The 237,376-nt window shown below is 42.2% G+C and overlaps 2 protein-coding genes across 17 annotated transcripts; one reads left to right on the forward strand and one right to left on the reverse strand.

The window, feature by feature from the left end:
• The first annotated feature begins 54,938 nt into the window (after positions 1-54,938).
• On the forward strand, positions 54,939-129,165 carry ERICH6B (glutamate rich 6B). Of its 2 annotated transcripts, XM_063792138.1 has the most exons (16): positions 54,969-54,995; positions 55,361-55,450; positions 63,060-63,111; positions 73,609-74,213; positions 79,894-79,942; positions 83,360-83,529; positions 89,932-89,994; positions 90,623-90,664; positions 95,653-95,741; positions 102,029-102,165; positions 106,700-106,761; positions 108,959-109,116; positions 120,181-120,266; positions 120,452-120,604; positions 125,536-125,761; positions 128,838-129,165. In XM_063792138.1, exons 4-16 carry the CDS (start codon positions 73,667-73,669, stop codon positions 129,054-129,056), a joined length of 2,001 nt encoding a protein of 666 aa, XP_063648208.1. In that variant the 5' UTR covers positions 54,969-54,995; positions 55,361-55,450; positions 63,060-63,111; positions 73,609-73,666; the 3' UTR covers positions 129,057-129,165. The 2 variants fall into 2 exon arrangements, with proteins under 2 accessions (XP_016781166.1, XP_063648208.1); XM_016925677.3 differs by lacking the exon at positions 55,361-55,450 and having other exon boundaries at positions 54,939-54,995; positions 128,838-129,149.
• A 4,725-nt stretch (positions 129,166-133,890) lies between these two features.
• Positions 133,891-203,553, reverse strand: COG3 (component of oligomeric golgi complex 3). 15 transcript variants are annotated; one of them, XR_001708979.4, is made up of 24 exons: positions 203,115-203,553; positions 191,977-192,123; positions 189,261-189,322; positions 188,039-188,204; positions 187,024-187,098; positions 185,857-185,949; positions 184,975-185,100; positions 183,567-183,647; positions 179,185-179,228; positions 178,601-178,727; positions 177,889-177,980; positions 176,654-176,793; positions 173,818-173,978; positions 166,803-166,908; positions 160,366-160,490; positions 158,329-158,418; positions 154,251-154,371; positions 151,666-151,754; positions 151,422-151,556; positions 145,434-145,509; positions 140,598-140,725; positions 139,737-139,835; positions 137,201-137,276; positions 133,891-135,813 (listed from the first exon to the last, which is right to left on the reverse strand). XR_001708979.4 is itself a non-coding variant. In XM_009440624.5 (24 exons), exons 1-24 carry the CDS (start codon positions 203,262-203,264, stop codon positions 135,788-135,790), a joined length of 2,529 nt encoding a protein of 842 aa, XP_009438899.2. In that variant the 5' UTR covers positions 203,265-203,553; the 3' UTR covers positions 133,891-135,787. The 15 variants fall into 15 exon arrangements, 7 of the variants coding, with proteins under 7 accessions (XP_009438899.2, XP_001158886.3, XP_009438900.2 ...); XR_008538800.2 differs by having other exon boundaries at positions 137,201-139,366; XM_009440624.5 differs by lacking the exon at positions 137,201-137,276 and adding an exon at positions 136,266-136,335.
• Between the last annotated feature and the right edge of the window lie 33,823 nt (positions 203,554-237,376).

Raw genomic sequence — 237,376 nt, forward strand, 5'->3', positions numbered from 1 at the left:
GACATGGCCCTCCTTTCCTGTGAGTCCTTCAGCATCACATACTTCCTGAGAATCTGTGTAACTGCTTCCCTGACAAAAACTTGGCCTGTGCCTCCTTAAAAATCAAGCTACGCATCTATTGACTGCCTACAATATGCCAAGATCTTTCACATACAAACACAAAATCTAATTTTTAAGAAAGGAAGAATTATCTCCACTTAACAGAGGAGAAAACTAGGGTCAAAAAGATGCAAGCGACTTGTCCAGCGTCGTTCACATAGAATTCATTAGCACTGAGGTTTGAAACCAGGGTTTCTGGCTCCAATACAGTGATGTTCACACCATTTCACAGCTTCCTCTTCTGGACAGTGTGCTCAAAGGAACCCCTAGCTCTCAATTGCTGTCACACTCAACCTTAGGCATTCTATACAAAATCTGAGGATGACAAATTGTAACCCACCTGTCTCTAAGGGGCAGCTTACTAAGATTCTGAGGAAAAAGAAAAGTTTTTTTCTAAATTGTTTGATCTACATGAATGCATAGGCTACAGGGTCCGACCATCTGTACTCCATTATCCTTGTGTAACTGACCACTGCCAGGTGTCATGCCAGCCAGCATGGATTAATTAGTTAGTATAAACCAAATCCAATGTAATTAATCATTCGAACTTGAACCCTTAATGTCCAATACTGCTAAAAACATGCCTTAAACTCAGGACACTATAAAGAATGACCAAAATAGAGATAGAAATAAGGCTTTGGATGTATGTGATTCATGTTTGAATCAAGCTTGATACACATTTGCCCTCCAGGGACTGTCTCTCAACTTGCTATTGCTATCAATGAAAAATTTATGTGGCCCGAACACATATGGATTTCAGATCATGTGACCCACCATAGAAGAACCTCAGACAACCCTCCTGTGAACCCTTCCCTTTGGTTGTTCCAACCAATTAGGCCAATACATTCCAGACCTACCCGCGAGAGATACAAGGAGTTCAATGCCGAGGTTACCATGGCAGCCCCCCAATGACCCCCTTGAGAAGGGCTTCCATTTGCCAACCCCATCCCCTCCATTACGGGACTACAACACATTTATCACCTTAGCTTCCCAAGTGGGCTTCCAGATTGTCTTTGCTATTGAGTGTTTTAGCAATTTAGGTAAGGAATTAGAGTGATGGGTTGGCAACTTCCTGTGTGCTTCTTTCTTCACTTCTTAAAGTTTGGTGCTAATTTAATCCGTGTAAGAACGCTGTGTTGCTTGGGTGCCCTGATGGTGATTCAAGAGCTGGCTATTTATCTGCAAGACTTATCAAAACTCACTGACTATGCCTATGTCCCTGGCTGATGTAAGATGCAAATCAGGTGCCAGGCCGGGTGCGGTGGCTCACGCCTGTAATCCCAGCACTTTGGGAGGCCGAGGCGGGCAGATCACGAGGTCAGGAGATCGAAACCATCCTGGCTAACACGGTGAAACCCCATCTCTACTAAAAATAAAAAAACAAAATTAGCTGGGCGCGGTGGTGGACGCCTGTAGTCCCAGCTACTCGGGAGGCTGAGGCAGGAGAATGGCGTGAACCTGGGAGGCGGAGCTTGCAGCTAGCCGAGATCACGCCACTGCACTCCAGCCTGGGTGACAGAGCGAGACTCCATCTCAAAAAAAAAAAAAAAAAAAAAAAAAAAAAAAAGATCAGGCACCAAAACCTTGTTCAGTCAAAAGCAAAGACTGTGAACAAATAAAGGAGCCAGCAAGACAGAAAATGCCAAAGCCAGGGAAGAAAAGCTTTGCATTGTTCTCCGAAGGATCACAGAGCTGGATTTGAGAGTCAGTGGGAAGGAGGGAATTGCACTTCTGTCAAGGGAAACCACATACCACAAGCATTTACCTCCTGCAATTCAACTCCCATGGCAGCATGCCAGTTTATCCCGAGGCATTATCACTCAAATATGTTCAACCAAGGAAAGCCAAAAACAGGGATAAATGATCCTCACAGGAAACCGAATGCCAGCAAGCAGCTCCCTTCCCCCACTCCTCCTCTCTCCCTTCTTTCTCTTCCTCTTCCTCCTCTTCCTTCTCTTCCTTCTTCTTCCTCCTAATGCTTTTTGGGTGATTCTGAAAACTTTCATTCCCTGGGCTGGAGTGATTTACCGCACTATGAATTCTAATTTTAACCCCACCTGCAACTTATGGGTGACTGAAAAAAGCCACTGGGCCCCAATTAATTTCTTCAACCTCCTTACCCCCAAAAGAGAGATTGCCAAGGAGTTTTGCTGAAGACTTGACCATCTGAGAAATGGCCACTTACTTAGACTTGAGCCAAAGCCTCTCAATCTAAGGAAGTGTTTCCTAACCTGATTTTCATTATTGCACCACCCCCCAGTGGCCTTTTTAGATTTTTTTTTCCTAATTGCCCCCATCTATAAAATTTTAATACCACAGATAGATAGATACTGTGTTTCAATTTGTGCATTCTATGTATATTTGTAATTTATACATAAAAATAGTAAGACTTTTTTGGCCCCCAAGGACTCATTTTTGCCCTTTGGGAGAAAATATATAGGCTTAAATTCACACACAAAGTGTGACTGATATAGCAAGGCATGTCCTGTTGAGTGGAGACAATTGAGAGCCTAGTAAATGGTAAAAGGAAACAACTAGGAGAAAAAGAGTATAGCAGAAGCAGGGGGACCCAAGACCCGTTTATATATTTTATGATATTGTCAAGAACTGGACTTGAAGCTAGGCCTTACAGACCCAGTAGAGTCTAGTTATTGATGAAAAGCATAAATATCACCTCCAATTGCTGAAACTACTGCCTTCCCCACAATTTAACAGGATCAGTCTTTAAAGGAAATATTATGCCAGGATTTATTTTAACTAATGAAAAAGGGCTTTATCAGAACAAAGCCCTTTCCTCTGCCCCTTCATCCCCACCATGGGACACCCAGTTGTGCTGTGTCCCTTCAGCTGTCCAGCAGTTCGACACCAGCCTCAACCGCCTCTGCAGTGCTCTGTGCTAGTCAGTCTATTACAGTGTTCTGTAATTAGCCAAGAGTAATTTAGACCCATATTTGTATTCCTCATCTCCCTGATTTTCTAAATTATGTGAAGGTGTTAAAACACAAACACACAGAGAGACAGAGAGATAGAGAGAGAAAGAGAGAGACTTAGCAGCAATTAACTGCAATGCTTTTAAAGCTTAGTTTTCATTTCATAGTTCTTTACGAGTCAGAAAAAAAAATACCAATAGCTACTAAAATCAAGTTTTATTTTACCGCTGGTTAAAAAAGCAGCAAGTGGCTTGAGAGGCACTATTATCTAAAGCAACATTTATGAATATTTTCCTTTTCTGCCTCATTTCTAGCTGTCAGCATTTCTTAGGCACACAAATACCATGGATGAAAATATATTTGGGAAAGATTGAGCCGAGGTGAGCATTGCTTATTGCTGTTTGAATGTATCCCCAAAGTTCATGTGTTGGATGTTGAAAACTTAGTCTTCGATACAACAAGGTAGAGCGGTGGCACCTTTAAGGTGGTTAGCTCGTGAATAGATTAATGCTGTTGTCTCAGGAGTACCCAGGGTTAGTTATCTGAGGAGTAAATTAGTTATCACAAAGTGGGTTCCTGATAAAAAGATGAGTTTGACCCCCTTCCTTCTCTCATGTTCTCTTGTCCTTCTGTCCACCACCGTGGGATGATGCAGCAAGAAGGCACTCACCAGAGGCCACCACCTTGATGTTGGACTTCATAGCCTCCAGAATTGTGAGAAATAAATTTGTTTCTTTATAAATTTCCCAGTCTGTCATATTCTGTTATAGGAACACAAAAAGGACTAAGACACTCACAAAGATAGTGTAGGAAAGAATACTCAAGGTCTCTGACCACTTTTGGAATACCAGCATTTTATTTTCGACAATGCTTAAGTTTAGGACAGTTAGTGACATCCTCATTTATTTTCTAGAACTGAAGACGCTGAGCCTCTAAAAATGCAACCCTCAAAAGGGTTATTCTCAGATAGCTGAGAGTAAACAGTACAAGGAAGGAAGATGGAATCACTCAGCTGTCAAACACTTGTTGAAAGGGCCCTTAATTTACAGGAAGCTTGTAGACCTGGTTATTTTCGGCAACAGTGAGCATAGGACCCTCTCCGGAATTTAGTATTTACTTGGGGATCTGAGCTTGCCCCTGGGGTACATGTTGAGATTACTACTCTCAAAGCTCAGTTGAGGATTCCAGACATCCAAGCAATACTGCAAGTCAGGGAGAAGACTGAGATGGCTGATGTAAGAAGAATCTACTTCATCATCTAATATTACAGAAAGATGGAGGCTGACATCTGGGAAGAATGTTCCCTCCACCACTTGCAGACACTAAGTGGCCACTTAAAGCTTTCTGTTCCCATTGTTCCTTTTAAGGAAGCCCTTGATGCCAATTTTAACCACATTTCACCTTCCACTTTTTTTTTTTTCATGGAAACTGCTCATTTGTTAGCATTGGCACTATTTGACATAACAAGTTTCTGGTAAATATGCTGAGTTGCTTGGCAGTGACAGAGCAAGGCAAGGTTCAGATGCACAAACAGCAGACTTCTGCTACTTCCACTGGTTCTTGTTGTAGTACCGGTTGGCAGAGAAGTCCTAGACGGGACTGACTTCATGTCTAGCATCCTCTTGGTCTGCATGCCCACACTCTTCATCAAAGCCGTGTGGGATGAGACCATACACAGTGTTTCTCCCAGATCAGAACAAGAGCTGTGAAGCCAAAGAACACGGCAGTGCCCACAACCATCTTCCACTTTTTCATGCCCCTGTTTATCCCAGCAAAGCTCCTGTTGAACTGAATGCAACACAACTCAACTTTTTCATCCATGGAGAGGTTGCTCCAGGAGGCTTTCTCCTTCTTCAAGTCCTCCTGGCTGGCAGACAAAGGGCTTAAATAGGCCACATCAGGCAAGGGAGTGAGCAGCCACTCTTTGTGATTGGCCTTAGATTGCTTCAAAAGATACAAAATTAGGCCAGGCATAGTGGCTTATGCCTGTAATCCCAGCACTTTGGGAGGCCGAGGCAGGCGGGTCACTTGAGACCAGTAGTTCAAGACCAGCCTGGCCAACATGGTGAAACCCCGTCTCTACTAAAAATACAAAAACTTAGCTGGGTGTGGTGGCAGGCACCTATAGTCCCAGCTACTTGGGAGGCTGAGACAGGAGAATCGCTTGAACCTAGGAGGCGGAGGGTGCAGTGAGCCAAGATCATACCTACTGCACTCCAGCCTGGGCGACAGAGTGAGATTCCATCTGAAAACAAAACAAAAAACAAAAAGATACAAAATTAATCTTTATTCTTGGGCTAGCTTCTCCACTTGAGCTCACACACCTAAAATCCCCTTGTCTCATAGCGTATTTCATTTTATCAGATAGAGACATTCACAAGTCATCATGTTTGCCTTTTATCCTTGGCTGCCAGGAATCTCAAAGCCCAGTGTTACGCTTAAGTGCAATAACTGTCTTTAGTGCACAGTTTTTACCACCATCCACCAACTCCCCGTCCTATATCCATTACCCAGTATTTGGCCTTTGTTCTTTTATCGTCCTTGGATATACTTTTACAATAAGCCACGCTACCGCTTTTTTGGTGAAAATACAAATAAAAGAAAAAGAGCTAAATTATCTTTAAATGACTTTGCATTTTGGAGCAGCAAAAGTCTTTGGGATACCCCTGTGTTGAGATCCTTATTGAGAAAGGCTGCTCTGGAGGCGATGCGCTTTAACAGGGTAACTAATACAGCACATCAGAAGTCATAAAACCTCTACATGTAATGTGCCCCACATGAACTGAAAGTCATCTCTGCCTCTGTTGGTGAAGTTCCCCATCTATAAAATGATGACGATGCTTGCTCCTTCTCTCTGTTACACTCGTGTTATGAGGATCAATGGGACAGCAACTATAAAGTGCTTTGAGCTCCTCAGGGGACAGTGCTCTATAACTATAATTACTATTATTGACAGCAGCAAGGAACTGCTGTAGGCTTTTCAAGAAATAGTTTCTTGTTCTCTGTGCCTACCACAGCTCTGCAGAGGTGATTGGAGCAGCCAGTGGGCTTGCACGCGGCAGCCTTCCTTTAGCTAGGGAACATACTTGCCACTAGTTCAATAAACGTCCAAAGCTCCAACACAAAAAGAGTGCTCAAAATGCAGAAAAGTTCAAAAAATGCTGAAAACAACACACTGTCACTATTGCCATTAAAGGAATATTTGACGCACCCACCAGTACATCAGTGTAAACTGGCATATTGTAGGGACAGCTGGCAGCAGGTGGCATAGGGCCCGGATCAGTACAGCTAGTCTACACAAAGATAATCCTTTTCCTAGTTAGAATATTCTTGTATAGGATTCCATTCTTTGCATTGTAAAAAAAAAAAAAAAAAAAAAATGATGCCCACATTCATCAAGCTGTCTTTTTATAACCCTTTTGGACCACCTCTGGAAGCCTGAATTATCTCAAGGAAATGCCCAGGCTCATGTCCATAACTTTGCCACTCTGCCTCCTGACTGTGACTCCTCTCCTTTCTCTTATCTGAGCTGCTGCAACATCATTTTCAGCTGGCAAATTCCTCCTTTGGACAGCTCTGATTTGTCCCCAGTCTGAAATATTTCTCTTTGCAACTGACAGAATTTTGTATTTCAAAAGCGTCATATCTTTTAATTCCTTTATTTTCTTCCAAGTCTTTTCTAAACCTATAGAATGCCAGGGAACTGCCAGCCAAGATGGCCGAATAGGAACAGCTCCGGTCTACAGCTCCCAGCGTGAGCGACGCAGAAGACGGGTGATTTCTGCATTTCCATGTGAGGTACCGGGTTCATCTCACTAGGGAGTGCCAGACAGAGGGCGCAGGTCAGTGGGTGCAGCGCACCGTGCGTGAGCCGAAGCAGGGCGAGGCATTGCCTCACTCGGGAAGCACAAGGGGTCAGGGAGTTCCTTTTCCTAGTCAAAGAAAGGGGTGACAGACGGCACCTGGAAAATCGGGTCACTCCCACCCTAATACTGCGCTTTTCCGACAGGCTTAAAAAACGGCGCACCAGGAGATTACATCACGCACCTGCCTCGGAGGGTCCTACGCCCACGAAGTCTCACTGATTGCTAGCACAGCAGTCTGAGATCAAACTGCAAGGTGGCAGTGAGGCTGGGGGAGGGGCGCCTGCCATTGCCCAGGCTTGCTTAGGTAAACAAAGCAGCCGGGAAGCTGGAACTGGGTGGAGCCCACCACAGCTCAAGGAGGCCTGCCTGCCTCTGTAGGCTCCACCTCTGGGGGCAGGGCACAGACAAACAAAAAGACAGCAGTAACCTCTGCAGACTTAAATGTCCCTGTCTAATAGCTTTGAAGAGAGCAGTGGTTCTCCCAGCACGCAGCTGGAGATCTGAGAATGGGCAGACTGCCTCCTCAAGTGGGTCCCTGACCCCTGACCCCCGAGCAGCCTAACTGGGAGGCACCCCCCAGTAGGGGCAGACTGACACTACACAGGGCCAGGTACTCCTCTGAGACAAAACTTCCAGAGGAACGATCAGACAGCAGCATTCGCGGTTCACGAAAATCCGCTGTTCTGCAGCCACTGCTGCTGGTACCCAGGCAAACAGGGTCTGGAGTGGACCTCTAGCAAACTCCAACAGACCTGCAGCTGAGGGTACTGTCTCTTAGAAGGAAAACTAACAAACAGAAAGGACATCCACACCAAAAACCCATCTGTACATCACCATCATCAAAGACCAAAAGTAGATAAAACCACAAAGATGGGGAAAAAACAGAGCAGAAAAACTGGAAACTCTAGAAAGCAGAGCACCTCTCCTCCTCCAAAGGAACGCAGTTCCTCACCAGCAACAGAACAAAGCTGGACGGAGAATGATTTTGATGAGTTGAGAGAAGAAGGCTTCAGACGATCAAACTACTCCGAGCTACAGGAGGAAATTCAAACCAAAGGCAAAGAAGTTAAAAACTTTGAAAAAAATTTAGACGAATGTATAACTAGAATAACCAATACAGAGACGTGCTTAAAGGAGCTGATGGAGCTGAAAACCAAGGCTCGAGAACTATGTGAAGAATGCAGAAGCCTCAGGAGCCGATGCAATCAACTGGAAGAAAGGGTATCAGTGATGGAAGATGAAATGAATGAAATGAAGCGACAAGGGAAGTTTAGAGAAAAAAGAATAAAAAGAAACGAACAAAGCCTCCAAGAAATATGGGACTATGTGAAAAGACCAAATCTACGTCTGATTGGTGTACCTGAAAGTGACGGGGAGAATGAACCCAAGTTGGAAAACACTCTGCAGGATATTATCCAGGAGAACTTCCCCAATCTAGCAAGGCAGGCCAACATTCAGATTCAGGAAATACAGAGAACACCACAAAGATACTCATCGAGAAGAGCAACTCCAAGACACATAATTGTCAGATTCACCAAAGTTGAAATGAAGGAAAAAATGTTAAGGGCAGCGAGAGAGAAAGGTCGGGTTACCCATAAAGGGAAGCCCATCAGACTATCAGCGGATCTCTCAGCAGAAATTCTACAAGCCAGAAGAGAGTGGGGGCCAATATTCAACATTCTTAAAGAAAATAATTTTCAACCTAGAATTTCGTATCCAGCCAAAATAAGCTTCATAAGTGAAGGAGAAATAAAATACTTTACAGTCAAGCAAATGCTGAGAGATTTTGTCACACCACCAGGCCTGCCCTAAAAGAGTTCCTGAAAGAAGCACTAAACATGGAAAGGAACAACCGGTACCAGCCACTGCAAAATCATGCCAAATTGTAAAGACCATCGAGGCTAGGAAGAAACTGCATCAACTAACGAGCAAAATACCCAGCTAACATCATAATGACAGGCTCAAATTCACACATAACAATATTAACTTTAAATGTAAATGGACTAAATGCTCCAATTAAAAGACACAGACTGGCAAATTGGATAAAGAGTCAAGACCCATCAGTGTGTTGTATTCAGGAAACCCATCTCATGTGCAGAGACACACATAGGCTCAAAATAAAAGGATAGAGGAAGATCTACCAAGCAAATGGAAAACAAAACAAGGCAGGGGTTGCAATCCTAGTCTCTGATAAAACAGACTTTAAACCAACAAAGATCAAAAGAGACAAAGAAGGCCATTACATAATGGTAAAGGGATCAATTCAACAAGAAGAGCTAACTATCCTAAATATATATGCACCCAATACAGGAGCACCCAGATTCATAAAGCAAGTCCTGAGTGACCTACAAAGAAACTTAGACTCCCACACAATAATAATGGGAGACTTTAACACCCCACTGTCAACATTAGACAGATCAACGAGACAGAAAGTCAACAAGGATACCCAGGAATTGAACTCAGCTCTGCACCAAGCGGACCTAATAGACATCTACAGAACTCTCCACCCCAAATCAACAGAATATACATTTTTTTCAGCACCACACCACACCTATTCCAAAATTGACCACATACTTGGAAGTAAAGCTCTCCTTAGCAAATGTAAAAGAACAGAAATTATAACAAACTGTCTCTCAGACCACATTGCAATCAAACTAGAACTTAGGATTAAGAAACTCACTCAAAACTGCTCAACTACATGGAAACTGAACAAACTGCTCCTGAACGACTACTGGGTACATAACGAAATGAAGGCAGAAATAAAGATGTTCTTTGAAACCAATGAGAACAAAGACACAACATACCAGAATCTCTGGGACACATTCAAAGCAGTGTGTAGAGGGAAATTTATAGCACTAAATGCCCACAAGAGAAAGCAGGAAAGAGCCAAAATTGACACCCTAACATCACAATTAAAAGAACTAGAAAAGCAAGAACAAACACATTCAAAAGCTAGCAGAAGGCAAGAAATAACTAAAATCAGAGCAGAACTGAAGGAAATAGAGACACAAAAAACCCTTCAAAAAATTATCGAATCCAGGAGCTGGTTTTTTGAAAGGATCAACAAAATTGATAGACCGCTAGCAAGACTAATAAAGAAGAAAAGAGAGAAGAATCAAATAGACACAATAAAAAATGATAAAGGGGATATCACCACTAATCCCACAGAAATACGAACTACCATCAGAGATAACTACAAACACCTCTACACAAATAAACTGGAAAATCTAGAAGAAATGGATAAATTCCTTGACACATATGCCCTCCCAAGACTAAACCAGGAAGAAGGTGAATCTCTGAATAGACCAATAACAGGCTCTGAAATTGTGGCAATAATCAATAGCTTACCAATCAAAAAGCGTCCAGGACCAGATGGATTCACAGCCAAATTCTACCAGAGGTACAAGGAGGAACTGGTACCATTCCTTCTGAAACTATTCCAATCAATAGAAAAAGAGGGAATCCTCCCTAACTCATTTTATGAGGCCAGCATCATCCTGATACCAAAGCCGGGCAGAGATACAACCAAAAAAGAGAATTTTAGACAATATCCTTGATGAACATTGATGCAAAAATCCTCAATAAAATACTGGCAAACCAAATCCAGCAGCACATCAAAAAGCTTATCCACCATGATCAAGTGGGCTTCATCCCTGGGATGCAAGGCTGGTTCAATATACGCAAATCAATAAGTGTAATCCAGCATATAAACAGAACCAAAGACAAAAACCACATCATTATCTCAATAGATGCAGAAAAGGCCTTTGACAAAATTCAACAACCCTTCATGCTAAAAACTCTCAATAAATTAGTTATTGATGGGACGTATCTCAAAATAATAAGAGCTATCTATGACAAATCCACAGCCAATATCATACTGAATGGGCAAAAACGGGAAGCATTCCCTTTGAAAACTGGCACAAGACAGGGTTGCCCTCTCTCACCACTCCTATTCAACATAGTGTTGGAAGTTCTGGCCAGGGCAATTAGGCAAGAGAAGGAAATAAAGGGTATTCAATTAGGAAAAGAGGAAGTCAAATTGTCCCTGTTTGCAGATGACATGACTGTATATCTAGAAAAGCCCATTGTCTCAGCCCAAAATCTCCTTAAGCTGATAAGCAACTTCAGCAAAGTCTCAGGATACAAAATCAATGTACAAAAATCACAAGCATTCTTATACACCAATAACAGACAAACAGAGAGCCAAATCATGAGTGAACTCCCATTCACAATTGCTTCAAAGAGAATAAAATACCTAGGAATCCAACTTACAAGGGTTTTGAAGGACCTCTTCAAGGAGAACTACAAACCACCGCTCAATGAAATAAAAGAGGATACAAAGAAATGGAAGAACACTCCATGCTCATGGGTAGGAAGAATCAATATCATGAAAATGGCCATACTGCCCAAGGTAATTTATAGATTCAATGCCATCCCCATCAAGCTACCAATGACTTTCTTCACAGAATTGGAAAAAACTACTTTAAAGTTCATATGGAACCAAAAAAGAAGCCGCATCACCAAGTCAATCCTAAGCCAAAAGAACAAAGCTGGAGGCATCATGCTACCTGACTTCAAACTATACTACAAGGCTACAGTAACCAAAACAGCATGGTACTGGTACCAAAACAGAGATATAGATCAATGGAACAGAACAGAGCCCTCAGAAATAACGCTGTATATCTACAACTATCTGATCTTGGACAAATCTGAGAAAAACAAGCAATGGGGAAAGGATTCCCTATTTAATAAGTGGTGCTGGGAAAACTGGCTAGCCATATGTAGAAAGCTGAAACTGGATCCCTTCCTTACACCTTATACAAAAATTAATTCAAAATGTATTAAAGACTTAAACGTTAGACCTAAAACCATAAAAACCCTAGAAGAAAACCTAGGCATTACCATTCAGGACATAGGCATGGGCAAGGACTTCATGTCTAAAACACCAAAAGCAATGGCAACAAAAGCCAAAATTGACAAATGGGATCTAATTAAACTAAAGAGCTTCTGCACAGCAAAAGAAACTACCATCAGAGTGAACAGGCAACCTACAAAATGGGAGAAAATTTTCGCAACCTACTTATCTGACAAAGGGCTAATATCCAGAATCTACAATGAACTCAAACAAATTTACAAGGAAAAAACAAACAACCCCATCAAAAAGTGGCCAAAGGACATGAACAGACACTTCTCAAAAGAAGACATTTATGCAGCCAAAAAACACATGAAAAAATGCTCACCATCACTGGCCATCAGAGAAATGCAAATCAAAACCACAGTGAGATACCATCTCACACCAGTTAGAATGGCAATCATTAAAAAGTCAGGAAATAACAGGTGCTGGAGAGGATGTGGAGAAATAGGAACACTTTTACACTGTTGGTGGGACTGTAAACTAGTTCAACCATTGTGGAAGTCAGTGTGGCGATTCCTCAAGGATCTAGAACTAGAAATACCATTTGACCCAGCCACCCATTACTGGGTATATACCCAAAGGACTATAAATCATGCTGCTATAAAGACACATGCACATGTATGTTTACTGCAGCACTGTTCACAATAGCAAAGACTTGGAACCAACCCAGATGCCCATCGGTGACAGACTGGGTAAAGAAAATGTGGCACATATACACCATGGAATACTATGCAGCCATAAAAAAGGATGAGTTCATGTCCTTTGCAGAGACATGGATGAAGCTGGAAACCATCATTCTCAACAAACTAATACAAGAACAGAAAACCAAACACTGCATGTTCTCACTCATAAGTGGGAAGTGAACAATGAGAACACATAGACACAGGGAGGGGAACATCACACACCAGGGCCTGTCAGGGGATGGGGGGCTAGGGGAGAGGTAGCATTATGAGAAATACCTAATGTAGATGATGGGTTGATGGGTGCAGCAAATCACCATGGTACATGTATACCTATGTAATAAGCCTGCACATTCTGCACATGTACCCCAGAACTTAAAGTATAAATTAAAAAAATCTGGGCACTCATGGAGTAATGTTGGTATTGTAAACAATGGCTCACCAAAAATTTCAAGAACTAAATGAAATGAGATAGCTTCTAGGTCAGAAGATTATAAAGTCACAGCAAAAAGAATAATAGAAAAAGTATACGTATACGTATATGTTGTTCTAAGATTCATTTGGGTGCAAAAGAAAAATATACTGTCCTTAGCAACTTAGCATCCTGCTTCCAGTGTAGCATCAATGAATGCCAGGAAATGAGATTTCAGAATATCTGAAATTCAACTGCAAACTTGCATTAACACTTAGGAAAGAGGAGGAGAACATAAAATGACAAATTTACTTGGAGTCTTGCAGACTCTTTTTTAGCCAAATTGCTGGTTTGAGACAGCTCATCATCTTTGTAAGAACATGAACTGCAGACTTGTCACTTTCCCTGAGCTGCATTAATACAAGCTGAGTGATTATGTGTCTGCCCTCCCCAGTCAGCAGCTGGTTCCTGTTCTCTGCTATGCAGTTAGAGTCAAAGAAAAGTCCTCTCAAGTGGATAATGAAGGACTGTCATCAGGCTCTATGATTGGATAATAATGGAATAAGTGTTATTGATGAGCAGCACCTTTGTGCAGGGAATACAAGTCTCACTGACAGAACTTGGTTGAAGGCCCCTCAAGCACAGCATTTAGCTAATAAAATGCTGCTTTTAGTTGTTTCTGTTCCCTAGCCTGTCCTCATGGACTGCCACCTCCTTCTTCCACATAATCAGGCTTATTTCAATTCAGCCAATCACTTAAATTTGGAGCACACCTCCAATGAATGCCCTCCCACATATTCCAAGAAAAATACCGAGATCAGGGTCTATGAACGCTTTGGCATAGGAGTTAGTGTTGATCTGACTCTATCTGCCCACAAGGATATCAATAAATGCTTTGTGAGAAACAATAAATGTATGGAATGATTTATTAAGTACTTAAATTATGTTTTTTTTGTGCCCAGTACTTGGATTATTACATGCCTATAATAGTGTATTTTCATATGGAAACATAATTTAATCAGCACAAGTAACCTATAAGGATATCATTATGTTCATCTGAATAGGTGAAGAAACTGAAACATGGTATGTTATTTGCCCAAAGTCATGCAGCTGGTAAGAGTCTGATTCCAGACTCCATGTGCTTAACTTCTACACTGTGTTGCTCCTGCATGTGAGCAAAGGCCTCCCCTCACAGAACTGCCTCCCTGAAGCCAACATCAAGGCAGCCAGCCACATCTAGGTTGGAGAGACAGGCAATCAGAAGCTTCGTGCGCCCATTAAAATCTCCTTTCTGTTCTCTGTCAGGCCCTTCCCCATCAAATGCTGGCAAAGGGGCATGAAAGACAAAGGACAAGCCAATGCCCTCAAAAACCCATCTTCTTGTCCCAGATAGAATCTCATCTGGAATTGTAATCCCTACATGTCGAGGGGGCGACCTAGTGAGAGGTGACTGGATCACGGGGGTGGTTTCCCCCATGCTGTTCTCATGATATTGAGCAAGTTCTCATGAGATCTGATGGTTTAAAAGTGGCAGTTTCTCCTGAGCTCTCTCTCTGTCCTGCCTCCATGTAAGAGGTGCCTTGCTTCCCCTTCGCCTTCCGCCATGATTGTAAGTTTCCTGAGGTCTCTCCAGCCATGCAGAACTATGAGTCAACTAAACCTCTTTTGTTTATAAATTACCCAGTCTCAGGTAACATTTTTATAGCAGTGTGAAAACGAACTAATGCACTGTGTTTCTCCCAACTTTAGCCACTGTTTTTGTCATTCATCCTAGCAAAGCATTGAGAAAGGGGTTGCACTCCTCTGCAGCTGGGACAAGTTAAATTCTAGAGTCCCTCTGTCTCCAAATTTCCAGAACTAAAGTTCTTGAATTATCAAGAGAGTGCATAAACCAGTATCTCTTTTCTGTATCTTTTTTTAAATTTTAGACTCAGAAGGTAGTATGGTTTGGCTCTATGTCCCCACCAAAATCTCATGTTGAATTGTAACTCCCACTGTTGGGGGAGGGACCTGGTGGAAGGTGATTGGATCATGGGGGTGGATTTCCCCCTTGCTGTCCTCGTGATAGTGAGTGAGTTTTCACAGTATCTGATGGTTAAAAGCATGTAGCACTTCCCCCTTTGCTCTCTCTCTCTCTTTCCTGTCACCATGTGAAGATGTGCTTGCTTCTGCCATGACTGTAAGTTTCCCGAGGCCTCCTCAGCCAAGATTTCTGTACAGCCTGTGGAACTGTGAGTCAATTAAATCTCTTTTCTTTATAAATTACCCAGTCTCAGGTAGTTCTTTATAGCAGTGTGAGAACAGATTAACACAGGGAGTACATATGCAGATTTGTTACATGGATAATTGCATAATTATGAGATTAGGTCTTCTAGTGTACCTATCACCCCAATAGTGAACATTGTATCCAACTGTTAATTTTTTTTAACCTATAAACCAGTCTTAAAGCCTAGATGCAGCTCAGCTGAGATGCAATACTGAAGCCATCCTGCCCAAGGGATTGTGGTGCTTGATTGACACCAGATATCCTGTGTCCTAGTAGTCATGTAAATATACTATCAAGGAAATTGGCCTGGGAGGGTCCTCAAGGCCATTTATTCCAAACCTTTTTCACATGGTGGGAGACCTTTTCCCAAATCAATTCCTGCAATTTCATTTCACTGTGTCAAATCCTATTTGGTTATGGTGGTATTATCTTTTTTTTTCTTTAAAAATAAACACAAAAAATCAATATATTCTCAAAGGGATTCTGTTCCATGTCCTTAAAGTATGGCTGGGTTTGGTAGTTCTAACTCCCTTTGTGTATTTTATTCCTGATTCTTACCTTCGGTTCACAGAGGACAAAAAAAGGGTGGTTTATGCCCTCCTCCCCCACCACTGTGGGCCATGCTAGCATTTGAAAAACTAGCACCTTCATTGCATGTGCCTGCTCTGTTCCTTCTTGCCCTGCCACCGAGAAATCTATAGGAATCAGGTTCACTGTGAAGCTAAAATAACTTCAAAATTTATTGTCACATCAGCATAATATCATCAGTTGATGAAATTCTTTTCTTGTACAGGTAAATTAAGACTAAACCAAACATTGACTTAAATCATTATCAGTAAGTCTATTCTAGCCTGGACAACATAGGGAGACCTCATCTCTACAAAAACATTTAAAATAAATAAATTAGCCAGGCATTATGGTGCCTGCCCGTGGTCTTAGCTATTTGAGAGGCTGAAGTGGGAGGATTGCTTGAGCCCAGGAGGTCAAGACTGCAGTGAGCCATGATTGTGCCAGTGTTCTACAGCCTGGGCAGTAGAGTGAGACCCTGTCTCCAAAAAAGTCTATATGCTTATTTAAATGTGATAATAGATATCAAACTGCTAAAACATTGTGCAGGATAAGGGGTGTGTGTGTGAGAGAGAGATGTATATGATACATACATGCACATATATGTGTGTATATGAGATACATATGCATACATATGCCTAATATGTGTGTTTAAGTGAAGTACTATTAGTTCAAATAGTTTTTCTTAAACAGCCCCCTTCAAAAAATTTCTCCACCCATGTGTATTAGTCATAGTTTCCAAATATGTTTAAATTGTCAGTCATCTGGGCCTGAGAGCAATTCTTCCTGATTGACTCAACTGGCCTTTCTGTGAGGGGATGGCTAAGTGTCAGAGGGCCAAAGGATTCACTGTAAAATTCCACTGTATGAGGGCTCATCTCACATTCTCTGCCCACACTCACTGACTCAATAGGGAATTTCTGCCAGAGGCTATTAAACGCTTTTTTAAAACTTGCTATGCTATTCAATGATTCTTCTTATAAATGATTTCCTTCTCACAACAACTGAAATGATCAATCAAGAGAGGTTTTCTGCAGAGAAAAGAAGAAATTTTACATTCCAGTGAGGACACGTTTTCACAAAATATAACACAGACTCCCACAGCCCACGCTAATGATGGCAAGAGCTTGCCAGAAGGCCCTGCTGTTTTGGTGAGGTATTCTTGTGGCAAGGCAGCAGTTGGCCAAAAGCAGAGACTCAATCCAAAAAGATCTAGTCAGAGAAAGCAAGATGGATGACCTTCATGAATTATGAGGTGGCCAGGCCATTAAGCAATGACCATGACTTTCAGACCTCTGTTCTACCTTTGGAAAATCCAAGCCTAGGAAAACAGACTCAAACAGAAAATTACTGCTCATCCTCAGCAGGTACATCCTTCCTGTTACCACCAGCCACCCACTCCTGCCCCATGGCAAAGTCTTTGCATCCTCTAGTGATGATGGAAGATGGAGCTAGAGAACATTTTTTATGCCTTCCGTGGACAGCATCATTAGCTTTATGCGATCTTCAACCACGCTGAATGAAAATTTCAAGGCACTTACGTATATTTTTCTATATTTATCTTTTTTCAAAGTTCAGAATTAATATGCTTATTGTAAAACATGAAACAACATAAAACTATTCATTTCAGTATACCTCCACCATGCTTACACCCAATTCTCCACTACTTTGCATCCAGAGTCAAAAGGCTGGTATATATTCTTCTGGAACTTTATCCTCACTTATTTATATGTATTCATGCAGACGTGCACATATACAAGAGGTTTTCTGGGTTTTTTAAGGGTTTTTTTGACAATATAAAATCACACTCTATACAGCATTCTACAACCTGACTTTCTCCACTTGACAATATGATGGACATTTCTCTTTATCAGTTAGTGATTGCAGCATAACTGACTAATTTAATATGGGGTTGCCAAACTACAGGCTGTGAACCAGCCATCTGTCTTTGTAAATAAAACCTTTATTGGAGCACAGATACACCATTCATTTTTTTATTGTCTATGGCTGGCATTGCCCTACAACACAGAGGTAAGCAGTTGTGATAAAGCCCATACGGCCCACAAGCCTAAAATATGTACTCTCTGGTCTTTGAAGAAAAAGTTTGCTAACCTCCAGCTTAAAATAGCAGTCATTTATTTCCTTATGATTCTGAAGGTTAGCAATTGGAGCAAGGCTCAGCTGGACAGTTCTTCTGCTGTTCTCCCCTGGGGTAATTCATGTGAAAACAGTCATTTAGTAGCTGAATATTCCAAATGGCTTCACTCACATGTTGGTAGTTGGTGCTATCAGCTTGGCAATATGTGTCCAGCAGATGTCTTCACATGGTGGTAGCATTCCAAGGGGGCAAGCCCAGTGCACAGATAGAAGCTTCTGCTTGCAACACGTTTGTCCCATTGGCCAGAGCAAGTCACATGGCCAGGTCCAGGGCCAGAGGAAGAGGAGACTGCACAAGCATATGGCTTCATTGGAGGCTATTACTACAACAGACTATTCCACCCTCAAGGTCAGCGAACATAGGTATCATCACTGGATATAGATTTAATCCTAGTTTTTATTCTAATTTCTCCAATCATAGTCATATATGTGCACAATAATATAATTTTACATGAATGGGATCATATATATGCTTGAGTTTAGGACAGCATTTTTTGCCTCTCTGCTTGCCTCCTCCTCCTTGCTCTCCTCCCTCATATCAGCCTCAACACACACACACACAGAGAGAGAGAGAGAGAGAGAGATAACGTGTGTCTACTACCTAGTGTAAAGCACTCCATACTTTCCTCCATGTTCATAAAATCTCACACACACCATTTTACCTATATATGATCATATCATACATGCTCAGTGGTGACCTCCTCAATGGGTCAGTTCTGTGATGTTTTAGGAGTCACAGCCCTTCCAATGATTGAGTAACCCTATAATTCCTTGTATTACATCTCTTTCTACAGAAAACACATGGAGTGCTTTCTATTTCCTGCATTAAATCCTGACTGATACACTGATACAATTCAACCATTCCTTTACTGATGTGCATTCATTTTGCTTCTCAATTTTTGCACTACAAACAATGCATCAATAAGCATCCTTGACTTAAACCTTTTATTTCTACAAAGTACATTCCTACGAGACTGCATTTTGAAGAGGGCTGGTTTGAAAGGTAAGTGCATCTTTATCATAATGAATTGCGATAGATAAAAATTGAGAACACTTTTTAAAATGGCAATAACAATTCATATTTTTAGTAGCAATTTAGATTTTCTTGCATACCTGTCAGTAATAGGTGTTACCATTGTTTTTCCTTTTTGTCAGTCTAAAGTCATATTAATGCAGGATCTAAAGTAGTAGTAAATCATTTCCCTATTACTAAATCTGACCACCTTTTTCTATGTTTCTGGCCCCTAGTATCTGCTCTTCCATAGTACTTACTCATATCTTTTTGCCTATTTTGGGGTTTTTTTGTTTCCTTTTCTTTATGTTTTTGTCAAACTTGTAAGAGATCATTATATATATAGATTTTAACACATTGTCTATTGATGTAGTTTGGATGTTTGTCCCCTTCAAATCTCATGTTGAAATGTAATTCCCATTATTGGAGGCGGGACCTGGTGTGAGGTGATAGGATCACGGGGATGGATCCCTCATGAATGGTTTAGAATCATTTATTTGGTGATAAGTGAGTGCTCACTCCATTAGTTCACATGAGATCTGGTTGTTTAAAAGTCTGAGACATCTCACCTCACCCTCTGCCCTCTTGCTTTCACTCTAACCATGTGACATGCCTGCTTCCACTTTGCCTTCCACCATGATTGTAAGCTTCCTGAGGCCCTCAGCAGAAGCCGAGCAGATGTTGCTTTCATGCTTCCTGTGCAGCCTGTAGAATGGTACGCCAGTTAAATCTCTTTTCTTTATAAGTTACACAGTCTCAAGTATTTCCTTATAGCAACACAGAAACAGCCTAATACAGAAAATTGATACCAAGGAGTGGGACATTGTTATAAGGATACTTGAAAATGTGGAAGCAGCTTTGGAACTGGGTAATGGGTAGAGGTTGGATGAGTTTGAAGGCCTCAGAAGAAGAGAGGAAGATGAGGAAAAGTTTGGAACTTCTTAGAGACTGGTTAAATGGTTGTAACCAAAATGCTCACAGAAATATGAACAGTGAAGGTCAGGCTAAGGACGTCTCTGATGGAAATAAGGAAGTTATTGGGAAATGGAGTGAAGGTCATTTGTGTTATGCCTTAGCAAAGAACTTGGCTGCATTGTGTTCATGCCCTAGGGATCTGTGGAAGTTAGAACTTAAGAGTGAAGACAGGGTATCTGGTGGAAGAAACTTCTAAACAGCAAAGCATTCAAGAAGTGGCTGTCTGCTTCAAACAGCCTACAATTAGATATGGCAGCAAATAAATTACTTAAAGTTGGAACTTATATTTAAAAGGGAAGCAGAGCATTAAAAAAAATTGGAAAATTCACAACTTGGCCATTTGGTAGAAAAGGAAAAGGCATTTTCAGGAGAGAAATACAAGCTGGCTGTGGAGCAGTCACTTGCTAGAGAGATTAGTATGACTAAAAGGGAGCCAAGTGCTACTATCAAAGACAAAGGGAAAAAGGCTTCAAATGCATTTCAGAAATCTCTGAGGCAGATCCTCCCATCACAGGTCCAGAGGCCTAGGAGGCCCTAGTTGTGGGCCACAGCGAGGGCCCCACTGCCCTGTGCAGCCTCAGGACACTGCTCCCTACATCCCAGCTGCTGCGGCTTCAGCCTTGGCCCAAAGGGCCCCAGATACGGCTCAGGCCCCCGCTTGGGAGAGCACAAGCCACCATAAGCCTTGGTAGCTTCCACATGGTATTAAGCCTGCAGGTGCATTGAATGTAAGAGTGAAGAAGGCTTGGCATCCTCCACCTAGATTTCAGAGCATGTATGAGAAAGCCTGGGGCCCAGGCAGAAGCCTGTCACAGGAACAGAGCCTTCACAGAGAACCTCTACTAGGGCAGTGCAGAGGGAAAATGTGAGATTGGAGGCCCCACACAGAGTCCCCACCAGAGGACTGCCTAGTGCAGCTGTGGGAAGGAGGCTGCTGCCCTCCAGATCCCAGACTGGTAGATCCACTGACAGCTCACATCCTTAACCTGGAAAAGCTGCAGGCACACAACTACAACCCCTGAGAGAAGTCATGGGGGCTGAATCCTGCAAAGTCACAGGAGCAGGGCTGCCCAAGGCCTTGGGAGCCCACCCCTTGAACCATCGTGCCCTGGATGCAGGACATGAAGTCAAAGGAGATTATTTTGGAGCTTTAAGATTCAACGTCTGCCCTACTGGGTTTCAGACTTGTGCGAGGTCTGTAGCCTCTTTCTTTTGACCAATTTCTCCCTTTTGGAATGGAAATATATACCCAATGCCTGTACCATCATTGTATCTTGGGAGTAAATAATTTGTTTTTGATCTCACAGGCTCATAGGAGGAAGGAACTCATCTCAAGATGAGAATTGGGACTTGGAACTTGGGACTTTAGTCACTAACTAAAGTGATTGAGTCTCAACTCAATAACTTTTGAGTTATTACTGCAACAAGTTAAGACTTTAGAGAACTATTGTGAAGGCATGATTGTATTTTGAGATGTGAGAGGAACATGAGATTTGGGGAACCAGGAGCAGTACGATATGGTTTGAATATTTGTCCCCTTCCAATCTCGTGTTGAACCACAACTCCCAATCTTGGAGGTGGGGCCGGGTGGGAAGTGAATGGATCATGGGGGCAGATCCCTCATAAATGGTTTAGCACCATCCCCCTGGTGATAAGTGAGTTCTCACTCAGCTGGTTCATGTGAGATCTGGTTGTTTAAAAGTCTCGAATCTCTCCAACCTTGCTCACTTGCTCCTGCTCTTGCCATGTGATGTGCCTGCTCCCACTTTGCTTTCCACCATGACTGTAAGCTTCTCAAGGCCCTCACCAGAAACTAACCAAATGTTGATGCCATGATTCTACAACTTGAAGAATGATGAACCAATTAAACCTTTTTGCTTTATAAATTACCCAGCCTTGGGTATTTCTGTATAGCAATGCAAAAACAGCCTAATACATCTGTCAAATGCATTTGTAATCTGTATTTTTTCTATATTATATATAATAAGTTAAGTTAATATAATAAGTTAAGCTTTCTTTTTATAAATTCTGGGATTTCCATCTTAATAAAATTTTCCTCAAATCCTGGGTAGTACTTTCAGCTTTCCAAATTTCTTTTATAATTTTTATTGTTCTCTTTTTGTATTAACTTTTTTCATTCTGGACTATGATATAAATTAGGAACTAATTTGATTTTACTCAAGATGGAGAACCAGTTGAGCCAACATCTTTGATTAAATAAATCGAGCTCTTCCTACTGAGTGGAATCCATTTCTAATTCTCTGCTTTGCTCCATATTCTTTTTTATCCTGCTTATATCAGGTTGGTTTTATTACAGTGACTTTAGAATATGTCCTGAAATATGGTAATGGAAAGACTCTCTCACTATTGTTTTTAATATTTTTTAGCAATCTCAGATACAGTTATCCTTTCAAATAATCTGTAACATCACATTACCCAATTCAAACCAGCAAACAAACAAATGCAACACTGTTGGCATTTTGATGGTTAATATTAGATGTCAATTTGATTGAAGGATGTCTAGATGTCTGGTAAAGTATTGTTTCTGGGTGTGTCTAGGGGGGTGTTGCCATAGGAGATTGATATTTAAGTCAGTGGATTGGGAAAGGAAGACCCACCTTCAAGGTGGGTGGGCATCATCCAGTTGGCTGTCACCTCGGCTAGAACAAAAGCAGGCGGGAGAAGGTGGGATAAGCTGGCTTGCTGAGTCTTCGGGCTGCCTTCTTTCTCCCATGCTGGATGCTTCCTCCAGCTCCTCCTGCCCTTGGACATTAGACTTCAGGTTCTTTGGCCTTTGCACTTTGGGACTTGCACCAGTGGCATGGTAGGGGCTCTTGGGCCTTGGGCCACAGACTGAAGACTGCACTGTTGGCTTCCCTGGTTTGAGGCTTTCAGACTTGGACTGAGCTACTACCAGCTTCTGTCTTCCCAGCTTACAGATGGCCTATTATGGGACTTTGCCTTGTAATCGTTTGAGCCAATTCTTTCCAACAAACTCATATGTATATATTTTTTTCCTACCCTCTGACTAATGCAGAGCTCTAACTGAAATTGCTTTAAATTTATATTAATTGGGGGGAGATATTTTTATGATAGCATGTCTTCCCATCCATGAATATAGTATGATTGTTCATTTGTTCAAGTAATGGTTTATTTTCCTATAGGTGCTGTACATTCTGTTAAGTTTTTTCATAGGTATGTTATAGTTTTTAACAATTACAGTTAATGAAATTTTTAACCTTTACTTGGGTATTGATAAAATAGTGAAAGACATTGTTTTTCTGTATGTAGCTGGTACCTGAACACTTCAGCAAATTCTGCATTAATTCTAGTAGATTTTTACTAAAGATTCTTTGATTTTCTGAGAAAACCATCACATGGTAAGCAAAAAAGGGTTTTATCTTTTTCTCATTGCTTATATTGATTAAAAAAATGCCCTCTATGACAATGTAAATTCCACTCTAAAACAATCAGCAATTGAGTTCAAATGAGAACAAGATAACTTTTTATCTGGGAGCAGGGGTGGGAAACATGTGTAGAGGAGGTAGATGATGAATTCCTGTAGCCCCATTATTTTCTTAGACCAATCTCCCCAACAAACAGGAACCAAAGAAGTGGGAAATTCCCAGATTTACTGCCAATGTCCTGGAGTCCAATCAACTGATATTTAAACTGGAGCACACATGTTCTATCAGTAGTCCCAGAATTGATTTAGACAATACACCCTAACTCCAGAATTCCCAGCTAGCTGCACAACTGATAACATTTTATTAACTCACAAAAATACAACTCCACATTCTTTACAGTTGAATTTTAGAAGATTCATTTATGGCATTATGGTAGAGTTTTACTAGTTTTGTCTTCTTTTGCTTTGGTGTGGCTGGGGTGTGTGTGTGTGTGTGTGTGTGTGCATGTGTGTTTCGAAGTGATCTTATTTTATTCCCTAGAACCTTCAAGAAAATTGTTGAATAAAAATGGCAGAAGAAGGCATCTTGGTGTATCTCTTGCTTGATTTGAATTGAATTAGTGCCTGTATTTTATTACTTAGAATAATCTTCGCTATCGGTTTTTGGTAACTGTTAGGGGTTTTAGTATTTGGTTTTAAGTTGCTTCTTTCTGATTAAGTCAGGAGTGTGTTTGGGTGAATGTAATAGAAAACCTGATTGTAATTTAAACAAGAAATTTAGAGATTGACAACTACTGGTGTTGATGTAGCAGCTCAGGAAAGTCAGAAATACATTTGTGACTAGGTTGGCCTATCCCTCATGTTTGTTGCCTCATGGCTGCAGAATGGCTGTACCAGCTCCAGGCATCACAGTCACATTCAAGGCAAAAAGAAGGGAGAGAGGGATGGCACCAACTACTGATCTCTTTTTATCAGATTAGCAAAAGTTTTGTTGGAAAACCTCAGCAGATTTCGGAGAGCATGAGTCACATGGCAAACTCTCACTTCAAGAAAGCAGTACTGAACATATTTAACCTCAATAATTAAAGCAGTCAAGGGAAAAGGAGGTTGGAAATGGGTTACGGTTAACCAATCATAGTATGTGCCAGACATTCTAAACCAATTATACTTCACTAAAATCTAGAATGGGCTGCTAATTCTATCAAAAGATGTTTCAACATTGATATGATAATTTTTCCTTCATCAATGTGATGAATTATGTTGATAGATTTTCTTTTTTTTCTTTTGTAATTTTTAATTTTTTTTAGATGTGGGGTCTTTCTATATTGCCCAGGCTGGTCTCAAACTCCTGGCCTCAAGTGATCCTCCTGCTTCAACCTCCCAAAGTGCTGGGATTACAAGTATGAGCCACCATGCCCAGGAATGAAATATAATTCCTTATATTTTATTATGCTTGCACACTTTGACTAAACCCTAGTTGCTCATAGTTATTAGTTGTTTTTTAATTACTGGATTACATGTATTAATAATTTTTTAGGAATTTTTGCATACATAATAAATAAAATTAGTCTATAGTTTTCTCTATACTATATCATTATCAATTTTTAATGTTAAAATCATACTGAGTTCACAAAATGAAGTGAGACTACCTCCCTCATTTCCTTTGATCTAGGATCATTTATATAATATTGGAATTATCTGGTCTGTAAGAATTAGACAGAATTCAACAGTAAATTCATCTGGTCCTCATACCTTTTTCAACTTCTTTCATAGTAATTAATTGATCTAGTCAAGTTTTCAACTTCTTTAGTCAATTTTAGTGACTTAAATTATGATTTCTCATGGGCCAGTAGTTGTACACTCACATTTGTATCATAATCTAATATATATTCTCAGTCTCTCTCTCTCTCATTCTCATTCTCTCACCCTCTTTTCTCTCACCACCAACATTAATCAGGCTTGCTTGCAAGGAATTTATTCTCTCTTTTATTGATTTTTTTAAAGAAATCATCTCATTTAACTTCCACATTTGGAGAGAGTTCCATTTTAATAATTTCAACTCTCTGTAAGTTGCTTTGTTACTTTTTTTTCTAATTTCTTAAGATGAAGCTAAAATCCTTGTTTTATCTGTCTTCTTTAATAATAAAGGTAAAATGTGTTTTCATTTTCTGTCTTCTAGATCATTTGAAATTTCAATTTCCTCTTCAATTCAAAAGTTATCTAGAAAAGTCTTGATTTTCTCTTTTTTTTTTTTTTTAAGTGAAAGCAAGTTTATTAGGAAAGTGAAGGAATAAAAGAATGGCTACTTCATAGATAGAGCAACCCCAAGGGTTGCTGGTTTCCCATTTTTATGTTTAGTTCTTGATGATATGCTAAACAAGGGGTGGATTATTCATGCATCCCTTTTTTAGACCATATAGGTTAACTTCTGGACATTGTCATGGCATTTGTAAACTGTCACGGTGCTGGTGGGAGTGTAGCAGTGAGGACGACCAGAGTTCACGCTTGTCGCCATCTTGGTTTTTGTGGGTTTTGGCCATCTTCTTTACTGCAATCTGTTTTATCAGCAAGGTCTTTGTGACCTGTATCTTGTACTGACCTCCTATCTCATCCTGTGACTTAGAATGCCTTAACCATCTGGGAATATAGCCCAGTAGGTGTTAGCCTCGTTTTACCCAGCTCCTATTCAAGATGAAGTTGCTCTGGTTCAAACGTCTCTGACATTTCCCCGCTCCCTTTCATAAGAGAACCCTTAATCCTAAGGGTTGCAGAGGGATAAAGATCCATCTTCTGTAACTTCTTCAGGCTAAATAGGGATAATTATATTCCTGCCTAACCGTGAGTGTCTCTTGTATTTGGGGTAGAGAGGAGCTCAGTCAGAAAGCATCAGTATGGTAAGGGCCATTCATAACTCTTGAGTTCCAACAAAAGGTGATACCTGGAAGATTAATACATGTTGAATTTAAGAAAATATTCAGTAAGCTTGTCCTGCCTTCCTACACAAAGAGCACAACAGCAACTTATTCCACAACAACAGTAAAACACAATAATTAAAATTATTCCAAGTAAACTAATTTACATAGAACTAATTCCAGTTCTATGAACTGGGCAACTGTGGAACCAAGCTGATATGGGGTCACTAGCTGATTCCAATGTACCCAAAATTAGGATATTGATCCAGATTTTTACATTACCCAATCCCTCTTGTTTCTTCTGAGCAGCAGTCAAGAGATCACTGGTTGGTTCACAGGAATAAGTAGGGTTAGCCTAAATTGCAGAAACAAACTTAAAAATAACTTATGAGACTAAAATTTAGTAACAAGTGTACCATAGTTCTTGTAACATATTTCTCTCTCGTTTCCCATTTTTACTAAAGACAAATCATGGTAAGACTGATTTGCATTATTATGCTTGGCCTGATTATTTGTATAAAGTGCAGGAAGAATAATTATTTTTCACATAGATTCTTTTTAAATTGGCTTTGATGGAACTCTGTTCCATAGAAGAAATCTCAGATAAGACTTTTTTTCAAGCCAAGCCTGCCATGGGTTTGTACCCTCAAATACCTATGAGTTGAGTAAATTCCTCTCCTCTTGGGGTCCCAAGATAACCTGGGGCTCCTGGGTCTGTGAGAAAGTGACATTCTTTACTTATCACAGGTCATAAACCCTGTACAGGGACTGCATAGGTAAAGTATGAGGCCAGTTCCCCAAGGGGCTTTTATTGGCTTTAAAAGTCAAGTTTGATTCCTTAAAGCACAGCATAGCATTCCAGTCAAAGTCTTGGTAAAATAACCAGTTTTTCCAATTGTGTCCTGTTACAAAAGAAAACAGATTTTTATTGCACTTATGCAAATAACTATGTTGCCATATGTTAAGAATAGTCACAAATAGTTTTCAAATTTTGTAGAAATCAGGTAGAGAGAAACAAATATGGTCCAAATTTTGTTCACAGGAGTATACGTTACTCCATTGTTAAAAGCTGTAAATAGCTCAAAAGAAAAGTTTTCTTGACTCATATATAAAACTACTTCTTAAGTAGTCTCAATTTCATATTACAGTGTTGACTCTTAGTGACTTTTACTTTTGGTGAAAACCTTAATAAGTTTGGGATTTTAATTATGTACTAGGTGTAGAGCCTAGGACAGCAGACAGAAGTGCAGATATGGTCTGATTCTTTCCAGCATCTAACTTCACGTGTGCCAGGTCTTACCTAGAAAAAGTCAGCCCCGATCAGTTCTGCAGTCTATTTCCTTTGGATTGGAGTCTCCTCAGTATCATCCCTTCCATTTCACCAGAAGAAACATGTTACTGGACCCCACCACTTACCAAAAGCTAGGGGTTTCCACACTATAGTCTCTTCAGTGGTCACCAGAAAGATGTTAAAGGAAAGGGGTCCTGATCCACACCCCAAGAGAGGGTTCTCAGATCTCACACAAGAAAGAATTCAGGGTGAGTCCATAACGTGAAAGCAAATTTATTAGGAAAGTAAAGGAATAAAAGAATGGCTACTCAATAGACAGAGTAGCCAAGTCTTGATTTTCAAATAGTCAAATTTTGAGAGAGGTGAGAGCAGCAGTAAGAAGAATCTTTTTCTTATTATTTTACTGTTATTTGATTGTTACCAGACAAGGTGACCTTTGAAATCTCTATTTTCAATTCCCGGCCAAGATGGCCAAATAGGAACAGCTCCAATGTGCAGCTCCCAGCAAGACCTACACAGATGATGGGTGATTTCTGCATTTTCAACTGAGGTACCCAGTTCATCTCACTGGGAATGGTTAGACAGTGGGTGCAGCCCATGGAGGACAAGCAGAAGCAGGATGAGGCATCACCGCACCCAGGAAGCGCAAGGGGTCAGGGCATTACCCCTCCTAACCAAAGGAAGTCATGAGGGACTGTGGCATTAGGGATGGTGCTATCCAGCCCACATACTACGTTTTTCCACTATCTTCACAACCCACAGACCAGGAGATTCCCTTGGGTGCCTATACAACCAGGACCCTGGATTTTAAGCACAAAACTGGGTGGCCATTTGGGCAGACACTGAGCTAGCTGCAGGAGGTTTTTTTTGTACCACAGTGTGCCTGGAACACCGCGACACAACTGTTCACTCCCCTAGAAAGGGGGCTGAAGCCAGGGAGCCAAATGGTCTTGCTCAACAAATCCCACCCCCATGGAGCCCAACAAGCTAAGACCAACGGGCTTGAAATTCTCACTGCCAGCACAACAGTCTAAAGTTGACCTGGGATGCTCAAGCTTCATTGGGAGGGGGTCGTCTGCCATTACTGAGGCTTGAGTAGGCGGTTTTCCCCTCATAGTGAACACAAAGCCACCAGGAAGTTTGAACTGGGTGCCAAACCCACCGCAGCATGGCAAAGCTTCTGTAGCCAGACTACCTCTGAAGATTCCTCTTCTCTGGGCAGGGCATCTCTGAAAGAAAGGCAGCAGCCCCCATCATGGGCTTATACATAAAACCTCCATCTCCCTGGGATAAAGCACCTGGGGGAAGGGATGGCTGTGGGTACAGCTTCAACAGACTTAAACATTCCCACATGGCGGTTCTAAAGAGTGTAGCAGATCTCCCAGAACCGTGCTTGAGCTCTGCTAAGGGACAGACTGCCTCCTCAAGTGGGTCCCTGACCCCCATGCCTCCTGACAGGGAGACACCTCCAAGCAGGGGTCGACAGACACCTCATACAAGAGAGCTCCAGCTGCCATCTGGCAGGTGCCCTTCTGGGAGAAAGCTTCCAGAGGAAGGAGCAGGCCGCAATATTTGCTGTTCTGCAGCCTCCACTGGTGATACCCAGACAAACAGGGTCTGGAGTGGAACTCCAACAAACTCCAGCAGACCTGCAGAAGAGGGGCTTGACTGTTAGAAGGAAAACTAACAAACAGAAAGCAATAGCATCAATATCAACAAAAAGTACACCCATGCAAAAACTCCATCCTTAGGTCAGCAACAGCAAAGATCAAAGGTAGATAAATCCACGAAGATGAGGAAAAACCAGTGCACAAAGGCTGAAAATTCCAAAAATTAGAATGCCTCTTCTCCAAAGGATCACAACTCCTCACCAGCAAGGGAACAAAACTGGACGGAGAATAAATTTGATGAATTGACAGAAGTAGGCTTCAGAAGGTGGGCAATAACAAACTCCTCCGAGCTAAAGGAGCATGTTCTAACCCAATGCAAGGAAGCTAAGAACCTTGATAAAAGGTTACAGGAACTGCTAACTAGAATATCCACTTTAGAGAAGAATATAAATGACCTGATGGAGCAGAAAAACACAGCATGAAAACTTCATGAGGCATACACAATATCAATAGCTGAATCAAAGAAGAAGAAGAAAGGATATCAGAGATTGAAGATCAACTTAATGAAATAAAGCATGAAGACAAGATTAGAGAAAAAAGAAAGAAAAGGCATGAACAAAGCCTCCAAGAAATATGGGACTATGTGAAAAGACCAAATCTACGTTTGATTGGTGTACCTGAAAGTGATGGGGAGAATGGAATCAAGTGGAAAAACACACTTCAGGATATTATCCAGGAAAACTCCAACCTAGCAAGACAGGCCAACATTCAAATTCAGGAAATACGAGAACACTACAAAGACACTCCTGGAGAAGAGCAACCCCAAGACACATAATCATCAGATTCACCAAAGCTGAAACGAAGGAAAAAATGTTAAGGACAGCCAGAGATAAAGGTCGAGTTACCCACAAAGGCAAGCCCATCAGATTAACAGCAGACCTCTCTGCAGAAACTGTACAGGCCAGAAGAGAGCGAGGGCCGATGTTCAACGTTCTTAAAGAAAAGAATTTTCAACCCATAATTTCATATGCAACCAAACTAAGCTTCATAACTGAAGGAGAAATAAAATCCTTTACAGACAAGCAAATGCTCAGGGATTTTGTCACCACCAGGCCTCCCTTACAAGAGCTCCTGAAGGAAGCACTAAATATGGAAAAGAAAAACCGGTACCAGCTACTGCAAAAACATACCAAAATGTAAAGACTATTGACACTATGAAGAAACTGCATCAACTAATGGGCAAAATAACCAGCTAGGATCATAATGACAGGATCAGATTCACACATAACTATATTAACTTTAAGTGTAAATGGGCTAAATGCCCTAATTAAAGGACACAGGCTGGCAAATTGGATAGAGTCAAGACCCATCAGTGTGCTGTATTCAGGAGACCCATCTCATGTTCAAAGATGCACATAGGCTCAAAATAAAGGGATGGAGGAAGATTTATCAACCAAATGGAAAGCAAAAAAAAAAAAAAAAAAAAAAAAAAAAAAAAAAAGCAGGGGTTGCAATCCTAGTCTCTAATAAAACAGACTTTAAACCAACAAAGATTAAAAAAAAAAACAGAGGATTTAGATATTCAGAGAAGGACTGTGTGGTAGATAGAGCTCCCTCTCCCCTCTCCCCTCTCCCCTCTCTCCTCCCCCCTCCCCCCTCCCCCCTCTCCCCTCTCCCCTCTCCCCTCTTTCCACGGTCTCCCTCTGATGCCGAGCCGAAGCTGGACGGTACTGCTGCCATCTCAGCTCACTGCAACCTCCCTGCCCGATTCTCCTGCCTCAGCCTGCCGAGTGCCTGCGATTGCAGGCGTGCGCCGCCACGCCTGACTGGTTTTCGTATTTTTTTGGTGGAGACGGGGTTTCGATGTGTCGGCTGGGCTGGTCTCCAGCTCCTAACCGCGAGTGATCCGCCAGCCTCGGCCTCCCGAGGTGCCGGGATTGCAGACGGAGTCTCGTTAACTCAGTGCTCAATGGCGCCCAGGCTGGAGTGCAGTGGCGTGATCTCGGCTCGCTACAACCACCTCCCAGCCGCCTGCCTTGGCCTCCCTAAGTGCCGAGATTGCAGCCTCTGCCTGGCAGCCACCCCGTCTGGGAAGTGAGGAGCGTCTCCGCCTGACTGCCCATCGTCTGGGATGTGAGGAGCCCCTCTGCCTGGCTGCCCAGTCTGGAAAGTGAGGAGCGTCTCTGCCCGGCCGCCATCCCATCTAGGAAGTGAGGAGCGCCTCTTCCCGGCCGCCATCACATCTGGGAAGTGAGGAGCGTCTCTGCCCGGCCACCCATCGTCTGAGATGTGGGGAGCACCTCTGCCCTGCCGCTCCGTCCGGGATGTGAGGAGTGTCTCTGCCCGGCCGCCCTGTCTGAGAAGTGAGGAGACCCTCTGCCTGGCAACCGCCCTGTCTGAGAAGTGAGGAGCCCCTCCGCCCGGCAGCCACCCCGTCTGAGAAGTGAGGAGCGTCCTCCCTCCTCGTCTGGGAGGGAGGTGGGGGGGTCAGCCCCCCACCCGGCCAGCCGCCCCGTCCGGGAGGTGAGGGGCACCTCTGCCCGGCCGCCCCTACCGGGAAGTGAGGAGCCCCTCTGCCCGGCCAGCCGCCTCGTCCGGGAGGGAGGTGGGGGGGGTCAGCCCCCCGCCTGGCCAGCCGCCCCATCTGGGAGGCGAGGGGTGCCTCTGCCCGGCCGCCCCTACTGGGAAGTGAGGAGCCCCTCTGCCCGGCCAGCCGCTCTGTCTGGGAGGGAGGTGGGGGGGTCAGCCCCCGGCCCGGCCAGCCGCCCTGTCCGGGAGGGAGGTGGGGGGATCAGCCCCCTGCCCGGCCAGCCGCCCTGTCCAGGAGGTGGGGGGGGCGCCTCTGCCCGGCCGCCCCTACTGGGAAGTGAGGAGCCCCTCTGCCCGGCCAGCCGCTCTGTCCGGGAGGGAGGTGGGGAGGTCAGCCTCCCGCCCGGCCAGCAGCCCCGTCCGGGAGGGAGGTGGGGGGATCAGCCCCCCACCTGGCCAGCCGCCCCGTCCGGGAGGGAGGTGGGGGGATCAGCCCCCTGCCCGGCCAGCCGCCCTGTCCAGGAGGTGGGGGGGGCGCCTCTGCCCGGCCGCCCCTACTGGGAAGTGAGGAGCCCCTCTGCCCGGCCAGCCGCTCTGTCTGGGAGGGAGGTGGGGGGGTCAGCCCCCGGCCCGGCCAGCCGCCCCGTCCGGGAGGGAGGTGGGGGGGTTAGCCCCCCGCCTGGCCAGCTGCCCCATCTGGGAGGTGAGGGGCGCCTTTGCCCGGCCGCCCCTTCTGGGAAGTGAGGAGCCCCTCTGCCCGGCCAGCCGCCCCGTCCGGGAGGGAGGTGGGGGGTCAGCCCCCCGCCCGGCCACCCGCCCCGTCCGGGAGGTGAGGGGCGCTTCTGCCCGGCCGCCCCTACTGGGAAGTGAGGAGCTCCTCTGCCCGGCCACCACCCCATCTGGGAGGTGTACTCAACAGCTCATTGAGAACGGGCCATGAAGACAATGGCGGTTTTGTGGAATAGAAAGGGGGGAAAGGTGGGGAAAAGATTGAGAAATCGGATGGTTGCTGTGTCTGTGTAGAAAGAGGTAGACATGGGAGACTTTTCATTTTGTTCTGTACTAAGAAAAATTCTTCTGCCTTGGGATCCTGTTGATCTGTGACCTTACCCCCAACCCTGTGCTCTCTGAAACATGTGCTGTATCCACTCAGGGTTGAATGGATTAAGGGTGGTGCAAGATGTGCTTTGTTAAACAGATGCTTGAAGGCAGCATGTTCGTTAAGAGTCATCACCACTCCTTAATCTCAAGTACCCAGGGACACAAACACTGTGGAAGGCCGCAGGGTCCTCTGCCTAGGAAAACCAGAGAACTTTGTTCACTTGTTTATCTGCTGACCTTCCCTCCACTATTGTCCTGTGACCCTGCCAAATCCCCCTCTGCGAGAAACACCCAAGAATGATCAATAAAAAAGAAAAAAAAAAAAACAGATAAGGGCATTACATAATGGTAAAGGGATCAATGCAACAAGAAGAGCTAACTATTCTAAATATATATGCACCTAATACAGGAGCACCCAGATTTATAAAGCAAGTTCTTAGAGACTCACAAAGAGACTTAGACTCCCACACAATAATAGTGGGAGACATTAACATACAACTGTCAATGTTAGACAGATCAACGAGACAGAAAATTAACAAGGATATTCAGGACTTAAACTCAGCTCTAGACCAAGCAGACCTAATAGACATCTACAGAACTCTCCACCCTAAATCAACAGAATATACATTCTCCTCAGCACCATATAGCACTTATTCTAAAATCGACCACATAATTGGAAGTAAAACACTCCTCAGCAAATGCAAAAGAACTGAAATCATAACAGTCTCCCAGACACAGTGCAATCAAATTAGAATTCAGATTAAGAAACTCACTCAAAACCGCACAACTAAATGGAAATTCAACAACCTGCCCCTGAATGACTACTGGGTAAATAACAAAATTAAGGCAGAAATAAATAAGTTCTTTGAAACCAATGAGAACAAAGACACAATGTACCAGAATCTCTTGGACACAGCTAAAGCAGTGTTTAGAAGGAAATTTACAGCACTAAATGTCCACAGGAGAAAGCAGGAAAAATCTAACATCGATACCCTCACATCACAATTAAAAGAATTAGAGAAACAAGAGCAAACGAATTCAAAAGCTAGCAGAAGACAAGAAATAGCTAAGATCAGAGCAGAACTGAATGAGATAGAGACACGAAAAACCCTTCAAAAAAATCAATGAATCCAGGAGCTGGTTTTTTATAAAAGTTAAATAAATAAATAGACAGCTAGCCAGACTAATAAAGAAGAAAAGAGAGAAGAATCAAACAGACACAATAAAAACTGATAAAGGGGAGATCACCACTGATCCCACAGAAATACAAACTACCATCAGAGAATACTATAAACACCTCTACACAAATAAACTAGAAAATCTAGAAGAAATGGGTAAATTCCTGGACACAAACACCCTCCCAAGACTAAACCAGGAAGAAGTCGAATCCCTGAATAGACCAATAACAAGTTCTGAAATTGAGGCAATAATTAATAGCCTACCAACCAAAAAAAGCCCAGGACCAGACGGATTCACAGCTAAATTCTACCAGAGGTATACAGAGGAGCTGGTACCATTCCTTCTGAAACTATTCCAAACAATAGAAAAAGAGGAACTCCTCCCTAACTCATTTTATGAGGCCAGCATCATCCTGATACCAAAATCCAGCAGAGACATGACAAAAAAAGGAAATGTCAGGCCAACATCCCTGATGAACATCAATGTGAAAACCCTCAATAAAATACTAGCAAACTGAATCAAGCAGCACATTAAAAAGCTTATCCACCATAATCAAGTTGGCTTCATCCCTGGGATGCAAGGCTGGATCAACATACACAAGTCAATAAACATAATCCATCACATAAACAGAACCAATGACAAAAACCACATGATTATCTCAATAGATGCAGAAAAGGCCTTCAATAAAATTCAACAGCCTTTCATGCTAAAAACACGCAATAAACTAGGTATTGATGGAACATATCTCAAAATAATAAGAGCTATTTATGATAAACCCACAGCCAATATCATATTGAATGGGCAAAAGCTGGAAGCATTCCCTTTGAAAACTGGCACAAGACAACGATGCCCTCTCTTACCACTCCATTCAACATAGTATTGGAAGTTCTGGCCAGGGCAAGCAGGCAAGAGAAAGAAATAAAGCGTATTCAAATAGGAAGAGAGGAAGTCAAATTGTCTGTTTGCAGATGACACGATTGTATATTTAGAAAACCCCATTGCCTCAGCCCAAAAGCTCCTTAAGCTGATAAGCAATTTCAGCAAAGTCTCAGGATACAAAATTAATGTGCAAAAATCAAAGGCATTCCTATACACCAATAATAGACAAAGAGAGAGCCAAATCATAAGAGAACTCTCACTCACAATTGCTACAGAGAGAATAAAATACCTAGGAATCCAACTTACAAGGGATGTGAAGGACCTCTTCAAGGAGAACTACAAACCACTGCTCAAGAAAATAAGAAAGAACACAAACAAATGAAAAAACATTCCATGCTCATGGATAGGAAGAATCGGTATCATGAAAATGGCCATACTGCCCAAAGTAATTTATACATTAAATGCTACTCCCATCAAGCTACCATTGACTTTCTTCACAGAATTAGAAAAAGCTACTTTAAATTTCATATGAAACCAAAAAAGAACCCGTGTAACAAAGACAATCCTAAGCAAAAAGAACAAAGCTTGAGGCATCATGCTACCTGACTTCAAACTATACTACAAGGACACACTAACCAAAACAGCATGGTACTGGTACCAAAACAGATATATTGTCTATTATTGGATCAATGGAACAGAACAGAGGCCTCAGAAATACCACCACACATCTACAACCATCTGATCTTTGACAAACATGACAAAAACGAGCAATGGGGAAGGGATTCTCTATTTAATAAATGGTGCTGGGAAAACTGGCTAGCAATATGCAGAAAACTGAAACTGGACCCCTTCCTTACACCTTATACAAAAATTAACCAAGATGGATTAAAGACTTAAACGTAAGACCTAAAACCATAAAAACCCCAGAAGAAAACCTAGGCAATACCATTCAGGACATAGGCATGGGCAATACCTTCATGATTACAACACCAAAAGCAATGGCAACAGAAGCAAAAATTGACAAATGGGATCTAATTAAACTAAAGAGCTTCTGCACAGCCAAAGAAACTATCATCGGAGTGAAGAGGCAACCCACAGAATGGGAGAAAATTTTTGCAATCTATCCATCTGACAAAGGCCTAATATCCAGAATCTACAAGGAACTTAAATTTACAAGAAAAAAACAATCCCATCAAAAAGTCAGCAAAGGATATGAACAGACACTTTTCAAAAGAAGACATTTATGCGGCCAACAAACATATGAAAAAAAGCTCATCATCACTGGTCATTAGAGAAATGCAAATCAAAACCACAATGAGATACTATCTCACACCAGTTAGAATGGCAATTACTAAAAAGTTGGGAAACAACAGATTCTGGAGAGGATGTGGAGAAATAGGAATGCTTTTACACTGTTGGTGGGAGTGTAAATTAGTTCAACCATTGTGGAAGACACTGTGGCGATTCCTCAAGGATCTAGAACCAGAAATACCATTTGACCCAGCAATCCCATTACTGGGTATATACCAAAGGATTATAAATCATTCTGCTACAAAGACACATGCATACATATGTTTACTGCAGCACTGTTCATAATAGCAAAGACTTGGAACCAACCCAAATGCCCATCAATGATAGACTGGATTAAGAAAATGTGGCACATATATACCATGGAATACTATGCAGCCATAAAAAAGAATGAGTTCATGTCCTTTGCAAGGACATGGATGAAGCTAGAAACCATCATTCTCAGCAAACTAACACGGGAACAGAAAACCAAACACTGCATTTTCTCACTCATAAGTGGGAGTTGAACAATGAGAACATATGGGCACGGTGGGGAGCATCACACAACGGGGCCTGTCAGGGAGTGAGGTAAAAGGGGAGGGATAGCATTAGGAGAAATACCTAATGTAGATGATAGGTTGATGGCTGCAGCAAACCACCATGACACATGTATACCTATGTGACAAACCTGCACATTCTGCACATGTACCCCAGAACTTAAAGTATAATAAGAAATAGAAATAAAAAATAAAATTTCTATTTTCTTCAATTTGTGGGGGATTCCTTATAACCAAATACATTATGAATTATTTTGTTTTTTGAACAAACAAAAAGTACGTTTGCTTCTTAAAGGATATACTATTCTAGACAAATCTATTAAAACAATTAATCTTGATTGTATTATTTAATTCCTCTATGTCCTTCCTCTTGTTTATCTACTATTTATGTCTGGTCAAATTTAAAAGGAATGTAAAAAAATTTCCTGCTCTAATTGCTTTTCCTGAATTTCTAGTAGATTGCACTATGTTGCTACTATATTTATGCATAAGGTTATGTTTAGCATATAGTCTTCGTAAATTGAAACTTCAGTCATTGCAACATGTTTCTGTTTATCTTGTTGAATGTTTTACCCTTAAATTCCACTTTGCCTAGTGTTGCCATTTCTTTCTTTCTTTGCCTTTGCCTTCTGTCTCTTTGCCTATAATTTTGTTTGACTTTTATCAACTAACACATGTTTATTATAAATGTCATAGGACTGAGTGTTCTATGCAGATATTTTGGAATGCCTTTACTATCCCTTCTTTCTCCCCATCTGAATTTCTATGTTTATGTAAGATAGTTTAGCACTTTGTTTTCCAGAATATTATTAAAACTTTCTTTGTCCCTTGTATTTCAAGACTACTCATTTAATACTCATATTACACACTTCCAATCTGACATTTTCCAGTCATTTTATTTATTTATTTATTTATTTATTTATTTATTTATTTATTTATTTTTTAGAGACAAAGTCTCACTCTGCCACCTAGGCTGGAGTGCAGTGGCACAATCATAGCAGCCTCGAACTCCTGGGCTCAAGGGATCCTTCCACCTCTGCACTGAAATTACAGGTGTGAGCCACTGTACCCAGCTCTCCAGTAATGTTTCACCATAGCAATAGCTAAGGTAACACCAACTGCTGTAACAGGTAAATCTTGAAATCAAAGAGGCCTAAGACAACGTCAGATTCTTTCACATTTCTGTAAAGTCAAATCTGAGGGAGGAAACCCTGGTCTGTGCAGTCACTCAGAAATCTAGGTTGAAAGGCTTTGTCTTTCCAACTCCTGGCTTCACCCTAAGTGTCAGCATCTGACTGGCAGGGAGAGAAAGGGACAGCACAGGCCAGCCTGAGGGAAGCTTACAGCCCTTCCACCTGCATTCCACCAGCCAGATCTCAGTCCCGTGGCTACACCAAACTGCAAAGAAGTTGGAGAAGTATAGCTTTGCTATGCCCCCAGGACGAAGTGGAAATATATTTGGCCCATAAATTCTAGTCATTAAATATCCAGTTGATGAAGAACTACTCAACCTCACTCAAGAAATGCAACCCAGTCCAGGCACAATGGCTTATGCCTGTAATTCCAGCACTTTGGGAGGGTGAGGTGGGAGGAACACTTGAGGCCAGGAGCTTGAGACCAGCCTGGGCAACATAGTAAGACCCCATCTCTCCAAAAAAATTAATTTAGCTGGGTGTGATTGTGCACGCCTACAGTCCCAGCTACTCGGGAGGCTGAGGTAAGAGAATCCCTTGAGCCCAGAAGTCAAGGCTGCAGTGAGCTATGACTGCACCACTGCACTCCAGCCTGGGCAACAAAGCAAGACCTCCTCAACTCAAAAAGGAAAAGAAAAGAAATGCAACCCAAAATCACCTCGTCACCGCATCCAGCTCAAAATCCAGAAACTTTCCAGTGATGTAAAGTCTTCTCCATCAGGAGAAGCTATAGCCCTGAGCAGCAGTGACCTAACTTGGAGATTTATTTTATAGTTATTGAAGGAGCTCTTTCAGGCTTAGACAGATATATATTTTTATCATGTTTTACTCTTGTGCATTAATAAAAACGAGAATTTGACCCAATAAATTGGGTAAGGCACTCCTAAAGCGTCTTCCCATAGAATCCTAAACTGGTCATTAACTCAGTTGTGACAATTTCTTTTCCCACAAAATATCATCTTCTCTACCATCGAGAGAGTTCCTGAAAGAATGCTCCATTATTCTTTCCAGGATTTGCATCCAAGCTACTAACATCCATTCTTCAGATTTTGATGCCATCATTTTTTAAAAAAAATCTGTTCAGAATATTTCAACAGATTCATACAACAGTCAGTCCTAGGACTCATATTCATTTCTGGTCATTTAATGGTATGCATCAAGCCACTGCCCCAGCCAGAAGTGGGCTAGGAAGCTCCGCAATCCCCAACTGAGGCCTCACTCACACGTAGAGTCAGATCTGCCTCATCAGAAGGAGTAGAGGAGCTGGAGTTGGAAATGGAAGGAAGGTGGGATGCATTCCAGTCACCACCTTCCCAGAAAGGCCTCAGCTTTTTTCTTGTATGTTGATTATAAAAGATGAAAGATATCTAAGTAGAATATAAAGAAATGGTCAGGGTACACATACCATTCCATTTCTTCCCACCATTGGAACCATTATCTCACACCATGAGAAGCAGCTCAGCAGTTCACATCATAAGAACATGTATCTGCCTATGGGAACTGATGTGGGATAGGAACAGAAGATATGACACAAGAGGATTAGAAGCTGAAACTTCGGAATGGTTTTGGTACAAACACACTGCATTCCCCTCCCCTCCACCGCCGAGTAGAAATTCACATAAGACCAGCAAAAAGAGCATTTCAACTTCTCAGGGAATTCATCCAGAATGAGAACTGGCCAGCATGGCTTACGTGATGGCCTCAGAGCCCTCCATTCGAACGTGGTCACAGCTTAGCCATGGGCAATTTACTTAACCTTTGCTTCCGATTTCTCATCAGTCACACTAAAAAGATATTACCTACTTGAATGTGCTGTGAAGATTAAATGAGATCACAAAAGAGAAACCACTCAGGGCCAGGCGCAGAGGAGGCCCTCAGTAAATCTGCATTCCTTTCCTAATTCTCATAATATTCTCGCCTGCCCTAGGGGCTACTGTGGCATGGTCTGGCTGGGTTCCCCAGGCTGACACACCAGACGATGCCAACACAGTTCTTGGTTGTGCTTGAACCAATTCACTCTCCAATGTGTTGCCCTCAAATGCTTCAAAGTTCCTTGTTGAATCCAAGGCTGGTGGCTGCTTCTGCTCTTCAAATTTGAGTGACAAAACACATGTAAAGTACTAAGAACAGGGCCACACACCTAAAAGTACCTAGTCAATAGGATCTATTATTCTCTTTGCATCCTCCTTCCACCCCTCCGCCACCTTGTCTGTTTCTACTGTGTAAAAGAGGGAAGATAAACTGTTCAAAGAATCATGAAGCTAGTGAATGAGAGCAAAGGGAAAAGAAATGAAACGAGCAAAGTGAGGGGTGTGCTACAAAGAAGAAATAGAGAAATTTACCCCTCTGGTGCAGAGGAGAAAAAAAAAATCCTGCAGCACGGCAAACAATGTGGATAATGACATGGAAGATAGAATTTTGCATACTGAACCTGCAAACCATAATAGCAGACTCCAAAAGCCTACCGTATTGCTGGGTAGTTGTGTCTTGGTGTGCACTCTGGGACACTTAAGTACAAAATTCTCACGCTGTTTCAGGAACAAATGAACATAACCAGTGGGCATTGCCACTCAGAGTTCCAGAAATAAAAGTTCTCTAAGATGAGATTGCCTCGGATCTTAACAGGCTTGGAACAGAAAACAGGTCTTCATAGATAGTCCTCTGTACTGGTTTCAACCAGTCTTTCATTGACTTAAGCTGTCATCTTTTCAATGAGATATGGGGAGCCACCCTCTGTGGCTCAAAATAAAGTCTTGACTTGCCCAAGAACCCAGCCCTCTCACTATTTATGTTTAGCAATAAATACCTCATGCAAAAATAATGACCTTGGCTCCTGGGGCTTCTGCTGCTTCAGAAAGAACTCAAGTCACAGCTTTAGCCACCAGGCTGTCATCTGAAAGGGACACAGGTTAGTAAACCAAGTGGTAAATAATTCCTGGCTGGTACATAGCTTCTAGTTTCCCTTCATTTAATTAGCTCAGCCAGGTAAAGGCCGAGTTGTTTAGAATTCTTATTAAATTCCTACTGGAAAAGTTAAATCAATTATATCCCAAATGTTTAGAAAACAAAAGCATTACCCAGGAGTCTCAATGTTAAATCTCGGATTGAAACAAAATATACTGTATGATTTGTCTTAGGAAAAATCAGCTTCCCAACCATAACCTGAACAAGCTCTGACTTAAATGGAGCCATAAAAGTGCTTCCTGCGGTACTCAGAGACAAGAGCTAATAATTCCTTTGTGAACTATGAAAGAAATCTATCACTGAGGCTTTGTTGGCAGGAACACAGCTTTAGGGGGTCAAAACACGAAGCATTCCCATCCTGACCCCACCACATGAACCCCTAATTAATTATGAGCATCCTAACGTGAAAAATACTTTCATAACTGAAGGGCGACTTATTCCCATTCATAAGCAGACCACGAATCAGTCATAAATCCCCAAACACCAAGAAGGAGCTGCTCAGTTTGTATCTGTGTTGAACTTCCAGTGTTGCATAATTTATATCCAAAATCCACTCTCATATATCTACTAAAATACCCACTCTGACCTTCGCTCCCAATCCCAACTGATCAAAAGGAACTATAATCACTGGAACGCAGGTATCCAATCACAGTTCTGCTCTCTTGGAGCCAGGCAACTTTCTTCCCTTGATGAGTTCATCATCCCCTAGAACAGGTTATAGAAACTGTTCACATTTTGAGATAATAATTCAAAGTCTCTTTATTTTACACTGTGGCTCATCATCCGCCTGGCTGAACCAAGTGAGAGTGTAGACAAATGGAGCGGCCAGATTCCACGGAGCCTTCCGTTTATCCCTGCCTTGAGAACACTGCCCTCAGATCCATGCTCACACCCTGCAATGAACCTGCCCTCAATTTAGCAGCACTCTGCTTATGCCTCACAGACCTTACATCCAAAAGCAGCCTGAGCTAACTGGCAGCTCATATCATCTTTTTATTACAGCAAAACTTTGCCTTGAGATGCAAAATGTTTCTTGATTCCTAAAAGACAATGTTCTCTTTGCTCAGTGTGGCCAGGGGAGAAAAGCTTTGAAAAATTCTTTCAATCCCTGGATACAGTTAAATCTGATCATCCTTAAATGCTGATGATACAAAGTTTACCTCTACCCCAAATCACTATATGAGCAGAGAACAAGAAACCCTGCGGCAAATAAGTGCACCATAAGAGGTTCCTTCCATCAGTTTCCAGGGAGATTCTCCAACGGGATCCAGGAAGAACTGTGAAGAAGTCTTGCTACCAATTGCCACCAGCATTGGGACAGCTCAGGATTTTCCTTGGCAGCTATGGGGTCATCTATGTCTAAGAAGGGGCTTGGTCCATCCAGGGTGGTAGCAGAGGGCTCTTGGGCTGGGACAGCAGCTGAGCTTGCTTCAGACCAGACATCCCACGAGTCTGCTTCCAGAGAAGCAGTGTTCTTGTGGTTGGCATTTATCTGCCTTGTTCAAGGGACTCAGTCAGTGACCCCCACAGTGGGGTGCTTGACTGAAGCTCAGTCCCTCCAATCCACAAGGAACATATTGTGCTTGGCTCCCTACAAAGGCACATACAGCTTGTGAGTGTCACAAATGCAAGCTGATCACCCTGCTAAAAATAAGGTAAAGGAACTTGAAGCACACCTCTTTACCCTTTAGCTTATTAAGAGATTTAAATTTTCTAGGCAGGATATAACACAAGAGGGAAAAAAAACTTCTATATGAGCCACCATGTACAGCAGAATTAGATCTGCTGTACAACCAAAGAGAGAGATCCACATGGTGTTTGATTTCTTTCTCTTTTTTTTTCTTTTTAACTATTCAGGGATTATTTTTTTTCTTATGACACTCTCAAATGTGGTTAAGGGCTCTGTACAGTAAAGCCAAGATAGCAATGTGCTGACCTCTTTGTTCTTCTTATATTTCTGGGCCTGTAGATAATCCCTAGCCTCTGTTACCCTGGGGTACAACTTCTTATGGCTGGATGAGGCAAAGAGCTTGAAGACACATAAGGGAACTATTCATCCTGGAGGGTGTTCTTTCATTCTTCAATTACAGAAGGACCAAAGGAAGCACTGCCCTGGGGGAGGAAACACTGACTATCAATATATAAAAAGGCAGGATTTTCAAAAACTAGTTTGCCCCTGTTGTTCTTTGGAAAAAAGTTATCTGAGTTTCAATTGTCAGAGCCATTCACTCTTAAAATGAGAAGATGGAAATCCAAATGAGACTAAGAATTGAGAAGCCTTACCACTAAGCAGGACATGATGCACAGAACCTAGTACGAGTAAGACCCTGATAAGGGTTAAAGCAAGCCCCCTGTCCCATCCCTGTGCCTGGGCTCTAAAAGAAGATAAAGGTAGTACCCTGCTTTGTAAAGAAAAAAGGTGCCCCTGGCAACTTTAGAGTATTCTGCGAAACTGTAATATCTGGACCGATGTTAAAATGGATTTTCCCCAAGTCTGTTTGCAGTCATTGGAACAATATGAGGTAAAGAGAAGCCATCAGCTTGGTTTTGTGAAAAACAAATTGCTATCAGCCTAACCTCATTTGGCTCCACAGTGTAACAGGCAGATGCTAGAAAGCAATAGATGTTATCTCTGGAAACTTCTGTTAGGCTCTGGGGTCTCTTATTACTACCAGCAACCTAAGGAATTGGCCTTTGAATGAGTCATTTCGAGGCCAGTGGCTGAAGAGGAGAGAAAGCCTGGCTTTGGGAATGAAGGAGCAACAGAAGGCAGGAAGAGAAGTGAGGTGAGCTCACTTCCCTCTTGATTCAGGGGTAGGCAGACACCAGACCTAGCTCAAAGTGCACCCAGGAACTCAGGGTGGGAGTGCTGCCTGTGGAAAAATTTCTCTGAGCTCCAAGGAGTAACTCTATTTGGTATCCTTCTGTTTGTCCCCTTCGATTCTATTGCTTTTCACTGCTTCCTCTTTACCAGGTTTTAAAAATGCTCTGCCAAAGTCAATGCTGAGAAAAGAAACAACAACAAAAGTTAATCTGCTTTTGAAACTCTTTTCTAATGTAGAGGAACATATCTCTATTCAGTGCTGGTGGCACCTCACGGTGGCTTTTGTTTCGTCCTGGCAATGAAAACCGTTTTACTTAGTCTTACTTTTCTGAACTTCAGCCTAACTAATGAATGTTTTAAAAATTCTATTCTGAGTTGTAAATGAGTCTTGAGTAAGGTTTGGTAATGAGAAAGGTTAAATAAACTCTTGACTACGATCGAAAAGTGCGAATACATTTGTACTGTTATTGGTAAACCATAACCTTTGTTAAAGGTTATTAAACTCCTATTGGAAACCTTTGGAACTGCTAAACCGTTATTAAACTCCTATTGGAAACCTTTGCCATTTGTCCTAGTTTGACAGATGTTTGCCTAGTTATCACATTCCCACTGGGAATGGTCCCAGTTCATGCCTATTGTCTGAGCAAAATTATTCATATCTTCACTGCCATAAGGGTCCCAGGCTGGATGACAAATCTTACACTTACCCCAGCCGTAAATCACAAGGAAAACTTCTTTCCCATCGACCTCCCCTCCCCTAATAACCTTCTACTCCTTTCTAGCCCATTGCTTTTTTTTAGCTATACCGTAGATCATTAATAATGTATTTTATATATATATATATATATATATCTCCCACTTATATCCAGAAGAAATTAAAATGGCTTGCAATGCATTCACTTGACAAATATTTATAGGAAGCCTAAAAGGTCCATGAATACTACCTGAGGATATACCTATGCACGAAGCTGTTCAAATGAAAGTTAAAAGGAAAGGGAGGGTAATAAAAACCACAGAGAGCTGGGTGCAGTGGCATGTACCTGTAGTCCCAGCTACTTGGGAGGTTGAGGCTGGAGGATCACTTGAGCCCAGCAGTTCAGGGCTGTGGTGCACTATGATCACACCTGTGAATAGCCACTGCACTCCAGCGTGGATGACACAGTGAAACTCCATCGCCAAAGAAAAACCCACCCACCATATAAAGGAAGAAGATGACTAAGCTAGAGACCATGGACAAAACCATAATTCTAATTCCTCCTATATTTGACTTTGAGCTTCCTAGTAGTAAAACCAAAAATAAATTACAAAATATATCACATCAATTATATTTCCTGAGGACATGAAGCTTTAACATGAAACATCTTTTTTCTCCTGACACTAAATTCCATGAGAATTTAATTATACCTTCGATAAATATGTATTGAGAACCTACTATGTCTCAGGCACTGTTCTAAGTAGGTTTTGGAATACAGAAGTGAACAAAACACAACAGATAAAAATCCCTACCTCCAGGGAGCTCACGTTCCAGTCGGACAAGACAGACAATAAATAGAATACATCATGGGTCAGAGAGTGATAAGTGCTGTAGAAAAAAAGTAAAGCTGGATGGGAGAAAAGAGAGAGCTCAGAGAGGGGCTGCAGTTTTCATACAGCCCCCTATATACAGTTTCAATACATGGGGTTTAGGAAACCCCCCATTGAGAAGGTGACATTTGAGGAGAGTCGCAGAGGGGAAGAGGCAGCAGTTGTGTGGATATCTAGGGAAGAGTCTTCCAGACAGAAGGAAAAGCAAGTGCCCAGGCCCAGAGATGGGGGCACAGGAGACCAGTGTGGCTTGGCAAACATGAATCAGGAACAGATGATGAGGACATCAAGTCAGGGGTGGGGCAGGGAAGGACGGGAAGTGGAGACCTTGGGGATTTTCCTCCCAAGAAGATGGAAAGTCACGGGAAGATTTTGAGTGGCGAAGTGTTAGCACCAGACGCATTATAAAGGATGGTTCTGGCTACTATGTTGAGCATGGATGTAGCGGAACAAAGGGCAGAAGCAGAGAGGTCAGTTAGGAAACTTGTGACAGGTCCCAGTCCAGAGAAGGTAATGAGAAACCATTTGATTCTGGACTGTGCTTGAGGCAACAGGGCTTGATAATAGGTTGCACGTGCGGAGAGAGAGAAAGAGGACTCAAGATGGTTGTGGGTTGCTTGGTCTGAGCAGTGGAGCTGCTGTTTACTGAATGACAAAGACTGAAGGAGAAGCAGATCATTGGGGGAAGATCAGGAGTTCAGTTTGGGCCCCATTAGATGTGATATGCCTACAGGACATCCAAGTAGAAATGTCAAGTCGAGCAGGTGGTTAGATATGAATCTGGGGTTCTTGTGAATCCTTACACTAAAAACATGGAATTCTAAGGTGGATGGCTTTAACAGATCTTTTTGCCGAAAGTATAGAAACATTTGTTTTAAGACCACTTTTATATTAGCCTGCAATAAAAATCAAGGGCATACTCTTCAATCATAGCTAAGTAAAGGCATTTCTGGAAGCAGCCAAGCTAGTATAGTAAATGTCCTGAAAGATGTTGCCTTCAGGAATCTAACTTGGAACAAGCGTAGAGCTTACTGAACCTGAAGGAATGGGCAGTTCACATGGACCTCAGGCCTGTCTCTTGCAATTGTGATTTCAAATTTGCCTTTGGCAAGGATGAACTCTTTGTATGCGTTCTCTGGGGTAGATGGTCAAATAGCAGGACCAACTTTTTTTTTTATGAAAGCAAAAGAGTCTGATAAATTCTCACCCAGATCAAAGTCCATCTCACCCTTACTTGAAGGCAGGTCACTGGGATACCTGAAAGACCTATCAGAATTTTTCTTTAAAAGGAGCCATGAATTTACTCAGATGTCAGGCAAACCCAAAGCTGAGACCCTAGAATGATCAGCTGGTGTTTAGCAACAATTTGGAATTATTCAAATTAAGATTTGGTGTTTCCCTGGCGAAAGGATGGATCTCAGAGGGTAGCTTGCACAGACAGATAAAAGGTAATTCTTTCCCCAGCCAAATAATAAAAGAATCTATAGTTCCTCCAGGCCACATCAGTCTAGAGAAAGAAAAATGTGCAACTGTCGGAAATGTAGCATAATATCAGCAACATAAATGGAGACACTTACATCACTGTTCAGTTTCACCTTGAGAGCATAAAAATCACAACTTTTTAAAATTTTTTGAAAACAGAAATTTAGTCTGTTTTGCTTAGCTTGGATCTATAACACCTCCTAGAACAATGCTACCACAAAGTAGGTGTTCAATAAAATATCGACATAGTAATCAATCTATCAACAAAAAAAAAATTTTAAAACAAAACTTAAGAGCACCATCTTGTGGAAGGCCTTATCATGACAACAACCAAGACTCCAGTCACCAGCGAGTGGACATGGAAATGTCTGTGTGATAGGGATTTAGGTGCAATGGACTGTTGGAAGTGATGGGCTAGGAAAGTTGTCCTGAAGCTGTGTTTGCACAACAAATACACTTTTTAGATTCAGGTGAGGTCGATAAAGATTATAGGGGGCTACAGAAGTTTCCCCAAGCCAGACCTTGGCATTGCCCCGAGTATAATTGAGAGGTGTAACTTTCAAAAATAGTCTTTGACAAGTTTCTCATCCCCATCACCAGCAAAGCTTGTTGTCATAACCCAGCCTCAAATTCTTCCTTTGTGCTCAAGAGATCCTTGGGGTGTGGTCTAAAGAGTTTTTTGGACACTTCATAGGACCTCTGTCTTCCTGTTCCTCCTACATTCTTCCCCATACCCTCTGATACTGGTATGGACTTGGCCTGTCTTCTGTTTTCTCCAACTTTCTCCACATCAGGAGGAGGAGGGGGAAAGTCAGAGATAGTCATCTTGTCACCTTCCACTTGCTTAGCTCCTCTGGGATCACCAAGCAGAGTAGCCTTGGGTTCTCTGTGTCCCACATCTCTTCCACTGAACTTCCCTTTTTTGGAAGCATTCCCACCCCCCTCCCAAGATCCTGGCACAGGTCACCAAGAGACAATGTTTAAAAACCCACTAACATACACCTGGTATGTGCAGGGTACTCATTATTCTTCAGGTTTTGTGAACACCTGGAGCTTATACAATTTGATGGACCCTCTTCAAGAAAAATAATATAAAATCATAAGTATGAATTTAGGTGCAAAAGTGAATATTTATTTAGAATGGGAAAAGAAACTGCAGGGATTCCCAAGCAAGTAGGCCGAATAGGAACAGCTCTGGTCTGCAGCTCCCATCAAGACCAACGCAGAAGGTGGGTGATTTCTGCATTTCCAACTGAGGTACCTGGTTCATCTCATTGGTTATACAGTGGATGCAGCCCACGGAGGGCAAGCCGAAGCAGGGTGTGGCATCACCTCAACTGGGAAGCACAAGGGGTCAGGGAACTCCCTCCCCTAGCCAAGGGAAGCCCTGAGGGACTGTGCCGTGAGGAACAGTGCATTCTGGACCAGACACTATGCTTTTCCCACGGTCTTCACAATCCACAGATCAGAAAATTCCCTCGGGTGCCTACACCACCAGGACCCTGGGTTTCAAGCACAAAACTGGGCTGCCGTTTGGAAAGACACCGAGCTAGCTGCAGGAGGTTTTTTTCATAACCCAGTGGCACCTGGAATGCCAGCAAGACAGAACCATTCACTGCCCTGGAAAGGGGGCTGAAGCCAGGGAGCCAAGTGGTCTAGCTCAGAGGATCCCACCCCCATGGAGCTCAGCAAGCTAAGATCCATTGGCTTGAAATCCTCGCTGCCAGCACAGCAGTCTGAAGTCAACCTGGGATGCTGGAGCTTGGTGGGGGGAGGGGCATCCACCATTACTGAGGCTTGAGTAGGCAGGTTTTCCCCTCAGAATGTAAACAAAGCCACCTTGAAGTTCAGACTGGAAGGAGCCCACCACAGCACCACAAAGCTGCTGTAGCCAAACTTCCTCTCTAGATTCCTCCTCTCTGGGCAGGGCATCTCTGAAAGAAAGGCGGCAGCCCCAGTCAGGGGCTTATAGACAGAACTCTCGTCTTCCTGGGAGAGAGCACCTGGAGGAAGGGGTGGCTGTGGGCGCAGCTGCAGCCAACTTAAACGTTCCTGCCTGCCGGCTCTGAAAAGAGCAGCGGATCTTGCAGCACAGCACTCGAGCTCTGCAAAGGGACAGACTCCCTCCTCAAATGGGTCCCTGACCCCCATGCCTCCTGACAGGGAGACACCTCCCAGCAGAGTTTGACAGACACCTCATACGGGAGAGCTCCAGCTGCCATCTGGCAGGTGCCTCTCTGGGACAAAGCTTCCAGAGATAGGAGCAAGCAGCAACCTTTGCTGTTCTGCAGCCTCCACTGATAATACCCAGACAAATAGAGCCTGGACTGGACCTCCAGCAAACTCCAGCAGACCTGCAGAGGAGGGGCCTGACTGTTAGAAGCAAAACTAACAAACAGAAAGCAATAGCATCAACATCAACAAAAAGGACATCCACACAAAAACTCAATCCGAAAGTCACCAACAGAGAAGACCAAAGGTAGATAAATCCACAAAGATGAGGAAAAACCAGGGCAAAAATGCTGAAAATTCCAGAAATTTGAATGCTTCTTCTCATCCAAGTTGTGATCCAAGAATCACAACTCCTTGCCAGCCAGGGAACAAAACTGGACAGAGAATGAGTTTGACAAATTGACAGAGGTAGGCTTCAGAAGGTGGGTAATAACAAACTCCTCCGAGCTAAAGAAGCATGTTCTAACCCAATGCAAGGAAGCTAAGAACCTTGATAAAAGTTAGAGGAATTGCTAACTAGAATAACCAGTTTAAAGAAGAACATAAATGATCTGATGGAGCTGAAAAACACACCATGAGAACTTCGTGAAGCATACACAGGTATCAACAGGCAAATCAATCAAGCAGAATAAATTATATCAGAGATTGAAGATCAACTTAATGAAATAAAGCATGAAGACAAGTTTAGAGAAAAAAGAATGAAAAGGAACAAACAAAGCCTCCAAGAAATATGGGATTATGTGAAAAGTCCAAACCTACGTTTGATTGGTGTCCCTGAAAACAATGGGGAGATTGGAACCAAGTTGGAAAACACACCTTAGGATATTATCTAGGAGAACTTCCCCAACCTAGAAAGACAAGCCAACATTCAAATTCAGGAAACCACAAAGATACTCCTCGAGAAGAGCAACCCCAAGACACCTAATCATCAGATTCACCAAAGTTGAAATGAAGGAAAAAATGTTAAGGGCAGCCATAGAGAAAGGTCAGGTTACCTACAAAGGGAAGCCCATCAGACTAACAGCTGATCTCTTTGCAGAAACCCTACAAGCCAGAAGAGAGTGGGGGCCAATATTCAACATTCTTAAAGAAAAGAATTTTCAACCCAGAATTTCATATCCAGCCAAACTAAGCTTCATAAGTGAAGGAAAAATAAGATCCTTCACAGACAAGCAAATGCTGAGGGATTTTGTCACCACCAAGCCTCCCTTACAAGAGCTCCTGAAGGAAGCACTAAACATGGAAAAGAAAAACTGGTACCAGCCACTGCACAAACATACCAAAATGTAAAGACTATCAACACTATGAAGAAAATGCATCAAAAAATGGGCAAAATAACCAGCTAGCATCACAATGACAGGATCAGATTCACACATAACAATATTAACCTTAAATGTAAATGGGCTAAATCCTCCAATTTAAAGGCCCAGACTGGCAAATTGGATGAAGAGTCAAGACCCATTGGTGTGCTGTATTCAGGAGACCCATCTCACATTCAAAGAACACACATAGGCTCAAAATAAAGGGATGGAGGAAGATTTACCAAGCAAATGGACAGCAAAAAAAAAAAAAAAAAAAAAAAAAGCAAGGGTTGCAGTCCTAGTCTGTGATAAAACAGATTTTAAACCAACAAAGATCAAAAAAGACAAAGAAGGGCATTCATTACATAATGGTAAAGGGATCAATGCAACAAGAAGAGCTAACTATCTTAAATATATATGCACGAAATACAGGAGCACCCAGATTCACAAAGCAAGTTCTTAGAGACCTACAAAGAGACTTAGACTCCCACACAATAATAGTGGGAGACATTAACACACAACTGTCAATATTAGATCAACCAGACAGAAAATTAACAGAGACGTTTAGGACTTAAACTCAGGTCTGGACCAAGCAGACCTAATAGACATCTACAGAACTCTCCACTCCAAATCAACAGAATATGCATTCCTCTCAGCACCACATAGCCTTTACTCTAAAATCAACCACATAATTGGAAGCAAAACACTCTGCAGCAAATGCAAAAGAACGGAAATCATAACAAACAGTCTCTCAGACCACAGTGCAATCAAACTAGAACTGAGGATGAAGAAACTCACTCAAAACCGCACAACTACATGGAAAGTGAACAACCTGCTCCTGAATAACTACTGGATAAATGACAAAATAAGGGCAAAAATAAATAAGTTCTTTGAAACCAATGAGAACAAAGACACAACATACCAAAATCTCTGGGACATAGCTAAAGCAGTGTTTTGAGATAAATTTATAGCACTAAATGCCCACAGGAGAAAGCAGGAAAGATCTAACATCGACACCCTAACATCAAAATTAAAAGAATTAGACAAGCAAGAGCTAACGAATACAAAAGCTAGCAGAAGACAAGAAATAACAAAGATCAGAGCAGAACTGAAGGAGATAGAGATACGAAAAACCCTTCAAAAAAAATCAGTGAATCCAGGAGCTGATTTTTTGAAAAGATTAACAAAATAGATAGACCACTATCCAGACCAGTAAAGAAGAAAAGAGAGAAGAATCAAACAGACACAATAAATGGGAGATCACCACTGATTCCACAGAAATACAAACTACCATCAGAGAATACTATAAACACCTCTACACAAATAAACTAGAAAATCTAGAAGAAATGGATAAATTCCTGGACACATACACCCTCCCAAGACTAAATCAGGAAGAGGTCGAACGCTGGAATAGACCAACAACAGGTTCTGAAATTGAGGCAGTAATTAATAGCCTACCAACCAGAAAAAGCCCAGGACCACATGGATTCACAGCTGAATTCTACCAAAGGTACAAAGATGAGCTGGTACCATTCCTTCTGAAACTATTCCAAACAATAGAAAAGAAAAGACTCCTCCCTAACTCATTTTATGAGGCCAGCATCATGCTGATACCAAAACCTGCCAGAGATACAACAAAAAAAGACAATTTCAGCCCAATATCCCTGATGAACATCAATGTGAAAATCCTCAATAAAATACTGGCAAACCGAATCCAGCAGCACATTAAAAAGCTTATCCACTACAATCAAGTCAGCTTCATCCCTGGGATGCAAGGCTGGTTCAACCTGTGCAAGTCAATAAATGTAATCCATCACATAAACAGAACCAATGAAAAAAAACAAATGATTATCTCAATAGATGCAGAAAAGGCCTTCGATAAAATTCAACACCCTTCATGCTAAAAACAATAAACTAGGTATTGATGGAACATATCTCAAAATAATAAGAGCTATTTGTGACAAATCCACAGCCAATATCATACTGAATGGGCAAAAGCTGGAAGCATTCCCTTTCAAAACCAGCACAAGACAAGTATGCCCTCTCTCACCACTTCTATTCAACATAGTATTGGAAGTTCTGGCCAGGGAAATCGGGCAAGAGAAAGAAATAAAGGGTATTCAAATAGGAAGACAGGAAGTCAAATTGTCTCTGTTTGCAGATAGCACGATTGTAGATCTAGAAAACCCCATTGCCTCAGCCCAAAAACTCCTTAATCTCATAGGCAACTTCAGCAAAGTCTTAGGATACAAAATCAACGTGCAAAAATCACAAACATTCCTATACACCAATAATAGACAAACAGAGAGCCAAATCATGAGAGAACTCTCACTCACAATTGCTACAGGAGAATAAAATACCTAGGAATACAACTTACAAGGGATGTGAAGGACCTCTTCATGGAAAACTACAAACCACTACTCAAAGAAATAAGAGAGGACACAAACAAATGGAAAAACATTCCATGCTCATGGATAGGCAGAACAAATATCATGAAAATGGCCATACTGCCCAAAGTAATTTATAGATTCAATGCTATTCCCATCAAGCTACCATTGATTTTATTCACAGAATTAGAAAAAAGCTACTTTAAATTTCATATAACCAAAAAAGAGCCCGTATAGCCAAGACAATCCTAAGCAAAAAGAACAAAGCTGGAGGCATCATGCTACCTGACTTCAAATTATACTACAAGGCTACACTAACCAAAAAGCATGGCACTGGTACCAAAGCAGAGATATAGACCAATGCAACAGAACAGAGGCCTCAGAAATAACACCACATATCTACAACCATCTGATCTCTGACAAACCTGACAAAAACAAGCAATGAGGAAAGGATTCCCTATTTAATAAATGGTTTTGGGAAAACTGGCTAGCCATATGCAGAAAACTGAAACTGGACTCCTTCCTTACACCTTATACAAAATTGACTCAAGATGGATTAAAGATTTAAAGTAAGACCTAAAACCATAAAAACCCTAGAAGAAAACCTAGGCAATACCATTCAGGACATAGGCATAGGCAAAGAATCCATGGCTACAACACCAAAAGCAATGGCAACAAAAGCGAAAATTGACAAATGGGATCTAATTAAACAAAGAGCTTCTGCACAGCAAAAGAAACTGTCATCAGAGTGAACAGGCAACATACAGTATGGCAGAAAATTTTTGCAATCTATCCATCCGACAAGGGCTAATATCCAGAATCTACAAGGAACTTAAACAAATTTACAAGAAACAAACAATCCCATCAAAAAGTGGGTGAAGGATATGAACAGATACTTTTCAAAAGAAGACATTTATGCGGCCAAGAAACATGTAAAAAAACTCATCATCACCGCTCTTTAGAGAAATGCAAATCAAACCCACAATGAGATACCATCTCATGCCAGTTAGAATGGCAATCATTAAAAAGTCAGGAATCAATGGATGTTGGAGAGGATGTGGAGCAATAGGAATGCTTTTACACTGTTGGTGAGAGTGTAAATTAGTTCAACCATTGTGGAAGACGGTGTGGCAATTCCTGAAGGATCTAGAACCAGAAATACCATTTGACCCAGCAATCCCATTACTGCGCATATACTCAAAGGATTATAAATCACGCTGCTGTAAAGACGCATGCACACGTATGTATATTGCAGCACTATTCACAATAGCAAAGACTTGGAACCAACCCAAATGCCCATCAATGATAGACTGGATAAAGAAAATGTGGCACATATACACCACGGAATACTATGCAGCCATAAAAAAGAATGAGTTCATGTCCTTTGCAGGGACATGGACGAAGCTGGAAACCATCATTCTCAGCAAACTAACACAGGAACAGAGAACCAAACACCACATGTTCTCACTCATAAGTGGGAGTTGAACAATGAGATCATATGGGACAGGGAGGGGAACATCACACACTGGGGCCTATCGGGGGCGGGGGGGACAAGGGGAGAGATTACATTAGGAGAAATACGTAATGTAGATGACGAGCTGATGGGTACAGCAAAACACCATGGCACGTGTATACCTATGTAACAAACCTGCAAGTTCTGCACATGTATCCCAGAACTTAAAGTATAATGAGAAGAAAAAGAAAAGAAAAGAAAAGGAAGGGCAAATTGCAAGCACTTCAAAGACTGAGGTCCTTCTGAAACCTCTGTGACAACTGACCAGGAATGCCTACATAGAAGTGGTTTGCAACCCAGCCTCCCACCCCACCTGACCATTCTGCCACTCCTGCAAGTCCACTCACAGTGGCCAGGGCATGGGAACTTAGCTTTCTCCAACCCTTGGCCCCAGATCAACCCCTTGTGGGTCTCTCTATCCCTTTCAGGGCAGTTCCTTTCCTGGGGACCAGCTCCAGTGAGCCCATTCAGGGCCCTGAGAGCCACATGTCCCATCTCTTCATCTACGCAGCCACCACAAGCTTAGCACTGGACCCCAGGATTCTAGAAAGTCCCAGCCTGGAGGTCTGACGTGTACGGTCTCCATTCAGGGAAACACAATCCCCACGGCTGCAACTTCCCCCGACACAGGCGACCTTCACGCAGACAGCAGGAAAACTTTCTGGCCGCCGCTGACGCCTGGTCCAAACAGTTCCCCGCCAGGAGAGAGGCTGGGAAAGGGAAGGCGAGGGCAGGTGCAGAGGCTTAGAATTCTCCGCCACGCACACACGCAGATTAGATGGGGCCCAGGGAGGCTGCGGAGTGCGGTTCCCATGGTAACCGAGAGCTGCCACAAACGCTGGGGCCTGAGATCGCGGTGGATGCGCGCGCGGGCGCCTGGCTTGGGTAAGGGCTGCGCACGTTAGCAATGCGCTCCTCCTCCTCTTTCTCCTCCGCCTCCCTCTCCACCCACTCTCCTCCTCCTCTTCCCCCTCCTTCTCTGAGGGAGAAAGCAGGGAGCAGAGTGGAGGATCTGGGCAACAAAGAAGCGCCAAGTACATAGACTTCTTTGTTTCTCTCGCCCTTTCTCGGCCTCTCCATTCCCTTGGCCTTTCTGACATCTGCTTCGACCCAGCTTCTTCCCATTGTGAAGGCCGTTGTTGGGTCATGATATTTCTACAAATAAAGGATAAGGGGTCACTTTCTCTCCAGAGAGCCCCTAGCTCTGGGGGAAAGTGCGAGTGTGGATATTATGACTTCTTCCTTGACAGCCTGAATATAGACCAGTCCCCCAACCAGGAACAAATTCCCCAGATCGAAAACTCCAGCCTTGCCCACGAAGCGACTCCTGTGGCCCAAAGGCAAGTCACTCAGCTTCCCTGTTTCCTTCCCCTACCTCTCTAATGTGGGGGGTAAACAGCAGTCCTAACTGGCCTTCCAGGGAGATGTGAGCAGTGACCAAGGTCAGTGTTTTTACAAGTGTTCTGTGCCAAGTGATGGCTCAAAGTCACCCTCCTTGAAAGTTCAAACCTGAATATATTCGAAATTCTATTTATAAAAAAGGCCCTAGGAAATGATGTTGTAATGAGTGCACTGGGTGTCTATAGTGCTAAACACTGCACTGATTGGTCTAAGGGGGTTGCCAGAACGTTTTGATTTCATGTTTGCCCCCTGGCATGTTTTAATGTGGATCCAGATCAGCCCAGGCCTGGCACCATGGAATTCACGGAAGTAGGTCATCAGTTGTTCCCCTCATGGGGGAGAGCAGCAGACTTCAGCCAAGAATCACACAAGTTAATGAACAAGGTTATAAACAGCTATCGTAGACGATAACAACAACAAGAACACATTACGTTTGCAGAGCACCATGGAATCCTTGGAGTCCTTTACAGAAATGAGGCTTCTCACCTTGATCCATCTAGGGTTTCCAAGCATCAGCTGGGAGAAGCCCAGTGAAAGCCAAGGGTCGCCCACTCCATCTTCTTCACCAGCTCCCAGCTTGCTGTCTTAGCCCACCCATAACTCATCTCTTGAGTTTCCCCCATAGCAGGAGGGAAAGTGAAGTGTTGGGGGCTGAAAAGTCCAAACCAGAAATTTCATTTGTGGTCAGCCTCCTGTGTGCCTCTCCTTCCGTTGGATCATCCATTCGATCCACATCCTTCTGTTGAAATCCTGCTACGTGCCTGACATGGTGCCAGGCTACAGTCTCATAGGTGAGGCAGACACACAAACCAAGGAGAAGTGCAATAGGAGAAAGGCAGTGAGAGAGCAGTCAGGAAAAGAGAGACTCTTTCTGGAAGAGCTTGTGTGTCTTCCCAGACGAGGTGACTTTGGGTTGGGTTTTAATGAGTGAATAAACTTGCTACAAAGTGATAAGGAAATTCAAAAGAAAGGGTGGGACTCCAAATAAAATCCCACTCTGGAGGAGCTGTCAGAAATATGTACTGGATCCTGCAGAGAAAAAAGAGGGCCCGTTAATAATATTGAGGTCTCTGGTTGGAAGGGACACATACAACTGTCTACCGAAGCTCAAGGCTTCTCTTGCACCAGCAGACAGGGTGAAGCCCTGTCCTCCCATTTCTCCTGTTGGAGATGGGGCTGATGTATCCTGCTAAGACAGACCCTGGCAGCAAATTCCTCAGCCCTTCCAGACCTCAGCCAAGAATCTGTATCCATGAGTCCCCCAGCCCAACACCGACTGGTCTCCTCCTAGACCTTAGTGGTTTACCAGCCTCTTCACTTGTGTTGTATAACTAAAAAAATCTTTGTATAGAAACATTTGCCTATGTTCTTCCTATCCCACTAAAAATAGCAAGTGTGAGTTTAATAACAGAGCTTATTCTGTGTTTCATATTTAATCCCTCCAAACTCCAAATGTGGAACCAGGCATCTGTGCCCTCTCAGACTGATGCTTTCTAGAAGAAAGGGGTTGCTTAGGCAGCACACCCCAAGTCCCAAGCCTGCCTCTCAGCTCTATATCCATAGAAGATCCCCAGTCCAGTTTTGACTGGTGGTTGTGATAAACTTCAGCTTTATGTTAGTTCACCGCTTCAAGTAATGCTTTTGGAGCATGACTATATGTGTATGAGCATGACTATATTCTGCACTTAGCCGTGACCATCGGCTGAGTGCCCTGGGAGCTACACCTGATCATGTTCATGGACACAATCAACAAAATAAACACTGTCAATATTCCTCATCCAGGCCTAATTTTCTGAACCCCTGACAAAAGCTGGAGCTTGCAGCCCTAATCAAACCAGTCTGTACAACCAGCTTTTCTACAAGGTCTCCGAGGTTTATGGAGGCACCAAGGAGAGATTCAGGTACAGTTCCCAGGTACTATTAGGAACCTGGTCCACAACCCACCAGTTCCCAGAACTCTGTAGCCTTTTGGCTGTGGATATTTTTTTCATTAGGAGGGGCTCACTGCCACAAGGCTACCCCGCTCTTTGAACAAGGACATAGGTACATAGGTCCAACATAGGATAACATGTCTACCAGGGTCAACCATTCTCTATCCTGCAAAATTCCTAACTCCTGGAAACTTGCAAACTCCTGACACCATCCTGGACTCCGTGGTATGTGCAAATGGGCTCTTTTGCCTGGATGTCTGAAGAGTCCAGTCTTCACATTGAGGATGGCCTCTACGTGACCTGGGAAATTATGCTTGGAAGAAATCCCTGAGCAGTCAAAACCCGAAAGTCCCTTTGCTCCCGGTCTTACCAGCCTTCCCAATGACTAAGTGGGGCAATTTCAGGTCATAAAAGATGCCCTTCCTCTCTGATTCTATGCCTCCCTGATCCCCCATTGAAATCTAGAATGCTTGCTGCTTCTGTAGTCTGTCATGTGAAAACACAGACCCTCTAGCCAAGGCAGCTGCCCTTGATTCTTTAGGGAGGTCAGCAGCGGGAGGAAGAGCCCTGCTGGCCAGGCAGGTTAGGAGGGAGGAGAAAAGGCTGTCACATGGGGCATTAACAGCATAGGCTCCTTCCATAAATAAGCTCCCCTGGAACATCCTCTGGCTAGCTTTTAATTAAGTGGGGACTGCCCAATTCTCTCATGGGCCCCATACCCCAGGGGCCAGAGGTAGTGCTGGCATCTGCTAGCTCCCCATCATCTCCCCTTACAGATGATTTCTCTTCCAACTCCTGTTAAAACTCTCCTCTTTTCTCATTCATTACATAATCATACTATGTTGTATTTTAATTTATTTTCCTGTCTTTCTGCTTAAGCAAGAAGCTTTCTTGAAGACTATCTATAGGTATGCCTTATGCAACCTTGTGGCCCCAGTGCCTGACACAGTGTCTGGGACATTAAAGAAGTCCTCAATAAATGTTTATGGAAGGAAAGAGGGAAAGAAGAAAGAGAAAAAGGAGAGGAGGGAGACTTGGAAGCTTATCATTTTCAGAAGCACATATTGGATAAGGTCTGGTGAATACACTAAATGATAATATCAGGACTCACCAATATTTGGGCAGCCTAGAGGGGTAAGGCAAAACCTGCAAGATGAAATGTAACATCAATCCATGTAAATACCTGTATCTGGTTCAAAAAATAAGTAGAAGTATAGCACAGAAGAAAAAACAGATAAAGAACATAAAAGCTACCTTCAAATATTTGCAGCTCACTGTGAAGCAAGTTGGACTATGTAGCTTCAGGGAACAGACCTCAGAAGGCTTGCTGGAAACCCAAGAGAAGAAGATTTAGCAGCAGAAGTGTGTGCCATTCGATTCATGCTAAGTATAGTGCCTGGCACATGGAAATGGTGGCTGTGATTTTTGTTATCCTTATTATTACAGTGTCATGGTCATTATTTATTATTTATTAGATCTGCCCAATAGTCAGTCTCATGAGGCACTGAGCTCCCAACCTTGGAAAGCCAAGGTCATCACTGGGGAGCCACCTGTGTCTGGGGTCACCCCACCTGTGTGGGGTGTTTGTCAAGCTGATTCCTAACCCCTGGCCTCCCCTTTCCCCTAATCCTATGACTCTAAGAACAATGCCCTGTATGTCCTGGGTAGTGAAAGCTCTAGATGCAATTCCTGACTGAGGAAACTGTCTTTTCTATAAAGGTTTTGCACTCTTTGCATTAGTTGCAGTGTGCTTCCCTCTTGCAATGCCACTGAAGCATCTCTTTGATGTTGAAAAACAAAATTGCTTTGTGTGAAAGCTTCTTTAATCTTATATAGATACAAATGCCTTGTATCTTTGGGGATATGCCAAACCACTCGGTATTTGAGAATTAATCTTATTAAAGAAAGCTCTGTTTAATCCCCAATGCTGTTTGCCAGAGATGTCAAATAATTCGACACCTGTTCCTACTGCTGCTTTACTGTGCACTCTTCCTGGATTTATTGTTAAGGAAAATGCATTGGCTTGATCGGGCTGGACAATGGGATTCTAGCATTCGGTTGGATGCTATAGCTATAGTAAAGTTGCTTTATAGTATTACCTCAGTTTCTTAATTAGTTAAAGAAAAGGAAAGAAAAGTTAGGGGTAGGGGACACTTGCCTGTTGTGAAGAATAACAAATGATATGATGAAATTGCTTCACTAACTATCCAACTCAATATGATTACTTATGGTAAAACATCAGTATTGCTAAGAAAAATGGGGTTCATATAAAGTAACTGTTGTCTCTTCCCAAGCATATAGGAAACCCCTGTCCTTGATTAGACCTAGTCTGTAAAATATCTTTTGCATATAAATGTATATTATATATAAATATATATATATACACACACACACACACAGTCCTGCCACATAACATTTCACTTGACAGACCGTGTATACAACAGTAGTCCCATAAGATTATAATACTATATTTTCACTCTTCCTTTTCTATGTTTAGATATGTTTAGATGCACAAATTCTTACCATTGTTACAATTGCCTACAGCATTCAGTACAGTAACATGCTGTCCAGCTTGTAGCATAGAAGCAATAGGCTACACCATATAGCAATAGACTGCACCATGTAGGTTTGTGTGAGCACACGCTGTGATGTTCACACCGTAACCACCTGACAGGTTCTTCCTGACTGCTGCACAAACAAAATCAATTCACAGAGACCATGGCACTGCAGTAAGAAAGAGTCTAATTGACGTGAGGCTGGCCACACCATGCAGGAGATGGAGTTATTACACAAATCAATCTCCCTGAGCATTTGGATGTTAGGTATTTTCAAAGATAGTTTGGGGAAAAGGGTTGGGGGTGGCTAGGCAAGGGGTTATTGCTGCTGATTGGTTAGGGGTGCAATCATAGGGGTATAAGAAATGGTTCTCCTGCTTGCTGAGTTACTTACTTCTTTTGAGTGGGCCACAGGAGTAGTTGGCGGGTCCAGGTGGAGCCATAGGTGTCAGACATGAAAAACACCTGAAAAAGACATCTCAAAAGGCCAATCTTAGGTTCTACAATAGTGATGTTGTCTGCAGGAGTGATTGAAGTTGCATATCTTGTGACCTCCAGAATAATGGCTGGCAATCATTTATGTCTACGCCTTAGGAGAATTCAGCCTCCTCTCTCCTCCTGGCCTGGTGGTCTCTCATTAGCTTTACAAAGGTGGTTGAGTTTGGGGAAGGGCTATTATCATTTCAACTATAAATTAAATGTCTCCTAAAGTTAGTTGGCCTAAGCCCAGGAATTTTTATGAGCATCTTGAAGGCCAAAGGCAAGACGAGGGTTGGCCAGATCAGATCTCCTTCACTCCCATGATTTTCTCACTGTTATAATTTTTGCAAAGGTGGTTTCAACACAATGGCAAAATTGCCTAATGATGCAGTTTCTCAGAGCGTATCCCTATCATTAAGTGATGTATGATTACATAAAAATGTCAGTCAAAATGAACTCACTGGCTCCCTTTCTCCCAATTCACTTCTGGATCTTCTCAGGAGCTATCAGTGAACAATCCAAACACACAACCATATGAGATAATCACTCAGTTACTAATTTTGTCAATTATTTGTCGAGCTCCTATCAAATGCCAGGCACTATTCTAGCTGGTGGGAATACAATGGTGAACAAGAAAGCAAAGTTCCTACTCTCAAATCTATAGACCAAAGAACATGGTATGTTCAGGAGTAACAAATATTATGAGGAAAATAAAACAACATGATAATACATGTAGTGATTGGAGGTGAGGGTCAGGGGTGGCAGTTTTAGAAAGCCTTGCTGGAGAGATGACATTGGAGGAGAAACTTGAGAATGAGCCAGGTGTTGGAAGATCTTCAAATGGATGAAGAACTTTTCAGACAGTGGGAAGGGCAAGTGGAAGCATCCTGAGGTGAGAACAGGCTGCAGCAAGGGAAGGAGGATTTCCAGAAGGGCAGGAGAGGATGTGGGGCCAACTTGGGTCGGCCCAGGAGGGCTTTCAAAGGGAAGTGGAAGCCACTGGAGGATGGCTGGGAGCAACATAGAAGCAGTGGAGCAATGTGGTCTATTTTATGTTTTTAAAAGCCACCTCTGAAGAATGGATTATTGGAAAGCAAGAGCCAAAGCAGAAAGACTGCCATAGAAAACGCTGGATTTGACGATGGTGATGGCAGTGGTGGTAGAAGGAAGAACGGATTCAGGACATTTTGTGGGAGGTGGTGCAAGAGGACTTACGGATTGATTCGTGGGTTTGGGAGGATGAAAAAGAGGAATCATGGGTGACTCCAAGCTTCTTCATCTGAGCACTCAGGGAATTATACCAGAGGTTCCCAAACTTTCTCCGTTCAGGGCACCCTCAACATCTCAGTGAATTTTTCACGGTGCCCACAGGCCAAAAGAAATCCCTAAAGGTTTCATGTATTGAATCGTTACATCCGAATAACTTAATGAATATCTCATCCTTGTGTCACATATTTATGTCACAATTTAATACACAGAAATTGAAGGAAAAAATAATGCTTTTATTTCCTTCTTAAATAGCCACTGCAGGGGAGAAAGCGTAATTTATTTTCTTTCCCTTTTTAGGTTCTTAGTGGAGACACTCTCCTGAAAACAAAAGTCAGATTAACAAAAAACATGCAAAAATGTATGAATGCTTGCTGTACCTATCATACAGGAGAGGACTCAATTAAAAAGTATTTCTCTCTCAAGGCAGTGGCTTAGGGATCTTGCTTAAATAGTATTTTAACAAAGAGCCATAAATACCATGTAGTGACAAGACAAAGAAAAGAGCAGTTCCAGTCTATTAAAAAGCAGGAAAGTGTGTGGGAAGAGAGTAAAATCTGTTCCCAGATTCCTCTGGTGTCTGCTGCTGCCTTCTCTGGGCCAATAAGCAAATGCCATCTCCAATAAGGCAGGATTTTTGTGCTGCCATCAAGCAAACAGAGGCTGAGGCCGAGTGTTCCCCTGCATTTTCAGTGCCTTTAACTTAACAATTCTCAGTATTTTGGAGGAAAATATTTTTATTTCCTCCCCACAATGACTTACTAATGAATCGTGTGTACCCATTGGGCATTGCACAACTTCCCAAATCTTGGAATCAATGGGACGTGGCCACCCTCATTTCGTGTTCCATACTAATTTTGGGGTGGTGCTTGATTTTTATCTCAACAACTGCCACATGCCCAGCTTTGCAAAATATGCCACAATTGAAAGGAATGTAGCATAATCTAAAGTTAGTCGATGTCCAACAGATGTCAAGTATCACTGTTTCCCTCAAAAATTTAAACTATACTGTGGTGTCCCTGTGAGTTCTCTGCAGTGCCCAGGGAGCCTTGGCGCACAGATTGGTGATGCCATTCAGGGGTGGCGGTGGGGTTGGCAGAAGAGGCACACCGTAAGTAAGGGCTGCTTTGGTTTGATTTGCTGTTGGACATTCAATGAAAGCTACTGACCAAGGAACTTTAAGGAAGAAACATACCACAAAACTAAATTCATCCAATGTTAGTATAGAAAAAAATCTATTTTCCAGCATTACTAAGAAATATGTTTTTCTCTGCCCAACTTCCTGGATAACTAACCAGAAAACATTTTTCTTTCAGCTGTTATTGTTGAAAACTCTCTTGGCTTGGACTCACTTTACCCCCTGACATTGTAAGTACTCAGCCAGGAGCCTGACTGGGCTCCATTGTCCCATGTCTTGAAGATTACACAGTCATGATTTCAAGTAATTCTTATTGTCCTCCCTGTTAGCCACTCTGTGATCCTAGAAACAGCCATGTCAAAATAGACCTCCATGAAGTGGATTTTATTTTCCTACAGAAACAGCATTTCAATGCATTGCATTTCTCATTACGAACAGGGCATTCAATAAATTCTAGATGATACCACCAGTAGGGCTTCCAAAGAAATGTTCTTGTAGGGTTAAAGTCTCTTATCTGCAAGCTCTGAAATACAAAAAGTTCTGAGAACTGAGTCCTCCTGATAAGTTTGTGACACTCATTTTTCCACAAAACCTGACCTTCCAGAACTCCATTGGGAGTAAAATCCAACCTAAATGGAAGTGGGACTAAAAGCTTTTCTTTATCCCACTTATTGTAAAAGTTTACATGTTTGCTGCAGAAATACTAAGACTCACCACAGCGTGCTTCCCCAGAGCCCTCTGGGGTTGTTTTTTTATCTACAATGTAATTGATATATCTAAATTCCACAGCACAACTGGCCGCAAGGATTTTGAACAAGGGATAGTTAGTCTCAGAAACACAGGGTAGAAAGGAACCTACGGATCTTCTAGGTCAATCTATTAATTGCCTGGAGATATGTGGCAGAAGCAGCGAACATGTTCAGAATCATATACTTTTTAGGCGAGGTGCAGTGGCTCACGCCTGTAATACCAGCACTTTTGGAGGCTGAGGCGGACGGATCACCTGAGGTCAGGAGCTCGAGACCAGGCTGGCCAATATGGTGAAACCCCGTCTCTACTAAAAATACAAAAATTAGACACGCATGGTGATGGGCACCTGTAGTCCCAGCTACTTGGGAGGCTGAAGCAGGAGAATCGCTTGAACCTGGGAGTCAGAGGTTGCAGTGAGCCGAGATTACACCACTGCACTCTGGCCTGGGTGACAAAGTGAGACTCTGTCTCCAAAAAAAAAAAAAATATATATATATATATATATATATATATATATATATATATATATATACACACACACATACTTTTGGGATCTCAACCAAGAAGACAGTGCAATTTCTCTTGCCACCAGCTGCCCACCACCCCGCGAGGCAGCCTAAACATGGCTCATAGTTGCTGAAACCCTGGCATCTCAGCACAGTTAGTGGGTAGAAAGGTATTTTTCACACACCCCAAAAATACCATTCTTCTGAGATCTGAAATTAAAAATGGCATCTGTTATAACAATTATCAATAATTCTGCTTTGTTGCTGATAATTGTGACTATTTAAGAGAGGTTAATTGAAAGGTTCTTTATCTGACTTGAAAATTAGTGCAGTCAACTTGTAACTGCGGATGTCTTTTCATCTCAGTGAATTTCATTTTAGCAAGTAGGAACTCTAAATATTATTTCTTCGTTCTTTTAAATAATTTTCATGAAAGCTTTTAAATATTTGAAGGAATCCCTAAGAACTTGAGTTATAAAGATTGGAAAGAAGACATATGTTGCTTATCTCCTCTTTCGCGGTATTTAGACTTTGGAATGAGACAGACATTGAATATCAAATATGGCACTACATAGCTATGGCCTCAGACCAGCTCACTGCCCTGGTTCTTAGTTGGTTAATAGGATAATTATACTTTGCCAGATTGTGTTCAATCTTTAAAGGAAAAAGGAAAAGAAAAGGAAAATACCTTTTTCTGTTCTAGGCACATAGTAAGTGCTCAGCAAATGACAGAAACCCAACTTCTCCCTCCTCCTCTTCTCCCCCTCTTTACTTTCTTTATCAAGGAGAATTATTGTTTAACCAGAGCTTGTGAAAGAGGCTGTGAGAGAGCTAAAGCCAGTGTGCAGGGGGAGACCCCTAAGAAGGTTCCCTGAGAAGGGCTCTCCTCCAAAACACACATGACATTTGGCACTGGGGAAAGAACATTGCCCTCAGCAAGAGCAGACCTAGGTCCAGATCTTAGTCTGGCCACTTAGGACTTGCCTGACCTTGGTGGAGTTATTTGATTTCTCTGAACCTTAGTGCTGTCATCTATAAGATGGAGATGATAGTGTTTACCGCATAAGGCTGCAATGATGAATCCATTAAACAGGGCCCACGAAAGCACTTTGCAGCACAAAGCATTATACAAACAGCTAAAGCATAGAGAAGAAGCGGGACCATACTCCAGTCTGGAAACAGAAGAACCTTTTCCTAATTTAGATAAAAGGAGAAGAAAAAGCAGACGTCGCAAATTACAGCCCAGTCCATGTGATATTGATGCTGGGCAGAATTCTAGAACATTTCACTTGGGACAGGGTACAGGCAGCAGGGCTCCCTGGAGAGTGAGGTGGGGGCACTGCACCTCTCTGACCACCCTTAGAGATGGGAGGACACCTTGAGTGGGTTGGGAGTCAGGGAACCAAAGAGGAGGGGCTTCAGGAAGTTGAGGGGGAGTGGCCTCGGGAGAAAAGTGGGAGTGGCCTCAGGGATTCCAGGGGCCGGGTCTCAGGGAGCACGCTGGGAAGAGCTTTAGAGAGTGGAGACTAAAGGGCCTCAAAAGCTTGGCCCAGCCAGCAGCCTGTAGAAAGAGCTGCTTTCATCCAAACCTTCTTGGGTTTGGTTTGTTTTGTTTTGTTCTTTTGAGACAGGGTCTCGAAACCAGCACAGTGGCTGATCTCAACTCACTGTAGATTTGACCTCCTGGGTTCAAGTGATCCTCCCATCTCAGCCTCCCACGTGAGCTAGGATCACAGGTGCACACCACCATGCCCGGCTAATTTTTTAGTTTTTTTTAGAGATAGGGTCTTACTGTGGTAGCTAGGCTTCTTCTTGGTGTTTTGTTTGTTTTTTTTTTTTCCAGCCAAAAATGTTTGTAGTAAGATTTTCTTCCTCCCACCTTTGGACTATTTTTGATGCTCAGGTAGAAAACAATTTTTTCTTTCAAACAACTTTTTTTTCACACCTGTAAATGAAGACTGTAAACTCTTCTGTTTCCCCTGAAAGTTGATTTTCCTTACCTATGAAGTGAGGGTGATGATGCCCACATCAGGGCTTGCTGTGAGGGTGGAGGGGGCCAGAGTTTTGGCCACACAGAACCTTAGCTCCCCTCCCCACAGCCTCCCCTGACTGATGGATGGAGATGGGCAGCATGAAGGGCTTCTGCCGCAGCATCCCCGGGGCTTTCTGGTTGGACATTTGTATCAGTGGTTTGGATGAGGATACAGATAAGACTAAGCTGGGAGGAACTGGAAATGGCTAGCAGTCAATGAAAAATTATTTGGATGAGCCAAAGAAAATGTAACGTCCTGGTTAGAGGGGCAGGAGCCCCCTTCCCCTTTTGGAGTGGGTGCTCCAAACATCCTCACAGAGTCAGCAGAGTTCCCTCTTCTCAGATACACCGCACTGCACTGTGAGAGATGATCACAAGTGTGCCCCTGTCTCCATGTGTCTGGGCCTGGGCTCGACTTCTGTTCTGGGCCACCTGTGTAGAGAGCTCTTGGCCCACAACAGTGCATCTGGGGAGAAGACCCTAGAAACCTCACCATCCACAGAAGGGTGGAAGGAATGGGAAAGGGAGGGGTCTGTATTCACACATTCACTCAACACACATCGTACCCGCTGTGTGCTGGCCAGGGCCCTAGGCCCTTGGGCTACACCAGTAAATCAAACCAAGATCCCTGATCCCAGGGAACTTACTTTGTAATGAGATGAGCAAGACAGCACACACCACAAATGAATAAGGTACTTGGTACATTAGATGGTGAGAGGTGCTCTGGGGACAAAGGGGAAAGGATGGCAGGTTAAGGGACATGGAAAGTGCTAGGAGCGGGCAGGGGAGGACCCAGGGCAGTGGGGCATGCCTCACTGAGGCACTGGGAAAGGGGGTGACAGAGGGAGCAGGACTGTGGCAGAGATCTGCGGACAGGACCCAGGCACAGGGAGAGTAAGGGCCTTAACCAGAAATAATGCCCTGACCAGCACCTGGCATGTTAGGAAAGACCAGCAGGTCTAGGACCAGCAGGGCAGGAGCCAAGGGAGGCAGGGGGAGAAGAGTCGGGAGGACATTGCAGGCACTGAAAGGGCTTTGACTTCATCTGGGAGAGGGGAGCTATCACAGGGAAGTGAGGGGTCCGCCCCACATCTTCAAAGCCAGCGACTCTGTGAAGAATAGACCTGTTAAGGTGTGTGATTGTTAATTTTATGTGTTAATTTGACTGAACTAAGGGAGGCTCATTATTTCTGGGTGTGGCTGTGAGGGTGTTTCTGGAAGAGATTAGCACTGGAACTGGTGGAGTAGGTAAAGAAGATCATCTTCACCAATGTGGGTGGGCATTGTCCAAGCCACTGAGGGCCCAGCTAGAAGAAAAACATGGAGGAAGGGACAATTTTTTTCTCATTCTTCTTGGTCTGGGACATCCATCTTCTCCTGCCCTAGGACCTTGGAAGTCCTGGTTCACAGGCCTTCAGACTCCAGGACTTACACTAGGGGCCCCCCTCCTCCATGTCTTAAGCCTCCAGCCTTGGACTGAATTACACCACCAGCTTTCCTGATTCTCCAGCTTGCAGATGGCAGATGGTGGGGCTTCTCGGCCTCCAAAATTGTGTGAGCCAATTCCCATAATAAATATCCACTTACATTTCTATATATATCCCACTGGTTCTGTTTCTCTGGAGAACCCTGAATGATATAGAAGGTAATTGCAATAATGCAGGCAAGATGTGTGTGTGGCTCAGAGCAGGGTGGGAAAATGGAGGGATGAGAAGAGATGAGATCCTTTGAAGAAGGAGCCAGACTGCTCTCCTGGTGGATATGAGGTTGGGTGAGAATGAAAGAGAAGAGTCTTAGTCCAAGGGCTGAGAGGTCTGGGGAGGAAGACTAGGATCCCAGTTTAGGCACAGTGAGTTTGAGACGTCTGTTAGACATCCCAGCAGAGATGCCAAGAAGGCCGTTGGAGTTGAGCCTGGAGTCCTGGAGGAAAGTCTAATTGCTACCTTCAAACCCTTAAAAGGCTGTCATGTAGAACTCTTCATCCTGGCTCCCCCAGGACTGAAAAAGGCCAGTGATGAGTGGAAGTCAAACCAAGAAGACTGATTCAATCCAAGGACTTCTGGACTGCAGCTGTCTGGAAATTGAATGATGAGCTTTATAAAGCACAGGCTATCTTACATTTATAGATAACAACTTCCTGAAAGCATGGCTGAGAGTCAGAAAACGTGCTGACACATTGTGAGGGCAGTTCTCTCTGGGCAAACAAAGCATCACCAAGAAAATCCCTCAAGTCAGGCCGCTTTCCCAGGCAGAGGTACCAGCCTCCTGAGGAAAAGGGAGCTCAACTCCAGCACTGCCCCAGAACCATCATTTCTCCTGGGACCCAGCCACTAGGACCCAGAATGAAGGAAAGACGGACCCCAATCTCTAAACTTCTCAGCTGGGCTGCAGACAGTCCCTGGAGCAGGGTAGTTGGAAAGCAAATCTCTTTTTTCTCTCCCCATGGCATGAACTGATTAAGGCCTCAGAAGGACCCACAACACACATTCACACACATAGACGTTTACACACACGCACCTTCAGAGCTGGTTAGGAATAAGTATGCAATAATAACAGTGCCTGACACTCCTTATGCCTGTACACACTGCCTCATTGCATCCTTCCAGGAGATAGGTCCTGTTGTTCTCAAATGGGTCATGGTCTGAATCACAAGTTGGAGCCAGGATGTTTGCCCCAGACACTGGGTATCAAGTTGCCATTACTATTTATTCCACCTGTAGGCTTGTCTTACAAATTTCTAAGAGAATTAAAGGGAGAGTGTCTGGAATGCAGTTTCTTTTTCTGATCTTTGAAATGAGAATGCAGCTGACTGGACCCTTTTTACAAGGCCTGATGAGAAAATAGGAAGAAAAGACCCGTCACCCGGAATGATGGCATGCCATTGATAAATGCTCCTCTGGGCTATCTAGGGGACCGGCTGATTTTGATCTCTTAAGCAGCTACAAAAATCTGAGAGGTAGGGAGCCCTGAAGTGTAAGCCTTTGATGGAGTGGCCAGTGCCTATGTGTGCTCCTCACCTCTCCCAGGGGAGAGCTGGACAGACTGGCTGTCAAAGAAAACCAAAGCTGGACAGCAATCAAAGCAGTAAAATATATACATTTTAAAATTGCTTAAAAATAGGCTGCCACTGTGTTCCCAAGGCTCGTCTTGAACTCCTAAGTTCAAGTGATCCTTTCCGCTTCAGCCTCCCAAGTAGCTGGTACTATCAGTGCGCACCACCATGCCCCACAGTAAAAATATATTTTACTCACGAACTATTGCAACAGGAGAAAAGAGATCCCAGTATAGAACTGGACTCAATTCTGAATACAGCATGGGCAAATGGAAATTTACAGCCAAGGACAGAGTGGGGAATCAACGGATAGGAAATTAACTCAGAGGAAACATCAAGGCATCATCAGGGTAGATGGGAAATTAACAAGAAACATCAGGGGTAAGGGAGATTCAGGCTAAACCAGCCTGACAGAATTCTTGATGAAGGCAGGCCTGGGGCATGGGGAGGATGAGAAATCTGATCAGGTAACAAGGATGGTCATATATGGAGGATGGGGCAGGATTTTTGCTAAATTGACTTAGCAGGCTTCTTGCTAAAACTGGACTTTATAGAACTACCATTTAATCCAGCAATTCCACTCCTGGGTATCAACCCAGAGGAAAAGAAATCATTACATCAAAAAGATACCTGCAACTGTATGTTTATCACAGCAATATTCACAATAGCAAAGCTGTGGAAGCAACCTAAGTGTCCACCAATGGATGATCAAAGAAAATGTGGCATATATACAAAATAGAATACTGCGCAGTCATAAAAGAATGAAATCGTGTCTTCCGCAACAACATGAATGGAACTGGAGACCATTGTCTGAACTGAAATAGGTCAGTCACAGAAAGACAAATACCACATACTCTCACTTCTGAGTAGGCATAGAGTGTGGAGTAATAGACGATGGAGACTCAAAAGAGTAAGGGAGCAGGAGAGGAGTGGATGGTGAGAAATTATTATTACAAGAAATTACTTAATGAGTACAATGTATGCTATTTGGGTGCTGGAGACCCTAAAAACCCTGACTTTACTACACAATCTATGAATGTAACAAAATTACACTGGTACGCCATAAATTTTTACAAAATAAAAAAATAAATAAAATGAAACTGGATTTTACAAGGAAGTGCACAGATGAGTCTGGGAGAAGGTTCAGGAGCCTGACTGGAGTTTGGTCAAGCAAAGAATTCTTGTCACCACTCTTCAATTGCTCTAGCCATCCCAGCTCTGTCTTAGGGTGAGGCAGCAGCAGCCAGTGGGAGTTAGAAGTAGACGGCAATAATAGGTGGTGTGTTGAGGTTTTAGATGAATAAAGCTGAAGGGGCCTCCTTTACAATGGAAGAGGCGTCTGCAGACATAGCTGTGGTTGGGTCCCAAAGCTTTCCGTAGCTCACCCTTTGCCCCAAAGACAGTGTCCTCCACCATCAGCTCATGTATTATTTATACCTCTCCTCCTCCAAAAAGCACTGGAGGCAGCCTACATGAAAAGACATTCATATACCACAGAACCATAAAATGAAGGATAAAAGGGCAAGCCAACTGCAGGCACAGCTTCCATTCTCCGCTGCTTCTTAACTGTCTGGCAAATGGCCACGGGAATCCTCTTGCTCCAGAGTTGCTTTAATCCTAACACTTTCACCGTCACCACTGTGAAGCAAAACTTATGGAAAGCCATCATTTTGGACTTGGCTCCTGCACTAGGTCCCAGTAGACAAGACCAAATCAGAATGGAGTCACTCATGCTAAGTGCCATATAATCAAACTGAAACTGTAAGGAAACAGATCCCAAAACAGCACACTTTTTCCTGAAAACAGGAGATTCCAGTCTACCTGAGCGAGAATAATAAGTAAGTCCTCTCTCTGCTTTAACCCTTACCAAAAAAAGTAACCTGAAGTAACCTAATGTTAGCCAATCCACTTTTTTTTGTTTGCTCTGTTTCCGTGTTCCCACCTCACAGAGCCTGCTGTTTTGCTACTGCCTGATGGGAGCTCTCATTCTGTTTGTAGAATGGTTCTATTCATGAATCATGAATAAAAACCAATTCAATTAATAACTAAATTTGTTGCAGTTTTCTCTTTTGATGCCACCCAACACAAAATGCTTCATGATGGGTTTTAAAACTCTCCACGCACAGGCTCCCCCTTTACTGCTACCATCTTTGTCATCTCTCCGCACGGCCAACTTTCCCTGCCCCAGGCAGATCCGGTTACTCCCTACCCTCAGCCACTGACCTCTTAAGTGATCAGGCTACCAGTGAGGCCTTGTTTTTCTCTCCACCAACTCTTTCAGTCAATTATTTCCCAGATTTACATTTGGTGAAGCTATCACAAGGTAGGTTCTCTGGAAATAGACTCTAAAATGCAAACTGCTGAGATGCAACTGTTGAGATACAAAACGTTTCTTGGGGTCAGCCCCTGGAGGAAAAAGGGAGAGGAAGCAGGCTTGGGCCAGATGGAGATGGCACTTGTGGAGTAGGCTTGGTGAGCCTTGGTCAGCCTGCTAGAGAGCTCTGGGGTGAATGTAGCCTCTCAGAGGTGTGCTGCCTGGAGTTGACTGTGATTTTCTATCTCCACCTTGCCTGGTCCTCAGATACCGGCTGTCCCAAGAATGACATCACTATCAGAAAGGGACTCTGCAGCTGAGACACATCCTGAAGGAGCTGGCAGCTGGGGGCCACCTGTTGACCACACTCCTCACCGCTGGGTGGCAAGTCCTTCTTTGAAAAGGGGATCTGGGCAGTGCACTTCTGTGTTCACTGCCCCAGGCTAACCCTATTGGAATCCAGCAATCCAAGGGCTCCAACAGTGATGTGGGTGGGTAAATGTGCCATTTGCCCATGATGAATGGCCTTGTCCATCACACCTCTCATCTTGGACATCATGCTGCATTTGCTAAAATTCATCCTGGTGGTCTCATCTGGCTGGTTCCCCAGAACAGAGTTTCCCACTCAGACAGCCAGAAAGAGGCCGGCCAAGATATGTATCTCTTAAGTCCCCAGAGCAAGCAGAAGGATTCTGGTCCAGTTGCCTCTTCAGTCTGTCCTGTCCTGCAGAATAAATGTCATTTTTAAACCTTCAGGGTGCACTGCTGTAGAGCCACCTCTTCTTGGCCCTTCATTCAGTCACTGGCCATATGTTTATTGAACATCTATTATGCACCAGGCTCCGAGCTAACCATCAGAGATACGGTGGGGAACAGATTATAGAAGGTCACTATCATTGAGACACTTACACCTAATGGAAGAAAAAAATTGAACAAGAACACACAGAAATGGACACATAAGTGGACACAATGATAAGTGCTGTAGGAGAGAGTAACAGGGTGGGGGCAGGGAAGGAAGGATGGGGATAGATAAGGCCAGAAAGACAGGCAGGCATGGAACGGAGGTGACATCATATTCTAAGCACAACAGAAAGCCACTGGGAGATTTTAAGCAAAGGAAATCCTGATTTGATTTATATTTTTATAAGAACACTCTTTGCAGCAAATGACTAGCAGAGCAGTGGCAGGGGTCTCAGGAAACCCAGTAATTCAGTCTAGAGATGGCATGTTCACCATGGGGAATCACAGTGGGCCACGGTGGAGAGGAGGGGGAGTGGAAGAATTCAAAATCTATTTTCAAAAAAGAATAACACTGACCCCACCCATCTTTAAGGAGCTTATACTGTTGGAAGAACAAACGTGCAAACAATTTAATATAGCAAAATAGTTACTTTAATAAAAAAAATATAGAGGACATGGATGGAGCAGAAGAGGGAGCCTGGAAGCCTTCCTGGAGGAGTCAAGATGCTCAGTGTTTAAACATATGTAGCATTTGCCTGGTGAGCTGAGGGCAGATGGTGCTGCGGGCAGGGCTGACAGTGCATGTGGTAGCCATGAGGACATGACCCACAGACTTCTGACCACAGGGGCCTTAACTGACCAGAAGCCCCAGCCACTGTGTCCGTCCTATGCTGTGGGAACCCCTTCCATTGTGTTGGTCACTTGTGTTTAGTAATCTGTTTTTTTGTGACTCCTTTCTCCCCAGATTTCAAGCTCCTGGAAGACAGTCTCTGTCTTATTTATTGTGGTAATAAATACTTAAGGAAAAATAAAAATCTTCTCTAGCAGTAGCACCACTAAACAATGATTGCTTTCCAGCCCTCCCCATTGACTTCATATTGTGCAATAATTTCAAAGGCCTGGTCTTTAGGTGTGGTCTCCCCACCCAGCTCTCTGAGGGTAAGCTTCCATTCCCTCTTCTTGTGCCTTTTTCACTGGCCTCTATGTACTGATCTGCATACTTAAAGAGCCCTCCAAAGACTACTGAATGAAATAAGTGAACAAAAATGGGATTAAATCAATATGCATTTGCTATTACTGGCTAATAGGATTTTATTCCTTTCTTGGATACAGGATAATAAAGTGACGTTGGCTGCTGCAGAAGGAGTTCACCACCTACGACTTCCCCAGCATGTCTGCTGAAAATAATCAGTTATCAGGAGCATCACCTCCTCACCCTCCCACAACTCCCCAATATTCCACACAGACCTTGCCTTCAGAGAAAGAGGATACTGAAGTAGAACTAGATGAGGAAAGTCTACAGGATGAATCTCCATTTTCTCCAGAGGGAGAGTCTCTGGAGGACGAAGAGTATCTGGAGGAGGAAGAGGATCTGGAAGAGGAAGAGTATCTGGGGAAAGAAGAATACTTGAAGGAGGAAGAGTATCTGGGGAAGGAAGGGTATCTGGAGGAGGAAGAGTACCTGGGGAAGGAAGAGCATCTGGAGGAGGAAGAGTATCTGGGGAAGGAAGGGTATCTGGAGAAGGAAGATTATATTGAGGAGGTAGATTATCTGGGGAAGAAAGCGTATCTGGAGGAGGAGGAGTATCTGGGGAAGAAATCATATCTAGAAGAAGAAAAGGCTCTGGAGAAGGAAGAGAATCTGGAAGAGGAAGAAGCTCTGGAGAAGGAAGAGAATCTGGATGGAAAAGAAAATCTGTATAAAAAGTATCTGAAAGGTGAGTATCTGGAGGAGGGAGAGCATCTATGGGAGGAAAAGTATCTGAAAGGGAAAGAAGGTTGGATGAAGAAGAGTATCTGGAAAGGGATGAGTATCTGGAGGAGGGCATCCCAAAGGATGGTAACTCTAGTTTACCAGGATGCACGGGAAAAAAGCACAAACCTGACATAGAGCCAGAGCGCAAATTGTCAACTCTATCCATGGTGCTGACAGGGAGGAAGACTCATTTACTGACCAAGTTCTGCTCACAACTATAATACAATAGCCTTGCCCCAAAGCACTGCACCCACAAAGCAGACAGGAAGACTTCATAAACATAAAGCACCTGCTTATAATAATAATTGTTATTTGTATCTTTCCTTTTTCATATTACACGAGTAATACATGTTCATTGCAAATGTTTTAGAAACTATATATAAGCAGGCCAGGGGCAGTGGCTCACACCTGCAATCCCAGCAGTTTGGGAGGCCAAGGCAAGAGGATTGTGTGAAGCCAGAAGTTTGAGACCAGCCTGGGCAACGTAGCCACACCTCATCTCTACAAAAAAATTGTAAAATTTAGTCGGGTGTGGTGGCACACACATGTGGTCCCAGCTACTCAAGAGGCTGAGATAGGAGGATCACTTGAGCCCAGGATTTTGAGTAGCCTGGGTAACAGAATGCTCATCTCTAAAAAAAAAAAAAAAAAAAAAAAAAAAAGAGAAGAAGGAAAGAAAGAAAGAAACTATATATAAGCAAAAAGAAGACAGCAAAAATCACCACCACTTGACTATCAGATTTGATAATCACTTTCCACACTTTTGATTATATCTTCCCCAGACTTATTTTATATATATATACACACACATATATTTATATACACATATATACACACATACACACACACCTCTTTTATAAAAGGATCATGCTTTATATTGTGTTTGTAACCTGCTTTTAAAGATACACTTATTTATATATTTATATAAACACTGTATACTTATATGAATATCATTTAATATTATATACATTCAATATGCTATTAAGCTTTCTACAAATCATTTTAATGACTGCATCACATTGTGTTGTGTTGATAAGCTATAATATTTTTAATCAATCTCCTATTACTGACCATTTATTGCTTCCAATTTTTTGTTACTTTTTAAAAATGGCATTTTGGTGAACTGCTTTATCAGAGATCTCTATTTCCTGGAATACATTCCTACACTCTGTTGCTAGGTCAACAGACACTGGTATGCTTCTCAGGATACCGATTCGGCCCCCTTAAAGGAATCATTTTAGTCTGTGGGTAAGTATTTGACTTTGGAGTGATTTTTCTCATCCAAGGGCTAAATTTTTCCAACACTGTTTCAGCAACTGGCAGTATTTCCTCATGTTGGGTTTTATTATTTGGCAGCAGCCTCCTTGTGCTGTTTGCTAGCAGTGACTAATGTGCTTTTGCTCATATGCCCCTGCAGTGTCTTCTCTTGATGTCGTGACTGCATGGCCATATTCAACTAGGTACAGAAATGTAAAGGTTCAGGTCACCTACATCATCTTCATGCTGGCCTATAAGTAGAACTAAACTATTTTTCTGGATCCGGTTCTGCTACCAACTGCAAGCATCCTAGGCAGCCTGAATTTTTGCATTCCTAAAAATCTGATTACACACAACCTACATCCTAAAAGCTGGGCATTCTCAGCAGCCACACAGACATTTTACCTTTATGTCCCTCTCCATCAAATCAGATGTACCATCCTTGATTCCTACTCCCTTCCTGGAAATTTAGTTGTTGCATTGGAGAGGTAATTCCACTACTGCTGGGAAACTCTCTTTTCTGTGTGCCTACCATTAAGCTCTCTCTTGGAATCCTAATATCCCTGCTGTTCAAGTATCAAATGTAATTCTAATACTGAAAAATAGCATTCAGGGCTTTTTCTCTTGCACGGTATGAATCAAGCATTCTTAACATGTCCCCTCTATGTGCTGGATCTTTGAAAATATATTACCCACTAGAGTAGGACAAATACAATGCTGTCAAGCGAATGGAACTGTGTATAAAGCAAACACTTTGAAAATAAATGTCCTGCTAACAAAAATTGGAGAGGCACTGAAAAAACACTAGGGAGATGCTGAAATGCCTTTCAAGGCTCATGAAAGAATGTCTTGGTCTATGAAATCCTAGGGTTTCAAGATAGATTGTACAAAACAGGTTAAGAAAAAATTTATAAGAAATTTCTTAACTTTTCAAAAAAATATATCAATATTTTTAATGTAGAATAGTCTCCTAATACCCTTAAGATATAACTTTGTTTACCCTTGTGTTGAACCTCAGTGACTAACAAGAGTGCCTTCCTCACCTATAGCAGATGCTCAGTACATGTAAATTGAATCAAGTGATCATATTCACTAACTAGAGCCAGTCACACTCACATATACATGGGTGCACACAAATTTTTTTTAACCTTATCCATTAATTGGCATCTATAAAATGAGCCCTAGATATGACAAATGGGCTTATCTCTCATGCTGATGCATTAACTACTTGAGGTTAGTAGTGGAAAACTATGTTGAGAAGAATTTTGAGGGATTGTCTGGGCTCAGCAGCAAAGAGTGCTGTGAGCAACTAGTGATGTCTGCCACAGGAGCAGAGAGTGAAGGGGGTGCCTGAGTGTCATTTATTTATCTACTTAATAGCAGATAGGAGTCTGTCATGAAGAGCACATTTTCCTTTCTCTCAGGAGCTTGACTGCCTAGGTTTGAATGCCAGCTCTCTCCCTTTCACTAGTTGCATGAGCTTGGGCAAGTGACTTAACCTCTCCATGTCTTGGTTGTCTTCATTGTAAATAGGAACAGCATTAGACCTACCTCATAGGATGTGTGGGAGGATTAAAGGGGTTTAATTGGGTAAATCATTAAGAGATATGCCAGACACATAGCATTTTAGGCCTAAGCAAGTGTTAGCCATTATAAGTATTATTATATTACATGATGTATTATTATTCCCTTGCCATTGACTTGTGCCTGGCCACACACCCCTAGCCACATTACCTGCTTTGTGAAATGGACATAACCAAAAGATGAAACACAATGAACCAGGCTGTGGGAGGGATCTGCACCCTCCACTCATCTACCCTATAGCGGTCAACTTCAGAGATTCCCATAGCCCTGGACAAATCAGGTTACATCAGACTAACAACCCCCACCCACCTCTCTTCCTTAAAGGGTTGATTCCCCCCAAAGTTTATGGGGGAAATCCAGTAAAATTGGGTGAGCAACTTGAATATAAATGCAGCATCAATTGCCAGTGAATAATTGGTTGGTTGCATCTGACTGGCCTGCTGGGGGAGTTCAGATTTTGGATGCACAACATGGGTGTGAGTGCTGTGGTGTCCAAGTCAGAAAACCCAGCACACGATGGAGTCTAGACCTTGGGCATGTCACTTACCATCTCTAGGTTTCAGTTTCCCCATGTGCAAAAACACCTTTCTCACAGTGGGTTGTAATAAGTAAATGAAGTAACATACCTGAAACTGCTTTGAAACTCCCCTGTACCACACAATTGTAAGGTATAAAATACTCTTCTAATCTTACAAGAAGAAAGGCAGTAGAGGAGCCTCCAGGCTACATTGCTCTCCTGCTGCCACAGAACATGCTGTAGAGTGAAACCACCCCACAATGAGACCCCCTTTTAGTTTTTTTAGTACCCAAGACATTCCTAATGATAAATTCTGCCCTGTGGCAAATAATGCTATAGAGATGTCACAGTACATTGATTTTGATTCATCATGTTTTTGCCTAATCTTTTGATATACATAGTGCATCGAATTTTATTTTCTTTACCCTGCTAGATCCTCCTCGGCAGCTCCAAATGCCGTCTGGCCTAAATGCTGTAATTCAGTTGCCATTTCCAGTTGAGAGTTGGTGTCCCAACTACCATTTCCAACAGGAACCTAGCAATTCTGGAAATTTCAGAAGAAAGGTGCAAGAGATACTAACAAGGCAGAGATGAGAAAGCCAGCCAACTTTTCATGAAAGGAAGTTCACCTCTGTGACCTTGAGTCAGCCACTGGTGGGTGGGGGAATGCTGAGCCCCAGAGCTGGTTTCTTCTGCCTCCAATGTGCTCCCAAAAGAACAGAATCATTTTCTGCACGTGTCTTGTCCCAGTGAAAGTTAGGGAACATAGTCTGATGGCATAGGGTACATATTGTCTATTTCACAATCTGTATCTCCTTTAATTGTCCCAACCATTATCTCTTCCTGCCCATTTCACAGATGAGCAACTTGGAGCTAGAAAGAGGGCATGTGACTACTCCAAGGTCACAGAAAATCATTAGAAGGGCCAGGACAGGCTCCCAAACTTTCTCTCCTCTTCTAGTCGCTTCTCCTCCTTTCCTCCCTTCCTTCCTCCTTTCATGCTTTGTTTCTGCTTTTTAATAAGTTGTGTACCTATTTTAATTTTAGAAAAGTGACATCAAAAAACGAATATCTTCTTGTTCCTTTTTTTAAAAAATGAAAAATTTGAACAGTAAAAAGTAGAAAGACATCCCCCAACCCACGAACATTCAAATATAAACAAAGCTAATTCACACATGAGTGATTTGTATTCTGTCTCTCTGCCGCCATTGTTTGCATTTTTGGTAGTGATGGTCCTTGTTGTGTCGTTTGGTTTTTACTGTTTTAAACATGCTGTCTATACAAGTTAGTACTTTACTTTTGTAACTTAGTATTATAACTTCACCATTTGCCCATGTTGCTTAATTTTTAGAGACATCATTTTATTTTTATTTATTTTATTTTTTTGAGATGGAGTCTTGCTCTGTCGCCCAGGCTGGAGTGCAGTGGTGCCATCTTGGCTCAGTGCAAGCTTCGCCTCCTGGGTTCACGCCATTCTCCTGACTCAGCCTCCCGAGTAGCTGGGACTACAGGCGCCTGCCACTACATCCAGCTAATTTTTTGTATTTTTAGTAGAGACGGCGTTTCACCACATTAGCCAGGATGGTCTCGATCTCCTGACCTCATCATCCGCCCACCTCAGCCTCCCACAGTGCTGGGATTACAGGCATGAGCCACCTCACCCAGCCGAGACATCATTTTAATAGCCAAGGGATGTTCCTCAATAATATTTTCTTGCATGGGTAAGCTATGGATAAGTGGAAGCGTTCACATTTCCCTTTCCAATTCAAATGTTCTGGTTCTCGTTTCTCTACTGCTTCCCCTGTTGCCATTTTGTATTATCAGAATTGGTGGCATAATTTATCCCAAGTCTACAAGAAATTCTTTATGCCATATCATTCAAGGCAAATAATCAGGTGATTATGTGACACAAGCAGGTCCTTTAAAATTAAAAATAATCCTTAAAATACATATATCCCCTGCACCTCAGTCACCTCTGCTGGACCGATGTCCTTCATCCCGATACAGAAGTAGGCTTCTGGGATAACCATAGAGATAAGCAAAGCAAACTCGAATTTCCAAAATCCATGATTGCCTGAAAAGTATCTTCTTGAGTTCTCACTAATTTTATAAAATTTCAACCTAGTAATTTTTAAAGGAAACCATTAAGAGACAATACTAAAGAAAAGTAAAAATAGAAAATTTCTATAACTAGGGCCCTCTACACGTACTTAACAACGTATTTTTAAATAGAAAGAAAGATGCTTTTTTGCCAATATTGCTTTTTTATTCTTTTTTCCAATAGAACCCAAGGCAAGTTATTCATCACAAACCATGCTTCTTCGTGATGCAAGGTAACAGTTTTCTTTTGGGATAAATTAGGTGGAAACTCCTGCTTGGGGACAATGTTTCAGCAGCCCTTGGAGAACACAAGACAGGGAGTGGCGTGGAGTAGGGGAGGAAGAAGGAGTTTAGTGGGGGTTCCTGGAAGTTACAACCCTGCTTGCCTCTGCCACTCAGTCACTCACAGGGGAGAGGCAGGTCCCAAGATCAGAATCCTGGGTACTCAGAACCACTAGAGATGAAAGGGGCAGAGGTCATCTGAGTCTGGAGAGAAGGTCTCAACCAGGAGAGACCGCAAAGGGCTCGCAAGCAGTGCTCTCAGGGGAGCAGATGAATGAATGCCCCCAAGGGAAGGTGCAGTCTGTCCCGGAAGAGAATAGGCTCAGGCATATTTCCAAGGCCTGAATTCTCATTCAGTGAATACTCATTAAAATCTTGTGACAGGACTTGGCACACACTAGATGGTCAATGAAATATCTGTGGAATAAGAGAGCCTCTGTGGAATATGCTGGGCCTGCTACGTGCCCAGCTGCAGGGGTCACAAGCTTTGTCCTTGACTTTTTGTCTTGTCCCCTACACTTTCTCCCCAAAGGATAATTTATCTCCACTAGATCTAAAAAAAGCACGGGACCATTTTGGTTATGGCAAGAAGCAGGAATGAAATCCCAGTTTTGCCAAGTAGGGGACCCATAAGTTACAACTTGAGGGCACAGGGCTCCCACACGGGGCTGTCCCTTGACCCGGCGAGGCAGCCCCCCTCCAGCCCTGCACTGGCCGCTCTGTTCCCCACTGCACACCTCCAGGGGCACTGCAAGGCCTCTGACAGGTAACTCCACTGCAGGTGATGCACAAATGAGGGAGTGGCATTCCAAAGGCCCCCGTTCACCCCAATCGCTGACACTCAAAGCAAGTGAAGCAATGTGCCCAGACACAGTGAAGGGGCCTGACAGTGACGTGACCACCTTAAAGATATTGAGAACTGGGGCTTTGGAGCCAGACTGCCTAGGTTTGAAACTCAGCTCCTCCACCCAGGCAGCTGTGTGCTACAGGGCAGCCACTTAATCTCTTGGTACCTCAGTTTCCTCATCTGTAAAATGGGGAGAGGAAGAGTTCCAGCCTCACGGGGTTTTGGTGAGGATGAAATGTATATTTACTCAGCGGGAGGCTGAACAGTGGCCAGCATACAGCACACTCTCAGTAAGTGCCGCAGATCTGTGTCATCCTCCGTTCTGCACCCCACGAACCACCAGGTAGAAAACTTAGCAAGAGTCAGGATTCCTGGTCAGCTTTATTCCAAACATACACACCCAGCCAATCCTTTGTTCATATTTCAGCTGAGGGGGTTTCCAATGGGTTCCCAGGGCCCATGGAGAGCTGTGAGGATCAGAGAGGCCCTGGGGGGGCCTTCCTGGTGTCCACACCAGGCTTGGGTCCCCAGGGGCCAGATCTGGGCCTCCAAGTTCTGAGAGGCCCAGGATATTCTTTACATGAGAAAGCTGAGAACCCAAACCTTCCACAGACTCCTTTAGGCAATAAGTGTTACATTCACATGTGCACGTGTGTGACAGGCAAGGGTTGGGGAAGGATAGCAGGTACAGATCAAGCATTTCATGTGTCCCTTATAAACAGAAAGGCTATCAGCCACCCCAGGCCTGGAGCGGCTCCCTCTCTCACTTCCCCACTTACCGAAGGTCCTCCAGGCACATGCCCGGCCCTCCCCTCGCTAAAGCACTACAGAAGCAGGCCTCGAGTGGTCCAACTCCCCAGCATCCAGGATCCAATGGCTCCTCCCTGTGTCCTCTCCATTGCAACATAACACAGGGCTAGTGTTCAGCCCAGGTGGCTAGAACCCGGCTCTGCTTCCCGGCAGGTGAGACCTGGCAGGAACCCCAGAAGGCCCTGAGATGATCCAGCCTGGAACAGGCATGACAGACAGTGTCTGGGGGGAAAAGTACATGATAGTGGAAATGACCAGAGAGGCCAATATTGTGAGACAACTCTCTAAGTTTGTTTGGCAGATTTGACTTTTCTAAGTCCTTTCATGAGGACTGGCATCATCTCTGTGGGTCCCAGTGGGCACCAGGTGAGTGAGGTACGACAGTCATCATCTCGCTAGAAGGATAAAGAAACAGGCCCTAGAGAGTCTCCTCACCTGGCCTTGGGGCCTGGAGCAGGGCAAGAGTTGACATGGGCCTAAGGAACTCACCTGCATCCGCCTGTTCTTAATCCCTGCGGTCACCTGACCTAGGACCCAAACATCTGGCCACTTGTTCAGGGACCCCTTCTTGATGGTGTATCCTAAGAACTTAGCTGCTAAGCCCCAGGCTGCTGGGCTGGCACAGACCCAAGCTCCCCTACTGATCCCTCAGAGGCACCTGCAAGATCTGCCTGAAACTCCTACAGACCCTGAAGGGAGACTTCCCAGGGCACCCACCTGTGAGAAAAAAACAGGCTTCTGCTCTCTCCCTCCACCTCTTTGCCTGAGCCCTTACCCAGACTCCAGCCCTTACCCCACTCGCTGCCCCTACACTGAGTTCCCTGGTGCAGATGGGGACAGGCCTAACTTACTTCCTCTGCAAGAGCAATAGCAAACAAGTAACTTACCCCAAGTGCCTCTACTATGTTGCAAGAGCCAACATTTAAGCTCAGGCGTCAAGAGCTGACACCAAAGTCTATGCCTTTTCTACCAACCATAGTCACCACCTATTTATATGTTAGGCATCTTTCCTTGTCCCATCTCTGCCAATTGGGCCAGTTGACATGAAATAACTTCAGGGCCAAGACACCCCAAGGACCCCTCTCATTCATTTGAATTAGTTTCTTGCCCCTAGTTAAAAGCCAGAGACTCCTGAGAAAGAACATAGTGTGGGTTGATGTGTCAGGGTCATCCCTCTTGATCCTAAGCTACCAGGTAGTGAAGCCTGCACCTCACACCCAGTGCCCCGCCCTCAGGCCCTTTGGAAAGCCTTTTTGATGGTGGTGGTGTTTGTGGTGAGCCGATTGCAGGGACAGACCTCACTGCTTGATTTTAAACTGCTGCAGCATCTAATTCAGTATCTTTTCCACTCTGCCCAAAACAACTGTGAGGTAGGGAAAGGCACTAGAATAAGCAGGGTTTTGAGCCAGGGAGGAAGGAGAATGTTCTGGAACGTCTGTCAGTTATGACCATCTGGCCCAGTGGCCTTTGAAGGCAGCCACATATCCTCTCACGGTTTAGTGAAGCAGCAGCGGCAATTTGTGGCTCTGCTGCCCAGAGTGACACACTGGCCTATTTTTCATGATTCACAGCTAGTCTCTTCAAACCTTGAGATGTCCATCATCTGGGTCTGGACATCAAGAGCACCCCCTCAACCCCTAACATGCCTTAGAAGGGGTTCCTGACCTGGCCCCTGTCTGGAAGTTGACCTTCCTGTTCTCCCCTCTGACAGGAGTCCAGACGCTGGCCCCTCTCAGGTGACCACCTTCTTGACTGTCCCGTTGACTTTCGCTACCCCTTCTCCTGTCTCTGAATCTGCCACAGAGTCTTCTGAGTTGCTTCTGACATTGTACAGGAGGAGCCAGGCCAGTCAGACAGACTGGTGCTACGACAGAGCTGCCGGTGAGGGAAGCTGCGCTCTGTCGATGAGGCGCAGCCGGGCTCTGTGGGCTGGGGGAGGAATGGTTTTGTGCATGTGAAATATTGTGGCTCGAGTATTGCCTTTCATGCTAATGATATCCTACTGTTTCTGTTGCCCTCTGAGGTCTCATTTTGGGTAAGATGTTAACTCCTCTCCTAGCCTTGCTTCCTGTTTCATCCCATCCCAGACCCCCCTCAGAGAAAGAGCATCAGTAAAGTACTGAAACAAATAGCTTCTTCCATCTTTCCGTCTCTTCCCCTGTTTTTCATTCGTCTTCCTATTCTTGTTCTACATGAACACAGGCACAATTTCCCTCAGGGACACAGGCCATTTTCTTCCCAGATTACACACTGGCTCCCTGGGGTGACAGGCCATATCCAGATAATCATGTGGAAAATGGAAAATGGGACATGGGCCCACCTCAGACAGTCTCAGTGGGGGTCAAAGCCAGCCCTGATTCAGAACCCACCAAAACTATCCATGTAGTGAACTTTCGTGGCTACAGCTAAGACACACAGGAGAGAGTCTGGCAAAATTGCATTAAGGGTCTTCATTCTCTACCCAATTAAACCCCCAAATCCTCACTCTGGGACCCTGGGGGTTGAAGACCGAATAGCATTTCTTGCCATTATTAATTATTTAAATCCAGCTTTAGTGGGATCGATCCATCACTGATTCACAGATTTATTTCTCATCTGTAGTCATGGCAGCAGTAAATTAGATTCCCCCGTCACCTCCCCTCCCTGCCCCTATCCGTGGCTGCTAAATTTTGTAGCTCCAATGTGGTTAAATGAAATTAGGAGCCAGAAACCCTACAAGGGAGAATGGAGAGGCAGAGGACAGGCACACACCGCCAGCATGTGCTGAGGAGTGTTTCACAGGCTACATCGGTTCACTGGGGACCTTTTTCAGCGTGTGTGCTCCCACGGAGCCCCAAGAACTGGAGCCTTCTCAAAGTCAGTAAGCATGACCACCGAGAAAATCTGAGCATTTATCTAAATATTCATAAGAAGGATTCTGAAAGTCATTTCCTGAGTAGCATTGGCCAGTCAAGTGCCAATGCTAAGCTTGAGAGGATGTGGGAGAGGAGAAAGGTAATGGGAAAAGGCTGGGGTATGCAACAGAGGGGACTCGAGCCTGTTCACACCACTGTGGACCCAGCCCCGAGAGGGGCCCCATTGAAATCATTGTTTCATTGGCCCTTCATTAGCATTATTAATAGAGCTAATTATGTCTGTATTTCATTGAGGTTGTAATCACCATGTATATTCGGTCTGTATGGGCACATTTTGCAGCTATGTCTTGGAGTTCCTTAAAGCCAACATACACTGAGTGTTTAGTAAAAGTCTGACCACCCACAGGAAATGTCCACTGATCAAATATTGTGACATTGGTGGCTTGAGTCAAAGATATGGACTGTGTTGGAGCCTCTAAGCCAGGCTCAATGACACCCCAGTTTCCTGCAGTTACTTGGGGTGGGGGGATGGTCATTAGAACAAAGATTGAAACACAAGGAAAGGCAAGCAATTCCCTAAAAATTCATGGAGGTTTTTCTCTCCCCTTCTGTCTATAGTTTCCAATCTATCTTTCTGGAGAGCATTGGTGGCAACAGGTATATGATTGTGTCTGGCCAACAGAACGGCGCAAGTGTAACAAAGAGGGACAAAGAATGAATAGATTTAGCAGCTCCTGGGTCCTGGGTCACCATTAAATGCCATGAGTATGTTTATGGGCTAGACAGCCAGTCAGCTATCAAGAAAGCCATGGAAAGGAATATTCCATCTCCAATGGCAGCCTTCTAGGGTCAGGGAAGCCTAGGTCCTGTGAGCCCTGCTGAGAGAGGGAAAAGGCAACCAGCTACCTAGCCACGCTCTCTACCAAGCCATACTGCGAACTGACTTTGAAATGCTCCAGTTTTCACTCCAAACAAGCATACTCTGATGAAAGTCCCAAATGAACCAAGGAGCACTGAGCAGTGTCCATGTTCCCTTGCTTGGTGTAAAACACAGGCTGGCCACATGCCTGAAGATGGCGACAAAGATGAACCAGGAAGCACAAATCTCCAGGAAGGTAGGGAAGTGCAAAACCCAGTCAGGAGGAGGTGGAGGAAAGGGACGCAGGAAAACCATCCGTGCAGGAGGGGAAAGCGGTCTTCCTGCAGGTGGGGTACACATTACTAAGGATTCCCAAGCATGGCAGATGCAGACAAGCAGAGCTTTCAGCCCAGGGAAGAAGCCGCCTGGTCACTTGGAGAAACACAGGTGACCACAGCAAACACAACCCAAAGAACTGGGCATGTGGAGCTGAGGCCAGCAGGAGTCAGCAAAGATGAAGCCAGGCATGGGCACTGCTGCTCCAGGAGGCCCAGAACTGGGTGTCCCTGTCACCAAGCAGTCGTGAAAATGTAGCTTTTCAGCGCTTATCAGAACCCCTGCCTGAAACATCCTGGAATCTGCATTCTTAACCAGATCCCCAGAGGATGCTTGGGGACACGAACAATGAGGAAATGGAGAACCTCTAGTTTAAGATGAATTGGTTTCAAGGCACCCGCTTCCAAAGCATGATTTTATTATGGAATTGTTCAACCACAATGAGTCAAAAATCGTGTTCCACATGGCTCAGCCTTTCTCGACAAATAGGACTTTGGCCAAATATGGAGGAAAAAATACCCAGGTAAATACTTGGGACCTATGACTCCAGAGGGTGGCAGGTCTGACATGGAAAGGCTGCAACAGGCACAGGAAATGCCTCGTGATCCATATGAGGAGACACTCTGGAGCACTGGAAACACTAGTTATGGCCTCATGTGTCTATCCAGGCACAGAGCAGGATCATAAACCAAGTCAGCCAGAAATTCTAACGCAGAGCATTACATCCATGCTCACAGAAATTCTCCATACTTAGTGCCTGGCACATAGTAACCACAAATGAATATTTATTAAATACTTGTGAAATTGTTGTTGAATGCTCATCTGATTCAAGGTCAGATCATGGTGATAAAAGGGTATATCCTACTACAAAAAACCAGTCTTCGTAGGAAAGGAGCTCTGTAGATAGAACTACGTACACATAGAGACACTGTGTGTATAGAAATGTGGGTGAGAATACGCAGAGGTGTAAGGAGAGGTCAGATGGTGTATTAGTCTGTTTTCATGCTGCCGATAAAGACATACCTGAGACTGGGTAATTTATAAAGAAAAAGATGTTTAATGGACTCACAGTTCCACGTGGCTGGGGAGGCCTCACAATCATGGCAGAAGGGAAAGGCACGTCTTACATGGCAGCAGGCAAGAGAGAGAACTGAGAACCAAATGAAAGAAGTTTCCCCTTATAAAACCATCAGGTCCATGAGACTTATTCATCACTACAAGAACAGTATGGGGGAAACCGCCCCCATGATTCAGTTATCTCCCAGCAGGTCCCTCCCACAACATATGGGAATTACAAGAGCTACAATTCAAGATGAGATTTGGGTAGGGACACAGCCAAACCATATCAGATGGGGAAGAGGACTGAAAGCTCTCAAAAGTGCAAACTGGTGTGCTTCCTTCAGTGGACTCAGATTTTGAAATATCACATGCAGAGGTTAAAAAGATGAGGATGCTCTCAACAATAAATGTAGGAAAATGGCTGTGAACTTTAAGAATAGTGTCAGGAAAACTGAATCAATCCCAGGATAAACATTCTTACCAAAACATAATAATAATAATAGTGATCATATAGGCAGCAACAAAAGACAGAGGCCCATTTAAAATAGAATTGAGCCAAAAAAAATCAAGACAGACAGGCTAGTACTGTTTAGTGTAGTGCTGATGAATGATTCAGGGAAAAATCAAGTTGTTTAATTGCTATTTAATTTTGACTTACTGTAAAAGAAAATTATCCTCAAACTGAAAAGAGTGCAACAAAATTAGTTGAGAAATAGCAGGAACTAAAGATTGGTGAAAAGAAATCAAAAGAGAATGGTAACTGCTGTCTCCTCATCTGGATAAAATATACTCCAGAATTTGTACGTACTGAGAGAATAGCTTAATCATGCTTCTGGTTTTTGAGGAATTGTGGGAAGTTGGTGAAATGAGTCTGTGACCAATCTGGGATAAATACTGAGAGCAAAATGACCACAAGAAACCAGCCTAAGATCAATAGAAGCCAATTACATAATACTGGCTTTTAGGTCACTTTTTGACAAGGTTATCAGATTAGGGAACTGTGGAAACCCCATAGGGTGAAATTCCACAAGGCATTTCATTTCCAAAGGTTTCCTGATGTTCCTGGACAAGATAGAGATATATTAGGTGGGTGCTACTGTAAGATGATGTCATCACTAATAACTGACTGAACAGCACCTCAAGATGCTGTTTCATAGATCAGAGTCAACCCAGTTTCCAGCAGAGAGCCGTGGAGCTCTGTCCAGTACAACATTTTTTATAATAGGCTTGGATGCAGATTTAGAAGGAATATTTATATTTGTAGATGCCCTGAAGCTGTTGAATGCTGTGGATAACATAATCAGATTCTAAAAGATTTTGGCAGGCAGAAACATCAGACCAGAATTAGCTAGATGAAAGATATTGGTCATTGATATCAGATCCTGCTATCAGGCCCCCAAAAACAGCAGGCTGGAGAAGTGCAGAGTAAGGAAGCCCTGTTTGTTGTTAGATGCTTTCTTCAACCACAAGCTCAATAATTCAATAGTATAATTGATGTCACTGCCAGAAAAGTTAACACAACCAGATACAACTGAAAGGTTATGTAGAGAGGATTTCATCCTGCTGTGCCCCGCATTGGAGTGCCATCCCTGGAATGGCACGTTCAGTTTGGGGGATATCACACTCTCTAAGAACTAGAAGGAGCTTGGTGGGGGCTCAACAGAAGGGCTGGTGTCCTGGACAGTAACCTGGAGACTATGTCACACAAAGAACTGCTGAAGCAAAGGAGGATGTTAAGTCTGAAAGACACATGACTCTGAGATGTAAAAACTGACTTTAAATATTTGACAATCTGCCACACAAAACCAAGACCTGAGTCTTACACTCCAGACTGAAGGGCTAGAATGGGACACTAATGCAATCCTAGAGAAATATTTTAAGAAAAGAAATTATTCCTAACAGTCAGAACTGTGCCATGGCACAGTGAGTTTTCTTGAAATTGGAGAGCTCCTTGTCTGTAGAAGTGCCGGCCTCTTGCTGAAGAACTAATAGGCACTGATATGGCAAGTGTTCAAAGTCCTCTTAACGCCACAGGCCACAACACAAGTTTTTGTTTTTGTACCCTGTCCATCTTGAATTTAGGACACTCCCATAAGCTAATGGAGCAGTTTACTTGGCTTTTTCATCATGGGCCTATTAGTCCCTGCTATTAAGAATGGAATGGGCCAGGCGCGGTGGCTCATGCCTGTAATCCCAGCACTTTGGGAGGCTGAGGCAGGCAGATCACCTGAGGTCAGGAGTTCGAGACCAGCCTGGCCAACATGGCAAAACTCTGCCTCTACTAAAAATACAAAAAGTAGCCAGGTGTGGTGGCACATGCCTGTAGTCCCAGCTACTCAGGAGGCTGAGGCAGGAGAATGACTTGAACCTGGGAGGCGGAGGTTGCAGTGAGCGGAGATCTCACCACTACACTCCAACCTGGGCAACAGAGTGAGACTCTGTCTCAAAAACAAGAATGGAATGTAGGATGTGTATGTGTGTGTCTGTCTTTGAGTGTGTGTACACACACATGTACACACATGTATTTAGCATTCAGGAATAGGAAGACAAACACTAGGGAAAGAGGCAAAAAGGAACAGGGATCATAAAGTTCCAGAAGACAGAAAACAAGGGTAATCAAGAACTTACAAAAGTCCTAAATATATATATACAGTAGCTTCCCATTGCAAATCTTAGCAGATCTATCCTAGGCAATCCCCATGTTTCCCATCCAGCCCCCATCACACACCCCATGGCCACAGAGCAGACACACTACTTCGTACAGTGACAGGCACACCGCATTGTGTGTCTACATGGCCTTGGAGCCACTTGGTTCTATGGTTCCTACAGCAGGAGGGATACGTCTAAAGTCTTCCTCTTACCCTGCCTCAGCCCTTCCAGCTATTCTGAGGACCAAAACTAGCCTCATGGTAACCAGAGGAGAAGGCCACAACAGGGTTACATTTTCTGACAACTAATTTATTGCAATCCTAGAGTGATTTACCAAAGCCAAAGAGGGTGGGGCACAGTGGGGCATCTATATATGCCAGCTGTGCCGCCAGCCTCAGTTCCCCCCAACTGTTGACCAGCCTTGGGTGCCAAGAAAGAACCTGGGACCCCACATACCCAGTATGAACCCACTGGAAAATGTAAGGTTTAAATCATTAATAGCCACCCTCTTCTGCCTTTTAACAGTAAAATCTTTAAAATCGAAATCAGAAACAGAGCAAGAAACCACCACGAAGCCGGCTCCGGAAGGTAAAGTTTATGATGATTTTAAATGATCTGTAGAAGTTAGTCATCCATCCCAGAGAAGGTAAGAAGCACAGAATTAGCCTGCCCCCAGCCAAGGAGAGGATGCTGTTGGCCATTTTAGAACAGAGCAGGCTTAATGGAGGCCAATGGCCAAGGCATTATTTCTGGAATTTAATGTTGAGGCTCCAGGCTCAAGTAACACATTGAACCAGAAAGTTAAGTGCTCTGGCATTTTGAAAGGAGAGGAAACAATATTTATCACTGCAATTAGGAGGGTAGATAATGTTGTTACCCACACTTAGTTCATGCAATGACATTTACTATATCCCTACTGTATATGAGGCAGGATATAAAGTAGACAAAACCCATCTCATCCTCTCAGAACCTGAACTCTAGTGGGCAAGACACAATAAGAAAAAAGGGAGGGGAATCAATATTCGGTGAGCATGTTCTGCGGGCCTCCAACTGCTGAAGATCAAGGAAGCCTTTTATCCCAAAACACAGGCACTCCACCCTGAGGCTTCCCAGATATCTAGGAGATGATTTTTAAATTGATTCCATAAGGGATTAAAAGGTCTGGACTAGTTCACTATACCGTATCCTGTTAATAATTTTTCTTATTCTTTTTTAGAGCATGTTAACACTAAAGTACAGCAAAAAAAGGAAGAAAATGGTGAGCATCTGACATAATACATCCAAAGATCCCTGCTTTCTTCAGAGTGCCCTGGGTGGGGAAGGTGCCCCTAGCAGGTGGCTCCCTCTCTGATCCAGCATGACCCAGGGCCCAGAGGGGACTGAGGGGCATCCTGGGCACACGGACCCCAAACCTCCTCAAGAAGGAGGCTAAAACGAGAAACAGAGAGAGGGTCTCTGAAGGAACAGGACTGTAAGTCCATCTTCCTACTCAAAAGCTTGGGATAGGGACTCCCACATTTAAGAGCATCCAGGGAGTTGCTGGATTCCCTGAGGCCCTGGAAGCAGGGTTTGACTGGGATACCTGCACCTCCCCAGATAGACTCAGGGTCCTATGCCATCTTGGTAATGGGTAAAGTGGAGCCCCTACAAATGGTGCAGTAAGTGTTTATTAAATGTGTATTAAGAGGGGGCTGGTTGAATCCTACGAGGGGGAAGAACAGGGGAGAATCCTTACAGCAGCAGAATCCCAACTTGTGAGCACCGCTCCACAAAACAAAAGCCTGCAATTAACCAGACCCATCCTCATTAGAAACAATTTAGGGACTAAGATCTGTTTTACTTGAACATAGGGGTAGTGGGAGAAGGATCAGGTCTTACACACACACAGCAGCTGCTTATACCTCCATCCCCACCCCATGGCTTATCAAATAAACTCTTGTAAACTCTAGAGTAGGCATCCCACCCAACCCATCGCACCGCCAGAAAGGTGCTACTGATCAACAGTTCTCTCCATCTTATTCCATTTCCATGGGCATTTTAGAGCTACGATGTTCAAACTTTAATGTGCAGGACAACTACCTGGTAATCTTGTTTAAAAGCAGATTCTCATTCAGCAGATCTGAGATTTGAGATCTGACCTTTCTTTTGTCTTTAGACAGGGTCTCACTCTCTTGCCCAGTGGCGTGAGAACAGCTCACAGCAGCCTCCACCTCCCAGGTTCAAGTGATTCTTCCATCTCAGCCTCCTAAGTAGCTGGGACCACGGGTGCATGCCACCACTCCTGGCTAATTTATGATTATTAAAGAGATCAGGTCTCACTCTGTTGACCAGGATTGTCTCAACTTCTGGGCTCAAGCAATCCTCCCTCCTCAGCTTCCCAAATTGCTGGGATTATAGGCGTGAGCCACCGTGCCTGGCCAGATTTGGTCTTTTTAACAAGCTCCCTTATCCATGGACCACACTTTGAGTAGCTAGATTTTAGAACAATTTATAGATTTGTGTCCATAGCAGCCACCAGCCCAACCCAACCCTTTAGCCATCTGCCTAGGATAGTAGGGAATTCACTGTGAAACATGGAGGAGGTAAAAACAGGATTGAGTTTCATCTGTGTGCTTGTCAATCAGTGGCACTGGGTTGCTCGTTTTGGAGCTAGTCCTGGGCTAGTCGCTTACTAATCACTTACTGTTCTCCCCCTCCATTTCCTCATCTATTGTTAAAGAAAAAATTATCATTAACATTTGTTAAAGCACAGTAAGAGTAAGTAGACTTTATTCAGAACCACTGTGGTAAGTTTAGAGACCACAGCAATCAGATTTTGCAGGAGGAGAAAGAGCTTGGGCTCAAGTCCAAATACATCATAGGCAAGTGAGAATTTATACCCAAGGAGCAGGGTAGAGGTCAGTGGATGGAAAATCACTAAGAGGAAACATCAGGGGCATGGGGAATTCTGAGTAAACCAACCTAATGGGATTCTTGCTAAAGATGGGTCAGGTGATCAGATATTAACCAGGTGGTGGTGGAGGATGAAGAACCTCATTAGATATCGAGGGAGATCAGATATTGAGGGTAGCGGTTCTTGTTAAACCAACTTAGCAGGGTTCTTGCTAAAACTGGATTTTATAAGGAAGTGCACAGATGGACCTAGGAAAAGATTCGGGAGCCTGACTAAAGTTTGGTCAAGCAAAGAATCTTTGTCACGTAATGTGGGAATTATAATATTTGCCCCTCAGGGCAATTACACACAGCTCATTTATCCCAAATTCAAGAATGGTAGTTCTGTCAAGAAAAATGTTAAGAGGCTGGGTGCAGTGGCTCATGCCTATAATCCGAGCACTTTGGGAGGCTGAGAAGGGAGGATCACTTGAGGCCAAGAGTTTGAGACTAGCCTGGGCAACATAGCAAGACCTCATCTCTACAAAAAATTTAAAAATTAATCAGGCATGGTGGTGTGTGCCTGTAATCCCAGCTACTCAGGAGACTGAGGTGGGAGGATTGTAACAGTGAGCCATGATCACAACACTGCAATTCAGCCTGGGCTACAGAGAGAGACCCTGTCCCTAAAAAAATGTTTTAATAAAAAAGAAAAATGATAGAGGAGAGGCACTGGAATAAGGAAGAGTTAAGATTTGTTCTTAATCCCAGCATTTTGGGAGGCTGAGGCTGGCAGATCACGAGGTCAAGAGGTAGAGAGCATCCTGGCCAACATGGTAGAACCCCGTCTCTACTAAAACTACAAAAATTAGCTTGGCATGGTGGCACACGCCTGTAATCCTAGCTACTTGGGAAGCTGAGGCAGGAGAATGGGTTGAACCCGGGAGGCGGAGGTTGCAGTGAGCTGAGATCGCGCCACTGCACTCCAGCCTGCTGACAGAGTGAGACTCCGTCTCAAAAAAAAAAAAAGATTTGTTTTTAATCAGTCCAGGAGAAGACATGCTCCACCTGGGGAACACTGTGTGCTAGCATTGACCTACATTAGCACTGGTCCTCTGAGCCACCCTCAGGATGAGTCTTATTGTCCCATTGCACAGATAAGGAGCTGGGGTGCAAGGGGGACATGCAACAGTGACATGCCGGAAGTGGCCCAGGTTCCAGATGACAGAGCCACCACTCGAACTTGGCCTGATACTCCCCCCAGGCCCTTCCCATCCTCTCATGGATTGACTTCAGGAGGAGATAATGATATCACTAGAAGAGAGGTAGAGGTTGACAGATGTCCCCAAAGGGAAAGTTAATTAGAAATAAGGCTTTTTCTTCTCATTCAGCCCCAGTCACAGCTATGATACTGCTTATTACACTTGACATGTTGACAGTGCCCAGCCACGTTAATAAGCTTAATTATTACATTGACTCGAATGTTTCTGAGCACCACTGTTGAGTATTCAGTGCTGCCCAGTTCACCTTATTCCCGTAATAAACACTTCCTTTTGTACCAGCTCACATTATGCATTATTCAAAAAAAAACTACTAAAATATGGCAATCGCAAATGATGGGAAGTTGCTGAGTTACCAGGGCCACCGCCATACTCATCTCCATCTCTGGCAGGCACATCTGAGGCAGGCTCAGAGCACCTTCCACCACAGCCTGCTCCTTGGTCTCTCAGGCCCCTTTTCTACCAGTTCATTCATTTCTCCTCTCTAATGCCACCCACAAGGAGCTTCCCCAGTGCTTGCTTGAATTCCCAAGGATTCTTGCTGGGTTTTCTTCAATGGCTTTTAAAAAATGTCCCTGGTCATTTCCATGGCAGACAGTTCGGGAACACATAGTGTTTTTAGAATCAAGCTGAGCATGCCCTTGCCTTTACCCTGTTGTGGGTACCCCAGTGGGGGTGGCATCGTGTGCACCTGTGGGAAGTGATGGAAGAATTGCCAGGGAATTCTGGAAGCATGGGGCCCATCTCATACGTGGCAAGTCTGTCAGGCACAAGCCAAGGCTGCAGAAGAAGGTTTGCAAGTAGAGAGGCCCCAGGACAGTGTGGGTAAACGCAGCCCCAGCCCAGTAAAATTCTCCATCCCAGGAGGAGCCCAAAGGAGTCAGAGTTTTTGCTACGGAGCCAAAATTGGGAAGAAGAACAAAAGTAATGTGTAGAGATCACAAAGAACATCCCATCTCTGTCCCCAAAGGCATAAGAAGGACACAAAATCAAACAGGATATCAGTCTAGGGCCAACCTGGCAGGGTTCCAAGGCTCTCCAGAGGGGCTAGCTGGAAAGGGCTGGTGTCATCAGAAGCTGAGACAATCAGCCACCATCATTTTCCTGGGGGCCCAATTATCATGCCAGAGCCACTTCCTCCGAGTTCTTCTCTCAGAATCACCTTCCCAGGAGTATGGAAGAGAGGCTCAAGCTGTACTGATCAATTCCACAATTCAGCTTGCACCCAGGCTCCCCGGAGGCTCTAAGCCACTCTCCTGGCCCAGAGAGTCACCAGCCTGCAGCTGACCGTTTTAGGAACAAGGGCATTCACTGTCTCTGGGAGACATTCTCCATCCAACTCACTGGCTCGGGGATTCATCTCTTATGCTCTGATTAGTAATTATGAATCATACGCAATTCTAGAAATTGGCAAATTTTGACAAGCCTGGTGGAAGACAGATATATTTCCTGAAATTTCCAAGTGAAAATCACACTCGGAATGAGTCTCCCTCGGAACAAAATCTAAAGTCCTTCCCACAGCCTACAAGGTCCTTTGAAAGCTGGCCCCCGCCCACCACCTGCCCACCTACTCCTCCTTCCCTCCCTCACTCGCCCGACTCCTCTCTGACCTCCCCTCGGGATGTGCAACTTCATGTCTGCTCTACTGCGAGCATACCATAGGGTTCCCCCTGCCATGTGTCAAACATGCCCCTCCCACACTCACCTCAGGGCCTTTGCACCTAGTCCTCTGCCGGAAAGTGCGGCGAATGTTCATTCTGCCTGCGTGGCCTTCTGCTTGCGCATTCCTTACTTCACTCAAGACTCATTCAAAGACCACTTTGTCAGACTGACCCTCACCAGCCACCAGGAACATGCACTTGCTTTCTTAAGTCAGCTACTGAGACTGACCCTCTTATTCCTATTTTGTTAGTATCCCCAAGTTGAGTTTTAGGTCATGTGATTAACCTATTTAACATCTCATTGATGATGTATGCATTTTTTGGAAGGGCAAAGGTAAATACCATCAATCTATTTCTATTCTTTTTAAATTTTTTATGTTTTTGGTTTTCTTTCCACATGCCCTTCCTTTCAACGCTCCTTCCAAAATCGAAAGTCCTGGAGTTTGCTTCTAAAGAGAACTTTTGGGATGGTATAACAGATGAGTCCATTGACAAGCTGGAAGTGGAAGATTTAGATGAAAACGTAAGTTGGATAAAAACTTGAGACCCCCCGCCTTCCTCCAAATGTAGGGTGGCCAAAGCCTAGCCCAGGCAAGCTGGCTGAGGTCTTGGGTTCTGAGGACCTGGGTTTTCTTTTTGCCTCATATATCCCAGACTGGGTGTTAGAGAAGACAGCAACCCAGAAACTCCAACAAGCACAGACAGAAAAGCCCCAAGGAAAGCCTACTCCCTCTATGTAGATGGGGCAACCTGGCAAGACAGAAAACTCCAGATGCTAACCTCTCCACTCCAGGCAGCCACCACAGCAAATAGCAGTGGTGTTTCTCTCCCATCTCTGCAGGCCTGTGACCACTACCACCCTGCAGAGAGACACAGAACCAGCCCTGGAAATTCAAAAGGGTGCTCTCCCCAGCTGTTCCCAATCACCAGAGGGGAGATGGGGAGTCATCACGGTTTCAATAAGCCTTACATCCACTGGATGTTTTCTTGTCTTTAAGACAAAATTTGTGTTATGATTTTGTAAATATGCCACATGAATGTTTTGCCTACGGGGGTAGACTAGTGGCTCGAATTTCCTGCATCAACTTCCTCTAGGGCTTACACTCCATGCTGATTCTGAGGGAAGCATTATTATTCCTCGTGTTCTCGACTGCTAAGAAGACTTCTCAGATTGTAGGTACTGACTACAATCCTAAAAATGAAATCTTGTGTCTCTGGAACCCAAAATTAAGCAGATATATGTTCCTAAATTTATAAAAGAAAACGCAAAAAACTAAATATTTCATTTTGTAAATGTTTTTAATTGAGAAATTTTCTGGTCTCAGTTCATATTTAGTCCTAAATTCTATACTTGCCCCTCTACAGCACCGTATTACTAAGATTTACTGAAATACTGCAATGAAGGGAGGAAAAAAATGACATAAATTTAGATTTACTGCTTTGGATTTACAAAGGCAGGAAAGTAAACTCAGGCATTTTGGAAAGATTATTCAACTAGAGTTGAAACCTGAAGGAATTGTTTTAGTTAGACACAAATTATTCAGAAATCTTCAAGGCTCCTGTCCATTGATGTTTTGCTATATCAGGTGGCACTGAATTCTCAGGTGACAGACACATCTTCCATGTGTGTGTTCTGGAAGGACATGGCAGATTTGGGAGCATTCCAGAGTTTTCCTTGGGACAGGTGGGCTGAGCAGGGGAGCTCTCATCACAAGCACCGTGCCATTCCAGAACTTTGCTACTGAAGGATTTTAGGCAAGAATGTGACACCATTAGACTTGTTTTTAATTTCTTTAAGTACTTCGATTCAAACTACCTAAACTGTCTAGCTTTTACACTGTGAAGCTACCAGCTGCACACCATTTTAAAATATTGAAGTAGGAAAGAAGGCTATGAAATAAATGTCTCAAGCCTCTACTTCCTTAATGAAATAACTGCTGTATACTGCTATTTATGTATCCTGGAAATTTTAACGCATATACACATATACATATATTTTAAAACACATGCATATCCACAAATGGAATCATGATGTACATTCTGTTCAATAACTTACTTTTCCCTTAATAACATATTTTGGAAAGCTTTGGTATTCCATTACATCTTGTACCATAATTTAACTAGCACCCTGTCAATGGATGTTTAAGTTGTTTCCAGTCTTGTATTGCGTGTGTGTACATATAAATATATATGTATTCAATGCAATGAATGGTACATATATTATTACATACAAATGCAAGTGTATGTAAAGAATAAATTTCTAGCAGTTGATGCTGGAACCAGAGCTATCTGCATCCTTAACTCAAAAAGCATTGACAAATTTCCCTACCAGTAAGTTGTACCATTTTCCTATTCCCACCGAGAGGGCATGAGAATGCCTCCTCCATCATATCCTCGACCACCAAGGGTCATAATTCTGGCCCATCTGATAGGGTGGAAATAGCATCTTATTGTTGGTTTTTGCATCTCCTCCATTATGAAAGGTGCCGGGCATTTTCACAATTATTGGACATTTGTGTCTCTCTGTGACTGGCCAGTTGGTGTTGTCTTCTCATCTACCATGTTGCTTATTTCTCTTTCTTTCTGATTTGTGAGGGTTTTTAATATATGAAAGACGTTAATTCTTTTTCTGACATACATGTAAATTTGTTTCCAGTTTGTATTTTGTTTTCCAACCTTCTTCTTGGTATTTTCCATGACAGGGTCATTTTTTATGTGCAGTTAGTCTCATGTATCAGTATTTTCTTTTCTGATTACTAAGTATTGTTTCATGTGTAGAGAGGTCTTTTCACTCCTCAAAAGAGTTTTTATAATTCATTTACGTGTTCTTCTAGCTCTCTAAGGGATCTCTTTAAAACTATGTGGACTTTATTTGGGGGAAACAATATGGCGTAGGAGATCTAGCCAAAGCCCTCAACAATACTGAGTCCTTTCTCCAAGGAAAGGATCAAATTTGCATTTTTAAAGGTCACTCTGGTGGCTTTGTGGATGATGAATTAGAGGGGAGAGGCTGAAGGCAGGAAGATTAGTAATATGTAGCGGTACAGATGAACACATGGGAAAGCCTGGCAGCTCAGGGCAGTGCCCAGCACAGCTGCCATGACATGGTACAGATTTCTACTCTAGAGGCTGGAAAGCTGAAGAGGACAAGAAGGGTACATTTGTAGGGTGAGGTAGAAAGTTCTATTTGGTACACACTGAGTGTTAACTTTCTATGAGATATCCAGATAAAGTTCAATTGAAAACCAGAAATATACAATCTAGGTCTCCTGGGAGAAAGTTCTTGGCTAAAGATTTTTATTTGGAATCTGTATTAGTTTGCTAAGCCCTGTTGTTAACAAAGTGCCACCTTTGAGTGGCTTGAACAACAAAATTTACTATATCATAGTTCTGGAGACTCAAAATCTGAAATCAAGGTGTTGGCACAGTTGGTTCCTTGTGAGGGCTGTGAGGGAAGGATATGGCCCAGGTCTCTCTCCATGACTTGCAGAGGACCATCTTCTCCTACATCTGTTCACCCCATTCTCCCTCCATGCATGTCTCTATATCCACATTTCCCCTGGCTGTAAAGACACCAGTCATACTGGATTAGAGCCCACCCTAAGGACCTCATGTCAACTTGAGTACCTCTGTGAAGAACCTATCTCCAAACTATCACAGTCTAAGGGAGACTTCACAGACTTCATTGCAGTCTAAGGTATTGAACTTCAACATATGAATTTGGGTGGCAGGGAAGCGGGGAAACACAATTCAACCATAATAGAATCCTTAGCAAACAGTTGAAGCCTTAGACGGAGAGAGGATCACAAGGCATTTTTTGTCTGACTACTGCAGGTAGACAATACCCCCTGTCCCCCAACTCATAAAAACATTCCAGCATTAGTTGGTGTTTACACATGAGCCTAGGCGCTTTCTTGGTTTGCAGTTAGTGTGAAGAATAGTTTTTGGTAAGCAAGGAGGAATCCAAAAACAAAATGGTTGGAGGGAATGATGCCATATCTTCTTATCTAAATGCCATAGACAGAAATAGGACCCCTATGATTAGGGTGTAAAGACTAGTCACTTACAAAAACTAGTCATGATATACATTGTGAAACTCTAGACACAGCAGTGCTACTCCAGGGTCCAGGTGACAAAGTATGTCACAGGGCTGAGGAGTCCTTTCCTCCTGACATCTATGCCACTCTGTTCCCCAAGCATTGAATGCTCAGGGTGCTGTGGCAGCACATATGGCACAGACACTGCATTCCCAGGATAGGCAGTGATGCAGCTTGGCAAAGCAGCACGTCTCCAAGCAACATGGTAGGCAGCAGATATGGACAAGTAGGGACAGAGCAGGAGGAGAAGAATGGAGTGAATGCCACACGGAACCTGCAGCTGCAGTGGAGCGAATGCCACACGGCACCTGCAGCTGCAATGGAGTGAATGCCATATGGAACCTGCAGCTGCAATGGAGCGAATGCCATATGGAACCTGCAGCTGCAATGGAGTGAATGTCACACGGAACCTGCAGCTGCAATGGGGCAAATACCATATGGAACCTGCAGCTGCAATGGGGCAAAAAGCCACATGGAACCTGCGGCTGCAATGGGGTGAATGCCACACAGAACCTGCGGCTGCAAGACTTGTTTAAGTAAACTTCTGAGGCACATTTTGAGAGACTACCAGAAACCAGAGGGGTGCAAACCAGGGAGAGGAAGCTAAAGCCCTCCTATTTGGAGGGGGTCTATCAACCTATAGTTCAGTTATTTTGACAACTTGGCTCATTGCTATTTTTAATTTACTATCACATGTTTGTTTTGTTTTTTTCTTGTAAAGGCAGGGTCTCACTATATTGCCCAGGCTGGTCTCAAACTCCTGGGCTCAAGTGATCCACCCGCCTCAGCCTCCCAAATTGCTGGGATTACAGGTGTGAGCCACCATGCCCAGACTTCATTTTTTATTTCAGTGATACACTTATGCATCGCAAATGTTGCTGTGAAAATTCTTTTGGTTCCAAGAACCAGATATTAACCCAGGAGAGGTCTCTGGGCATGGGAGACCTCATCAATGAGGTCCCCAATACACCTACCATGATGATAGGGATAGTTCCACTCTGTAGGCTAGGCAAACAAATGGAATAAACCCCATAAGACATCACATACGCTGGCTGCATAGAGTGGGGTGGCACAGTCTAGAGAACCTCAGTTAGACCCACCCAGGTGGTCGGCCATCCAGCAGACCACAACAGACATTCTATTTTCTGGAGAACAGAACATAAAATGCAAGCAGAATGGGAATAGATCACTGGCCTAGGCAAACAGAAAGCCACTTCATCCCAAAGGAGGGATTGTCAACAATGAGGAATTTAGAGGCAGGAATATGGGCAGCAAAGGCCTTCACCTCAACCTGTCCTGAAGCACTGACTCAAGAAATAGAGACAGACAGGGCTCAGAGGCTAGGAATCAGGCAAGTCGGACCTAAAGCACCCCAGCTTTCTCCCAACCTAGAAATACTGGCCAGCCATAAGCCATATCCTTGTATCTGTCCCAGATCATGTGAAACTTTGGATATGTTGGTCTTTCACTTGCTGTAGGAAGATAGTGAGTTAATGGTATATTTTCCACGATCATACATTGAACAACAGCAATCTCAACCTGTTGGTAAGCAAAAAACAGGGAACATGACCGATCCCTGGCTGTCCTAAGAAGCCAGCTTCACTTTCCATCAAGAGGGATCCAAAACACAAACTCTTGTGAGGACCCACCTATGGGTCAATCCTGGTCAGCAGCACAGACATGGAAAAGAATGATCAAACTGGCCAAATAAAAAGGCAGCTTGTGGACAAGTGCTGTGGCACACACCTGTAGTTCCAGCACTTTGGGAGCCTGATGCAGGCAGATCACTTGAGGCCAGGAGTTCAAGACCAGCCTGGCCAACATGGTGAAATCCCATCTCTACTAAAGATACAAAAATTAGCTGGGCATGGTGGCACGTGCCTGTGATCCCAGCTACTCAGGAGGCTGAGGCATGAGAATCACTTGAACCCGGGAGGCGGAGGTTGCAGTGAGCCCTGATTGTGCCACTGCACTCCAGCCTGGGCAACAGAGTGAAACTCCATCTTAAAAAAAAAAAAAAAAAAAAAAAAAAAGGCAGCTTGTAACATCATTACTTTGGAAGAATCTTTAAAAGCAGAACTGCCCAATACAGTGATGCACAAGGTGCTACGCTACTTTTCTGAAGACTCATTCTTCACATTGAATAAATAAATCACCATTGGGAGCTTGGCCATTTGTAGAATGCAGAAAACTTGTTATGCTCTTAAAGCATGGAAGCATTTTTACATTCCATAGCCATCTCCACATTTGAAAAAAGAAGATAATTGTATGTTCTCCAAAGATTTTTTGGCATGTTGATGTTTAAAAAAAATTTTAAGGAAATTGAGGAACAAGAAGAGGATATGATGATAATGGAAATACTCTTTAAAAGAATTCTTGCTAACCATCCTATGGGTCCCGTTTTCTTTTTCCTTTTGTTTTTTTATCTTCAACTTTTAAATTCAGGGTACAGGATGTGCAAGTTTGTTACATAGGTAAACGTGTGCCATGGTGGTTTGCTGCACAGATCAGCCCATCACCTAGGTATTAAGCCCAGCATCCATTAGCTATCCTTTCTGTTGCTCTCCCTCCCCCTGCCCCTGGTTCCCATTTTTGTATTTTTAGAATAATATGTTGAAGTGTCACACAGTACCTTTGAGAGTCAGAAAAGTGATTAACTAACAAATCATTAATTTCCATTTTCTGAATATTTCATTCTTTGATCCTTTTGTAGTTTTTGAACAGCTCCTATCAGACAGTATTTAAAACAATAATCAAAGAAATGGCTGCTCGCAATGAACTGGAAGAGGATTTTGACATTCCTCTAACTAAGCTACTGGAAAGTGAAAACAGATGGAAACTGGTAATTATGTAAGTAACTGGTGAGGCCAAGTGATTGGTCAGTGGATTTGGGTATGCCAGAGGTGGCAGCAGGGAAAGTGTAAATTGAGCCATCAACAAAAAAGAGCAAGTCAGGACCAGACAGGTTCCCTGAGTCAAGGAGCAGGAACAGGCCAAGCACAGGGAAAGGGTAAGATCCAGGGGTCAGATGGGCAGAATGATCCAGCTGCCAGACCAAAATCAAACTCAAGAGCAAGGACATTGCAAGCATGGGAGGTACAGGATAAGATCAAGGCAGATGGTGACAGAGGCTGGAAATTCAGGGTAAGAAAAGGCTTGCAGGGACCATGAACTTGTACAAAAGTCTAGGGAGCAAAGTTCAGACCCCTGGCGCTTAAGGAGAAGACACTGGGGAATCAAGACCTGGGGCATCTGCCCACCAAATTCCCTGGCTTCACGCTAGATGAGCTAATGCTTTTCCATGCATCCTGAAGGAGGGAGAGCCTTGAGCTTCACTGACCTGGGGTCATGGCCGGGGCCCCTGTAAGGTTATTGTAGACCTGTGTCACTGGCATCAGGTCTTTCTAGCTGGCAAGGCCCCAGGTCACAAAATGTTCCAGCCATTTGTACACTGTATTAGTTCATTTTCATGCTGCTGATAAAAACCCAAGACTGGGCAATTTACAAAAGAAAGATATTTAATGGACTTACAGTTCCATGTGACTGAGGAGGCCTCACAATCATGGCAGAAGGTGAAAGGCACATCTTACTTGGTGGTAGACAAGTGAAGACAGCTTTTTCAGGGAAACTCCTCCTTATAATAACCATCAGATCTCATGAGACTTACTCACTATTACGAGAACAGAACTGGAAAGACCTGCCCCCATGATTCAATTACCTCCCACTGGGTCCCTCTCACAATGCGTGGGAATTCAAGATGAGATTTGGGTGGGAACACAGCCAAACCACATCATCCCACCACCAGCCCCTCTTGGTCTCATATCCTCACATTTCAAAACCAATCATGCCTTCCCAACAGTCCCCCAAAGTCTTAACTCATTTCAGCATTAATTCAAAAGTTTACAGTCCAAAGTCTCATCTGAGACAAGGCAAGTCCCTTCTGCCTATGAGCCTGTAAAATCAAAAGCAAGTTAGTTACTTCCTAGATACAATGGGGATACAGGCATTGGATAAATACAGCTGTTCCAACTGAGAGAAATTGGCCAAAACGAAGGAGCTACAGGCCCCATGCAAGTCCAAAATCCAATAGGACAGTCATTAAACCTTAAAGTTCCAAAATAATCTCCTTTAACTCCATGTCTCACATCCAGGTCACGCTAATGCAAGAGGTGGGTTCCCATGGTCTTGGGCAGCTCTGCCCCTGTGGCTTTGCGGGGTATAGCCTCCCTCCCAGATGCTTTCATGAGCTGGCATTGAGTGTCTGAGGCTTTTCCAAATGTACAGTGCAAGCTGTCAGTGGATCCACCATTCTGGGGTCTGGAGGACGGTGGCCCTCTTCTCACAGCTCCATTAGGTGGTGCCCCAGTAGGGACTCTGTGTGGGGGATCTGACCCCACATTTCCCATCCACACTGCACTAGCAGAGATTCTCCATGAGGACCCCGCCCCTACAGCAAACTTCTGCCTAGGCATCCAGACGTTTCCATACATCCTCTGAAATCTAGGCAGAGGTTCCCAAACCCCAATTCTTGACTTCTGTGCACTCACAGGCTCAATACCATGTGGTGGCTGCCAAGGCTTGGGGTTTACACCCTCTGAAGCCACAGCCCAAGCTCTATGTTGGCCCCTTTCAGCCATGGCTGGAGCAGCTGGTGTGCAAGGCACCAAGTCCCCTAGGCCGCACACAACACAGGGACCCTGGGCCTGGCCCATGAAACCATTTTTTCCTCCTAGGCCTTCAGGCCTGTGATGGGAGGGGCTGCTGTGAAGACCTCTGACACCCTGGAGACATTTTCCCCATTGTCTTGGTGATTAACATTCGGCTCCTCGTTACTTATGCAAATTTCTGCAGCTGGCTTGAATTTCTTCTCAGAAAATAGGATTTTCTTTTCTATTGCATTGTCAGGCTGCAAATTTTCTGAAATTTTATGCTCTGCTTCCCTTAGTAAACTGAATGCCTTTAACAGCACCCAAGTCACATCTTGAATGCTTTGCTGCTTAGAAATTTCTTCCACCAGCTACACTAAATCATCTCCCTCAAGTTCAAAGTTTCACAAATCTCTAGGGCAGGGGCAAAAATGCTGCCAGTCTCTTTGCTAGAACATAAAAGGCTCACCTTTGCGCCAGTTCCCAACAAGTTCCTCATTTCCATCTGAGACCACCTCAGCCTGGACTTTTTTGTCAGCATTTTGGGCAAAGCCATTCAACAAGTCTCTAGGACGTTCCAAACTTTCCCGTATTTTCCTGTCTTCTTCTGAGGCCTCCAAACTGTTCCAACTCCTGCCTGTTACCTAGTTCCAAAGTCAGTTCCACATTTTCAGTTATCTTTGAGCAGCACTGCACTCTACTGGTACCAATTTACTGTATTAGTCTGTTTTCACACTGCTGATAAAGACATGCCCAAGACTGGGCAATTTACAAAAGAAAGAGATTTAATGGACTTACAGTTCCACATGGCTGGGGAGGCCTCAGAATCATGGTGGAAGGTAAAAAGCACCTCTCACATGGTGGCAGACAAGAGAAGAGAGCTTGTACAGAGAAATTCAATAACATTCAGATCTCATGAGACTTTTTCACTATCACAAGAACAGCATGGAAAAGATGCCCCCATGGTTCAGTTACCTCCCACCAGGTTCCTCTCACCACACATAGGAATTCAAGATAAGATTTGGGTGGTGAGACAGTCAAACTATATCATACATACACCCAGCCTGTGGTGCAGGCATGCTCTCAGCATGGAAGCCTGCTCTTTCCTTTATCCACTGTCAGAAACCTGGAGAGCCAGGTATGAGTTTGTGCCCCCATGGGTCTGTTACAGACTCTCCAGCAGTGGCACCAGGGACAGGCTGTGTGAAACAAGGTGCCCTACCTAATCACGTGGGCAAGTTCAGGTGTTCACAAAAGTCAGGAAGAGATTGACTGCCAGCAACTTCCACTGTGGACTCAGTAGAGGCATGGGGCAAGAGACCCCCAGGGCTTCTCTGGGAAATGGGAAGGCAAAACACAAAGAACTCCCAAGCTTTTGGATCAGCAAAAACAAACACCAAATAATATCTCTATACGTTATCCAACTGCCTCTGTGCCATTTCCTCCCTCTCTTCCCATTTACACAGTATCAAAGGCTGATTCTAACCTAATTGCATTCAACAGATATTTCATGTGCACCTACTATGTGCTAATTTAGGCTCTAGGGATACAGTAGGGTGTACCCCAGTCTCTGGTATTGAAGAGCCACCTGATGGGGATTCCACTGGCTTGCAAAGGTGGGCAAAAAACAAGAGACGAACAGCCAGTCTTCCCAAAAGGGACTTGGGTGCCTCTGGCTAGATCCCCTCACTGGAGTTTAACTCTTATCTGTGTTTGGTATCCTGCTCTAAGCATAAAGGATAGGCCCCCACTCCACCCATTCCTTGGTCCTTATTTTTTCACAAGTGCCAATAGGCTAGGTAACTGCTTCAATTCCATTAAAAGTCCTTGCATTATAAGTGAATAACATTTGGTACAAATGGGCCATGGACTCATTCTCAAATTTCCCTATTGCTTCTAGGGTACAAATAAGGGAACCATTGCTCTGTGCTAGGTAACAGTGTGGCCCTTTCCAGCAAAGGATGTTTGCTTCCTGGAGTTACTCTGGGCTAAATTAATATGCACTCTTCAAGGAATCTGATCTAAGGATTTAAAATCTGCAATGGCAAAGGCCTCCTTTTCAGATCCAATTAAGCCTGGGAAGCTTACTCTTTCTGGCACATTCCCTTTCAAAGGGGCTCTGATCTGAGAACTAGAAAACACAGCTGCCCTGGAGAGCACCCTTATTTGGAAGGAAAACAGTCCACACCACTGAAACGCCAGGATGACTCACTCTGTGTGTTGACATGAGAGGGAGAAAAGGGCTTGATCATGTTGAAGAGCTGTGACTCGTGTGGCTTTCATGATAAGTCCTTTTGAGTAAGGCTATTTGAAATTGTCCTACTAAATGCAAAGGGGTTTCAGGTGGTTCTGGGTTTCACTGGGATATAAACAAGCTGCAGAAAATCAAATCCATCTGTGTGAGTTAATAATAGGGCCATACTTACATTTGGACCTCCCTGCTCTGTCAGCTGCCCCCAAGATTACCCTCGTTGAATTCGTTTCGAAGGGTTTAGGGTTCAGCCGTATGCCCTGGTTGTGGGTCAGACCACACGAGGGAAGCACTAAGTGGATATCACGCACCATCCCTTTACTCTGGGCATTGACTTGAAGAAAACTGGCCTAGAAAGCAAAGCCATTGGCCCCATTTCCACCTGCGAAAGAGACTCTGCAGGCTCCAGTACTGTCTGCACTGTGTGTGATGGCATGTATGCGTGAACTTAGTCTTGGATTCTAAAGATGATCCACTTTACTTTTAGGTTGAAGAAAAATTATGAAAAGTTCAAGGAAACAATCTTATGGATTAAGAGGAGACGTGAAGGTAGGCACCACTCCACCATTTTCCACCACGTGCTGGCTCTCCTGTCCGCATCCCACCACCTCTCCCCTTCTGCATGTACTGTAAAGAAGGTGGAAGGGCTCATTCACTCACTTCAGTGCCTACAGGGCTAACGTGGTCCTGGCTGCCAGGAATGAAATACCGAGCATGACAGCCACAGTCTAGGGCCCCAGTGAGTTTCTCTCTTGGTGGCAGGGGCAGGTGGGGGATCCAAACACAGAGCGAGTCACCTTGGCATTTCCATGGTGTGGACTGTCTTACTTCCCAATAAGGATGCTCTCCAGGGCAGCTGTGTTTTCTGGTTCTCAGATCAGAGCTCCTTTGAAAGAGAATGCTCCAGAAAGAGTGAGCTTCTCAGGTTTCATTGGTCTATTCTTGGAAGGATAGACAAGAAAGTAGGGAATTACCATATAGAATGGTTAGGCCCTGTGATGGGAAGGGGACACTGTGGGACCACACAGTAAGGGATTAACACAGATTTGGGGGAGTGGGGTACTCCAGGAAAGGAATATTAATGCAAAAATTGGAAAACAAATAGCTCCTTTACCAAGAGACTAAAGGCATTTGGTGTCCAGCTATTAAGATTTGCAAATCATGGAAGTTACCAGCTTCATGGATCTAATCATGGAAGGCTTCAGTGAAGGGACTAAGCTATCTTCATTCAAAAACTCATACTACAACACGAAGTATCTTCCAGGTGACTGGACCCAATTAACATGAAAATGATAGCAATATTCATGGGAGACATAGCGCTAATCAATCATGGTACTTTTTCTCGCTGAGCCTTGTCTCTGCCTGATTCCCTCTCAATAGACTACACTTACCCCCAGTACCAATTCATGCCCCTGACCTAACTCTTAAGGAATAGCTGCTGCAGGCCCTGCCTGCCTCTCCTGAATCCTGTCACCTCTAACTCATCCCCACTCCAGCCTCCAACCACACAGTGCTTATGCTGGGACTCCTACTTTGCATGCTACAGATTTACCTTCCATTGGAGGTGGAAATCTTCTCAGCTTCAAAGCCCGGTTAAGTTCCCTCCCATGAGCTCTCATGGAAGCCTGTATTGACCTCAGTGATGGGACACACAGCGCTCTCCTAACTGACCTCCCCTTAAGTAGTGAGCTGGGGCTCCTCACCCCCACCAAGAGCATGTTGGCTGATACCACAGCTAGAAGCCCCTCACCACGGCTCCAGCCACTCAGCTCCCACTGTTAAGCACTTATCAAAAGCCACTAGACTTGTTTTTCAGTTGTCCTTACTAGTTTAGTTCCAAAATTCAATTGTCATAAAAATGGACAAAATGAATATAAAAAGAAACTTGTTGCTATGAAATGAAAACCAAGTTGAATGCTTTAAAAAACAAAACTCAGCCAGGTGTGGTGCCTCATGCCCATAATCCCAACACTTTGGGCAGCTGAGACAGGATAATCCTTTCAGGCCAGGAGTTTGAGACAAGCCTGGCCAACATGGCAAAACCTCGTCTCTACATTAGCCAAGTGTGGTGGCACACGCCTGTAATCCCAGCTGAGGCACGAGAATTGCTTGAACCCAGGAGGCAGAGGTTGCAGTGAGCCAGGGTCATGCCACTGCACTCCAGCCTGGGCAACAGAGCAAGATTCTCTCTCAGTCAATCAGTCAATCAATCATTGGTGTGATTTGAGCAAAAATGATCACAGAGCCCAATCATCAGACCTGTACATTGTCTTACCTTTTAAATGACATGTTAATATACACTTCCGTTTTACCTTTTTTTGATGACTCCCTGACTTTCGCCTGTTTTTTCAATTAGCAGCCACAGCATTCACTGGGTGAGCATTCCTCTCATTACGTTGTAGTTGGCATTATCATTGTGTCACCCACTCATACCCACACATCTGTACAGGTTGACCATCACTGTCATATCAGGCATCCAGCACTGGGCTGACACGCACTAGGCACTTGATAAGTACGTGTTGAGTGAATGTGTGACCAAACAGAGTGAGCTGGAATGTCAGCCCCAACATTTCTCTCTTCAAAGGCCTTAATCTTCCCACTACCCGACAGCCTTCCTGACTGGGGAAAAATGGCAGATCTCCCAAATCCTCAAACTCCCTTTGGCACCTTGAGAGAGACAGATCTAAGTTTCCTTTCTCTTTCCCACCAAAATCTTATTCAATGCAATCATTGAATTGAATGGCAGCTCAAAAGTTAACAGAGATGACCAGTTTCACATTTCATTTAATGAGCAAACCAACACCTGAGAAGCCTGAGACAGAAGAAATCCAAAAGCCTCAACGTGTTGGTCGTCGTAGGAAGAAATTAGAACGAGATAAGGAATGGATACAGAAGAAGACGGTGGTAAGAGGGACAGTACATGGCTGTTTTTTACTTTGCACAGGATTTTTTTGGCTCTGGTGAGGTGTGCATACACCACCAGAGAGCTGTAAGGAACAACACACAATGTAAACACAAAAATGCATCCAAGATATCAGAGGTACACCTGAGTGTGTGGGTTGTTGGCAGACTGACTAGGATTTTTACTAGGATTTATTGAGTCTTCTGCCTGCAGGTTCTCTATTAGGCAATTGGATGGGTTTGAGAGTGGAATAAAGGAAATGTATATTATATAGGCCCCAGCCAGATACTGCGGCATGCATCTGTAGTCCCAGCTGCTTAGGAGGGTGAGGAGGGAGGATCACTTGAGCCCAGGAGTTCGAGGCTGCAGTGTGCTATGATCACACCTGTAAATAGCCACTGTACTCTAGTAGCCTAGGCAACATAGCAAGACCCCGCCTCTAAAAAGAAAAAGATATATATAGATCCATCCCCCTAACAAATTAGAATCCATATCAAAAATCAATCACACAGTGAATGGATAAATAAGCTATGGTACATTCATACAATTAAATATTATTCTGCATTAAAAAGAAATAAGCAATTAAGCCATGAAAAGTCATGGAGGAAACTTAAACACATATTACCAAGTGAAAGAAACCAATCTGAAAAGGTTACATATTATGATACCTACTATATGACATTCTGGAAAAGACAAAGCTATGGAGACAGTAAAAAGATCAGCAGTTGCTAGGAGATGGGGGCAAGAAATGATGAAAAGGTGAAACACAAGAGTTTTAGGGCAGTTAAACTCTTCCATATGATTCCACAATGTTGGATACATGTCATTGTACATTTGTTCAAATCCACAGAATGTGCAACATCAAGAGAGAACCCTAATGTAAACTCTGGGCTGTGGGTGATAATGGTGTGTCAGTGTAGGTTCACCAATTATAATAAATGTACCACTCTCGGGTGGGGGGATGTTGATGGTTGGGGAGGCTGTGCATATATGGGAAACTGTACTTTCCACTCAATTTTTCCATGACCTGCTCTAAAAAATGAAGCCTATAAAAAATCTATCACATGGTAGTATTCATAAAGACTGATACTATTCTACAAAGATCTGAGTGAAAACTAGTCTCAAAATATTAGAGTCATTCATTCCATGCAAATGAACACCAAAAGCGAGAAGGAGTAGCTATTCTTATGTCAGACAAAACAAACTTTAAAGCAATAGCAGTTTAGAAAGACAAAGAGGAAGATTATATAATGATAAAAGGCCTTGTCCAACAGGAAAATATCACAATCCTAAATATATATGCACCTAACATTGGAGCTCCCAAATTTATCAAACAATTACTACTGGACCTAAGAAATGAGATAGACACCAACACAATACTCCACTGACAGCACTAGACAGGTCATCAAGACAAGAAGTCAACAAAGAAACAATGGATTTAAACTATACCTTGGAACAAATGGACTTAACAGATATTTACAGAACATTCTACCCAACACTGCAGAATATACTTTCTATTCATCAGTGCATGGAACTTTCTCCAAGACAGACCATATGATAAGCCACAAAACAAGTCCCAATAAATTTAAGAAAATTGAAATTATATAAGCACTCTCTCAGACCACAGTGGAATAAAACTGGAAATCAACTCCAAAAGGAATACTCAAAACCATGCAAATACATGGAAATTAAATAACCTGCTCCTGAATGATTATTGGGTCAACAATGAAATCATGATGGAAATTTAAAAATTTTTAGAACTGAATGACAATAGTGACACAACCTATTAAAACCTCTGGGATACAGCAAAGGTGGCTAAGAGGAAAGTTAGTAGCCCTAAATGCCTACATCAAAAAGTCTGAAAGAGCACAAATAGACAATCTAAGGTCACACCTCAAGGAACTAGAGAAGCAAGAACAAATCAAACTCAAACCAAGCAGAAGAAAAGAAATAACCAAGATCAGAGCAGAACTAAATGAAATTGAAACAAAAAAAAAAAAAGAAAAATGAAACAAAAAGTTGGTTCTTTGAAAAGATAAATAAAATTGATAGACCCTCAGCAAGATTAACCAAGAAAAGAAGAGAGAAAATCCAAATAAATTCAATTAGAAACAAAATGGGAGATAGTACAACTGACACCACAGAAATACAGAAGATCATTCAAGGCTACTATGAACACTTTTACATGCATAAACTAGAAGACCTAGAGGAGACAGACAAATTCCTGGCAATATACAATCCTCCTAGCTTAAATCAGGAAGAATTAGTTACCCTAAACAGACCAATAACAAGCAGTGAGATTGAAATGGTAATTTTAAAAATTACTAACAAAAAAAATTCTACCAGACATTCAAAGAAGAATTGGTACCAATCCTATTGACACTATTCCACAGGGAAAGAAAGAGGGAATCCTCCCTTAATCATTCTGTGAAGCCAGTGTCACCCTAATACCAAAACCAGGAAAGGACATACCAAAAAAAGAAAACTACACACCAATATCCCTGGTGAACATAGATGTAAAAATCCTTAACAAAATACTAACTAACCGAATCCAATAACATATCAAAAAGATAATCCACCATGATCAAGTGGGTTTCATACCAGGGATGCAGGAGTTGTTTACCATATCCAAGTCAATAAATGTGATTCACAACATAAACGAATTAAAAACAAAAATCACATGATCATCTCAATAGACACAGAAAAAGCACTCAACAAAATCCAGAATCCCTTTATAATTAAAACTTTCAGCAAAATTGGCATACCAGGGACATACCTCAATGTAATAAAAGCCATCTATGACAAATCCACAGCCAACATAATACTGAATGGGGTAAAGTTGAAAGCATTCCCTCTGAGAACTGGAACAAGACAAGGATGCCCACTCTCACCACTTCTCCTCAACATAGTACTGGAAGGCCTAGCCAAAGCAATCAGACAAGAGAAAGAAAGGGCATCCAAATTGGTGAAGAGGAAGCCAAACTGTCACTGTTTGCTGATGATACGATTGTATGCCTAGAAAACCCTAAAGACTCCTCCAGAAAGCTCCTAGAACTGATAAATTAATCCAGCAAAGTTTCCAGATACAAAATTAATGTACACAAATCAGTAGCTCTCCTCTACACCAACAGTGACCAAGCTGAGAATCAAATCAAGATCTCAACTCTTTTTACAATAGCTGCAAAAAATAAAATAAAATACATAGGAATATATCTAACCAAGGAGGTAAAAGATCTCTACAAGGAAAACTACAAAACACTGCTGAAAGAAATGATAGACAACACAAACAAATGGAAACACATCCCATGCTCATGGATGGGTAGAATCAATATTGTGAAAATGACCATAGTGCCAAAAGCAATCTAGAAATTCAGTGCAATTCCCATCAAAATACCACCATCATTCTTCACAGAACTAGAAAAAAAAATCCTAAAATTCACATGGAATGAAAAAAGAGCCCACATAGCCAAAGCAAGACTAAACAAAAAGAACAAATCTGGAGGCATCACATTACCTGATTTCAAACTATACTATGAGGCCATAGTCACCAAAACAGCATGGTACTGGTATCAAAATAGGCACATAGACCAATGGAACAGAATAGAGAACCCAGCAATAAACCCAAATACCTATAGCCAACTGATCTTTGACAAAGCAAACAAAAACATAAAGTGGAGAAAGGACATCTTATTCAACAAATGGTGCTGGGATAATTGGCAAGCAACATGTAGGAGAATGAAACTGGATCCTCATCTCTCACCTTATACAGAAATAAACTCAAGATAGATCAAGGACTTAAATCTCAGACCTGAAACTATAAAAATTCTAAAAGACAACATTGGAAAAACTTTTCTAGACATTGGCTTAGGCAAGGATTTCATGACCAAAAACCCAAAAGCAAAGGCAATAAAAACAAAGATAAATAGCTGGGACTTAATTAAACTAAAGAGCTTTTGCGCAGCAAAAGGAACAGTCAGCAGAGTAAAAAGACAATCCACAGAGTAGGAGAAAATCTTCACAATCTATACATCTGACAAAGGACTAATATCCAGAATCTACAACAAACTCAAACAAATTAGCAAGAAAAAAAAATCCCATCAAAAAATGGGCCAAGGACATGAATAGACAATTCTTAAAAGAAATGCAAATGACCAACAAACGTGAAACAATGCTCAACATCACTAGTGATCAGGGAAATGCAAATCAAAACCACAATGCCATACCACCTTACTCCTGCAAGAATGGGCCATAATCAAAAAATCAAAAAATAATAGATGTTGGTGTGGATGCGGTGAACAGGGAACACTTCTACACTGCTGGGGGGAATGTAAACTAGTACAACCACTATGGAAAACAGTGTGGAGATTCCTTAAAGAACTAAAAGTAGAACTACCATTTGATCCAGCAATCCCACTACTGAGTATTTACCCAGAGGAAAAGAATTCATTATACAAAATGGATATACTTGCACCCACATGTTCATAGCAGCAGAATTCACAATTGCAAAAATGTAGGACCAACCCAAATGCCCTTCAACAAATGAGCGGATAAAGAAACTGTGGTGTGTGTGTATGTGTGTGTATATATATATATACACACACATATATATATATGATGGAATACTAATAGCCATAAAAAGGAACGAATTAATGGTATTTGCAGCAACCTGGATGGGATTGGAGACTATTATTCTAAGTGAAGTAACTCAGGAATGGAAAACCAAGCATCATACGTTCTCACTCATAAGTGGGAGCTAAACTATGAGGATGCAAAGGAATAAGAATGACACAATAGACTTTGGGGATTCAAGGGGAAAGGGTAGGAAGGGGGTGATGGATAAAAGACTACAAACTGGGTTCAGTGATTACTGCTTCGGTGATGGGTACACCCAAATCTCACAAATAACCACTGAAGAGCTTACCTGTGTAACCAAATACCACCTGTTCCCCAAAAACCTATGGGAAAAAAAATTAGAGTAATTGAGAGTGAGCGAATAATCAGGTCTAAAGCTCAAAAAAGAGGCATTAAGGTGGGAATTTAAAAGATGTGATAGTCTTCATGTCTTCAGTAAATACATGTGGAGAACATACGGCGCCCTAGGCACTCTGCTAAGTTCTGGAGATACAGAGGCAAATGAGACACAGCCCCCTCTCCCATGGAGCTTATATGTTCCAGTTGAGGAGAGAGTCAATACACAGAAGTACTATTTGGTGCTATGTTGGCTATTTTTAGGAGCCACGAGGAAACAGCAGCAGAGGGGGCCCTCCAGCTGGGCTGAGAGAGAAGATGCTCTCATGCCTATAGAGTAATCAGGAAAGGCCATTTGGGACAAGTACCATTTGAGCCTAGGCATGTATGAAATGAGGGCGTGAGCCATGGAGACTCCTGGGGAAAGGGCATTCTAGATAGAGCCAACAAGTGCAAAGGCCCTGAGGCCTTTGCCTCAAGGACAGCCATAGGCAAGTGGGAAAGAAATAGGAAATTAGCTTGGGTGCCCAGGTCAAATAGAGCCACTGCCTCAAGGACACAAAGCTGTATTCATCTGGACAATGCTCATCAGCTTCTGAAGCAAATGCTTCCCAAAGCCAAGTGGCTTAATGAACAGATGTCTGTTTCTTTCTCATGTCATGTCTATTTTGAGCCTTGTATTTCTTTTGAGTGGCTCCCTTTCAAAGTGCATCTCGGGGATCTGGGTCTTTTCATCATAGGTCTCTACCATATTGCAGTTGTCTATGTCCAGTTGTATGGACAAGAAGTGAAGCCAGGGTCCAGGCTTAAATTCCATTGACCAGAATGGACCCCATGACCCCAGCTAGCGGCAAGAGAGCTGGGAAATGGAACAGCTTGCACTAAGAGGAAAAGCAATAGGACAGCTTTACATCATGAGTGTGGCCTCAATTGTGGCAAAAGTGAAAGAGCATAGGAAATCAACACAGTTAACCAAGGTATGGACCTTTCTGACCTCCAGACAAGGAATGAGAAGTTCAGTATTCCTTCAACACTTGGGCCTGCATTGAGAAGGGAAGTCTGTGGGACCAGTCAGAACTCCTATAGACAGGAGAAGGGGGCTCTCCAGGTTGTAGCAGACAATGGTAAGGGCGTTGGAAGCCCTCATATAAAGTCTTCAGCTTTCTCCTATCCCTGGCCTCACTTCTTCTAATAGATAAAAGAAACCTTACTTGGCTTATTGCTCCAATTAGGCTGTATAACTCCATGTTCTTCCACACTCCAGGCCCTATCCTGCCTCAGATCTTTGCCAGCTCTGGCACCATCTACCCACCATGGCGCCCCCTCCCCACTAACATCTAAAATGTCCTCCCTGCAGCCAAGAGGAAGATTCTCACCAAGATCTCTAAGCAGAGGATCCTTTCTCACCTACCATTCATGTTGGGCTGCACCAAGCACCCATGAGGTGTGGCAAGGAGTGGCACATTTGGTTTTGTTTGTTTGTTTTACAAACAGGCAATAAATCCCAAGCTGTTTGCTGAGTGCACACCTTCTGTGTGTGCTGGTGTTCAGGCCAAATCCAACCCCTCCAGGCCAGGACCCAGGGCCTCACAGCAGCCATGGTGAGCTCGCAGAACAGCTCTGGCACAGCTCGGGGTCCCGCCTGCAGGACAGGCCAGAGACATAGTCTCTTTACTCTGCACTTTAAGCTCTTGCCTCCTATTCTGTCCCCAAGCAAATGCTGACGAGCTTCAGGCTCTTAGACATGCTGTTTGTTACATATTTCCCAGTGAGAGAACATGTGCCAACTCCAGCTCTGTGTAAGAGATTTTGCTTTGTCCATGGGGTTCTTGTCATCAGGAAAATTTCATTACATGACAAGTGAATTCGACGAACAGAAAGCATCTCAAGAAATTCTGGCTTTTGGGTGGCTTTTGAAAATAAGACCTAAGTGACAAATACCCGCTACCAATGAAAAACATCTGGACATTTCCAACAGGTCACCAGGCAAACCAACTGTGGGTAAAATACAAAGCACTTTTTAAACCAAGTCTCTATCAACGGATGGATGAAAAAGGAAAACGTGGTCTATATACACAATGGAATACTACTCAGCCTTAAAAAAGAGGGAAATCCTGTCATTTGTGAGAACATGGATGAACCTGGAGAGGATTATGCTAAGTGAAATAAGCCAGGCACAGAAAGTCAAATACTTTATGACACCACTTATGTGTGGAACATAAAAACATCAAACTCATAGAACAGAGAGTGGCCAGGAGCTGAGGAGTAGGGAAACGGGGAGGTGTTGGTCAAAGGATACAAAATTTCAGCTAGACAGGAGGAATAAGTTTAAGAGGTCTATTGTACATCATGGGGACTAAAGCTAATATTATATATTGATATTATATATAATATATATCAATACATTGCATACCTGAAAATTGCTGAGAGAGTAGATTTAAGTTTTCTCACCATAACAAAACATATGTGAGGTAATGCATATGTTAAATGGCTTGACTTAGCCAATCACAATGTATACATATATCAAAGCATCATGTTGTACAACATAAATATATACAATTTTTAATTGTCAATTAAAGAAAGAAAAAATTTTAAAGGGCTTTTTTTAGGTTTAAAGAAAAAAGCAGTGCTTTGTATACTAAATGTCGCAGGTGGCTGGGAGCTTAATGGTCAGAGGCAGCATCAGGGATAAATCTGAAGCTTGGGGGTCAGATTGCTGGAGCCTGGCTCTCTTCTAACTAGATAACTTTGTGTAAGTCATTTAGCCTCTCTTAAACAGGAATTAATGATAGTGCATATTTTGTAAGGTCAGTATGCTGTGGAATTAAAGTATTCAGTGCAGTGCTCGGCATAAGGAAACAGCCACTGTATGTTGGTTATATGATCATTGTCACCTTGAGGAGTGCTTTCTACCTGATGTCTAGGTGGAAGCCAACAGACAGCTTTCTCTCAAACAAAACTGCATCTCTGTCTCTTATCACCTTAAATGTTGCATTCTGCTATAAGCTTTCTTTGGGCAAAGAATTCTTCAGTTTACAATAATAATTTGAGCCCATCCAGTGACCACAGCACCCACCGTGGCCCCAACCCTCCACCCCTAGATTTAACTGGCAATGCGGTCCCCAGCTTCATACCAGTGTCAGAAGGGAGAATCAGCACTTAACTAACAAATCAGGCCTCACTGGAGAATTCAAGCAAAGATTGGACAACTGCTTTTCCAGAACAGAAAGGAAACTCATGTGTCAAAAACGGTGACTAATAAACATACTAAAAGAATATGGCTGCACAAATACCAGAATCTGATCAGATAAAACAGTTTAAGGAATGTCTCGCAACTACAAGAAATTTCCAGAAAACTGCTTTTTTCTACTGAGTTAAAGACTTCACAACAAGAGAACTAAAACCTGAAGAGACCATCCGCTCGGAACATTGCTTACGGAAATATTTTTAAATCATGCAAAGAATAACCATGAGATTTCAGGAATATCATTCAGCAGCCAGACAGGACTCCATGGCCAACCATGATAGAGAAGTCCTGATGGATGAACTTTTAATAAAAAATGTTCAATAGCTATTGCACTAGAAACGAGGACTCATCCAACAGAATCTCCTGAAAGCAGTAGCCGCCATGCTAAACCATCGCTCATGACTGTTTGACAAATGGAAACTACTGGAGACACAAAATCTCTATTTCCCTGGAATATCAAAATAGAAGGCCTTATTGTTCAATGACAATAAGAGGCAATATTTTTTGAGGCCTTAAGATTCAGTAGCTGAGTCACTTGGTTAGAAAAACTATTGTTTCTTCAAAAAAAATCAAAATAAAAATGGCTTGAAAATCACTAATCTGACTTCTTCTAGTTAAGTTAATGTGGGATACTAGATGGTCTGCAAAGCCTTCCTGCTGCAAACACCTGGGAATTGAAATAAAACATAAGAAGCATCCTTTTCCATGCAGAACAGAGAACGTAAGAAAGTAAGGGAAATAGCCAACACCAGAAATAAAGAGAAAACTACAAAACCAGAAGAGTGAACTTCTGAGCCAGGTGTGTGTGCTGAGGAAGCAGGGGAACAACGGGTCTTGACAATCCACCAACATGGGGACAGGGGACAATTAGAGGACACACACCCTTTCCAAGCACATGCAAAACATCTATTATAATTGATCACATGCTAGGTCAGAAAACAAATCTCAGCAAACACCAAAGAAGGGATATTGTATAGGCTATGTTCTCTTGCCCCAGTGCATTTTAATCAAGAATAGTAATAACATAACCAAAAGTCCTTTATACATTGGCAAATTTAAGAACACCCTTGTAAATAACTTGTGTGTCAAATCTGAAAATATTTAGAATGCAGTAAAATGAAAGGCAAATAACTACACTCATGGGAAACAGCTAAACAGTAAATTGAGGGGAATGTTACAGCTTTTTTCTGAGTCTGTTTTGTGCTGCTGTAACAGGGAATCACAGACTGGGTAGTTTACAATGAACAGAAATTTATTGGTTCCAAAGGCTGGAAAGTCCAAGCTGGAGGGGTCACATGTGGCAAGGGGGTTCTTGTTTCATCATCCCATGGTGGAAAAGCAAAATGAGGGCAAGAGAGAGAACGAGAGCAAGAGATCAAACTCGTAGCCTCAAGCCCTTTCATAATTATTATTAATCTACTGATGAGGTTAGAGTCCCCATGACCTAAATACCTCCCATTAGGCTCCATCTCCCAACACTATTGCATTGGGGATTCAATTTCCAACACATGTTTTTGGAGGGACACATTCAAACCGTAACAGCTTTAAACACATATTTTAAAAATCTACAGCCATATCACCCTGAATGCTTTCAATCTTGTCTAATCTCAGAAGTTAAGCAGAGTTGAGCCTGGTTACTACTTGGATGGAAGACTGCCTGGGAATACTGGGTGCCAGGGGGCTTTCTTTTAAATGCTTTCTCTGATAAAGGAGGAGGAGGATGTGAAGGAGGAGTAGGAGGAAGATCTTGAAGAAGAAGAAAGACAAAAATAGAAGAGTTTAGTATTCAATTCCAGGAATTAGAAAAATAAAATAGAATAACATAGAAAACCCACAGAAAGTAGAGGATATAAATGATAATGATATAAGCAGAAATTGATAAACTATAAAACAAAGAAATAATGGAATAAACAAACCCAAACTTGGTCCTTTGAAAAGATTAATAAAATAGGCAAACTTTCTGACGAGGTTGATTCAGAAGGTATAAATAATAAAGAGAATGAAAACAGCGACGTAACTACAGAGACAGCAGAGATTTCTTTAAAACACTATAAACTTAAAATGTTTATGACAATAAATTTGAATGTTTACCTAAAATGAACAATTTTCTAGAAAAACAGTTTGCAAAAACTGATTGAAGAAGAAATAAAAAATTTGAGTATACCAATGTTATGGGTTGAATTGTGTTCCCTCAAGAGACATGTCGGAGTTCTAACCCCCAGTGCTTCAGAATGTGACCTTATCTGGAAATAGTCTTTGCAGATGTAATGAGTTAAGATGAGGTCATCTTGAAGTAGGGTGTGCCCCTAATCCAATATGGGGTCCTCCTAAGAGGATGGCCACGTGAAGATACAGAGAGCACCACGTGAAGATAGAGGTAGAGACTGGGGTGATGCATCACAAGCCAAGGAATGTCAAGGATCTCTGTCTATCATCAAAAGCCAAGAGAAAAGCATGGAAGAGATCCTTCCTCAAAGCCTCTAGAAGGAACCAACCCTGCGGACCCTTTGATTTCAGACTTCCAGCCTCCACAATAGTGAGATTAAATTTCTGTAGTTTTAAGATGCCCAGTTTGTGAGACTTTGTTCAAGCATCCCTGGGAATCTAATGCAATCAATAATCATTGGGGTGATTGAAATGACAGTTTAAAATCTACACACACACACAGATCCAGTTCAGCCTCCTCATCATATAGACAAGTAAACTGAAGCCCCGCAACTCCCCAGCAAGTTGATGAGGTAGCACGTGGCATCGGAGAGCAAGCAGATGGGGTCCACACCATGCTCTGCAGTAGGACAGTGGGTACCCATGCACTTTTCACACTTTTCATAGGCTTGTCTTTTCTTCCCAGGTGCATCAAGGTGATGGAAAATTAATTCTCTACCCCAACAAGAATGTCTATCAAATTCTCTTTCCTGATGGGACAGGCCAGATACAGTATCCACAGAAGCACAGGGATGCTCGTATTGACATATATTGGCACCTAAAATGTCTATGATTTTTTATGGGGTATGGGGTTTGACTGAGGTGTGGGGTTTGACTGAGGCCTGCATCATCTGCAGGGCCCTACCTTTTCCAGGGGATCCCAAGGACTGACTACTTGTGCCTTAACCTTCTCCCAGTTATCCATCAGGAAACCTGGCTATGCTCATCTTATATGCGAAAATGAAAAAGTTCACATACATCATTCTGGAAGACAGTCTAGAAGGGTGGATCCGGGCCCTTATCAACAACTCAGGCAATGCTACCTTCTATGATGAAAACAGTGATATCTGGTAAGCTTGGGTCATGAGTCCCTAACACTCCTGCCCATGGAGAAGCAGCTGGAAAAAGCGTGACTCCCAGACTGTATGAACTTCCTCCCTGTCTCAGAGTTACACATGTTGGAAATGGGAGAATGAGCACCATGATGGACCAGTCCATGAGGTCCCTGACCACAGAGGAGGCACGATGTTCTTCCTGCACCGTTGCTCCTCCATGGGTGAAATAGCAGTCAAGGCTCCACAACCACCACATTCTATTGGTTTCATCTCCTAAACACCTCTTAAGAGTCACCTTTGTGATAATTTGCTTAGGAAGACCCAGTGCCTCCCTGTTCTGGGTGCCTCAGAGAGGAGGGTTTGGTGACGGTTTGGAGACACATGCATACAGAGTCCATGGTCCAAAACGTGACTTCTAAATATTTCACTATAACTGAAGTTAGTTCTCAAGTTCCCATTTCTGGTAACGGTGGAAAACCATCTTACCAATTCAAGACCACTCAGTCACTTCAAAATGTTTCTCCATCTCTTTGAGGTAAAGGACTCTCTTTTCAGGATTTTTTCCTTCCCTCCCTCTTCTAAGTGGTCATGGTGTGGGGACTTATATATACTTTTTTTTTTTTTTTTTTTTTTTTTTTTTTTTTGTGACGGAGTCTGCTCTGCAGCCCAAGCTGGAGTGCAATGGTGTCATCTTGGCTCATTGCACCCTCTGCCTCCCCGGTTCAAGCAATTCTCCTGCCTTAGCCTCTCGAGTAGCTGAGATTACAGGCATGCACCACCAAGCCCAGCTAGTTTATGTATTTTTAGTAGAGATGGTGTTTCACCATGTTGGCCAGGTTGATCTTGAACTCCTGACCTCAGGTGATCCATCCACCTCAGCCACCCAAAGTGCTGGGATTACAGGTGTGAGCCACCGCGCCCAGCCAAAGGGACTTATATTATCTTGGATCAACTTTATACTTTCTTCTTGCTGGTCAAAGCCAAACATAGTTCCAAAAAAGGATTTTCATTCTGCAGACTTTGGTTTTTAACAATATTTTCTCTGCTGTGAGTCTTTTTAGACACCATTTCCTGATTGTCTTCTTTGTTCTGGAGGTATCTGCCCTCCCCTGAATGCCTTGTGTATAGAAAATGCTGTCCAAGAGTGGACCAAGGTCTTGGGTACAGAAAGCACAAAGGAGTGGGGCAAGAAATTCAGTTAATTACCTCAGAGAGGATCTGGTGACAGACCATCAAGCAAGCCAGGGAGGGAAGAGCTCCCCCTCTCAGTCCTATCAGCATGTCCTGGCCCCTCTGCACCTGAGCATCTGGATGAGAAACAGACGGTCCCTGTGTATCCCTTCATGGCACCCCTCACCCCTGTAAAAGTCAAACCACAGGGCCAGCCTCTCTCCCTCTCTCTGTGAATGGGCTGCCCTACCTGCAAACTGATTCCTTCCCCCAGGGGCAGCTGCTCCAGAGGAAAAATGTTACCCACAGAGGAAGGGCTTAGTCCCTGAGGGAATTCATCAGCAAAACTGCAGTCTCATTGACCTAGGAGAAGATTTTATGGAAAAGCCTCCCAGAGTCACTTGTGAATACAAAGCCATTTGGTCAGGGCACGACCCTAACTGCTAGAATTCCCTCCACACCAACAGGACTTCTCCGTGGTGCCTCGTGCACTGGGAGGGACTTAGAGCCAAGCCATTTCAAGAGCTGAATACTTCTTAGGTCATTTTTTGATTTCCATTTCCTCAGGGAAGATGGAAGGCATGGCTGTCCTTTGCCAGGTGTGTGGAAACTAAAATCCAGCACCCATCTTGACTCCCAGCCCAAGGGGTCTCAGGCCAGGCTTCCTATCGGGGTTCAGGGTCCCACACAGTGTTGAGACCTGCCCAAACTCAGGGTCCCTGGTGGGTGGGTTCTACTCATTCAACAGTTCAGGATCTTTTCACCCCCTGAGCAGGAACTTCCCAATTCTGACCATTTCTAGATGTTCCAGATCCCATCTTCCAAAGGGGGACTTAGCCCAGAGCTGGGCACCCTCAGGCAGGAGCAGATCTCTAACACTAGGGAGTGGGGGGTGGCCTAGTGTTGCTACTGGAATCCTAGGTTCTTTGGATCTCCCAGGATAGAAATCAAGAGAGATCACCAAACATAGCAGCAAAGTAAAGTTTATATCAGCTTGTACACAAGGGAACCAGCACTGAGAAAAGAAAAGAATGGGCTACTCCCTGAGTGCAATGTGTGGGTTGGTTTTATAGGGTCTTCCTATAGGAAAGGGTTATGTTTATGACAGGGCATGTACAGGAGCAGTTTTTCTAGTGCTTGCATGGTGGGCAACGTGCTTCTTCATACATCTTATGTAACATTCTCACTTTAAATCTCCACCCCTGGGTGTGGCTTTTAGCATTAGTTTAAGTCTAACTGCACATCCAGGGCTCCAGGGAAGTCCGTAGCCACCTGAAATAGGAGCTTCTTGGGTCTTTTGTTACTGATTGGTTAAGAGCTAGCTAAGCTAGAGCTTGAGTGAGGGGCTTTTATTCTTTTCCTCCAGACCACCTTAAAATTGAGAACCCACCAGCTTGCCCATCTCAGTGTGAGAGCTCTGATGGGAGCCATTTAAAAGGTTAAAAGCTAGCAGGATCTGCTCCCCACAGAGTGAAGTAAGAAGACTCTTCTCTTTGCTCTCCTCCCCATCAATGATAACAAGGAAATTTTAACGTTTTCTCAGTTATTGCTGTGTATAGACATTTAATCCTTACACAGCCCTCTGAACAAAGTACTATTATTGTCTGCTTTTTACAGTTGAGGAAATGGAGGCATAGAGAGGTTAAGTGACTGGCCCAAGGTCACACAGTTTGCAAGTGGCACAGCCAGACTTTGAACTGAGAGTCTGGCTCCAGAGCCCAGGTTTTTGTTTGTTCATTTGTTATTTTTATAATTTCGGTATGTATATAGCCTCTTATTTAGAGAAGGAGGAATGAGGTTGGACAGGCTGGGGTCCCAAGACAAAGGACCTTAGAAGTTTGCTTTTTGTTCAATGGAAAGCGGGAAGCAAGAGGAGGATTTGGGATTGAGTGACTGGAAGTCCTCCGCACTGGAGGTGAGCAAGGCTTCCCATAGCAGGCCTCTGAGCCACCTTCTCACTCCGATGAGGCCCCTGTGTTCCGTGAAAGGTTCATATATACAAAGTGACCCCCAAATGCAGAGGGAGCTGGAAACCAAACAAGGCAGACAAACCCGGTTTGTCTGTACAAGGTGATTACTAGGGGAACTTACAGACAGAAGTGCAGTCTAGGGTAGATGCAAGACAGGTATATCTCTGCACCAAAACCTCCCAGACCTGGGGCCTACGTCTTGGGGAAAAAGTACACGTGCCCTGGAAGGAATGTGTAGGCAGCTATGGGCGTCAAAGCCTGTCATGTATGCAACAATATCAAGGGTTGTTTTCAAAGAAAGGCAAAGTTTACAGTGAATAGATATTTCTAGATAAAGTGTAGTACGTTGCCACACCCTGGACAGCTCAGACAAGACCCGGCAGACAGTAACCCAAGCTCCCCAAGCCCTCCTTCTCCAGACAAACCCAGGCCTCAGCATCGCTTCCTTTCTTCATGTGATTCCCTAGAGATGTTGCTGCCCCAAGGGCACTGATTCTAGGAACTGCCCTTTGGGATTTGAAAAGCAGAAGCCAGGGCCAGAGGAACACGATGGGTTTGAAATGTCAAGAGAGGATGGCTCAGAGGGCAGGCAAGCCCCACAGAATACGGTCAGGAATGGATGAGAGAGAAATCCAACCACCCTTCATTCCCTTGTACCTATCGATATGGGTGCCCTGCACAAGGCTGGGCAACAGGAATTCAGCAGCGCAGCAGACAGACAAGGTCCCTGCCCCCAGAAGTTTGTGCTTTAGTGAGAGAGAACAGATGATGGACAAATACAGTCAATTCTCATGATTCATGGTAGTTATAGTCTATAAAGTCATTGAGAACACTGAATTGGCCAATACTGAACCCCTTGCTCCTAGGGGAAATACATACATATATAATATGTAACTCACGTGGAACCAGGGACATGCCCAGAGCAGTGGGAAATTTGATTTCCCAGTGTGCACATTGCTGGCTGAGATTGAACAAGGCCACGCTCTGCCCTTCTGCTCAGCTCTCCTGCAGAGGCAACCAGAGGACACAGGTGTCCCTACACAGGGCAGTGTTGTGCAAGAAGCTGCAGCTCTGGGGCTGGTGGGACAGGGTTTGAATCCCAGCTCCAGCAAGTGTTACTGGGATAGCCTCAGGCAAGTCACATGACACTTCTGAGCCTCCTATTCTCTTTTGTAAAATAAAAATTAAACAAAAACAAAAACAAAAAATGGTATCTAGCAGGATGGGCTGCTTCTAGGATTTAAGATGATAACCTATGTGAGATGTGTCTGTGTGCATATTTCCCCTAGGAGCTATGGGTTGTTTTGGTATTCACTAAATCACTGGCTTTCTAGAACATAATACAGTGAACAATGAGAATTTACCATATCTATTCGTAAATTATATGAAGGAAACCAACAAGGCATGGCAACAGAGTCCCGTAGGGAACCAGGTAGGCTGCTCAGGCTGAGGAGGTGATGTCTAAGCTGAGACCTAGAGGATAAGTAGACGCCAGCCATGCCACGTGGGGCAGGGGAACTTTGCAGGCAGAGGGCAGAGCATGGCAAAGCTGTGAGCAGGAAGAGCCTGTGTGTGCCAGGAACTAAGGAGAGGGAAGGAGGGCAGGACAGGGCCATATGGTGAGGCCAGCACAGGGGACAGTGCCTGGTGTTGGGTTGGTTGTCCATGTTGGAGCTTCTCCTACCCATCAAGTCCCTGTCAGTCTTTCTGTGGCCAAGTGGGGAAAAAGAAAGGGAAGGAGAAGAGGAGGAGCAGAGGCCCAGGGCTGAGCGCCCTGGCTGCCTGACATGCTTTCTCTTGGTCCAGGTTGAACCTGAGCTCCAACCTGGGCTACTACTTCCCCAAAGACAAACGCCAGAAGGCCTGGAACTGGTGGAATCTGAACATCCATGTCCACGCACCCCCTGTCCAGCCCATTTCCTTGAAAATCAATGAGTACATCCAGGTACAAATAAGGAGGCAGGATAAGATCATCTTCTGCTTCACCTATGAACAGAAGCAGATTTGTTTAAACCTGGGCACCAGGTACAAGGTAAGGTCACGACTCCCCATACCCTCCACCAGGTGGGGTGCCGACCTGTACAAAGGCCACTGCTGGCTTGGACTTGCCCATGCCACAGGCCTCCAGGCTTGTTCTATATATGCCAACCCATATAAAAACAAGGCCACTTTGGTTTACCTGATGTTTAAGTACACACAAATACATTCATGTGACTTCCCAGCACCGTGAGCTTAGGATCTGAGGAAATTCACATTGAAATGCTCAGGCTAACTGGGAAGAATGACTTGCATCTGTAACCCCAGGGCTTTGGGAGGCCAAGACAGGTGGATCCCTTGAGCCTAGGAGCTTGAGACCAGCTTGGGCAACATAGCAAGACCCCTTCTCCACAAAAAAATTTTAAAATTAACTGGGCGTGGGCCAGTTGTGGTGGCTTATGCCTGTAATCCCAGCACTTTGGGGGCCGAAGCAGGTGGATCACTTAGCACCAGGAGTTCGAGACCAGCCTGGCCAACACAGTCAAACCCCATCTCTACTAAAAATACAAAAAAATTAGCTGATCCCAGTGGCTCACGCCTTTAATCCCAGCTACTCGGGAAACTGAGGTAGGAGAATTGTTTGAACCAGGGAGACGGAGGTCGCAGTGAGCTAAGATCACACCACTGCACTCTCAGCCTGGGCGACAGAGCCAGACCCTATCTCAAAAAATAAATAAGTAAATAAATGAATAAAATTAACTGGGCATGGTGGCTCTCGCACTTGTAGCCCCAGCTACTTGGGATGCTGAGGCAGGAGGCTCACTTGAGCTCGGGATATGATCCTGACAATAAAACACAGATGTCACCCTGCATTATCTCACTGGACACTCACAGTGGCCGTGTCAGAAGTCAGGGCCAGAAACAAGGGGGAGTCTGTGTCCCCAGGCCTGCTGTTGTGTCCTCTTCCCTCCTCCCCAAACAAACTCTTCTCTAGACAGATGATCCCCTGGAAGTTCAAGGCACACTCCCCAGGCAGGCAGGAGAGGACCAATGCTGTATTTGTTTCTTAGGGCTGCTGGAACAAATCAGCACAAACTAGGAGGCCTGAAACAACAGAAGTTTACTCTCTCACAGTTCTGGGCCAAGTCTGAGATCAAGGTGTCCATGGGGCCACCATCCTCCAGAGCCTCCAATGGGGGACGCTTCCTTGCTCTCCCAACTTCCGATGGCTTCTGGCATTCTTGGCTTGTGGTGGCATCACTCCAGTGTCTGCCTCCACCTTCACACGGCCTTCTCCTCTGTGTGTCTGTGTCAAACCTCGTCTTTTTTCTTAAAAGGACACCAGTAGTTGGATCTAGGGCCTACCCTAAATCCAGAAGGAGCTCATTCTGAGAGCCTTAACTTAATCATATCCACAGAGACCCCGTTTCCAAATAAGGTCACATTCACCAGCACTGGGGTTAGGACTTGGACATCACTTTTGGGGGACACAGTTCCACCTACTCAAAATGGTGAGGCTGGACCCCCGGAGCTCCAACTGTAGTGGGGGAAGAAGGTGGGCTCCTGAGACCCTTCCTGAGGACCAGAGTTAAGGAGAGGAATGAGGGTGTCCTTGGCTCCCCCCGTGAGGCCTAAGCAAGGTTCTCTTCCTGCTCAGCTCCCCCGGCCCATTCCACAGGGAAGGCTCCACTTACAGACCCCCACCCCACCAGAGAGGTGTCCGGGGCCCCTGGGAGCAGGACTGCCTTGGCAGACAGACGGATGGACATGTCCCCTGGGAATGAGGCAGATGGAGAAGTGGGCTGATAATAGCAGACTCCAGCAGAATAGATGCAGCTGTGTGCAGAGTATCTGAGAAGAGAGGAGGGAGTGTGCTAGGTTTAGGGTGGCCAGACACGTCGGTTTGCTCAGGACTGAGGAGTTTCCTGGGACATGGGACTTTCACTGCTAAAACTGGGAAATTTCCACACAGGCCTGGCCTGCTGACCCCCCTAGGTTCCCTTGTCTGGGAAGGCCTCCTATTTTGCAGGTGAATAATGACATCCCAGCATCCTTGCCTATCCTGGATTTCTCAGAGCAGCCAATCCAGTGAAGAGGAGGCCAGCACTACCAAGCCCGAGTGGCGGGACCAGCTGGGGCTGGACAGCATGAGGGCCTGGGGCACCGGCCTTTGAATGGCGGAGGGAGGAGGGCGGGGACAGGAAGGAGGTGCCCAGCAAGGTTGCAGGAAGGGCTGCTGTGGGCAGAGAGACCAGGGGGCCTGACGCCTTGGAGAGCTAGAGTCCCGGGGAGGGGCAGCTGTGCCTGTGCAGGGCATGTCCCAAATGAAGCAAATCAGCACCAGTGTAACTAATCGGAGCCAAAGAAATGAGACAGAGCCTGGCACCGGGTCAGCCCAGGTGGGCAGTAGTGTGCCCGGGGAAGAATAGGCCCCTCCATGCCCAGCCTCTCCACTTCCTGGGTGACACTAGCCTGTGGTCTGAGCCCATAGTCTTCTATAATATGGACATAGGTTATTACGTGGCTAAAACAATAAAATATTGTGTGAAGACATTTCATACGCATAGGAATGGAGCACACGGGTATCGTCCTATCTTATCCCCTCCAGGAGACTCTGTCCTCAGTCTTCTGCAGGCTGCAGACCCAGGCAGAACTTGGCATAGAGGCGGCCTCCCTGGGCCAGGCCTTCATCTCAACAAAACCCAGATACACTCCCAAGGAGCCCAAGGTGGAGGCAGGTCTCACGGGCAGCCACTGTGAGGCATCCCAGCTCTTGCAGGGCCCCATGGTCGGGACCCCATGGGGAGAAGCCCGGCAGCCGCAGGAAAGCACCGCCTTTGGAGGGCAGGCCACGCCAGGGCACCAGAACTGCTTTCCCTCCAGTTTAGGGCCAGGCATGGGTGTGGCCTCAGCCCACATCACCATGGTCCACCTGACTGCAACACCAGCCAAGTGAGCGTATTTGGAAGCAGCAGGAAGGTGGCAGGTGGCGGGGCTGAGAACACAGATCTGCTTTCTTGAGCGAAGGCTCAGGGAACACTTGGTCCTGGCCACAGGAGATCTGGCCTGGGTCTGGGGCACCGTGCTCAGGCAGCGTGCATTCTCACCCAGTCCTCTGTGAATCCCCGCAGTTTCTGATCCCGGAGGTGCTGAGTGAAATGAAGAAGAAAACCATCCTGGAGGCAGAACCCGGCCCAACAGCCCAGAAGATCCGGGTCCTTCTGGGGAAAATGAATAGGCTCCTGAATTACGCGACCACCCCTGATCTGGAAAACTTCATAGAGGCCATCAGTATATCACTGATGGACAACAAGTACCTGAAGAAGATGCTCTCTAAACTCTGGTTTTAAGGCGGGGCTTATCTGGCATCCACCAAATGCCTTAGGAAGTTGGAGACCTTGGGAGCTCCAGGGAAAAAAAAACCAAAGACCTGTTGACCTTTTATGAGAGTTGGTTTGTAATTTGGGACCTGTCGTGGCTCCTTGGTTTGAAGTAAACATTTTTGGCAGAAGGGCTGACAGAGTCTGTGGCTGAGCACAGAAAAGGCTTGACAGCCCTGACCCCACAGCATGGAAGCAAGTTGTCGTTTCAGTGACATGTCAATGCCTGTCCTGCCTGCTTCTACGGTCACTCACTCAGTTCTTTTGTGGCTTTCAGTACGGGCCTTGACTCAGGACAACGACTGTGCTCACAGCCAAGCTCTATCTTTTGTTGGCTGTGTGATCTTGGGCAAGTAGCTTTATACCTCAGTTTCCTCATCTGTAAAATGGGCCTAAAAATAGCAATGATCACCACAGAGTTGGGAGTATTAAATTAGTTAATGCACGTACAGTCCCTAGAACAGGGTCTGGCCCATAGGAGCCACTCAGCGTCACTCCAGTTACTGTCAGCTTGGCCCTTCCTTCACGTCTGGGCAGCTCCTGGGGAGGGTCCGTGAGACAATTGGGTAGGCTGAGTGTCTGCACTTCCTTGGGCTGCGAAGGCACAGCCCCTTCAGCTTCCTCAGGCCTTTCTCTTCATGATGCTCCCTATTGTTACTGAGACTGCGCACGAACCAGGCGGGCCCCGTTGTGAGCACGGTGCAAGCTGTAGCTCGTGTGGCTCCAGGATGTGGGCAGTATTTTCTCAAGGACACTGGGATGCAGAGAGGTTAAAGGACTCACCCAGGATCACACACCAGTATGTGATGGTAAAGACTGGCATTCCAGCCTACTTGACTACAAAGTGATATCACTGTGGTGATAATATGAGTATGTTTATGACCCTGCCACCACCACCACTCCAGGGTATCTCAAAGACTCAAGGCCACTCCAGGTGCTACTGCCCTTATCCTACCTTGTTACACAGCCCCTACCCACCCCCACCCCACTCCAGGGAGCTCTGGAGGCCAGTCCCGGCCAGTCAGCTGCTGCTGACCTGGCACAAATCATGCATCAGCCTTGTGGGGGTCCAGCCACTCCTCCTGGTGTTGGAGCCTCTGGGCACCACCCCAGAACACAGCGCCTCCTCCTGAGGCTGAGAGAGGGGAGGCTACGTGTGGCCCAGTGCCTGGATCCCCCACGCTTCCTGCATGGCCCCAGAGGCTCTCTCCAACCCTGCCTGGATCCCACACGCTTCCTGCACAGCCCCAGAGGCTCTCTCCAACCCTGACCTCATTACACCTCATCCACCCCTGCCAAGCCAGAGGGAAACCCAGATGGCAAACCCACACCGGCCCAAACCCAGTCCCCGAAACCCGTAGGTGACCGAGAGCCTGAAAGGACCCACATGCCAGCTCCTCCCAGGAACTGGGTGGGACACTTGGGGTCACTGGTAACAGTTACCAACTTGAATAGCTAAAACAAAAGGGGAAAATGTGTCATCTGGAGAGAAGAACACTGACCCGAACTGAAGATGCAATGGGTCTCGGGAATGATTGGAGCGGAGAAGCTGCAGACCCCATCTTTCTGCCTCTCAGTCTTCGACACTCATCTTGTCCAAGAGACGTTTTCTACGCATCTCAGGTCACATGGCTTTGTCTCCCAATCACTCTCAAAAACACCCCAGTGGTCTCTGCAGTTGGCCTTGATTAAATCAGGAGACCACCCTTGGTCCAATCCAGTGCAGTAAGAGCAGGTGGGATTACGTCTTGTAAATGGCTCCCAGCTGATCCCAGAGCATGAGTAGGGGCAGCTGTTTCTAAAAATAGGAGATTTGGGCTGGGCAGCCCCCAGGGGATGATTTTATACAATCTCAGGACACCTGCAAACTTCCCAGAATGACCTGAGCTCCAGCGTCAACCAAGACAGTATAGAAAACCCCAGGCCTGGCTGGGCACAGTGGCTCACTCCTGCAATTCCAGCAATTTGGGGGGCCAAGGTGGGCAGATCACTTGAGGCCAAGGAGTTAGAGACCAGTCTGGGCAATATGACAAAACCCCACCTCTACTAAAAATAAAAAAATTAGCTGGGTGTAGTGGTGCATGCCTGTAAGCCCAGCTACTCGAGAAGCTGAGGCACAAGAATTGCCTGAGCCCAGGAGGCAGGGAGGTTGCAGTGAGCCAAGATCGCACCACTGCACTCCAGCCTGGATGACAGAGTGAGACCCCGTCTCAGAAAGAAAGAAAAAAGAAAACCCCAGGCCAGGTGCAGTGGCTCACACCCAGAATCCCAGCACTTTGGGAGGCTGAGGCAGGTGGATCACTTGAGGTCAGGAGTTTGAGATCAGACTGGCCCACATAGTGAAATCCCATCTCTACAAAAAATACAAAAAATTAGCACGGTGGTGTGCACCTGTAGTCCCGGCTACCTGGTAGGCTGAGGTGGGAGGATCACCTGAGCCCAGGAGGTCAAGGCTACAGTGAGCTGTGTTCATGCCACTGCACTCTGGCCTGGGCTACAGAGTGAGACCCTGTCAGAGAAGAGAGGAGAGGAGAGGAGAGGGAGGAGAGGGAAGGAAAGGGAATGGGAGGGGAGGGAAGGAGAGGGGAGAGGACCCTTCCTCTAGCAATTAGCCATTCTCTACTGTGAACAGTGACACCCAAGTGCTGCCTTCATGGCCCTTCTCCCTGAGGCTCTCCCACTGTCTGCCACCAACCTGCACTTAATGCTTTGTCCTCACCCCCAAACCATCACCTGTGCAGCTGAGCTGGGACTAGGACAATCAGGCTGTCACAGGCAGGGTGCTACATGTCACTTCCTTGGCCTGACAGTCACACCTTGCTGGTGAATGCTGTCATTGGCTAACACACAACAGTTCCTTTGTTGCAAGGTAATGAGCCATAAATGACTACTGTGGTAGCATCCCTTTATATAGCCACAAAGTTTGAGTGCCTGGTTAGTTCCGCACCTATGCTCAGGGTACACAGAAACCCCTGTCCTTACCACACATCAAAGACAGAAGCTCCCAAGTGGATCTCAGCAACACACAAGTCATCCCTAACCAGGGCGATGGTATTGGAAAAACAGAGGGAAAAAATTAAACAGCTGTCTGGGATAGAAAATGCACAGGACTTGGTAGTAATGTGATGATGTGGGGAAGGCTGCATGACTTGGACAACAAAGTCACACAACACTTATAGAGCATCTTCTGCAGACACTGTTCTAGGTGCTGCGTATGAACAAAACAAAGTTCCTTTCCCAAGGAGTTTGTGATCTGGGTTGGTGGGGAAGACAAAAAACCAACAAGCAAAATACATCATGTGTCAGGTACAAAGACAACTAATGCAGGTGAGGGGAACAGCAAGTGATGGGGACTGGGACTCGCTATTCTATATAGCAGGGTTTTGCCACCTCTGCTCCACTGACATTTAGAGCTGGATGATTCTTTGTGGTCGGGACTATCCAGTGCTGTAGGATGTTCAGCAGCATTCCTGGTCTCCACGCAGTAGAAGCCAGTAATACCCCACCCCTAACACACACACACCAGTCACAACCAAAATGTCTTCAGATACTGCCGTACATCCAGGGCTGGGGGCAGGGGCAGGGATTGCCACTGCTGCAGGTCATACTTGGGTTTTTTGGTTTTGTTTTCTTATGGCCCAGCACATCTATCTTGGCAACTGCTCCATGTATATGAGAAGGTATATCCTGCAATGTTAGGGTTTCTGAATTTACTAATGGGAAACAGGACCATCCGGACTGTGATTCATTCTATAAGACAGCTGGCCTTAGACTCTTCCTTAAAAAAAAAAAAGTCAATGTCAAGAAAATAAGCATATGAAAACTCTTAAGAGTAGTTGTCTAAGCTAAAAGGAAGTAAAGAGACATGACAACCAAGTAAAATGTTGAACCCAGGATAAAGAAAAGCTATGAAACATTTTGGGGGAACAATTAGAGAAGCTGAAATATGGGCTTCATATTAGATACTACTGAATTTCTTTTTTAGGCGTGATAATGGCTTTGGGTTATGTAGGAGAATGTCCCTATTCTTTGGAAACGGATGCTGAATTATTTAGGGGTATAATTTAACAGTAAAGTGTCACGATGACTGCAACTTCCTTTCAAATAGTTCAGCAAAAGAACATGTATGGGTGTGTTTATATACACTAATAATGAAAACCCACTTGATTTCCTTTAACATGTGTAAAAGGGCCCAATCTTGTAAGACAAGTTATTTTAGAATATACATAGAAAAAAATCTGGAAGCTATATGCCAAACATTCAACTGTGGTTGGCAGTTATAAGTTGTCTTACTTGTAACAGCAGAAGAAAATTTAAAGATATGGTGTTGTTAAGCCAGGGGAGAAAATACAAATATTTTTGGAAAATAGAGGGAAGAATACAATACTACTAAATTTCAATACAACTATGTATGTCAGTACTATGCTGACAGTACTCATGAAATTGTCAGTTTCACAAAGAAAAAGTTAAAATGTCTTTTAACTAAGGAAGCATTAAGATGCTTCAAAAATGTCTTTCCATAATAATTTTCTTGCCAAAGGAATTTATACAGTACAAGTAAAACTGGCAAAATCTGAGTAAGATTGATAGAGTATATTAATGTCAATATCCTGGCTGTGATACTGTGCTATAGTTTTGCAAGATGCTACCATTGGGGGGAAGCTGGGCAAAGGGTACATGGGATCTATCTGTATTATTTCTTAAAACTGCATGTGAGTCTGACACAAGTTATCTCAATTAAAATTTTAATTAAATAAATTTTCCTCAAGGAATGCACACACGTATCAGACACGTGAGGACAAGGTAGGAAGCAAAAATCTTTATTTTTAAAAAATTCACATTTATTAAAAACAGCAATTTCTAGCCAAATAATATAAAGCATTTTAAATTATTTGAAAGTATATACACTCTTTGTATAAGTGAACACTTGAAACTATACAGATTTAAACAAATAATCATTTAGCAAACAAGTTGGGTCACTATTACCTACTCAGCACTTTGTAAGGTGTTTGAGTGTTTCAGAAATAAAAGATCAAAACACAAGAACCAATGTCATTAAATATTTTTATAAGAACACACTCCGCTCTGTACATCAAATTAAATCAGTCACGTACTTACTGTACAATAATCATGCCCTCATTTCTTTGGAAAGGCTATTAAAAATCAAATGTACATATAATACACAAAACTGGATATTTTACAGTTTATTTCATTAAACATGTATTTAAAAAACAGTTAAGTAAATACAATCTTCCTAATTCATTCATTTCATGGCAAAGAATGAATATGGGCCCTCTTACCTTCTACCTTCTCAAAATAGAGAGTAATAAGCTCAATCAAGCAACGTCCATCACCAATTTAAACTGAGTGAAAAGGAAGTGACCTGTTACAAATGACAACAATCAGGGTATGCACCCTGCAGAAGTGCTGCCTCAGTACGTCTAATGAGTTACAGGCACCCACTGCACCAAAAGGTCCCCTGGTCCCATTCCAGAACCCCTGACAATGTCCACCTCTAGACTAGTGTTTGAAAAACTCAGAATTCTTTTTGAACTAAGAAGCTGGCTGCCTTAACATCAGCGGCAAAACCAATCCAATCAGGAAGTAGGAATTTGTTGGAAAATTCATAGATATGCATAATTTATGATCCCTGATATGGTGTGGTAGTTTTCAGATGTGGATAGTGTTTGTCATCCTTAGGTTTGCTGGTAAAATGTATTCTGCTGTAGCCGGGCTAGAGATCCACACAGCTGGTCCACAGCACAGCACAGCCAGCTGAATGAATAGACAGGACATGAAAGTGTTTGCTTTTCAAAGAACTGCTAAAACCAAAGGCAGTGTACAGAAGGCTGGTGACCTGAACCTTCATTCAGGAGGAACACTACTCCTCAGGTTTCCTTCTCTCCTCTATGCGCCAAATTTAAGACACCTTAATTGGTACTTCGCACTCACAAACACACACTATCATACCATGAAGATACTCATTAAAGATACTGCACGTATCTATGATGAGAATGCTGCAGCTCCTTGCTTTAGAACTGTCTGCACCTAAGCAATTCAAGGGGCACAGATGCTGGAGCTTCACACAAAGTCCTTGTTTCTTTAAACTACCTCACATCAAACAGAGGAAAGGATGACACCCCGACTTCCCAGGAAGGCAGAATGTGTTCTCAGAAGCAACCAATCTACTCCAAACTCAACTTCAAAATGACAGGAGAAACATTACATTAAAGAAGAGCATAGAAATAACATTTCACTATGGAATGCTCAGTGGTTAAAAGTGTTATAGTGTTTCACGTTTTAGCAAACCTTACTCTTACAGGCCTTCTAATTCGCTGGATTTCTGTAAAGTTCTTTGCACTACTTATTGTAATCTATTTTTATTGCACATTTTTAACAAAGAACCATTTCACTGCATGTCTGCCCTAGCTCTCTCTTCACATTTCTTGTGACCATTTAAATGAGGCAGTTATCACCAATCACAGATTAATCTTTGGCATTTTGATGTTTTAGAAAAGAAAACACTGATCCTGTAACACTTTGCTTCTATTTCATTCTGCAGTCAGCACTGAGCAGCACGCTCGTGTGGTTCTCGGGGATGTTCCCACATACGATTCCTCGGTGTCCTGCAGACTGCAAGACTTCTCAGCCTGCTCCTCCCAGACAGACATTTAGGTGCACAGCCGGGCTGGCCTGCTTATTTAGAAACTGACAGCAGAAGGCTCAGCTGAAAAGCAAAATTAAGAGCTATGTTAGTTCTCCTATGGAATACCGTCCTCAAGAAAAGTCAAGGAGGGAGGGGAACCACAAGGGTTGAAAAACCTCAGCATCATGCAATACAGCCAGGTAACAAACCTGCATGTATGTACCCCTTGAATCTAAAATAAAAGTTGAAAAATAAAATAAAGCAATTAGAATGGAAAAAAAAAGTTGTTTAGAGCCCCAAAAACAGAATGAGAGAAAAAGACCAAGATTTTTATGAGACCAGTAAACATGGCTATAAAGTAGAAACTGGCCCACAATGTTGGTCTATTTCTGAGGCAGCCACTGGGCACTGGCATTGGGAGGCCCTGTCAGGGGTCACACTTCATCACCAAACCTAGGCCATCAAATCACTTAAAATCCAATGAGAATAATGGCAAAAACTATATACAAACACTGACAAGGACACAAACATACCTCCATAATCCACTGTGCCTTGTTCTATGCAGTGTGTTGTTGGAAGAGTTGTAAGCCGTCCTTTAAGTGACTTTTTAAAACGCACAAGAACAGACATGACAAGTGAATTTCAACTCACATGCCAATTTTGACCAACTGCAGGAGCAACCTGCCCACTCTGTAACGGAGGACTGGGACACCAGAGCCGGGTCACAGTAGTGATACGAGGGAAATGGCTGCCTGCACTCCAGGTGTCTGACACCCAGGCCCTGGAACCTTGTGGGTAAATGGACCTGGCTGTGAACCGTTCTATCAGTACAGCTGTTTTGCTGATGCAGATCATCACCCTGATGTCATTTATAAATGAGTGCTGTCAGAAGAGGGATACAGAATCACCTCTGTGCTTTCCCTGCCAAAGTACAAAGGCTAAATGTAATCATGATGAAAGAGACAACACCAAATGGAGAGACAGTCTACGGAATAACTGGCCTGTCAAGGTCAAGAAAGGCTGTCTAACTGCTCCAGGTTAAAAGAAGCTAAAGAGACATGACACCTGACAGCAATGCATGACCTGGGACTGGACCTGGACTGGGGAAATGTCAGCAAGAAGATCAGCAGGAACGGTACCGGGACTCTGATGAAATGTGCGTATGAACTGTGAATTAGACACTAGTATCAATGTTAAGTTTCCTGTTTTGGTAACTATACAGGAGTAGTGAGAGAATTTCCTTGTTCTCAGGAATACACTCTGAAGTATTTAGCAGTACAGGAGCACAATGTCTCCCAACTTTCTCTCCAATTATTTAAAAGCGGGGCTTCAGGGACAGGGAAGGGAAAAAATGAGAAAAATGAAGCAAATGGGGCAAAATGAAAATGGGGTAAAGGATATATGGGCACTCCTTACACTATTCTTGCACCTTTTCTGTAAGTTTGAAATTATAACAAACTAAACTTACAAAAATAATGTCTTCTGCCATAAAATGGATCTTATGATCAAGTACTCCACATCTACATTCATGCAAGTGACTGTAACTGGAGAAAAAAAAAAATAGACAACTAAGTTGAATGGTCTCTCTTGGATTCATATCCACTAAACTCATCCGAGCCTCTCTCCTCCCTCTCGGTGATGACCTTGCTTCTTATTTCACTCAGAAACGTGAAGCACTCAGAAGAGCACATCCATGAGCTCCTGCCACATTCACAGCCCCCATCCATGCCCATACACTCGGCCTCCTCCTGTTACCATGACTGAACCCCCGTGTGTCTCACAAAGGCCCCACCCTGCCTGTTCCTGAAATTCCACCCACATTGTCAAGATATTTTCCCCTCCTTGTAGATCTTCCCCCATGAACACAAAAACACGCGTTTTTCTCCTATCTTTAAAAAAAAACAAGTTACCCTACGGAAAAATGTGGCCAGGCACGGTGGCTCACGCCTGTAATCCCAGCACTTTGGGAGGCTGAGGCGGGTGGATCACGAGGTCAGCAGATCGAGACCATCCTGGCTAACACGGTGAAACCCCGTCTTTACTAAAAATAAAAAATTGGCGGGGCCTGTAGTCCCAGCTACTTGGGAGGCTGAGGCAGGAGAATGGCATGAACCCGGGAGGCGGAGCTTGCAGTGAGCCGAGATCATGCCACTGCACTCCAGCCTGGGCGACAGAGCGAGACTCCATCTCAAAAAAAAAAAAAAAAACAAAAACAATGGAAGGATAACCCAATAACTAATAAAAAGAGTTATCTATAGGGGAGGGAAGGGAAAGGCTGGAGGGGATCGGAAAAGGAACAAGACTTCTCCAAATGTACCTTGTTCTGTAATTCTGACTTGGAAACCATGCAAGTATTTTATATCATTAAGAAACAAAATTAAATCAAAATAGAAAAAAAATCTCTAAATATTGAAAAGAAACCCAATTATATATCGAGTTAGTGGTACAATCATATAGAAAGTAATTACTTCAAATAAATTATTTGGAAGTATTTTGACTGTACAAATATCCTAGAATGATACAAATATCTTTTTAAAATGTGACCCATCTATCCACATAAAGGAATATATACAGCCATAAAAAAGGAAGCTCTGATACATACAACACGGATGAGCCTTGAAAACATGCTAGGTGAATGAAACAAGCAGCGATATGAGGCCACGTATTGTATGATTCCATTTAATGAAATATCCAGAATAGGCAAATCCACAGAGACAAAAAGAAGAAGATGGGGAAATGCAGGATCTGCTAATGGCTAAGGGGTTTTTCTGGGGAGTAATGAAAATGTTCTAATTAGATAGTGGTGAGGACTGCACAACTTTCTGAATATACTAAAAACCATTGAACTCTGCACTTTAAAAAGATGAATTCTATAGTATATGAACATCTCAATTTTAAAATGACCCCATTTCTCCCTCCGGCTACCACCCCATCCTTCTCCTCTCCACTACAGTAACACTCCTCAAAAGATTCTGGCTGGGTATGGCGCCTCATGACTGTAATCCCAGCACTTTAGGAAGCTGAGGCAGGCAGATCACTTGAGGCCAGGAGTTCAAGACCAGCCTGGCCAACATGGTGAAACCCTCTGTCTACCAAATACAAAAATTAGCTCGGCATGGTGGCAGGCACCTGTAGTCCTAGCTATTTAGGAGGCCGAGGCACAAGAATTGCATGAACCTGGGAGGCAGAGGTTGCAGTGAGCCGAGATCACACCACTGAACTCCAGCCTGGGCAACAAAGTAAGACTCCATTTCAAAACAAAACAAAACAAAAAAAACCCCACAAGATTTATCTACACTCACCATTGCCTAGTCCTATCCACCCAGTTTCTACCCAGCCCAGTCAGGCTCTTGCCAGCCTGATCAGTCTCCCCAAATTTCCTAGTCCTTACCATATACTAAATTTCTAAACTATCCTAAACTTAAGACCAGATATAAAATATCCTCCACAGCGCCAGGCTACTCCTAATACATACTGGGTACTCAGTAACTTCCATTTTTTCAATCTTGAAGTTATTAAAAAACTACAAATAGGGTGCAGTGTATACTGCTCGGGTGATGGGTGCACCACAATCTTGCAAATCACCACTGAAGAACTTACTCGTGTAGCCAAATACCACCTGTACCCCAGTAACCTACAGAAAAATCAAAAATTTCTTTTAAAAATGTATTTCTCTTATTATGCATATTTCAAACAAAATTATTCAGCAAGCTAAATGCCACTATTTGAGTCTTTTACAAACAGGTCATTCTCTTAAACACAGCAATATTCATATCAGAAAGGATTAAACAGAATTTTAATCCTGAGATTAACTGAAAATTCTAAAACTATCCCCCAAAAGTTTGAGAGAACAATTCAAAGTCTGAATTCTTACTCATCAGAATAAAAGAAGGTAATATTTTTTAAATTAATACTAAAAATATGTTTGCTCAAAGACATTATCTACTCAAGTGAAATAACCAAGAGGGCATAAAAGTAATAAGGATCTTCAGTCTACCCATTACCTGTTCCATAGATGGACAGGCAATGATCTGGATGTCTTCAGGGCTGAACTCTTCCTTTAACAGAGCATGGAACTTCTGGAAGACTTGCTGAATATTATTCTTAGAAAGGAGGAGAGGAGATCTTATCAAATGAGTTGTCTTAAACATGAAGCACCATGAATGTTAAATTGTAATGATATTTGCCAAAGCGAGTGGAAGTAATGTATCTTTCATGATATTACCAAAGACGCATAATTTGCTCTTAATATTTCAATGCTGGCATAACCTGATGAAGACTTATCAGATAATGCTTCCCAGGAAGACTAAACTCTAGCAAGCCTTGTCCCCCCAGAGAATAATTTTAAGGGTCTTCTACAGCAATTTCTTACACAAAAGATAATAAAGTTCCTAGACACATAAAATACACTTTAAAAATCAACCCATGCCTTGGGTAAGAACAAGAGCTCAACACAGAGCTGGAAATTATGAGCCCTAAATTTGCTCTGACATTTAATCCCTTGGTTGCCACTGCAAGCCATTTATTTCTACTACTCACCAGTAAAATGGGGCATAATTCCTGAAGTGCTGCTCTCTTGAGAGCTGGGCCACATGCAATGTAAGGGTCTGATTTTTTTGGTTTATTTACTAATTTCTACTTTCAATAGTAACATTAAAAACTTAAGACAAAGTGACAGTGGGAAAAAAAGATAATCAAGACAGAGGCAGACTTTGTAAGCCTTTCATGAATCATAGTGATCATTCAACTTCACTAGAACAGTATACCAACATTTCTAAATGTCTACAGGAAAAGGAAAATGGTAAATGAGGCAAAGAATACTTGAAGTCACCCGCCAACATTCACATGAGCTATCTGATACTCACCCTCACAGGTTTAAACAAGATGAACTCGGTGTCTTTATTGGATAGGTACAAGGACATACTTCTCAATGTCACCGGCAGCTTTGTTTTTATCGTCTTATACGCAGTTGCCGCAAGGTCATTGACCTTTGCTGGAAATAAATTAACCTCATTAGCGTCACAAAGAAAAAGAAAAGAAATATTTCCATTTTAATTCAAAGGGGAATAAAGGGAGAAAAAAATAGCAGAAGAAAAGACTCTTTATTTCCCCAAAGAATTTCTTTCATTTTTATAGCTTATTTACCAAGTTTAATCATAAGCCCTATAAACATTCATTAAATATCTACTATACAAAATTCTAATCCCAAGGGCTAAGGCAGCAAAATTACTCCCCTAGCATGCTTCAGGACATTCATAAGAGCTGTAATATGTACCTTTGGAATTTGGAGGTAAGAGATTAAAGTTAAAAAAAAAAGTCATTTTCAGAGAGACACTAGTAAGAATTACTTTATAATGAATGAGTTTGTTCATTTGCAGAAATGACTCACAGTAAGAGATGCTTAGATCATTCAGAAAATATCCACATATATTTAAGGGGAATTAAATATCTATTTGTTATATTCTTATACTGTATTATCAGAAAGGGAACAGAATCCCAAAAAGTTATAACAAAAATAACTATGAAACCCAAGTGTCATGTCTTAAGGAGTTACATAGAAAAGGAGAGTAGTAATCTATATGAAGTATTTAAAAGAAGTTATCTAGAAAACTACAAAGAAAAAAGACTATTAACAATTTCAAAGATGCTCAACCTCACTCATAAATAAATGTAAATTAAAGCAGTGAGATATTTACAGATGATTGGCAAAAATTACTAAGATTGTGATATCCATGTTTGACGAGGGTATGGAGAAACAGGCATCTTTGTGTACTGCTGATGGAAGTACAAGATGGTTCATCTCTTTGGAAAAATATTAGGCGCTATCTAGCAAAACTGAAAATGCAGATACTTTTTCCTTTAGCATTTCCACTGCTAGAAATTTACTTGCAGATATACTAAAAAAATACCAAGATATGAGTATACAGACACGTTAAGAGTATAAGGAAAAACAAAAACTGCAAATAATTTAGGTTTCCATTACAAGAATTACAAAAGAAATCATGCTATAGTGATGTATTCGATGCATCCAATAAATAGAATGGATCGAGTTGGATATGCTATACAGAAAGGCCTCTAAGATATATAAGAAGTGAAATAGCAAGGGGTATAGTACAATCTCATTTGGGTAACATTTTTAAAGTCCACATATGCTAGTAAACACATAAACAATTTTGGGAAGGAAACTTTAATAGTAGTTGCCTCTGAAAGAAGGACTAGTTTGGAGGTAGAAAATATAATTACTTTTCATTTTGTAGCTTTTCATAGTTCAAATAATATACCATGTAAAAAAAAATGTTTTAATTGAGGAGGGTTGCAGTAAAGCAGGGTAAGAAAGTACCAATGCTCTTGCTACTGGAAAGGGGTCCTGATCCAGACCCCAAGAGAGGGTTCTTGGATCTCATCCAAGAAAGAATTCAGGCGAGTCCACAGTATAAAGCAAAAGCAAGTTTGTTAAAAAAGTAAAGTGGTGAAAGAGTAGGTACTCCATAGACAGTAGGGTGTTCCCAAAAGTAAGAGGAGTAACGTGCCCACCCTAGGTCAATGCTTGTTTATACATAGGATGACAAAAAACATCATGGGGATATGTACTCTGCTACAAAGGCTTGTGATAAAGGGTTAATTTTTCTTAATTACTATATTTTGCAAGAATCAATATTATTATCTTTAAAGCAAAATTAGGAATGCTTTTGTTCTCAAGATATCAGGATATCAGGACATTCCTGGGCCTGGGTGTGTTTAGTAAACATTACTAATCTGTTTCGTTAAATGTAAACATCTAGAGGCTAGGAATACCTAACCTCCTGGGAATGCAGCCCAGCAAATCCCATCCCCATTTTTCCTAGCTCTCTCTCGAGATGGAGTTGCTGTGGTTCAAATGCCGCTGACATTCTCAGGAAGAAAGAATAAATAATTCAGGAACTGCTTATTTTTCATTAATAGATGAAAGCTCCTTCAAGACCCTTACCTCCATGGGCCCTGGTTCTATCATTACTAACACACCTCAGGGATCACTAAATCGGTCTTCAGAGCCCTTGATAAGCAGAGAGTGGGTGCACAAGCTGGTGACTAAAAGTGTCCTCTAATTCCTAAAAAAGGTTTCTTCATCAGAGTAAATTAACAAATGGGCATCCTAATTTATAACTCACTCTCCTGTGAGTTTGTTTGATCATGAAATGATCCCTGAGAACTTGACCAAGTCTGAATGAACCAGTAACCCTCAGTTTTTAGAGCAGAGGGGCCCAAGACAGTTCCTAGATTGTCCTCAATGCTCCCACCCCAAGGGGCCATAAATCTCTCCTTGGCATTCAAGTGTGGGCTTCAAGTACTACAGATTCACAAAAACCAACTCCATACCTCTGCTATGCCTAAATGGGATAGAAGATACAACTACAAGATAAACTGAGCTGTCATTGCTATATTCACTAAGATCTCCTCACTAAGAAAGAAGGAACTGGGTTAAATGACAAAGCAGCAAGTCCTACTTCAATCTGTCCTTTTGTCTACTCCTGCCAGTTTCCTTTTATCTACTCCTGCTTTACTATGACAATTCTAAATTCTAGTAATGCTTAAGAGCACAATACATCTAACACTTTGAATCCTATTAGGGTTCCACTTGAGAAAATGACAGTCCCTATTTTGAGAGAGAGGATCTTTCCAAAGGGGAAAGAGCAATACGTTAATTATGCATCAAGACACTGGGCTTAGCTGTACTGGTTTCTACCTTTAAATCTTAAGAAAGATTTATCATACCGAAGAGTTTCATTTACATAAATGTTCAAAATAAAAATCAGCTCCTATTTCTAACTAAGCCCTATAAAAGCAATTGGAACCTTGAGTCAAAGGCTCCAATTAATCCCCAAATCATCAGAATTCCTTCAAGAAGTATGCTGAGTTGTGAACTGATAAGTCTGCCTCTTGACTGTGAGGAATCAGAAGAGGTGGTTAATACTATGCCAGACTATAATTAGAATTTCCAGTATTGTCGGTAAAAGAACCTGATTTTCTGTCTTCTGACAGAATGTACTACTGTATTAAGTGTGCTTTTGTAGTAAGATGTCAAAGATTTCTATTTCACACACAACACGAACGTTTAAAATAATAAAGACAATAGAACGTTCCTTGTCTGCATCATGGTAAACGACACACCTAAAGTATGTCACAAAGTTTATTTGCAGTCAAACAAATGAACTCAAACCTATATTGACATCATCAAAGTTCACCTGAGGAACCTTTGAAATAAAATCCTATCTTCCTTTCAAAGACAACTGACATTCTCTACATTTACAAATCTTCCTAAGTGATACATAGCTACTCTTCTAATTTCTCAGTTCAACTTCAAGTTAACCTAAGGCATTCATAATTAAAAATTTTGAGGCCAGGCGTGGTGGCTCATGCCTGTAATCCCAGCACTTTGGGAGGCCGAGGTGGGCGGATCGCCTGAGGTCAGGAGTTTGAGACCAGCCTGGCCAACATGGTAAAACCCCGTCTCTACTAAAAATACAAAAATTAGCTGGGCGTGGTGGCAGGCACCTGTAATCCCAGCTACTTGGGAGGCTGAGGCAGGAGAATTGGTTAAATCCAGGAGGTGGTTGCAGTGAGCCGAGATCACGCCACTGCACTCCAGCCTGGGCAACAGAGCAAGACTCCATCACAAAAAAAAAAAAAAAAGAAAATTTTGGAGGCTTTGAATAGCTTCAAACCTTTTTCCCAAAGAAAATGAATACCTAACAGATATAATGCTCTTTCAATATGGAAAACCAATCATATTAAAAAGTTGATTCCAGATTAGGTGACTGTGCATGCCAATTTTTCATGGATGCAAAGCCAGAATCATTTTTTGGATCTCTCTCACTGAGTGGAAAGCTGCCCTCCAACTTGGACACAGCTTACCCATAATTAAAACACTCATTCTTTCATCATTTTGCCCATTTTAGTTTCAAAGGCTCTCTATCACAATATTGGCTAGAGAATGGCCAGAAATATCAATTTAACAAAATGATTTATTCTGGTTTAATGGCAATTTAAAATGCCGCAAGATGTACCAAAAATAACTCACAAAGTTAGTCATGATTTTAAATGTCTAACGCTAAAGACCAAAAAAAAAAAAAAAAAAAGAAACCCAAAGCCCTCCAGCACAAAAAAATTTACATTTAAGAAAGAGTAAGACTGGGAACATCTCAAATACATCTGCCAATCAGACAATAGTATTGCCTGCCAACTCCCAACTGACGCCTCAATTTTTACAATTTTTTTTCCCAATACTCTAAAATGTCAACAGAGGATAACTTGGACAAAATGTGGAACAAAACAGTGGCCCAACATTTCTTCATACACTTGAAAGTGGGTACACTCACCATAATTTCTTCCTATCAACCACAGTATTTTCATCAAAGCTTGAACACAATGAATAGTGGGTGTACAGAAATCAACAGACTCAAAGGTTTTCCATCTTAGCCATATTTTATTTTTAACTGGGTGATTTAAAAAAAAAAATTCTTCCTTCCTTCGAATGTTTGCTGAAATGCAAGTAGTGCTAACCAATTAAGACCTGTCAGCTCCAAATTGAATCCTGCATTAACTCAGATTGCAGCACCCTAGAGTGAATAGGAAACCAACTCCAAGCTGTCACAGTAAGGACTATATAAATGCAAACTAATAACATCCTAAAAAAGAAATCCAAAATGGTCAAATCAGAATACCTGGTTGTGCCCAAGGCTGCTGTGAGAGAGTATACTTGGGGCCTCCCTGACTGGCCATTGTTTTTAACGCTGAAACCTAATAGAGGAGACAAAAAGAAAAAAAGTTTCATTTCATCAATGACAAATTAAACTGGTACTGCTCTCAAGGGTGGTACTGCTCTCAAGGGATACACAACACCATTTAAACCTATTAAAACACAATGATAATCAAATGTGCAGCCCTAAAAAAAATGCATTATCTCATAATCCTTTACAAGTAATCAACGTTTTTAGTAAAACTTCTTTTGTGATTTCAAGGCATATGGTTATCTTGCTAAAAATCATACCTAAGTCCTGAGGCATTCTATCTGAAATACTTCCCACTGGGAAGACAAAAATGAAGCCCTAGAGAAATGTCAACACAAAACAGGTGTCTCTTAAGGGGACTGTTACGTCAATATTAAATTATTTTTGTATGTAATTAGAAAAATGTCACCCTAGCTGGATAAAATCTCCTTTACATATGGAGGATCATTTTTCTTATATCACAAGCAGAGAGAATGTCATTAAAACAAACAAATAAGATTTTCAAATACCATCAAAATGTCACATATGACTGACCAATCAGTGCTAAAGATAGACCTGAATGACCATCTTCTAGTCATCTCTTTTCATTCCTTAGCAGCAGTATAGAGAAGCGGATCCAAAAAAGGGCACTTAGCTGCTTGAACAAGACTGTTTCTAAGACAGTAAGCTGTGGTGGAGCTATGGGGTAGCTGGGGAGGGTAAGAGAGAGAAACTGCATAAAACGTGTTTTAAAATAGACAGTCATGTGCCAAAGGTGCAGTCCATGGCTTTGGCCTCACGGGAAAGTCTCATTAGAAAAACCCAAGCACCAGCTCTAGATTTCTCAGACAAAAGGCCATACAAACATTTAGGCAGACACAGGGTATAATGGGCAGACGCAGGGTATAATGTTGACTTGGATCTCTTCAGCCTCCCCTTTATTTCTAGTTTCTATTTCTCCTCCTGGACCACTCTAGGCCTTTGCTCATACTGCCTACCTGTATAAAATCACCTCTTTCCTCCTCTCACTCCATCCCTCTTCATATCTTTATTTTTTGAGATGCACTTTAAAAAATGAATCATATATATTACAGATACTAGACACTGCTAAAAGAAAAATACATTCACATTTTAGTGTATGTTATCCAAAATATTTTCCGTTGTAAAAATATAAATATACTAATGTGTATACATTTACAAATCTCGGAACAGTGTTCTGTGAACTTTTTTCCCCACTAAATCTACATTCTGGTCATTTTCCCACATCCAACAGTTTTGTTTTAATAGTAATGGCTGCCTACTGTTGCACTGATTGCTCCAGAATTTAACCAATTTCGTAACATAGATTTAGGTTTCGCACAAGTATTTTTATGTTAAAAACAAATATAAACTAGTATACTAATCTCTATTTACTATCCAGATAGTTTACTTATCTTTAAGTCAAACCTCAAAGAGCATTTGCTTCAAAAGTTTTCCCCAATCAGCCTCATTTTTTTTAGGCTAGTCAAGTGAAGCCCCATCTTTTTAAAAATTCCTACACAATGAACAAAGACCCATCGTCTCACAATAACATTGCTGTATACAGTTTCATGTTTACCTATTTTTCTATCTTAATTTCCCTTTAGGTTATACCTCCTTGAGAGCAGGAATTAAACTTACAGATCAAACTCCATTACATGCACTAGATCAAGAAAAAAAATTTAAGTTTATAGTGTTACTGAAGAAATTAACAACACTTCAGAGGGAATATTAAGAATAAACTCGTAATAATCAAATTGCTTGAAAGAAAATGAATATTTTCTATATATAAGTCTGAGTTTTTAGCATAAATTGGTCCCATCAGAAAAAAAAAACACTTTTAAGCTTAGCTACAAACCTGGAATTATACTTCCTTTAAAATGCCTTAATTTAGACTTTGTGCTAAAGCAAAATCTTCACCTCAAATTTGTCAAACTGTACTACAAAATAACATTTCTGCAGCAAGCACTTTACAGGTACACATATGATCTTGTTTTGTCTCCTGATAACCTTAACTTCAGTCAGAAGGTGGCAGACGCAGTTGCAGGATCTAGGGCTCAGCTGCCTTGACACAAAGTTCTTGCCTTCTACTATAACCACTACCATCCCAAGTCCTACTTAAGAGTTTGTTTCAGGCAACATTTAGTACAATGGAATTCTAGAACGATAAAAAAGTATCAACAGTTTTTGAAGTTTGGTAGAAAATAATCTAAGCCAAATGTTTTCATATGAGCCTCTCCTCCTAAGCCTTAGAATAGTACTACATTCCCTCAGGCCAAATACTTAGAGGTTATTTTTCCAGGGGCAGGAAATGAGGCAACAGAGCATATACACTCTTCTAGTACTTATTTTATTTTTTCTCAGGAAAGATCAATAATTATACCAAAAATCAGGTATTAAACAGAAACCAGACAGGTGAAGATGTTGCAGAAATGTTTATCTCATGAATACTCAACCCATTTCTCAACCTGTCAAATAAAGATGCTTCTCTTACTCCAGGTTCCAGGGATGTAGTAAGAATTAATGCATACAAAGTGTCTCAACGAGGAGCACAGAGGAAGAAGCTACATAAACAACAAGGCCAATTTACAGTAGATGAAAGGGATCCAAATCAGACCCCAACTCTTTAAGCTCAAAAACAAGTCTTCTGACAATCTAAAAATATTCTCTACACAGTAATACACCTATATTGTTAAAAATCAGTCCAAACTTAGAAACAAGCTGAGGACATTTTGTTGATGAGCCTTACACCCAAATGATAAATACCAAGACCTACAAACACACATCCAAATGAGATGAAAGACTGTTTCCCATCTGTACCTATGGGTGTTGATTTTCCTGCAACCGTTTATCAAGGGACAAGCATTATAAAATGCTAACTAAGGCCAGGCACAGTGGCTCCTGCCTGTAATCTCAGCACTTTGGGTGGCCGAGGAGGGCAGATCCCTTGAGGCCAAGAGTTTGAGACCAGCCTGGTCAACATGGTGAAACCCCGTCTCTACAAAAAATACATAAATATTAGCCAGGCATGGTGGCACACACCTGTAATCTCAGCTACTCAGGAGGCAGAGGCAAAAGAATTGCTTGAACCCGGGAGGCAGAGGTTGCAGTGAGCCGAGATCGTGCCACTGCACTCCAGCCTGGGTAACAGAGCAAGACTGTCTCAAAAAAAAAAAAAAAAAAAGCTAACTAAATAAAAGAGGCATGAGATTCTGCACTTGCAGGTAATTAATGCTGAGGTTTACCTTTAAAGAAAATCATTTTAAAGTTTTCTATAAAATCTTCCTGTTTCTCTGCTATTCAGAATGCTAGTAACAGTTACTAGGTAAAAAGTGAAAAATCTTTGGTCCACAAATTTTAAGATGCAGTGTCTGAAATGGTTGCGTATGTGTGTGTGTGTGTGTGTGTGTGTGCGCGCGCGCACATATGTATCTTTGTCTCTGACTCACTCTATGCCACAGGATGAAAGGGAACTGAATCTGGAATATGACACCATAAAAGGGAAGCTCAGTCCTCCAGGCTGCAGTGTCCACTCAGTAGAAACTCAGTGAGCAGCAGTGAGGGCCCAGGGTTGACAGAGGAAAAGGGAGGCAACTACAAGTGGTCTGAGCAAGGGCAGCAGAGACTGATCATGTAGGATGAGACTGGCTTCTAACTGGGATGAGAGGCAAGGCCTTTCCCTTCCCAATCCCATTACGAAGGGAATATAAAAACAGGTCCATGAACATTTGTTCAGGGATCCCTGCTATACGCATGTAGCATATCCATGGAGAACCATTACATAATTCAGACTTGGAATATTTTCTGCATAAACCCCTATTTCCTTTTTCAAAAAAAAAAATGTTTTGACACAGAGTCTTGCTATGTTGCCCAAGCTGGTCTTGAACTACTGGGCTCAGCCATCCTCCCACCTCAGACACCCAGAGTAGCTAAGACTATGGGCACGTGTGAATTTTTATTCTCTTGATTTCTAGAAAAACTGTGCTGTTCTAGAACAACCCTTTAATCCTGGATTTCATTATAATCAACTTGCTTATTTCAGAAGATTCATTCTGCTGTTCTGTTATTGTACAATATTCATCTATAATACTTCCCAGCAGTACTACTGTGGATGTTCTCCCAGAAATATACACTACAATCTACCAGCTTGTTTTTCACAAGGGTAGTTTCAGTAAAAACTGTAAGTTATCTGTAAATTACAAAGTACCAATACTCAAACCTTTTTTAAAAAATCAAAACCTAGGAGAAAGCATTTCTATCCCCCTCCTTTTTTATGGCTTTTGTGGTGGGAAAAAAAATGCATATGCACACATTGCAAATACTTGGAATAAAATCCACTTAACAAGCAATATATGCCAGTGATAAACAAAAGAGTACTTTAACACTTCTATGCATTTTTGGCCTTTTTAATTATTTTTTAAAACTCGTATTTTCTGTCTTTACCACAGGCTTCAGGCATATTAGCGTTGATAGACCCAACAAGAAGTTTCTAATGAACAACTGCATAGCTGTCTCCTTGTTATTTCATACATATATCCTGTCTGTCCAGTTAAGACTAGTCAAATTTGAAAATAAGAGCCATCATATTTTTATTCTTTTTATGATGTCCTCTGATACAAGTCTGGGGTAAACAGTAGCGGCTTAATAAATAAAAGTTTCAAGACTTTTTCTTTCTTTCTTTCTCTTTTTTTATTTTATTTTATTTTTTTATTTTATTTTATTTTATTTTTTTTGAGACAGTCTCACTCTGTCACCCAGGCTGGACTGCAGTAGGATGATCTTGACTCACTGCACCCTCGACTTCCCAGCTCAAGCAATCTTCCCACCTCAGCCTCCCAAGTACCTGGGACTATAGGCACACGCCACTACACATGGCTAATTTTGTTCATTTTTTGTAGCGACTAGGTCTCACTATGTCACCCAGGACTGTTAACCAGTGTCAAACTCTGGGGGCTCGAGCGATCCTCCTGTTTCAGCCTCCCAAAGTGCTGGGATTATAGGTGTGAGCCAACACACCCAGCCTAATTTCAAGACTTCTTAAATATCTTTAAGTCCTTAGTAATGACACTTAGATTTTTTTTAAATGATTAGGTTGAAACAAGAATGTCAAAATAGCCATGATCTGCTTTTCTCTTTGCTGGCATTTGCCAGTTAATGGATTTTAGATTAGAAGACAGAGAGACAGAGAGAATATACTATCCACACATACAGTCAGTCCTCACTTAATATCAGCAATAGGTTCCTGAAAACTGTGACTTTAAGTGAAATGACGCACAGCATGTCCTCAAATAAAGTCGTTCCTTCAACGTTCAACATTGTTTCATTATACTGTTGATGAGGAAAAAAAAATTGGTTTCATTTTATGTTGTTTCACTTAAAGTCACAGTTTCCAGGAAGAGACCACCGATGTGAAGGAGGACTGACTGTACATTAAATCCATATATCTGACAGTTAACAATGCTATGTTATAAAAGTCTTCAGTTCTCAATTATCCATGCAAAATGGAAGAGAAAAATGGCATGTAAAACAAGGAGGAAAACAAATCACCCATTTTAAGAATAGGAAACCCTGATTCCCAGGACTGTGGTTGCTGCCATGCAGGTCCAGGAGAAAGTGAGAGTCCCAGCCCACATGCAGATAACCTACAAGGCGGATAAACAGAACACAGCTAACCAGGGGTCAGCTATAACTAGCTTTGCAATATTTCGACTCTTCCTCTTAAAAACAAAAACTGTGCAAGCATATCTAAAAGTCCATAAACCAGAAAGCTTTCCATAATAGGAAACACAGTGATTTCCTAGACAGATTCATTAAGACTTGGGCTTAATATCTCCTTCTGCCAGAGTTTACACAAGAGAGTAATTCAAAAGGAAATCTAAGGAAGAATGCAAAATGACTTTACCAAATAGGCACCAAGGTCTATACCTTTGTCATGAACTCCTCCAGCTGTTCTACAAACAGCTTGGTCTGCTGCTGAATAAACTGCTCACAGGCCGATTTCAGATGACGGTCTACGTCTTTTTTAGAGTCAAGATAATGTTCTCTTATCTCAGGAGTGCCCTTAAAAAGAAGATAACAATTTCCTCCTGTTTTTATGTGCCTAGAAATCACCAGACATGTAAAGAATGTCGTTTATCTCCCACCACCAATGAAACAGACTCCTTCTCACCTCCAACAAGAACTCTATCAAGGCATTGTTGCTATTCAGCCTAAAAAATCTTGGAACTGTCATAGGGTTCAGGATTTTAAATGCTGCATCTGTGAAACAAAATTACTCATCCAGTGAACATGTAAAGTTTCAACAGCAAAGCCATGAGTAACATACACCAGTTCTCTACCACCACAAGGCAAAAAGCCAATTCACCTTCAGCAACTCACCTCCATGAAAGGCTGAGAGTGAGATGAGCACCAGTGATGGCTACAGTACTCACAGAGTTATTTTCTAGAAGTTCAAATTGCAAAATGACTATTAATCTCAATTATTCACTTACCAAAAAAAAAAGAAAAATGATAAATGGTAATCGGCACCTTAAAATTTCACTGCTTTACTTTTAGGATATTAAATAGGTTTTTAAAAAATACTCATATACTTACCCAGCTTCTTTGTTAAAATCTTGGCTGGCACAGAAATTTATTCATTTGAAGCAGAGTAATAAACTAATGTGTCAGCCAAGAAGAAAACACCAAAAGGACATATTTACCCCTTAACCTCCAGACTAACTAGAATCTATGTGAAGTATTAGCTGAGGTCTCATTGATGTTCAAATGCAATACGATATAATGTTAGTCTTGAGAGGTTAGAGGCGTAAAAGTAAAGATAGCAAGTATTATTGAGTAAGAAAAAAACATCTCTTTGCTTTGCCAGACTAGATAAAGCAAAGCATGAAATGCTTGTAACCCTGGTTTGGCAAGCACACACTACCATAATACTTACTGCCTTGACCCTGGTAGTAAAGAAGAAGACCGTCTCTCTATCAGTTCAGTATTCAGAGTAAAGCTTTAGTAAATAGTTGTGTCTGCTGTCTTTTCTATAAGATCCCTCAAAGATTCTGTCTGCACAGAATCAAATCATCATATGGTAGAGTTACACAGGCTTTGTAATATTTGGAGGAAAACACACTTTCAACCAAATTTTGCCACAATCTCAAGATATTTCACTTTCTCTCACCTCAGTTGATCTACACTAGAACCAAGCAGCAACAAATTACAACTTTAGAAAAAAATGAAAGAAAGTAAATCAACCCTGCTCTATCCCATCACTTAAAGTAAGAACTGTCAGAAGCTGGGAATTCTTCGAGGTGTAAGAGCATGATTCCCACACCTCACACTGAAAGGAATGAATGAAATCAACCAGAATGGGTGGGAGATGGAAGCCTCTGATGAGAATAAGCTTTAAAAAAACTATGTGTTCTGTAAAGGCAAAAGCCAGGATATCTGGCTCCTATTTAAAAACCAAACCAAAACAAAAACACATGGTGTGCCACTTCCAAGATTAGAGAAAAAAACAAAAATAATTTAAAAATGTTAAAATCACAAAGTACATAACACACATGCTTTACAGAACCAAAACATATTCTCCGTGGTGGACAAGAGAGAGCGCTAGGGAACGAAATAGAGCAAACTGTTTTAAGAGGAATCATCATGAGGTTACACTGGCTCTCGGGTGAGTTAAATCAAATCCACTATCAGATAGGCACAGGAATTGGGGAACTAAAAACCTGCTATCCTTGAACATCCTATATTTGGGGTTCCTCTAAACTGTAACACATAGAAAATAATTTGAGTGACCGTTTTTTTAACTGCCCCAAAACATTAGAGAGAAGTTAACTGATCACATAAATGAATGGCTTAAGGCATCAGAGCATAAATCTCTTAGAAATATTTAAGATAAAGTTGACATAAATTTGTAAGTAATTAAGGGACATGAGGGATGTGTATGGTATATCCTTAACTGCTTAAGATCAATTATCTTAAAAATTAACTACTCTGATCTTTTAGAAATCATCTCTTACTAATTCAGAGACAAATCATTAGGATGGATGAATCATCTTTCTCAAGATGATTCAATGTCTATTACCAACTCAAAGACCCTATCTTACATGATTACTGATTTAATACCACTGAAGTTTATTTAAGCACCTGAAATTTATGAAGATGTTAACATATATTTTCATTCCTTTTCGGTCTTAATGATCTTGATAACCTCGTGAAGGTATCATGACAAGTTCATTATGCTCATTTTACATAAAAGGAAGGTGGCATGGAGAAGCTAAAACACCCACCCAAGATCACACAAAGGCCAGGAAATGATGGGACAGGAAGAAAACCCAGTGCTTTCAAATTCTTAGATAAGTACTCTTCTCATTTTACCCAGCTGGCTTCCTGAATTTTCATAAACTGACAAACTCAACTCAGTGCTTAAAATCATCCCAACTAGTTGACATTACTTACTTAGGAAGCAGTTATTATACAGATTTTTCACCTTTTAACTGGTTGTAGGAATATGTGGCAGAGTCTAAATGAGTCTAATATTACAAACTGAAATGTCCAGATACAGTTCCCTTCATAAAGAAAATACAGCAAGTTAGAAGTCATTAGCATGGTGACAGCTCAGCTTAGTACAAACAAATAACATATTTAGCGAGCAAAGCATGCAAAAAATTGCAGATGAACATAAAATAAACCTAAAACCTGTGCTGACACATCTGGACAGATCAAACACACCCAAGTGTGCCAGCCAGGACAGCAAAGTACCTCTAGTTTTCTTGAGGTCCAGGGAAATTTCCTTAATGGTGAATTCAGTGTGAAATGGAGCAATCTGTTCACGAAGTATCAAAAGGTGCTTAATTAAGAAAAGTTGTCCATCAATCTGAGTCTAAATTATAAGACAGAAAAATGGATATGATCACATATTAAATCAAAATAAAAGCATATACAGCATACATTATTAATCAACATTAATCTACCTAGGTTTACAGCCTATGGTGTCAATTCTCTTTAGTTGTGCAATGAACTCTCCCCATGCTAGAATTAAGTTAAAAAATCTTGCTTCAAACTCTTATTTGCACTGTCACTTGCTCTACTTTAAAAATCCAAGAAAGTCAGACACAAGGCTGTAAAGCAACACATTTACAAAGAGAAGTCCAATCTACTTTCACCTGGTGCAGAGGTAGAAGAGATGATGCAGCCTAACAGTGGCCCAGAGCAGAGGAGGTAAAGAAAGGCTCAAAGAACAAGCAGGATCCTGACCTGGCCTGGCATTCTAGCTTCTCCTCAGGAACATGGCTTTCACTATTTGGTCAAAGTGGTTTCAATATCTAGAACATCAGACATACTTATATTTATACAAATGTAAAATGATTTGAGGTTGCCATTTTGGATCCTCCTGCCACCAACAGAGCTCTGACTACCCACATCCCTGAAGGTCCAGCATGTCCTTCTGCCCTCTCAGGACCCATCCACAAGAGTCTTGTGATTCAAGCTCAGTTCTCAAACCTCTGACCCAATCCTCAAATACTGAATAATCATAGCTCTCATTTCAGAAAAGAGTTTGTATATTAATAAGAGCAAGGCTGTATTTGCTCCTTCTTGCTGTTACTCAAGGCAGAATCTTATTTTGAAAATATTGCTAATGAAACTTTTATATTACCTTAGGAAAAGATAAAGTTATCTTTCAGTAAGCAATATAAATTTTAAAGGAGTTATTAAATGAAGATTCCTTCCCAGTCTTGCTTACTCTCTCCACTGATTTTAATAAACATAATCAGTGACTTATGTCATGGAAACTCACTCTGCATATGGGAACACAGAGCACCAGGTAAGTGGGAAATGCTACACATTTTAAATACTTGCTCTATTTTTAAAAGACCTAACAACTCTGATGCCAAAAATAGTATCATATAGATTTTATTACTTCACTAAAGCTATTGTAATCCAGCAAATAGTATCATGTTAATTTGTTGACAGGTGCTCAGTTTAAGTATGTAAGAACAATTTCTTGCCTTAAAAAACTGTTTAAGACATTAATCCATTTTCACTGATCACTTTTTAAGATAAAAGTACACAAGCTTGGCCAGGCACGGTGGCTCACGCCTGTGATCCCAGCACTTTGGGAGGCCGAGACAGTCGGATCACGAGGTAAGGAGATAGAGAAACCATCCTGGCTAACATGGTGAAACCCCGTCTCTACTAAAAATACAAAAATTAGCCGGGCATGGTGGTGGGCGCCTGTAGTCCCAGCTATTAGGGAGGCTGAGGCAGGAGAATGGCGTGAACCTGGGAGGCGGAGCTTGCAGTGAGCCAAGATCACGCCACTGCACTCCAGCCTGGGCGACAGAGGGGGACTCCATCTCAAACAAACAAAAAAAAAGTACACAAGCTCAACCATGAAAATAATAAGCTAGTGTCTATCAAATTGAGAGCTTCCCCATACATATTTAAACCTCTTATAATATGTAGGAAACAGAATTAGATAAAAGAGGATGGCCTACAGATAAGCAGGGCAAAAGACCGAACTATCAAAACGCTTTTCATGCCTCCCTTAAAAGAAAGGACATGGCCAGGTGCAGTGGCTCACGCCTGTAATCCCAACATTTTGGGAGGCCAAGGCGGGTGGATCACTTGAGGTCAGGCATTCAAGACCAGCCTGGCCAACACGGTGAAACGCTGTCTCTACTACAAATGCAAAAATTAGCTGGGCGTGGTGGCACACACCTGTAATCCCAGCTACTTGGGTGGCTAAGGCACAAGAATGGCTTCAACCCAGGAGGTGGAGGTTGCAGTGAGCTGAGATAGCACCACTGCACTCCAGCCTGGGTGACAGAGTGAGACTCTGTCTCAAAAAAAAAAAAAAAAAAAAAGAGAGAGGACAGTGGTACAAGAGGACATAAGCCTATGAACTTTTTTTAAAATTAGGTCATATTTTTCCCTCCTGAGATCTGAGAAACACAGGATCACTGTAGAAAATAAAGAAATGTATAGGGAATGAGAGAAAAAATCATCCATAGTCACCTAAAAGCTTTCACTGTTACATATTTTCTTCAATGCATTTTATTACATAGTCATACCATATTATCTGATTTGCATCTTAAATATCTGTTGTCTTAATATGTTTAAGTTAAATTTTATTGTTTCATTTTTAAAAATTTAATGACTGTGTAATATTGTTATATAAAACATGCCACAATTTATGTAACCATTTCCTTAACATTAGACATGTGTTTTCTAATTTCACCTATTATCAAAAATGTGCGGGCACAGACTTGGAAATACTTGTTAAAACTTAAATCTGCCTGTCTATAACTTTATTTCTAGTCCCCATGTGAAAGTTTCATTTCACCTCTCCATTTCATGAATGAGAAAAATATAGTGGTCACAAAGATAAAGCTTTCCTAGCAACAAGATCCCAAATTATTCTGTGGAGAGATATATATATATAAAATGTATATATCACTTTCATATATATAATTTATATGTATATATTATATATATATATAAAAGCCTTTAACTTAAAAGTCACATTTATAAATCCATATATCAAAAAAAGTTCACAGGATTGGAACACTCCAAGTGGGAAGAAAATTTTGGCTAGAAACAGCTCCCACAGCTCCTTCCCTATAGGTGACAGGTATTTTAAGAGGAGAGTTAAGCAAAGCAACACTTTTGAACATGCTCTACTTCTTGGGGAAAAAAAAAAAATCTCAGGGTCTGTGGGAGAAGCACATGCCAGCAGCCTTCAGCCCCAGATCCCTTCTGGATTAAAAACTGTAAACCGCTAAGTGCGGTGGCTAACACCTGTAATCCCAGCACTTTGGAAGGCTGAGTCAAGAGGATCATTTGAGCCCAAGAATTTGAGACCAGCCTGTGCAACATGGTGAGATCCTGTCTCTACAAAAAATAAAAAATTTAGCCAGGTGCCTGTAGTCCTGTTGCTCAGGAAGCTGAAGCAGGAGGATTGCTTCACCTCAGGAGGTTGAGGCTGCAGTGAACAGAGATCATACCACTGCACTCCAGCTTAGGTGACAGAGTAAGACCCTCTCTCAAAAAAAAAAAAAAAAGGCCGGGCACAGTGTCTCACACCTGTAATTCCAGCACTCTGGGAGGCCGAGGTGGGCAAATCACTTGAGCCCAGGAGTTTGAGACCAGCCTGAGCAACATGACAAAATCCTGTCTTCACAAAAAATACAAAACTTGGCCGGGGCATGAAGGTACATGCCTGTAGTCCCAGATTCTTGGGAGGCTGAGGTAGGAGGATGGATTGAGCTCAGGAGATAGAGGCTGCAGTGAGCTATGATCACACCACTGCACTTCAGCCAGGGAGACAAAGCAAGACCCTGTCTCAAAACAGACAAACAAAATTGTAAGCCATACAGTCATGGTGACTCCTTCTAGTCACACAACCCAGAGCCACAATTACCTGTCCTCAAAATCGACTGACTCATTTCCTCCATGTAAGAACATTCAACTATTTAAAACATTATCGTAGAGAGAGATGATTATAAATTGTGATGTTTCCTTGAAAATGCTTTCTTGGTATTCCAGGGAAATAGTATCATTTCCCCAGTGGCTAGGACTACAACAAGAAACCTTTACCCTATAGAATGTGTAACCTAAGTACCACTTTTGGTACTTTAGCAAAGTTGGGCTCTCTTATATAGTAGTCTTTATTTAGCACTATAATGAAATAACAGTTTCTCTCAAAGAGCCTCAAAATTCAATCATGTTAAACAAATCCTACTGCCAAAACAGCTTTAAACTTCTGTGCCTATAAGTAAATGCTATATTCCACAGTATTTTACCAGGAAACAGGATTTCACCTAACACTTCATCAAACCTTGTTTTTGCTGATAGACTCTGACGCTCCAAGTAAGGACTGAATGCAGGCAGACAATGCTTCCTGTGATAATCCCTGGAACACTGCCCTCTGGTGGAATAAAAGAGAATAATCAGCCTGTGGCACTTGACAGAACAAAAAAAAAGGAATATCCTAGGCTGTAAGTGCAAATAACAATGCCTGCTTGCCCTCATGGTTGGATTAATTTACTACTTGTATTATTCTTCCTGGTTTCCTATTCCCATGCAACCTTTCTAGACCAACACATAGATATGTAATATGCAGTCATCTCTGGAAACATTCATGTGACCATTCAATAAATATTGATTAGCATGCTAGGCACTGTGCTAGATGCTAGAAATATAGGCAGGCATGGTTCTGACCTCATGGAGCCTTCGCTCCAACAAGATCTCATGTGGGGCTGTTTTTTAAATCTCTAAAACCAACTTTAAAACAAACACTCAGTAAATCCACTTCTAAAAATACAACAGAATTGTATTTTAGGAAATCATGTACATGGCTCTTCATTACAGTATTATTTAGAACAGCGATAAACTGGAAATAACATAAATGTTCAAAGACAGGGGACTGACAAATAAAATAGGACTAAATCTAAATTATAGAATACTGTTTATGAAATCAAAGAATGCTGAAGGAGGCGGTGAAATTCATAATGGAGTTTAAAAAAAAAAAACAGGTTACCAAATGGTATAGGCAGTATGATTCTTAATTTAAATCTGCCATTACTATCTTCCCAGAGGTGTGGCATGGTGGTTGGACCAGGACTCCTGTCAGTCCCCTTGCTTCCCTCCCAGCCTCCATTCTACATAAATATGAGCCTATTCATTATTAGGCCACTGTCCTGGGCCCTGGTCTCCAACTTGATGTTATTCTCTTTTTACATTGCTTCTCCCCGTTCTGTGGTTTCCCACAAGGCTATCACTATAGGAAGGAGAGATTAGAGCTGCCACCTGCTGGGTCACTAACCCTGCCTAAGAAAGCTTAAGATGAGCAGCTTAGACCAAGACCCTCGCCTTCCCTTGCTCAGCCTTAATGTATTTTACACTGAATTGTCTTTCCCCACCTTTGATCGGTAAGACTAAAAGTGTTAAGATTTGAATATAAGCTAGATGAAAAAAGAATAAGCCAGCCTAAGGCATAAGACAAAACTGGCATAGTGACCTCCTCAGGCCTACCTACTATTAAGCTAAAATCCCTGTTAAGCACCCTAAAAGGCTTTATTTACTAGAGTCTGTGATGACAATGGGTTCTATGTGGAATATGCCTCCTGCGTATTTTCCTTGGGATCCTGACTCCACTGCAGGAAGTTGCTGAATCTTAGCCTAATATCATTGTTCAATAAACCTAATGGACACCCTGGGGAGGAAGAGATGCCAAATGTCCAAACCTCTCTCTGGAAGAGATCTCATCAGCTGGGCAAAAACGCTGAGACATCTAAGTCTGTAGAGGTGATCTGGGCCTGTCCCTAAGAGTCCCAGAACTGGGCAAAAGGCACTTTTGGTAGCATTTCAAAATCTATAAGCACAAAGCCCAGCAATTATGCATTTTAAATTAAATATAGAGTAGTGTACATTTTACTGACCCAATGAAACAACTGTGCAGTCCTACGATATAAAATATCTCTGTGGTGTAAGGGTAAATGCATACTCCTTTTGAACCATATCCTTAAGAAATAGTGGCATCTAGACAATTCATTACATGACTGCTGTATTTAATCATTGCTCTAAATGCAGTCAGGGTCTTCTCTTCAGGAATGCACACATAAAACAGTCATGCAAAATTTGCCCACAATTTTGAGGTGTCCATAGACTCCCCAAAGCCCATTACTGAATTATAAGTTTCTATAGAAAGTTCAGGTTAGAAATTCCTAAATTAGCTTGACCTCAAGTTACTTCCATATCTAAAAATCATTATTTTAAGAATATCCAACAAAAATACTTTATCAAGATCTTAAAATGTAAATTTAAAAATATTTCAAGTGAAAGAGCGAGCAATTCACAGTAAAGATACACGTACATCTATGCATCTGTATAATTTGGAGAGACAGACAAGAGTTCTTCGAACCGTAGGATACCACATTCCATGAAGATCTGCTGGAGAAATTGTGGTCTGTGGTCTAGGATTGAGGGATTCTGTTGAACCTAAAACCCAAGTGGAAAAGAAGACACATTTCACACATGTGGATATTTGTCTTACAATAATTTACATGGCAACTATAAACTGCTTATTCTCATTAGCTATCAGTAGCTAGAGGGCACCAATTTTTTCCCACCTCAGTTTTCATCAAGAATACCCTAAGAAATCTAAATCAGTGACAGGCGAGATTTAACACAGTAAGTGAGAATACACATGAATATGGACATACATACATTCCAGCTTCATATATATATGCTCAACCCAAGTTGCTTTTCCCAAATTGTGATCAATAATCTTTATGGAACATAGGAAAAGCATAATCACATTATAGAATGCAGCCATTAAAAAGGAGGCAGATCGTCCGGGCACAGTGGCTCACGCCTGTAATCCCAGCACTTTGGGATGCCGAGGCAGGCGGATCATGAGGTCAGGAGTTCGAGACCATCCTGACCAATGTGGTGAAACCTCGTCTCTACTAAAAATACAAAAATTAGTCAGGTGTGGTGGCGCATGCCTGTAGTACCAGCTACTCGAGAGGCTGAGGCAGGAAAATCGCTTGAACCTGGGAGCCGGAGGTTACAGTGAGCCAAGATCTTGCCACCGCACTCCAGCCTGGGCAACAAAGTGAGACTCCGTCTCAAAAAAAAAAAAAAAGGAAGCAGATCTCTATGTAGTCATGAGGAAGGAAGGAGGTGGGAGCCTGTGGAGGTGGGGGAGTAACAAGAAAACAAAGCACTTCTAAACAGGGGGATTAATCAAATTAGGTTCACCTGTCAGACTGTCTTCCACACTCTGAGTCAAATCACATACAGGCCTAGTTAGTACATCCAATTCCCAGGTGACCAGAGCGGGCTTCCCCCCACCACTGGGAAGGTCAGAAAAGGCAGACTCTGGCGACTGTGAGGAAGAGCAGGTGGGGAGTATGGTTGAGCAAAGACACCTCTGTAAGGGAAGTACAATCACTTCTGGGTCGAGGGACCAAATTTCAAATGAACCATGAAAAGTGGAGCTGGTATAATACTTTGAGACAACAGGTGATATTGAAAGATGGACTAGGCATTAGAGGACATTAGCAAACTCATTAAATTTTTAGTGCAATAATGGTTTATTGTTAAGTAAAAGATGTCGTTATTTTTTGGAGATGCTGAAATACTCAAGGGTGAAGTGTCAATGTCAATAATTTAAAATGGTTCGTGTATATATGTGTGTATATGTGTATATATATGTGTATATATGTGTGTATATATGTGTGTGTGTGTATATATATATATATATATAAATATATATAAAAAATAAAATGTTAAGTCTTGAATCCAAGTTGTGGGTATGGGTGTTCATCATTCATCTTTCTTTCAACTTTTCTGTATATTTGGAATGTTTTCAATAATAAGAAAATAGAAGTAGATCTATGATACACTGGTAATAAGTTACAGAGCAAACATTAATTCCTTTTTATAAATGGTTATAGCAGCATATGCTTACAAGAAGGCCTGGAGGTTGTATAGCACAGATTTGAGGGGAAAAGGATGAGGGAGAAAGGTTGAAGCTTAGTGCTTTCTTTCCTTTTTTTTTTTTTTTTTTTTTAGGTTGGACCTAGGCTCTGTCACCTAGGCTGGAGTGCAGCGGCGCGATCTCAGCCCACTGCAACCTCCACCTCCTGGGTTCAAGTGATTCTTCTGCCTCAGCCTCCTGAGTAGCTGGGACCACAGGCTCAGGCCACCACACCCGGCTAATTTTCTGTACTTTTAGTAGAGACAGGGTTTCACCATGTTGGTCAGGATGGTCTTGATTTCCTGACCTAGTGATCCACCCACCTCAGCCTCCCAAAGTGCTGGGATTACAGGCATGAGCCACCACACCCAGGCTTTTTTTTTTTTCTTTTTTTCTGAGACAGAGTCTGGCTCTGTTGCCCAGGCTGGAGTACAGTGGCACAATCTCAGCTCACTGCAACCTCCGCCTATTGGGGTCAAGCAATTCTTGTGCCTCAGCCTCCCGAGTAGCTGGGATTACAGGCATGTGCCACCACACCCAGCTAATTTTTGTATTTTTAGTAGAGATGGGGTTTTGCCATGTTAGTCAGGCTGGTCTCAAACTCCTGACCGTGGGTGATCTGCCCGCCTCGGCCTCCCAAAGTGCTGGAATTACAGGTGTGAGCCACCGTGCCTGGCCAGTACTTTCACTTTACAATTCTGTAAGCTTTTTTCCCAAAAACAAGTACTACTTGTAAAATTTTTTTTTCTCTCTCTCTCTCACCACTCCTATTTAACTTGTATAATTTTTAAATTTCTTCCATAAGAGCTCACTTTAAACTAACATTTAATTTGTATTAAGTTTCTTAAAGAAAAAGAATAAACAAATTACATCAAAGAATATTTAGGAGATGACATATTTATAGTTTTCCTTAGGAATATGGTATGTGCAGGATCCCTTCTTCAAAATAAAGTGCCAAAAGAATTCTCCCAAATAAAAGTTTAGTCAAACAAATGTGTTTAAGTACTTTAAAGCCAGAAGTCAGCTTGTGTTCATTTTTTTCCCTTTCCTATGTAACTAATACTAGTTCACCAGGGCAAACCATCAAAAGCCAAGTGCCCTCTGGCTGCCTCTCCTGAGGAGCAGAGCAGGCCCCGGGACCAGGGCTTCTCCCACAGCCCTCCTGCACGTCTGCCTCCGTCGTCCTCCACGGGCCTCACCTCCCCCCTTACTTGCTCTACATACAGAACAAAGCTGTACTTTTTGAAGGTACTGATAACTGGTCTCTTCACAAGATGGGTCCCTCCACCAATCTGCCCTGACACCTCCTTCTATGCCATGAACTTCACATCATTTAAAGCCCTCCTTTCACAGGCTTCTCATTCTCTCACTTCCAGCTTTAGAGGTGGGAACCAGGGAACCAGGAAACCAGGAAAAGTGATTATGACTATTCTTTTTGGTTTTGCTCCACTTCCTACCTGACTCAGAGCCTTGCTTTCCACCCAAGTTCTATCGCCATTGTGATAACACTGATAACTGCACAGATGACGAGCTGTTCATCCTTACCTTCTCAACTCCAAAGACTTTCTCTTCCATCCTCACACCCCTACCCCAGGGGCAGATTTTCTTAATACATGCAGAATCGCATTCTTATTACTTTCTACAGACTTCCTTCTTCCTCTCAACTATTCCACCCCTAAAGTTTTAAAACTTAGCATGCCACTTTATAACCACAATGTTCTTGAGATTTCGATCTTCTCACCTGTTTACGCAAACTACACTGCCAACCCCTCCTCCTCTGACATCAATCACACTCTCTCACTTGCCCACTTCTGACCACGCTGGCTGTTCTTTCTTGGTGGGCTTAGTTTACTCCTCTATCTCCATTTGCTCCTTAACGTCAGCACTGGCTCAGTTTCTCTCCCAAGACGTCTGCTACAGTCACTCTACAATCTGTCCTAGGATGATCTTACACAAGCCCAAAGCACCAACCACACCTCATCCTTTATTTCTAAATCAGTCTTTCTCTCTACAGCTCTACGGCAGTGCTGTTCAATAGAAATATAATGTAAATCATAAATGTGACACAGTAAAACGTCACATTTTAAAAAGTAGAAAAGTTAGCCAGGCGTGATGGCATGAGCCTACACTCCCAGCTACTTGGGAGGCTGAGGTGGGAGGTTGGCTTTAAGCCCAGGAGGCAGAGGTTGCAGTAAGCCAATATCACGCCACTGCACTCCAGCCTGCCTGACAGAACCAGACCCTGTCTCCAAAAAAAGAGTAAAAAGAGGCCAGGCACAGTGGCTCACATCTGTAATTCTAGCACTTTGGGAGGCCAAGGTGGGAGGACTGCTTGAGCCCAGGAGTTCAAGACCCATCCTGGGCAACATAGTGAGACTCCATGTCTATTAAAAAAGAAAAAAATGGCTGGGCATGGTGGCCCATGCCTGTAATCCCAGCACTTTGGGAGGCCAAAACAGGAGGATTGCTTGAGCACAGAAGTTCGAAACCAGCCTGGGCAACACAGTGAGACCTCATCTCTTTGAAAGAAAAAAAAAAAGTAAAAAGAAAGCAGGATTGGTCAGGCGCAGTGGCTCACGCCTGTAATCCCAGCACTTTAGGAGGCCAAGGCAGGCAGATCACTTGAGGTCAGGAGTTCGAGACCAGCCTGGCCAACATATAGTGAAACCCCATCTCTACTAAAAAATACAAAAATTATCTGGGCGTGCTGGTGCGCACCTGTAGTCCCAGCTACTCGGGAGGCTGAGGCAGGAGAATTGCTTGAACCCGGGAGGCGGAGGTTGCAGTGAGCCGAGACTGTACCACTGCACTCCAGCCTGGGCAACAGAGTGAGACTCTGTCTCTCAAAAAAAAAAAAAAAAAAAAAAAGGAAGCAGGATTAATTTTAGTATATTTTATTCAATCCAATATGTCCAAAATATCATTTTAACATGTAATCAATATAAAAATTACTAATAAGATATTTTCCTTTTTTTTTTTTTATTTTTCTGAGATGGAGTCTCACTCTGTCGCCCAGGCTGGAGTACAGTGGCACAATCTCGGCTCATGGCAACCTCCACCTCCTGGGTTCAAGAGATTCTCCTGCCTCAGCTTCCCGAATAGCTGGGATTACAGGCGCATGCAGCCACGCCTGGCTAACTTCTGTATTTTTAGTAGAGACGGGGTTTCACCATGTTGGCCAGGCTGGTCTCGAACTCCTGACCTCAGGTGATCCGCCCACCTCAGCCTCCCAAAGTGCTAGGATTACAGGCGTGACCCACTGCACCCAGCCTTTTTTCCATTCCTTATATCATACTAAGTCTTGGAAATCTGGTGTGAATCTTACACAATTATGGCACATTCAGACTAGCCACAATTACAGCACATTCAGACTAGCCACATTTCACACGCTCAATGGCAGTGGCTACCATATTGGACAGTACAGCTTCTAGAACCATATAATACAGACCCTCTCAGTTGTTCCACATGGACCTTATTCAACCCTCACATCTGAGGTGCCATCAAATTCTACTGATTCAAACTTCTAACCATATCCCTCATCTCTGTATTTCTCTCCATCCCCCCAACACCATCCTGGTTCAAACCACCTTTACCTTTCAAATGGAAAAATATAACAACTTCCTGATCAGTCTCTACAGTTCTGCCAATAACCCATCACTGCCTCATTGTAATGCCAGTAATGGGTTAAAAAGTAGGCTTTAGTGGGGAAAGAGAAAACGCACAAGTCCAGGGTTGGCAAGACAGAAATGTACTCTCGTCTCTCCCGTGCTCATAAAGAGGTATACTAGGACCAAGAGGTATACTAGGACATGGTATGGGTTCTATTGCAGAGGAGGAAATTTCAGCCCTCTGTGGGTCCTCCCTCCTACAGGGCGAGCATGATAAAATGGCTTTGTCAGATGAGCAATATCCAGCTGCTTGACAGTCTGGATTTAGTGTAGCAACTGTTTATAGAGTAGACTCAGAACACCTGATGATGCCCTTCACCTGGGGATCTTGAGGTAGCTGGGGCTCTTTAAAGCCCATGGAGTTATAGTACCCACCTTCCCAGTTGTCCCATGGGGAGCTACGCTTTAGGGCCACTCTTATAGCTGGGTGGGGAAGGGATGGCTTACTTCCCATCTAGCTTGCTGTCTAGGTCCCTAATGAGTATCCAGGGTGATTCTTGGGACAATTTTGCTCCTTGTATAACATGTACCCTAGTCCAAGCCATCCCATACAACTGTGTCAATAGTATTTTACTCCAGTCCCAGACACTCAGTATGCTTACAAAATGCAAATTTGGTGGTCCAGTCACCATGATACACTATGCCAGCTAGAAGTCCAAAGGCCATGAGACTATCACATGACATCTATCCCTATCTGGCCTATTTTATCTGCTCCTTCCCCACATACAACCTGGGCCCAAACATACCAAACCACTTGAATAATGCAAAATAGCCATGGTTTTCCATTCCTGCATGCCTTTCTACATTCTATTCTATCTATCTTAAACAAACTTACTTCACCTGGCTCTCTCATACTCTTCATAAACACATTATAGCTCTCAGACACCACACCCCACACTGAGCCCACCTTCCCACACTCAGAGCTCATCTCCCTTCGCAATTTCCATGCCCCTCATCCATGGTCCAAGGGCACCCTGTGCAAACCATTAGCATCTCACTCACCACTGAATTCTGTCTGTGGCTTGGCAATCTCCCCCCATAAAGTGTGGGCTCCTCAAAGGCACAAGTTGTTTTTCATGCCTGGGACAGGAGAAGTCCTCAGTAAAGGTTTGTTAACCCAAATGAATAAATGCTGGCAGTTAAGACATCATAACATACCAGATTTTGTCAGACTGTTAGACTCTCCTTCTTCTAAGTGAACATCTGAAAATGAAGCTTCTGAAGGTACCTTCTTCTGTTCATCTTTCAAACTCTGTGCAATTTGCTGTATAAAGAAATCAGAAGGAATGTTACCATTTTCAGTAGTGTTTGGCAACATGAACATGTTCTTTATACAAAGTACATATATATATTTTCAACTTGACATTTGGAAACTATTCAGATTTAAGACTGGATACATTCTGAATATCAGAAATGTTTTTGTTCAAGTAACTGGCCAATCCAAATAACAGGCTTTTTCTTTATGTGATAATAGCTACAGTATGCTATTTTTGAAACAGATATTTTTTAAAAATTAGCATGGACTCACTGCCTGAAGAATATCATGCAGTATACAAAGGAGACACCAACTACTAAATTAGTAATGAAAATCCCACTAATTTACATTAATTATAAAGGTGGAAATACACAGAAATGAAGACCTAACAGTCATTTAGTTACTGTCAAAAAGAATGGCCAGTCATAAAAATGAGACAATGGACTTTGGGAATTCCGGGGCAAAGACTGGGAGGCAGGTAAGGCATAAAAGACTCCATATTGGGTACAGTGTACACTGTTTGGGTGACAGGTGCACTAAAGTCTCAGAAATCACCACTAAACAACTTATCCATGTAACCAAAAATCAACTGTACCCAAAAAACTATTGAAATAAAAAAAAAAAATTAATAGCCAGAGAATTGATTAGGAAACAGACTCCCTACCACATAGGCCAGTCCACTCATTCCGCGTGCAGAAATTGGAAAGTACAGCTAATTCCTAAACAGCATGCAGATGTTACAGCCAGACCTCTCTTATACCCCAGTCCCTCACCAATAGAAAAACACAGTAAGCATATTTACTGTAAGTGGTTACCCTTAAGCCAAAAGGTCTACTACACAAGGGAGCATCCAGGATACAGGCCATGTAATGACTGAATAAACATACCAAATATACCACTAAATTACACTGGGAGGGGAGCATATAGAAAACTTTATCACCTAACATCCTATCAGACACAGCAATTAAAACAGGCATTCTTATCTATAATACAAAAATTGATACTCCTAATGAAGGCCAGGACGGGAGGAAAAGGAGGGAGCACCATTCACTAGATCAGGCTGGGAAACAGATCTAGTCTTCATCATACCTGCTTTGTGGCCCTCAAAGTCAAGGCAGCTCCTGCAAATGGACCACCCATCTGCTCCCTGTTGTTATCCGCAATACCAAGACACATAAAGATAATTCCAGCTATGGACCACAGAAAAGAAACAGCCCCCACTGCCTGCCCTACAAGGGGATCTGATCCCTGCAAGGTTGATTCTGTATATTATTTAAAAAGTAACAACATATAAATAATTAATATAACTAGCCAAAATGCAATAAGTTTAAATAGAAGTCAGAGGAAGAGATGTAAGTTTAGAAGAACATCCTCAAAACAGGTAAGAACATATTTCCAGCCTGTTAACTTTAAAACAAACATACCTATTATTACACATTTATCCACCTAGGCACTGAAATAAATTAGGTTAAGTCAAAATGCTGGTGAGGATTTGGAGCAACGGGAATGATCTAGTACACACACGTATTTCTATGCCAGCACCTGAGAGAGCTTAAAAGCAACAATACCCCTGTAGCAAGGAGCACACCTAATGCCCAGATCTCTTTCTAATACAATCCTTCAATAAAGGAACCAGCACTCCTTGAAGAAATGGTCGATTCTAGGACAGAGGCAGGAAATATACTGATGCACCTGCAGTTCTTATAGTGCCAGGAAATAAGGAAGTTCTCAAAATAAAAAATCTACATAAATGAGTATGTCAAAAGGACATAGGAGCCAACTGAAAGAGCTCCCAGTGGTGAAAGCTGGAGCAGCAAAATAAAGTACCAGTGAACTATAACCCAAAGTATGAATAAATATCCATTAAGTCCACACTGACATCAGTAAGTGATTGAATCAACAAATTGGAAAAAGAGACCAAGTCCACACTGACATCAGTAAGTGATTGAATCAACAAATTGGAAAAAGAGACCAATCTCCCTTACAGAGAAGTTCCAAGTATTTATATAGACACTTTGCCCTCAAAAAAGGTAGAGCACAACCCACTCCTTGAGCATGGGTTACACACGGGACTTCCTTCCAAAGAGTACAGTGTGGAAAGTGGGGAAGAGGAGTAACTGCACGGTGGTGAAACCTGACAACACTACTTCAGCCAGATGGTCAAGTTCAATATCAACAGTGAACATTCATGTTGAAAGGCTGTACCCTTAATATGATGTAATAACAATGGCATTTTACACCACTGTGGTTTTCCTCCCCAAAACCCAAAACACTAGTCTAATCATAAGGATAACATCAGATGAATTCCAACAAAGGGGCATCGTATAAAAAGCTTGAAATACTCATGACAACACTATAAACCAGTCCTCAACACTGCTAAGTCATCGAAAACAAGAAAAGTCTGAAAAACTGTCACAGATAAAAGGAGCCTAAAAAGACAAAAACTAAGTGCAATGTGGTGTTGTAAATGGGATCCTGGAATAGAAAAAGACATGAAAAACACTAAGAAAATCTGAATAAAATATGGACCTTAGTAAATAAATACCAGTGACTCACTACTGGTTCATTAATTGTGGCAAATGTATCATACCAACAGAAGATCTTGGTAATAGGAGCAACTGGGTGCAGGGTATATAAAAACTCTGTACCACCTTCTCAATTTTTCTGTAAATCTCAAACTATCTTACAATATAAAGTCTATTTTAAAAATAAAAATAAAAGAAATTAGGACATTTGACATCCAAGAAAAGCAGTCTAAATAGAAACAGGATAGTATCTGAGTCACATCTGACAACTTTAACAACACAGATTGGCACTTTGTGACAAAAGATATGCTGATGAATACAGGATACACTTAAGAAGAAATTATCTTTAATCTATTTTCCACAGATATTTAGGTCTACAGCACTCCTTATATAAACTAATTAAGCAAGATTAGTGTTTAGACCTGGCAAAAATTAGATTACATTTTAAAAAAATTTAATAGCTTACAGATTTCTCAAGATTATATTTTTTTAAAACACGTTAGAAACATGATGACTTAGCAAAATTATTTCAAGGGACATTTTTTAAATTCACCAGCACCAAAACTGCCTTTGGAATTTTTCAAATAAAATAATCAGGCCTCTTTTATATATATATATATATATATATATATACACACACACACACACACATATATATATACACACACACATATATATATATATATTTTTTTTTTTTTTTTTTTAAGGCAGTGTCTCACTCTGACCCAGGCTGGAGTACAGTGGCACAATGACAGCTCACCCCAGCCTCCATCTCCTGGGCTCAGGTGATCCTCCCACCTCTGCCTCCTGAGTAGCTAGGACTACAGCCGCCACCATGCCTGCCTCATTTTTGTATTTTTTGTAGAGATGGGGTTTCACTGTGTTGCGCAGGCTGGTCTTGAACTACTGGGCTCAAGTGATTTGCCCACCTTGGCCTCCCACAGTGCTAGTATTACAGGCGCAAGCCACCGTGCCTGGCCAAGACTATTTTTAAAAAGTCAAATGTTCTGTTTTTAAATATTTCCAGGGTTAAATAAATTACAACAGCCACTGTCTCTCATATGACTACCAGCATTAAGTGCTTTCTGGGTCATTATCTTTACTCTTACAACAATCCTCCAGGGTCAGTATTATGCCTGTTTTACAAATAATTAAACATACTAATAAAAAATAAGAAAGAGCTACTAACTGGGCTGGGATTTGAACCCAGGTCTATCTCACTCTTACATTTCCCCCTATGCCATGCAAATGGCAAACTTACATGGGCAAAAATCTCTAAAGAGATTTGAAATCTGCAGATCTATATTTAGAATCAAATGTCTGACAGCAATCTCATTGTATATCTTAGTAGGATATATTCTAAGAACAAAAGTAGTATAAAAATCTTGAATTAAGTTTGCTATTAATCATGGCATTAGTGTTATAATTCTGTAACTATTTTGCATATGTTGTAACTTGAAGCAAATGAGTAAATACATTAGAGGTGCTAGGAGCCAGAGTTTCTTCTGTGAGACTGGAAACATGAATACGAGATATGGGAAAAGGAAGAACCCTGTGGAACCAGATCCGAACTGGAGTTTTCAGTATGAACTCATGATATTTTAAAATGTATATTTTCTAGCTCTTTAAAGAGGGCTAGAAGTAATCCACCACTAGAAATGAGCACACCTAACACTCAGATCTTGGTTTCTAAATACCACCCTCTTTCCCCTTAAGGAACCAAGGGTTCCTGGAGAAAGAGCTGACCGTAGGTCTGGAGCAAGGAATGTGAAACATTCCTGGAGCAAGGAAAAGGTGAACGCCTGTATCATCTTGTGCAAGAAAACAAAGGACTCTAGATTGACCAAGAAAAAAAGAAAGAAGATTCAAATTACTAGAATCATATGGCATTGCAAGGAGCCCAAAATAGCCAAAACAATTTGAAAAAAAAAAAAAAAGAACAAAATAGCAAAACTGCTTCCCAAGTACAAAATTTATTACAAAACAACTGTAATCCAGACAGTCTGGTGCTAGCACAGGATAAGACATAAAGATGAATGGAATAAACTTGAGAGTCCAAAAACAAAACAAAACAAAACAAAAAAACCATTAATCTATGGTCAACTGATTTTCAACAAGGGTGCCAAGACCATCCAATAGACAAATGATAGCCTTTTCAATAAATGATGCTGGAACAACTGGATAGCCACATGCAGAAGAATAAAACCGGACCCCTACTTCACATCAAGAAATTGTTTCACATACAATTTCTTGAAATCGCTTGAACCCGGGAGGCAGAAGTTGCAGTGAGCCAAGATGGCGCCACTGCACTCCAGCCTGGGTGAAAAGAGTGAAACTATGTCTCAAAAAAAAAAAAAAAAGACATCTGAAGGACAAATGGGGAAATTTCAATATGGACTATATATAAATAATATTATTGAATTAATGTTAATTTCCTTAAATACAAAAATGATACTGTGGTTATATGAACAATTGTCTTTATTCTTACGAGAATAAGAACCGAAGTACTTAGGAATGAGGAGTCATGATGTCTGCAACTTTCAAATGGCTCAGCCACACACACACACAAAGAGATAAAGTAAATGGGATGAAATATTAACAACTGGTGAATCTGCAAAATAAGTTCTAGATACTTGATGATATTAAGGAACTACACTGTTTTTAGGTGTGATAATTATATTATGGTTGCGTTAAAAATAAAAATGCCCTTAACTTTTTAGAGTTACCTACTGAAAGTTTCTTTTTAATTCTGTTATTGTTGTTTTGCTTATTTAACCTCTTGACTCGATATCTTTACTCATTGGTTTCTGCTACTTAGAAGGAGTAACCCAGAATCTATTAAACTTCAGGAGTGTAAAGTTATATTCCATCCTGCTTAGCCTTGAGTGGTCATACTTTGTTGTTGTTGTTGTTGTTGTTGAGACAGGGTCTGGCTCTGTCGCCCAGGCTGGAGTGCAATGGCGTGATCTCGGCTCCCTGAAACCTCCACCTCCCGGGCTCAAGTAATCTTCCCATCTCAACCTCCTGAGTAGCTGGGATCACAGGAGCACACCATCACACCTGGTGAATTTTTGTATTTTTAGTAGAGATGGGGTTTCTTGCCATGTTGCCCAGGCTGGTCTTGAACTCCTGAGATTAAGTGATCCTCCCGCCTCGGCCTCTCAAAGTGCTGTGATTACAGGCATGAGCCACCATTCCCGGCCTGAAGTATTTACTAATTGAAATCATGTTTGGAATTTGCTTTAAAATAATTAATGGAGGTGAAAGGGAGTACAAAAAGTCTAGCCATGTTGAAGCTGAGGTAATGGTACCTAAGAGTTCATCATATTACAGTTTCTACTTTTGCTTATATTTGAAAATTTCCATTTAAGAAGTTCTAATTCTGTTTCAGTACTAATATCTTAGGCATTATTTAAAGTCTGTCCAGAACTCAAAGAAAATGAAGACATATATGGAACTGAAAGATCAGGAAGATAAACCCAAGTCTTCAAACCATAAACTGGACACTTGTACGGTATAATTTTGAGGAGACGGCCTCCAGGGTTTTTATGAGAGAGCATGACACACGGTTACATCATCACCATCAACCTGGTGGCTTCTACATTATCAACCTTCTTCTATTTCTAAAGAGAAATCACAGGGATCACTAACTCAATTTTAAAATTGAGAACATGTATTTCCTGCCAATGGGAAGAGAATGGAATAGAATGTTTATAAAACATAACTTGAAGGGGCCGGGTGCGGTGGCTCACGCCAGTAATCCCAGCACCTTGGGAGGCCGAGGCGGGCGGATCACGAGGTCAGGGGATTGAGACCATCCTGGCTAACTCGGTGAAACCCCATCTCTACTAAAAATATAAAAAATTAGCCAGGTGTGGTGGCGGGCGCCTGTAGTCCCAGCTTCTCGGGAGGCTGAGGCAGGAGAATGGCGCGAACCCGTGAGGCAGAAGTTTCAGTGAGCCGAGATCACACCACTGTACTCCAGCCTGGGCGACAGAGCAAGACTCCATCTCAAAAAAACAAAAAAAAACAAAAAAACATAACTTGAAGGAAAGACAACCTAACAAACTATTTTTAATTCTTTTAAATTTTATCTCCTTTAATTTTTATAGCAAACTTATCTTGATTTTACATTTTGAGGAAGAATTAAAAAGAAAAATCCCATTTTAACTAGTAAAAAACATCTAGGCTAGGCACAGTGGCTCACGCCTGTAATCCCAGCACTTGGGAGGCCGAGGCAGGTGGATCACTTGAGCTCAGGAGTTCGAGACCAGCCTGGGCAACAAGGGGAAACCCTGTCTCTATTTTAATATATAAAGTTTTAAAAAAATAATAAATAAAACATCTAAAAGCTGTGTGGGGGCAGACAGGAGATCAAGTAAGGAGATCCTACCTCCATCATGACTAACTTATCGGGATATGCCAGATCTCCAGGAGCTGGTTTATAGCCCGTGATGTCCGTCTGAATATAGATGTGGGTTCGGTAGACGAGCCGCTCCTGTACATCTTCTAACATCTGCTTGACTCCAGCTGCAAATGCCCCCAGTTGCTCAGCTGATAAAAAAGTGCAATCATCCATTCTTTTAGATTTAGAAAAACACCTTCTTTTAAACAAGCAAAGATGTTACTAAATTGTTCAGAAACAGTATGAACCACTTTTGCTTCAGAGGCTGTGATTGTATTCTATTTCAGCATGACTCAATGAGCTTGGAAAAGTTTAATAAATGTCTTTCAATTTCCTCAACTTTAAAACTGGGCAGTACTCTGTTTAATTATATTATTAATATGAATAATAAAATCTGAATTTTAAGAGTGCTTTGCTCTTTAAAAGTTATTTCATATAGCTTCAGACCAAGCCTAAGAAATTGCTAAGGTAGCTTATTAACTGGGCTATCATCATCCCCATTTTACAAATAAATTGAGTACCACAGATATTAAATGACTTGTTAACATTTTCACAGAGAAAAGTAAAAAGTAAAATAAAGTATGAGTTTACTTAGTATTTCTTTATTTCTAAGATGCCATCAGCAAGGCGCAGTGGCTCACACCTATAATCTCAGCATTTTGGTAGGCTGAGGCAGGCAGATCACTTGAGCCCAGGAGTTCAAGATCAGCCAACCTGAGCAACATGGCAAAACTCCATCTCCATAAAAATACAAAAAATTAGCCAGGCGTGGTGGTGTGCATCTGTAATCTCACCTACTTGGGAGGCTGAGCTGGGAATCACCTGAGCCCGGGAAGTTGAGGCTGCAGTGAGCTGTGATCATGCCACTGCACTCCAGCCTGGGCAATAGAGTAAGACCCTGTCTCAAAAATAATAAATAAATAAATAAGATGCCATCAATGTTAAGACACACTAGTAATCCTGTAACAGCTTTCCAAAAGACAGGGGGTTAAAGATAACACATAATCACATTAGGCGAGGCATGGTGGCTCATGCCTGTAATCCCAGCACTTTGGGAGGCGCAGATAGGATGATCACTTGAGTCCAGGAGTTCAAGCCCAGCCTAGGCAACACAGTGAGACCCTATCTCTATTTAAAAAAAAAAAAAAAAAAGAGGCCAGTCGTGGTGGCTCATGCCTGTAATCCCAGCACTTTGGGAGGCCGAGGCGGGCAGATCATGAGGTCAAGAGATCGAGACCATCCTGGCCAACACGGTGAAACCCCATCTCTACTAAAAATACAAAAATTAGTTGGGCATGGTGGTGCATACCTGTAGTCCCAGCTACTCGGGAGGCTGAGGCAGGAGAATCACTTGAACCCGGCAGGCAGAGGCTGCAGTGAGCCGAGATCGCACCACTGCACAGAGCGAGACTCCGTCTCAAAAAAAAAAAAAAAAAGAAAAGAAAAAAAAAGAAAAAAAAAAATCACATTAATTTTGGCCAGGTACAGTGGCCCACACCTGTAATCCCAGCACTTTGGGAGGTCAAGGAGGGCAGACTGCTTGAGTCCAGGAGCTCAAGACCGGCCTGGGCAACATGGCAAAACCCCCTCTCTACAAAAGAAATATAAAAATAGCTGGGCATGGTGGCATGCACCTGTAGTCTCAGCTCCTCAAGAGACTGAGGTGGGAGATCACTTGACCCCGGGAGGCAGAGGTTGTAGTGAGCCGAGATGGTGCCACTGCACTCCAGCCTGGATGACAAGAGTGAGACCCCCAACTCAAAAACCAAAACAAAACAAAAAAACCATATGAATTTTAAAATCAGAAGCAACAAAAAATTTAGAAGCAGTAAAATGTGAGAAAATGAATGAGTTAAATGCAATTGAGTAACTTTGGAAGAGTAACAAATTAGTGTCTCAATGAAAGCCAAACTGAGGACAATAAATTCTGTGAGTAGAATAATTACTTGAAAGGTTTTGTTTTTTTTTTTTTTTTTTTTTTTTTAAGACAGAGTCTTGCTGTTGTTGCCTGGGCTGGAGTGTAATGGCGCAATCTCGGCTCACTGCAAACTCCCCCTCCCAGGTTCCAGCAATTCTCCTGCCTAAGCCTCCCGAGTAGTTGAGATTATAGGCGCCTGCCACCAGGCCTGGCTAATTTTTGTATTTTTAGTACAGACGGGGTTTCACCATGTTGGCCAGGCTGTTCTTGAACTCCTGACCTCAGGTGATCCACCCACCTCGGCTTCCCAAAGTGCTGGGATTACAGGCATGAGCCACCATGCCCGGCCTAAAGGGTATTTTTTAAAGGTACCTAGGTACTATTAGGAAAATCATGTTCTCTATGACAATCAAATCAAATACTGAAGAATGTATCAGATGGACAAAGTAGAGCTATTCCAGAGAACCGCTTTTCTTTATTTGTAATTTCAAAACAGATCAACTATTATTATGAATATACACAAAAACAATTCCTGTTTTTTAATCAAAAGTATACAATATATTCAATTATTTATTTATGTATTTTGTATTCTGGTAACAGTGTGCTAGAAATGCCTAACCCAAAAGTAACGATGTGTTCTATCTGGATTCCAGATGCCAGAAAGAAAACTGACTATAATTATTTTATTACTAATTTTACCCAGATTTTAAGATTCTTTCCCTATCTGATTGTGTCTTTAGTGACAGAATAAGGTGCAACTTCATTCAAGAAGAGGTAAGGCATCAAGCCAAGCTTCAAAAATATTAAATTTATGTATTTAGTGGGGTGAGGGAAGAAGCACTTATTTTTTTTTCAAATTCATTGAGCCAGTGATATAACTTAAAATGATCATTTCTACTCATTTACCATTGTTCTGCACATGATCTTCAAGCACCTCATTTTTAAGAATCCCACAAAGTTCCGACAGAGTCTCTAAGTGAATAACATGAATGATCAATGGCCTGAAGACATCATACAATGACACACACAGTTTCTCCAAAAGCTCACTAAAATGAAAGAATAAAAATGTCTATTAGTAGTAGTTTTTTCAGGATTTTCTAATAGTTTAGAAATCCTCATTGATTTCTTCCAGTCGATAAGAACAATAAGTATCTGCTGGAAAACAGTATCTGAGGACATTATAGAATGATAAGGGAAAAGCTGAAAGTAATTCTATAAACAGTTTTTGCTTTAAAAGCTCAGAATCAAGCAATCCACAGCAGTCAATTCAAAGTAGCTGCCCCCAAACAAAAGTCAACCTATTACAACTTTTATCTATTTCAGCAATAACTTTCTATATGTCCTTTCAAAAACAATAAAAAGTATTTCAGAAGACTTAATTACCTTTTATATTCTACTTCACTATCAATCAAATGGTAACTTTTTCCCCCAGGAAAGACAAGTTTAAAATTATTGAATACTTATAGATTTAGATAAACAAAATTCAAAGTACTTTGGTCATACGCCAAGTATTTTGAGAAATTTTAAACATTTAAAAAGAAAAACTTAAGTTGTCTATATGCTTCATACTGTCAATGGTACTCTTCTACACAGAATTTCATCAAAAGTGATCACTTCAACTAAAACCATAAAATACTTTTCTCTTCCTCATTACAAGAGTCATAAGCTTGGAATGTTTGTAAGAGTCAAAAGAGTGAACATTAAGAAACCAAAAGTGACTAACAGTGGATCTGAAAGACATTTTGAGAAAAATAAAGAAAAGGTTATTAAATAGTATCTGTATTTTTAAATCTTTCATTAGTTAGAATCATAGAATTTTTTAACTAGAAGGAATTATTGTACTTAGTGGAGATAAAGGGATCTAGATCCCGAGGCTACAGAATTCTGTATAGATTTCTTCCTATCACACCATAATATCTAAATAATTACATTACAAACAATACAAAAGCATGTAAGTTGCACATTTAAGAAAATAACTTTTAAGAAAATATCTGTCCCACCCAACAATATTCTGTTCACAGACACAAACAAGTTAAAACATTCTCCAGTTAATGATAGAATACTCCTATAATATACTGATTCATTATGGTCATTAGCAAGTTAAATTTTATGAACAAGAGTTAGATTCCATGTCCACCTACTCTAATTTTGATGTTGGTTTTGTGAAAAATTCATTGTAAAGTTGGTGTTCATCTTGGCAGACATGAACCATGAAGGCACAGCCACTACGAACCTGCAGTAAATAAACACACACCACCTACAGTTAAAGACACACAACATTTCTGATGTTTATGAAATAAAGCCTACACTTTATGTGCAGAGATAACACATACATACTCTTAAAACAACTTACTGAAGAACGGAAAATGGTTGGTTTTCGATAGATGACTGCATAATGAGATTATAGGTGACTTTTAGTTTCTTAATGCTTTAGTTTCTAAACTTCTCATAATAAACACAAATTACTTTTCTAGTTCAAAAGCATTTCAAAAAAGAGTGCTTATGCATTTTTTATAGTAAAAAAATTTATAGTATGAATAAAATTACACTAAACAAAAAAGCACTTCTGCAGCAAAAGCTAAATTGTTAACATAAATCTACAAACTTTGAAATCTCATTTTTCAAGAACAATATTTATTTGTGAATCTTCTTATCTCAAAAAATAAGTAAAAAATGAGAATATTTTGCAAAGGTGAATAAGGCTAATTACCAAACTAGATTTGTCATAACGAAAAACATGCTTTTTTAGTTAACTATGGGCACCAAATCTTATTTAACCAAGTATAGTTTCTAGGATATCAACATAACTCAAGAGGAAGATTTAACATTAAACCAAAACAAGTAGAAACTTACCAAGGCACAGTGATCTCTATTATTTTGGCTGGTTAACTCTGCAACAGTGCAAGCAATACTAGGGCCCAAAAGGAGCTCCCGCTGATCAAGGTAACACTGGTGGATATCATTTAGCAGTTGTTGGTATCTGACAGAAAGCAAATGAGATTAAACTTTTCATTTCAGATATGTAAACTAAATTTCATCTTAAATCCCAGTGTAGGTTGCCAAACCTCTTTTAAAGCTATAACGGTCACCTCTCATTTGCCCACATTAACTATTTAATACTAGAAATACAGACACAAAACAAAAGCAAACCATAATGAACTGTGACGCCATAAGCTTTATCTTTTAAAGAAAGCTTTCTTTTCCAAGAATAGTGACCCCACATCTGCCCAAATAAGAAGGAAATCCTAGTATGGGAAAAACTGCTGTCATGTAAACTGGCTAAGTCTGTGACCTTGCTCCCCAAAATAAGTGGTATGTTACAAGAATAAGCTGGAAGGCAATTGCTCATAAAATATCAGAGATAAAACCAGATTTGGAAAAACAGTACTACAAGACAAAGGTTCATGTGGAAATCAGATTAACTTCTAGGTACTCACTCAGGTATTTTTTCAGACCGCAGTTCTATTTGTTCAATAAGAGTCTGCAAAGTAAGAAAAAATGCATTAAAAAACCATCTCTTATATTATCCATTACTTTCTGATTATAATATTAATTGTATCACATATTCAGAAAAACTGTAAATATAAGAAAGTTAAAAATCATAAAAATCACTTACACCAAAAATTCATCACAGCATTTCAGTATATTTTCTTTCAGTTTTTTTATATCCACAGTTCCTATATTTTTCTTTTTAAGTAAAACTGTAATTATACTACATATTCTGCTTTATAATCTGTTTTTTAAAAATTAACATTATTTCATAAACATTTTCCTATGATTAAATACTTTTCAATACTAGATAAAAATGTATAGAAGGCCTTAGCATAGTACCTGGTACCTAGTCAACACTCGATGAATCATTGTAAGCATGATTTAAAGCATTATGCTAAAAGGCTACATAATATCCCATTTCTACTGATATCTAGGTTGTTTCTGAAGAATCAGAGCCCATTTGTGAAGAGCCTTGAGTGAAACTAGAGGGTTCCAGCACCCGCTCCTTAGTAGCTGTTAGAGCCCAGGCAAGCTGGTTCACTTCTGAGATTCCACTCCCTACTGTATAAAACTGGTGTAATAACACCTACCTCCCAGGTGGGGACCCCAAAACACCAGGTCAAAAGAGGTATGTATTTTTATGGGCTTTTGGTCTATTCTTCTAAAATGTTTTTTAGAAAATAATCCAATTACATTCCTATCAGCAGTACTGCCTGTCTCATAAATCCTCAGAAGCACTGACCTTAATCTGCCAATTTATGACAGACAAAAGTCACCCAGCCTTAACTTGCATATAGTTTCCACTAAGTGAATATATTCACTTAGAATATATTATTTTGGTAATGTTATAGAGTAAAAAGCTTACTATTTTTTCAAATATTTAGCAAATCTTCCCAATACCGTGTAGAAAACTCCAGTCCTTCCTATTTGGGATGTTTCGTAATATATTAAGTACCACAACTTTCCATTCCAATCTGTCAGTGAATGCTTGAATCAATGACACTGTATTTTTCAAAATTTTCTTCTTTAGTCTTGCCTATTTACCAGATAAAGTTTAGAATCATGCAAAAAAAAAAAAAAATCCATTGGAATTTTTGCTAGGAGTACATTCTAACCAACAAATTACTCTGGGAGAAAGTGACATTTTAAAAATTAAATCACCCCAACCAGGAAGAAGATGGGCTTACCATTTACTCAGTCTTTTATAATTTTCTGTCTAGTTTTGTCATTTTCTTCATCCTTATATTTGTTAAGGTTACTGCTAGGTAAGTGTTTTATGCTTTTTGTCACTGATATAAATGGGACCCCATCACATATATTAATTTGTTACTAATGGTATGTAGGAAAGCCACTGATAACTATATAATCATTTTATAATTACCCACCACACTGAGCCCTCTTATCTATAACTTTTCTTTTCTAATCAAATTTTTATCATTAGTATTTGGCTAATAAGCAAAAGCAATCAATCAGGCACAATCTAAATCTTCATGCCATAAACTGACATCCAGTTAGACATCTGTTAGACATCTAGGTTGTACACATATTCCACATATATATTCTATAAACAAAACTAAGTTTCTCCCATTTCAAAAAAAAAATTCCTTTAAACTGGTTGGCTTTTTTTTTTTTTTTTTTTTTGAGGCTGGGTCTCACTTTGTCAAAAAAAATTCCTTTCAACTGGCTGGCTTTTTTTTTTTTTTTTTTTTTTTTTTTGAGACAGAGTCTCACTTTGTCACCCAGGCTGGAGTGCAGTGGTGCTATCTTGGCTCACTGCATCCTTGACTTCCTGGGTTCAAGCAGTCCTCCCACCTCAGCCTCCCAAGTAGCCGGACCACAGGTGCACACCACCGTGTCCAGCTAATTTTTGTAATTTTGGTACAGACAGGGTTTCGCCATGTTGCCCAGGCTGGTCTCAAACTCCTAAACTCAAGGGATCCGCCCTCCTTGACCTCCCAATGTACTAGGATTGCAGGTGTGAGCCACTGCACCCAGCCATCAATTGGCTGACTTTCAAGACAGAAACAAGCAAGGAAGTGAAGTCAGTAAGCAAAAGTAGATTATTATTTCTAGAAACTTCACAATGAGTAGAAAGAATATATATGCACCAGCTTCAATTAAATGTATCTCAGATATGTTATAAAATATAACATATATTGATCTTTGCCCCCTCCATGCTATCAGTTAATCAAAATAAATACATCATGGACTCCTGCTACGTAGAATGAATAAGAGACATACCCAACCTCATGAAATATCCTACCAATGCATTAATTCACCCCCTAATCTCACCTGGATTACTGCATAATCTTCCTTAGTAATGAGGCCTCCCTGTCTCAAATCTCTCTTCACCATAATCCATTTTTTATATTGCATCCTTAATCTTTTTTATTAATACATAATTGTACATATTTATGGGGTACATGTGATATTTTGATACATGGATACAATGTGTTATGATCAAATCAGAGTGTTTAGAGTATCCACCACCTCAAACATGTATTATTTCTTTGTGCTGGAAAAATTTCAAATCTTCCCTCTTAGCTATTTTGAAATATACAATAAATTGTTAACTACAGTCATCCTACTACACTACTGAACACTAGAACTTATTTCTACTATTAAACTGTACATTTATACCCATTAACCAACCTCTCCACCTCCCCTCCACCCAACCCATCCCAGCCTCTGGTATCTATCATTCTACTCTCTACCTCCACAAGACCAACTTTTTTAGTTCCCACATATGAGTGAAAACATACAATATTTGTCTTTCTGTACCTGGCTTATTTTACTAACTTAATGACCTCTAGTTCCATTCACGTTGCTGCAAATGACAGGATTTCGTTTTTTGTTACAGCTGAATAGTATCTTATTGTTTATATATACCACATTTTCTTTATCCATTCATCCACTGATTGACACTTAGGTTGATTCCATATCTTTACTATTGCGAATAGTGCTGCAATCAACACAGGTATCCCTTTGATATACTGATTTCCTTGCCTTTGGATAAATACCCAGTAGAGGTATTGCTGGATAGTATGACAGCTCTATTTTTAGTTTTTTGAGAAATCTCCATACTGTTTTCCATAACAGCTGTACTAATTTACATTCCCACCAACAGTGTATAAGAATTTCCTTTTCTCTGCATCCTCACCAGCATTTGTTTTATGTCTTCTTGATAACAGCCATTCTAACTGGGGTGAGATGACATCTCACTGTGGTTTTGATTTACACTTCCCTGCTGATTAGTGATGTTGAACATTTTTTCATATACCTGCTGGCCATCTGTATAGTCTCCTTTTGAGAAATGTCTACTCAGTCTCTTTGCCTACTTTTTAATGGGATTATTTGGGGCCTTCTTCTGTTAAGTTCCTTGTATATTCTGAATATTAGTCCCTTGTCAGATGAATAGTTGTAAATGTTTTCTATCATTCTACAGGTTGTCTCTTCACTCTGGTAATTGTTTTCCTTTTTTGGGCAGAAGCTTTTAAGATTATTATAGTCCCATTTGTCTATTTTTGTTTTTGTTGCCTATGCTTTTGAAGTTTTAGCCATAAAATCTTGGCCTAGACCAATGTTCTAAAACATTTCCCCTATGTTTTCTTCTAGTAGTTTTATAGTTTCAGATCTTCAGTCTGTAAACCATTTTGTTTTGATTTTTGTATACAGTGAGAGACAGAGGTCTAGTTTCATTTTTCTGCATATGAATATCTAGTTTTCCCAGCAATCATCCTTTCCCCACAAAATGTTCTTGGTGCTTTTATCAAAAATCAGTTGGCTGAAAATGCATGCATTTATTTCTGAGCTCTCTATTCTGTTCCATTGGTTTACATGTCTGTTTGGCAAATCTGACCAAATAACTCCTCTGTTTAAGATACCACTTCATTGGTTCTCTACTTTTCCTAAATTAGCATGACATGTAACATCCCTCGTGAGAGAGTCTTTGAAGTATAAAGATCTCTCCCAAAATGTATGTCTTTTATGTCTCCTACAAACTTCCCTATATGTGCTGTTCTCTCTTTATCAAAACACCTTATTGGTCCCTTCAAGACCACCAGCCAAGCTTTTAAAACCCGTCTATCACCTTCATCTAGAAACCATCCCTGAGCATCATAGGAAAAGCTAGATGCTTCCTGCTCTGTGGACTTAAAGAACCTAGACACAACACTAAGATACACTGCTATAATGTGGAAGGACAATGTCAACCTTTCATTCAAGTTCACTTCCTCGGTATAAACAAAGAGCCTAACATACAACAGTACTTCAAAAGGGCAGATGAACAAATTTCATAGCAATGTCCTAGTTATGTCAATAGACTTACTCTGACTTTGGGGGCAGCAGCTCGAAATTTCACATAAAATAATGTGAAGGCATTGTCTGCATTAGGTACAGATGAAGGATCCTAAAGAAACATGGGGGAGGATAAGGAAGGAAGATAATTAGCAAACAAATAATTCAGAAAACCCAACAGCAACCATTTCCTATGGTTACTGCTTGGCCTGCATACCAATCAAAGCTTAGGGAGAAAAATCTCAGGAAGATTAAATATTATTATGGCTACACATGAGAAATAATTAAATGGAACTGTCATCTCTCTCTCCTTTATAGTTAAAATTAACCTTACATTATTTAAATTTTGGTGGTAAACAGATCTGAATTGAGATTCACATTCTGCCACTCACTGAATGTAGGACATTGGCCCAAGTACTTCATCCCTCTAAGACTCAGTGCATCCATTAAACTCCTAAAGGTTTGGTGCAGCTCAATAGCAAAGCACTAGCACATAATAGGTACCAGTCTTTATGAGCTATTAGTTTCCTAAACTTACTGAAAATTTTGCAAAAAATAAACAAAAATGTTAGTTGGTATGTCAGCTAAGAACAATGTGAACAGTAAAAATGCAAGCCAAACATCACAAGCTTTGAATGGAAAGTTCAAGAAGACACTCCACGTTCTTTAGAAAGCAAGCTTAAAAACCAAAACATAACGTTTATGATTTTATTTTCTTAGGAAAGGAATATTTTCAATGACCATCTTAGCTTATTCTACTCTTATTTTCTAACCTTACACTCTGTTAATTTTCCACCTAGAATCAACTACAATCCATAATTAACTAATTGATTTGCTTCTTTCTGTACTGGTTATTTCTTTTGAATATAAGCTCCATGAGGGCAGGGACCTTATTAGCGCCTCTTTGTTTCTATACAATTCCTAATATAATATCAAGCATTAGGCAGTGCTCAATAAAAATGTTTGCTAAATATAGAAAAGTTGAAAAATACAAAAAAAGAGTAAAGAAGAAAATTTAAATTATGCATTATGAGATGCATAATTTTGCATATGAATATGAATATGCTTCAAAAGCACATTAACCCACCACTCAGACACAGCCACTTTTATGATTTTGGTATATTTCCTTCTAATATTTTCATGAAAAAGATAGAAAAGGAATGTTTTAAGAGACAAATAATTTGTATCTGATTATTCATCATATAGTACTGAATACTTCTCACACTATTAAACATTATTTGAAAATAACATTTACAAGGGATATTTATAACATAGTCATTTTTCCCTACTATAAATAAAAAGCTGTAGTACATATTCTTAACAAAAGGTTAAAATTTTTTGGAATTACAAAGTACTAATCTCAGACAAAGATTATGGAAGATGAATGAATCAAAACAACAACAATAACAAAAACCTGTTGTTGAGATCAGTTAACTCACCCTTTTCAGTAACTGACTTGTGAGGGTCTGTAGTGTGTTCACAGTATATGTCTTCATGAGGTGCAAAGCTTTAGAAAGACACTGTTTAAACTTCAGCAAATATATGGGATAATCTTTAAAATTAGGCTGTAAGGAAAAGAGAAAGATTTACAAAGTGGAAATGAACACAGATAAAAAGCAAGCTTTTAGTGAAAACCAAGGTGTCCCTATGTAAAGCAATATACAAAGTTCAAAAACAGGTTTCATAAAGATCATAAACTCCATGAAGATGAATAAATACTGTGACTGTCTTAGTCACAGTCAAACCCCCTGTGCCTGGCACAAAGTAGGAGCTCAATACATATTTGCAGTTGTTAGTAAAAGATATTTTCAGCACCCCACGGACTTCAAGGCTAATATGTAAGACCCAACTAGGAAAAGAATAGGAGTTAGGGGAAATAAACACAGCAATAAATCCTGAAGAAACAGAAATAGAGGGTGATTAAATCAAAGGGCTTGTCCCTTTATTTCCCCCCAAGTAACACTTTCTGTTTCCAAAGAAATACCGAGCACGTCAAGACACCAACAATTTAAAAACGGCTCATCCTGTTAGATGGGATAAAGCTGAGTCAGCCAGGATGTGTTCCATTCCAGGGGCTGTTGCAGGAGCTAAAAGTACTTTTTACACCACTGCTAATAACGACTAAGAATTCACTACAACTTTTCTTTAATATGTTACAAATACATATTTTTCCCTTGGACAGAAATAATCACTTTACAGCACAAGAAGTGATATAATAGGAACATTTGCTAAACACAGAAAAGTTGAAAAACACAAAAAGATAGGAACAGGAATATGAATCTAAGGATTTCTTTAAAACATGCAAAAATACTCTGACTTACATGAGATGAGATATATGTTATACAATCATCTAACTTGGCTAGCATAGGTATAAATCCGTCACTATTCACCGACAATGTAGGGGAATTCAATTTCTTTAAGAGAAAAAGAAAACAATCTTAATTCATAAAAAATGATACAGATAAAAGTTGGAAACTATGGATTAGAGTCAGCATATTTGCCTTTAGGACATAACATGTCTTTATAATAAATTTTAAAAGTCACCAAAATATCCTCGAATGTAGCCCACATGTACAATAAAGAAGGGACAAATAGAAAAAGCATACTGATTTAATTCAGTTTATTCCTAATAAGCTTTAACTGGACTCTTCATGAATTAGGACATGGTATATATTACCCCACTATACAATGTCATATTCAAATAATATATGAAATACCTACATTTCTCACTTTCTGGTATGCAATATACATAATTTTTCTACTTGCAGTGGTGATTTTTCTGAAGATTAAAGGATTAACTAGCAGTCATACTATATTTAGCAGTCATACTATGAAAGTAAAATGCAACCAGTCAATCATTTCTTATCCTGATATACAAATAGCTTGGCAATGAACTACTTTCCATTGCATTCCATTGTTAACTAGCCACAAGTTTTAGTTCTGTCTTTAATAAACTAAATACCTATGATTAAATGATTTTAATAACATGACTTATACATAGTTATGATTAATTTATGAGTCAGAAACACAGAAATATAATTTACACACTTGTCTTTATTGGAACTATTATACTTTATTGGGATGCAACTATACATTTTGAGGACTATACTTTTCTTCAAACTAAACATGAGAATAGGTTTTAAAAATGTTTTGACTACTATCATGGTAGCATAACCACAGCAAAATCTAAAACTGAATATTTCTTCTTACAATCTTCTTCAAAGCTTACAAATAAGAAACTATAAGAGGTAGCCAATAAAGAGATTTTAATACCAAGAATACAATTTAAGAAACACATCTTAACTCAAATATTTAAAAATCTGAACTGGTAATGGTATCTCCACTGTCTACAAATAGGAATATCTATCAGCAAGCAAGCTAAATTAAAATATCACTCAAGCCAATTTATAGATGAAAAGATTACACGAAGAAAGGCAAAAATAAAACAAAAATCACTAACTTTATAAGAAGTAAAGAACAATGCTTACTGTGTTAATAGTTTCCAATTCGTTAAAATAGGAAAGCTTTTGTTGAATGTTTTCAGCCAGATCAACAAGTTCCGACTTGCATTTTTTAAAAGAGAAAAATCATTTATTATAAGAATATAAGAATCAACATGCCAGTCTCAAAGTTACACTAAATAGATTTACATTAGACACAGAGGTTTATATCAGATATGAGAATTCAGCTCAAGTATTTCTACAATCATGAACTAAAAGGGGCGATAATATTACAGTAAATTTTATATGATCTCTTCATAAAATAATAAATGATCGCATTTTTAAAATACACAAAAGTACATACAGAGAAAATTCTGAGACATACTAACTTAAGTGTTCTAGCTCTAAGTCAAAAGTAATCAATCAGTTGATCTTTTCAAAATCTCACCATTGGTACAATCACTATGCTTCTTTGAAAAGTGTCAGTAGCTGGGTGCAGTGGCTCACACCTGTAATCCCAGTACTTTGGGAGGCCAAGGCGGGCAGATGACTTGAGGTAAGGAGTTTGAGACCAGCCTAGCCAACATGGTGAAACTCTGTCTCTACTAAAAATACAAAAATTAGCCAGGTGTGGTGGCACACGCCTGTAATCCCAGCTACTTGGGAGGCTGAGGCAGGAGAATCACTTGAGCCCAGGAGGCCGAGGTTGCAATGAGCTGAGATCACGTCATTGCACTCCAGCCTGGGCAACAGAGCAAAAAAAAATAAAAATAAAAAATAAAAGTGTCAGTAATAAAGAGTGATCAGAGCAAACCAACATAGCCACTACATTTGGAAATTGTACTGAGACCTAACAGCTCAAAACATAAGAAGGCTTGCCTTTGCTATTCACATGCGCTTAAAAAGTAGGCTGTCAGTGTAACAATCTGCATGCTGAGCACAGGGCCTCAAACACAGCAGAGTTGAACATCTTGGATAAATTAAGAAAATTAAAATAAAACTGTATTCATCTATTTTAAAATATTAAATATAATGACTGATCCTCTCTCTTACTCCAAATTACCTGTTCTTTTAGGAGCTGTTCACAGGCTTCATGTAGGGTTCCTGTCTTATTGGACACAAAAAGATACTGTTTCTGCAAAGACTCCAGATGCTGAAGAGCACTGTTTACATCATTCAATATAGCATCACACTGCTCCTGAAACCCAGACAAGTAATCCCTCATCTGTCTAGAAAACAGAACCAAAAGGGGATTGGCAATAATCTTTTCCCCCAATAAGCACAGTAAAAAAACAACAAAGGCTCATTTTTCCCAAAATGTTCGAATTTCAGGAGGAAAACTGCCTATGCACATAAGTTGATTATGTTAAGAAATGTACCAAAAGTTATGTCATAAACCGTTTCAATACTTAAGAAGGCAAATCACTAATCCTATAAATAACAAAAGGAATTAGCCTTGAAGCCATAATCTGGCTTTTCACATATAAGGCAATGAATCACTGGCTCAACTTCTAAAGACTGGGACACCAAAGCCATCCCAAGGCACCAAGTAAGGTCAGTCCTTCAGATCACTTCCCTCTTTGAAAGATGGTGTGATGTCATGGAAAGAATTCTAGATTTCGAATTAGAAGACCCGGGTCCAAGCCCCAGCTCTGCCCAGTCTGCATGAGATTAAGCAAGTAACATTATTTCCAGGCCTCAGGTTGCTCATTTGTAAAATAAGAATAGTAATATCCTTCCTCACACAGCTGTTACGAAGATTAAATGGGATCATACATTAAAGAGTCTACCACACTGCCTAGCAATAATAGCCATCAACAAATCAATACACTGAATGTGGACACTCAACCCACAGCCCCCAAATCAGCTGTCAACATTTCCCCCATGCTGTCAACATCCACTGACAGAAGTATAGTTACAACCAACCTAAGTGGCCATCCTGAAAGTCTTTCAGGGATGTTTCTCCTTCTAAAAAGCAACAAACACCTCCTAGAATTCCTCTACAACTCCTACCTGAACCTAGTTCTTTCTGGAGCTATCTAAAAACTAACATCTATCCCTCCTAACCTATTAATTATAATGTAATTCTTTTTGTTTTTAATCACACAACTTCTAAATAACAGTTTTAAAGACCCAAATCTTCTCACTGGCTATTCTTAAAGAATATATGGCTGTTACAGTTTTCTTAATACCTCAATTTTATTTAAAGACACTGATTATGAAATGCTTCAGATGACTGTGATCTAAAAATTAAGATATTCAACAAATGCAAGAGACACACATACCTATATTTAGTTCCTTCATCTTGATCCATCTGAGTTTGCAGCTTTGCAAACCATGAGAAAAACTGGAAAAACAGAGTATTATATTGTGAACAAAACTAAAACTGACAAAATTAAAAGTGGCTACATGCTAAACAGCAAGTCAAAAGGACAGACGTTATCCAAGTTTTATTGTTTAGGGCTCAGACATAATCAGTTTTAGGCCAGGAGAAAATAATTTAATTATATCCACAATACCCATATGCTAGGAAAAGCAAAGGATATTAAAACATTGGCCATTTCACCGGGTGTGGTGGCTCACACCTGTAATCCCAGCACTTTGGGAGGCCGAGGTGGGCAGATCACCTGAGGTCGGGAGTTCGAGACCAGCCTGGCCAACATGGTAAAACCCCGTCTCTACTAAAAATACAAAAATTAGCCAGGCGTAGTGGCACATGCCTGTAATCCCAGCTAATCGGGGGGCTGAGGCAGGAGAATCACTTGAACCCGGGAGGCAGAGGTTGCAGTGAGCCAAGATCACAGCGAGCCGAGATCGTGCCATTGCACTCCAGCCTGGGCAACAGAGCAAAATTCTGTCTCAAAAAAAAAAAAGGCTGGGCGCGGTGGCTCACGCCTGTAATCTCAGCACTTTCGGAGGCCGAGGCGGGCGGATCACAAGGTCAGGAGATAGAGACCATCCTGGCTAACACGGTGAAACCCCGTCTCTACTAAAAATACAAAAAATAAGCCGGGCGCCTGTAGTCCCAGTTACTCAAGAGGCTGAGGCGGGAGAATGGCATGAACCCGGGAGGCAGAGCTTGCAGTGAGCTGAGATCACGCCACTGCACTCCAGTTTGGGTGACAGAGCGAGACTCCGTCTCAAAAAAAAAAAAGGCCATTTCAGATGTCTTAAGGATTGAAAAAAACAAACAAAAAACTGACCATTTTCACAGTCAAATTAAGGAAGAGTATTAAACATACAATAGGTAAAAAATGAATATTTCTTCCTAACAGGCTAATGCCTACTTGCTATAATCGTTTACAAAATTTGAGTAGGTAACATAGTGCTTTGGGCAAATATCAATATTAACGTTATCTAATAAGAACTGTGAGGCTATAACTCAAAAATAATATTACAGAGTGGTTTAAGAATATGGACTGTGGGGCCGGGAATGGTAGCTCACGCCTGTAATCCTAGCACTTTGGGAGGGCGAGGCAGGCAGATCATGAGGTCAGGAGATTGAGATCATCCTGGCTAACAAGGTGAAACTCCACCTCCACTAAAAATACAAAAAATTAGCCTGGTGTGGTGGTGGCCGCCTGTAGTCCCAGCTACTCAGGAGGCTGAGACAGGAGAATGGCGTGAACCCAGGAGGTGGAGCTTGCAGTGAGCCAAGATTGCCCGCTGCACTGCAGCCTGGGCAACAGAGTGAGACTCCATCTCAAAAAAAAAAAAAGAGAATATGGACTCTGGTATCAGCTAGCCCTGGATCTGAATTCTGGCCTGAAAAATATCTATTATTTAAAAGGGGGATGCGGGGAGTTGACCTTAAACAAGTATGAAGAAACTTTTGGGGTGATGATAGAAATGTTTTATATCTCAATTATAGTTGTTAGTTACATACATAGGTATATACACTTTTCAAAACTCATTGAGCTGACACTTAAAATGAATACATTTTATTGTACATAAATTATAAGTCAGCATATTAGTTTTTTTAATTTTAAAGAGAGAACAGGTACGAGTTTCATCCAGAGGACTTTTTTTAAGCAGGCCAAACAAGTTCACAGATGTGGTGCAAGACTACCTTCAAGTGAACCTGAGAACACTGAATCTCAAGTAAGATTCAATGTCAAAGGTATACAGGCTTGCCATGTACCTTGGCTATCATTTGCTGAGCATTTACTGTGTACTTGCTACACAACGAATTTACATGCATTATCGTAATTAACGCTCACAAAAATCCTGTGAAATAATATATAATTATCCCTGTTTTATATATTAGGAAACTAAACGTCTAAGAAGCTAAGTAATTTGCTTAAGCTCACAAAGATGCTAAATGATGGAGCTGACTTTCAGGTGCAGGTCAGCCTAGCTCAGGAACTGTAATTCTTCATCGGTTTGTAGAACTGCCTCTCTCAACTTACTGTATATGTAATCCAGTTCCAACACATGTACTTTATGTTTTATTTGGTCAATGCCTCAACTTTGACTCTTAATAGGAAAAGAAAGAGGAGACAAGGAAAGTGGCAGAAGAAACTACTGTAAGTTTAGGTTTCTAATTAGGAATGAACAAAAACCAAGAAAAAATTATACATGCTAAATTACTGAAAAATAACTACAAATGTTAATATAAAAAGAATATTTGGGTTTTTTAAAAAAGGACTACCTAGCAACAAGTGAGATGGAGGGGTACCCATGCACACACTGAGGGAACAGGTTAACAGAAGACAGACATTGGGGGAAGTCAAAAGTGCATAAGACATTAAAACCTCAATAATCTATCAACGTCCAAACATGGAATCTCATGTTTTTTTTACCTATATCATAACTATAATTGGGCAATAGATTCATTTAAAACACGTAAACAGCCACAACTAATGCAAAATCAAGAATGTTCTAGAAAGACAATGTTAATTATGGTGACAAATGTTCAGAACTTTTAATTAGGACTTTATTAGCCTTGTCTTCAGACATCTGAAATAATCAAACATCCTTAGAAAAGATACTGCAATTCACCTGCTGTGCGGTTTCAATTCTTTCTTCTTCCATTCCTAAGGAAGTGAAGCCCTTCAAGAGAATGTCTTCTGTAGATTCAGGCACTACTGAAGTCAGTTCAATGGGCAGTGACTGGGATGTTAAACTGCACAAGTCTTCAATTGGAAGCTTGAAAAAAGAGAGTCACAAAGATATTTAAGTGACTTGAAAATTCTCTGAACTTAACTCAAGATTGGGTTTCCATCTCAGTTGTTTTGAAAGAGAAAGAAATATTTTCCATTAAATCACATTAAGTTAATAAATACTATATAGTACTAACATTTTAGGCTCTATATTAAATGCTCATCTCAAAATATAAACATGACACTGATGTCCCACCATTAGTAAGCTTCTTTTTTTTTTTGGTGACAGGGTCTTGCTCTGTCATCCAGGCTGACATGCAAGGTGCCACCTCAGCTCACTGCAACCTCTGCCTCCAGAGTTCAAGCCATCCTCCCACCTCAATCTCCAAGTAGCTGAGACTACAGGCACGCAACACCACGCCCAGCTAATTTTTGTATTTTTGGTAGAGTTGGGGGTCTATACATGTTGCCCAGGCTGGTCTCAAACTCCTGGGTTCAAGTGATCCTCCTACCTTAGCCTTCCAAAGTGCTGAGATTACAGGCATGAGCCACCAAGTCTGGTCTGAGTTAGCTTTCTAATAAGGGTGGTAAATCTGTACTAATCCACACACATTTTCTCACTTGAGCCTCTTGTGAACTACCACCAGGCAAAGAGAAAACCTATGTGCTATTGAAAGTAGTTTGCCCTCCCCAGTATCTAACACAAAAGCCTGACCAACAGGATTAACAAATCACACCCAGTGACCGGGTTCAGTGGCTCACACCTATAATCCCAGCACTTTGAGAGGCAGAGTTGGGTGGATCACTTGAGCCCAGGAATTTGAGACCAGCCTGGGCAACATAGTGACACCCCCGTCTCTACTAAAAATACAAAAAAAAAATTAGCTGGGTGTGGTGGCACACATCTGTGGTCCAGCAACTTGGGAGGCTGAGATGGGAGGACCACCAGAGCCCAGGAGGTGGAGGTTGCAGTGAGTCAAGGTCGTGCCACCCACCCAGGGTGACAGAGTGAGGCCCTGTCTAAAAAAAAAATAAATAAATCACACCCAAGAATTGATTAGAAATAAACATTACCTCCTCCTACCATTTCCACCCACCCACTGGCACATCTCACCACACCTTCCTGCTGACAAATTTTGAAATTAAAACTGAATAGGAAGAATTTTAGAGTTTTCCATCAGTTTCAGAAGCGGCCCACAGACAAGGTCTCACTTTGACAATATTAGACCTACAGTACTTTCTAGTTCTCCACTACCAAAGAAAGACCAGGTGTTAATTTATTTATAGACATACAGACAAACTGTTTTTAGACCAAAACAAAGGGAAAGCAGACGCTGGGGAAAGTAAAAGGGCTTAATTGTTTAGGTTCAAATTCCAGTTTTCAGCTCTCAGTTCTTAGTTTATGACATTTAAGGTCCACTGATATAAGACAAGATCCAAGGTCTTAGGAAGGTGCTACCCTGTCTACCTTCTAAATATAGAAGTTTCATCTGAAGTTAGCATTTTCTCTTCAAAACTAAAATAAGCTAGATGCAAAATGCACCACTAATTTGGAAACACTGTCCTTTAAAAATAGAGTTTTTTGTGTATGGGTTCAAATAGGGCTATATTTATGGTACAGTAAAGTACATTACAATGCAGCCTAGTTAGAATCCTGCTCCTGTTCATTCATAAGCTGTGTGACATGGGGCAAATTACTTGATGTTTCTAATCCTCAATTATCTTCTCTTAGCTGATACGGATACACTGTCTGTATCATAACGCTACTATAAGGAGTAAAAAAGAAGGCCAGGCACGGTGGCTCACGCCTGTAATCCCAGCACTTTGGGAGGCCGAGGTGGGCAGATCACGAGGTCAGGAAATCGAGACCATCCTGGCTAACATGGTGAAACCCCGTCTCAACTAAAAACACACACAAAAAATTAGCCGGGCGTGGTGGCAGGCGCCTGTAGTCCCAGCTAGTTGGGAGGCTGAGGCAGGAGAATGGCATGAACCCGGGAAGCGAAGCTTGCAGTGAGCCTAGATCGAGCCACTGCACTCCAGCCTGGGCGACAGAGCGAGACTCCATCTCAAAAAAAAAAAAAAAAAGAGTAAAAAAGAAAACAAAGATGTGGGAAAATTGGCTTTTTGGAATGCTGGAAAGCTGCAGACAAAGTATTTAGGAAGGTCCTTGATCTGCCTTCTCCCCACAAATGAGCCTGGCTCAAGAGTCAGGAGGGTCCTAGGTGTAGGTAAACAGTTCTTATTAAGGGCATCACTTGTTCATGTAAACTCTTTCTGAATGGTAACACAATCCCTGAGTATAAAAGGACTGTGGCCCAGCAAGAATTAAGTTTCTCAAATCCGGTAAGAATTTATCCTGAGTCTAAAGTGTCATCAGCAACCGTATGCTGCCACTAGGGGTTCTGGAGGACAGAGGAAGCCGTGCTGAGATAAGCCGCATCTACACCTGCTCTGCAGAACCCTTCTAATGAGCAACATGAGCTGTCTCCTTGGGGAGCCACCCAAGACTCAAGGTAACCCACCTGAAGCAATGCTGCATGTAAAGCACTTAGCACAGACCTGACACATTGTAAGCAATAAATTTGAGTACTGATATTATATTATTATTATTCCCATCTAATAGCAGCAACAGAGTAAGTTTATAAATCTAATCAACTTCTTGTAAAGCCGTCTTTATAAAATTATATTTTATTAGCAATAAAATTTAGTTCTATATGAACAGATCATCACAAATTCAATCACATAATTCTATCAGCACTGTTTAGATTATATCTAAGGGGGGCCGGGGTGATATGGCTCAGATTTGGAAAATATACCAGAAAACACATGAAAGCTAGGCTAGGATGAAGAAAGTTGAAAGAAATGTTGCTTGCACCCTCACAATAACAAAAAGCCAAATAATCCACAAGATTATAACTAGTCTTGAATCCACCAGTCTTGCAGAGTAACCAAGTAGATAAAAATCTGGGGAGCGACAGGCACCTCCAGGAAGAGACAGGCTGCAAGCACTGGCTCACCTGTGGCAAATCATGGGAAAAAAGAGATGGCAAACATTACAAGAGGAAACAGGCCGGGTGCAGTGGCTCACGCCTGTAATCCCAGCACTTTGGGAGGCTGAGGTGGGAGGATCACGAGGTCAGGAGATCAAGACCATCCTGACTAACACGGTGAAACCCCATCTCTACTAAAAATACAAAAAATTAGCCGGGCGTGGTGGCGGGCGCCTGTAGTCCCAGCTACTCGGGAGGCTGAGGCAGGAGAATGGCGTGAACCCAGGAGGCGGAGCTTGCAGTGAGCTGAGGTTGCACCACTGCACTCCAGCCTAGGCGACAGAGGGAGACTCCGTCTCAAAAAAAAGAGAGAAAACAACTCAGTCAAGAGACAAAGCAATCAACAGAGCCAGACTCAGATGAGCAAGAGACTAGAACTATCAGACAAGGAATCTAAAATAACTGTGATTAACATGTTAAAGGCTCTGGTGTAACACACAGATAAGAAGTATAAACAGATACACAATTTCAACAGAAAACTGAAAACTGTGTCAAATGGAAATGTGAGAAATAAAAATAATGGTAACAAAGATGAAGAATACCTGCAATGGGCTCATCAGTACACAGAACACGGTTAAGGAAAAAAAATCAGTGAACTTGAAGTTAGGTCAATAAAAATCACCCAAAATGAATCATACAGAGAAAACAGAGTGGGAAAATAAAAACTGAACATAGCATCCAAGAATTGTGTGATGGTATCAAATTATATGATGATATCAAATTACATGAAATGGGATCCCAAAAGAAGCAGAACGAAAGAGAACAGGGTGGAAGAAATATTTGAAGAAATAACTGTTGAGAACATTCCAAAAATAATGAAAGATATAAAACTACAGCTCTAAGAAATTCAGAGAATCCCAAGCAGAATACACACATACACACAGGCAAACCCCTCTGTGCACATCATATTCAAACTTTCAAAAACCAAAGATAAAAGCTTGAAGGCAGCCAGAGGGAAAAAGACATATTCTATACAGAGAAATAAAGGTAAAAATTACAGCAGACTTCTCATCAGAAATTACACAAGCCAGAAGACAATAGAGCGACATCTTTAAAGTGCCAAAAGAAAAACACTCAACTCAGAGTTCTACACCTATAGAGAATTATCTGTTTAAAATGTAGGAGAAATAAGGACTGTTTAAAACAAACAAAAGCGCCAGGTGTGGTGGCTCACACCTGTAATCCCAGCACTTTGGGAGGCCGAGGCAGGTGGATCACCTGAGGTCAGGAGTCCAGGACCAGACTAGCCAACATGGCGAAACCCTGTCTCTACTAAAAATACAAAAATTAGCTAGGCATAGTGGCGGGCGCCTGTAATCCCAGCTACTCGGGAGGCTGAGGCAGGAGAGTCGCTTGAACCTGGGAGGCAGAGGTTGCAGTGAGCCGAGATCGCGCCATTGCACTCCAGCCTGGGCTACAAAAGCAAAACTCCGTCTCAAAAAAAAGACCAAAAAAAAAAAAAAAACAAAAGCTGAGAGAATTCATTACCAGCAGACCTATACTACAAGAAATGTTAAAGGACATTCTTCAGGCAGAATATAACGCTAGATAAAACACATATCTACCCAAAAAACTGAAGTGCTCCAGAAATGATTAAAATGAAGGTAAATATGACAGTTTTTCTTTTTTTAAATCACTCAGCAAGAAATGTCAAAAGCAAAAGTAGTAACAATGTATTGTGGGTTTATAACATATTGTAAAATGCCTGAAACAATATCACAAAACAGGGAAAGGAAGAAATGGAAGAATACTCTTTTGGGTGTTTTTTTGAGACAGGTTCTTGTTCTGCCACCCAGGCTGAAGTGCCGTGGTGCAATCACAGCTCACTGCAGCCTTGATTTCCAGGGCTCAAGCCATCTCCTGCCTAAGCCTCCCAAGTAGCTGGAGCTGCAGGCGTGCACCACCACACCCAGCTAACTTTTTGATTTTTTTTTCTTTTTTTTTTTCTGTAGAGATGAGGTCTCACTATGTTACCCAAGCTATTCTTGAACTCCTGAGCTCAAGCAATCCTCCTGTCTCAGTCTCCCAAAGTGCTGGGATTACAGGGGTGAGCCACCATGCCCAGCCAAAGAATCCTGCTGTAAGGCTGTTATACCATAATGAAGTGGTATAATATTTAGAGGTAGGCTGTGACTAATTAAAGTAGTACAGACGCTCCTCAACTTATGATGGGGTTGTGTCCCAATAAACCCATCGGAAGTTGAAAATATCCTAAGTCAAAAGTATGTGGCTCACTGGGAGCTGTGGCTCACTGCCATGCCCAGCACCACAGGTACACTTTCTACTGAATACATGTAGCTTTCACATAAAGTCAAAAAGTCATAAGCTGAACCATCATAAGTCAGGGACCATCTGTATATTGTAAATCCTAAGGCAACCACTAAAAAAACTGAAAATACACAGAGGACCTGGCAAACTTCAGTCTTCCAATATTATCCATCTGTAATTCAACTTCTTTTGAGAAAAACGATTATAAGTCTATCTGAAAGAATGTAGATCAATGTCAAAATCCCAGTTGTGACACCCGATACTATAGTTGTGCAAAATGTTACCATTGAGGGAAAGTGGGCAAAGTGTACAGATCACAGTAGTATTTCTCATTACTGCAAGTGAATCTACATTATTTCACCTTTTTAATAAGTAATGTAATAATCATATTCTCCCATCAGAGTTCATGAGGCCTTACACTGCATAATTCTAGTACTACCTCACAACATATAACAAATTCCAGATAAAAAGTATAACTCCTTTTGTTCCAGAATCATTTATAATACATAGAGCTGTCCTTTTAAGTGTATTTATTTGAATAGGTAATAAATCTCAAGGCACAAAACTCAAGGGAGTCAGTGAAAAGTCTCCTTCCCCTGGAACTCATTCTCCAGCCATCTAGTTTCCTCCTCAGGGGCAGGCTATCAATGTTACTAGTTTCTTAAGTATCTTTTCTAAGATGGTCTATGCATATACAAAGGAAGTATACCTTAAACCCAAATAACAGTATACACACCTCCCCTTTTTCACTTAATATGCAACATTTTAAAATGTTTCTTCAACAGAGTATAAGGAAAAGACAGAATTTACTCTTACATTGTCATTGTCATTAAACTATAAAGGGGTGCTTATTTTAAAAGTCCCAAGAATACAGAATGATATTTAAGTGAAAAGCAAGTCTCCCTTCTTCCCTCTCCCCTGCTCGTCCAATTCTTCTTCTTTAAGCCAATACCAATGTTTATAATTTGAGAGTTTTTCTAAAGAATTTGAGGGTAAAATGAAGAACTGTAAAAGTAGAAGGAACTAAAGAAATAATTTTGAATTTTTGATCAATCTTTTATGAAAATTATTCAAAATATATGAATATAATTGTTTTTAATCCAAATCATCAGAAGAGTTAAAATGAAAAGTAACATCCTCCCCCACCCTCACTTTTCACCAGTTTAACCATTTTCAGTTTTCTTTTATGGTAACTCTACAACTCTTAAAAAAAAATATTTACTGCTTTGTGTTTGAATTCATCAATTTTAGGTCCTATATATACACTCTTACTTACTTCACCATGTAAGATAAAGAAATTAGTAACTCTATATCTGTTCCCTGTTTACTGTCAAATTCTGTCACCTGTACTATCTCTTTTTTAGATTATCAAATTTTATAATATTTGCACCTGGTTCTGTGATTAAGTCTTTAGAATGATTTTTAAAAGGATACTACATGCTTCCTGCCTTCTATAAATATGCCCAACTTTCAGGTTCATTGATACCATCTTTGGTTTTGGTGTGCCACACATTTATTACTGTCATTTCAAAGGGATCCAGGGATGTCATACACGTGTGCTCAGTCTGTTATCTTGAACCAAAAAAAGTTTATCTTCTAATTAACTTTAGAAAATAAAATAATTTGAAAACTCTACTTGAGAAACTACTATAGATATTCCAGATATGTTCTGTAACCTAGATGTGAGTAAATATATTCTAAATTTATAAGAGTATTCTATTTGATTACTTCAAGTACAAATACTACTTTTCAATCATAAGAACTTTAAAAACTAGAGGCAAAAGGAGGCTCCCTGTTTCCTTGTTCTAATACAAAACCATCTTCTCTCAAACCAAGCAAGAGAGAAGCCATAATGCAATTACTTCAAACAAATCATTTTTTAAAGTAGCAAAACAAGTTGCTTTTTAATAACATATGAGAAAATGCCCCCATTAAGTAGACTAGGCAGCTGCCTTCCTTTCTCAAAACACCTGGTATAGAATGACAAGTCAAAAAGGGGTGTGGTGGTATCACACAACTTCCTGTTCTGACCTCTCATTCACTTCTCAGGAGGAGGTGACTGAATGCCTCCTGCTTACCAGCACTGTCCTGGCTTCCAGATGGAGCAGACAGATACCACTAGAGAGAGAACACAGTTCTAGATTGCTAATGGGCCAGTGCTGCAGAGCTACTGTATAGTTTATGCAAATGGAGACACTAACATTAAATAGTAACTACAATAAATTCTCAAGCTTTGCCTGACCAGCTGAGCAGGTCCCTGAAATAACAAGTAACATACCTTTCTCTCCCAAGCTTTACTTCTTGCAGAGTTCTGGGTTGGAGAAAACCACTTTTATAATCAATCTGATCAATTAATTCCCTAAATGAAACCTGATGTTTTGTTCTCTGCTTGGAGCAAATTACTGAAGAGGTATAGGTGGAGTCTCAGAACCTTCCTCAAGGCACTTAACCTCTCCTTTTCTTACCTTTGGTCTGAATGACACCTATACCAGCTCAGCATCACAGGATTCTAATCTATTCTTTTAAGATGTTAATAATTTGAAAGAAAGCACAAGAATAATAGCAAGTAACTTGCCACGTGCACCTTGCATATGTGATTTCACATAATTCTCACAATTCCCTATGAGATAAGTACTCATCATGAGTTAAGTCTCCATTTTATAAAGAAGAAAATTAAGGCTTAGAAAAGATAAACATCACATCTAAGGTCACACAGCCTACAAGAAAACAACAGCTGTAACAGTAAATTATAGGTAAATGTCGGGGTAAATTATTTTAGCACTTTATCAAGAATTACTAAATTCAACAGAAAGAAATAGGCCCCTCACTACTAAGTTTGCCCTGGCTACAAAAGTCTACCTAATATTCTATTGTAAATTATTTTCTCTAATGCCAAAAAAAGGCATAATTCCTTTTTAAGATAAGACTAGTTCTCTTTCATAAAAGAGAAAGCTATTTTCTAAAGAAGTTAACATCTTTATGATATGTACTTAAAAGTTAGTTGGCCTCTTGCTATTCTACTAGCCTGCTCAGTTCCAGTTGTTCAGGAAGTAATTTATCTGGTGAAAATTGTGAAACACTACAGAAAATCCTTGAGTTATACTGATTGGACAAAATGAAAATTGTGGCACTCTCTTTTGCTGCCAATGTTAAAAGAGTAGTATAGGGCTAAAAAAATTAACTCCAAAGTCTTCCCAACAGACATATAAACACTTCAGAAAAGGAAAATGAGGGCTGTAAAGCTGAAGAGCAATGAGAACTGCCTTCTCAAAGATTCCAGGATGTGTGCATAACCAGCTCGGCTACTGCATTCTTCTTTTTTTGAGACAGAATCTTGCCTGTCACCCACCCAGGCTGGAGCGCAGTGGTGTAATCTCGGCTCAGGGCAATCTCTGCCTCCCAGGTTCAAGTGATTCTCATGCCTCAGCCTCCCAAGTACCTGGGATTACAGGCATGCACCACCACACCCAGCTAATTTTTATATTTTTAGTAGAGATGGTGTTTCGCCATGTTGGCCAGGCTGGTCTTGAACTCCTGACCTCAAGTGATTCGCCTGCCTTAGCCTCCCAAAATGCTGAAATTACAGGCGTGGGCCACCGCACCTGGCCTCAGCTATTGCATTCTCACAGGAATCCAATACCAAGCTGCATGTACCAGAAGACCCTCACTGAATTCTTGAACTCATTAAGCTCATCCCCTACCCATGACCTTATGCTGTTCTTTCTTCCAGCTGCAATGTTATTTCTTTAGTCTTTATAAGGCTAGCTTCAGGTAGTCCATCATCAGTTCTCACCTCAGATTGTCACTTCCTTGGAAAGGTCTTCCCTCTTTCTCTAAAAGGGCACACCTCATCCCTTTCTGTCACACCATCCTATCTGATTTTCCTTATATTATGGACCACCGTCTGAACATACCTTCTTTGTTCTTTTTTTCCATGTTCATGATCCCCACAATTATGTCAGCTCTATGAGGCTAAGGATCTCATCTTTCCTATTTATCTTTCTATCTTCAATACCTAACTCAGAGTAGGGATATAACATATGTTAAAGACTGCATGTGGCTAATGATAAATATGGAAGAATGGGGTGAAAATGAAAGATTCCATTTAGTTCATTCCAAACGTTCTCCTTCATGCTCAATGAGAATAAGAAATAATAGTTTATGACCCATGACAATGAAAACAAATTTTTTTGTAGAATATGTATCTCCCCCATCACACCCTCAGTGTGTGATGCTATTAAGTCCAAGCATCCTGCTGCAGTAGGAGCCAAATCAATTATAAACAGACTGGAAAATTTATAGAGCAAACAACTTTTATTATCCAGGGTATAAAAGAGTTTGATAGCTGAGCCAAAGAAATTTCCACCTGCTCCTTCATTGATTTCAGATCCACTTCCGGTACCACATCCTAGAGGTGGAAAAAGAAACCCAAGAAAGAACGCCTATTTGATGGCTGAGCATACAACAGTGAATGTGAAGAGAACGTTTAAATCAAATCTCTAAAGTTGGAGGACAGAAAAAGTTGAAGACTCTAAACTCAATCTGCATTTGGACACAATTCCAAATCGTATAAAAAGAATGCTTCAGGCCAGGCACGGTGGCTCACGACTGTAATCCCAGCATTTTCGGAGGCCGAGGCGGCCAGATCACTTGAGGTCAGGAGTTCGAGAACAGCCTGGACAACAGGGCGAAATCCTATCTCTACTAAAAATACAAAAAATTAGCCGGGTGTAGTGGCAGGCACCTGTGATCCCAGCTACTCGGGAGGCTGAGACAGGAGAATCGCTTGAACCCGGGAGGTGGAGGTTGCAGTGAGCCGAGGTCACGCCACTGCACTCCAGCCTGGGCGACAGAGCGAGAGAAAAGAATGCTTCCAACATCAAAAGTAACCATCACCACTGCTTATATAAAATAATCCTCCTAAACCTGGCCCTCAAAACTGGAAAACGTTTGTCAAACATCTGACAATTCATGTTACTTCCTGCTATTACAACTAATTGAATTGAATCACACAAGAAGCAGTAGTGCATAATATCCTAATGGTAAATGGATTAAACACACTGACTCTAACACCGAAAACCAGCACTGCTTAATAATGTACTGAGCCAACTTTCAAATAAAATTCATTTTTATTGCTTTGCAATAGGTGAAATAAATCTGATCTCCCATAACTTGCACTTGATTGAGAGCTCATAGTTCAATGTGCGATAAATGAAACTCACTCAGGACCAAGTTTTGGTCTTCCCAAGACCCCCATGGACAAAGCAACCTAGGTGAATCATTAAGGCGGTAAACGAGCACGCGCTGGAGACTGTCCTGCAGCACAGCACCTCGGGTTCACTGCCTCTCCTTCTGGGAGAGAGTGGGCAGCAGGATTACGCCTCGGCTGACAGGACGCCTCGTCTGGGGCAAAAAGTTCGGTGCAAGGCTCCGGGCCAACCGTCCCATGCTGCTGGGGGAGGACTGGGTTCCGGCGAGCACCAGCTGCAGGACACCCCCACAGCCGTCCCCAGGCAGAATTAGAGTCGGGGTCGCAGGCAGAGCGAAGCCTGACAGCCTGGGAGGTGAGAGGCCCCTCCCACCGGATCCGCCACCATGGCCAGGGAGGAGTGGAGAGATATCCTGGGCAGAGGCTGGTGAGGCCGGGGTCCTGCCGGGGCGCCCGAGGAGAATCCCAGCCCCATCGCCCCGGCCCGGTTCCTGCCCATCACCTCACCTCAGCTGGCACCGGCAGGTTCTCTGCCGCCGCCTTCAGCTCCAATACCGAGTCCGTCTGCCTGTCGGTCAGCGGCGCCGTCGTGTCCGGTCTCCGATCCCAGAGAGCCAGCTTTTCCCTAGCGTCCCGCTCCGCCGCCGCCTCCGCCATCGCCGCCGCCCTCGCGGCCTTCAGCAGCAGCGAGATGGAGGGGACCCCGACAGAGAGACCTGGGCCACTTCCGGGAGAACCGGAGCTTCCAACACTGCACCGGCGGCGGGGCGGGACGGAATGCCCTGACCTCGGAAACGGTTCCGCAGTGTGGGGGGCGGGACTGAGGCCAGTACCGACGTGGCTTTAAATGGGTACGACTATTTCCGGTTGAAACGTAAAGGTGGAGAAGACAGGACCCAATGGAAATAGAAATGCCCCTACCGGAAGTCTTTTCCTCAACATCAATAACTTTATTGTTACGTGTTGTACAGATTATTGACAACTGCGCTAAATCACCCTGCCGGCAGGAGACTTGGATCTACACCTCTCTGCTTACAGCTGGGTAGTCTGGGTAGAATGTGTGGAGTGTATGATTTCCATGTTGGCATGTTGACAATTTATGCCTCTTGGATCAAAACCAAAAGCATAAACTTTTCCAACATCCAGTAATTCCCCTACTAGAAAACTAATTTACGGAAACACATAAAAAATTCAAAGATGTGTGTATCTCAGACATCATTAATGGTATCAAATAACTGAAGACAACCTAAATGTCCAACATTGAAGAACTGGATCAAGAATTTGTGGCACAGACCAGGCGCGGGGGCTCAGGCCTGTAATCTCAGCACTTTGGGAGACCGAGGTGGGCGTATCACCTGAGGTCAGGAGTTTGAGACCAGACTGGCCAACATGGTTGAACCCCGTCTCTACTAAAAGCACAAAAATTAGCCAGGCGTGGTGGCACATGCCAGTAATCAGCCTGAGAGGCTGAGGCAGGAGAATCTCCTGAACCTGGAAGGTGGAGGTTGCAGTGAGCAGAGATCTTGCCACTGCATTCCGGCCTGGGCATCAAGTGAGACTGTCTCAAAATGTATAATAATAATAATTTGTGGTACAGATATGTAATTCTACTCTACCATTTAAATCATATTGTAGATTTGAGCAACAAAATAAATAATGATAGTATTGGATCATAATTTACAGAATAAAATAAATACCCATGAGTCCATACTGCTATAAATAAACGATTGAATAAATAAATGGTGGAGAACAGACAATCTTCTACCTTACAGAAGAATTCCAATCAGTAAATGTAGAAAGAGTGAGAGAAATAAAAAATCATCCTTAGGACACCAGGGTAATAATTGTAGCAGGCAAGATCTCAGGATGAATGCTAAAACGATTGGGTGAAACTTAAACGAGAAACAAATTTGCATAATCCCAAAGAATCTCCCTGAGATACCTATTAATAACAAGAGGGAATAGTAACTTCATCCATTAATAACAAGAGGGAATAGTAACTTCACAGAGGAGAAACTTGACAGACACCACCTTAACCAAGTGATCAAAGTCAATATCATGAAAGTCCTGACAATATGGGTTGAAGACAGGATAAAACTTCTGTGGTATTCTTGTCAAAAATGCAAAATGTCATTCTAATCATGAAAAAAGATCAAACAAACTCAAATTGAAGAGCGTCCTACAAAACAACTGACCAGTATTCTTCGAAAGTGTCAATGTGTCATAAAAGACAAAGGAAAGACTAAGGAACCCTTGCATTTTGGAGGCTAAGAAGACAAGATATCGCTATGCAATGTGAGATCCTGAAGTGGATGTTAGGACAGAAAAAGGACATTTGTGGGGAAAATTATAGAATAAAATATAGAAAGTCACATAAGATCTGTAGCTAGGTAATAGTTTTGTACCAATGTTCATTTCCTGGTTTTGATTACTGTACATGGTTAGGTAAGATGATAACATTAGGAGAAGCAGGGTGAAGAACATACCTGAACTACTCTTGCAAGTTTTCTTAAGTCTAAAATTATCTCAAAATAATGTTTAAAATCTCATGTTATAGAAAATATATATTTGTTTGGAGAAAATGGTTTCTGATATAATTAAAGCAAATGAAGCAGTATATGATCCTGTTGGCCAAAAGGAACATTTCCAAAACACTGACAGATGGTTGGAATTACTGATAATTTTCTTCTTTTCTTTCTTCCTTCCTTTTTCTTTTCTTTTTTTTTGTAATGAGTTTTGCATTTTAGAATAAGAGTTTTTTTTTAATATTCAACCCAGCTTCAGAGCACTGTTTCCCCATCATCAATCCACCACTATTTTCTAAAGAAAGTCATCTTGTAGATATGTGTAGACATATGACACTATTTGCCTAAACGCCTAAAACATAGCTTCTCGTCTTCAAACCAGAGTGATCTTTAGTTCCACAATTCTCAAAAATAAGATTAATCCCGTTGAATTTTGTGATGTCAGCTCTTTACCAAACATCATCCTTCAAGGGCCAAATGTAAGCAACTTCTCTCCCAAATGTGTTGCTACTGGAGATTTTCCTAAATCCTTGATCACTCCACTTTCTTCTAAGCATTATTTTCAGTTCCTTTTTGAGATAGGATCTCACTCTGTCACCTGGCTGGAGTGCAGTGGCACAATCATGGTTCACTGCAGCCTTGACCTTCCCAGCTCAAGGGATCCTCCTGCCTCAGCCTCTTGAGTAGCTGGGACTACAGGCACGGGCCACCACACCCAGCTAATTTTTTGTATTTTTCTTAGAAACAGGGCTTTGCCGTATTACCCAGGCTGGTCTCGAACTCCTAGGCTCAAATGATCTGCCTGGCTCAGCCTCCCAAAGTGCTGGGATTGCAGGCATGAGCCACCTTGCCCAGCCAAAATATTTTTACCAACTGGTGATTCATGGTGCTAAAGGGATGCAAGGTAGGTCATGATACCCATGGAAAAGATTTGGGCCAAGGCTGGAGGTTTAATCAGGTCAAATGAAGGGAGAGGAAAGAAGACACAATGGTGCCTGATCTATTTCTTGAATGAGGAATTGAGGGAGCCAAGGAAGACAGCCATGCCTGGAGGATCCAGCAGTCACCAGCTGGCTTATGGAGGACATGAGAGGAGCCAATGGAACAGACTAACAGCAATTTTTATGGGGTATTTTAATTGTGTGGAACGGTAGCATAGAAGTATATACATTTAAACAATGCAGTGTTGCTCAAAATCTAGTGGAAAGTGTGGTATACGAGATGCTGAACCTTCTACTTCATTCTAGTTTTCTTTTCTGTATGAAGAAATATTGTCTAGTCCTCCACCACCACCCAGAAGTACAAATTTCCTATAATGGATTCACTGTTATTCTCTGTACTACAAGTCAAATTTCTTCCTGTTTCTAGGTGATGTTTAGCTTGCTCCCAGAAGGACTGGACAACATGACGAATACAATTGCAGTTCTTAAAATATGTTTATTTAAGTATTGGTAATTGTTCCCATAAAATCACTCAAATTGATAGAATAAACATACATTGAGTATATCTGCACATGAAAGGTTTAAATATATATTCATATTGTGTTTGGGAGAGAGTGAGAAAGAGCAAGAGAATGAGAGACAAGATTGCATAAAATATCTTGGGAAAGGGACAAAGATAGTCAAAGGAGTCTTATCTCCAAATGATTAAGGTCCCCATATCATAGTAGATGATACCTTGTTTGTAAGATCTTATTCAGATTTCAGTTTTGTCAAAATAGCATGTCTATGCATAAAAGAAAAAAAATAAATTTTTAAAAACAGATTTCAGTTTTGATCTCTTGATCACAACCCTGTGCATAAGCAGGGTAGGGGTTATTATTTTCCATTTAAAGATAAGCAAATAAAACACAGGGAGATGAAGTGCGTTGTCAAAGACTTTTCAGAGGGTGAAGGAAAAGGACACTTTTTTGTGGCGGAGGTTAATATGCTCTTTTTAGAGGGAAATTTGCCAACACCTATCAAAACGGAGGCCAGAGAAATGGACAGTGAGACAGAGAGAGAGAAAAAGGGAAAGAATATAGTCCTTGGATCCAGCCGTTCAATCGTTCTATCACTGGGAAATTATTCTAGAGAAATTCTTATGAATGCAAAAAAGTGCATTTACAGGACAGTTTTTAATGGAGAAAAATTGGACACAACCTAAATATACATCAGTAGGGGCATAGTTTTGTTCCTGTTGCCGATTGCTGTATAAAAACCTAATCCAGGCCAGGCGTGGTGGCTCATGCCTGTAATCCCAGCACTTTGGGAGGCTGAGGCAGGCAGATCGCCTGAGGTCAGGAGTTCGAGACCAGCCTGGCCAACATGGTGAAACCCCGTCTCTACTAAAAATACAAAAATTAGCCAGGTGTGGTGGCAGGCGCCTGTAATCCCAGCTACTCAGGAGGCTGAGACAGGAGAATCGCTTGAACCCGGGAGGCGGAGGTTGCAATGAGCTGAGATTATGCCATTGCACTCCAGCCTGGGCAACAAGAGTGAGACTTTGTCTCACACACACACACAAAAAAAAACTAATCCAAAAATTGTGTGCTTAACAATCACCATTTTATTATTATCTGATGATTTTGTGGGTCAGGAATTTCCAAAGGGCATGTTAGGAAAGATCTGTCTCTGCTCACAGTGTCTGGAGCCACAGCTGCAATGACTCACGTGGCCACAGGCTGAACAGCTGGAAACTGACCGTGGATCTCTACATCCTCACATAGGCTCACAGCCTCTGTGTCCGCTGTCTCCAGCCAGTCTCTCAAGCATAAAGACCTCAGGACATTTGGAATTCTTTCAAACCTGGCTCAAGGTTTGAAGAGGCTATTCCCAGAGTCTTCTTTTGACCTTCATAGGTCACTTGTGCTGACAGAGAGAGAGAGAGAACACCAGCACACCACCATGGACTGCCCAGATCCAAGAGAAGGGAAATTGACTCCACTTCTGAATGAGAGCAGCTGCAAAGAACTTGTAACATTTTTAATCTACCACAAACCTGATACTTTACAACCATCAAAAGGAAGTATTTTGTGGATTCTGCTTCTATGTAATCTGTGGATTACCTAAAGTCATGAGAAAATTTTCAAAAGTGATTAAAAAGTTATTTTGGTATAGTGGTGGTCTCACAAGTATACACATATCCCAAAATTGATCAAATTGTACATTTTAAATATGTAGTATACACATGCACATGCAATGTACTTCAGTTGTACCTTAATAGAACTGAAAGGGAGGGGAGAATTGAGTATATCTGTAAGTACTGACATGGAAGAAAGTTCACCATATATAACTGAATTTAGAAAGCAAGTTACATCAATTACAATATGAATGTAATTTTGTTCCCGGAACCAAGCCGGGTTCGGCTGCATTTTCTTGAGGCCCAACAATGAGAAGCAGACAAACTAGGAAAGAAGGGAATTTATTGCTGTAACTGGGTACAGGGAGAAAGCCGCAGATAATTCCACCAGACCAACCCAAAGTGTTACAATTTTCTTAGTGCTTATATAGGTTGGGATTATGTGCCTACATGCAGTATAGCTTTCGCCTAAGTCTACTGGTAACTAATTTTGTTTCAACTCGAAGGTCAGAGGCAAAAAATGCTTGCTAAGTCTGATTAAAAGGGCCCCAGTACCTTCAAGGCCTGTCTACTGTGGTACCGGACTGATTATTTCTATCTTATCTCCTTTACAGCTTGGTCCGGAGAGCTGCCTTAGACTCTCCAATGAATCTATTCAAACAGCTGCCTCTGTTACCTTGACTTGTCTCAGATTCCGTTGGCCCGAGACGGGTCCTGGCACTAGGAATGTGAGACTGTCTCTATTATTTTGACTTGCTCCAGGTTAGGGAGAAGCCTATGCAAGGCTCCTACTGACCATATGTTTCATTTCTAGCTAGGATGTCTGGGCACTGGTTTCCCTAGGTTTAACTACTAGCTCAGTGTTAAGGCAGTGCTGTGGATATCTGTCTGTAACTGGAGTGCTATGCAGACCTGTCTGTGTGATTGTCATGCAGGCCTGTGTGATTGTCAGGGAGAATTGGCCTGCCACAATTCCGTTTCTGGTTGAAATATAATCCCCAGTGTTGGAGGTGGGGCCTGATGGCAGGTGTTGGCTCACGGGGGCGGATCCCTCGTGAATGGCTCAGCACCATCCCCTTGGTGATGATGAGTGAGTTCATGGGAGATCTGCATGTTTTAGCTGGGCGTGGTGGCGCACACCTGTAGTCCCAGCTACTTGGGAGGCTGAGGCAGGAGAAGCGCTTAAAAACCTGGGAGGTGGAGCTTGCAGTGAGCCGAGATCGTGCCACTGTACTCCAGCCTGGTGATAGAGTGAGACTGTCTCAAAAAAATTAAATAAATAAAAAACAAACAAACAAACAAATAAATAAATAAATAAATAAAGGTGTCTGGCACCTCCCACCTCACTCTCTTGATCCCACTCTTGCCTGCTCTCCCTTTGCCTTCCACCATGATTGTAAACTTCCTGAGGCTTTTACCCGAAGCAGATGTGGGAGCCCTGCTTGTACAGCCTGAAGAACTATAAGCCAAACAAGCCTTTTTCTTTTTTTTTTTTTGAGACAAAGTCTTGCTCTGTCGCCCAGGCTGGAGTGCAGTGGCGCGATCTCAGCTCACTGCAAACTCTGCCTCCCTGGTTCAAGGATTCTCCTGCCTCAGCCTCCCAAGTAGCTGGGATTACAGGTGCGCACCACCATGCCTGGCTAATTTTTGTATTTGAGTAGAGACAGGGTTTTGCCACGTTGGCCAGGCTGGTCTCAAACTCCTGACCTCAAGTGATCCACCTACCTCGGCTTCCCATAGTGCTGGGATTACAGGTATGAGCCACCGTACCCGGCCACAAACCTCTTTCTTAATAAATTACCCAGTCTCAGGTATTTTTTTTTATAGCAATGCAAGAATGGCCTAACACAGGGCCTGCTCAAGGGATGCATGGGAGGGGACACATTTTGGGTGCAGGAGGGAGACACGCTAGTACTTGTGGGTGGAGGTGAGGGAGACGATGGGTTAAAGATGACCCTGGAGCTCTGACTTGGACGACATAAGGAGCAGGATCAAAAAGAAGATGATGGGCTGAGGAATGGGGTTTTGTGGTCAGCAGTCAGGAAAGGAAGTGAAGAGTAGGGTACTCAGAGAAGAGAGAAGCCCACACTGGTCTGGGATGACTGAAAGATGCCCTTCTTATTCAGTTTAATACCCAGCCTATTATCAGAATTTTGTTATCCTGAATCACTCAACAGAAGGAATGGGAGTAATTAATGCCATCGCTGGCCCTCAAAGTCCACTATCCTGGGCTCTTGATGCTGTCAAACACAGTCCAGGTTCAGTGCGTATTCAGGTGCTTCTCCCAGGCCTGCTGCCCTTTGACTGGAAAGGTCGGGACAGAGTTGGAGTAGGGGCCCTGATGCTACCATGTCCTGCCTTTTAAACTGGATCGATGAAACTAGTTCCAGAAACTTTCTCAGACCAAACAGTCTTACAAGAATCTGATATATAAAAATTCAGAATACTACTTTCTTTTTTTTTGTTTTTGTTTTTTGTTTTTGAGACGGAGTCTCGCTCTGTAGCCCAGGCTGTAGTGCAGTAGTACAATCTCAGCTCACTGCAACCTCCACTTCCTGGGTTCAAGCAATTCTACTGTCTCAGCCTCCCTAGTAGCTGGGACTACAGTCGCACACCACCATGCCTGGCTAATTTTTGTATTTTTAGTAGAGACGGGGTTTCACTATATTGGTCAGGCTGGTCTTGAACTCCTGACCTTGTGATCCACCCACCTTGACCTCCCAAAGTGCTGGGTTTACAGGCGTGAGCCACTGCACCTGGCCCAGAATACTACTTCATTATATTCAATGAATAATATGGAATAGATGGGAAATTTGTATTTGCTGCTCAAAGCATTCTTTCCCAATAAGCAAAGCTACACAGGTTATTGAATCTTCATTAGGGTGCTTGTTAAATCTACATCCTGAGCCTCAATTTCCATGTCTGGAAAATGGGGATAATAATTCCTATCTTCCATGGTTTGTTACAAGGATAAAACAAAATAAAGTATTGTGAAAGGAAAGTAAACACTTGGGACCCCAACTCACTATGCCAAAAGAAAAAAAATTAAGCTGAAAGCTGAGTAATGCAAGAAGCTGCCTTTCAGACCGGGCATGGTGGCTCATGCTTTAATCTCAGCACTTTGGGAGGCTGAGGTGGGCCGATCACTTGAGCCCAGGAGTTCAAGACCAGCCTGGGCAACATGGGGAAAATCCATCTCTACTAAAAAAATACAAACATTAGCTGGGTGTGGTGGTGCTCACCTGTGAGCCGAGATCATGCCACTGTACTCCAGCCTGGGCAACAGAGTGAGACCCTGTCTCAAAAAAAAAAAAAAAAAAAGGAGTGGGGAGGCAGGTGTGGTGGCTCACACCTGTAATCCCAGCACATTGGGGGCCCAAGGCAGGCGGATCACGAGGTCAAGAGTTTGAGACCAGCCTGGCCAGCATGGTGAAACCCCATCGCTACTAAAAATACAAAAATTAGCTGGGTGCGGTGGTGGGTGCCTGTAATCCCAGCTACTCGGGAGACTGAGGCAGGAGAATTGCTTGAACCCGGGAGGCAGAGGTTGCAGTGAGCTGATGGTGCCACTGCACTCCAGCCTGGGTGACAGAGCAAGACTCTGTCTCGAAAAAACAAAACAAAACAACGACAAAAAAGAAGCTGCCTTTTCTTTTGTTCCTAAGGAGACAGCTACAGATAAAGGTTAAATACCTCCACAGGTAGCTACTCTATGTTCCCTTTATCTTCTGTAAAATGTTGATTTACTGATGCCAGGTAAATATGTAATTGACAATTCCCCTACCTGCTCCTTTTCTCTTGCAACATGTGGATTCAGTAATGTGACTATAACCTCCCTCTTTTCCCTCCAGCCCACTCTCCCTCTGTAAATATTTGAAGCCCTCAAAATAATCTCTGAAGAAAGACACATACCAGAGACTGTTTCTGTGATTCTGTGTTTATTTCTTCCAGGCATGTTCTTAACCTTGGCAAAATAAGCTTCCAAATTGATTGAGACCTGTCTCAGATACTTTTTGGTTTACCGTATGTAACACACATAGCACACAGACATTAATATATGTGCTGTGGGCCCAAGAATTAATTGCTGAGATACCTTTTTTTATTTTTAAAAATTTATACTACGTAAAAGAGACAGAGTCTCAATATGTTGCCCAGGCTGGTCTTGAACTCCTGGGCTCAAGTGATCCACTAGCTTCAGCCTCCCAAAGTGCTGGGATTTCAGGTGTGAGCCACAATGCCAGGCCTTAAATACATGTTAAATGGAGTATGTATAATTTTATAATTAATAACAATATGAGTAGCTGTATCAGTGAACCAACCTTTTTGTTTTCTTTTTTCTTTTTTACCAAATACCCAGACTTCAAGGAGAGAACTGAACTTTTGGCAACCAGACTAACTAGTTCAGAAGTTAGAAAAGTTGGACTCTGGCTGGGCATGGTAGCTCACGCCTCTAATCGCAGCGCTTTGGGAGGTCGAGGCGGGTGGATCACGAGGTCAGGAGATCAAGACCATCCTGGCTAACACGGTGAAACCCCGTCTCCACTAAAAAACACACACACACACAAAAAAAGTAGCCAGGCATGGTGCTGGGCGCCTGTAGTTCCAGCTACTTGGGAGGCTGGGGAAGGAGAATGGCGTGAACCCGGGAGGCAGAGCTTGCAGTGAGCTGAGATCACGCCACTACACTCCAGCCTGGGCGACAGAGCGAGTGTCCGTCTTAAAGAAAAAAAAAAAAGAAAAGAAAAATCGGACCCTTACCAAGATTAATTTTGAGTGATCAACAAAAGCAACACTTAAGAAAAGACACGTATGTCCATCCAAGCTGTCCTATAAAATCCTCCTTGAGGTCACATTTTACTTGGTGTAGTGTAATGCTTGGTGTTAAGCCTTAGAATTGTATGATCTCTCTTTGTTTTCTATTAAGTCCCTGGAAAAGTTAAAAAAAATAGCCTCATAAGCTGAATTCCACTGTGGTGTTTGCATTTTATTGCCTCTATCACCTCCCAATGAATAGTGGCTCATGGTTCAGTTTACTGTACAAAGTAGCTGTTTGGCCTTGGGACTTTTTCAGTTTGGAAGAATTATTCTCAAGGTATTTTCTTCAGTCATCTGGAATGTTTTCCCAGGGAATCTTAATGCCATTTCATTGCCCTCCTGGAGTCCTGCTGTTTTCTCTTGACTGTTCTGGGTGTTTCCGGAGGTGAGAACTTGTACTGGAGGGTAGTGTTAAAGGTCAGAGGATGAACAGATGCAAGGTCAGGATGAATCTGGAGGGAGTTGAGGAAAAGGAAGCTCTCTGGCAAAATTCTAGAGTCTTTGTCAGACAACAAGTATTATTGGACAGCAATTATGTACAAAATATTGTGCTCAGGGTGAGCAGTGTGGCTCATGCATGTAACCTCAGCATTTTGAGGTGGGAAGACCACTTTAGCCCAGGAGTTAAGAGACCAGCCTGGGCAACATAGCAAGACCTCATCTCCAAAAATAATAAGAGAAAAATTAGCCTGGTGTGGTGGTGCCCATCTGTGGTCCCAGCTACTTGAGAGGCTGAGGTGGGAGAATTGCTTGAGCCTGGCGGTTGAGGCTGCAGTGAGCCATGATTGTATCACTGCACTCCAGCCTTGGCAACAGAGCAAGACCCTATCTCAAAAATAAAATAAAATAAAATAAAATAAAAATATTGTGCTTACTGATGTGAAAGAGAAGCATCAAGACATGATATCAACACTAGATTTGAGATATGAGATATAAACTTATTAAAGTTAAATAATACAAGAGATGTACCAAGATAAGTTTGTTGTCGATATTAATTACTGAATAATAGCATCAATAAAACCTTTTATGGAGTTAGATTCATTCATTGATGACATACTTGGTTCTAGGCATCTAAGCCCTAGGTTTCTTGGTGAACAATTTGTTGAGCCTGCAAGCTCCGCCTCCTGGGTTCACGCCATTCTCCTGCCTCAGCCTCCCGAGTAGCTGGGACTCTAGGCACCCGCCACCACGCCCGGCTAATTTTTTGTATTTTTTAGTAGAGATGGGGTTTCACCGTGTTAGCCAGAATGGTCTCGATCTCCTGACCTCGTGATCTACCTGTCTCAGCCTTCCAAAGTGCTGGGATTACAGGTGTGAGCCACTGCGCCTGGCCTGTTGAGCCTTTCTAGAGGGTGGGAAGTTTGACTGTGTGAACTCCAAATATCTGAGTTATTGGTTTCTCAGTCAGTTTAGAAAGTGCCAAGGTAAAGGACGTGTCCATGTCACAGCCTCAGGAGGTCCTGACATGTGCCCAAGGTGGGCAAAGCTTGGTTTTATATATTTTCGGGAGATATGAGACATCAATCAATATATGTAAGATGTACACTGGTTCAGTCCTGAAAGGCGAGACAACTTGAATTGGGAAGGGGGCTTCCAGGTTATAGGTAGATAAGAGACAAACAGTTGCGTTCTTTTGAGTTTCTGATGAGCCTTTCCAAGGAAGCAATCAGATATGCATTTATGTCAGTAAGCAGAGGGATGACTTTGAGTTCTGTCTGTCCTTTATCCACGGGAATTTATCTTAGTAGCTATCTTTTTTCGAAATAGAATGGGAGGCAGGTTTGCCCTAAGCAGTTCCCAGCTTGACTTTTCCCTTTGGCTTAGTGATTTGAGGGTCCGGAGATTTATTTTCCTTTCACAGCTGGGCCTTCAATAACAAGTTAAAGGAAGAAAGTGGGAAATGACAGTGTGAAAACTCCAAGATGAATTTATGGGACTGTGTGTAAATCATTTGAATTATTTCTTCCCAACGGATCTGCTGGACCAGGAGCCTTTTAAGAGATGAAATGAAAGGGAATTGTTAAGAGGTTGTTAATTTTTAACAGAGCAGCTCTGAGCTCTCCAAAATAAGCTCAATTGCTTTCACTGTCTTGTCAGAAAAGGTCTCTGTTATGCTGAAACCTGGCATGACGTGCAGGATAAAGGTCAGGGACAAGCTTGGGGCACGTAATGAAAAGCTGGGAGCAGAGTGGGAATGATGCCGCTTTGAACCCAGTCCCTCTGCAGTGTTGAGATCAACAACCATGGGACATGCACCAGCGACATCACCTCCCAGACACCCTGGGTTCCAACTGAGGGAGTCAGCGTCTCTGCTGAGGTGGGATGGCTTTTCCTGTTACAACCAGGACACCAGGAGCTGCAGGGTCCTGTAGGGATGGGAGACTCAAGTGAATAGATCTCGTCCCACTGAACTGCCTTTGCAAAAATTGTAACTGAGGAAATTATGACAGTGAAAGAGATCTGACCGAACCGACTCCATCTTGCTTCTAACCTCCAAGCTATCCTTGTTCATTACTGGTCAAACTAACTTTGGGAGGAACTTAGTTTATATTTTAACTTTGAAGCAAAGATGATAACAGCCCTTTCCCAAAAGAGACTCCCTTCTTGCCTATGGACCAGTCTACTTTTGTAGGACTAACAAATTAGCTACAGGATTAGAAATTATGGTTTAGGGCCGGGTGTGGTGGCTCACACCTGTCATCCCAGCACTTTGGGAGGCCGAGGCAGGTGGATCACCTGAGTCAAGAGTTCGAGACCAGCCTGGCCAACATGCTGAAACCCCGTCTCTACTAAAAATACAAAAATTAGCCAGGTGTGGTGATGGGCACCAGTAATCTCAGCCTCTAGGGAGGCTGAGGCAGGAGAATCGCTTGACCCCAAGAGGTGAAGGTTTCAGTAAGCCGAGATCGCGCCACTGCACTCCAGCCTGGGCGACAAGCAAGACTCTGTTTCGAAAAACAAACAAACAAAAAAACAATTATGGTTTAGGAGTCATGCATCCTGAGGCTCCAAGATTCTGAACCTCCCCAAATTGCTTCTAGGAATAACATCACTGTTGTAAAACCTAAGATCAGTGCTTGAGATATTTTGCATTCCAATGCATCAGCTGACATCACCCATACCTGTAATCGGGCTCATCTGGTCTTGTGGCCCCCACCCAGGCACTGACTCAGTGCAAGAGGACAGCTTTGACTCCCTCCCTGTGATTTCATCTCCCACCCGACCAATCAGGACTCCCCACTCCCTCGTCCCCTACCTGCCAAGTTATCCTTAAAAACCCAACCCCGGAGTTTTCGGGGAGCATGATGTGAGTAATAATAAAACTCAGGTGTCCCATACAGCCGGCTCTGCATGAATTAAACTCTTTCTTCATTGTAATTCCCCTGTCTCAATAAATCATCTCTATCTAGGCAGCAGGTAAGGAGAACCTACTGGTTCTCCAACCACCACTGCACCTGTTAAGATTCGGTTCCCTGGGGCTCAGTAGGACTTACCTTGGCTTTGAGAAGGCTGGTGGAGAGAGGGCCAGTGAAATCCCCTTTGCAAAAATTATAACAGTGAGAGAATTGTAGCAGTGAGGTAGATCTAATCTAGCCAACCCCCCTCTTGCCTATAGCCTTTAAGCTGCCTTAGTTTTTACTGGGCCAAGCTAACTGTGGGAGATACTTTGTAATAGACCTTCCCCAAAACTCAACTGCCTATGTAAAGCTACTGAGAGACCACCAGGCTAGGCAGAGGAGAGGAGCCTGAATTCTGCTAAGGTGTAGACATAAACCATTGCTACCCATCATTCTGGAAGTCACAAGATATGCAACTTCCCCAATGCCTCCTGCAGATAACATCACTACTGTAGAAACTAAGACTGGCTTTTTGAGATGCTTTTCAGGTTTTTTGCATGTCTAACACCGATGATGTTTCCACCTGGACCCACCAACCATACCTGTGGCCCCACCCAAAGCGAATCAGCACGCAGGAGGACCATTTCCCACACCCCTACGATGGCACCCCCCCAACCAATCAGCAGTAAGCACCCACTTCTTCCCCCAAACTACCTTTGAAAAACTCCTAACCTACAGGCCTTGGACAAGATTGATTTGAGTGATAATCTGTTTCCCACGTGGTGTGGCTGGCCTCAGGTCAATTAAATGATTTCTTTACTGCAGTGCTATGGTCTCCATGAGTTGATTTTGTTTGTACAGCAGGCAGGAAGAACCTATCAGGTATTCAGCATGAGTGGGAAGGGAGTCCCCCATCTTAAAGGAAGAAGGAAACGTAGACGTCACCCAGGCTTACCAGGATCACTGGCTTGTTGGTGACAGAGCTGGCCCTCATCTCTACCATGCTTTCTTGTCTTTTGTGGAAACGTGTTATTGCTCAGCCCCTGACCAACTGTGTGCCAGGAACGATCCTCAGTAATCTCCTCTTCAATGTGTCTCTGATGCTATCATTTGCCTTTTTCTTCCTCTCCAAATCGTCTCTTTATCCCCCTTTCCCCTTCACTTCTTTCTCAGAAGAAAAGGCGGTATCCTTCATTTCAAAGGTTATCCTATTTGTCCTGTCTTAGTTCAGGTTACTGTAGCAAATTACCACAGACTGGGTGGCTTAAACAACAAACATTTGTTTCTCACAGTTTTGGAGGCTGGAAGTCTGAGATCAGAGTGCTAGCATGGCCAGGTTCTTTCTTTCTTTCTTTTATTTTGTTTTAGATTCAGGGGGTACATGTGCATGTTTCTTACATGGACATACTGCATACCAGTGGGGATTGGGCTTCTAATGTACCCATTACTCCAATAGTGAACATGGTTCCTGATAGGTAATTTTTCAACTTCACTCCCCTCCCAACCTCCACCCTTTTATCACCAGTGTCTACTATTTCTGCTTATGCCAAGGCTGGTTCTTGGTGAAGGCCCTTTTCCTGGTTCACAGATAGCTGCTTTCTCCTTGTATTCTCATCTGGCAGAGAGTAGAGAGAAGAAGCAAGCTCTCTCCTGTCTCTCTTTTTTTTGGCAGAGTCTCACTCTGTTGCCCAGGCTGGAGTACAGTGGCGCGATCTTGGCTCACTGTAACCTCCGCCTCCTGGGTTCAATTGATTCTCCTGCCTTAGCCTCCCAAGTAGCTGGGATTACAGATGCTTGCCACCACACCCGGCTGATTTTTGTATTTTTAATAGAGATGGGTTTTTACCATGTTGGCCAGGCTGGTCTCAAACTCCTGACCTCAGGTGATCCACCTGCCTCAGCCTCCCAAAGTGCTGAGATTACAGGTGTGAGCCACTGTGCCTGGCCCTGTCTCTTTTTATGAGGACACTAATCTCATCATAAGGGCCTCATCCCCAGGATCTAATTACCTCCTTTTTCTGTCCCTGCTGCTATAACAGAATACCACAACCTGGGTAATGTACAAATGACAGAAATTTATTTCTTACAGTCCTGGAGACTGGGGAGTCCAAGATCAAGGCACTGGCAGGTTTTGTGTCTGGTGAGGGCTGCTCTCTGCTTCCAAGATGGTGCCTTTTTGCCTCATATCCAGAGGGGACAAACACTGTGTCCTCACATGGTGGAAAAGATGGAGGGGCAAAAAGAATTAGGATACTCCTTTTAACTTCTTTTATAAGAGCATGAATCCCATTCATGAGGGCAGAGTACTCATGACTTAATCACATCCCCAAAGACCCCACCTCATAATAATACTACATTGGATATTGGGTTCCTACTTAAGAATTTCAGAAGAATGCATACATTCAAACCATAACACCTCCCAAAGCCAGCACCTCCCGAAGGTCCCACCTCCTAATACTATTACATTAGGGATCAGGAATTCAACATATGAATTTGGGGAGCCGGGGACACAAACATTCAGTCCGTAGCAGTCCTTTTGGCTTGTGATGTGTTGACCACTCCCTCCTGGGCTTTGGAGGCCCTGCTCTCCCAGCTGTCTGGCTCATGCCCCCATGTTGGCACCTCCTAATATGGCTCCCTACCTAATGCTCATCTCACTGCCCCTGGGAGCCCTCATCCAGAGCCATAGATTTAGCTACTGCTGGTGTAGCTTCAATGACTCTACATTTGTTTCTAGCTCATACATATTTCTTGAGCTCAGACCCAGCACATAGCACATTGACTCCTATACTCTTACACATAAATACTCTTGGACACCTTAGACCAACATGTCTCAAACAGAACCATCACCTTGACTTCTAAACAGCCCCTGTTCCCTCAGTCTCTGCTCTGTGAGACGTACAACCAGACACCTTTTGCCACAAGCCAGGAACCCAGATGTTTGCCTCAATTACCTCTCCTCCACCTTCCTAGCAGATCAGTCAAATTCCATGGATTTTACCTCCTTAAGCTCCCTTGAATCTATTCTCCCCATTCCCACTATTGTAATTTAGCTTTTGCACTGGGAAACCTACATTAATGCTTCAAGACTTGGTCAACTCAAGTGTCATCTTGACCAAGCATGGTGGCTTACACCTGTAATGCCAGCACTTTGGGAAGTCGAGGTGGGAGGATTGCTTGGGGCCAGGAGTTTGAGACCATCCTGGCAAATATAGTGAGGACCCATCTCTATTTTTTTTTTTTTTTTGAGATGGAGTCTCGCTCTGTTGCCAGGCTGGAGTGCAGTGGCACAATCTTGGCTCACTGCAACCTCTGTCTCCTGGGTTCAAGCGATTCTCCTGCCCCAGCCTCCCAAGTAGCTGGACTACAAGTACACGCCACCATGCCCAGCTAATTTTTTTATTTTTAGTAGAGATGGGGTTTTACCACGTTGGCCAGGCTGGTCTCAAACTCCTAACCTCAGGTGATCTACCCGCCTTGGCCTCCCAAAGTGCTGGGATTACAGGTATGAGCCACCACGCCTTGCCCTATTTTTTTTTTTTAAGTGTCATCTCTCCCAGGAAGACTTCTTTTTTCTTGCTCTGTTGCTCAGGCTGGAGTGCAATGGTGTGATATCGGCTCACTGCAACCTCCACCTCCTGGGTTCAAGCGATTCTCCTGCCTCAGCCTCCCGAGTAGCTGGGATTACAGGTGCCCGCCACCACGTCCGGCTAATTTTTTTTGTATTTTTAGTAGAAAAGGAGTTTCACCATCCTGGCCAGGCTGGTCTTGAACTCCTGACCTCGTGATCCACTCGCCTCAGCCTCCCAAAGTGCTGGGATTACAGGCGTGAGCCACTGCACCCGGCCTCTCCCAAGAAGACTTCTAAGAACCCTTCCAGGCCATTATATAATTTTGGATTTTTTTTCCCTCTTCCATCAGACTGTAAATCTCTAAATGCAAAGGCATTTCCCCACCTTTTGTACCCAGTATGGCAATCAATCGGTGATTGTTAAATGCATGCATTTAAGTAAAAAATACATTTATTTTCCACAGCAACATGTAAGATTTTTGGTGAAATGTGAAATGTTTCCATTTTTACCAACCACTCTCCACAGATTTAATCAGGTTTTTTTTCTAGGCACATTTCCTCTTGTGATTGTTTCATTTTCTACTTTACTAAACCCAAAAGGAAACAAATATTCAGGATTCACATTGGTAGCTAGAAATTCTGTTCTGGTTTGCTGGGCCAGAGAATTAAGTGAATGCATATCTTCAAAGGAAGTTGAATTTGTAAACCACAGTCAGACAAAATTAGCAATCAGAAATGCCATTGTCCTAGGCAAGAGAATCTTTTTACACCCCTCCTGTGGCTGGCTGTGGAAGCACCACAGCCAGACACATCACCTCCTGTCGTGTTCTTGCTGGATAACTTGCTGTTATGATTCATTTTAAGGTGAAGCACTAGTGCATGAGAGCAAGTAATAAGGTGTAAAGTTGGAGACATTCATCCTGGACAAGCCCTGGTGGTGTTCCCCTGGTATTCTCACAGAAACCGAGGACAAGAAACAATTCTCAGCTGAATCTTGTAAATTTCCAGATTGGCTTTACTGATGATAACTTGCCTAATATTTATTTAGCACTCATATCATGCTATGATGTGTATGATAGAGTAACAACTGAAAAACTGAACAACTGAAAGTTGTTGAAAGTAACAACTGAAAAAGCCATCTGACCATTCTATCAAGTTTCTTTTCTTTTTTCCTTTTCTTTTCTTTTCTTTTCTTTTTTTTTTTTTTTTTGAGACAGAGTTTCACTTTTGTTGCCCAGGCTGGAGTGCGATGGCGCAATCTCGGCTAACTGCAACCTCTGCCTCCTGGGTTCAAGAGATTCTTCTGCCTCAGCCTCCAGAGTAGCTGGGACTACAGGTGCCCACCACCACACCGGGCTAATTTTTGTATTTTTAGTAGAGACGGGGTTTCACCATGTTGACCAGGCTGGTCTCAAACTTCTGACCTCTGGTGATCCACCTGCCTTAGCCCCCACAAAGTGCTGGGATTACAAGCGTGAGCCACTGCACTCAGCCTTCTTATCTTTTTAGTATAAATGGAAAGAGGACAATGAACACATACAAACTATTTTGTTAAATCATCCTTAGTTTTTGTTTTTCAGTGAACTTTGATTAAAGGAAACATATTTGGGGACAGAGTTATTCTGTTTATTTATGTGGACATTGCATTACATCTGGGAAATAGACTGTCAAGGTACAGAGGGTACTCTGTGGCCTATATCAATAAGCCCCAGCCAAGGTCTAGTTATCCCTTTTTAGGTAAGTAGGTGAAAGGGTGATGGTGGTAATGTGAGTACTTGCATCTCTGGTTGTAGAATTTTTCCTAGGCTATTGGAAAGTCTATATTAAGGCTAGGAGTTCCTGGTCATATAGAGACCTCTAGCCATTGAAAAACCCTTCTGTGGTGTTGATAGAGCAAGTTTGGCATTTGTCCACTCTAAGAGGACTGCATGTCCTTGTGACTCAAACCATTAACTGAGAACTGGCCTTGACCTGTGGGGAAGGACATGATGAGGAGAGAAACCCAGCAGGACATTGTTATCAGTGCCAACATAAGCACGAGGGTGAAATGCATCTGCTTCTTGAGCTGCCGTTCTGCAGAGGAATTTGTTAGTTAACCGGCACTGGCTGAGTGTCTGCTCTATTTAGAGCTCCTGTTATGTGGGTTAGCTAAGTATCAGCTCTTTAGGTCATAAATACATTGAGCATTTTGGGAAGACATTTAATATATGTGTGGCTATGTATTTCTCTAACAACCATCCCCTAATTTTTTTTACATGATGCATGTTGTCCATATTAGATTCTGTACAGGGTTCCTTCCATCCTTCCTTCCTTCCTTCCTTCCTTCTTTCCTTCTTCCTTCCTTCCTTCCTTCCTTCCTTCCTTCCTTCCTTCCTTCCTTCCTGTCTTTCTTCCTTTTTTTTTTTTCAGGGGGAGTACAGTGGTGTGATCTCAGCTCACTGTAGCCTCAACCTCCTGGCCTCAAGTGATCCTCCTACCTCAGTCTCCTGAGTAGCTGAGACCACAGGGTGTGTGCCACCATGCCCAGCTAATTTTTGTATGTTTTTTTTTTTTTTTTGTAGAGACAGGGTTTCACCATGTTGCCCAGGCTGGTCTCCGACTCCTGGGCTCAAACGATCCACCCGCCTTGACCCCCCAAGGTGCTAGGATTACAGTTTTACAGTGTGAGTCACCATGCCCAGCCTTTTCTTTTCTTTTTCTTTAACTTACAATGCTTTAATTTTTTGATAGCTTTATTGAAGTATAAATTATATACAAAAAATTGCATATATTTAAATGTATAAAATTCGATGACTTTGGTTATAATGCACATATACCTATGATATCATTGCCACAATCAAGGTAACAAATAAGTTCATCATCTCCAAAAGTTTCGTTGTGCCCCTTTGTCTGCCTTTTTGTGTGTGTGTATGCGAGGAAGAACACAACATGAAATCTACCCTCTTAACACATTTTTAAGTGTACAACATGGTATATTGTTAACAATAGGCACTATGTTATACAGCAGATGTCTAGATCTTAATCATCTTATATAACTGTAGCTTCATACCCATTGAAAAACTCCCCATTTCCTCCATCCTCTGGCAACCTCCATTGTATTTTCTGCTTCTCTAAGTTTGATTATTTTAAAGTCCTCATGTAAGCTTCTGTGACTGACTCATTTCACCTAGCATAATGTCCTTTAGGTCCGTCCGTATTGTCGCAAATCATCCCCTAACAATTTCATGCAGGGCTGCCTTGATTCTATAGTAGCTCCCTTTCACATGAGCAATATAAAGTGTGCTTAATTGTGTATTTGAGTGAGGTCTTTATACTCTTACTGCATGAAGCCATCCACAACAATGCACATGAGTAGTGTCTGTGTAAGAGGAGGCACAGTCAAACAGAAAGCATTCTCTTTCCGGCATGTCTGCAGAGCCTGGACACTGGCATATGCAGAGGCCCTCACAGGACTCTCCTTAAAACCCAAAGTGGTTTTAAAACTTGTGGTTGGGCGTGGTGGCTCATGCCTGTAATCCCAGCCCTTTGGGAGGCTGAGGTGGGTGGATAATCTGAGGTCAGGAGTTTGATACCATCCTGGCCAAAACGGCGAAACCCCGTCTCTACTAAAAATACAAAAACTAGCCGGGCGTGGTGGTGCATGCCTGTAATCGCAGCTATTCAGGAGGCTGAGGCAGGAGAATCGCTTGAACTTGGGAGGCAGAGGTTGCAGTGAGCTGAGATTGCACCACTGCACTCCAGCCTGGGCGACAGAGCGAGACTCCGTCTCAAAAAACAAAAAAAAAACACCAAAGAAAACCACTTGAGGTTGTACAAGAAATAGTCGGAGTGACTGAATCCTGCTGTGGAATCACTAACATGTGATTTGCTTAAAAGTTTACTTAAATAAGTTATAAATCTATGGTACATTTTTTTTTTTATGTAGCCCAGGCTGGAGTGCAGTGGCTTCCATCTCAGGAGGTGTCTCCCATGTTTTTTTTTTGTGTGTGTGTGTGTGTGTGTGTGTGTGTGTGTGTGTGTGTGTTTGAGTAGCTGAGTAGCTGGGATTACAGGCACCCACCACCATGCCTGGCTAATTTTTGTATTTTTAGTAGAGACGGGGTTTCACCATGATGATCAGGCTGGTCTCGAACTTCTTGCCTGAAGTGATCCACCTGCCTCGGCCTCCCAAAATGCTGGGATTACAGGTGTGAGCCACTGCACCCAGTCTATGATGCACATTTTGTGATTAGTTTTACATATGCAGTGTTATCAGTTAGGAAAACCATAAGCAGTGATACCAAGTTAAAGTGGTCTTTTTCTCAAGAAACAAGAAGCCTGGAGGTAGAAAGTTGGTTTAGCTGCCTGACAATGTCAGTAAGACCCTGACTCTTTCTCTCTTTCGGTCCTGCCTTTCTTAGCGTGTGGGCCTTTTGTTAACATGCTTGTCACTTTGTGAGAGTGAGACTGTGGCCACAGCTGCAGGTACCATGTTTGTATTCAAGGCACGAGAATGGGGAAGGGGCAGTGCCAGTGACCACTGCTCCTGGGCCTGTTCTCTTTGTACAGAAGTAAAGCCTTTCTCAAACACTCCTCCTTATGCTGCCCAAGAGTTTCATGTTTGTCTCGTTGGACAGAACTTGTTACTTGGCCATGCTTAGCTGCAAGAAAGGCTGGGAAAGAAGTTTTTTTGTTTTGTTTTGTTTTGTTTTTGAGATGGAGTCTCACTCTGTTGCCAGGCTGGAGTGCAGTGGTGCGATCTTGGCTCACTGCAACCTCTGACTCCCTAGTTCAAGTGATTCTCCTGCCTCAGCCTCTCGAGTAACTGGGATTACAGGCACATGCCACCACGCCCAGCTAATTTTTGTATTTTTAGTAGAGATGGGGTTTCACCATGTTGTCCAGGATGGTCTCCATCTCCTGACCTCGTGATCCTCCCGCCTCGGCCTCCCAAAGTGCTGGGATTACAGGTGTGAGCCACCGCGCCCAGCCGGGAAAGAAGTATTTAACATTTTCAGCTTCCATAGTGGAGGGTGGCACAACAGAGGAGGATTAGAAATAAGCTGCTCTACCAATGGCTTCTGGAGAGTCCCCACCAATCCTTCATTAGGGAAGGAAGATGTGACCAGAATCCTTTCAGTGGCTTCCTTTTGTGGCATTTAGATGTAAATTAGATTTTTCAGGGTTTCAAGGAGCAGGCACATCCTCAGGTTATTTCCATGAATGAAGGCCAATTATAAGGCTACATAGGGAAATAAAGGACACAGGAAGTTGTCTCCGGCCACGTGGTTAGGCCATATAGGATGTAGTCTGGGATGTACTTGTAGCCCCATTGCTCTGATAGCAACTCTGGTGGCACCGTCACAATACCTGGCAAGTGACTCTTCAGAACTGGGCAACTATGGATTCCTGCTCTGGGTCTCCACCATGACAGGGACTCAGATATTTTGCCTCTGACTCTACTGCTTTTGTCTGTATCAGCGGATTTTCACTCGTGCCTTATGTCAAATATCCCAAGAGTTCCTGTGGGACAGCCTTCACCATCCAGCAGAGGGGCCACTACAGGGCAGAGTTCTCAAGGCCACCTCAGACCTCTATCCATGTCTCCCTTGGCCTATCTGTGTGACTGGGTGATGGATCATGTGTAACCACTGTTGATCACACTCAGAGGGGACTGTGGGTGAGGTGGGTTCCCCAGGGCTTTGGAGGAGGTAATGAAACAATGGCTAGTCCTGGACCCTGGCTCTAAGCCATCTGCTAAGCTGTATCAAACTAGCCTTTTTGTTTGTTTGTTTGTTTGTTTTTATTTCATAATCATAAACTTAACTCTGCAATCCAGCTAGGCATGGAAGGGAACAGGGAAAACATGGAACCCAAAGGGAACTGAGCGAGAGCACAAAGATTCTAGGATACTGTGAGCAAATGGTGCAGAGGGGCGCTCTCCTGAGCTATAGAAGGAATGGTCTGGTGGTTAAGGTAAAACACAGTCGGCAATTGTGATCTCCTTGCTGGTCTTGCCATTCCTGGACCCAAAGCGCTCCACGGCCTTCACAATAATCAGGCCTTCTTTCTCCTTGCCAAAGACCACATGCGTGCCATCTAACCACTCAGTCTTGGCAGCGCAGATGAAAAACTGGGAACCGTTTGTGTTGGGTCCAGCATTTGCCATGGACAAGATGCCAGGACCTGTATGCTTTAGAATGAAGTTGTCATCATCAAATTTCTCCTAGTAGATGGACTTCCACCTGTGTGATTATGGCGTGTGAAGTCACCACCCTGACACACAAACCCTGGAATAATGCTGTGAAAGCAGGAACCCTTATAACCAAATTCTTTCTCCCTGGTGCTCAGAGCGCAAAAGTTTTCTCCTCTCTTTGGAAACTTGCCTGCAAACAGCTTGAAGGAGACTCAGCCCAAGGGCTCGCCGTCGATGGCAATGTTGAAGAACCCCATGGGGTTGACCGTGGCTGATAGTACAAGGCTCCTGGTGGCAGCAGCATCTGCAAAGCCCATTTAAAAAAAAATTGCAGGTATTTCACTATTTACACAATCATTCATCTTTCTATCTTCATTTTCTTGAAATTAAATCCCTAAAACCTTTCTGTCTTGACTATGCAAGGTGCCAGAAAACCAGAACAAATAATAACCAAAAAGGTCACATTTGTATTGCTTTGGTGGGTGTGTTTATATATATATATATTTTTTTTTTTTTAAATAAAAAATATTGATAGGCCGGGCGTGGTGGCTCATGCTTGTAATCTCAGCACTTTTGGAGGCCGAGGCTGGCAGATTGCTTGAGGTCAGAAGTTCGAGACCAGACTGTCCAACATGGTAAAACCCGTCTCTACTAAAAATACAAAAAATTAGCCTGGTGTGGTGGCGCATGCCTGTAAACCCAGCTACTCTAGAGGCTGAGGTAGGAGAATCACTTGAACCTGGGAGGTGGAGGTTTCAGTGAGCTGAGATCGTGCCATTGCACTCCAGCTTGAGTGACACAGTGAGACTGTCTCCAAAAATATATATATATATATATGTATTTGTATTTATTTCTATATATATATTTATATTTATTTCTATATATATATATATATATGAAGAGAGAGAGAGGTGAAATTTGCATAACATTTAACTGTTTTGTTTTGTTGAGACAGGTTCTTCTTCTGTCACTCAGGCTGGAGTGCAGTGGTGCCATCACAGCTCACTGCAGCATTGACCTCCTGGGCTCAAGCGATCCTCCTACCTCAGCGTCCAGAGTAGCTGGGACTACAGGCACGTGCCACCATGCCCAGCTAATTTTTGTATTTTTTGTCGAGATGGGGTTTTGCTGTGTTGCCCAGGCTTGTCTCCAATTCCTGAGCTCAAGCGATCTGCTCACCATGGCCGCCCAAAGTGTTAGAATTATAGGCGTGAGCCACTGTGCCCAACCCATTTATGGGTTTTAAAGTGTACAATGTGGTGACATTTAGTGTGTTTACAGTGTTGTGCAACCATCACCTTTACCTGGTTTCAAAAGATACATTTTTGAACAAGTGTGCATGAGTGTTGGGGATGATCTTGTCTCCTGTATTGAAAAGACTCTGTCAACGTTGCCTGCCAGACTGGCCCCAGGTGCTATAGGTTTATGGACCTCAACACCTTTCTTGACTTTGCATAAGGAAAAGGTATCTTCCTGACCAAATGTCTCGGGGAAACTCTCCCAATTTTCAGAAACTCCTTGCTCTTCCATGGTCTGCCATCCCTCAGCTGCAGAATTTGCATTGAGACCCTGTGTGTTCACTGAGGGTTTATTGTTTAACCATTTTATGGCTATTTAGATAGCAGTTAAATTTACACAAAAACAAACAAATGATGACCAAACCAAGTCACTGTCAAGGTCACAGGTGGCTGTGTCTGACATAAAAACAAGCTCTCCTTCGATTCACTCATTGGGAGAGGAATTTTTCAGCAGCATAAGGCCTCAAGATGAGTTGTCAGAGGGTCAGCTGCTGCTCAATCTGAACACCTATTTATTTATTTATTGCTTTTTGAGACAGTCTTGTTCTGTAACTCAGGCTGAAGTGTGATGGCACGATCTTGGCTCACTGGAACCTCCGCCTCCCAGGTTCAAGCCATTTTCCTGCCTCAGCCTACTGAGTAGCTGGGATTACAGGCACGCACCACCACACCCAGCTAATTTTTGTAATTTTAGTAGAGACAGGGTTTCACCATGTTGCCTAGGCTGGTCTCGAACTCCTAGCCTCAAGTGATCTGCCTGCCTTGGCTTCCCAAAGTGCTGGGATTGCACTCAAAACAAAACAAAACAAAAACACAAAGAAACAAAAAAACAAAGAGTATGGTTTGATTGAATTTTTTTTTTTTTTTGAGATGGATTTTCACTCTTGTTGCCCAGGTTGGAGTGCAATGGTGTGATCTTGGCTCACTGCAACCTCTGCTTCACAGGTTCAAGCAATTCTCCTGCCTCAGCCTCCCGAGTATCTGGGATTACAGCCACGTGCCACCATGCCTGGCTAGTTTTTTGTATTTTTAGTAGAGATGGGGTTTCACCATCTTGGCCAGGCTGGTCTCAAACTCCTGACCTCAGGTGATCTGCCCGCCTCGGCCTCCCAAAGTGCTGGGATTACAGGCATGAACCATTGCGCCCAGCCTGATTGGAATTTTATAATCAGTATTTTTTTCAAACTGGATTTTCATTTTAGTTGGTTATGAACAGTATGAACAAAAAATAGAATAATAAAGAATACAGTGCATTACAGATACAGTAAGTATTCCTTCCGGAAATGTTTGTCTCACTAGTGTGTTTGTGTGTATATGTGTGTACTGGGTTATTATGTAAAATGCATTTCTTAATGTGGGTTACAGTTTAACGAGTTTGAAAGCCATGGACATAAATGGCTGTGGCCCCGTCAGAACAGCTCAGACTTTTTTCACCAGCCTCAGGCCTCGGCCAGCTTCCCTGACCCTTCCACTATTACCAGATGGAAATGTCATGGTTATGTTCAGAGTCCTTGTGCTAAACTCATGTATGCTCTTTATCAGAGGCAAAAATGGAGCATGACAGTCTGTTCTCAGGGCAAGTTCCAAGAACTGAGAACACAGCCCTCACAGGGTAATACAACTTTCAATTTTCCAATTCCTAAACCAGTGTCAGTTCTGGCTTTGCTCTCCTTGGTTATTCTGTGAATGTACTTGAATGTTCGAGGGAGTTTCTGCAGTGACAGGCTGGGGCACTGTCCTCCCTGACGCTCCGAAAAGCCACACTGCAGAACACTCTGGCTAAAATTACCCCTGGGAGCCACCTGTTTAGTACCCTTTATACTTGAACCTCTCAGCATGAAGTGCCCCAGATCACTTACAGTTCCCCAAATTCTTTTTCATGAAAAGAGCCATTTATTTCATCTCTTGGAGGTCACAATTTGCCCTTTAAACTTTGCCTGTGATAAACTTAAGTCTGATAGTTTGCTTTGGCAGTACCTGTGTGAAAGCAACTCAGAAAGTTAGAGAGTGAAATATTTAGCCAAATGTTGGGCTAAAAAAAATAATACAGGCAATTCCAGTTAAGGTTCAGATTGAATTTTTTTTTTTTTTTTTTTTTTGAGAAAGAGTCTCATTCTGTTGCCCAGGGGTGCAGTGGCACGATACGGCTCACTGCAGCCTCAACCTTCCCACTTCAGCCTCCTGAGTAGCTGAGGACTACAGGCGTGTGCTATAATGCCCAGCTAATTTTTTTTTTTTTTTTTGGTAGAGACTGTGTTTTGCCATCTTGCAGAGTCTGGTCTTGAACTCCTGAGCTCAAGCGATCTGCCTGCCTTGGCCTGCTGGGATTACAGGTGCAAACCACCACACCTGGCCTTGATTTTTTTTTTTAACATGCTGAATTGATTGTTTTTTTTTTTTTTTAGTGTCCTATAGATATACCTGGCCATAATAATTAGTAAGCAGCCATTTAGGTTGCTTTTAATATCATATTTTTGAAATTGTATTGTTCAATACAAATTAATTGAAAGTACTGAGTATAAACCTCAGGACAAAACTACTGAGAAATATTAAAGGTTTTAATTTTATACCCAACTATTTAGTGATACTGGTTTTGCCTACATGTGGTGGATCTTTAGAAGATGAAAGAGATGTGTGGAATGATGATAATCCTGATGATGGTAATAATAACGATAGCAATGTTTATTATGCACAGGGCACTCTGTAAATTATTCCATTTATTTCCTTTAATTCTTACTAAAAAAGCCATCTGAAACAAGTATGTCTATTTATTTTACTTCTAAGGAAAATGAGAATATGAGAATTATAAAGAGGGTAAGTAACACTTTTTTTTTTTTTTGAAACGGAGTCTTGCTCTGTTGCCCAGGCCACAGTGCAGTGATATGATCTCGGCTCACTGCAATCTTCACCTCCCAGAGTCAAATGATTCTCCTGCCTCAGCCTCCCGAGTACCTGGGATTACAGGTGCGCGCTACCATGCCCGGTTTGTTTTTGTATTTTTAGTAGAGACGGGGTTTCACTATGTTAGCCATGCTGGTCTCATACTCCTGACCTCAAGTAGTCCACCCACCTCGGCCTTCCAAAGTGCCAGGATTACAGGTATGAGCCACTGCACCCGGCCCTGAGATGCATTTTAAAGGCAGAGACAGCAGGACATATGGGGTGGATATTGATGATAAGAACAAAAGAAAAATTAAAGATGACACCTTGGTTTTTGGTTTGAGCTCAAATAGCTGATGGTGACATTTACTACGAGAAAGACTAGAAAAGGAACAGCCTTCGGGGACAAAAGTAGGAGGCTCTATTAGGTGTACTAAGTTTGAGTTGCCTAGTTACATCTAAGAGAAGGTGTCAAATAGGCCACTGGATATGTGAGTCTGGAGTAGCAAACAGAGCAGGGCTAGAGATAGAAGTGTGCAGTTGTTGGCTGGGTGCGGTGGCTCACGCCTGTAATCCCAGCACTTTGGGAGGCCGAGGTGGGCAGATCACCTGAGGTCAGGAGTTTGAGAATAGCCTGGCCAGCAGGGAGAAACCCTGTCTCTACTGAAAATACAAAATTAGTCGGGTGTGGTGGCACATGCTTGTAATCCCAGCTACTCGGGAGGCTGAGGCAGGAGAATCGCTTGAATCCTGGAGGCGGAGGTTGCGGTGAGCCAAGATCACGCCATTGCACTCCAGCCTGGGCAACAAGAGCGAAACTCCGTCTCAAACAAAAACAAAAACAAAAACAAAAGAAGTGTGCAATTGTCGGGTGGTGTTTACAGCCCTAGAACTAGGTGGGACCATTGGGTAGAGTATATGCTTTGAGAAGGGAAAGGACTCATGATAGAGCCCTGAGGCATCCTAATATTTAGAGATTCATAGAGAGAATGAGAAGGGCTAGCCAGTGACAGTGGCCAAGGAGAAACATTAAGGCATATTTCTTTCATTAATAAAACTAAATTTTAAAAAATCAAAGTTATACACATTCATAGTCTCACTGTGTTACCCAGACTGAAGTGCAGTGGCATGATCTGGGCTCACTGCAACCTCTACCTCCTGGGCTCAAGTGATGCTCCCACCTCAGCCTCCCAAGTGGCTGGGACTACAGGCACACCACCATGTCTGGCTAATTTTTGTATTTTTTTTGGTACAGATGGAGTTCCACCATGTTGCCCAGGCTGGTTTCAAACTCCTGAGCTCAAGTGATCCACCTGCCTCGGCCTTTTAGAGTGCTGGGATTACAGGCATGAGCCACCATGCCAGGCCCCATATTCTTAAAAATAAAATTGTTCTACAGGGCTTTTGCAATGAAAAGAACAGTTATCTGCTTCATCCTTCTCCATTACTCAATCCCGATGCCCAGAGGCAACTACTTTAAACTCTTTCAGTTGCTTCTTCTGTGTTTTCATTTGTTATTTCTTTTCTTCTTTTGCCATCTCTATAGAGATACCATGTCTCTATAGAGACATCCTCTTTAAGTAAAGACTTACTCTTTACTCCTATCACTCATCCTCACACACACTTGCACATATTCACGCACAGTTTCTCACTATCATTTCATTATAATTACATCACATATTTTGTTAAATCAATATATGGTATTAATTACTCTGACGTTGTAAATGTTATTGATAACTGAGCCGTATAGTATACTATGATTATATTTGTTTTTAAAAATATAACTCTCTGTTTTTTCCTGGAATTGACAGTTGCCTTCATTAAAAAAAAAATTAGCTTCATTTTCTAGGTACCTATTTCTAATTCACTTCAAAATTCTCCATTAGAAGTATAAAGTATCAATATTTTCACCAACATCAGGTAATGTATCAGTTTCATTTCTTTTTCTTGGCAATATATTTCCAGGATCTCTTTGTACTCCTGCTCCAATCTGGCCTGGTTGCTGTTGTCCTGAGATTTCTTTCTGTTTTTTTTTTTTTTTTTTTTTTTATGAGACAAGGTCTTGCTCTGTTGCCTAGGCTGGAGTGCAGTGGGGCAATCACAGCTCACTGTAGCCTCAACTTCCTGGGCTCAAGTGATCTTCCTGCCCTAGCCTCCTGAGTAGCTGGGACTATAGGCACTTCCCACCATGCCGAGCTGATTAAAAAATTTTTTTTTTGTAGAGACAGGGTCTCTCCATGTTGCCCAGACTGGTTTTGAACTCATGAGCTTAAATGCAATCCTCCTGCCTCAGCCTCCCAAGTGCTGGGATTACAGCCATGAGCCACTGTGCCCAGCTGTCCTGAGAATTCTTTTCAGTGTCATCTTGAGAATTCCTTTCCCCATCCTCCTTTGCTGGTCGCTTATTTCCTGAACCCCATTTTTTAGTTTCTTCCTTAGTTCTGGGGAAGAATATCCTCCATTAGCTTTCTAGGGGACACATACATGAAAGAGGTCAATTCTTTAAGAGCTTGCACCTGTCGGGTGTGGTGGCTCATGCCTGTAATCCTAGCACTTTGGGAGGCTGAAGCGGGCAGATAACCTGAGGTCAGGAGTTTGAGACCAGCCTGGCCAACATGGTGAAACCCCGTCTCTACTAAAAATACAAAAATTAGCCAGGTGTGGTGACACATGCCTGTAGTTGCAGCTCCTAGGGAGGCTGAGGCCTGAGAATCGCTGGAACCCAGGAGGCGGAGGTTGCAGTGAACTGAGATTGCGCTATTGCACTCCAGACGGGGTTACAGAGCAAGACTCCATCTCAAAAAAAAAAAAAAAAAAAAAAAAAAAAAAAAAAAAAAAGAGCTTGCACATATGTAACTTTTCAATTCTTCCCATTGCTGGTTTGGTTAGGTGGATATTATAGTTTGGCAATAATTCCCCCTCAAATTTAAGTCATTGCTCCATCATATTCTAGTTTCGAGCATTGCTATTAAGAAGTTTTAAGTTATCACTATTCTTAATCCTTTAACTGTGATTTGCTTCTCTTTTTTTGTCTCTCTCTCTCTCCACCCAAATTAGGCTTTAAAAGTTAAAAAGAGGCCAGGTGCGGTGGCTCACACCTGTAATCCCTGCACTTTGGGAGGCTGAGGTGGGCAGATCATGAGGTCAGGAGTTCAAGACCAGCCTGACCAACATGGTGAAACCCTGTCTCTACTAAAAATACAAAAATTAGTCGGGCATGGTGGTTCGTACCTGTAATCCCAGCTACTCAGGAGGCTGAGGCAGGAGAATCGCTTGAACCTGGGAGGCAGAAGTTGCAGTGAGCAGAGATCACGCCACTGCACTCCAGCCTGGGTGACAGAGCTGGACTCCGTCTCAAAAAAAAAAAAAAAAAAAGTTAAAAAGAAGGCTGGGCTTAGTGGCTCATGCCTGTAATCCCAGCACTTTGGGGGGCCGAGGTGGGCAGATCACGAGGTCAAGAGATCGAGATCAGCCTGGCCAGTATGGTGAAACCCCGTCTCTACTAAAAATACAAAAATTAGCCGGGTGTGGTGGCATGCGCCTGTAGTCCCAGTTGCTCGGGAGGCTGAGGCAGGAGAATCACTTGAACCTGGGAGGCGGAGTTTGCAGTGAGCCGAGATTGCACCACTGCACTCCAGCCTGGGCGACAGAGCGAGACTCTGTCTCAAAAAAAAAATAAAAATAAAAAAAGAAAGAAAGAAAGAACATGAACAAATTGGAGAAGGGTATAAATGGCAGAAAAAATGCCCAGGGATGAAGGCAGCAAAACTCAATTACAACAGACCCTCCTCAAAGTCCCTGCTGATGGATCAGACACAACTTCTCTATAAAAATGGGACATATAATAATTGTAGGGGGCCGGCATGGTGGCTCATGCCTGTAATCCCAGCACTTTGGGAGGCCGAGGCGGGTGGATCACTTGAGGTCAGGAGTTCAAGACCAGCCTGGCCAACATGGTGAAACCCCCGTTTCTACTAAAAATACAAAATTAGCCAGAGTGGTGACGCATGCCTGTAGTTGCAGCTCCTCAGGAGGCTGAGGCAGGAGAATCGCTTGAACCTGTGAGGCGGAGGTTGCAGTGAGCCGAGATGGCACCACTGCACTCCGCCTGGGCGACAGAATGAGATCTGTCTCAAAAAGAAAAGAAAAGAAAAGAAAAATTGTAGGGGGCCAAGGGAAAACTTCCCTTTTGCTGTCTGAAGCCACGCTGAAAATAAATTCACAAAAGGCAGATTAATAGGAGAAATGCCAGGCAAATTTATTAATGTGCATGGGGGAAAATCACAGAGTGATTTCCTCACCATGCAGTAGGGTACAGATGATTATATATCCTCTTCTTGAGTGAAAGGGAGATGGGGAAACGTGGATGATTTAGGAAGGTAGTAAATGATTTTCAGGGGAAGTCAATGGAATTGAAATATACAATGGCCTGGGACAAACTCTGTTGGGCCCAATGAGCAAACAGTGGTTTGTGACAAAAGTCTATCCAGGTGTATGGACCAAGTTCAGTCTTTCTTCTTGCAATGAGTTCAGTTAATTAAAACTTAAGGAAAGGACCAGAGGTAATTGTTTTCTTTTTTGGTGGATCCAGACTTTAGGCAGACAAAGGACCTTCAGAGAACAATTTCATCCTATGCTTCGGGAGAGACAGAGGATTGAGAGACAGGAAGATGGGAGGAAAGTCAGAGAGATGTGGCCTCTTCTTCAGTTCAGCATGTCAAAGCACCGTGTTTTGGGATATCAGTTTTGGGACCCAGCCTAGTATAGCTCCCTAGTCCTGGGTCCCAGTCTCAGATCTCTTCAAGATAAATGATCTCATTAATGTCCTGATTTTTTTTTTCATCATCCAATTACCAAGCTCATCTGAGCTGGAAAATCTGTTGTTATATGATCATGTAACTCTGGAAGGTTTAGAGTTAAATATAGAAACGACGAGCTAAATCAAACCCATAGTACTAATATTTTTAGTACTAACCATTAAGTGTAAGACAATCTGTGTGTGTCTGCTATTCATGCGAAGTTTAATAGTAAAGAAAGAAATTATCCTCGTAGGGAATCTCACAGATTACCTTGCAATTTCAATTTAAAATGTGCAATTGATTTTATACTTGTGACTTTAAATTGAAGGTGTAAGAGAATTTGATAAAGTGTATACATTGTACTGATTGTATTAAGAGAATCTTGTTACAAGAGTGTCCGCTAAGGCTGTCAGGAGGTCTTCCTGAAGGTCTCATGACAGTTGCTTCTGCTACAAATGCCTCTTATAGGCTGTGCCATTTCCCCTTTTACCAAATGAACCCCAACAGGCTCAGGAAACGATAAGGCACAGCTGAGACCAGACTGCAATATTTAAATGCAAATTTTGCTAAAGGTTCACGTAGGGATCAGCAAACATTTTTTGTAAAGAACTAGATTGTGAAGATTTTACTCTTTAGGGCCCAGGAGGCAAAATTGAGATTCTGTAGATACTTACATAACGATTTAAAATGTAGCCACTTAAAAAATATAAAAACTGGGCCGGGGGCGGTGGCTCATGCCTGTAATCCCAGCACTTTGGAAGGCCGAGGCGGATGGATCATGAGGTCAAGAGACTGAGACCATCCTAGCCAACAGGGTGAAACCCCGTCTCTACTAAAAACACAAAAATTAGCCGGGCGTGGTGGCGCACGACTGTAGTCCCAGCCACTCAGGAGGCTGAGGCAAGAGAATCGCTTGAACCTGGGAGGCGGAGGTTGCAGTGAGCCGAGATCGCGCCACTGCACTCCAGCCTGGTGACAGAGTAAGACTCCAACTCAAAAAAATATATACATTTAAAAATATATTTAAATATATATATATTTAAAATGTATATATAAAAATATATACTTTATATATTTTATATATGTGTATATATAATATATATAAACTGGCCAGGCAAAGTGGCTCATGCCTGTAATCCCAGCACTTTGGGAGGCTGAGGCAGGTGGATCACTCGAGGTCAGGAGTTCAACACCAGCCTGGCCAACATGATGAAACCCCGTCTCCACTAAAAATATAAAAATTACCTGGGCATGCTGGCGGGCACCTGTAATCCCAGCTACTCTGGAGGCTGAGGCACAAGAATTGCTTGAATTCAGGAGGTGGAGACTGCAGTGAGCTGAGATCGCACCACTGCACTCCAGCCTGGGCAATACAGCGAGACTCAGCCTCAAAAAAAAAAATATATATATATATATATTTATATATATACTTATATATATATTTATATATACTTACATATATACTTATATATATACTTATATATAGTTATATATACTTACATATATACATATATTTATATGTAAGGATATATACACATATATTTATATATAAGTATATATACTTATATATTTATTTATATATATTTATACACTTATATGAATTTATATATATTTATACACTTATATGAATTTATATATATTTATATATACTTATATATATTTATAAGTATATATACTTATATATTTATAAGTATATATATACTTATATATATTTATAAGTATATATATACTTATATATATATAAGTATATATATACTTATATATATTTATAAGTATATATATACTTATATATTTATATATATTTATAAGTATATATATACTTATATATATTTATATATATTGATAAGTATATATACACTTATATATATTTATATATATTGATAAGTATATATATACTTATATATACTTATATATGTAAGTATATATATACTTACATATATAAGTATATATACTTATATATTATTTATATATAAGTATATATACTTATATATATTATTTAATATAAGTATATATAAGTATATATACTTATATATATTATTTAATATAAGTATATATATACATATATATTATACATTATATATATGATATATGTATATATATACTTATATTAAATAATATATATAAGTATATATAAATGTATATAAGTATATATAAATATATAAATATATATAAGTATATATATACTTATAAATATATATATAAATATATATAAGTATTATATATAATATATGATATGTAATATATTATATATATTGTATATATAATATATTATATATTATATATATTACATATATTTATATATTATATA

The sequence above is a fragment of the Pan troglodytes genome, chromosome 14 (genome assembly GCF_028858775.2).
Source record: "Pan troglodytes isolate AG18354 chromosome 14, NHGRI_mPanTro3-v2.0_pri, whole genome shotgun sequence".
Lineage (NCBI taxonomy): Eukaryota > Metazoa > Chordata > Mammalia > Primates > Hominidae > Pan > Pan troglodytes.

Coding starts and splice junctions, on each gene's coding strand:
- ERICH6B (XM_016925677.3), top strand. CDS start 73,667: ATGTCTGCTGAAAATAATCAGTTATCAGGAGCATCACCTCCTCACCCT. Junction 95,742..102,028: donor TGGAAGATTTAGATGAAAAC/GTAAGTTGGATA, acceptor ATCCTTTTGTAG/TTTTTGAACAGCTCCTATCA. Junction 120,605..125,535: donor GATGAAAACAGTGATATCTG/GTAAGCTTGGGT, acceptor CTCTTGGTCCAG/GTTGAACCTGAGCTCCAACC.
- COG3 (XM_009440622.5), bottom strand. CDS start 203,264: ATGGCGGAGGCGGCGGCGGAGCGGGACGCTAGGGAAAAGCTGGCTCTC. Junction 187,099..188,038: donor AACAGCTCCTAAAAGAACAG/GTAATTTGGAGT, acceptor AAAAAATGCAAG/TCGGAACTTGTTGATCTGGC. Junction 176,794..177,888: donor AAACCAACATCAAAATTAGA/GTAGGTGGACAT, acceptor CTTTCATTTTAG/TGAGCTTTTGGAGAAACTGT.